The sequence below is a fragment of the Pteronotus mesoamericanus genome, unplaced genomic scaffold (genome assembly GCF_021234165.1).
Source record: "Pteronotus mesoamericanus isolate MK-2021 breed Mesoamerican mustached bat unplaced genomic scaffold, CSHL_Meso_final contig_702, whole genome shotgun sequence".
NCBI classification, from domain to species: Eukaryota; Metazoa; Chordata; class Mammalia; order Chiroptera; family Mormoopidae; genus Pteronotus; species Pteronotus mesoamericanus.
In genome coordinates this window covers 52,456-328,555 of record NW_026555239.1, presented here as the reverse complement: position 1 = coordinate 328,555, position 276,100 = coordinate 52,456, and the positions used below count along the sequence as shown (strand labels likewise).

Genomic DNA, 276,100 nt, shown 5'->3' with positions numbered 1-276,100 from the left:
AGCTGTGAGAGGGACAGCCCGTGCAGAGGAGTCAGCTGGACAGGACCTTACAGGTTCCAATGGCGGCCGGCCGGCTCCCCAGCCCAGCGTCCTCCCCGACAGCTGCGCTGGAAAAAAACCTGGGCTCTGAGGTCAGAGGTGGGGCGCGGGGAGGGAGGATGGAAACCAGGCATGCTCAGTCTGCTCCCCATGTGCCGCTTTCCAGGTTGGCCTGTTAGCATTGTTCTAGGATGTGGCCCCGCGGTTTTCATTTCCCTTCTTCCACCTCGTGATAACAGTGGCCACTGTTTGTGTGCCCAAGGCGCCCTGGACACTTTCCCTACATTGTGTCATTTCATCCTCTCGCCCAGCCTGGGAGGCGGGAAGAGAGCCAGGTTGTCCTTGCAGTGGCCAGGCTGCTGTCAGTGTGTGAGAGGACGCCGGCGCGGGTGCGCCTCCCCCCAGCAGTGTCTTCCTTCCATCCAGCTGGGCCCCCCGCGGCTCTGCCCCTGAACCCCGGGCGGCTTCCCGGTGCTGGATGCCGCTGACTTCCCCACTTCCTGCGGCCCTGCTCCCAGCGCAGCCAGCCTGCCCTCTGGGGAGCCACCGTGTTTCTCACCCCCTGGCCCTCCGCCTCCCCAGCTGCATGCCCCGGGGGCTCGGTTGTACTCCTTCTTTGTTTAAAAAAAATAATCATTTTCCATACCTTTTGTAAAATAGGGAAAAGGAAAAAAACTTGCCCATAAACACAACACCCTTATCTCCTCTTAGGATTTTGAGGTTTTTCATCAGCCTCTATGTGTCTCTCTCTTTTTTTTTTTTTTGCTGTACATGCTTCTTACTCCTGTACACTTATGTAAATTATGTTTTAACACGCTTCCTGTGGGCCAAGCGTAGGTTAGGAGTGAATTTGCAGAGGTGTAGCACCCGCCTTGGAGAAGCTCAGACCCCGGAGCCAGTTTCGGGGCTCCACGGGGCTCCTGTCCTCCCTCCTCCACCCACCAGCTGTGGGACCTGCGGCGTGTGACTTTGCCTCTCTCTTCTTTGATTTTCTCACGTGTAAAATGAGGAGACCACGGGTAACAGCGGTGTGGGGCGGTGGTGCAGATGAAATGGTTAATGCATGTCAGCTGCTGGGACAGGGCCCAAGCCCAGGAAGGGGCCCTGAGTGTTTGCTGTGAGTAGTGTTAGGAATCGTCCAGCCTGGCAGGAGGATCAAAGGCGAGGAAGGACGTTCCGATAGACACATCAGCGCAGGCAGGCCAGGGGGTGGGGACCAGTGCTGCTGCCTGGCACCCTGCGGGGCTGGGAGCTGACAGGGTGGGGCTGCGGGCGAGAAGCTGCGTGGGAGGCAGGGCTCCGCAGGCCGTACTTGTAGCTTGTGAGCGGCACGGGGCGCATCACGGACTCCGTGCCACCGAGCCCGTCACAGATGCCACGTGCTTTTCCTGAGTTGTTACCACCTTCACCATCACAGGTTTTAATGACCACACGTCTCAAGGGTAAATGTTTTATAATTTACAGTTGTCCCAATATGGGGTATTGAAGTTGCTTCCATTTCTGTGTCAAAACAAAAATCATGAGTGTGCACTGATATGCATGCCTGTCTTCCATTTTGGGGGTTCTTCTCCTGGGACCAATGCCCACACTTTCCTTTGGGGTCCCTCTCCTCTTCCCTGGCTGTGGGGAGGGGTGCAGGCACCCCAGCTCCCTTGTCCGTAACAGTTCTCGACGCAGAAGAAGGAACTTGACACAGGTCTAAGCATTCTCACAAGTGTTCTCATCCCATCCTTACAACACACGAGAGATGAGCACCATTCTCATTTTAAAGAAGAACCGAGGCTCACAGTCTGCCCACACTGCATGTTACTGCTAATCAGACAAGGAAGGAACATCGCAGTGCCTCAGCGATGTCAAAGCTCTGCAGTTGCGCTTCTGGAAGCCTCAGTTTCCTTGTCTGTGAAGGGACCCAAGTAAAGAGGGCCAAAATTTGTTGAATATTTACTATCTGCTAGGTTCTATTAGGCACTATTGTGCTCCCCATGTTACAGATGAGGAACCTGAGCTGCACAGAGGTTAAGTAACTTGCCCAAGGTCACACAGCTGGCAGATGGTAAGGCCGGGATTTAAACACAGTTTTGCTCCAGAGCAGTACTGCATGCTCAGTGCATCAGCCTCCTGTGTCTTTGTGAGAGTTAAATGAGACAGTGCTGTGACGTCCTTTCCTCAGGACCTACTACCTAGCAAGTGCTCAATAAACTCCTCTGATGTAATCGTCATTGTTGACTTGTAGTCCCTGTTTAGATGATTACATGCAGCCTCCTGTTGTCCTTTCTGACCTAAAGTTGATCCTCTCCTCAACACGTGGCCCAGCGCACCCTGACTTGCATGATCGGCTCTCAGTGTCTGATATGCTTTTTCGGTGGGTGATGTTCTGGCACAGAGGCAGAGGGCAGCCTCTAACTAATTGTCATTTGACTTTGGTAACACTGACCTAGGAAGGCAGAGTGCTTTCTGGGAGCCCGGGAAGTAACAAGACATCTAACGCTGTCTTCCAACCTGGGGATAATTTCCAGAGCAGACACTGTGACCCTATGAGTATGAAACGGAAAATTCCCACCCAAACCCTCATTCACTTTTTCTGAGTCCTTTCCTTCCTGTCCACTTCCGAGGAGCCCGGTTTGGTGGTCCCTCCGAGCGCCTTGGGGAACCAGGGCTGCAGGTGTTGGAGGTTTTAGACAAGCGGTTACAGTTCCTAACCCTGGGGAATGCAAGACGGTTCTGGTCCCTTTGTCATTTCTAGTAGAGAGGGGACACTGGCTTTGTTTGTGGAACTGAGATGACCCATGTTGAACTCTTCGAGCACCAGAAAGTTGCCTCTCCACCTTCCATAGGCAGGGGGCTTTTTTTGATCAGTATAGCTCCCCACTATGGGTAAGGAAACTGAGTCTCTGCTGGGAAGCAGGGCCTGGGAGCAGGACACCCTGGTCTCCTCTGTGCAGCGGCGGCTCTGTGATTCCCACAAGGCCTTCCTACTTCCCCTTCCCCCCGTGCCGTTTCCCTCTCTCCCCTCCTTGTCAGTTCCCCAGGCCCAGGACCCGAAACCACACTGGCGGGGAGCCGCTGCACTTGATGAGGTGGGCGTGGGGGACCGAGCCTAGCTGACCAGAGGCCCTGTTTTCTTCCAGACTAAGGCTGCAGGCAGTGGGCCCCCCACCGGTCCCGTGGAAGATGCAGTTCTTCGGCCGCCTCGTCAGTACCCTCAGTAGCGTCACCAACTTGTTCACTAATCCGTTCCGGGTGAAGGAGGTGGCGGTGGCCGACTACGCCTCGAGTGGCCGGGTTCGGGAGGAAGGGCAGCTGATTCTGTTCCAGAACGCTTCCAGTCGCACCTGGGACTGCATCCTGGTCGACCCTAGGGACTCGCAGAGTGGATTCCGGTGGGTGACGAGCAGCTACGACGCACACCTTTCCTTTGATTCCTCCCGGGTCTCAGACTAGAGGTCCCCTGGCTTTGGGTCTTCATTTGAGGGGTCAGGAGAAAGGTGGGAGAGAGGTCTGCTCTTTAGTGGAGGGAGGGGCTTCCTAGACTCCATTCCTTCTGGCCCATGGGGTCCTGGGAGCAGGGGCGTGGGGATAGAAGACTGGGCTGTTCCCTGCTGTGGGTGCGACCCACGCAGACAGACAGGAGGAAGGGCGGGGAAGCTGAGGAGGGTCAGCCGGCCAGGACCAGGGGTCACCTGCAGCCCTCATCTTTAACCTCGTCTTGCAGGGGCCAGCCAGGTTTTGTTCAGGAGAGCCTGTCAGGGGTAGACAGCTGTCACTTCCCAGGGCACACTGGGTTTGTCATGGGCCAGAAGGAAGGGGTCAGCAGCCAGCTGTCGAGCTGTTGGGAAAAGGGGAGAGGAGTGTCCAAGGACCCAAAATGCAGGGTCCAGGGGAGCCTGGGATCCTGCAGGCTGGTGTTGAGCTGGGCGTGGATTGATAGCCTCTCTTCCACTTATTCATACCTCTGGTTTTCCCGTCCTCCATCCACCTAGTTGACTGGTCCCGAGCACCTCCATCGTCTCTGGAGTCCCGGGCCCTGGGCCAGGCCCAGTTTCTGCTGGGAGATGGAGAACGTGCTCTGTGCTTTCAAGATCATGCAATCCTGGGGGGAGGTCACCTGCCAACCAGGCAGTGCCATGTGGGGTGGAGCCCACGGAGCAGTGGGGACACAGAGGGCAACCCCTTCCTGGCGGGCTGCTCTGTGGGGAAGAATGAGTGGGAGCGTGTGTGCAGAGCACAGCGGATAGGTCGTTCCAGACCAGCAGCGGCAGTGGCGGGGTTGGGGGACCAGCAGGCAGGCAGCTCTGGCTGGGCCCCAGGTGCACCTAGGGCTCTGGGGGAAAGTGATGCTGGAGGGAGCTCCAGGGGATCATTCTGGGTGAGGAGGCATGTCAGCAAGAGTCTCAGAAAGTGGCACCTGGGGGTCAAGGTCCTGCCACAGGAAGGAGAGGAAGGCCCCAGCCAATCAGGTGGGAATTCAGGGCCTGGCTCCACAGGCAAACTGAGGCAGAGGCAGCCACAGTGGGCAGCTGGGCAGAGAGCACCGCTCCGTGGCCAGCCCAGGCTCCCGTTCTAACGCAGCAGGACGAGTCCAAGCTCTGGCTGCGGCTGAGCCTGCTGCTCCAGAACGTGCAGCTGACGGGGCCATGGGGCCGTGCGTGGAGGGCCGCTCATCCTTACTTTCGAGGTGCCCTGCCCTGGGGGCTTCCCACCGTCCACATGCAAATCATCACCAAGTCCTATGAGTTGTAAATGCCCCTCTACAGGATTCCAGAGTTGCCTCAGGAAGCTTGAGCCCCACTGTGGGCCGACTTTCACCTCAGGTGGTGAAACCCTTTGCCAACAGTTTAACTACACCTGTCCTGTTACCGCCCTTGGTTGGGCGGCACCTGGCGGTTGACAGCGCTTTCACGTGCGGTGAGTTAGCACACCCTCCCGTGGCCCGAGAGGGAAACGAGGAAGGCAGCACCCCCTCGTATGGATGAGAAGACGGGGGCTCAGGGATGAGCCATGATTCATCGAGCGTTGCACAGGAAGCAGCAAAGAAGCAGAATCTTTGCGTCATCTGGTTCCTGATCCATTTTCTTTCAGTGCAGCTGGGACGCACTACTGGGTGGGGTTTCAAGCTAAGCTATCTCTTCTTGGAATTCCTGGCATTCCTCGCTCAGCTCCGGCGGCTCTTTGCTCTTCCCTCTGACCTGCCCGCGTCAGCAGATGGCATCACCACGAATCTGAATCTACGGGGTTGTACAAGCCAGACGCCCCGGCGTGAGCGGATCCCTCCGGCTCCCTCAGCCCCAGATCTGGGTCCTTACCAGGTTCCGTCGCTTCTCCTCCCGTGTACGTCCTGAGTCTGCCTCTCCTCCAGCGGCTACACTTAGGTTCGGCCTGAGTCATAGGAAGCCCAGCATGATAGTGGATCAACGGGGGGGATTTTAGCTTTCTCCTAAGTGACAGCCTGGCAGAAAGGGCTGGTGTAGCAGCTCTGCTGCTTGGAGGCCTCAGGGACTGAGGCTCCTGCCCTGTTGCTCCGCCCTTGTGTCGCCCTCATTCTCTAGAACACCTTGTGGTCCCAGGTGGCCACACTAGATCCAGCCATCACAGCCAGCTTTCCAGCCAACAGAAAGGCAGGAGGGCACTCTCCTCTTTAGGGACGCTTCTTAGAAAGTTATGCCCGTGCCTTCCACTGAAATGCCTTTGGCCAGGGCTTAGTTGCATGCACGCAACCACGCAAGGCCACAGCTACCTGCAGGGGAGGCTGCATTCCAGCCACATTCCCATCCGAAATCAGGGGTCCTGCACCTCTCCGCTTTGCTGCTGGCTCTCTGCAGGCTGTGGTCGCTGTGTGCGCAGACTCCCGCTGCTCCCCGCCTCCCAGCTGTTGTCCTGCCTGCTGTCTTGCTCCCCTCCCATCCTCTGCAAGCTGCTGTCAGAATGACCTTCGAGGGCAAATCTGATTACTCACCCCCCTGATGGACTCTTCAAGGGCTTCTGTTTCCTTACATATCAGCTGATGAGAATGGCCTGAAAGGGCCCCCCCTGGGGCCTTGCCTCTCCCTCTGGTCCGATCTCTGGCTGCCCTGTGCTCCCAGTCTTTTCCCAGACTCTTACCTCTGCCTAGAATGCTTGTCCTTCTTTGCTGGCCTCACTTCTACTTGCCCTTCCTTGGCCTTCACGCTAGAGCAGGTGCTACTGCTGTGCGTCCCCAGAGCACCCAATCCCTGCGCGAGGCAGACTGCCTTCCCGGCGACCACAGACCCCGTGAGGGTAGGCGCCGGGTCTGTCCCGCTCATCCTGGTGTGACTCTCAGCGCCCAGCAGGGTGGTGCCTGGCCCGTGTCAGGCTTGTGAGACGAGCGTGATACACTCATTCAGCTTGAACGGTGTTTGCCGAGGGCCCCTGTGTGCCAGGCCCTTTGCCAGGGCTGGCAGGGAGCCTGGTGGATTCAGGGCCCTCGAGGGGGTGAGCTGGGAAGTGTGAATGGAGACTGGAGAGTAGGGTGCCGGAGGGGCGGTCGTTATGAGGAGTTGCCGAAATGGCGGTGCCCAGGCCTGGGCTGTGCCTGGGAGTGGGGGCTGCGGCGAGGCGGGCGCAGGGCGTTGTGCCAGGAGCCCGGGGGCCTCCCCACTGCTCCGACCCTGCAGTCTGTAGAGAAGAGGGTCAGTATACAAGATGTCCTCCTAGGGGCTGAGGCTTTAAATGTCTCCTCCTCCTTTACTTGCCTGGAGGGCTTTGAACTGTCCCTAAGCACTTAAGCAAGGTGACAGAGGTAGACACAAAGGCCCTGCTTCCAGCCTTGCGGAAGGTGGAGGAGTTCCTGTTCCGCAGCTGCGGTTGGGTGGCACGCATAGCTTCAGGGGGAGGAAGGGAATCAGGATCCTCGGGATCCCCAGGTTTGGTTGCCTAAGGCCTGTGAGTCCTTTCCGCAGTGCCCCTGCTGGGCGGAGAAGTTGGACCCTGGCTGCTACAGGTGGCCATGCTGCCATAGTATCTGTGGTTTGTTGGTGCATCCAACAGTGAGAGTGAACTCCCTTTATCCCCACAATAGCCCCAGGAGGGGGGGTGTTACTGATCTGTCTCACAGAGAAGGAAACACAGCTCAAAGAAACTAAGTTACTTGCCCAAGGTCACATAGCTGGTCAGTCGCAGAGTGGGATTCAGGCCCAGGCATTCTGGCTCCAGAGCCCACCTCCTCCTTCTTTGTCGCCAGAGCCGCCTGGCAGTGTGAGGAACCGGGTGGGGCTCAGCTCACCTGGGCCCCTCCTGGGCCTAACCCCCGCACCCCGCTTGACTTGTGGTCCAGGGCCCTGGCTCTCCTGCTGCGAGCCCCGGGTTGCTCGCTTGTATTCAGTTACATTGCTGTGTACATTACGATAATGTCCACGCTTGTGTTCCTGGTACTGATTAATCATTGACTGCAGACATTTACTGTGACATATGCTATTGATGAAACCTGCCAGCTCTCACTGGTATCTCAGCAGAAGCAGGGCCGCACTTCAAGGAGTGTGCAACATGTGATCTTTGCTTCTCAAACGGGGGCCAGTTTTTCAGGCCCTCCATACATCTGTGCTGGGATGGTATGAAACTGCTTGTCAGGACACCTCAGATCGGCTGAGTGGCCCGTGTCCGGGGCACATCCCCTGTGATTCGCTTGCTCTCCCGCTTATCCAGTCCCCGGCCCATCTTCACTGAGCAGAGTGGAATCGGGCAGGTCCCTGCCTTCCGCGAGCAAGGCAGTAGCCAGCGAAGGTGGATGTGTGCCCGGTATTGAATAGGATAAATGATCTCATGGGCCCGTGTAAACCTTGTGATGCTCCCTGGGCAGAGCTCACTCCTTGACATTCCTTCCTTTGCCTTTGCTTTTCCCTCTGCTAAGAATGCTCTTCCCCCCACTCTTTTGCCTGGCTTATCGTCCCTGCTCTGTGAGCCTGTCCTCCCCTCCGCACGGTCCCTACTTCGGTCGGCCCCTCTTGCCTTTGACTGGCACATGTTTGTGTGCACACCTGTCTCCCTCAGTAGACTGCAGCGCTCCTGAGACAGGACCTGGGTCTGCGTCATTTCTCCTGAGGCCCAAAGTAGTGCCGGCCCCCAGTAGGTGCTCAGTAAGTATTTGTTGACTGGATGCATGAGTCCGTGACCCCCGGAGGTAAAAGGGGGCCTGACGGGGGCATTGAGAAAAGGCCTCTCTGGGAGAGCGGGGTTAGAGGTGGACCTTAAAGGGTGAACAAGATTGCACCAGGAGAAGGTGTGTGAGGCGGATGCTGCAGGGCAAGAGCAGGGAGGAAGGCGTGAGGAGGAGCACCTGGACACCCTTGTGTTCAGCTTTGAAACTAGAGTTAGGAACCCCTCTAGCCTCATGCTTCTTCACCATTTTTTGTTCTAGGACCCTCTGGAGAATTCCAGGGGAGCCCCCTTCTTCCCCCAAATTTACATCCACACATTTGCCATTTGCACGCAGTTTCACGGAGTTCGCAGACCCCCTGAAGCTTATCCACCAAGGCAGAGGCTTCCCAGACTGGTGCCGGGTGCCTTTATCTGGGGCTCAGTCTGGGGATAGAGGGGAAAGGCACAGCCCCATGCATCCTCTGGACCTTCAGCCTTTTCTCTGCACCTTCCTTTCCCCTCCTTGTGCCGGCCCAAACCTGGCCCTCCCTGAGGTCACTGCTTCCTTCCTCTTGTGTCAGTTCGGTATGTTGTGCTCGCAAGGAATTTGTCCGTTTTAAGTTCTCACATTCGTCAGCATAAAGTTGTTCCTTATATCCCGTTTTCTTTTCCTTTTAATACCTGAAATAGCTAAAGAGTTGGTGCTTTATGTTTTCTCTATTTCTTGTTCAGGTTTGTGAGGGGTTTATTGCTTTTTTTAAAGTGTTTTTAAAGAACCGACATTTGGCTTTGTTCCAAATGCTGCGTACATGTACTAATGCCATTTTCCCGTCCGTTGGCTGTTTTATTAGTGTTGTAGCAGTTATTGTAGAGATTACAGTCGTATTGGTACTTTGGCATTTACCTGATGGTGCAGAACCCTTTGAACACTTCGGTTCCATTTGTCCATCTCACTAACCTTTTGTGATATTTTGTGACATATCTTAATTTTAATTAAATATATGTGTAAATATTTATATCTGTGTCTATCTACCTACCAGCAAACATCACTGTTGTTATAAACAGGCAGTTTATATCTGCCCACACATTGACCTTTTCATCGTTCTTTCCTCCTTCCTGCGTTATCTTGCTCCTGTCTGTAAGAGTTTTCTTTCCACCTAAAGAACTCCCTTTAGTAATTCTAGTACAAGCTGCAGACAGTGAATCCTCTCAGTTTTTGTCTGGAAAATGAATGTATTTAACTTTTATTTTAAAAATATAACTTTATTAAATAGAATTTTAGGCTGATAGTTATATCTTTTTTTTTTTTTTTAACACACCCTTGTGTCAAGCGCTGACTTTCAATACATCGCAGCGAGGGAGCTACTCTGCTACGTACAAAACCCCGACCCAAAAGCAGGTCATTTACAAATGGTTTAGTGCCAGGTTCCCCTTGAACGTGCTGTGCATGAAGGGCAAGGGAGCGGCCCCTATTTCATCTTTTTAAAGATGTAGTTCAATTGTCTTCTCACTTCCATTGCTTCGGTCAGCAGTTAACTGTCAGTCTTATTGCTTATTTAGAGATATGTCTTTTTTCTCTGTCTGCTTTTAACATGTTCTCTTTGTCTTTTATTTTCTATTTTTACTCTTATATGCCCAGTGGTTATTGTCTTTGTATTTGTCCTTCATGGGGTTGGCAGAGCTTCATGAATCTGTATCTTGATTCTTTTATCAGTTTTGAAATATTATCCATCAGTATTTTTATTGCTTCTGTTCTGTTCCCTTGTTGCCCTCCTGGAATTCCAGTTATACCTATGTTAAACCTTTATACTATTACCCATATGTCTCTTAATCTTTTAAAATGTATTATACATCTTTTTTTCTCTTTTGCCTTTAGTTGGGATATATTTTACCATCTTATTTACTAATCATTTTTTGTGTGTCCAGTCTGCTGTTAGACTGATCTGTTGAATTCTTAATTTCAGTTGTTATATTTTTCAGTCCAAAAATGCCCAACTGATTCTTTTTTACATATATTTTATCCTTTATTTTCTTGTATACATCAAATTTTTAAAAGTTCCTGTTTGGTAGCTCTAGTATCTGGATCACCTGTGGTTTCTGTTTCTCGTGTCTAATTTTTCCTCTTGGACCTCTTTCGTCATTCGGTCCTGGTTTTTGACATGCTGGTAATTTTTGTGTGCATGCCGGATAATGTGTAAAAATTATGGAGGGCAGCCCCAAGTGGTGTGGCTCAGTGGATTGAGTGCCGACCTGTGAACCAAAGAGTCGCTGGTTCGATTCCCAGTTGGGGCACATGCCTGGGTTGCGGGCCAAGTCCCCAGTAGGGGATGCACAAGAAGCAACCACCCGTTGATGTTTCTCTCCCTCTCTCCCTCCTTTCCCTTCTCTCTAAAAATGAATAAATAAATTCTTTTTAAAAAAATTATAGAGAACAGGGGCCACCAAGCTGCAGCATGGATGGGATTCACGTCCATGACTAGAGCTGCCGGCCAAGGTGAACTTGCTGGAGCAGGCAGGCGATCCCAAGGCTTTCAATAGGAGACTCACTGAATATATTCATTGTTTGCCACTGGACGTTGAAGAATAGGTTGTCGCGTGGTGTGTGGGGGGAGTGCCACGCTCCAGAATCTGAGGGTCACCTACCGTCTGGGGCCAGCTGAGATGGGACCAGGGACTCTGAATTCCACAGAGCCCATCCCAGGGGTGTCACGGATGGGGGCAATAAACATGAGTCTTCACAAACACTTCGCTGTTTGCCAGGAGAGGGAACATGGCACATCCCCCTGGTGCAGAAGGCCCAGAGCCCCTTTGTTCAAAGGCTTTTATTGAAAAGGTTATCAATGGAGCTTGGTAACAGAAATGCACAGGCTATCTCATTACATCAGTATGTTAATGTTTACAGAGAATAGGTGATGTTTTGAAGAAAATAAATGGCAGGAACACACCTATTTTACTGGGAGGAGACTAGTAAACAAGAGAGATGACTAAACATGAGGGTGTAGTAAACACAAGAGCGCCCAAGGGTATAGGGTCAGGGTCTGTGGATAATGTAAATTTCCTTCTCAGCATGAGCTGGCTAGAGCTTCTGAGGGAAAAGCAAAGCACACTTTAAAGAATTTTCTTTTAGGCCTGATTTCCCTGGGAACCATCAGATCTGGTTTAGGGCTGTCTCCAGTATTGTTTCGAGCCTGAGCCAGGCCGGGGGAGGGAGCCGCCAAGAGACAAGGAGACTTCTTTCGGATAGAATGAGGACTCTGGCCATGTCCAAGCTGAGCTGAGGGGTGCGGGCCTTTTTGCCGTTTCTCCATGTCCCCCAATTTCTTGACTGCTTCCCATACCGGTCGATGTCTGGCTTAGGTTGTTATCTCTGCATGAGAAAACTTACCCATCATCAACAAGCGACCATCACAAGACCAAGCAGAGAGGCAGAAGCTATGCCCCTGCTGGGGGGACAGGTTATGTCTCCTCAGGGGCCTGTTTCTCAAAGGCCTCCCTGATTATTTCCAGCCTTGGAGCCCTCCCGCCTGTCGGTGGGGTTACAGTGCCTGAAACCAGACAGGGCGTTTCCCAACAATAGGTGTATGGATTCTAGTCAAGATGGCGGCATAGGTGAACACAGCTCCCCATCTCGCACAACCACATCAAAATTACAACTAAAATATAGAACAATCATCACTTGGAACCATCAGAAATTGACTTGAATGGAAGTCTGACAACTATGGAATTAAATAAACCACATCTATCCAGACTGGTAAGAGGGGTAGAGACGAGGAATGGGCTGGTCTCGTGCCCGTGTGTGGTGGATAAAAATTCGGGAAGGATATCTCAGGAAGAAGGAGTTCCAGCCCCACACCAGACCTCCCAGCCCAGGGTTCCAGTGCCAGGAAGATAAATCCCCGTAACTTCTGGCTGCAAAAACCAGCTAAGTCGATGGGAGAAACTTCCGGAATCCCAAGCAGTTATTCCCTCTTAAAGAACCAACACATGGACTTACTGAGGCTCACTCCCTCTGAGTTCCAGCACTGGGATAGCAGCTTGAAAGGCACCAGTGGCACACAGGGAGGAACTGAAGTTTCTGGCATCAAGGTGGGAGCTGGGGGACAGCTTTCTCCCAGACAGAAAGGTGGGGAGAGGCCATTGACCCTTTTCAGAGCCCCTCTCCCCAGAGCCACAGAGTCTGCGGGCTGGAGCCATATCTGAGACTCGATCAGCCTAGCTAACACTGTTTGCCTTGCGCTGGAGATCCCCTGAGACTCCATTCCACCCAACTTATGGACCCACCCATATGAATGACGGTCTTGGCTCATGCCTCACAACTTCCTAAATCCTATCAAACAAACAACAGCCAGCTTCAGTGAGCCCCCAGCCACCATACTTCTTAGTCAGTGGCCCTAGGCCCGGTACTAGCAGCTGCCAGCCTAGATTTACAGCATGGCTTCACCTGGGAATCTCCAAGCCCAGCACAAGTGGCAGCCATCTCAGATTGCTTTATAGCTTATGCAGAGTGGACCCGGCCAGAACACAGGTTGGGGCTGGCTTGGGCCCACAACACTCGGGAAACCCCAGAGCCTGTGCACCCACTGGAGCACCACCACCCTGCCCGTGAACAGCTGATTCTCCACAGAGGAACGAGGTTGGTGGTCAGTGGTCACAACCAGTCCTTACAGCTGACTGACCTGGGTAAATCCCTCCCATTGACCTGCCAATAGCAACCAAGGCTCAACTACAAGAGGAGGGTGTACTCAGTCCACATGAAGGGCACACCTTGAGTACCCAGCTTGAGTGGTAAGGGAGGTTGTGCCCCTGGACCCTACAGGACACCTACTACATTAGACCATGCTACCAAGACATGGAGTCAAAGCAGCTCTACTTAATATATAGAAACAAACACAGGGAGGCTGTTAAAATGAGACAAGGAAACATGGCCCAGCAGAAAGAACAGATTAAAACTCCAGTAAAAGAAGTACACAAAATGGAGAAAAGCTATCTATCAGATTCAGAATTCAAAACACCAGTTATAAGGATGCTCAAGGACCTGAGTGAGGACCTCAACAGCATAAAAAAGATCCAGTCAGAAATGAATTGAAATGAACAGTTTACAGGGCAACAGCAATACAGTGGATGAAGCCAAGAGTTAAATCAGTGATTTGGAACATAAGCAATAAACCAATCAAAACAACAAGAATAAAAAAGAATACAAAAATACGAGGACAGTGTAAACAGCCTCTGGGACAACTTTAAGCATTCCAACATTCACATGATGGGGTGCCAGAAGGAGAAGAGAAAGAACAAGAAAATTAGAAATCTGTTTGAAAAAATAATGACAAGCTTCCCTAATTTGGTGAAGAAAGTAGAAACGCAAGTCCAAGACAGTCCAAGACAAGATGGATGCAAAAAGGCCCACTTCAAGATACACCATAATTAAAATGCCAAAGGTTAAAGATAAAGAGAGAATCTTAAAAGCAGCAAGAGAAAAGCAGTTACCTATAGGGGAGTTCCCCTAAGACTGTCAGCTGATTTCTCAAAAGAAACTTCGCAGGCTAGAAGGGTTTGGCAAGAAACGTTCAAAAAACAAAGCTATCATTTAGAATCAAAGGGCAGATAAAAAGCTCCCCAGACAAAAAACTAAAGGAGTTCATCCTCACCACACCATTATTACATGGTTTAAGGTAGTAGTGTTAAATGTTAACATTATTACATGTTAAAGGGACTTATTTAAGAAAAAGAAGATCAAAACTATAAACAATAAAATGACAATAAATACATATCTATCAACAATTGAATCTAAAAAACAAACTAAGCAAAGAAGAACAGAGACAGAATCATGGATACAGAGAGTGTTTTGATAGTTGCCAGATGGAAGGGGAGTGAGGGGATTAAGAAGTACAAATAGGCAGTTACAGAACAGCCACAAGGATGTAAGGTACAGTATAGGAAGTGAAGTAGCCAAAGAATTTCTACACATGACCGTGGACATGAACAGTGAATGGTGTAGGGACTGCCTGAGGGAGTGGGGGTGCTGGGTGGAGGGGGGCAAAGGGGGAAAATCATGACAGCTGTAAGAGCATAATCAATAAAATATAATTCAAAAAAGTAAGAAACTAAAAAAGTATTATAGAGACTGGATGGCATTGTCTTCCTTCAAAAGATTTAGTTAAAGCTGCATTTCAGGCTTCGTTGGTGTTGGTCTGTCTTGAGCTTCCCCTCTCACTCCTAGGTCATAACCTTTACTATTAGGGGGCAGCAGTTTCTACATTTCAGCTGAAGGCTTTGGTTTTACCCGGGTCCTTCTACCTTGTTGGGCCTTGACCTCCAATCTCTATTTCCCTAGTACCAAAAAACTGACAAATTTCTGCCGAGCCTTGTATCTTCCCAGCTGATGTTTCCTATTTGGCTTCTTGACACCTTGCACTGCATAGCTTATGAGAGAAGATTGCCTGCAGAATTGTGGGCTCACCGCTCTATGGTCTTAGATTCTGGCCATCTGGGGAACTCTAAAGGCCGGCCTCTCTCTGCCCCGCCCTGAAAGGATGCCGGCGGCACCGGGCCGCCGTTCTGTGCTGAGCCTCTACGGCCTGCACCCGGACGCCACGGTGCCGCGAGGAGCACCGTGGGGCTTACCCCGGGTTTTCCTCTAAAACCCTGGCCCTCTGTGCCTGCCTGCCTTGGCTTTTCTCCAGTGCCTTCAAATAGTTGTTTGAATTTAGTCCCGCCTTTGTGTTTTTCAGCGGGAAGGCTTGTCCGGTGCAAACCTCTTTGTCGGAGCCAGGGTAGGGAGGTTTGTCCCACAAACTTGATATGTAATATTCACATTGTCATTGAGTCAAGAGATTTCCTGAATTTCACCTTGACTTCCTGTTGCAACCATAGATAGTTTATATGTATCTTACTTAATTTTCAAACATATAGGAAATTTTTAGTTATCCTTTTGTTACTGATTTCTCACTTAATTGAATCGTGGTTGGAGAATATAGTCTAAATATTTTCACGTCTTTGAAATTTGTTCAGAGTTGCTTTATGGCCCAGCCTAGGTCCAATATTTAAAGTTTTTGTATGAGTGTGCTTGCAAAGAATGTGTTTTCTATACTTGGCGGGAATAGTGTTCTTTTTTTTTAAACATGTCTATAGGTTGAGTTTACTAATTGTTCTACATCCAATAGGGTTTTTTTTTGTCTGCTGTTTAAATAAGTAGTAGAATATATTAAACTAGCTCAGTGTGATTGTGGATTTATCTAGTTCTTTTAATTCTGCCAAGTTTAACTTTATTTTGGAGTTTTATTATTAGGTACATATTAATTTATAATTGTCATATTTTCCTAGTGAATTGAAATAGTTGCCATCATGAACTGTTTCTTTGTTTCCAGTAATGTTTTTAACCTTAAACTCTATTTTGTCTAGCATTAATATAGCTTTACCAGCTTTCTTTTTGTATTCATATAATATATTTCCTTTTGTTTTTAATCTGTAAAGAATATGTCGTTTTATCCTATTAACCCTCTTATACTTATTTGGAACATTTGGTCTATTTATACTTAATATAATTCTGATATATTTGAGTTTAAATCTACCATCTTATTGTTAGTTTTCTTTTTTTTGTTCCACCTATTTTATTTTCTTTATTCCTTTCTTTTTTGTCTCTTCATTTATTTTTATTTGTTTAATTAACTTTATTGAGATATAATTTACGAAAAACAAAATTTACCAATTTTAAGTGTACCATCCAGTGAATGTATACTCACATAACCATCACCACCATCAAGATATAGAACACTTCTGTTCCCCAAATTCCTTTCATGCTCCTGTATAATAATTAGTCCCCTGTACTTACCCCAGGCCCTGGCAAACACTGATCTTCTTCCTGTCACTATAGTTTTACCTTTTAATCATACAGCATGTAGTCGTAGGAGTCTGACTTTTTTTTTCTACTTGCCATAATGCTTTTGCAATTCATGACTGGGTGCTTTCTTATTATTTCATTTCCCCTCTGTGGTAGCTTGGAAAGGATACACTCTATTATTATCTTTGAGTGATAACTGTTGGGAGACAGTTCTCTCTGGGTCTTGCGGGTGTCTGTGCACCTCGCTGGCAGTCGCTGATTACCTTTGCTCCAGGCTGCCTTTGCAAGGATGTTTGTCTGTCCACAGCTTTGGAAGACAGAGATAGGGCCTCTAGGGCAGAGGGTGGGTTTGCTTACTCTCCTGAGTCTTCCTCCAGAGCACAGCTTCCACAGATTTGCTTATTGACAATTATAAAAGATTCAAGTTCCCTGCACTCAGGGTTTTTCTCTTCTAATGCAACATGAGCAGGTGTCACCTGACCCTCTTCATGTCACCCTGCGAGAACTGGATCCCAGGGAATTGGCACCGATGCTGATACTCTGGCTGCTGCTATTGCTGTGAGTAATAAATTGCCCTTTGTCTTTGATCCAGGAATCTTATGTCTCCTGCCAGCATCCATGAAACTGTGTCAGGCTAACTTGTTAGTTTGCAACTAGGGCAAAATCTGAAACCCTTCACAGTTCTTGATAGAACTCTAGAGATTGTAACACACATCCTTGGCCCTACTGAAGTATAATTGGTACTCTGGAATCTTCCAGAACCATAATCAGGTCTTAGAACCTTTTAACTGCATTTTCCCCCTCCAGGCCTCTATACCATATACTGTTTTTTTAATTAATACTTTTATTTTAAACCCAACAAGACATTATACTATCAGTATTCATTTAGATTTGTCCACACATTTACCGTGTTTTTGGTAGTTCATGTTTTTTCTGTATCTTTATATTTGATCATCCATCTCGGACTAGGTTCCTTCTATTTGATTAAAATACTTTTATATTTCCTTTTGTTTAGTTCTACTAATGACAGTCAGTTTCCCTCTCTCTTTTTGACTAGTGAAATGTTTTCATTTCAGCTTCTTGCTTGTAGGGAGTTTTTTGCTGGGTATAGAGTTCTCTTTGGTATTTACTTATTTATTTTTTTAGCTCTTTAAGGATGTGATTCCATGATCTCTGACTTCCATTGTTGACACTCCAGCTGTCAGTATAAATGGTTGTCCTTTGAAGATGACCTTTTCCCCTCTGCTATCGTTCATATTTTCTCTTTGGATTTTGTTTTCAGCAGTTGTAATGGTGCACATGTGTCAGTTATGGCTGGGTTATAATATGTGCGCCAGTATGTGCCATTCTTTGTTATTGCTGTGTAACAAACTACCCCAAAACTTGGTGCTTGAGAATGACATCAGTCATTTAGCTCACAAATCCGTGATTTGGGTGGAGCTCAGGGAGAAAGGCTCACTGCTGTTCCATATGACATTAGCTCGTGTCAGGTGGCTTCACTGCAAGATCCATTCTTTGAATGACTCACTCGCAACTGGCAAGTTGGTATGGACTGTTGGCTGGAAGTTTGTCCAGGACTAAATGTCCAGGCCCAACAATCATTTCCATGGGCACGTCAGGTTCCCTATGGATGACGTCTGGATCCCAAGAGTAAAGAGATAGAAGCTTCCAAACCCTTAAGGCCTTGGTCCCGAAACTAGGACAGTATCTCATCTGTCATATTCTGTTGGGAAAGCAATTACTGAGCCAAAGTAAAGAGTAAAGGGATGAGCCCTGGCTGGTGTGGCTCAGTGGATTGAGCACCGGCCTGTGAACCAAAGGGTAACCGGTTTGATTCCCAGTCAGGACATATGCCTGGGTTGCAGGCCAGGTCCCCAGTAGAGGGTGTGCATGATGCAACCACACATTGATGTTTCTCTCCCTCTTTCTCCTTTTCCCTTCTCTAAAAAAAAAAAATTTTAAAGACCTTCCTTTAAAAAAAAAAAAAAGGGTAAAGGCATGTAAATTCCCTCCTAAGCGGAAAAGTTTCAGAGAATTCCAGGCCGTGTTTTAGAACGCCTACGAGGTCCTTAAATGTGGATTTCTTTCCCTCTCTGTATCCTTTCCCCACTTCCTCTTCTTCTCTTCTTTTTGGTGGAGGAGGGCTCAGAAGGTATTTTAAATCAATGGTTTCATCAGTTTTGGTAAGTTCACCATTATTAACTCTTCACATACAGCTTCTGTCCAGTCCTTTTTCTGTTCTGTTTTTTGACTGTACTTATATGTATGTTAGATCTTTTCATTACATATTCTATGCCTTTTATCTACTTTCCTGTATTCTACCAGCCTTTGTCTCTCCATGCTTTATTTTGTTCACTCTCTTCGACCTATTTCCTGTTCACTCTTCAGCATTTTCTAATTTGTCATTATACCTGTCCATTTTCATCATTTTGACAATTCTGTTTTTTAATTCTGTAATTTCCACTTGGTTATATTTTTTTATAGTTTAAAGTTCTTTGCCAAAATTGCAAATCTTCTATTTTATCCTGAAATATTATCACAGTTATTTTAAAGCCTGTGTCAGGTAACTTTAATACTTGCAGTCCCTCCCTTACACGCCGATTTCTGTTGGTTTTCTTCTGTGCTGACGCGCCCCTCACGGGCCAGGTGAGGTCTGATTGTGTTCTGGACTTGGGATTTGCAACAGTACTTGTAGAATCATTCGAAGTCTAGTTCTATGTTTCCTTCGTGTTTGCTCTCCCAGGTACCTGGGAACACACTCACTTGGGAAAACCCCAGTCCACTTTCTGGAGCTGAGATTATCTGGGGCTGAGCCGCAGTCCTCGGGAGGGTCTGTTTGCTTGTGGCCCGCCCTTAATTCCTGGCGTGAAAACTTTTGGGATCCCAACCCATGGGAAGAGGCAGTCATCGGGGCTCTCTCCTTGTAGACCCCTGGCCTCCGGTCCCTGTCCCCTGAGCCTGTGAGGTTGTTCCTGCCACTGCTTGTCCCTCCAGCCTCTTGAGTGACAGGAGCCAAAACACCAGGCTCACTTCCTGCGCTCCCGTAGTGCCTGGCTGCGCATCACTGTCTGACCAGGTGTCCTGCACTGCACACAGGTGCTTTCTATATTTTGTCCGTATTCCTGGTTGTCTCCCGCCGGTGGCCTGCGCTGCATTCCCTAATCTGCCTGGAGCGGGAGTGGACGTCCTCAGAGAGGCCCCATTTCCTTTTGGGTCATCCCGTCAGCGTTCAAAGCCAGATCCCACACTCCGCGTTAGCTGCCTTTGTTCACCCCTCTGCAGAAAACTCCGTGTGGTCTGTATGTGCTGCCTCCAACTCCTCACCTGCCCTTCCTTCTGAAACCCATCCTCATCAGGCTTCAGCTCCCACGCTCTACCCAAAGTACTCTTGCCCAGGTCATGTGTGCCTCAGCGATGCCACAGCCAGGGACAAGTTCTAGTTGTCATTCTGTGTGATGTGGCAGCAGCATTGAGGTGAGCACTCCGATGTGGAGAGGTTGGTGACGTGAAGCAAAAACCGGCCGAGGAAAGCGAGGAACGGCCCCCTTCCCTGCTTTGTTTTCTCTGTCGCACTTCTTACCGCATAGTCCGTCTCACCCGCTTCTTTTTTTTGATTTTTCCCTCGCGCGTTTTGCTGGCCTCCACCAGGAGAACAGGCTCCCGAGGGGAGGGCACGTCGGCTGTCTCGTTCCTTCGCTCACCTCCACTTAGAACGGTGTCGTGTGCAGGGCGGGCCCTCACTTGGTGCTTGCTCAGCGGTTGCCCGCTCTGCTCTCGGGAAGCACGGGCTGGCCCTGCCCTGCCACCGGGTCGGCGGGCCGGCTGCGGTGCGTGTAGAGGTGCGTGGGGAAGAACCCGCTGTGCTGAAATCCCGGTCAGAACCCCAAGCAGCCGTCATCCACACGTAATTATTTCAGTTTTTAAAGTGTCTCTACGTTATGGTCTGGGCTGATCCTGATAGCGCCTCTGTGAGGCAGGCGGGACAGACGCGGCCAGTCTAGCGTTTCAGGGGGCTCCCAGGGGAACGAGCAGCCCCATGTCCACACAGCAGCCTCCGCAGGGGGCCCTGGGCTCCAACTTGCTTTAAAAATGAACAAAGCTTTTTTCCCTGATTATAAAAATAATATTAACTCCTTGTAGGAAATTTAGAAACTACAGAAGTGGATAAGGGAGAACATTGACATTTATATACTACTGTGCCCATTTTGACATATTTCCTTTCTTAAAAAGACATATTTCCTGTTTTTTCTAAAAATATAGTTTAGATCATATATCATACAAAATTTGTATCCTGCTTTTGAATTTAACATTACAAAATAACTTTTCCCTGTTTTTAAATTAAATTCCTTTTTTAAAATTTTTAAAAATATATTTATTTTCAGAGAGTGGGGCAGGGAGAGAGAAAGGGAGAAAAACATTGATGTGAGAGAGAAACAGTGATCAGTTGCCTCTCGTATGTACCCTGACTAGAGACCGAACCCACAACCCAGGAATTTGCCTTGACCGGGAATCGAACTGGCGAGCTTTCACTTTGCAGGACAATTTGCCCAACCAACTGAGCCACACCAATCAGAGCTCCCTGCTTTTTTAATATCTATCTTTTGTGGCTTCATGATGTTCCACCACAGATGTGCCACAGTTTATGTAATATTCCACTGCTGGACATTTAGGTTAAACAGCGTATTTACTGCCCGATGTGGGCAAGGGGCTGGGGATTTGTGGCTGGGGCTCCCAGATGTGACCGTCGAATTAGATAGTGGGTATGACAGGGTTGGGGTAAAATAAAATCTAAAAGCACCACATGATGATATATAAAAAATGAGAAAAAGGAAATCTTTTTAAATAAAAAGTTCCAACTGTGTTCAGGTGTGCGCGTGTGCGTGTCAGGGAGGGGAGCCCGGCTGGGGTGGGCCGTGCACGCCCGGAGTCAGGCCGTGGCCTTTCTCTAGGGGCCCGAAACCCCCCCACTCCGGCAGAGGTTGGGCCGTGGCCCCTGGTGGCTCACTTCCGTTCCCCTCCTTGGTCCCCATTCCTCAGGCTCTTCCAGCTGGAGACGGAGGCCGACGCCCTCATGAACTTCCAGCAGTTTTCGTCCCAGCTGCCGCCCTTTTACGAGAGCACCGTGCATGTCCTGCAGGTCGAGGTCCTGCAGCAGCTGACCGACCTCATCCGCAGCCACCCCAGCTGGTCGGTGGCCCACTTGGCGGTGGAGTTGGGCATCCGAGAGTGCTTCCGCCACAGCCGCATCATCAGGTGGGCGGAGACCTTGCCGGGTAGGGCAGGAGGGCAGGGCCCTTGGGACAGTGGGTGGGGCCGGGGGGCCTTAGGGAATCCCGCCTCAGTTCCCTTCTGTAAACTCAAAAGGATTTTTGACTGACAGAGGGGCAACGTCGCCTGCGAGTTAGGGTGCAGGGGTGCTGACCAAAGCTGAAGGGAAAAATGTCGCCTGGCTGGAGCGCCTACCAGGTGCTAGACCCATGGTAGCTGTTTTATACCCACCATGAACCTGAATCCTCCAACACCCACACGAAGTATCGCCATCCCAATGGGAGGCCATGTGACTCGTGCAGGATTGCTCAGCTGGAGTGGGCTGAGGAGGCTTCGGATCCTTAGTGTCTCCTTCCGAGCGTCTGGTTGCCCCTCTGGGACCTGGAACACCTGCTCTCAGACATCCACTCAGCCAGCATGTGGAGCAGCAGGTGCCCTGGTGAAGGTCCCTGCCGGTCACAGTCCTGTCTGGAGGTGGCCACGGCTCCTTTGGTCCTCCTCCTGGACGGCTCTGTTCAGCTCCCAGGGCCAGAGCTCAAAACCCCTGGCCGCCCTTTCAGTGGAGATGCCTGTTCCCCGACATTGTGGTATTTCATCTCAGAACGGCCTGACCAGTTCCCGGCGCAGGCGCGGCAGGGGTTGTTTTGATTTTTTAGTACATAAAGATATTGAAGCCCAGAAAGATTAAGCGAACTGCCCAGCGTTAGTGAGATTTCTGCCTTCTGTGACCCTTTCGGTGCCACCCCACTGCCCACCTCAGGCTGGTGTGGCCCTGGGGCACACCTTCCCAACGGGGGCCACCGGGATGAAAAGCAGGTGCAAAGCACCTGAGATACAAATAAACTGTGACTCAGCCCAAAGTCGGAACAGCCAGCTCGAGCAGCCAGCTCGAGCGTGGCACGCGCGCTCTTGAGCGCCTCGCCCACTTCCCTCCTCCGCACGGGATTCCCGGTGCCCCGCTGCCCCCCCCCCTCGCCCCCGTGCCCTGCGCACTCACCTGCCTGTGCTCCTCCCCGCAGTTGCGCCAACAGCAGAGAGGATGAGCTGGGCTGCACGCCCCTGCACCTGGCCTGCCGCAGGGGCGACGTGGAGGTCCTGGTGGAGCTGGTGCAGTACTGCCGGGCCCAGGTGGACGTCACCGACAACAACGGAGAGACCGCCTTCCATTACGCTGTCCAGGGTGACAGTTCCCAGGTGCTGCAGGTGAGCAGGGAGGGGCAGGGCAACCAGGACCCACGACACCGCTCTGTGCCCACCGCCGTCTTTGGGATCAGGTGACACTCTAGGCCTCTCACTGTCCCTCCTTGATCCTTATGGCCTGAGCTCCTTTGTGGAGGGTGCTCCCCCCACTCCACTCTCCCCTCCCCGCGTGTGTCAAGGAGGCACATCCTTGGCCAGTTGGTTCCGTCAGCCCTGGGAAGGACCCCCAACGCGGCAAACAGACTCAAGGCCCAGTCCAGCCAGTAGGTCGAGTTCAGCTCTTCCCTAGCACCTACCGTCAGTCGGACCCCTGAGCGTTTGTGGCCTGAGGGGACCTGAGCCTAACTCCTTACAGGGTTGCCAACAAGACAGAACGCCAAATGGCTCCTCTGGGCATGTGGACCAGAGGCACCCCTGTCCAAACTTTGATTAGCTGGGCAGAAAAATAAAAGTGAGAATTTTGAGTGGGTAAATGTAATGATGTTCTTGAAAGGCTACTTTAGATTTTTTAAACTTTTTAATTTTTTTAGAGAGAGGGGAAGGGAGGGAGAAATAGAGGGAGAGAAACATCAATGTGTTGTTGCCTCCTATACACCCCTTACTGGGGACCCAGCCCACAACCCAGGCCTGTGCCCTGGCTGGGAATCCAACCAGCACCCTTTGTTTCTCACAGGCTGGTACTGAGCCATACCAGTCAGGGCGGGACAATATTTTATTGCCTAAAATTAGAAGATTCCTCCAAAGGTTACATGCTTGTCTCTGCCTTGGCATCAGAATGGAGCTACATTATTGCAGAAAATCGGGATTTGTGCCTATGATTGGTGCTCCCTGGGGCGGGAGGTCCTCGCAGCTGCTGAGCTCCACCCTTACTGAGAACCGCTGGGTGCCCAGCATGGGGCCACATGCGTCTTGCCTCGGGCAGAGGCCAAGCACCCTCACCAGCAGTCACGTACAGCTGTGCCTGTCTCTTATCACGTGCTCGCCTGCTGCCTGGCCCTGTCCTGAGTGTTGTGTGTGTTCCAGTTAATTCTCAGAATACCCTCTGTGGGTGGGCGTCGTCATCCGCCTGCCTTGCTAAAGAAACAGGCTCAGTGACGTTAAGGAATTGGCTTAGAGAGGGCCACAGAGCTGCGAGCGGGGCCAGCCTGTGTCCTCAGGCTGCTGACATACCCTGCTGGTCATACGGTTACACAGGGGTCGCAATTAACCTCAAGGACATAGCATTCAGCCATAAGAGAGGAAGTAAAAGCCTCCCGACTTGCTTTTTAATACTGGTATTTTTTTAACTGGAAAAATAATATCTACATATATCAAAACACATTTAAGTGGGACAGAAGGATATACAGTGAAGAGCAAGAAACACTGCCCGCCCCCACCCCAGACCCCCAGTGCCCATCCCTAGACGCAGCCTCATTTTCAGTTTCTTTATTCAGAAATTGTCCTCCGTGCCACAGTCATGCCAACACTGGCTCAGTGAGCCCCCTTTCCCCCCAGGGCCTCCCTTCTCTGTTGCTTCTCTTGCTCTTGCGGAGTCCAGGCCCCTTCCCCCAAGTCCCCAGAGAGACACTGCCCCTGGGGGCGGGGGGGGCGGGGGGGGAGGGTGCTAGGAGAGGGGTGCGCAGGGGCTTCCCCAGGTCACACTCCAGTGCGCCTGCTCTTGTGCTGGCAGCTCCTAGGGAAGAATGCATCGGCCGGCCTGAACCAGGCGAATAACCAAGGGCTGACCCCGCTGCACCTGGCCTGCCAGATGGGGAAGCAGGAGATGGTGCACGTGCTGCTGCTGTACAATGCGCGCTGTAACATCATGGGGCCCCGTGGCTGCCCCATCCACACGGCCATGAAGTTCTCCCAGAAGGGGTAAGGCCTCGCTCCCACTCACGCCCCTGCCCCCGCGCCCCTCGGGTGCTGGGCCTCCGCTCTCCCTCACCTGTCCTGACCGGCGACCTCTACAGGCTCATCAGATGCGCATGAGATTCTGGTGCCAAAGGCTGACCTGGCACGCAGAAACATGCAGGGACGTGACTGTCAGTCCATGAACTCCACTGTGCAAAGAATAAAACATAAAATTGCTCTCTGATGCACCTTCATTTCTGACTGTAAACCCCCCTCCCAAACTGGGGAAAAACTATCTTAATCTCCCCTAAAGGCACCCTTCCCCAAGTGGTGGTCTAGTGCCAGAATTTCATGCAACCCCAAGACGCAGAGGGGTCCACTGACCGGGGTCCTCTGCCCCGCAAGCGCACGAGCCTGGCCTGGACCTGCCGTGCTGCGGGGCGCACGGCTCCTTTGCGTGGCTCAAAGCCCAGGAACGGTCGTCAGGGAGGCTCAGGGCTCCATCTGCCTAGGTGAATTTGTGCTTCCTGGTTGGTGGCGCTATGGGGACACAGGTCCCAGGCCCCTGTCTTAGGGAGCCCCAGAACACTCTTTCATTTCTTCCCTTCTCCCAGACCTGGGAAACCCTCATCTTAGGAAACCTCTATTCCATGTGGTATGTGTGTGTGGCAGGTATGAGGGGAGCGGATACAAGAGATAAGTATCTCAAAATATCTAGCAAGTACAATATCTAGAATGAATGATTGAATGAATGAATGACTCGGTGAGTCAGTCCCTCAGCCCCAGGCAGGCGCTATGCTAAGTGCTGGCCTTACAGGGATGGAGAATAGAACAGCCCCGGGACAGGAGACACGGAAGCCACCCCGGACCTTCCAGTGCTGAGCGCACGGAGAGCCCCCACTCAGGTCGGGGGCAGGCGCTCGCCCTCCCTTAGGTTTTTTCCTTCCTCTGGGGACCCAGCTGGCCCCCTGGGGCATTGCTATCCCCTTGAAGGTCTGGTCCAAGCTTGGACAAACCCTCCTTTCCTTTATTATCTCTAGCACAGCCAAGGTGAGCTAGAAGTTTAAGGAAGACTTGACCAAATGGTTGGGGACAGTCCCAGCGCTCTCACCCCCAGTAGTCCGGTTCCGTGGTAGCAGGGCACAATCCGAGTGGACACAGTGATGGCCATGCTCTCCTCTCCCTGGTGGCTGGCATGGTGGCCCTGTTCCTGCATGGCTTCAGCCACCCTACGGTTTCACTCACCTGCTCAGTCCACGTTACTTCTAGAACCCTGGTGTTATCCAGGTTGCCCCGTCTTCAGATACCCTCGTCCATGTCCCCCCCCCGCCCCACCCAGGCCTCCCCGTGGGGCCGGCACAGAGCACAGGGGATCGTTGCACGATGACGCGAGTTGCGCCTCACTGCCGCGCGCACAGCGCGCCCCTCAGGCCGGGCGGGCTGCCCGCCTCCCCGTGGTGGCCGGCGCAGCGGGCCTCCGAGGATCCCTGGCGCTGGCATTGCCACGGTGCTTCTGTCCCAGCTCCCACCTGGGAGCCCCTGTGCTGTCTGGTGACCTTCCCGGGACTCTAGTTTCACTTAGCGTAATGTCTTTAAGATCTAGCAATGTCAGAGCATGGACCGGAATTTCCTGCCTTTTTAAGGCAAAATAATGCTCCGTTGGCTGTACCTCATTTTGCTTCTCTGGTCATCTGTCGGTGGACACTTGGGTGGCTTCCACCTTTTGGCTGTTGTAGGTAGAGACACAGTAAACAGTGGGTACTGTTAGAGCCCCTGCTTTCAGGGGGTCGGGGGATGGGGGGGCAGCTGTCTACCAGGCCCAGAGCCAGGTGCTGAAATACCTTGTCTCCTTTATTTCCCACCCAGTCCTGTTGGGACGGTCTCCATCTTGCAGCTGGGCTAAGTCACTTTCCGGAGGTCACCAGGGAAGAAGCTGGGGCTTGACCTCAAGGCCATCTGACTCTAAAGCCAGTGACTCTCACCAGTGAGAGTAATCATTGCTGATTACAGTTATCAGGGAAGGCTTCCTGGGGGAAGGGGCTTGAGCTGTGCCTTGAGAGGCTCGTGATACCCTAGACATGCCATGATATTCACGCTGGTTGGTTTCATTGCAACCTTATTTGCTGAAACTCTCCCTGACCAGTGGGTGAAGCCCTCAGTCATGACCTCCCCTGGCTGCAGGCTGCCTCCGGCCTTCCTCACCTTCCCGGGCCCCTCTCCCCGCAGGTGTGCTGAAATGATCATCAACATGGACAGCAGTCAGGTCCACAGCAAAGACCCACGCTATGGAGCCAGCCCCCTCCACTGGGCCAAGAACGCAGAGGTAGGTGGAGTCCAGGGACGGTGGGTGGGCAGGGGGCGGGTCCCTGAGCCCTTCTTTCTTAGCTGCCTGAGGAAGGAGGTCCCTGAGGGAACCCTGAGTATGGAATGGCCCTTGGGAGGCTGATCTCGCAGTGGGCCCCCAGACAGACAAGCCTAAGGACCGATGACACCCTGGCGTTGCTCTGCTGCTCACAGGCGCGCTGACAGTGTCCCCTCTGTGGTTTTTTCCTGTGTGAATTGGGTGTCCGAATTCTGCCTCTGGAGGTGTGAGGTCAGCAAGGGGGCGCAGGAGGAAATTCTTTGTAAATTGTCAAGCGCCTCATAAACAGGCCGAGGTTGATGGTGACTTGGCCGCTGGCTCCAGCATCTCCTCTGCGCCCCCCGCCCCCGCCCCCCCGGGCGGACGGAGGGTCCTGGCCTCTCACCTCGGGAGCACGGCTCGCAGCGCACTGGATGGCCCCGAGGTCCCAGCCCATTCCTCACTGTGATGGGCCAGGAAGCGGAGGTTTCAGCCTCTGCAGGGCACCGCCTCCATGCCAGGAGCTGGCTGCCGAGTCGGGCCCTTTTGTGTATGTTTTGTCATTCGCTGTCCCCACCTCGGCGAGGTGGGGACTTGCATTCCCATTTCACAGCAGAGAAAACAGGTGTGGAGGGGCGCAGCGACCCACCCAGGCTCAGGCAGCTGGGATGGAGCGGAGCTGCTCCAGCGTCTCAGACCCGTAGTCGAGGCTCCTCCCCTCGGGGCTGCGGGGTGAGCAGGGATGTGTGTTGCCAAGTCCCGAGGAGGGACCCTACCTTTGCAGGGTCTCAGGGAGGGCGACGAGGAGTGGGGCTGTTCTGGGACAGGGTCCAGAGGGACCTTTGCAGGGAGGCCTGGGGTCCTGTGAGCTCCAGAGAAGGCCGTGGAAGCTCCTTAAAGCAGTCGGCACATCTTTAGCTTTTTGTCCCCTGGTTCCTGGGGTGCTGATGGTATGGGAGCCAAGGTCTGGAGCCACCGCAGAGCCAGGGCCTGCTGCCTGGGCCCCGCCGCCTGCGCCCCTTCTGTTCCTGGGGCTTTTCCCCCGAGGGAGCAAGTGGCAGTGCCCGAGAGTGGCCAGGGGCCGCGGGAGGGCCTCGCTGAGTTGGGCCTGGACCCTGTCTCCCACAGATGGCCCGCCTGCTGTTGAAACGAGGCTGCGACGTGAACAGCACCAGCTCTGCGGGCAACACTGCTCTGCACGTGGCGGTGATGCGCAACCGCTTCGACTGCGTCATGGTGCTGCTGACCCACGGGGCTAACGCCAATGCCCGCGGAGAGCATGGCAACACGCCGCTGCACCTGGCCATGTCGGTGAGCCGCGCGGCAGGGGTGGTGGGGCGCGCCTCCTGCCTCGCGCCCCGCGCCCCTCCACCCGCACTTCCCAGCCTGGCGCGTGATATGAGAGGGGAAGGTACAGCTGTGGCTACTGACTGTGGCCCCGGGCAACTCATGTCACTTCTGTCAGCCTTGGTGTCCTCCTCTGAGAAATGGAGATGTCGGTACCTACCTGGCAGAGTGGCCGAGGGGTCAGTGGCAGGCGCTTGGTAGCCAAGAGGAACGTCTAAGTGACACATGCAGGGCCTGGTGTGGAGGGAGCATCCCACAGGTGTTAGTCCTCCTTCCCTTTGTTACTGGGGACCGATGTCCCTCTGCATGCTGTTCTCATCTCCTCTAACCTCCTGGAAGGCGGGGCCTGCTTCCACGTCTGGGTGGCCCATGGCTGGTGCCGGTCCCTTTTGTTGGTGTATTGCAGACCGTAGGTCCTGCCCTTAAAGGCCCTGCAGCCTGCTCAGACACCTGCAGTATGAACATGCTGCACGCAGCGAGGGAGTGTTATTGGTACAGACACACGTCTCTGTGTGTGTGTGTGTGTGTGTACCTACGGCAATACTACATGCACGGAGGTCTGTTTAGTAAATCTTGGTGTGATGGAAGAGGAGAGACCCCTGGGACCCTAAAAGAAGTCGATTTAGAACAAATTCAAAGACATCCTGTTTTATACCAAAAGTCACGACTGTGGAGCAGTGTTGCTCAAGAGGCTGAAATTTATAAATAAAACCATGGGCATTTTCAGTATTAAATGGGCCCTTGGAATTATCCTGCTCAGCAGTTCTCAAACATCTCGGCCTGTTTGGTACCTTTATACTCTTAAAAGTTATTGAGGATCCCAAAGACTTTTTAATATGAATTTTAGCTGTCTGTATTTTTTTATAATGTTAGAAATTAAAAGTGAGACATTTTCAAGACTCATTAGTTCATTAAATAACCATAATTTGCCCATCCCACACTAATATAAATAATATTTTTATGAAGAACAACTTTTTCCCCCCTAAAACAAAAATAACTGACAGAAGAAATGGCATTGTTTTCCGTTTTTGTGAGTCTTTTGAATGCCTCGCTTCAGAGGAGGCATGAATTCCCCTGTCTCCTGCTGCATTCGTCCTGTTGCGGTACGATGTCAGATATGTAGAAGAACGTGAAGAAAGTCTGGCCTCACAGAGATATGTAGTTGGAAAGGCGTGTAGCTTCACCTTTCCAGATGACGGTGGATATTATCCAATCCTGCACCAAAACCTGACGGGGGAGCCGCTGGCAGGCAGGTTGCAGTGAGCACCCCGACCCATCTCTGCGCGCTTGGCGCTCATCACCACCCGCGGGCATCTCTTGCCCTTCGCACAGACCTCTCGCCCGCACACGGTGCCGTGTCATCCCTGGGAAACAGCGGCTCGCTGAGTATGCGCAGCGTCCAAAAACGTTGGCCCATTTCATGATGAAAAGCCCACATGTGTAAACATCACCATCTCTCTCATCAGAGAAGTCTTTAAACTTCAGGAGCCGCCAGGCACATCCTGGCGTACTCAGGTTTTCCGGAACGCCAGAATTCGTTTCAAAGCTTACATTTTATCATTGGCGCAAAACACTGCCAGATGTTTTTCTCGAGGTGACAGGCTCGCTGCTTTCATTTTAGAGAGTTTCCTCCATCCCCAAGGCTGAACAGTCGTAGTTTGGCTGTCCGTCCTTCTTTTCATGGCAAGCGGTGTTCTGTGAACACAAGCAGCTAGTTCTGCTCGCAGCTGACACCACCATAGAAGTGCGTTTCCTCAGGACACCTCGTACTTCGTTAGGGCCGTAGAAGTGTCTTACCCACTCTCCATTGTAGGACGGCGTACACGGGCGTTGAAGTCTAATAGAACTATTCTTACTGCTTCGTCAAGGGCATTCTGAAGAGAGATGGGCTGGGTAATTACATTTTCTTGACTGCGAGCACATGGCAGAGAGAAAGCATGAGGACAGGTCATTTGGTGCTGTGGCCTGGCTCTGTGCCACAGCGCCAGCTGTGTCCCCGCCGTTGTCCTCACACCATCAGTGGGAAAGTCAGCACAGCGCAGAGGCAGACATCTTGGTACTTTTTAGGAGAACAGTCTTACCCTCCCGAACCTGCTAAAAGGGTCTCACGCCTGCACGGGGGTCCACAGGTCTTACTTTGGGAACTGCTGACGGGCTCCATTGTTTCCCAGGCTTCAGCCCCTTGCAGTCCGGTCTTCACAGGTCTTGGCACACTCACGAACCACTCTTACACTGAGGTACTTAACCATCTCTTTGAGTTGGCTTGCTTTTAAATTTATTTTGAACGAGTGTTATGTCATGACCGTAACGTGGTCAAACCAGTGCCACAAATAAAAGGTAGCCAAAAAAAGAACTGCATCACTAATGTTTCAAACACACCTGTTTACCTGTGCCCATATAAATCCTCACGGGACGTGAACAGCTGTTTGAACAAGTGCCTTCTACACACACCTCTTTGTTCTCTGGGCAAGGCAGTCAGTTGGGCCCTGAGAAGATGGAGGTAATTAGACCAGAGCACTGGCTTCCCAGCTGCCAGTCTTCGGGTGGGTTCTGGGAAACCAGGCCACGTCCCACCCCCGCCCACGTCCAGACGGTAAGTGCGGAGCCCTGTGTGCAGGGAGGCTGCACATGAAAGCAGCCATCAGTGTGCCCGGTTACCCCTCAGAACTGGTCCTCTGGCCCAGGTGGGGAAACAGCTTTCCCTTTCCTTGCAATCAGCAGCTGACCCTTCAGTGTCCCCATGGCTCCGGGCCGAGGATCATAGATGTATTGCTTCCTTGAGGAGCAGCTGGCGAGGCTGGAGGCTGGATGAGTCACTTCCAGCTTCTGCCTGGGTTTTGCAGCCCTCACCTGGGGACACCGAGCCTGCTTGTCTGGGCACCGGCCTTCAGGTTATAGACTTTAGAATGTCAGAGCAGTGGGGCAGGAAATCAAAGGTCCCCGTGTCCTTTCCCATGCTGAGGTCCAGCAAGCGAGAGGCCCCCGAGTTGGTGGGTAGGGTGGAAGAGGCTGGGGTCCCTTTTCTCTTCATTTTCCTGAGCTGTTGCATATTCCCCCCCCCGCCGCCCCCCGCCTCTATCCCCAACAGAAAGACAACGTGGAGATGGTCAAGGCCCTCATTGTGTTTGGGGCAGAGGTGGACACCCCAAACGACGCTGGGGAGACTCCTGCGTTCATAGCCTCCAAGACCAGCAAACGTACGTGCTCATCGCCCTGGGTCCAGAACTAGGCAGGGAGGGGTGGGGAGCTGGGACTGTGGAGGGGGAGACCCAGGTCTCAGGCGCCAGCATCTTGTTTGCACCACCTCCAGCGGCTCCCTGCACAGGGTCTCTAGGAGCACCTGGGAGGCTCAGACAGAATGCACCCTTTTCCCAAGAACTGGGGCCCAGACCAGTAGATGGAGCCTGCCAAGGGGCCTCCTTAGCCAGCACCCTCTCCTGTGCGGCCCATCCCATCGCAGCGTGCGGGGTTCAGGGAGTGGGCATAAGGCGGCAGCAGCCTTCTTCCTCAGTCATGGGGAATTCACCGATGGAACCCTACGTTAGTGTGCGTGCGCCCCGTGCTCCCAGACGCACTGCGTGCATTACACTCAAGTGTGTGTGCATACCCTGTGCCCCCGTGCACCCCTGTGTGTGCGTTACAACCAAGTGTGTGTGCCCCATGCCCCCAGGCACGCTGCGTGTGTTACAACCAAGTGTGTGTGCATGCCCACGTGCTCCCAGGCACGCTGCATGCATTACAGCCAAGTGTGTGTGCACACCCCCATGCTCCCAGGCACACTGTGTACATACACTCCATACTCACACCTTGGCTTCAGGGTCTCACTAAGCCTCCTCCCCCGAAGCCTGGAGTCCCCCACCCCAGAGGGTTTCAGGGAGCTGTGGAGTTTGCTGTGGGTGTGTACCCACTACCGTGTGCGAGCATGCATGTGAACGTGTGCATGCTATTTCTTGTGGCGTCCTTTTCAGCCTTCCCACTCATTAGATGGGAGTAAATCCTCACTGGCTGGCCGGCTAGTCCCTTTTCAGCTCTGAAGGAGAGTCTCCATTCAGCACTTTTGAGCTGAATATGGAGGTGGGAGTCCTGCTCTCTCTGAGTGGAGTCAAAAGGAAAGAGGGAGTTCCCAAAACAATTGGGCAGGGCAGCACCGACCCACTCCTTCCTTCCTTCCTTCCTTCCTTCCTTCCTTCCTTCCTTCCTTCATGGCTGAGCCCAGCGCCTTCCCAGACCCGGGAAGCTGCTTTGGATGTAGCAGACTAGTCTGTGCGCCCTGTCAGGGAGGGGTGGGGCCTCCGGGCCCTTGGTTCGCCTGCATACCCAGCCAACCTGGTAGATGGGAGAGGGGCCCTGCGTGGAGAGGAGGGGCCCCTCACTGGCATGATGACGTCACTTCTGATCCTGTATGATCTCCCCCTCCCGACACTGTCACCAGTTGTCACCAGGAAGGCACTCTTAACTCTGCTGAGAACCATAGGGGCCGACCACCACTCCCCACCCCTCCCAGGGGCCCCCGCGGAGCCGGGCTCCCCAGCAGCACGCCACTCCTTCTGCTCCCTGGAAAGACCTCAGCCCCCGCCGATCAGCTATAACAACCTAGGTAGGCCCCTGTCCTCTCTCCCCTTGTCCCCTCCTTTCTAGTTGGTTCCCAGGTCCTCAGACCACAGCTCCTGAGAGAACAGGGCCCCCATGTGGAAGCCTTTGAAACGAGCAGGGAGGGCAGCGGGCAGGGTTTGTGGGCCTCTGGAGGCAGCCGGCAGCCCTTGGAGCCCGGAGGCCGGTGGGGTCGCTGGCTTGACGCCCTGCGGTGTGTGTTCCCAAGGGGGCGCCCTGGACCCAGGTCTCAGGTCCAGGCACCCACAAGGTGGGTGCTTTCATGGCCTCTCTGTGCCCCCCGGGCTCTCAGGGTGGGCAGTGAGGAATCCTGGTGGGGCTCCAGAGCCACGGGCCCCCTGGCTTCTGCGAGTGCCTCTGTGCCACTGCTGACTGCCAGGCCTGAGGCCTGTGTGTGCCCCTACCCGACCTGTTCAGTTCAGTGACTTACAGGCTTTTGATCATGAAAGGCAACCAGCACCTGCCCCCACGCCTCCTTGGTGCACGAGGAGACGGTCGAGGAGACCGGCTGTCCTGTGGGCTCGTCCGCCCAGGGCCCTCAATTGTTTGAGAGCGGGGTCCTCATCAGGGCAGTCAGAAACCCATCCAGGCAAGCCAGCCTCTTTTTTCCTGTTGGGAAGGCAGATGCCGGCACCTCCGCCCAGGACAGCCCAGCCAGGCCTGGAGCTCAGGAGAGGCAGAGCCGGCAGCCAGTCAGGCCTCCGCCTCCTCCTGCCCACCCCCACCCGGAACCTGCCTGCATCTGTGTCTCTCAATTTCACAGGCCGGCAGGCACCCAAGCGAGGCTGGACGGTGGGCCTGGGGCGTGGCGTCCGATGGGTAGTGCCCTGGGCCCGGAGGGGCCGCAGAGCCCGCCGCGCCCCGAGTTAGCTGTAGCCAAGCGCCTTTTTCCTGTCCTCAGCTGCATGCCGACACACGCGCCCCGCCTGGCACTCTGTCTGCCGCCGCTCCTGGCCTGCCTCCCGCTTATCTTGCCCACTCTCTGGCCACTTGCCCTGGTGAGGGAGGACCTGCCGCCTGCTGCCTGCCGCCTGCTTCCAGACTCCACACACAGTGCTGTGGGGGGCCCGTCGCCTTGGGTGACGCGGCATTGCTAGCCCGAGCACCGGGGCCGGGCTGCTTGTCAGGAGGGCGGCTCCTGCACAGTTGGGCACAGGGTGGGCTGTGGGCACAGGGGAAACATGGCCAGAGTGGACAGGTGCATCCAAGTCGAGAGGCCGCTGAGGAAGTTTCCAGAATGGTCAGGATGAGGGGCATCTGAGGAATGGTCGGGTGTCTCCCTCCATTCATGGAGTTGAATACCAAGGAACATGGTGACTTAGCCCTTTTGGCTCAGTGACCTTGGATGAGTCATGTGACCTCTCTGAGCCTCATCTGTAAAGTGGGAATAACAACCATGGTGATGGTTGTTCTCAGCAGCACTCTGACCTGCAAAGCACAGGACTCTTGGGCGCCTGGGCTTCGCAGCTTTGGGAGGCAGATGCTAAGGGGAACCCCGGCACTAGCCAGGCTGGGGGGGCCCTTCCCAGAGCAGTGGCCCCATCCGTTCCAGCCCGTTTCTCCAGAGGGGCCTGTGGGCCCTGGCTCAGCTGCTTCCTGGGTCCAAGAACCCTTCCTGGGGGCAGGAGGCAGAAGCTCCTGCTGGGGACCGTGGGGTGAGGACACAGCTTCAGATCGGCTCCAGAGCCCCCGAGGAGGGGTGGGGGAACCTGGTGCCTGCCCGGCCCCTGCCCACCAGCCCCGTGCCCCGCAGAGCTGCAGGACCTTGTGCACATCTCCCGGGCCCGGAAGCCGACCTTCATCCTGAGCTCCAAGCGGGACGAGAAGCGGATGTAAGTGAGGAGGGAGGGGGGCTACATGTGCAAGGTGCCCGCCAAGGGCTTGGCGCCTTTGTCTAGCCCACTCGCAGTCCCATGGGGCAGCTCGAACCCTCTAGTGCACTGCAAGGAGACTGAGTCTGTAGGAGCCTGGGTCCGCTCCTTTGTCAGTGGCTGTGCAGGCTCTGGGTCACGTGATGGAGCTGGCTGCAGTCTTGTCCCTCCCCCCAGACCCTGTCATGGTTGTCGGGGAGGTAGCCCAGCGCCCTCTAGAGAGGCTGGACCTGCTTCCTGCTGAGTCCACCCCACTCACCCTGTGTCCCTCCACGGGGCTGGTGGGCAGGGCTGCTTGCCCGGCAACCGGCGGGGGCCCAGGCCCGTGGCGGAAGGCAGGCCTGGGGGGTGGGCGCAAAGAGAAGAAGCCCCTGCCACTTCCTGGACGGCAGCCCCAGGGCCTGCCAGCGTAGCAGGCCGCCGGGACAGATGTGGCTCCTGTCGGCGGCTCTCTGCACCTCTCCCTTAGTAATGGAGGTGGCTTATTCTATGCCCATTGCTATCCTTCATTCCTACCCCAGCAGCCTTCCTAGGGAGACATTAGTAACTGCAGACCCTGCGTCCCTGAGAGAATAAGAGACTTCCTCAAGGCCACAGGCAGTGAGTGTCAGAGCGGAGACAGGCCTGGGTCTTCCACGTCCATGCACTTTCTGCTGCTGTGGGCTCTCCTGACTGGGCCCCAGGGCCGGCCCCTGCAGGGGACAGGGAAAGCTCCCTAAGCGCATGCAGCCCCTGCTCCCAGGGCCAGGCGGCAACCTGTGGCTCCTCGTGGCCTGTGGCCTGGCCCACTTGTTTCCTCGGCCACTTTGTAATTCGTGCCCCACGGGCTGCATCTGGCCATCTGTGTTCTGGCCCTTCCCTCCCACTGTGCCCCCTGCACCCTCCCTGAAGGCGGGGCTGAGATGAGAGTTAGGACCCCTCTGTGGGGACCCCTCCAGGCTGGCCTGTGAGCCACAGCTCAGCCCGCTCCCTCTGGGTTGACCCCTCCATTGCCAGCCCTGTGTCCTCAGAAGGACCGAGGTCTCGCACATTTGCTTTCCTGCCCAGGCCCCCTAGGCCTCCTGTGAAAGCACGGCCTCCCCGCCACCCACTGCCATGGGCTGGCAGCTCACCCAGGAAAGGACGAGGGACCCTGCAGGCAGTGCACTGGACACGCAGCCCTGTGCAGAGCAGAGCCCAGGGACGCCGGGTAAGGCGCCGGGCTGCGATGGAACCCTCTTCCCTTCTGCTGCTGTCCCCACTGCAGCCACGACCACCTGCTTTGCCTAGACGGAGGGGGCGTGAAAGGCCTGGTCATCATCCAGCTCCTCATCGCCATTGAGAAGGCCTCGGGCATTGCCACCAAGGACCTCTTCGACTGGGTGGCCGGGACCAGCACGGGAGGCATCCTGGCCCTGGCCATTCTGCATGGTGAGGGCAGCCACTGGGCGGCGGCGGCAGGGCCGGCTGGGGGCAAGACCTGTCAGCTCCTGAATAGGACTTGTATTGACTCAAGTGATAGCTCCTTCGTGGAGCTGTCTGGACTGCTGAAGGGGCGTCTGCCTGCAGGGGACGGGCACAGGAGGGGCGCGGCCAGTGCCCCCAGCCACTGTACCTGGGCCCTGTGCCTCCCCCCAGTCTGACCCCCCTGTTCCTAGGCAAGTCCATGACCTACATGCGTGGCGTGTACTTCCGCATGAAGGACGAGGTGTTCCGGGGCTCGCGGCCCTACGAGTCGGGGCCCCTGGAGGAGTTCCTGAAGCGGGAGTTTGGCGAGCACACCAAGATGACGGACGTCAGGAAGCCAAAGTAAGCCCGCCTGGCAGGGCGCTGGGGCTGTGGCCGCAGCTCTGCACCCCTCCGGCTGACCTGGGGGCAGAGGCCCCCATCCTGGTCTGATTAAAGCTGGGGTGTGGAGCAGCTTCTTGCCATGGGAATGAGGGGCTTCTGGAGAGCAGGAGTGGAAAACGCCCTCCACCCATGGCGATGCTTTCCCACCCAGACAGCAGGTCCCAGGGTCCGAGGGGGTCGGCGCTGGCCAGCACACACTCGGGGCTTTTTGGCTGAGCACGGCTCTGTCCTGGGCACTGTGTGTGCGGGAGCGTGCGCGCAGGATAGGGAGGAGGGCGAATAGATGCAGGCACCAGGCTCAAGGCTTGCTGTGTGGTGGGGCAATAAGTGACCTGAAAAAGTGGCAGCCGTGCAAGGAGGGCATGGGCCCTCGTGTAAGAGGTTGCAGAAGAGCCTACAGCACCGCTACTGTGTAGCTCCCCCGCCCTGGAATTACTCTCTTGTCTGTGTCATTCCTGTCCTGCCTGCCAGACGGGGAGCTCCCTGAAGTAGGGGCACGACGGCCCTGGTTCTTCTGCAGCCCCAGCACCTAGCACAGTGCCCGGCCCAGAGCCGCCCGCTGAAAAGTGCTCATCCCTGACTGTCCGTGGAAATGATAGACAGGGCTGAGGGTGAGGGGGTCAGGGAGGGCTTCCTGGAGGAAGTGAAGGATAAGAGAGTACTAGGGGATTTGGGAGGATTTATTTTTATAATAAAGCTTTTTTTCCATTGAAGAATAATGTATCGTCTTTTAAGGAGATTTGGAAAATGTAGAGAGAAAAAGAGGAGAAGATCATCCATGACTTATTAACCGAAGTACGATGTTTCACATTTTTGTATATTTTATCCTAGATGTTTTTTCCTCTTGTTTATGGTGAAATAGAACTTACATTTAGAAAAGTACATAAACCAGATCAGTGAATAAATATAAAGCAAACACTCATATGACCACCCGCCAGGTCCACATGCCCCGCCCCCGTTGCAGCCTCCGCCCTCCGCTGGGATGGCTGCGTGCCCGCTGTGCGGAGGCATTTCCCGGGCCTGGAGCCGTCTCGTGTGTCATCTCTCTCACCCCACTGCTGTGTGCTGTGTCTCTGAGCATGGCCCCTGCTGCTGGGTGACGCTGGGCTTCGTTCATCCTTCTTGCTCATCAGACGACGCCCCACAGTTATTTCTCTGAGTCCCTTCGGTGGACGCTGGGGTTGCTTCCAGGCTGGAGCTCCTGCTGCAGGGAGAGCTGCGGAGCTTGCTTTCTGACCGCCTGGGCGGGTTGCCCTGGAGCCCGAGCCTGGGACTGGGCTGCCCAGCCTCAGATACCTGCTCCGGACTACCCCCCGCCCCCGCCGGCCCCCCACTCCCTGCCCCCAGGCTCTGCCCAACTATCTTCCAAAGGGCTGGCTTCTATTGTCATGCCATTAGCCGTTGTTTGAGAGTTCCTGTTGCTCTGCATCTTGCAAATTGTCAAACGTTTTTATCCTTACAAATCTGGGGGGGCATAAGGTGGTGTGTCTGTGTGTTTTGAATTTTCATTTCCCTGATGACTGGGGAGGTTGAAACAGCTTTTCATAGGTTTAAAGGCCCTTTGGAGTTCCTCCTTTGTAACGTTCCTGTTCAAGTGTTCTGCCTATTTTGGGCAAAATTGGGTTATGTGATTTTGGAGTTATGAGGTTTCTTAGTGGTCTTTTTTTAGTTTTTGAGAGCCAGCCCTTTGAGGGCACATGGATTGGAGATCTTCTCTCCCACCCCATGGCTTGTCTTCACACTGCTCTCTTTAAGGCGTTTTGTTGGTGAACTTTAATGCCTTAATATAGTAGAATTTATCAATGTTTTCCTTTGTATAGTTTGCACTTTTTATATGTCTCATTTAGGATCCCTTCCTTAACCGAAGGCAGGAGGCCAGTGCCCTGGGTCAGGTCAGAAAGCCCTCTGAGCTGCCGTTCGTGTTTAGGTCTTTTTGAACCTGGAACTGATCGGTGTGTCAAGGAGAGCCAACTTCATGTTTCCCACGCGAATAGCCAGTCTCCCTAGCCTCTCTCCTCGGCGGTGGGTCGGGATCCTTGCTCGGGTCTGTTTCTGGCTGAGCCCTGCCCCCTCGGCTGGATGCCGGGCCTGCGCCCAGACTAAGGAGCCCTGATTCTGCAGCGTTACACTTAGTCCCCACACGTGGGCAGCAGGACCTCCTGCCTTGCCCTCCACCTCCTGGAGCTTCGTGGCTGCCCTGGGAGGCCCTGTGGAGAAGTGGTTAAGTGCACGCACCCCGAAGTTTCCTCTTCTAGAAAAGCGAATAATAGACTGCCTGCCTCCTGGGGCTTTCAGGAGGTGCAAACAAGTGCTTTATAAAGCACTTGACGCATGCAAGTCTGTATAAAGGTTGGGTGTTGCTATTTGTGCGTCCATATAAATGGTAGGATGAGGCTGTCAAACTACAGAAAATCAAATCCTGGTGGATTTTGATTGAGATTTGTTTCTGGGAGATTCAGCACTGAATCTGTGAGCTTATTTGGGGGAGAATTGACATCTGAAAACACAGAGTCTTCCAATTACAGAACATAGTAAAACATTCCATTTGTGTCGAGTTTCTCAGTACAGTTTTATAATTTTATCTAGAGAGATCTTACATGTCTATTCTTTTTATTCAAATGCATATGTTTTATTCATGTCGCATATGTTTTGTGCTATTATAAATTACACATTTTGAAACATTTCATTTTCTAGCTATAGGTAGTATTTAGAAATACCATTTATTTTAAAATTTTAATTGTAAAATACACGTAACATAAAATCATCGTAACCATTTCAGTTGTGCTGTTCAGGGGTGTTAAGTGCATTCGCGTTGCTGTGGGACCAATACCCTGACATTTTTCATCTTGTGAAACTGAAACCCTGCACCCACTAAACATCCCCGTCCCCCTCTCCCCCAGCCCCGGGCCGCCTCCGGGCTGTGCGTCCCTCTCCGAGTTCGGCCACTCTAAGTACCTCACGCAATTGGAGTCGTACAGTATTTGTCTCCCGGTGGCTGGCTTAGCCCTCCATGTCCTTAGCACGATGTCCTCGGGGTTCGCCCAACGCTGTAGCACGTGTCAGAGTCTCCTTTTTAAAGGCTGAATACTGTCCCATTGGGCACATATCCCACAGCTGTTTGCCCGTTCGTCCCTGACGGGCACGTGGGCCTTTTCCACCTGTTAACTACTGTGCGCAGCGCTGCTGGTTGCGCACGGCGCCTGGTCAAGGGCCGGTGCCTTTTTCAGAGGGAATTCTGACTGGTTCAGTTTGCTCATACCTTGCTTAGGATTTTGCAGCTATGTTCATGAATGAGCTTGATTTCACCAATTCCATGTACTTTTTCTTATCTATAATTGATTTTCTGTATTTTAAATCTACCTTGTTTTTTTCTTTAAGTCTTTTGAGATAGTAGTATTGTTTTTTGGAATTGATGTTTATTTAGATTTGATCCAGCAGGGTGCTGGTAAACCAGACCTCTGAGGGAGAGCCCTGATTTATCCAGGCTTTGCCAGTTCCAGTGGCATAAACACTCCCACTGTGGCCGAGTTCAAGCCACCGGCAGGTTAGCACAGCTTTGAGACTGAGCAGAAGGCTCTCACAAGCCAGTATGAGCTGGCTCTGGCACAGCACTGGGTATGTATGTGGGGGTATGTACACATGTGTGCATCACTTCTTTGCTCTGTGTTTTCTCCTGCATCTCAGGCTCCACCTGTGAGCATGTCCCTTCTGCCTGAAGTACATTCCTTTTTATGACTTTCCCGTAGAGAGGGTCTGCTGGTGGCACATTCCTCGCTAGCAGAATTATTTGAAAATAGGTTTATTTCACTCTCATCATATGAAACTAGTTTTATTTCACTCTCATCAATTGGCAGTCGTTTTATTTCTCTCTTATTCCTGTTGGGCACAGAATTCTAGGTTGGCGATTTTCTTGTAGGACATGTACAATATCATTCATTCCGTCCCCTTCCAGCTTCCATCGTTGAGCCTGAAAAGTCAGTTCCAATCGAACTGTTACTCTTTTGAAGGTAATGGTTTTTTTCCTCTGGATGCTTTTATTTGTTTATTTGTTTTTTGTGCCCTGCAGTTAGTTGTGTTATGATACATCTAGACGTGAGCTCCTTCTGATTGGTCCTGCGTGGGGCTCAGTGGTCCTCAGCCGCTTTGTCCTGGGGGCCCGCCTCATCCTCTCCCTAACACGGGCCCCCGTGTTCCTTCCTCCCTTTCCTCCTGGGACTCCAGTGAGACAAAGTGAGGCCTCTTTCTTTCCTGTCTTTTAACTTCCCTGCTGTCTTCTATCATTTTATCTCTGTGTTGCATCCTGGAGAAGTTCTACTTACCTATTTTCCAGTTCACAAATTCTCTCTTTAGCTTTATTTAAATTTCCATTCACATACCCACTGAGTTTTTGTTTTGTTTTTTTTTTCTCCTATTTTGTTGTTAATTTCTAGAAGTACTTTTTGATTCTTCAAATATTCTAGGTCATTAGTTATAGATTCCTGTTCCCTGAAGACATTATATCAGGCTTGTCTTTCACGCCTTTAAACTTTATAAGAATAACCTTTATAACCTCCATCTGAGGATTCAAATATCTTCACTCTCTGTAGGTGTGTTTCACTATTTATGTTGGTTTATGCTGGTTCTCATTAATGGTGTTTTATTCATTGTGTGCCCTCCTCCCCCCCCCCCTTTTTTTTAACTGTATGGTGTTTCTTAGTGTTGAAGAAGAATATATGCAGGTCCTGTGAGGCTCTAATGAGAGTGTCTTCCTTCAGGGGGTCTTGTGCTATCTCTTTAAGGTACATAGGTACACTACCATGTAGGGCCACCGTTGATAAATTCTTGACGTGAAGGTTTTGAGACTTCGCCCAGGTGGTGTGAATTTAGACTGCAGCTCTGAAGGAGAGCTGGCCTGTGGTTGCTCCTGCTCAGGGATTTTTTCTCTCTCTCTCCTTCGTCCAGTGCCGGGGCAGCTTCCCTCCTACCCTGCAGGGGTGGGGAAGGGTCTGGTTTATTTCTGGTTTGCCTTGTCCGAGAGTGTAGCCCTTTGGAGTCCCGACCTAATACAGGGAGGGTCTCTCTTTAGACCCCTAACCTTTGGAGGGCCCTGGATTCGACTGTGTCCCTCTGGCCCCCTGAGGCCGTCTACGCTGGCATTTAAATTTCCTGAGTTTGGTGTCTGCCTTTGAGGCAGAGCCGGGTCTGCGCTCCACTTACCCCTCTGGGCCCCTGTGTATTCTTGGAATTCACCCCGGTGCCCCCTTCTCTCTCATCAGGCCTGTGCTTTTATGTAGCTTTTGCAAAAAAAAAAAATTTTTCAGCATTTAATTTTTTTGTTCAGTGGGAAGATTATTCAAATGACCTTTCCCCAGTATTCCCAGAAACGGAAAACTGGTAGCTTTTTCCCCATGCAGTTTTTGGTTCCCCCTCCTTTATCGCTGTCTCTGCAGTGTAACAGGTGCATTTCTGGTTACCTCGAGCTCCCAGCAAGCCTAATGCGGAGCGTCTGAGAAACACTTCGTTGTGCACGTACTCCCTCTGTTGTTCCCAGTTAGATTGGTTTGTTTTCCACTGCAACAAATGTCCCTGAGACGGAGAGCCTTCTAGGAGAAGCCGCCACTGTAACTAAGGCTATCCCTCAGGATAGGCTTCCTGAAGCGGAATTCCCGGGCAGACAGCTAGGGCGCAGATGAGAGTCTCCATACGTATTGCTTTCCGAGGGGGCTGTGCGGGCACATACTCCCCAGAGTGTTTACTGTTGTCTCAAGGTGAGGAGGAGTCCACTTTAATAGGTTATAAACTCCATGGTGGACAGGATATTAAAGAGGCTTCAAAGGTGACACGGTGCGGTCTCCTCCTGGAGCTGCAGCCACCAAGCTGTCCCCTGCCCCAGAGGCAACTCCCTGCTGCCAGGTGCTGCTCGCGGTCAGAGCAAATAGGTTCATAGGTTTGGGGGGGATTTGTTTTTAAATAAATGGTGGTGCACTGCACACCCGTCCTGAGACGTGTTTTCCTACTTGGCCATCGATCTCCGGCCTCACCGCCTGTCAGCACATACAGCGCTCCTTGGTCCTTCCGTGGTGACACAGACCCCTCTGGGTGGGGAGCCAGCGGCAGTGGCCCAACCTGCAGGTGGACAGCTCAGCTATTGCCAGCCTTTCGCTTTAACAAGTGCCGCTGCCCTTAGCAGCCTCATCTCCACACGTTCGAGAGTGGCTTAGGATGAATCCTCGGACAGGGGCCTCCAGGGGTGGGCGGGTCGGGGACTTTAGCCATCCTGTTCCTTGTGTCTCTTCAGGGTGATGCTCACAGGGACGCTGTCTGACCGGCAGCCAGCTGAACTGCACCTCTTCCGGAATTATGAGGCTCCAGAGTCTGTACGGGAGCCTCGTTTCAGCCAGAACATTAACCTCAAGCCTCCAACTCACCCCTCAGGTTAAAGCCATGTTTGATGCATCTGTGGGACGCGATTGGCCTGCAAGGCAGCAGGGTGGTGGGTGGGAGTCATAGGCTTGCTGCTGGGCACCCCCAGCACCCCACCCCCCACCTGTTGCCCTGAGTTTTTATTGGCTGAGCACAGGCAGAGCTGGGGATTTGTCAGGCCCCGGGCTGCTAGAGGAGGCCCCTGGAGGCCCTCAGCTGCCCTCTGCCTTCCCTCAGGGTGGCGGGGCCAGACCACATGGCCTCGCCGGGCCTGTTCCTCTTCCTGCAGCCCCGCAGGCGCGCGCACACGAACACCCAGATCTAAAAAGCTCAGGTCTATACCAGTCCCTGTCCCACTGAGCCACCCTCCTCCCCCACCCCAGAGCAGCTGGTGTGGCAGGCAGCCCGGAGCAGTGGGGCAGCCCCCACCTACTTCCGGCCTAATGGGCGCTTCCTGGATGGCGGGCTGCTGGCCAACAACCCCACGCTGGACGCTATGACCGAGATCCATGAGTACAACCAGGACCTGATCCGCAAGGTGAGAGCCACCTCGGGTCGGAGGGGCCAGGCCTGCCCGCCCGCTGCAGCTGCCCCGTTTCGGCAAATCTGAAGGATTGACCCCGGGAGAGCAAACGGCTCTTGCTGACGCCTTCACGGATGTGTGCGCTCAGCCGCAGGTTTATCGCACACTGGAACCTGCTTGATCGGTGGTGCCGCCCAGAGCGCTGTGCTAAGAGGGGCTCCAAGGCCCAGTCTGGGCTGAGTGGTGCAGTGGCCTCTGGGTTTGGGTCCTGGCTCTGCCCATTCTTTGCTTCAGCCCCTGAAGGGGCTTCCTGACAGCACCGGCCTGGGGATTGTCAGGAGGCATCCACGTGCTCTTGTCTGTAAAGTGTTAGGGACAATGCCTGACCCCGAGTGTGCCTCATCCTTTCTGGCCATCATGGGGGTCATCACTAAGTTCTGGGTGCAGCCCCTGGGTGGGGAGGAAGGGGCTCTGCCTTCAGAGAGGTGAGCGCCCTCTAGGGGCCAGATTGGGCATGAGGAAGGGTCCTCCATCATCATCCAGCTAAACTGCCTCCTGTTGTGGATGAGGAGCCTGGGTCCGAGTGACTCATCGAGGCCGCCCAGCAGACAGGTGGCAGAGCTTGTTCTGGAGCAAAGAAGGAGGCAGCACAGGCTGGACTGCTGCGACAGGAGGCCCGTCCCGCCGCCTCACGCCCCCCCTGGACCCCAGCCCTGGGCCTCTCGCACCCCTGGGAAAGGCCCACTGGGCGGAAGTCCTCTCACTACCCTTGTCCTGTCCCCAACAGGGTCAGGGCGATAAGGTGAAGAAACTCTCCCTGGTCGTCTCTCTGGGAACAGGGAGGGCCCCACAGGTACCCGTGGCCTGTGTAGACGTCTTCCGTCCCAGCAACCCCTGGGAACTGGCTAAGACTGTTTTTGGGGCCAAGGAACTGGGGAGAATGGTCGTGGACTGTGTGAGTATGGGCCCTCGCTGGACCCACTTCCTTCGGGGTCTCAGCGCCAGGATGATACCTTCACCTCCCCGGGTACCCTGACCCCCTTGATCCAGCCCAGGGTGGGGGTCCCTGATTCAGGGTCTCAGCGCTGGCAGGGGCCCTCAGTGGCCCCCTGCAGGGGGGGTTTTCATGTGTTGGCTGTGGATCCCATCCCTTCCCTCAAACAGCCCCGGGGGGAAGCCCAGAATATCAGGTGGACAAAAGCTGATATCCTGAGGGTGGGATGTGGCGGCCTGTCCCCTCAGCTCCAGCCCGTCCCCGCATCATGCTCAGTGACCTTGAATGGGCCCTGCTGAGCCAACTGTCAAAACCACACACTGTTCCTCTGCGTACCCAACTGGGACAGGCACTATGGCCCAGGGAAGGGGGCTTGCTGAGAGGCACTGTGGGTGTGGCGTGTGCTGGGTGCTCACAGGGGCTGCTTCTCGCCAGTGCACAGACCCGGACGGGCGGGCCGTGGACCGGGCCCGGGCCTGGTGTGAGATGGTCGGCATCCAGTACTTCAGGTGAGGCTCCGCCGGCCCAGCCCCGCCCCCACCCAGCCCGCAACCCCCAACCCCACTCCCTGGCCCGGCCAGATCTGGCGACCGTTCCCACCCCCATCCTCGGCATGGACCTTCCCCTCTCCAAATCCTAGCTCTTGTCTGCTACCCAGGTTGAGAGTCCTGGGGTGACCCCTCCTCCTTGACTTGGGCAGATTGAACCCCCAGCTGGGGTCGGACATCATGCTGGACGAGGTCAACGACTCGGTGCTAGTCAGTGCCCTCTGGGAGACCGAGGTCTACATCTACGAGCACCGAGAGCAGTTCCAGAAGCTCATCCAGCTGCTGCTGTCTCCGTAGGGCTGCCAGGTCCCAGCTGCCTCCACCCCACCCGACTATCCACCCCCGCTAGGGAGGGGTCTGAGGCCCAAGCGCCACACTGTGGGGCAGAGCCCATCCAAGGCTGCTCTGCCCATGGGCGGGGCCTCGGAAGGTGCGGGGCCTCCTGCCTGAGGCCGGTGCTGAGGGCTGCCCCCGCTCTGTCCCTGCCTCTGGCGCTCTCCATGGCTCCAGCTTAGAGGCCTAGCGCCTCACTGGGACCATCAGCCATGAAGGACAACAGACTCTCAGGCCCTCAACCTCTATGTCAAACACGAAGGGCGCCCAGGTGCGCCCTCAGCTCTCCCAGGTCCTCTGGGGGTACAGCCGCCCCGTCCGCCCTCTGCTCTTTTCCCTGGGGGTGGGGTTGGAGAAGCTCCAGGAACTGGCCGTCACCCACGCCAGCAGCAGAGGCAGCCCATGCTCCAGGAGTGGGTGCCCCGTTCAACTTTGCCCCTCAGCACATGCCCAGCCACCTGCGCCCTCAGAGCTGCCCTGCACTGTGAGCTTGCTGCAGCTCCAGACGGTTGCTCCTGAGACTTGTTATTCTTCCCAACAGGCAATGGTTTATCAGTGGGGCAGGGCTCCCCCAAACTGTGAAATAAATGGTTTGATTCCAGGTGCCCTGGGTTGTGTGCGCTGTGGTGTGAGTGCTCCCTGCCCCCTCCCCCCACCCACCTGCTCCCTGCAGCCATGACATTCAGCCTGACTGTGGTCCTCATGTGCCTTGCACATGGCTGCTCTGTTTTCTGGGCCCTCTGGGGTGGAGGTACCTCCTCTCTCCTCCAAGCCCCCCGAGTCAGGCTGGCAGGCTGTTCAGAGGCGGCAGCCAGGCGCGCCTGTCCCACGGTGGGAGGCCGGGGAGAGGCGGGGCTCAGGGACCTCCGTGAGTGAGCGGCTGAGGTTCGCCCCCAGGTCTGGGCGACTGAGAGTTGGTGCTGCCCCCCTCCAGTGTGCAGAGGAGCTGGGCGGGCAGCAGTGGGCCTGGGCCTGGGCCCTCGAGGTGCAGGTCTGGTCTGAGGGGCTCAGAGTAGAGAAGAAACCCAGCGACAGTGACGACCTGCAGGCGCATCGGCCCTGGGCGTCTGCCAGGGAGGGCCCTGGGGGGTGCAGTGAGCAGTTCCAGCCCAGTGCACTGGGCAGCACCCACTACAGGCAGGGGGAGGTCAGCGGTCCCCCGCGCCAGGGTCCCGGCTGGCCTGGCGAAGCCTCATCCTGGAGGTGGAGGTGGCCTCGGAGGGTGGCTTGCCCACGCGTGCCTGCCGGCCGCAGCTCAGAGGGGTAAATAATTGAAGGGCAGGTCACACGAACCGCCTGCGTCACAGGATGCCTTCCCCCGGGTCTGGTTACGCCCCAGATCGCGTTCTGACATCCCTGGCTGGTGAATAATTAAGCTGCCACCTCCTCCTCGGCCGGCCCTCCGTTTCCAGGTCCCGCTCTGCGGCCTCCTTCACCACCCGCCACGCAGTGGGCCCCGCTGGTGCTGACCCCGGTGCTCCCTGCCCTGCGAGCGCCACCAACCTTTTGCTCCGTGCCCGGGTGCAGTCTGCCCCATGGCCCCCGAGATGGACCAGTTCTACAGGTCCACCATGGCCATCTACAAGGTGAGCGCGCGTGCAGCCCGGCCCGTGGCTGCAGTGCCCCGGCCCAGGTGCGAAGGTGGGGCCCGCTGTGGGAGACAGAGGGTGCGCGCGGCTGTGGCGAGTTCTGGCGAGGAAGACGTGGGGTCAGGCTGGGCTGAGCTGTGGGCACGGAAGGGGGGCCCTCTGGGGACAGTCATTCCCCCCGGCCCCACCCCGGGGCTCCCGGGAGGGTTTGTCTGCAGGCACCCAGTGAGCAACAGGCCCGCCGAGGCGGTGCTCAAATGCTGGGCGAGGTGGGACAGGGCCCTGCGTGGCTGTGGCTGGGAGCAGGGTGCAAACAGTCACCTGGCCTGGGAGTGGGGAGCTTCTGTCTGTGTCTGCGTGCCCTCTGTCTGTGTGCCTCGTCTGTCTCACCCTCGTTTCCAAGCCCCCACTCAACGTTGCTGCTTCAGTCCCGAGGGGTGGCTGCAGCCCCCAAAGGCCTCCACTGAGCACCTCCTGTGTGCGGGACCCTTTCCCATGCAAGCCTCACATCGCCCCCCCTGTGGGGTAAAAAACAATCACTCGGTTGGATAGATGAGAACACTGAGGCCAGAGAGGTCAAACAGCTTGTTCAAGGTCACCAAGGGAGGCAGAGGGGCTGCAGGGATTTGAACCAGGGCCGAAGTCCAAGCTCAGAGGCGTCTCTGCCACCCAGAGTGCTCTCCCACCAGCCAGGGCTTCGGGTGGCCTGGCTCCCAGAGGGCTCTTCTCCGAGGGGGGCAAGCTCTGCCCTTGCCCCTGAGGTGCCTGCGGATAGACTGTACGTCCAGTCCAGGGAGGCCTGGACTCGGGCCTGGGCTGAGCTGTGCCCAGCCAGGGTCTGTGACGGGCTGGCAGGCTTCAGCCCAGCGGGAGGGGGCGGGCCCCCCGGGTGTGCGGTCTCGGGAGCACAGTCCCCCCAGGGGAGGTGTGTGAGCAGGAGCTGGCCGGGGCGACCCTGGCCTGGAACAGGGCCACGGGAGATGGCTTCTGAGGCCCGTACAGGATTCTGGGCGACCCCAGGCTTCTAGGTGGGTTCCCCTAGATTCTGGGGGCTTCTCACTGGGGCTAGGCGGCCCGGCGACTTGCCTCTGGCCGTCATTCTTTCCTCTCCCGCCGTTCCCCTCGCTCCCCTCGCCCTTGGGGCCCAGAGCATCATGGAGCAGTTCAACCCCGCCCTGGAGAACCTGGTGTACCTGGGCAACAACTACTTGCGGGCCTTCCACGGTGAGTGCCCGGCCGTGGACACCCCCTCCCCCGACCTGTTCCCTCCACACAGACACGCACGCCCCCACCCCGTTCTCTGCACAGCCATTCGCCATTCCCCAGCAGCACGCCCTCCGCCAGTGCCGTCTGCAGGGTGGACAGGCCAGGGACACACCTGGAGCCAAGTGCCACCCAAACCCTCCCTGCCTTTTAGTTCTTCAGAGTCAAAGTCTGCTTCCTCCCATCAGCAACTGGAGCCCCCCTCACCCGCCCCCACTTGGTGCCTTTATACCTGCGCCCACCCCTCCTGATGGGCACACACAGGTGCCTGTCCCCCCGCCCCCCACCCCAAGACAGGCCCACACCAAGGTCCTGCGTGGCGCCTGGCCCTGCCCCCTCAGGTAGAACCCACCCCACGCTGCTGCCCTTTACCAGTGGCCACATCCCACGCTACCCAGGGTGCCCCCTCCTTCTCACACGAACCCACGCCAGGCCCCACGGAGCCCCCCCGCGCACTCTGTCCTGTTGGAGGGAGGGGTGTCCAGGAGGGCGGGCGGCTGGCAGAGGGGTTGCCGCACCGACCCCCTCCCCACACAGCTCTGTCGGAGGCGGCCGAGGTGTACTTCAACGCCATCCAGAAGATCGGGGAGCAGGCCCTGCAGAGTTCCACGTCGCAGATTCTGGGTAAGGGGCTCCCCTCCCACTGGCCCCCTCACATGCCCTTTTGAGCCTGGGGCGCTCTCCTCCTGGCCCCCCGCCCCCGCCCCTGCCCCCCCACCCCAGCCGCCTCCTGCTGTCCAGGCTCCGCACGCTCCGCCTGCCTTCCTGGTGCCTCCCCGGGCCCGGCCCTGCCTTGGCCCTCATGCTCGGGTCCCAGAGGGCACTGCTTTTACAGCCTTGCCCTTCCAGGAAGTCCTGCCCCGCCGAACGCACTGGCCTTGCAGCCCAGAGCCCAGACTCCTTCAGGAGCTCGGGCCCCTCCCCCCACCCTGCTCCCCGCCTGGCTGGGACAGGTGCTGCCCGGGTCCTAAAGCCACGTGGGAAATCTCAGGACTTTGGTTGAGAAATCCGGCCTCAGGCAGGCCCTTCTGGAAGCTTCGGGCAGGAAGAGGGTGGGAGGGCAGGTGCCCCTCATGAAGCCATTGTTCTTTGGGCCTGTAGGTGAGATCTTGGTGCAGATGTCGGACACCCAGCGACACTTGAACTCCGACTTGGAGGTGGTGGTGAGTACTGACCTGGGGGTTTGCCCTCCCGCGTCTCTTCTCGGGGAGGACTTCCTGAGGCCCTCAGTGACATGGCCACACTGGCCAGGCCAGGCTCTGCTGGGCACCTTTACCTGCCATGTCTTCTTCCAGCCTCTAGCCACCTGGAATGCAGGTGCCATTTCTGCCCCTATGTTACCGAGGAGGAAACTGAGTCTTGGGGTTGTAGCCACTCCACCCAAGGTTGCAGAGTGAGGGGAGGAGCCGGGAGACAAAGGGCTGGGCCCGGGGCCCCTCCCCGCCTCCAGCCCCGCCCTCTGCTCCCCCAGAGCAGCCGGTGGGCTGACCTGTCCCACCCATGAGAGAAACCCTTCCAGCCCTGCTGCCCACAGAACCAAACCCAGGCTCTTCAGGGAGGACTTGCCGGCCCTGCTGACCTGGCAGCGCCAGGTGGTACCCGCCCCCCCGCCCCGCCACAGCCCAGGGACCCTGAAGAGCTGCACCCCCCGGACACAGCCTAACGCCCCACCCCCCGCCGGGCTGCTGTCATGCTGTCCTCTCAGCCTGAAGCCCCCACCCCTGCCATCCATCACAGCTGCCCCCTCCTCCAGGAAGCCTGCCTGGCTCCTGGGCAGGCTTAGCACCTCCTCCCTCTGGACTCTGACAGATGCTCCCAGCTGTTCTTAGCAGGCAGCAGATAAGGAAGTGATCCCCGCAGCCAGAGCCCCGGCTCCCCTAGCTGCTGGCTTTGTGACCTTGGATGAGCCACATAACCCTCCTGGGCCTCAGTTTACCTGTCCATGAAACGGAGACAGTTATAACAGCAGCCCTGTAGGATTCTTGGGAGGGCTGAGTGAAATGAATAGTATACACCCTCCGCCCTGGCACCTGGGCCCTTCGGGTGCCTCAGCTGTGACGATTAGAAGTAAAATGTGCTTCCCTGTCTCTGTCCCTGCCAGGACTGGGACCTCTAACGGGACATGATCTCTCTGGAGCCCTGGGGCCTGGTGGGGACTGGCACCGAGCGGGGCTTCGCTGCCCGGGAGGAAGGAATGAGCTTTGAAGAGGGAGTGGGGCTCGGCCAGAGGGGGAAAAAGGGCGCCCCCGCATGGGCGTGGCCGTGGGCGTGGCGTCCATCGGGCAGGCGGGAGCCGGGGTCAGGAGCCAGGGCACAGCGGGGCGGGGGCGGGGGCCGGGGACCTTGGAAGGTTCTGAAGGAAATCTCACCTGATTGTGACGGTCTGTGGTTCTCCAACGTGTGGGAGGGGAACCGTGAAAGTCCGGGTGTCCTCCTTTGGAGACATCATTAACTACTCAGCGATTTGTTTGCCGTGTCAAAACGGGGAACAATTTTAGCAGCAGAAACTGTGTGTCCCCCTACACACGATAAAGGCACCCCCCAGTCCGACTCCCAGACCTGCCGCGGCGTAGGTAGCACCAGGCCTGCACCACCTTCCGGGGCTTGGCAGGGAGTCATGGAGCCCGGGACCTCCCGTCCTTGTGTTGGGTGGCTCTCCGTGTCACTTGTGGAACCCCGGGCTGGGCAGGGACAAGTGTCACCCAGGCCCGCTCTGTAAAAAGAGCTGCCATCTCTGGGCACTGGCGTCTTGGCTGTGACAACAGGGCAGGGCCCTCAGCCAGAACCACGCTGGCCCGCGCGCAGCAGAGGCCGTCTCCCCTCTGACTCATTCACCGGACGGCTGCTGACCACCCCGCGCCAGGCGCTGCTGTAGGCGCCGGGGTCGGGCTGGCAAAAACCCCGCCCTGCCCAAGAGCGGAGCCGACCAAACCCAAGACTAGTAGGTGTGTGTATATATGACAGGTTAGATGCAAGATAGGCCACAGAGAAAAACAGAGCAGGGAAGGGGATAGAAAGGGCAGGAGGGGCATAATTTTTTTAAAAAATCCTCATCGAGGAAATGTTTATTGATTTGAGAGGGAGAGGAAGGGAGAGAAGAGAGAGGGAGAGAAACGTCAATATGAGAGAGAAACGTCGATCGATCGGTTGCCTCTCATACGCACCCTGACTGGGGATCGAACCCGCAACCTTTTGGTTGGAGAGGATGACACTCCAAACAGCTGAGCCACCCAGCCAGAGCAGGGGTGCAGTTTCTAAAAGACACGTGGGGACAGCATCACTAGAAAGGTGACGCTGAGAGAACACCTCAGCATCTGAGGAGCGAGGAGCGAGCCAGGTAGACTGAGCGTCCTGCACGGAGGAAGCAGCGCATGGAGGGGCGCGAGGTGACCGTGTGGCCCGCGTGGAGACAGCGAGCGGGGAGCAGGTGACCAGCCACTCAGGGGCCCCTCCTCTTGTAAAGGTTGCATCGTTAGAGGGTGCTGAGGGAAGGAGAAGCAGGATCTCACGCAGGTTTGGTTTTTCTGATGGAAGCTGAAATGCAGGTCCTGAAATGTTCCCTGAACATGTTAAACCTTAGTGGATCATGGCCAGGCAAACCCTCCCTTGCACCCACCACCCAGGCTCAGAACTTCGCAGCCTCCCCGGAAGCCCCTCCATGTGCCTCCATCAAAATCACAGCCCCTCCCTCCCTCCAAAAGCGGCCCGGGTCTGGCACTTCCTGTGTTCCTTTGTCGTCGATCAAAGCGGACACTCCTAGACACTAGATTTTGGTCTTACTCTTTTTTTTTTAAATATGTGTTTGAGTCTCTTCATCTACCGATCCCCCTCCATCTGCCCCTCTCTTTCTTTTCTCACACCTTGTCTGTCGGAGGCCCTGGGGCCTGCTGACGGCCGTGTCTGCAGCCTGGAACTTGCTGATCACGCGCTCCTGGTGCAGCCTGGCTCATGCCTCTGTCCTCTGGTTCCAGAGGCCCGATCAGACTCGGGTCCCATCCCTCTAGCAGGACTGGAGACGGAGCCGGGGTCGTCCGCCGGGAGGCACGTCCTGCCCACTGCCGTGTAGCTATTAACAGCCGCGGAGGCCCCGCGCCCCGGGACAGGCTCACACACCAGGAGTCGCAAGATGCCGCTGCTCCAGTACCCTTTCACATCCTGAGTGGGATATTTCTAAAAGAGTCCCCTCTCCTTATCTGCCACTCGCTACCCAGTGACCCGCTTCATACGGGGAAGGCAGGGGAAAGGCTTAGGCCCTCCCTCTGCTCTCCTGTCACCCTCTGGAGGTGACCGATTGGCTTTATTTTTCTAACCAGCACAAGTAGTGTAGTATGTTTTGGTATTCTCGGTATCAAATTTAAGCCTATTTGATGTGTTTCAGTTCTGCAGTTATTATTTTTACTCGAAGTTGAAAATGTGCTCTCTTTGAGCAGGAAGCCTCTTCCGCCTGGCTGCTGAGTCCCTTTGGAACGACCCTGGTAGTTTTGACTCCCTAGCTGCCCCGGCCAACAAGACGGCCCAGCCTCACCTCCTACTTTTCCAGAGTCTGGGCACTAAGGGCTTTTATTGCTTCTGAGCTGATGGTTGTGAGGTCTGTTCAGTGGCCGGTGCTCTACATACAGAGATGCATATGTATGTATACTACATACATACATTGTATGTGCATGTATGTGCATTGGCATACATGTAGGTACATACATATGTGCACACACTATAGATACCTGATGATATGTGCAATGTATTTAAAGACAAAACACTTTATAGAGTCATAGTGATACTTCCAATTCAGAGTCAGCCTTGGAGGACCTTTGCTTCCCTCTTCTGTGTTACACCAGGAGATGTGTTTCATGTCAAGAGTCCTCCCTCTCCGAGACGGACAGCGAAATAATCGGATGTCCCACAACTCTCCATTGGCTTTATCCCCCTTCACACCACAGCCGCCTCTGAGCGATGATTAACTCGCCAACTCTACCACCTCCTATACGGTTTCTAAAAGCAGCTCACGTTTGTTTTGCATCTGCTGCCCCCATGCTGGTCCCACTGTTGAAATCCTCGTGCTGTGTCTCCATGGTCTGAGCTCAGAGCCGTAACACACCTTGTCCCTCCCTTTAGCCCCGCCCCTGTTGGCTTTTGTTTACAAGTAGCTACATATTGAATGCTCAGCACCAGTCCTATGACAGTGTCTCAATTGTCACTTTCCTGCCTGAAGCTTGTTCTCTAATAGTCCCCACAGGAAGGGGTCATGTGAACAGTGTTCTCTGCGTCCTGACGTGGTGATAATAATTAGTGATACCTGCAAGCCAGTTTCGTTGGGTATAAAACCCTTTGCCTGTTCCTTCCTTCCTTCCTTTCTCTTTCCCTCCCTCCCTCCCTCCTTCCTTATTCCTCTTCCTGTTTCTTTTGTCTCTGATGATCTTAAATATGTTTTTCTTCTAACATTGAACATTTCTATTCAACAGCCTGATTATTTATTTTTTCCATTGTAAATCACTTTTTTTTTTTTTTTTTTTTTTTTGCCTAGATGCCCAAAAGACATCTTTTTCTCAATTCTAGTAATTTTTCTAGAGTATGTTTTGATATTGGTTGGGGTGGGTCAGTATTCTCAGTTGTGTGGTATACTCTTTCAAAATATAATTTCACATCTTTCTGGTTTCCAGAGAAGTTCTTTTGAAGTACAGTTTCTAGAATATTTTTGTCCCCTTTCTTTGTATTTCTTCTTCAAAACTGCTATTATCTGTATATTTACCCTGTACAGCCTATTTTAAATAGGTCTTTTCCTCTTGGTTATTTTCACTTTTTTTCTTTACTTTTTTACCCCCTCTACTTCTAAATATTATGATTTAATATCTGGAGCGAGAATGGAGCTCATAATAAGAGCCCTACCACACATACAGCTATAGATGTAGATAGAGAGACATATATATATATAGATAGATAGATAGATAGATAGATAGATAGATATAGAGTGATATAATAGACATACATATCCACTTTACTAAGATATAATTCACATACAATAAAATTCGTCCTTTCAGAGTGTACAGTTCAGAGGTTTTTAGTATAGTCACAGTTTTAAAAGTATCCCATTATCTAATTTTAGAGCATTTCCATTGCCCTCACCCCCAAAATAACCTCTCCCTATTTCTTTGTTTTTCCCTTTTTTTTCATATTATACTTCTCCTCAGGCATTCTCTGTTGTGTTTATTACTTTGTTGCGTGTTGCCTTCATTACTAAACTTATGTTTTTCTTTTTAAATTTCGAATTCCCTTCTGAACTGTCACCCATTTCTGAATTTTTCTAACTCACACCCACATTGTATCTTTCCTGCCTCGTATCATTTTCTTAGTGTCCGTTTTGTGGGCCTTTCTGCTGTACTTTCGTTGTCTGTAGGGATGTCCTTCTGGGTCTCCCTTCTATTTTTTTTTCTCACCATCACTTTCTGTTGGATTTAACATCAAAGATTTTTTGTTACTCACTTTTATGTGAAATTAGTCTTTACCCAGGGAAAATTAACGTACAATAAAATGCCCCATTCTTAAGTGTTGAGTGTGATGAGTTTTGACATTGTATATACCATGCAGCCACTATGCTGGCCAGACAAGACCTCCAGCAGCCCAGAAAGTTCCCCTGTGACCTCCTCCCACCCAGAGGCGGCCCCTGGCTCGTTTCTATCTCTAGAGATTAATGTCGCCTGTTCTAGAACTTGCTAGAATGAATGCAGTTGTATGGTATGTATTTCTTTGTGTCCTGCCTCACCCACTCAGCATAGTGTCTGTAAGTTTAGTGCATGTCGTGGCATGTCCCAAGGCTTTGTTTTATGTGACTGCTGCGTGTCCCATCGTATGACTAGACCACAATTTGTCCACCCCCTTTTCTGTTGATGGTCACCGGGGCCGCCCCCCGTGCGGGGTTACTAGAAATGGGCCGCTGTGAGCGTTTTTGTACAAGTCTTTTTGTGGATCTGTCTTTTCATTTCTCTTGGGTGAATATCTAGGAGTAGAAGTTATGGGTCATAGGGTTGACATATATTTAGCTGTGTGAGAAACTGTCAGAGAGTTCGCCAAAGTCCCTGTACTACCTGCGCTCCCACCGGCCATGTCTGAAAGCTGCGGTCGCTGTACATCCGTGCTGGCGTTCGATGCTGTCAGTCCTTTTTATTCCAGCAGTTCGCACAGGTATGGGACGGCAGGCTTCACTGCGGTTATATTTTGCATATCCTGAGGACTAATAATTTTTAATGAGCTTATTGGACATTTGTATATTGTCTTCATGAGATGTTTGTTTACTCTTCTGACCATTTTTAAAATCAAGTCACCATTACTGTTGACGGCAACTTGTTAAAAATTTTTATGAAGTCCAGTTTGGTGTTTTATAAAGAATGGCTGGTGCTTGTATCCTCCCCAAGGGCTCTTCACCTGCCCTGGTGGCAAAGACGTCTTCCTACGTTTTCTTGCAGGAACTGTATATTCTGGGCTTTACACTCATTTCTATGGTCCACCTCAAATTTATTTTTGTGTATGAAGAGAGAGGGAGCCAGTGTGTCTTCTCCCCCATACAGATATTTGGCTGTTTCAGAATCATTTTATTTTATCTTTCAATGGCAAAACATTTTGTTGCTTTTAAAGACTTTATTTTTTTTTATGTTTAGAGAGAGGGGAAGGGAGAAAGAGAGGGAGAGAAACATCAGTGTGTGGTTGCTTCTTGAACATCCCCACCTGGGGACCTGGCCCGCAACCCAGGCATGTGCCCTGGTTGGGCATCAAACCAGCAACACTTTGGTTCACAGGCCAGCACTCAATCCACTGAACCACACCAACCAGGGCAACCAGGACCATTTTAAAAAAGACTTCCCTTTCCCTATTCAATTGACTTGGTGTCTTGGTCAAAATTTGATTTTTCTTGTATTAGTAGGTCTATTTTTGAACTCTCTACCTTGATCCATCAACATCTCTGTCTGTCTTTATACCAATACCACACTATTAATTACTGTAACTTAATAGTCTCAAAATCAAGTAGTGTAAGAATTTCGTTGTTCTTTTTCACAATTGTTGAGTCCATTCAAGATCCTTTGTATTTCCTTATAAATAAGAGAATCAGCTTGTCAATTTGTCTAAGAGCGCCTGCTGGGATTTTGACAGGGATCGCATTCATCGATAAACGGTCATCTTAACAATAGTGAGTCTTGTGATCCATGAACATGGTATACGTCTGTTTATTTTTCAGAGCAATGTTTTCTCTTTTTCAGTGTAGCAGTCTTGCATATCTTTCAATAGACTTATTTTTAGGTATTTTATGTTTTTTGAAGACATTTGCAAGTGGCATTTTAAAATATCATTTCCCACTTGTGCCTTGTTTGACTTACACTTTAGTAGGGTCGCTCTGGCTCCCGTACTAAGAAGAGAACAGCAGCGGAGGGCAAGCGCAGAGGCGGAAGGCCGGGTGGGAGGCTGCCGCAGTAGCCTTGGGCAGGCGTGACGTGCTTGGCCAAGGGCTGCGGCAGCGGTGCTCTTGAGAAGAGATCAGACTGGATGCAGAACCAGTAAGATCTTCGGATGGACTGGATGTCTGTTGCAAAAGAAAGAGGGAAATCTAGGTAACTGCAAGGTTTTAACCTGACCGTCTGAAGGGGCGGAGTTGCCACTAGTTGAGGTAGAAAAACTGAATATGGAGCAGTTTGTGTAGAGGGGACAGATCAGGAGCTCAGTGTTAGACACAGTGAGCACGGGACGATGGTCAGAAAACCCAGCGGAGAGGTGACTGCTCAGCTGCATGGCTGAGACTGGAGTTTGGGGCGAGATCCCGGCTGAGTCCTGAGCATAAGGGCTGTTTGAGTTCCCAGAGGGAGGGGGTGGAGCTCAAGGCAGAGGCCCAAGGCCTGAGCTCTGGGTCGGCCCAGCGATAAAGGGTCAGGGAGATGAGGGGGCATCCATAAAGGACAGAGAAGCAGCAGCTGGTGGGGGGCGGGGGTGGCGAGGAATACCAGGAGAGGGGGCCGGGCCACAGGCTGAGAGGAGACGATGTTTCGGGAGCAGGGTGGCCAGCTGTGTCCGATGACGACGACAGGCGGTGAGTCCTGAGCGCTGACTTCGCAACGTGCAGCCTCCGTGACTTCAACAAGAGAATTCCTGTTGGCATGGCGTGGGGGGAGTCGAGACCTAAAGAGAAGAGAGGGGTGGGGGCCAGCCCACAGAGGCAGTTCCTTCAGGGGGGTTTTCCTGTGGAGCTGGCTTTCTTGAGTTGCTGGAGTAACTCGATTCGCGGAGCTCGAGGTGCATGTTTTCAGCAGCAGAGCGGCCCTCAGACTCTGTACTGAGGGGCTTCCAGGGCGCACTGATAAAGTGTGTGCCGGGGGCGGGGCAAGGGAGGCCTGGGACTTCCTCAGCCTGCCCTGGGGCAAGGGACTTCCTTATACCAGAAGCCACCTGCTCCTCTACAGCAAGAGCTCAAAGTCCACTTCAAATATCACCCTCTTAATAGACCTACTTGGTTAGGAGCCTGCGAGGACTTTCCGTGCCCAGAGGGGCCTGAGCCCCATCTGATTGGGGCCCCTGGGCCTGTGTCCCCTTCCCTGTCTGCGATCCCAGCCAGGTGTGGCAATGGGAAGCATTATAACCCCTCTGTCTTGCTCTCACGCGCAGTTCCGGGGAGTGACGCAGGTCATATGGGACTGGGCGTGGGGGTGACAACCCTGTAGTGGAAGGCGGCTTGTTCGGTAGCAGTGTTTCCAGGCCAGAGGACTGGGACGAGGGAGGCGGAATTAAGAGGAAGGGGAAAGCACCCGACTTGATTGTTGTCGGTAGTTTATGGAGGCTGGCAAAGACCTCCTGCACCCCTCCCCCGTCCCAGGCTTTCAGCTGCCACCCCAGCTGCACTCCCTCCTCCGCCGTCTCAGCAGGCCAGCGCCGCAGAAATGAGTGCGTTGCCAGCAGAGTTCTGTTGAGTCTGTGCATCTTAAATATTTTCTGTGGCCTTCGGGGTGGTTCCGGTTTGTCTCTCCAGGTACCCGCCGCCCTCCATATTTGTGCCCTGGTTACACACGTGCTGGGTTTTGAAGGTCTGCCCCCAGCCCCGTATCTCCCACGTGCCTTTTTGTTTCTGTCAGGCAGTTTCAAAGGTGCCCGCATTCTGTGCTCGAGCAGAAATCTTGAACTGTCTCTTCAGGGGGAGGCAAGGGCAGGAGGAGGGCGGGGTGCCTCCTTGCGGGGAGGCCCCACAGATGCAGGTTGAGAAGCCCACTTTCTACTGGATCCAGCAGAAAAGGGGCCCCACAGGGCAGGGTGTGTGCTCAGGACAGCTGGTAACGCTAACATGCTGCCACACACACACACACGCGCGCGCGCGCATACACACGGGGGCACTCTGGGTGCGGGGCGCGGCCAATCCTGGGGAGGCCACACTCAAGCTCCCTCAGAGACCAGCACTGACTGAGGCTTCAGATACAACTGTGGGAGAATAACTTACAATTCAGAACTTTTGTATTTACTAATTTTTTCCTGCGTCCTGGGAGGAAATTACCAGCATTCCTTTCCTGGGCGATGCCCTGGCCTTCGGAGCAGCGCGCCCACAGCACAGTGTGGGGCCCTCCGTGGCAGGGGGCGGGACCCAAGCAGAGGCGACAGGTCCCTGGAGGCGGAAACAGCAGGGGGGTGAGCGACACTCGCTCCCCTTTGCTCCCTGCGCAATCTGAACTCCAGCGCAAAGCGGGCAGCTGGAAGGTTTTAAGGGCTGATGCCCAGACAGTGCAGAATGGCCCAGGGAATGCGGACGGGAACACATGGGGAACGTGCGAGGTGACTGCTGAGGCCCCCAGAATCAAAGCTCTTCAGGTTTATAAGGCCCGACCTTAGAGAGCATCCGCCAGGTCTTTACTACTACAGAGGGGGAAACTGAGGCCTAGAGAGGGGAGCAACTTGTCCAAGGTCACAAAGCAAATGGGAGACACAGCAAGAACGAGGACCTAGCTCTTTTGAGACTGAGCTCAGTAGCCTTCCCCGGTGTCCTGGTCGCCTGAAGGTCAGCCGCCTCCTTCGCGCTGGTCATGGGAACATACCACCCCTACCGCTAAGGCCTCCATGGCTCTGAGCGCCTTCCTGGGCCCAGCCGTGCCCCCCGTGCCAGGGACACAGAGACGGGTCAGGCCTGGGTCGTGGCCACAGCGCTCGCTGCTCACACAAAGGGGCTGAGCCAGGGGCCCAGCAAGAAATCCTGTCCTGGGGCTGGAGGAGTAAGCAGCAAACAAACAAACTTAGAGGCGCTCCAGCAACAAAGTAACTGAGCGCAGGCCCTGCCTGGGGAAGCCAGACCAGCATGTGTGTGAAGACGGGCGGGGAATTCCAGGCACAGGGCATGGCATCTCCGAAGTGCAGACTTAAGACTAAGAACCAGAGGCTATTGGCACGGTTACCGAGGGTGTCTCGAGTGAGGCTCTGCACTAGGGGTTTTGCATTATTTAATCTTTCCTCCCCCCGGCACTCTTATTGTGCCCATTTCTCTGACGATTGGGCAGGTGCCTGGTGTGTTAGCGCATGGTGGGCAGGGGATTCAAGTGGGCAGCGCACAAGGGGTGCTGGGGCCTGAGGGGGTGGGGCCGCCCTGATCGCCCCTGCGTGCCCTCCTCACAGGTGCAGACCTTCCACGGAGACCTGCTGCAGCACATGGAGAAGAACACCAAGCTGGACATGCAGTTCATCAAAGTGAGTCTGCCTGCCGCTCCCAGCCCCGTTCATCCCAGGCAGGACTACTTCTCCCCATGTGACAGATGGGCACATAGAGGCCAACGCCGGGCATTGGCTGGCCCCAGGTCATATGCACGTTCCCAGCTGAGCCCTCCTGCCCCCGTCCCGTGCACTGACCCGTAGGCCGGGCAGCTCCAGCTTTTGACATGGGGGTCTCCCTCCTCTCCCCACCCCACCCAAGGACAGCCGCCAGCACTACGAGATCGAGTACCGCCACCGAGCTGCCAACCTGGAGAAGTGCATGTCCGAGCTGTGGCGCATGGAGCGAAAGAGGGACAAGAATGTGCGGGAGATGAAGGTGCGAGGGCCGGGCGTGACTGGCCTCTGGGGGGCGTCTGACAGCCCCCTGAGCTCCCCCAGCCAGCCCCAGGCCAGCTCCGGGGGCGGAGCGTGGCCTGCTGCAGCCTCTGCGCTGAGGTCCGCCAGCCCCTGGCGGGTGGGAGTCACTGATCTCGGGGGCACACTCAGCACAGCTCCTTCCCTGTCACTTCCTGGCCCTCCCCAGGTGCCCCAGGCCCCCTCCAAACCCCTGGCACCTCTCTTGCTTCTCCACCTCACTGAGCGAACCTGAGCCCGCCAGCCATGCGCTGCCCAGCATGGCAGCAAAGTGTGACCCTCCTGCAGCCCCGCGGTCCCTCCCCTTCCTCTGCCCAAGCTCTGCCAGCCTGCCCCCCGCGGAGGCCGGCCCTGCTCCCGAGCTGCCTCCCCTCCCTGGCCACTGTCCCCAAGATCATCTCCCCTGCCTTCTCCTGCCTCCTTCAATAAGCTCAGGTCTCTTTTCAGAATCTCCCCTCCCAAGTAGGGCGTTATTAAGCAACTCATTTGCACTTTCATTAAACAAACCTCCCTGGGCCCCACCTCTGTGCAGGGGGGCCCTGAGCTGGGTGCTGGCGACAAAGAGATGGCTCAGTCCCCACCAGCCATGCCTGGAGTGGGGGACCCAGAGCCCAGGCTCATGAGGATGGAGCTGCCCATGAGAGGGCAGGCGCGGGAGCTAGGATGACCTGGGCGTTCAGGGCAGGCCTCCAGGAGGCGGCGGCCAGGTCCGGAAGGACAGGGAGGCTGCGCTGCCCCGCCTCCAGCCGGAACCCGCTTTCCCCAGGAGAGCGTGAACCGGCTGCACGCGCAGATGCAGGCCTTCGTGTCCGAGAGCCAGCGGGCAGCCGAGCTGGAGGAGAAGCGGCGCTACCGGTTTCTGGCCGAGAAGCACCTGCTGCTTTCCAACACCTTCCTGCAGTTTTTTGGTCGGGTGAGCTGGGGCCGCGGCGCAGCTGACAGAGCCGGGAATTTCCCTCCTTTCCTCCTTTTCCTTCTTTCTTCCTTGGTCGATGTTTATTTTACTTATTTACTTCCCATCTATTTCTGTTTACTCATTTCTGTGTGTATTTGTATCATCGGATATTCATTATTTATTCATTCATGATTTTGTTTATTCTTGCATCCTTCACTGATTTGCGCATTTATTACTTGTGTATGAACCACTGGTTTTTTTCACTCCTGCTTCCATACACTTACCATTCACAAATTCATTGATTCATAAGTTTATTCAGTATCGTCTCTTAGTTTTATCCTATAATTTAAATCCTCTATGTGCTTGCTTTTTCTGTTTCCTACACCAATCAGATTTCTTCATTTCTCATTGTCTTTCCAATGGGGTTTGGCTTCTGTATTCAGCTGCTGCACTGTTTGGTGCTGTTGGGTTTATGACTATTAGACCTGCTCTGCAAATGTTGCCATGTAGGTACTTAGTGTGTCTTCTAATCCAGTCTAAGGCTTTAAACTCCACTTTGTCTGAGATTAACATTGCCCTCCCCACTTCCTCTTCTCTTATCTCTTTGTATTAAGTGTGTTTCTGTCACTAAAATATAGCTCAGTCTGACATCTGTCCTCTCATAGAGGAATTCGGTCCGTTCCGTGTAACCTAACGACTGATATGCCTGTCCTATTCTTTTTGGCTCACTTGATTCAACTCTACTTACTCTGTCATTTCCTCTTTCTCTCCCATTGTTGTTTTGGTCAGTTCGGTTGAGTTATTATACATTCCCCTCCCCCTTTATTCATCTGGAAAGGCTACTGTTCTTTGACTTGTGATGACCTCCCTTTGTGACCCTCAAAATCACATGTATTTATTTATTATCTTTTCCAAAAAATGCTGACCCGCGCCCCCACGACTCGGTCCATTGTGTCCCCCCTCGTAAGACCTAAGACGACACCGGGAGGATTGTCCCGCCCTCCCTGGCTCTCTCAGGCCTTGGGGAAGCTTTTACTCCTCTCCTGATCCTCCCTGACCCCCTCCTCTTGGTTTTGCCAGGAGCCCTCAAGACTCCGAGTCCCAGACCCTCACTAGCACTTCTTTGCAGCATAGCCCTTCTAGCGCAAGACGCTTTACTGAGAGGATGCACGTTACCCGTTACCCGGTACAGCATTGTCCCCTGTAATAGCTCACCACGTGTGCGATCAGGTGCACGGCTTGCTGCTCTCTTCACTCCCTCTCCTCTCCCACTGTCCTGAGGTTTCTGGTTTGAGTCATTGGTGTAGCCAGAGAACTTTCACAGCATTTTCTGCGGATGCACGGCCTGAATCCTTGCACGCTTGCAAATGCCTTGCTTTTCCCTTGCCTGGGGAGCGCTGGACTCGTTGCTGCCGGACTGCAGAGCAGCAGACCTTTCCTCTCGTGGTCCGGGGTGATATCCCTGTTTCTAGTGTCGGGTGCTGGCCTGCCTCCTTCCCTTTTCAGTAACTGGCTCTTACTCTGTGGGTGCTTAGAGGTTTTCTCAGGAACATGTCCAGGCACCTGGGTGAGGGCCTGCCGACACCCTTCAGCCTGCCGGCTTGGGTCTTGGTTCTTCTTCAGGTCGGGGGAGCTATTCTCTCTTCTGTTTCTTTACATCTTTCCTTCTTTTTTAAGGGATTTATTTATTTATTTTTTTTAAGAGAGGAGAAGGGAGGGAAACATCAGTGTGTGGTTGCCTCTTGTGCGTCCCCTACTGGGGACCTGGACCGCAACCCAGGCATGTGCCCTGACTGGGAATTGAACCAGTGACCCTTTGGTTCGCAGGCCAGCGTTCAGTCCACTGAGCCACACCAGCCAGGGGCTCTTCCTTTGCTTTAATCACTATTTTCTCTCTGCCTTCATCCCTTTTCCTCCTGGAACTCCCATCATTTGGGGTTCCCTGTCTGTGATCTCCCTCACCCTATTTCCCCTATTCTTGCTACATGTCTTGAGATATTTCTCCCCTTGACGTGTCAGACCACGGCGATAGAATGATTCTATTCTCCACAGAGTTGTCCTCTCTTGTGCTTCATCTGCTCAACTTTAAATCTTAAAATTGCGCTCTGTCTGGGTAAGAAGGTCTTTCTTATGCAGCAGGTGCTCTTATCAAGTTCATTTAAGCATGTCGCCCGCTTCCCTCAGCTGCCTGTGTGGTCTGCTGGGTCCTCCTCCATGACCGGGTCCCCTTCGGCACCTTGTTTCTTTCCTTTGCCTCCTGGTGGCCCCGCTCCCGCTCCGGGTCGAGGGGAACCGCACCCGCCCGGCAGCGGCACCGGCCAAGGCCCGTGGTGCACGGGCTCTCACTCCACCTCGGGCGGAGGCCCCTCCGGCAGGGCCGCTGGGGAAGGCCGTGCGGGCCGCACCGCACACGCTGCCCGGCTGAGAGCAGGGGCTGCCTGCGCCCCCCAGGCTGAGCACGCTGGCCAGACTGCCGGCCTGGAGAAAGGGGCGCCTTCTTTTTCTTTTTTGGCAGAGGCCGTCCTCTCACCAAACGCGTGCCGACCAGGCTCTGTCCATTCAGAGGGGACATCTGTCTCTAAATTACAAAGTGGTACCTTATGGGCTGGAAGCAGTCCAAGCCTGTGGACCCCAGGACTCGGGAAAGCCAGAAGGCAGCCCGTCCCAGGCCACACTCAGGGGGACACTGGATGTTGCCCAACCCGCATGTCCCTGTGGGCAGCACCGCCCGGACCCCGTGTCCTGGTCCTTGCCTGGACCTCTGCCAGCCCAGCAGAGGTTGAAGCTGTGTCCTGCCCTTAAAGGGTCCATCAGGGGCCAAAACCTCACAGTCGCCCTTGCGGCGTGGGGACTTGCCTGCCTGCCTGGCCTGGCCTAGCAGTTGACCCCGCGAGAGAGGCTGCTGACGGGATGTGCAGGAGGAGGGGCCGGGGACCTTGGGACGCCATCTTCCCACCATCCGCTTGTAAATCAATGGCTCCGTCCCTGCATTTTCCCAGCTTCGCCGCCTCCTCACCAGCACTTGTTCCTGCCTCTCTTCTTGATCATAGCCGTCCTAGTGAGTGTAACGCTGTCTCATGGTGCTTTTGGTTTGCATTTTCCTGATGACTAGTGACGCCAAACATCTTGCCATGGGTTTATTGTCCGCTTGTGTATCTTCTTTGGAAGGAAATTCCTTTCTGCCTGTGCCCGGACGCCTTCCCAGGCTGCGCCGGCTGGGTGACCTGGAGGGGCGGGGGCGTGGATCGGACGAGCCTGACCCCCCTGAGGGATGGGGAACAGGTTGCTTGTGGTCTGACCAGCTGGGCTTTAGGACACACGAGACCTAATTCCTAAGGTAATTAACCGTAAACAGTTATATAAATACCCTGGTACTATAGCAGAATGCACAAGCTGGAGAACAGGATTTAAGAACCGTGGCTCCTGGCCCGGGAGGGTGGCAGCCTTCTCACCCTCTGCAGGATCAGCCCTGCCTGGTCCGGGCCTCTCCCATGCCCCGCCCCTCACCTCAGCGTCTCTGGGTCCCCCGCACTCCAAGTGCCGCCCCAGGACACATCCCTAGAAGTGGAATTTGTGAGTCCGCGGTTCGGTTGTAGGCAATGGCTGTACTGTTGACACTTCGGCCAGCAGTGCATGGGAGTCCCTGTTTCCTTGACAACCGCATGAGCAAACTTTTTGCTCTTTGCCAGTCAGAAAGGTGGAAGCGGCTTCTCAGTGCAGTGTTTCTTGATACTCATCTCCTAAGCGAGGCTCACGTGTCTGCAAGTTTCAGAGCCTTTGGCTGTCCTTTCTGTCCCGTGTCACAGTATCTTTCCCTCCACTTTTCATGTTAATTTCTAGGAGCTCTTTATATGTTACTGAAAGTAACTCCTTCTTGGTAATGAGTTGCAAATATTTTTCCCTGTTTGTCATTTATCCTTTGACTTTGCTTATTGTAGGTTTGGCCACATTTTTAAAAATATTTTTTTATTTCGTCACATTTATCAGTCTTTTTAGTTTGAGGTTTGCATCATGACTAAAATGGCTTTTTCGCTCCGTACATGCTTTTAAAATTCCCCCATGGTCTCCTCTGTGACTGTGAGTGTCTGTCAGGACAGTGAGGACAGTGTCCCTTCCCAAGCCAGGGCCGCGCTGCCCAGATGGGGGCCCAGGGAAGCCGGTGAGGCCGAGCGCTGTCCAGGCGGGACTCGGTGCTGTGGCCCTCACTCCCAGAACTGAGGCCAAAAAAAAAAAAGCCAAACCTTTTTAAACTATGGTATGAAGAACCTAACGGTCTCACTTTGCTTGCTGCCTCTGAAACAAGCTCACAGACCTTTACTGTGTGGTCGTTTTGCTCATTATTTACACGAGGCCACAGAGAACGCGACCCTGGTGACCAGCTGTGACATGAGGCTCTGAGCCTCTTTTGCTGCCTGAGGTCACTGTGAGGCTTTCGGCAGCCAGCCCGGGGGGAGGGAGCGACCTCTGAGGGGCGGCTCAGGAAGCCCCCTGGGGGCAGCCCGGCGCAGCACGCGAGACCCCAAGCCGGCGCTAACCACTCTGACCCTCTGCATCTTCTTCTATAAAGTGGAGATAATAATAGCACGTACCTCCCAGGGCTATTGTGAGACTCAAATAAGATAATGCAGCGAAGCCTTTATCTGGGTCCGGTACAGAGTGAATGCTCCACAAAGGGAAGCTTTTATTATTCCTAAGGCGACGGTCTTGAGCTTGGCCTTGGTTGGTGGTGGTGGAGGGGCGATGTTTGAATAGAAGGAAGGAGAGACCTTTCTAACTGGAGAAGTGTTTTGATGGTACCTGGGATTTAATTTATGGAGGTGACTGAATGACAACACAGACAAATACCATTGAAAAAAGTGTTATTACGTATCAGAGTTCCCAAGAGACGGGGTTGTGCCATGCCACGCAGGGCCCCGTGGGGAGTGCCGGGGGCTGGTCAAGGGCCAGAAGGAGCAGGGGAAATCGTGGCCCAGACTTGTGTTATGGTTTCCATGGAGGGAGTGGGCAAAGCAGGGCAGGCAAGTTTGAGCAAGTTTAGGACTGCGGTTTGGGTAACTTCAGGGGGCTCTGCGCTGTGGGGTGACTTAGGGTCAGGGAAATACTGGCTTGACGTGTGAGTTAAAGGAAGTGGTTGGGGATACAGGTTGGATTGGTTGGTCTGCATACAAAAGGCATGTTCAGAGGCAAGTCGTTTACTATCCCTGGGAATTATCTAAGCCCTGGGAGGGGCAGCCTCTCCAGGAACAGCAAGAGCTGCAGATGTCAGAGAATCATAAGATACTCAAACTTAAAAACATGATTAACACACACAGCAGGTGTGACACGTAAAGCCCTCCCACCCCAAGTGGTTACGGTCAGCTGCTGAGTTTGTGTCCTTGTAGGTCTTCAAGCAGTCAGAGGCCCGGGGACTGGGGGCACGAGAAAGGGGGCACTTACGTAGACTACAGGGACGCACTGGAAAGCCATATTTGAAAGGCCGCCAGAGCACGACTCCAACGGCCTTAAACAGCAGAAGTACTTATTGCTGTGGTCCCTGGGAAGTTCAGGGGTTTCAGGAACAGCTGGCTCCAGGAGCACACAAGATGTCATCGGACATTTGCCATCATCTGTTGCTTAGTTGTAGTTTCCTGTGTTGGCTTCACACTGCCTACTTAGCAAACCCCATGAGGCAAAAGAATGTATTTTTCCAGATTGTTCCAGGAAGTACTGGGGTTGGGTTCTTTGGTCACAGTTTTGGGTAAGTGCCATCCCTGAGTCTGTCGCTGTAGCCAGGAGGATGGAGCAGCCGGCCTGGCCCGCTGAGGTCCCTCCCGCACTCCTGTGTGGGGCCATGGGAGAACTCTGCCCAAAGGACCCAGAGCTGGCGCAGGGGAGGCTCTTTGAGAACTCAGTGGCCTTTGACAAAAGGGGAGTGGGTTGGCAGAGGGCGAATCCCAAGGGACACCACTACCACCTTCACTCTTAACAGCTGGAAAATCTGTTCCTTCCTCAGCTTGCAGGGCTCAAGTCCCCAGGCCTAGGGTGCCACTTTTGAATCCCCAGGATTCTGGGGGCTGCTCAGATCTGGGCGACTCCTGTGTTCTCTCCCCACCAGGCCCGGGGGATACTCCAGAACCGCGTGCTGCTGTGGAAGGAGCAGTCGGAGGCCAGCCGCAGCCCGTCGCGCGCCCACTCGCCAGGGCTCCTGGGCTCGGTGCTGGGGCCGCCCTACCCCTCGGGCCGCCTGACGCCCACCCGCCTGGACATGGTGAGGCCTTGGGCGCCCCCGCCGCTATTTGCGGCGCCACTCGCACCCCCGCCGCTGTTTGCGCCACCGCTCACGCCCCCGCCACCTTCCGTGCCCCCACCGTCCCCTGCACCCTCTGTGGGGCCCTGGGGCCTGGGGCCCTCCGTCTGGAACCTCCTCCCCCCGAGGGTGCCCCTCCTCCCGCCCAGGGTGCCGCTCTACTCGGCGCCGCCGCACTGGCCCTTCCGCCCCGGCGCTGCCTCGGCGCCCCCCTGGTGGCTCGGTTGGCGCAGGCCTGTGAACCCCTACGCCGACTTCTGGGACTGGGGGTGGGGGCTGGACTAGGGCGCGCGGCCCCGCCCCTCCCCGCCCCACCCTCCCCTGCCCGTCTCCCCTCGCAGCCCCAGAGGCCTCTGGGAGAGTTCAGCTCCCCCCGCAGCCGGCACGGCTCCGGCTCCTACGGCCCCGAGCCCGCCGAGGCGAGGACCGCGTCCCAGCTGGAGCCTGACCGCCGGTCCCTGCCCCGAACGCCGTCTGCCTGTGAGTGCCCTGCACACCTGGAACGCAGAGGGAGGGCCAGGGACGCTGGATAGGGGTCCTTGGACCAGGAAAAGGAACGGGGTTGCGCCGCAGCAGGAGGGAGTGAGGGTAGACGCAAGGGAGAACTTCCCGCGCTCACGGTCTGCCACGGTCTCCCGCTTCCGCAGCCTCGCTCTACACCAGCGGCGCCCAGCGCTCGCGCTCCAACTCCTTCGGTGAGCGCCCGGGCGGGGCGAGCGGCGGGGGCGGCGGCGGGGGCGCCCGGAGAGTCCGCGCCCTCGTCTCCCACTCGGAGGGCGCCAACCACACGCTGCTGCGCTTCTCGGCCGGAGACGTCGTGGAGGTGCTGGTGCCGGAGGCCCAAAACGGCTGGCTCTACGGGAAGCTGGAGGGCTCGTCCACGTGAGTGCGAGCCGGCAGGCGCAGGGCGGGAAGTTCGAACTCCAGCTCCGGCTGAGGCTTCCCTGTCGGAGGCGTCTGCACCCCCGCCCCGCCCTCCCACCCCGCCGCAGGGGGCCTCGTACGTCTCTCTAGTTCTCCCATCCTTTTCCTATTGCCTCAGCTCCCTCGTCCGCTCAGTGAGGGTAGGACGAGCCTCCTCGCCGAGTTCAGAGTGGTACAGGATGGGGAAGGGAAAGGCTCGCTCAGAGCCAAGATCCTTTCAGGCTCTCCTCCTTGCAGTCATGCGCCGTGGAAATCCTTAACCTAAGCGAGTCTGTTTCTAACACAGTTGCAGGGGAAATGGGGAGCACGCGGCGGTCACAAGGGAGCGTGCAGGGCGTGCTCTTTCTGCTGGAGAAAAAGGGGGAGGTGAGGGCTGCTGGAGCCAGGCAGTGCCCCCCACAGGGCTTTATGCACAGGAGACGTGCCCACCCCAAGCCTGCTAATGGAGAAGGAATGAATGCACGGAGGGAGGAGTCAGTGCCCGCGAGGGTGGCGTGTGGGTTACAGGGCGGTGGGCAGGGGCACGGATGAGATGGTGGCCTCGTGGGTAGGGGATGCACGCTTATGTGAGCAGACGGGTAGGTGGGTGGATAGGTGGGGGTCACCATGGTGTGGGGGCATGGGAGGGCATACCCATAGGGGTGTCTGCACAGGCTGATGGGGGATCGGGGAGGTACACGAGTGGGTAGGTAGGTGGGGGCAGACAGGTGGGCAGGTGGCGACGAGGGGTTAGTGGGCACACCGCGGACCAGCGGTCCGTGGCGGTTGCCGCGTGGACCGTGGTTGGGCGAGTGGACAGATACCTGGGTGGCATGTTCAGGGCAATGCAGCATCGCTAGGCGGACCAGGAGTGGAGGGACGGGCTGGGCTGGCGGGTGGCAGAGGACTAAGCACAGGAACGGCAGACACGCCGGCTTTGCAGACCCACCGCAGAGGACACCAGGGTGCCGCCCTGGAGGTCCCTGCAACCGGTGTGCACCAGACTCCCCGGGACCTGGGATAAATAAACCTCCTAGACCCGTGCCCTCAACCGCATTCCCGGGACAGGGTTATCCTTTCTGACTCATGGGCGGGGGGGATTCGGGGGCACTTTACAGCGAGAGCAGAAGTGAAGTGTACTGCGGTGCCTTTGTTCTGTCGGTTTGAGGTGACACAGCTCCCAGTGACCCTCGCGTGAGGATGTTGTTGACCGGGTTTTGGAGTCTAAGGTGGATTTTGGGGGATGTTCTCTCAGTTCTGCAAGAACTGGTAGGGTCCCTGGAGCCTGAGAAGGCCAAGGGGCATCGGTCATAGCACCTCTCCCTCACCCGCGGCTGCTTGAGGGCACAGTAATGAGCTTCCAAAAGCAGGGTGCTGGGATCCCCAGCACCATGGGGCAGCGCTGGGTGAGGAAGGAAGAGCACTGGCTTGGGGATCGGGCGCCCTGTCCTCTGGCCTCCTACAGCCGCCTGTGGACCCCTGCCCTTTGCTGTCGCCCTTGCTATCCCCTGCCTGGGGTCTGTTCCCACCGGCCAGGAGCCTCGGGGCCGAGGACTGTGCCCGGCTTTCTGGGCCCCCACAGGGTGGGCGCTTCGTGAGCAGGGGATGAGGTGCTGGCCCCACGTCCGTGGGCACTGCTTTCCTTCCCGGGCCTCCAGTTCCTCCTCGCAAGGGGCCCCAGCCCTTGGTGGGACACGAGGCTGGACTGGGGACCTCAGACGCCAAGAGAGACCCCCTTCCAGGGCCTAAACGAGCTGCTCTCGGCAAAGCCCCCGGAGCCAGTCTTGCACCCGCAGCGCCTGGCGATGTGCGCTCCTCCTGGGAGTCGCGCTGGACCGCTTTTGTGGGGCCCTTTGTGACGGAGCCTCTGCTCCCGCCCTGCAGGAGTGGCTGGTTCCCCGAGGCCTATGTGAAGCCCCTGGAGGAGGTGCCCTTGAACCCCATGAATGCCTTGAACCCCATGACCTCCATGAGCCCTATGAATGCCCTGAATCCTGTGACCTCCATGAACCCCATGAACCCCATGAACGCCATGAACCCCATGAACGCCTTGAACCCGGTGACCTCCATGAACCCCATGAACGCCATGAACCCCATGAATGCCTTGAACCCGGTGACCTCCATGAACTCCATGAATGAGCTATCTTCCAGGTACCTGGGTGGTCAGAGCTGGTGCCGGAATGGGGACTTTAGTGGCGGGGGGTGCCCACCTGGGGAGCACCAGTGAGTGGCAGTCCTGAGTGGGCCCGGCCCCCTGTAGCCTATGGAGAAAGAGCACCCCCCCTCCCCCGCGAAGGCCACTGTGTCGTCCCTCCTCCGGCTGTGGACTCCCTTCAGCCAACAGCCTCCTCCCTCCCAGGGGCAGGTGGGGCCTGACCCCTCCCCTGGCTCCTTTCTCTGGACTCAGGTCCTACCCACTCCGGGGCAGCCATAGTCTAGACGACCTCCTGGACCGGCCAGGCAACTCCACCGCCGCCTCCGAGTACTGGGACGGCCAGTCCCGCTCCCGCGCCCCAAGCCGGGTCCCGAGCCGCGCCCCCAGCCCTGCGCCTACACCCCTGCCTGGCAGCCGCCGAAGCAGCATGGGCAGCATGGGGGTGGCCAGCGACGTCAAGGTGAGCCCTCTCCCCCGGGCGCTCCTCAGCCCCGGGTCGCCCGCGGGCAGGGAGACTGGAGACCAGGTAACCCCCGCCGCTTTGGCGCTGTGTCTGGCAGGGGACCCTGCCGCCCAGCCCGTCTGCCCGTTCGCTGGGTGGCGTGGGGCGGGACGGGGCGGCAGGTGGGGGAGTGTCCCCTCGGGGCTGGAGCCCGGTGTCCCCCGGGAGCAGCGGGAGATGCCCGTCCTCCCTGCCTCCGAGGTCCCTGGGGCAGAGCCTGGGCTGGGCGGGGGCACAGGGATCGCCCCCGCCCCCCGCCGTGGGTCGCCCCGGCCTTGCCCTGGGGGCGGCGCTCTGGCCCAGAGGCTCCTTGCGCCTGACACCACCGCAGCCCAGGGCGCCAGCACGGCGCTTCCGGGAGCCGGGCTCTGCGGGGCCTCCTCTGCCCTCCAGGAAGGGGCAGAGGGAGGGGCAGGAGCTCGCTTGCCCCTCCCCACCCCGACTCGGCCCTCTCTCCCCCCACCCCCCACTGCAGAAGTTTATGACCTGGGAGCAGCACCCCCCGGAGCTCTTCCCTCGGTGAGTCCTGGGGGGCCCGCGGGGGCGGGGCTCAGTGGAAGGAGGGACGAGGGGTGAGTGGAGGCGGCAGGGGAGGCAGGGGAGGCAGGGGTGGGCGCCTGGCTCGGGCGTCCCGCTGCCTCCCCTGGATCCACGGCCAGCGGGAGACCTGGGCCCCTCTCCTTGACCTCTCCCCCCACAGGGGCACAAACCCCTTTGCCACCGTCAAGCTGCGTCCCACTGTCACCAATGACCGCTCGGCGCCCCTCATCCGCTGAGGTGCCTTCCTCCGTCAGGGGCGTGAGGTCGCGGCCACCTGCCCAGGGCTGCCCAGAGTGGGCGGCCGCGGCAGCGGCAGCAGCAGCAGCAGCAGCAGCAGCAGCAGATCCGAGGAGCCGGGGCCCTGATACGGGGGTGGCGTCCCTCCCATAACCGCACCCCCAGCCTGAGCAGCTCCAAGGCCCTGGCCGGGGTCTGGGGCCTGACAAATAAAGCAGGCGGAATGGGGGACAGAACCAGTCCTTCCCCTCCGGGGCCCCAGGACTCTCCCTGCGGGCCTGCCTCATGCCCCCACCTCTCTCCCCTTCTCTCCCCAGGGGGCAGGAGAGCCCCTCACACACCCCTCCCCCGCCCCGCACACGTCCCGGTTAACTTTTGTAAACAGTGAGAAATAAAGTGGACGTGGCCGCAGAACTGGTGGTCTCTGATTTGGGGCCCGGTGGGGTGGGGATGGAGACCTCCCACGGGACAGTGGGGTCCGGCGCTCCCAGCGGTCACTCACTGGCAGTTTCCTGGAAGGCCTCGCTTGCTCCCAGCCCCTCCCATCCCGCATATTCCGCCAGTCTCTGGGTCCGCCCCAAAGCCCTCGCCTCCATACCCCACCTCCGGCCCCCAGCAAATGGTTCCCTCTCCAGAGGAGGAGGGGCGGCAGTGGCCAAGGTCCGGGGCCCTCAGCGGGTCACCTCCAGTGGCCTGGGACACAGCACCCTTTGTTCCAGCCCCTTTCCCCCCGCCGGCCCAGGCTCCCCCGGATTAGCCTTATCCGAGGGAGAGCCACAGAGGCTCTGCCTGGCACCTGGCCTGGGGGTGGGCGGCAGGCGAGAAGTTGAGGTCATTAGAAGTTGAGGTCGTTAGGGACGGCCGGCCTCTGCAGGGCAGGGCTGTGCCCCCAGCACCACGATGACCCCCCGGGAAAGGGCCCTGTGAGCCCGCCAGAGCCTCCAGCACGTGGAAGGGCCTCTCTACCCATCTATTCTCCGTGGGTGGCCCTGGGCCCCAAGGCCGGTCCCTGCTCTGCTCCATCTCCCCTTGCAGGCAAAAGCCTCTTAGAGGGGCTGGGGGTGGGGACCTGCTCTAAGCCCCAGGCCCGGGAAGTGAGCTGTTGGGGTGAGAGCCAGGCCAGCGGCTGATCGCCAGACAAGCCTGGGAGTCCCGGGAGGCGCCCCCCACCGGGCGAGGCTTCGTGGGACGAACTGGTGGGCAGCCGCTCCCTGCGGGGCTCAGACGTGAGGCTGGAGACCCACACCCACAGGACGGCTCTGGTGAGTGTGGGGCGGGGGCCACCAGGGACCACCCTCTTGTCCCATGATGAGGGGACAACAGGCAGGAAAAGCCAGCACCGGTCCTGGTGGGAGAGGGGCAGCATCCCAGATACCCACAGGCCCCTTGGCATTGCCCCTGCCAGGAGGGAGACCACAGGCTGGAGGGGCCGCGGGAGGGAGGGAGGCTCCTGCCCGGCTGCAGGCTGGCACGCCCTGCCTCAGGCCCACCGTCCTCGTCCATCCGGGGCACCTGGGGCCATATGGGCCCCGGGCTGAGCTCCTGCAGTACGAGCAGCTCCAGGGCTGCTTCCTGCGTGGGAGGTGATGGACAGGCTCTTGGCAGCTGAGGGGACAGACGGCCCCTCTCCTGGGGCCCCCTCAAAGGTCCCCTCCGGAACAGTGGGTGACCAGCTCCAACCCCCACCCCAGGATTCCCTGCTGGCCTGCTCAATCTCTCATCCTACAGGAGGGGAAACGGAGGCTCAGTGAGGGGAGGGGGCCTGTCCAAGTCACAGCAAATCCACAGCGAAGTGGGGACAAATTGGAACTCAACTCCCTTGGCTTCCGAGATAAGGCTAATGCTCTGTCACAAATGCGTTCTTGTTTTCCTCCCATAATATTCCAATGACAATAGTCACTTCTGATCACTGGGAAAAAGTAGGAACGAACCACAAGGCCACAAAGGAAAATAAATCCCCACCCGTTTTGCGGCTGGTGCATGTTTGCTTCTTTGCCCAGACCCTCAAACATGCACCCTGGGGGCGCTGGCGGTCCCCACCCACACCTGCGGTCACACGCCACCACCAGGCCCTCCGCCCCCAGCACCCCCTCTCCTGTACCCAGTAGGTCTCGAAGAGCAAGGAGCGCCCCCACGGAAGCCTTCCCGAAGTCAAGACTCAGGTGGGAACGACCCTGATATCCTCCCCTCCTCCTGCCTTGGAGGAGGGGGGCTTTGGGGGGAAGGTTCTTATCACGTTTCCCCTCCTGGCTCCACTCCTTGAGCAGGGCTCACGTGGGTAGTTTCCTGTGGGTTCCTCAGTTTCCCCGCGCGGGGTCTCCATCCCCCTTCACTGTCTGGGTTACAGACCCGCGCCACACCCTTCTTGCCTCCTCTTCCTCCGGCAGAGACAGTGGCGATGAGCGCCGGCGGCGCGCGACGGGGCGCGGGACCCCCGGACGGCGGCTGGGGCTGGGTGGTGCTGGCCGCCTGCTTCGTGGTCACCGGCTTCGCCTACGGCTTCCCCAAGGCCGTCAGCGTCTTCTTCCGCGCGCTCATGCGCGACTTTGGGGCGGGCTACAGTGACGCAGCCTGGGTGTCCTCCATCATGCTCGCCATGCTCTACGGCACCGGTCAGCGCCCCCCGCCCCCTGGACTGGGTCGGGCAGGACTAGGGACCAGGAGGTGCCACATCGCAGAGCATCCACGGGGTTCCTCGGGGCGCGCACACGACCCCCTTTCTTCCTGTGGCAATGCTGGCTCCCGAGTGGGGGGAGGAGAGGAAGGGGCAGCGGCCAGAGGCAGAGGCGCATGCAGGTGACTGCCCTGGCAGCCGGGCCGCCCATTCCTGCCAAACCCCCCACACCTGCCCATGTTACAGGTGGGGAAGCTGAGGTCTGAATGAGATTCACCCGTGGAGACAGGGCGGTGCCGGAGTTTCCGCGGCCAGGCAGCTGCGGGCCGGGGATGAGGAGCGGGGGAGCCGCAGGAGCAAGGCAGTCCAGGCCAGGCAGGGCCCCAGGCTGCGCAGCCAGAAAGGAAGCGGGGTCTGTCCCTCCGCCTCGGTTCCGTGTTCTCACGAGGGTTGGGGATGGGGGCCTCTGGGCCCGGACAAGTGCTTCCCCTGAGTCCCCGACAGGGCACGGCCTCCTTGATTTGTTCCTGCAGAGCTGTGTGACCTTAGCCGGACTCTGCCCCCTCTGGATCCCTGCACCAGGGGCGACCTTATCCCTTTGAGCCGTCTCCCAGGGCTGGGAGGGGCAAAGCCTGGAAAGTACTCCCCAGACAGGCGGTCGGACCGGCCCCAGCGGTGACTCTGCCCTGCCCGCAGGCCCAGTGTCCAGCATCCTCGTGGCCCGCTTCGGCTGTCGTCCAGTGATGCTGGCTGGTGGGCTGCTGGCCTCAGCGGGCATGGTCCTAGCGTCCTTCGCCACGCGCCTGCTGGAGCTGTACCTGACAGCAGGCGTGCTGACAGGTGAGGGCGCCCGCTGCCTCCTCCCCTGCGGGGCTGTGGGCGGGGACTGGGAGTCCGTGCTGCTACAACTCCGGTCCTCAGTTTCCCCACGCGGAGAGGTCCTCCAAGCCCCTCTGCTCAGTCCCCCGGGGGGCCCCCTGGGGAGCCCCGCACAGCACCGCCTCGCCTGCAGGCCTGGGCCTGGCCCTCAACTTCCAGCCGTCGCTCATCCTGCTGGGGCTCTACTTCGATCGGCGGCGGCCTCTGGCCAACGGGCTGGCGGCGGCCGGCAGCCCCGTGTTCCTGTCGGCGCTCTCGCCGCTCGGCCAGCAGCTGCTCGAGCGCTTCGGCTGGCGCGGCGGCTTCCTGCTGCTCGGCGGCCTCCTGCTGCACTGCTGCGCGTGCGGCGCGGTCATGCGGCCGCCGCCGGGGCCCGGCCCTGCGCCCCGCACGGACAGCGCGGGCGACGCTCCCGGCGAGGCGGAGGCGGAGGCGCACGCGGACCGCCCGGGGCTGAGGCTGAGCGAGGCGCCCCCTGGCGGCAGGACCCGCCGACGCCTGCTGGACATGACGGTGTGCGCCGACCGCGCATTCGCTGTGTACGCCGTCACCAAGTTCCTGATGGCGCTGGGGCTCTTTGTACCCGCCATCCTGCTGGTGAACTACGCCAAGGACGCGGGTGTGCCTGACGCGGACGCCGCTTTCCTGCTCTCCATCGTGGGCTTCGTAGACATCGTGGCGCGGCCCGCGTGCGGCGCTCTCGCCGGCCTGGCGCGTCTGCGACCGCACGTCGCCTACCTCTTCAGCCTGGCCCTGCTGGCCAACGGGCTCACGGACCTGAGCAGCGCGCGCGCGCGCTCCTACGGCGCCCTTGTTGCCTTCTGCGTCGCCTTCGGCCTCTCCTACGGCATGGTGGGCGCTCTGCAGTTCGAGGTGCTCATGGCGGCCGTGGGCGCTCACCGCTTCCCCAGTGCGCTGGGCCTGGTGCTGCTCATTGAGGCCGTGGCCGTGCTCATCGGACCGCCTTCTGCCGGTGCGCCCCGCAGGAGGAGGGGGTGGCGAGCGCGTGGTGCTCCCAGGCCCGAGGGAAACCCCTTCCTGTAAAACGGAAATTGCAGGGATGACCCCTCGGAAGAGAGCCCGGTGGGGTGGACTCCCCTTCACATGGCCTGTTAGCCCCTGCTCCAAGCCAGTTCCACCAGCTCCAGCTGCGGACGGAAAAGACAGAAAAAGCGCCAGGAAGCGCCCAACAGTGATCGCTGCTGGCTCGCTGGGTCATCTCCAGCAGCTGGCACGGAGTGCAAACACTTATTCTCCTCTTGAAGATGGGGAGACTGAGGCACGGAGACCTAGTACAAGTTGCGGCCCCAGAGTTAGAGTGGAGTCCCGCCCAGGGCTAAATGCCCACCTCTCATTCTGGGTCTTTAGTCTCCCCACCTTCTGACAGTGACCGGAATAGGACAGTGTTTTTGGGGACCCAACCCTCAGGCTGGGAGCAGAGCGGGGTGTGCAGCGTGCTCACGTGGAGGAGGAGGGGCGCTAGGTTCTTCCCTGGGCACCCTGCACTCATCACCTCTCGGGAAACCACCCTGACTAGGATGGTCCGGGAGGGCGTCCCGCAAGGGCTGGCCCGAGGGCAGCGGGTTATGTTTGGGGGACAGTGTTCCTACACAAGAATGGCACGGGCTTGGGCTGGAAAGGTGGGGTGGGGGACATCAGGGTCTTCCCAGGTTGTCGGTGACCCCTGACACAGCAGGAAGCTGCCTGTGAGCGGGAGGGAGCTGAGGTCTGCTGTGGGAGGGAGCAACGGCAGGGAGGGGCCACCGTTGCTGGAGCCCGGCCTACACCTGCGATGGCTGGGCGAGCTGCGTGCCCTCATCAGGCCTGGTCATCTCCCCTGGCCCAGCAGGAATGGCGAGGCCCCTGAACCTGTGTGGGAGGCCCCAAGCCCAGCACCCAAGGCCACAAAACTAGCCACCCCCACCCCCTCCACTGAGGTTCAGGGACCCATCTTTCATCTTCGTTTTAAAAAGATTTCATTTTTAGAGAGAGGGGAAGGGAAAGAGAAAGATTAATGTGTGATTGCCTCTTGCACGCCCCCTACTGGGGACCTGGCCCACAACCCAAGTATGTGCCCTGACTGGGAATTGAACCAGCGACCCCTTGATTCGCAGGCTGGCGCTCAAGCCACTGAGCCACACCAGTGAGGGCCATCTTTCATTTTCTCATGTAACTCGGGTGGATCAAATAGGTAGAGAAGGCATATTGGCTGTGTGTGGATGGGACAGGGACCAGGAAGACAAGTTGGTGGCGTGATGCACAGAGGGGCTTGGGCGGGGGGGAGGGGCGCAGCTGGTTCAGGGTTGGGCGGGGAGCACTTCCTCAAGGCCACAGAGGTGCAGACCGAGGGGCACAGCTTGCTCTGGGCAGCCCCAAGAATGCCCCCAGAGAGGGAGGAGCCCCCGGGGGGCCTCACTTGGGGAAGTATTTGCAATCACTATAAAAGATTTTCCTGAGAATGGCAGCAAAATGCGCCTGCGATGGGGAACTCGGGAATACAGAGAAGGAAATAGGAGCGACCCGACCCTCAACCCTTGGCCCAGCCGTGCTCTTGAGCCCTGTGGGGTCCCGGCCTCTGGTGGGGGGCAGGGAGAGGCCTGAAGGTGGGGGGAGGTGGGAGAGCAGAGACGGACCCCTGAGATTAGGTGGAAACAAGAGTTAGGGCCCCCAGGAGAGGGGTGAGCCCAGTGCCCCTCTCTTCCCCACTCCCACCCCAAACGCTCTCCGCCGGACAACTCACAGGGCGCAGGCGGGGGCTGAATCTGAGGTGCAGGGGGTGCCCTGTGAACTGTAAGGTGCTGCCTCACCAAAGGCTGCATGTCACTCCAGAAACAGGTCCAGATGAGTGAAGTGACGTTTTTAAGGTCTCAAATGGCAGAGCCTGCGTGGGGTTTATATCTGTAAACTGGGGATAAAGACTGGGGCACATGTGAGTCTTTGCCGAGAGCCCCACCAAATCAAGGGCACCGCCCTTCAGCTGAGGTCTCAGGGTGGGGAGGGGAAGGGGACACCCCGCATGCCCTTACCTCCCCTTCTCCCCACCCCAGGCCACCTGGTGGACTTGCTGAAAAACTATGAGGTCATCTTCTACCTGGCTGGCTCCGAGGTGGTCCTGGCCGGGGTCTTCATGGCTGCAGCCACCAACTACTGCCCACGGCGCGCTCGGGACTCCCCGCCCAGCCCAGGCAGTGGGGGCGGGGCCAGCGACGATGAGGACGCTGAGGCCGAAGGGGACTCTGAGCCCCTGCCCACCGAGGAGCCCAGGGGCATGGAGCCCCTGGAGGTGCGGAGCCCAGTAGCTGGGCCCGCGGAACCCAGCGTGGAGGCAGAGCCAGAGCCAGGGCCGGCCCCCGAGCCTGTGTAGCCCACGGCATAGGTGGGGTGGCCTGTGACTTCAGAGGCCGGGCTTCTCCGCTCAGGCCCCTGCTGCTCCAAGAGGGCCTGGCACACTGGAGGCTGCTCAGGGGCGGTCGCCCCTGGCGCCCAGGTGGGAAGCTTCCACTCTCGTCTGCCCGGTGGGCCATGCTGGGCCCTGACCCCCGCTCAGTGAAGCTGCTGTGCTCGGACAGGGTCTGAGCCCCGTGAAACTCAAGTTCATAAAGCTCAGCTGAAAGATGGAAGATTCTGTGCCTGCACTTCCTATGTGGGGGTGGGTAGGAGGGAGCCTGAGGGGCTCTCCCAGGGCCCTCTGCCCTGGGAGGTGCTGGGGAGGAAGGGGCCGAGGTGCGGGGAGGGCCGGGGGCAAGCGTCCCCAGACTGGCAGCACCTGCCCACTCTCAAGTGAGGGCTGCGTGCAGGGAGGGGCCCAGAACCACCTGAGGGGAAGCGCGTGGGTCCCAAGGCAAGGACAGGGGCTGAAGCCTGGACCTGAGCTGCGGACCCCTCCCCCACACTGGGGAGCGACAGCAAGCGACCAGTCCCGTGGAGTACCTGCCCTGCTGCCCTCTACAAGGTGTGTCCGCCCCCTCGCCTTCCTGAGGGACCCTCTCCCAGCAGAGCCCCAAGTCTCCTCTCTCTAGGACACAACTCTGGTGTCCTGAGGCCATTGCCCTGGACACACACCCCTAAGGACACCACCGCGGTTCTGAGAGCCACCCTGGCACCGGATTTCTCCTCTCCTGAGCTTTGACTGTTGACCTCTTGCACTTTGACCCACAGCGGGGGCTCCAGGTCTCACCTGGCGGGGAAGGCTCAGGGATCCAGTCCTTCCCTGTGCTTATACTCTTCCCCCAAATCCGACACCCCTTTCTTTCCTTCCCTCCCTCCAAGCCTCGAGCGTGGGGCCGCGGCGCCAGTGGGAGCAGCAGGCGTCATCCACCACAGACCCCGCTCTGTCCAGCCCTGCTCCTCAGCGGAGCCCATCCCACCGGGGCCCCTCCCCACTGGACTGCCTTCCTCCAGCCGAGCCGCAGGACGCCCTGCGCGCCCTTGCAGGTGCCCGGCTGACCTACCCTGCATCTGCGCCCCCCCACCCCACCCCCGGCCACTGGAGTGGCGGCTCCCTCCCATTTAACAAATGCTCAGAGCACCGACTCTGTGCCAGGCTCGGGTCCAGCCCTGCACAAATGGCAGCTCATTTAGGACATAGGACTGGTTGGGAGAATTAGATAATCCTCCTAACAACCCAGTGAGGTAGGTCCCACTATTAGCCGTACTCAGAGATAGGGAAACTGAGGCACAGGGACGTCAGGGCTGTGGCCGGAACCGAGGCTGCCAGTTCCATTCTGTGCCCCAGGCCCCCACGCTGGCTGCCCCTTCAAAGGCGGTGCGGTCTGACAGCTCTAAGGGACTCACGCAGACCCCGCTGACAGCCCAACCCTCGCTCCGTGATCCCAGCCCTGCCTGACAGTCCCATTCCGGTCTCCGCCCACCTAATCCACTACCCATCAGGGGCACTTGGAAAGTGAACAGGGCTTGGTGGGTGGGGGGTATAAGGGGACTAAAAAGTAATGGAAAATATACCATAAGGATTAAAAAGCAAAAAGTGGACAGGGCCACTTGCTGTCAGGAACGATGCTGGGACCACAGGTGTGGGCTGGGACTGTACAGGTGAAGCGGGACGCACGGCCACTCTGTTCCTGTTCCTCTGCGAGGACACGGGCCGCGAGGTGCCACTGGCTTCCTGCTCCTCCCACAGCCCTGGCAGAAGGGGTGCACCTGGGGGGGTCGGGGCGCCCTCGCCATTCCCTCACCTGGGCCTCGGGTCCTCCTGACCCAGGACTGTCCTGTCTGCCCCATCAGGGCTTAGCTCCTGGCCAGAAGCCCCGAAGGATCATGGGGAGGGCGAGTGGGAAGTCTCCGTGGAGCAGGAGGCCCAGGAGGCGGGGAAAGTCGTCTTTTGCACCTGATAGGTCTGCATTCACATCCTACTCTGTTCCTACACAGAGCGTGGCCTTAAGCCTCAGTGTTCCATCTGTGAAAAGGGACAGCAGTGCTCCTTGACAGAGCTGCATGAGGATGGGGAACAGTGAGGCGGAGGAAGAGAATGCCAGAACCCCCGTTGCTCACCTGCCCTGTGACAAGGGGAGGGGGCGGGGCGGACAGGAGGACGGAGCTGAAAGGAGGCTGCTGCAGAGCCCAGCGCCATCTGGGTTTGTGTTTATTCAATATGGGCCCAGCGCCCAGCCCTTCGCAAGGGAAGTGGCTGAACCAGGGGAATAAAATAAATAAAGGCCACCAAGGTGTGAGTGTGGACTGGGAGTGGGGGTCAGCCTGGGGCGGGACCAGGGTATACAGGAGACGTGGGCCCAGCCTTGGCTGTCCAACCTGGCCGCCCACTCCGGCGGACTCCAGGTAGGGCCGGGGGAGGCACCCCGGGGACGGGTCCTGGACTTCCTGTCCACACCAGCCCCTCCTCCTCTCTGCCCTCTCTCTTTCCTAGGGCAGGTCCAGAGACCCAGCTCCCAATCTGTCTGGGGAGGTTGGGGGGAAGGTGGAGGGGCCCGCACCCAGCCCGAGGTCACAGCCCTGGTGCCTTTCCTGGGCAGGCGCCTGGGTTCGCTGTGCTGGGACCAGGGAGCAGGGAGGCGGGGAGGCGGGCACCCCACACCAGCAGGCCTTCATGCGCCGCCCTGTTGCGTGGTGGCCCAGCCTCCGCCCCACGCTTCCATCCTCCCACGCACCCTACCCCCCACATCTGCACCCACGGGCGCACTCAGGAGTCACACCAGCTTCCCCCCTTGTCCAGGGGCCCGGCAGCCCCTCGTGCATCCCTGGACGGCTCCCTGGCTGCTGTGTCCTCGTCTTCCTCCTCCTCCTCGCCGTCGGTGAACTCGTCCTGGCTGAGGCCGTAGGCCAGCGTGGTGTGGGCCAGGTCCACCTCGATGGGGAAGACGTCGGCGCCGCGCAGCACAGCGTAGCAGTCGTTGTAGTACTTGGACATGGTGGACACGAAGCGCTGCAGCTGGAACACGATGTCCTGGACTGCGGGGGCGGTGGATGGGGGGCACCAGTGGGCCAGGCTGCCGGCTGTGCAGAGCGGGCCCCCTATGCCTGCCTGGGCACGCCCCCCGCCTCGGGGGGGCAGGGAGGGGGCACAGCAAGGGCTGCCCAGTCCCAGAGACCCAGGTCTCCATTCCAGCTGAGGGGACAGAGGCAGCCTGCCCGGGGGTGTGGACTGCCTCACTCGGGAGACCCGTCCCAGCCAGGCCAGGCTCCAGGGGGCCGGGGGGCTCCTGCCAGGGCTGTCTCAGAGCACCACATGGTGTGGCCTGGCCCTGGGACCCCGGGTGAGCACTTTCCCCTCTGGGCCTCTGTTTTCCCTGCTCTGAAGTGGGGACACGGTGCGCACCCCACCATGCCGAGGGCGATGCGTGGACTCCCCGGGGCAGGGCGCAACCCCCCGGCCCCGCCCCCGCGCTGCCCCTCACCGTGCTTCTGATCCAGCAGCTCCACCTTCTCTAGCACATCCTTGCGCATTTGCGAGAAGCGCGCGCGGGCCTCCTGGCGGCAGCGCAGGATCAGGCGGTACTCGTAGTTGCCTGTGCTCACGCGGTACAGGGGCTCCCCGAGGGCCTGGGGAGGGAGGGGTGCCTCAGAGGCCCGGGGCGGGGTCTGCTCTGGGGCAGGGAGGCTCACGCCCTGCCCCACACAGTGCTTCTCACAGCTCAGGTGCCAGGGGTTGCTAGAAGCAGCCCTTACAGTTTTGTGTAAAAACAAACAAAAAAACTAAACCCTTGCCACGTTAAGTAAATATTTAGTCATAAGATGAATCCTGGTATCTAATATATTACAAATTCCTGGCTGGTGTGGCTCAGTGGATTGAGCGCCGGCCAGTGAACCAAAGGGTCACAGGTTTGATTCCCAGGGCACATGCCTGAGTTGCAGGCCAGGTCCCCAGTAGGGGGCATGCGAGAGGCAACCAGACATTGATGTTTCTCTCCCTCTATTTCTCCCCCCCTCCGTAAGTAAATAAAACCTTTAAAAATATATATATTACAAATTTAAAAAATAAAAAAGGCCCCTTGGGAGTGAGGAAAGTCAGTTTTTCCCTGTAAGAACTTCCAACTGAGGGGCGGAGTGGCGGGCAGCTGTTCTGGGAGTAGGCACACGGGCCGGTCCAACAGCAAGCCAGCCAGAGGGGCCGGCGGAGGGGTGGCCCCAAATGTTCAGCAACAAGCGCCCAGCCACGCCCCCTCAGGCCGCTCCCAGGCTGGCCTGACCCACCTGGTGCCCCTGCAGAGCCAGGACCCTCTGGGGGCTCTGTGAGGCAGGCGGGGAAGGCTGCGCACCCAAGCCCTGCAGACCCCAGGGCTGTCCCCCCCGGCCCCCGTGGCACTCACGATGCAGCTGTATTCCTCGTCGTCCATCTCCTTCACCTTCAGGCAATACGACTGTGGAGGAAGGCGAGGCCGGTGAGGCCAGGCCGTCAGAGCGGCTGCGCCTCCTGGCTGCCTGCCCCGATGTGCCCAGCCCTCCACGTGCCATGCTGCCCCGAGGCCAGCCAGAGGAGCCGCCGCTCCAGGCCTCCGGGACCCCAGAGACTCCCGGCCAGGAGCCGAGGCCCATCGGGGAGGCCGGAGTGCCTCATGCAGACGGGCACTTGCTCAGGGTGGTCCGGGTGGCAGCAGACGGGGGCAGTGGAAGGGCCTGAGAGGCAGCCCATTGTTTACCAAACTCAAGGCCCAAGAGATGCTCTGGGAAACCAGGTCCCCTGGTCCCAGAGCGGCAGATGGGCCTGTGAAAGGCGCTCAGACGTCGCGCAGCAGAGGGGCCGCGGCCTGCTCGGGGGAGCATCGCCCCCACTCCTTCGGACCACAGAACGATCACTTAGATGTAAAACTCACTAACATGCCCCGGTGCCTGCTGTATAACCACTGACCTAGTCTAACCCATTATTAAACGTGACCAAAAACTCCAGAGGTTCCGAGGTCCAGAGCGAGTCTGTGTCCACCCTGGGCTTCCAGCCTCCCCGAGGCTCAGAGCAGTCAGGGTCCAGCCTATGCTGCAGCCCAATCCCCAGCCCTTCCCCTGGCCCTGGTCCCACATCCTTGGTCAGACGTGACGGCTCTGGCCTGTCCTGCTGGCCGCAGTGTGGACAATGGAGGCAGGGCCAACCTGCAGGAGGGCTCTCGCCCCAGCAGGCCAGGGTGGTTCCTCCCCAGGGCTGCAGACCACCCACCAGGTACTCAAACTTCACATCCAGGTACTTCTTGATGGTGAGGCGAGTGTCTGGGATGGCTTTGTTGAGGTACGTGTTCAGATCTGTCAGCATCTGGAAGGGGAGAGGGGGGTAGATGCTGAGGCCCCCACAGGCAGGGCCAGGCTGGCCGGGTGACAAAGAGTGTCGCTGCTGTGTCAGGATCCTAGTGGCCTCAGAACATCGGAGCCAACGGGTGCTCCCAGATGGTCTTGTTCATTTCAAAGATGCGAAGACGTGCCAGGCCCGGGGTCACCTGGGACTCAGTGGTAGAGCCGGGGCCACAAGCCACCTGGAGGTCAACACCAAGGCCTAGGTGTCCCAACACCAGTACGGGACCTCTTCTGCATGACATGCTGTCTCTTCCTACCCTCCCATGTCGACACACGGGCACTCCACGTGACCTACCGGCTTGATGGTTTTCAGCAGCCGGATGCCAAACTTCTCAATGCTGCGGTGGGCGTCGGCGAACTTCACAAAAGCCTCGCTGGCGGCTGGCTGGGGCTCCCGCACTCCGATCACAGAGAACACGTCCCCAAAGGCTGCACGACAAATTTGCCCTGAAGGCTGCCCCTCCCTGGCCCTTCACAGAGAAGCAAGGATTTGTGGGGGAGGAGGGCAGGGGGCACGGCAGGCTGAAGGCCGAAGTCTGCATGGGGTCTACACCCTGAGAGAGATGCGTCTAAACTGCAAGAGAGCTGGTCTACACTCTTCAAGGGTCTGAGACAGCCAGGTCTACACCGTGAAGGAGCTGGCCTATGCTGGGGAGGAAGCCTGGTCGACACCCTCAGGGCCCAGGCCAGGGAGCGGGGAGCGGGGCCAGGCTAGGAGGCAGCGGAGCTGTCTGAGGGCAGAGCGCTGGTTGGGGATCTGGGCTCCCGGGTCCGGAGGCCGGCTCTGCCCCTTAGGAGCTGGGTGACCATTTCCTCTGCCTGGGCTTCCCTGCCCCAGCTGGAAAATGGGGTTAACGGCAGCTGCCCTGTCCAGCTGAAGGCCTGGGAGGAAATGAGGTCACGAGGGAGAAAGGGCCTTGTACGCTGCAGGGCAGCGCAAACAGACAGGGCTCAGGTGAGCGACTGCCCACTGAAGACCAGCGGTCAGGGTGCTCCCCACCGGCCTCTGACATCACCACCTGCCGCACCCAGACCAGGCCCTGCCCAAGGCGGCCCCAGGTCAGACGCTGAGGTGTCTGCCCAGGGCCTCCGCCACACCCCCTGTTCAGGGGGTGCTGAGCCCACGGAGGGGCAGCAGTTTGGCTGGGGTCACACAGCAAGTTCGGGGGTGCCCTTACCCCGGTGTGTCTGCGACAGCTCATAAAATGCCCGTAGGAGGTTCTTGGTGTGTTCTGTCATCCCTGCAGGAGAGACCACGGGGGGAGGGGCAGGGGGCCACACGGGTTCAGGACACGGCCTCCCGCCCTCCGCTCCACCCTGAGTCCTGCGCCGACCCTGGGCGCACTGACCTTCCCCGCAGCCCCGCCAGGCCCAGGGGTGCGGGCCCGGCCCCAGCCGAGAGGACCCCAGGACCCCACAGGGACAGGAGGGGATCCGGCCTCCCGTGGCTTGTATTTGGGAGAGTGCCATTCTGGGGACTTTCCCTACGTTTACACATGCTCTTATTTGAATTTTTATGGGTACATATTACTTTTGTATTCCAGAAATATACACCTTAAGGCTTTGTAAAGAATTCTTGCCCTGACTGGTGTGGCTCACTGGACTGAGCACCGGACTGCAAAGTGAAGGGTCGCCGGTTCAATTCCCGGTCAAAGCACATGCCTGGGTTGCAGGCCAAGTCCCCAGGAGGGGGTGCATGAGAGGCATCCCACACACTGATGTTTCTTTCCCTCTTTCTCCCTCCCTTCCCCACTCTAAAAATATATAAATAAATCTTGAAAAGGAAAAAAAAGAATTCTTAACGACCATGGTCCTCAAATTTCATAGGCTGGCCTTCTTGCCCCACTGCGGTCCACCCCTGGGCAGAGCCGGCGCCGTCCCCACACGACCGCCGGCCAGCGGTGTCCTGCCCACCTTTGTAGAGCTCAGCGGTCCGCTCCAGTTCCTCAAGTCTCTTGACGAGCCCGTCTGTGGGGAGCAGAGAAGCGGGGGTCAGTCGGTGTCGATGAGCCACGGGGTGAGAGAGAGTGGCGTGGCCTGAGCCAGGCTTAAGGGCAGAGGATGACCCCAGCGGACAAGCAGGGTCGGCACAGGGCAGGGCCCGTGGAGGGGGCTTCGCAGCTCAGGGGCAGCTGGGTTCAGAGGGGTTCTGTAAACAGCTCAGAACACCCAGATGAGAGGCGGGGCTACCTGCCCGCCCTCCTAAGCAGGCCCTCGGCCAGGACGGCTGGGCCACGTCAAAGGGCCAGATGCAGGTACCTCCAAAAGTCAAGTGTGAAAAATGGCTGGGCCTTTCCCAAGGCCAACTGAACCCTGGGTGACTCCCCGCGGCCAGCCTAGCAGCCGAGGCCCCCCAAAGGCTAACAAGAACCCTGCCCACAGCCAAGGAGGAAGGCGGTCAGGGGCGAGGGGCAGAGATGCGATGCACAGACAATCAGTGTGACTCAGCGTGGCTCCCAGCACAGGAGAAGCACACGTGCCGGCTCAGAGCGGGGAGCGAATGGGGAGGGGGAGGAATTCTGGAAGGGCTTTGAGCAAAAGCTTGCACCAGGCAAGGCCTTGGTAATCATTTGCCGAACAGGCATCCACTGAGCGCCCGCTGTGTGCGGACCCCATGTTTCGCCCCAGGAATGACCGGGTGAACAAGAGCCAAGTCCTGCCCTTGAGGCTCACAGTCGAGCTGAGGGGCCAGGCAGTGGCCAGCCGAGGACTGGCAGGGACAGGGCTGTAAGCGGAGGGGTGGGGCAGCTGCCTCACCTCTCGGGCTGGAAATGGGGGCAAGTTGGCTGCCAGGGCTGAGGCGGGCCCGGCAGGGAGCTACCAGCCAGGCTCAGGGCCAGGGCAGCAAGGAGCTGGACCGGGCAGGGCCTCCTCCAGTGGTGGGCGCACGCCCTCCACTCCGACAGGGATGAGCTGTGGCCGCACCTCCCCGCTGGGAGCACCGGCAGCTGCTGCAGGACAGGGACCCGTGTCGGCGGCCTCCTTGCCCGGCCACCCCCAGCCAGGGTCTGGCCTTCCCGAGTTACTGCTCTGAGCCAGGGACCCTCAAGGCTTCCTCCACACCTCTCAGTCCTTCTTCCATGAACCTTTGGGGCAGAACTACTACCCTCATTTGACAAAAAACAAACAAACAAAAAAAAAAACGGAGAACAGAGAGGAAAAGCAACTTGATCACAGCACACAGCGGGGGCTGTCACACTGGGGCGCGCTCCGCCCCCCAGTCTCCTGTGCCGACCAGACGGCAGGGGAGGAAGGCAGCAGCCGAGGCCAAGGCCAGGCTCGGGCCTTTCTCTGGACAGGGCAGGCCGCTGCGTGACAGGCTGTGGGGGGAGGAAGGCTCGGGCTCAGGGGCAGGAAGGGGGCGCCACGGAGGTCTTCGTGAGGCTGTGGCCGCGGGCTAGCCTCCAGGCCCTGGCTCCTCAGAGCTCTGGCACCTGGCCAACCTGGCAGGGCGGGAGCCACGTAAGCGGCGTGCTGTTGTTTTTAGCAGGGTCATGGGACAGCATGACAAGCTTCAATTTTAGAAGCCCTATTTAAGGCTGGGGAAATTGCAAGGTTTGGGGGGAAAAATACAACAACCAGTTCTAATTTCATCTCAACGCATGGTAACTACAGTAACAGGGATTTATAGAACCAAGAGGCCGAAAATAGCAGCCTCCACTTTTGAACGCCATTTGGCACAAGCTCAGACCCCACCCCCACGTCTCAGCCAATGGAGCCCAGCGTGCCCAGCTGAGCCTACAATTTATAGAGGTATTTATATCTACCCCCCACGTTCCGCAGGGCTGCTGCTGTTTATAAACTCAGGCTGATGACGGCAAAAGCAGGACCAAGTGCCTTACTGGCCACCCTGGGGGGAGAGCGTGTGTGCACATGCATGCGGGGTGTGAACGTGCGCGTACACGGCGGTCTCCCCGCAGGCAGCCATCTCCAGCCCCGCAGGACCCGCTGAGACACGGGCGGCAGCGCCACCTGCTGGAGGAGGACAGGGATGGAGCGGGCAGTGCAGGAGCAGGGGTCAGAGCAGGCGCAAGGGGGTGAGAGGAGGGCGCATGGTGGCGCTGGGGCAGGGGCTGAGGCCTGGCTACAGAGCAGCGGGTGCAGTGGCGAAGGCACCAGCCTGGGGAGCCGGAAGGCAGCACCTCTCCGCTGTGGCTCCCTCTCCCTGTGACCTGTTCCTGTGAATCCTCACCTGGGGGTGGGGGACACTAGCTGTAAGCTGGTTCAGCTGACCACTGGCGACACCCCGTGGGAGCTGGAGGGGCCTCCAGGGATACAAAGAGATGGTGACTCTCGCCCCCCCAGGTAAGAGGCCAGGGCCAGGCCGGAGGGACCCCCAGTGGCTTTGCTGGACAGCCACGGTGCCCCTCGCCCTGGGAGCATGGCCCGAAGACTCCGGGCTGGGGTCGGGGCAGGGCGGGGGGACTCACCATTGCACAGGATGGCCCGGCTCAGGCCCAGGGCGTCCGCGGTCCCTGAGCTCATGTTCTCCACCAGCCGATGCTTCACCTTCTTCAGCACTGGGGCCAGGTGAGACAGGGGCTCGGTGAGGGGGCGCCTGCAGCCAGACCCCAAGCCATCCCTACCCACCTCCTCACGATGCCAGGGGCAGGTGGGGCTAAAGTGGGGTCAGGCGTGGGGTGACCCTGAAGTGCAGGGGGCCCGGCCCTATCTACGCCCGACGTCCGGGGCGTATGAGAGCCCAGCAGGAGGTCACTACGTAGAGCCCTTAGCCAAGGGCGGAGGACTCTGAATGCGGCTCATCACGGAGCGCCCAGACCCTACAGCCTTGACCCCAGCTGCAGGTAGGTCAGCGAGCCCTCTTTCCCCCTCTCTTCCACACCCGGACCCAAGGTGTCCCGAGGGGAGGAGAGACAATGTCACCCATGTCAGCTGACCTTGGACCCAGTCTCAGTCGGTTGCATACTTAGTCCTTAGAAGGGGGCCAGGATGGGAACAAAGGGTTCTAGAGGAAGAACCCCATACAGACTCAACCTGCCCTTAGCATCTCTCCTTAAAAACCAGGGGAGGCTCTGGCCCTAGGGCACAGGGAAGGGGTGCCAGACTGCAGCCTAGGGATCTGGGGGCACATGCACCCAGGGGGCACAGCAACCTCTAGGGGCCATAGGCCTTGATCTGCAGTGAGGGGGCTGGTCCGGAGCACCTGGCCCGTGGTCCGGCTCCAGAGTCTGGAGGGGCCTGCAGAGCCAGCCCCTGCCACAGAGGGCACCTCGTCTGGGGCCTGCTGGGCGGCGGAGCCGGCCTGAGGTCAGTCCCGGCCTGGGCTTTCCCGGGAGAGGCTGGGCGGGAGAAGAGGCCAAGGTAGAGTGGGGGTGTGCAGGGGGGCTCGAGGTGCCAGGCCAACAGGGGACAACCCTAGGGCAGCAAGGTCCCAGAGGAGGTGGCCTCCCCGGCCTTGTGGCTCAGCTTGGTCGAGTTAGACAGCATGACCACCCGACTACTGACGCGTTGTCATAAGGAGGTGGCCCGGGGGCCGGGGGCCACTGGGTGCCACTGCTCTGGCCCAGCTTACCAATGTCCAGGGACATGCCCTGCTTGGGGTCGGCCTGCAGCTTGTTGTAGTGGATCGTCACCTCCCCCTGGAAAAGCAAGGCAGGCAGGGTTGAGAAGGAGCCTCGGGCCCCCAGTCCCTTCCCCAGGGAGACCTGTTGGCCCCGGAATCTGTGGCCATGAGAGAATCCTGAATTCAGCCCTGCCAGACCGAGGGCGGGAATGGCCCCGCGCTGTGACTGCTGCCTTGCCAGGTCCCTCCGCCCCTGCACCCTAGGCCCTGGGGAATCAGCAGGGACAAGGACAGGCGCGGTCCCTGCTGTCGCAGGGCTCAGCACCTGGCAGTCACCAACACCCTGACTTCCAGCCAGGTCAGGGGTGCTGCCCTCCCCGCCGCACACTCCAGCCTCTGCTGCGCCATATTTCCCCTTCACGGAAGACCCTCTCCTGTGCTCCGAGTCGTCCCCGCCCCCTCGGTCCCTCCATTCACTGAGCGGGCCTGGCACTTCCTCTGTGCCTGGTGCTGGAACACCAAGGAGCAGGGCCGGGGCCCACGGGAGTGCGGGGGGTACAGAGGCCGGTCCTAGCGACTGAGAAGAGAGGTGCTGACGTTGCCCGAGAAGGCTGCCCTGCCCACGTCGAGGCCACTGTGGTCCCTCCCACCCTTGCAATCCTAACAGCCTTCAACATGGGACCGAATCCATTCGAATGCAAGACAGGATTTCAAAATTGAGTCCTGAAGGGAAACCAAACTGACCCCATGTGCTCAGACCAGGGGTGGGCGCGCCAGGCTCCCCGGGAGTGTGGCCCATGTGCTGGGGCCACCGCAAACGGCCGCTGAGGGCGAGGGAGGGGGCACTGTAGCGGGAGTCAGCCCTGAGTGCCCGTCCGGCTGGGTGGCCCCAAGCAAATCCCCTCCTCGCTCTGGGCACCCAATCGAGAGCTGGGAGAGCCGGGAGAGCTGGGAGATCCCCGTGTTAACGTCAAGGCTGTGCACACACGTCAGGGGCTCCTGTCCCCAAGGAACCGCGAGGGGCTGGTGCGAGGCAGGACCAGGTGGGTCCCGGTGAGGACCCATGAGGAGGGGGGAGGGGAGGACCCACAAGGGTGCACACCCCCCAGTTCTGAACCAGAAGGAAGCACCGCCCCCCACTTCCCACGATGGGCTCCTGGCCCAACAGGTAGCGCCTGGGCCAGGCGGAGCGGCATCAGGGCTCTGAATGGACTTGTTGCTCCCTTTTGTGCAACGGAGGCCTGCGCCCCGGCCCCCACCTGTCCCTTGGCTAAAGGGGCTGAAGTAGGAGAAAGGACAGAGTTGCACGGTCTGCCCTAAAGGCCGGAAGGGGAACGGCAGGGTGGAGCAGAATGAAGGGGCGCAGGCGCTGGCCTTGGGCGAAGGCGAGAGAGGGGGCCTGGGAGGGGTGCTCAGTGGTAGCGGGGAGGAGAGGACAGGCTTGGACGCAGGGGCCGAGGGAGCCAAAGCGCTGCGCCAAGCCCAGTAACTGCTGGAGCCCTGCACTCCCAGACTTTTAGATCATCCTACGGCTTTACGGCTCCTTTGCTGTATTAGTTTCCCAAGAGTCGCTAGCAGCAGGTCTCCGGGACCTGGCAAGAGGGCCATGTGCTTGCTCCCGCGGGGGTTCGGGGATGTCGCCTGCTCCTGAGGGGCCTCAGGGGGACGGGGGTGCAGGGCGTAGAGCAGGGAACTGGCAGCAGACTGTGGCCTGAGGAGAAGACCAGCAGCGGACCGGAAGCTGCCCACGGCCAAGGGGAGCCCCTAGGGGTCTGTGAGCCCAGGCAGACCCACTGGAACGAAAGTCCCCCCAAGGATGGGCCCGGGAGGCCCCTCTTTCCCTCCTGCCCCCTCCCGGGCCCGCCACGGCTCAGTGGCACCGCCAGGCGTCCATGACCCGGGTAAGTTCACCTTGAACTTCAAGCTTCGGCTCCAGCCCTGACTGGGGATGCATTGGCTCACCCTGAAGATCGGTGTTGAGAGTGATCACTCCCCCGGGGGCTTGAGGACAGGGACCTTTAGCTTGGTGCCCACCCCCTTGCCAAAGCGCAGCGCAGGTCCTGGAGCATAATTAGCACCGCCTGAACGAGCGCGGGAGAGACCGTGGGAGGCTGCAGTGTGGCCCGGACCCCGACACGCCGAGGACAGCGGCAGCGATGCGCCGGTCTCCCCCCAGGCCTGCGGGGGCCCAGAAGTGGCTCTGCTGACTCAGGGCCCCGCTCCCGCAGCAGCCGTACCTTCACCTCCTGAATCATCTTTGCCACCTCCACCTTCGTTTTCCCTTTGATTGACTTGCCATTGACACCGGTGATCTCGTCGCCAGCTGCCACGGTGCCGTCCAGGGCTGCTGGGGTGTTGTCAAATACCTGGGGGTGCACAAGGAGGGTGGGGTGGGGAAAAGGGAGAACTGAGAAGACGCCCGGTGAGAGACACCCAGCCGGTGCCTGGCTCCGCCCTGGTCTCTATCCTCCAGCCTCGTAGGTGGTGCTAGAGAAGTCGGGGCAGAGATGCCTGCACAGACAGGCGTGCACAACCCCACATTCTTGGCGGGAGGAGGAGAGAAGGTGAATGCAACTGATGAGACCTGCCTTTTCCAAAGCCAGATACACCAAACCTTACACACCCACCTGAGCGTTTGCTCCCCCAAAGTCATTTCTTTAATAGATTTTTCTAATGGTGCTGTTCCAAGCTGACTGACACAGATTTAGCCAAAAAAAATTACAAAATGACTATGCTGCAAAGATGGGGCGAGAGGCGGCAGGGTGGATTTGGAGGGAGGCCGAGCAGGCATGCACAAGGAGGCAGGGCCAGCGGAGGGAGGCCTCCCCACCCCTCCTGGACAGGAAGAGGCCAGACTGCCTGTGAAGGCAGCAGCCTGGGCCGGCAAGCCCACGTCCCAGGAAGCTATGTCTTCAGGGCCTGAAAGGGACTCCTTTGCAAGATCCTCGGAGACCATACTTTCCCATCTGTCCTCAATGGCTACTCAGCTATCAGAACAGGTTAGAATAGGGTAGAATCCAGGTCAAGTTTATGTCCGAGGTGGCAAGCTTCCTTCCAAGGCTACAAGAAAGTGGCTGCCTGTCCCCACTCCTGAGTCACAGCTGACGGACACCAGGCAGCTCCCTCTACCAGGGGCCACAAAGTCATTCAGTACCACTGGCAGATCATCTGGGAAAGTGAACAACTGCCATAAAAACAGTAGCAGAGCCCTGACTGGTGTGCCTCAGGTGGCTGGGCATTGTCCCGCAAACCCAAAGGTCCCTGGTTTGACCCCTGGTCAGAGCACATGCCTGGGACGTGGGCCAGGCGCCCCCCTAGGGATGTGTGAGAGGCAACCAATCGACGTTTCTTCTCCTCTCTTTCTCCCTCCCTTCCCCTCTCTCTAAAAATATACAAATTAGCCCTGGCTGGTGTGGCTCACTGGACTGAATGCCAGCCTGTGAACCAAAGGGTCGCCAGTTCGATTCCCAGTCAGGACACATGCCTGGGTTGCAGGCCGGGTCCCCGGTAGGGGGTGAGGGAGAGACAACGACACATTGATGTTTCTCTCCCTCTCTTTTTCTCTCCCTTCCCCTCTCTCTAAAAATAAATAAGTAAAATTCTTATAAAAAAATAAAAATACATAAATAAAATCTTATAAAGACATAGCAGCAGAGGCTACTTTGTGAGTACCTATTCTATACCAGGAATTGTATTATGTCATTTTATTTAACATTCACAACAATCCAAAGATGTTCAGCTTTACATATTTTACATCCCCACTTTCCAGGTGAGGAAACTGAGGCCCTGAGAGGTAAACTAACTCGCTAATGACCAGGGAAGCTTGCGTTTGAACTCAGGCCAATGTCGCGTCATAGCCTTCTAGTCTTCCCTAGCACCAAAGGGCGCTGCTTTTGTGGATTCATTGAAGACATTTTCATTGCAGGTCCGCTGTACATCGGGCATTTCACCGGGCGCCAACTGCTGGGGAAAGCAACATGGGCCCTGCGCTCACAGAGCAAGGAGTCAGGAAAAGCAGCTGGATGTGCAACCAGAAGTCGTGATAAGGGCTGAGAAAGAAGAGACTGAAATAATGGAGGAAAACAAGGGCAGACCTACCGGGAGGGGGTGGTCAGGAAGGGTGGTCAGGAAGGCCGCTTAGGAAGGCGAGGCCAGACCTCAAGAATGAGGAGGGGCCGGGTCCGCAGAGGACAGAAAGGAACCTGCCTTCGCGGTGCCCAAGTCGGGGGGTGGCTCGCCCCCTCCATAACCTCCCCCCAGCCCCAGGGCAACCGATACCTGGACGATATAGAGGCAGGGGCAGTACTGGGCGCCCCCTCCAATGCTGATCCCAATAAGGTTCTGAGCGTCCTTCTGCAGCGTCACCTTCCCGGGCACAGTGGGGATCCCGCTGGAAAGAGAAGGACGCGAGGCTGAGTCTCCTGGAGGGAGGAGGACTGAAGGGGGCGGGGAGGGGCCGGGGTCCTGAAACCGCAAGGGGCTTCGGATGCGGCCCGGCCCTCTCTTTCACCTTTGGCCAGAGAGACAGCCTTTTGTGCTGAAGTGTGCGCAGCTCTTGGGCTCATGCAGACGTGGGATCACGTCCCCACTCTGCCATTAATCAGCTTTGCACTTGGGTAAGTTACTCTCTCTGCATCTCGGTTTCCTCATCCCTAAAATGGTACGGATAAAACGGCTACTTTATCCAAGTTCTTGTAAGAAAGCGCACAGAAGGCCAGCAAGCTCGCCATAAAAATAGGTCCCCCTTCCCTTTGCTTCATCCTGCCTCTGAGGTTTGAGTCACACGTGTCACCTTCTCAGGCCCATGTGGAACATGATGATCTCCTCTGGGAAGCCTGTGAAACTATCCGCCACCCATCTCTCAACGGCTCTACTCAGCTACTTCTCAGTTTTCACTATAAATTAGCACTTATTTACATTTTTGTGGTGAATATTCTCACTTATTTATTCATTCATTCATTCAACAAACATGTGCTAACAACCTACGGACGGGTGCCTTACAAAGTGCTGAGGACACAAAAAGGCACTCGACCCAGGCCTTGCTCTGAGGGAGGACACAGTCTAATAAGGAGACTAACTGAATTTTTGAAAACCTGTCCCACTAATGGTCTATGCTGGGGAGAGTGGTATGTTTATGATATTCCTATTCATCCTCGCGAACCTGGCTCAGCTGCCACCTCCTCTGTGAAGCCTTCCCTGAACACCCCTGCTCTGCTCTCCACTAGGGCCCTTATGGCCCTGACTTGCAGTGTGATCTGTTATTGTGTCCACAGCCCCCTACAGACGGTGAACTCCTGGAAGGAAAGGGTCTCCTCGGCTACAGTAGGAGACCAGGACCTCATCCACCGCTGAGAAGCAAGGGTCGGTGCAACTGGGGAGTAAGGGGATCTGGGGGATGGGCCTGGAGCACCTGCACTTTTGAGAGTTGGGAGAACAAAATACTCACAGTTTATCCTCTTCGATGTCATAATCCAAGTCTGCAAACATGGTTCCGAGAGCTGAGGTGGGCTGGCTAACTGCTCAGCTCGGCAGGGGAACAGAGAACTGGATCCGGGAGAGAAAGGAGCGTAGCGCTTAGGGAACTGATGTGCCTACCTGACCTCCAACCCTGGCGTTCCCGGCCCTCCCGCTTCCCTCTGGACGGTGGAGGGGGGTCCCCGGCGGGTGGGTAGGTGATTATTCTTACTAGGTACGGGGGTGAGGGCGGGGGGAAGGGGACTCCAGACCAGGGCGGTAGGCTCAGATGCCAGAGCCCGTCCCACGGGTCTCCAGGCCCTTGGGAGGTGCCTCTGTCGCTCACCGGAAGCGTCGGTCCCACAGTCGGGTCCGGGCCAGGCTGGCACCTGAACCCACCTGCCGTTCCACCTGTCGGCGGCCGCGACTGTCGCGTCACTTCCGGCGGGACACGAAAGTCACGCCTTCCCCCTTTGGGTATTTGTCCCAATCCCTGCAGCCACCCTTCCCCCTCTGGCTCCCGGGGCTCCCAGAACCAGGAAAGAGAACGAATATTGACGGAAGCTCGCAGTTGGCATGAGAAAGCGGAAACAAAGAAAAGGTCTGGACCGGCCGACGGCGCTCAATCCCTCCCCTTGTCCTGTGGCCGCCGCCATCTTGGTAAGGGCAGGGTTCTTCCCGGCTTCCTCAGCGGGACGCCGGGGACCACGCCGGCCGGGCGGTTGCTGCGGCAACGGAAGCATCCTAGGATGGGGAGACTTTCGGCGAAGTCCAATGACCTGCAAACCCTTTCCCATTTTCAGCACCCCGTCCTAGGGTGCTGCGACTCCTCCACTAGAATGACAGTGTGCGAGCCAGCCTGCCTAATCCCAGTTTTGCAAACCAGGAAACAAAGTGTCAGAGGTGGGAAGGGATTTTGTCCAGAGCGACCCAAACAAGATTTGGTATAAGATCCAGATCTTTGAGACTGCGACCTTGTCCAGTGCCCTTTTTACACTTGCACATCTGTGTTCGGTGGATCTGCTTTTGACAAATTGGGCGGGTTACCTTCCCTTCCCTTTACGTGCCTCCTTTCCCCACATGCAAACTAAGAGCATCGAGGCAGATGCTTTCTACGGTGTTTGGTGAAAGATTCCTCACACCCCAACTTCTTTGGTAGCCCTGAAGACAGCTCCCTTGGAGCCCCACTGAGGATCAGGAAATGCCATCCATGCTTCCCAGCCAAGGAGTTCAAATCTCGTCTCCCCACCAGCTTCTGCTGCCACAGCTATTGTGTAAAATGGGTTCCCTGGAGCGGGGGCTGGTGCTCCCAGAGCCACAGCCCTGGCATCCACCTCACCCAGGCAGCCTGGGCCCAGGCCTGTCCAGCTTCCTTCCCTAGTTGCCCTCAGGGGCTTTGGAGGAAGGAGAGATGCAGAAAGATGAATATCAGAATATTTCACGGCCTGATGGGAGCCCCCCCCCCAGGATAGGGAGCTAATCTAAGTCTCAGCAGTGTGCCTGATGCCACAGTAGAGATACCCTTCTCACATACCCACTGCTCTGCAGACCCTGTTCCAGCCAATTAAGGGAGTGAGGTTGGGACAATTAATTTATTTGAGGGGAAAGAAAGTTGGAGCCCATTGTTCCATCACCAAAATGAGCATTTCTTGTCTCCCCAGTGGGACAGGAGGCCCTCGGGGGTAGGTCTTGCACTTCCTGTCTCCCACAGAACCTGACACAGTGTCTGGCTGTGGATGAAGTGCATAGAAATAGCGATGGCTCTATATGAGATGGGACATTCTTTGGGCCCTGGAGGAGAGGCCAGGGTGGACAGAGAGGGAACGAGGTGACGAGGGCCTGATCCATGGGAAACCAGACCGAATAGAGGTCCTGAATTTTGGAATTTTGATTTCCAGCAAATAGCGATTTCCAAACCTAGGAGCTGCCATGTAGCCCGCAGCTCCACTGCCCCAGGATGACTGCCGAGCAAATCCGAGCTCCGCTAGTCTGCAGCTGGGGAATTCGGGGCAAATTTTGCAGCTGTGCCCTTTGCCTCTGAGCCTTGGATATCTGTAAAATGGGGGTGATGATCCCTCCCAAGAGAGAAGGTATAAAGATGAAGATTAAAGAGAGAAATGGGTGTGAAAGTGCTTTGCGAGTGAGTCACTTGGCACAGATGTCAGAGCTTTTTATTGTCCTTCCTCGTCATAATCATTTTGCCCAACTACTTCAGAGCGCGGTGACGATGGCGCACTTAAAGGGTCTTCGGACTATCAGGCCCTTGCAGCAGATTCGTCGGGGAACTGTCTTATGTGCAGGGTCCTGGGCTGTGTCGTGGACCCGTTGGATCCGAGTCTCTGGGGGAGGGGATCTGGGAGGCTGTATTTCCGCAAAGCTCCATGGGTGGCTTCAACACCGACTGCAATGGCCATGGTGGCAGAGGCTCAGGAGGCGTGGCATCTGGGCACCCTCGGGTGGATGAACAACTCCTGCCCCGGAGGCCTCACCGTGAGGAGGAGCCAAAGGCCAGGAAGTCTTCCTGGAGGCAGTGACATCTCAGTGGAGTCCTAAAGGAGGTGCTGGTGGTACCTAGACCATGAAGAGGGGTGGGTGACAGAGCCAGAGGACAAGGCGGTACAGGTGCTGGGTGGTACGAGGTACAGTCCCTGTCCTCAGGAAATCACTGTGGTGGGGGTGGGGGATGAAGACAGATGTTGGGGGCAGTGACAGGTGACGAGGTCACCATCCAAGTCCTCATGAGAGCATAGGAATAATGGCCACCTTCGCCAGAGTCACAGGTGAGAGGGGTCAACAAGAACCTCAGAGGGTTTGAGCACCTTCTTTAATATGGGTAGTATTCGAGGGGCTGAAATTTGGGTGAGAACATCCACCCACGTCTAGGAGGCTGAGCTGGGGCTGGTCCTCAGATCCTCCCTCTCCAAGCTTGCTGCTCCTCCTTTTCCCCTGCTCTGCTCCTGAGTCTATCCAGGCAGGCCGGTGACCCCTCATCCGGCCTGGCCCTGCCACTGAAAGCTGTGTGACCCTCAGTCCCAACCCCTCTCTGAGCCTGGGTTCCCTCCATGATTCCTCTCTCAGTTCCTTAGCCTCAGATTCAACTGGAAAGAGTAACCCCTAACCCCATATTCCTGGGGACGTGCTGCCACCCAGTGGCCATTGGGAGAAGCACTCCTGGGACAGATAGCGGCAGTTCTCCCGGCTTTCCACTCTGGTCATTGTTACCGCCCCGCCCAGCTCAGGGGCTGAGTCTTGGTAGCCTGTAGGCGATGCTTGAGGTTGGCTGTGCGCAGGACGCTCTGCGCCTGCCGTGCCTGCCATTCAGCGCAGCTGTGGCCCCAGCGCAAGGCCTGACTCACCGCTGGCTTTGCAGCCCCTGTAAAGGTCAAGAAACCACAGGTCAGTGGGTGGAATTCAGCTCAATTAACCATCAGCATAGAGACCCAGAGTGTGGGTTTCAAAACCAAACAGGTTAGAACAGCAGTGCCAGCAGCCAGCACTTACTGGGCACCTGCTATGCGCCGGGCCCCTTGCCAAAGTGCTTCCATTCCTCGTCACCTGTGGACCTCACTGCAGCCCCAGAGGGGGCTAGTCATTCACGCATTTATTCAGTCGCTAGTGTCGAGTGCCTAGTGTGTCCAGGCATTGAGACCACATCAGAGAACAGGAAAAAACCAGGTCTGGTGCTGACATCAGCGGGTGAGGCAGATGAAGAACCTAAGAACACCCCCCCGCATCAGAGCATCAGGTGGGGCCCCAAATCTAGAGAGGAGTCCAGTGAGAAGGGGCGCAATTGTGGACTCGTGGGGAGCTGGTGGTGGGCTGGACTCGAAGGCAGCTGTGTGCCCGCAGAAACGTCATTCGACCTCTCTGAGTCCTGGTCTCTATGGCTAACAATGGCTAACAGTGGTTATGGTAAGAGATCAAGTGTTGATTTTCAAACGAAGTCAGACCCTGACGCTCCCCTGCTCAACCTCCGTCTGGTCTTCCCGACGACGCACGCAGAACCAGCTTGGGATCCTCACCTGGAGACCCGCTGGCCGCCCCTCCTGCACAGGTCCCACGCTCCCCACTGTGCACACCCGCGCCTGCAGCACTTGCTGCTGCAGGAGCGGCTGGCCTGTTTCTGCCCAGGGCCTTCTCTCTGGCAGCTCCCTCCGCCCGCCTGCCGTGTTCTTCCCCGGGTCTGCTCACTCCTCCCTGTGTCCTGGCCCCGGCTCCTGTTAGCTCCTCAGGGAAGCCCTCCCTGAGACCCAGCTCAGGGACCACTCTGGCTCTCCTCTGTCAGATGCTGCTCATTCTCTGCCGGGCTAAGCACAGTCTGGGGTTTTGCATTTGTTTGCTTGCTAACCAGCTCCTTGTCTGTCTCCCCACCAGACTGCAAGGTCCCCGAGGGCAGGGTCCTCTTCGGGCGCGCCGTCACCAGAGCAGCATAGTGCAGGGCTTGCGAGATCAGGCAGCGCATTCCTATGAATGAACAATAACCGCCACTGAGAGCAGAAGCCCAGACACTAGGCGGTGGTCAGCAAGGCCTCCCTCCCACTTTGGAATCAGGACCCGGGACCTTGCCTGGCCCTGGGCAGCGCCCGGCACTAGCAGAGGGGGCCAGAGCAGTCAGAGCCGTGTGCTGGCTGCAGCCACCGGGCGGGTGGGAGTGGGGGACATCATCTCCCCTTCCCTGAGTCTGGGGGAGTAGGGACGGGGGTTGTGCGCCTGGGAAGCTGGGCTGGGGACGCAGAAGTGGGCACCCTGGCTGGGTGGGCCAGCCTTGGGGACGATGGATCTGTGGGGTCAGACTCCCCAGGGACAGGCAGCAGTGGCTGAGGAGGAGAACTGGTGCTGCTCAGAGGCACTGGCATCCTTCCAGAAGCCCACGGCCGGCTTTGATGGGGCCTCCGACCCATTGCCCCTGGGGTGCAGGGCAGCTCTCCCCGCCCTTCTGGGCTGACTCCTGGGCTGCCTCTGACCAGAGGTGGGCCGTGGACTTCCATGGGGCCCCTAGTCTCCCCAACCACCGCCAAAGCAGCTCTATTCCTGGCTTTGCTTGGCATGTAATGGGCTGACCCCTGACCTCCACTCCCCCTCGCCTGGTGCTCTGCCCCCTGGGTTAGGTCAGCGATGAAAGCTGGTGGGAGCCTGGGGCGGGGGAGGTGGGAGGGAGCGGACAGTGCCTGATTGTTCCACTCCACGGCCGGCCTTGCTGTCTGCCAGCGACTGGCTCTTTGCTCTCTCATTCTCTTGCTCCCTTTGCGGCTCCTACTCTCTCTGTCATTCTCCCTCCTTCTCTTTGTCCAGGGCAGGGGTCCTCCCACTCACGTGGGGCCTTAGTGACCAGGCAGATGCTGGGGCACTGCCGGAGATCAGGAGTCCGACCCAGGGCCAGGGAGCCTGGCAGGACCTCACACTGTGAAGAGCCCGGGACCGGAGCTGGCAGACATTGGGCACCTGTGGCCCCCTCTGAGCCTCCGCCCGTGCAGAATGGAGCCTTGGGATGCCGAGAGCCAAGCTGCCCCCCACCCCACCCCAGGAAATTACATGTGACACAGATGTGACTGTCTCCTGCCTCTTTTCCCTCTCACCTGCCAGGCCTGCACCTTCTGTGTCCCTGTGTGTCAGGCTCTCTGCTTTGTCCAGTCGGCCTGGCCGTCCGTCTTAGGCCAATAAATACTGCACTGGCCTACTGACTGGCGCTCTGTGATAAGCCCCGATGATCGGTAGAGCGATGCCCCTCGCTTTGGCTTCCTTCTTCGGGAGCCTCGATTATTCTCAGCGCTTTGCCCTTTCTTACTGCTTTTGGAATCACCTTGGCAAGCTCCACCGAGAGCCTGTGTGGGGTTGATCAGGGCCGAATTGAATTCAGACATGAATTTGGGAAGCACTGACACCTTTATATTGATTCTCCCTATGCAAGCTAACGGTTGTCTCTCTGCATTCGTTTAGTCTCTTCTGACGTTTTAGGAAGGAAAATTCAAATGTACAACGTTGGAGAGCAGAGGGCGACGCAGCCCTTTCCCAGCCGTGCCCCTGGCCATTCCTGCCCCTTCTCCAATCCCAGCCTCACTGCTTGGAAGCAGATCTTTGGGGTCTTCTCTCATGTCTTCCAATAATGTTTCTCGTTTTACTTTTTGTTTTCAAATCGTTGTAGACTGACAGGAAGTTGCCACCATAATACAGAGGGACCCCGTGTACCCTTCAGTGGTGGCATCTCTCGTCACCACGGCGCTTTACCAAAGCCAGGAACTGATCCTGGCGTGGCCTGTGGACCTGGTTCAGGCTGCACTGTCTTCCATGCGTTCATTCATTCGTGTGCGTGTGTGTGCGTGTGTGTGTGTGTGTGTGTGTGTGTGTGTGTGTTCCGTGCAACTTCGTCACTGTGTGGATTCTACAAGCACCATGATCAAGACTCAGAACTGTCCCAGCACCAGGCAGCCCCGGTGCTACTCGCTGACAGCGACACCCACCTCCCTGCCCTCCCCGCTCCGCACCCTCCGACCGCCAGTCGGTTCTCCCTCTGCACGTTTGTCCTGTTGAGGACCTACCAGGAACGAACTGCACAGCATGTCACCTTTGGGGACAGACTTTTTTCATTCACATAATTTCCTCGCGCTCCTTCCAGGGTGTGGCGTTTATCAGTAGTTAGTTCCTTTTCATTATTGGGTGGTTTTCAATGTTCTGGATGCACTAATGCTTTTAACCATTCACTCACTGAAGAGCATCTAAGCAGTTTCCAATTTCTGACTGTTACAAATAAAGCTGCTCTGCACAATCATGTGCACATCGTCATGGGCATATGAGTTGTTTCTCTGCAATAAATGCCCGGAAGTGTGGTTGCTGGGTCAGACGGCAAGTGTCTGTTTTGGTTTTTAAGAATCTGCCAAAATGTCTCCTGGAGTGGCCGTGCCTCAGTGATGTTTCATGTGTTTCTCTGTCACTATTTCATTAGATTTCAGTTTTGTATTATTGTAAAGGAGGGTTTTAAAAATTATACGCCGGTGTTTATAAATGCAGTTTCTATTGAGATATCACTTACGCACCATAAAATTCACCACGTGGAAGTGTGCGGTTCGGTGGGTTTCAGCGTATCCACAAGGTTGTACAACCATCACCACAATCTGATTCCAAAACAGACTCCTCACACCGAAAAGAAACCTTCACCCGTCAGCAGCCGCTCCGCATTCCCTCCTTCCCTCCGGCCCCTGGTGGCCGTTTAATTTGCTTTTTGTCTCTAGAGATTTGCCTATTCTAGGTATTTCCTGTGAATGGAATCATATACTATGTGGCCTTCTGGGTCTGACTTCTTTAGCATAAAATTTTCAAAGATCATTCCCATGTTGTAGCTACAATCGGTTTTTGATATCGATATGAGAACATCCTCTATCTACCTCTGTGAAATTGTCATAGTTCCGATAATTTGCATGTAGATTATTTTGGGTTTTCCATGGAGACAGTTGTCTCATCTGCAAATAGTGTCTGTTTCGCTTCCTCCTGTCCTGCCCTTACACCTCGCTGTCGTTTTTTCATGTCCCCTGGCCCCAGCCTGGGTCCCAGTACAGAGTTAAGTCACACGTGGACGAGGCAAACTCTTCTTGTCCCTGATTTTGAGGAACACGTCTGTTGCCTTATTAAGAACTATGTACTGGTTCTCGTGGATAATATTGATCAGTTTAAGGAAGTTTCTTTCTATTCCAAGATTGCTCAAACATTTTTTATCAGAAATAAGTGTTGAAATTTATTGCCAATGCCAAGGTGATCATAAGACTTTTCTCCCTTCATTTATTCACATGATAAATGGCATTCATAGATTTTCAAATGTGCAAATAAATTACTAGGATAAACCCAACTCCGTCTGATGTCTATATCCTTTTTACTCACTGCTGGGTTTGTTTTTCTAAATTTTATTTGGGGTCCTTGCACCAAATCTCACAAGTGGGACTGGTTCATGATGTTCCTCTGAATACACTGTGTGAACGGAAAGGGCCGCCTCTGACCTAAAGGGACTCTCTGAACGCCTCTGTCCCTGCCTCTCTCTCGGGGTCCCTCTCTCACCTCCCCATGCACACTGCTTTGGCTTGAGGGGTGCTCCTGCGGTTGGCAGGGGCTGGGAGGCACCACCAGACCCCCGAGGCAGCTGCGGAGGGTGGGAGCCAGAGAGCCTGGGCCGCAGAGCTTTGGGGGGGCCCGCAGAGCTGCGTCCCCGCTCCTGGGCCCCTTGTTGAAGAGGAAGACTTAACAGAAGTCTTCCCCTCCCTTCTCCTTCTGGGGGTGGGGGTGACCCTCCAAAGGAAGTGGCTAAAAAGGGGCCAGGGTCAGGGGTTAATGACCCCATTGTGCTGGGGCTGACGGATGGCCCAGCTTGTCAGTGGCAGTGGCGGAGCATGCACAGCCCCGGGGAGCCCCTCCCCCTCCCACTCTTCATCTGAGGGAGGGGCCCTGCTGGCCTTTGATGACGGCTGGGGGCCACCCTCCCTGCTGTGGGGACACCAGGCCAGTCTCTTTGGTGGGGTCTGGGCTGCGGAGGCCCAGAAGGCAGCGCACCCCCGCCGCCCGCCAACACCCACCCTCTTCCCTACCACAGGTGGCTGCAGATCTCAGGCGCCCACCTCCGGCTGCCCCGCGCCTCCTGTGGACACTAGGACCTCAGAGACGATCTCACGAAGCCTGGCTCTCCCACGTTTCGGACAGGAAGCAGGTCACACTCTCCTCGGAGCGGGAGCTGGAGCAGGCACAGCCAGGTCCCATGATTTTCTGCTCAAATGCGTCCCAGCTGGGGCCAGCTTGACGTGGAGGAGGGTCAGAAGCGGTCCTCACTCGAAGGGTTCGCAGGCTGGGGAGGGGGCAGGGGAATAGAGAAGTAAAGTATAATGAAGTGTGGTACATTCAATAAGCGCCAAGTTCTATGGGTGTCTGAAGGGAAACCCCTAGACCAGCCAGGCCACCAGCGAGGCTTCCAGAGGGAGGGGATGCTGGGGCCGATCCTAAAGAGCTGAGCAGTAGTTAGATCAGAGCGGAAGTGGGGGCCGCAAGGAAAGGCATTCCAGAGGGAACAGCATAAGCAAAGGCATAGAGTAAAACCCACGTAGTACGTGGGAGCCGCAGCAGGTCAGTGGTGAAAAGCAAGGCCAAGCAGGCCGCAGGGCCGGCCGTTCCGGGGCCTCCTGTGCTGCGGCAGGTGTTCCGGCGCGGCGGTTTCTCTCTTGGGGGAGGAAGAAAGCGCAGAGGCTGGTTCTAGTCCTGCCTCATCCTTCCTGCATTCACTCTTCAGGGACCCCGGGGCAGGTCACTTCCTCATAAATGGCCCCCCGCAAGCAGGCCCTGCATAGGGCTGCGCGGGCCTGGCCCCCCGGTGCCGCCCGGAGGTCAGGCTGCAGGAACCCTGACACGCGGCCACCCGAGGCTCTCTGCCCTTTCAGTGCCCCCAGGGGCAGGGCAGGGTGTGCACAGGTTGACAGTGATGGGATCGTGCAAGAAGGTTTTAGGGAGAGTGAGGAGCAGGGGGTCTGCTTTCAACAGCAGCGGCCTCCACAACAGCAGGGCCGAGCCAGGCCGGCCCCGGACGGCCTACCCGACGGGCTTCCTGTGACGGGGAGAAGCGACCGCTCTAGTTGGATTTTCTGTTATTTGTAGCCAAATGCATTCCTGATTCAAGCTCCTTACCTCGAGCTGAAAATATACAGATACACCCCAAGATCTTAAATGTCCACATAAGATGACTTTCCAGAAATATGGGACTTTCTTAAATACAGGATACACTCCGCGCCTTCAATAAATAACTTTGAGATTTTAAAGTGTTTATCGGAGAAATTTGGAAATGCCATAAAATACAGAACACTCCTAAAATCAAAATCCCACCACCCAGATACAACTAAGATTAGCATTTTTGTGTTTTCTTTCAGTAATTTTTCCTAAACATTTAAAATGAAGTGGAACTCACAGCATAGAGTTTTTGCTCTTTATTGAGATCACAGAAATGCATATATTACGTCCTGGTTTTTTATTGAAGGTTTTAGCAGTAACATTTCCTATGTCATTAAAATGCTTTACAAGCATCATTTCTATTGGCTGTGCTATATTCTGTCCTGGGAGCGCGCTGTGAGCAGCCTGCCCAGTTCCCTATTGCTGAACACTGACGTGGCAGCCAGTTGTTCCCTATTTGACATGTTGCAATAGACACCTTTGTGCACAACTCTTTCTTTATCCTGTGTGCTGTAACAGCGTGTCGTACAAATGGGGCCTCCCTCCGTACCAAGTCACTACAGCAGCAACTGAGCCAGGAGGGCGCCCGGGGCCCTTGGAGAAGCGGCCACCTCGCGGTGCCGGGAGCTCTCCTGTGGGTGGGGTGGCTCTGGGTCTTCCCTTGAAAGTAGGCTCTGCAATTGTCATCCACAAGCCCACGTTGCAAGGCTGGTCTTTGTTTCTTTTGTGGTTAGAATACGACGTAACAGAAGATTGACCCTCTTCCTACGCGCGTTTAAGTTTTAGGAACAACTCCCCTGGGCCAGGGCGACCAACCCCTCGGGAAGTCCGGGCCTCAGCAGGCGGCGCCCTCGCCAGCCCCGCCCGCCCCGCTCACGGTCAGGCGGCCGGCCTGCTCCTGGCCCCTTCCCACCCCAGAGCTGCTCCCCCGCCCCCTCCCGGCACAGCTCCCAGGGCCAAGCCCTGCCCTGCCCTCTAGTAGCGGCTTTACTGAGATGTAATCCACAGACCAGAGAGTTCTCACGTTTGAAGTCCACAAGTCAATGTTTTTAGTATATTCATAGAGTTGTACAACTATCACCACTTATTTTAGAACATTTTCATCACCCCCAAGAAACTATACCCTTTAGCCATCACCCCCACCCACCTCCCGCCCCTAGGCAACCACTGATCTACTTTCTGTCTCAATAGATGGACCTGTTCTGGGCATTCCAGGCTTCTTTTGCCTGAGCTTCTCCATCTATAAAATGGAGATGGTAATGGTGCCCCCTCACGGGGTTTGTTGGGAGGGTTCAAATAAGTTTAACACCAGGGCTTGGGATCTTGTCTGGCGCAGAGTAAATGCAACGTGACATCTGCTGCCATTACTGACACCATCTCTGGCGGCTGGGGCTCCTCCCCCACCCCCTGCCTTCCACTTGCCCTTTGAACTCATTTCGCCCTCGTCCAGATCCCCAGCCCAGACCCCTCTCCTAGGTCCAGACCTCCCGGCATCTCCACCCGACACCCCGCAGCCCCTCCGACTCCTGTCCTTCCTCCCCAGGCCTGCCTATCCCGCTGCGTCCCTCGCTCAGGAAATAGAATGACCTTCCCCCTTGCCACCCGGGCCAGAAACCCAGAGTCATCCTGGGCGCCTCCCTCCCCCTCTGCCTGCTCCACACCCCCGCCCCTGACACCTGGCCCATGACCCTGGACTGTGTCCCCCCCCTCTCCCCGCAGGCTTCCTGCACACGCTGCTCACAGGTGCCAGGGATGCAGCGTGGGCTGGTGCAGGGCACCGAGGGAAGCCCCCACGTGTACTCCTCTTCAACGTCATGACACTCCCACAAGGCCGGGGCTGTGACCCTTGTTTTACAAATGAGGAAACTGAGGCCCAAGGCCCAACCGCTGGAGATTACCGCCGCCTCAGGACACGCTGGTGGCATTGACTGAACACATTTCCCAGGTCCCTGCTGTGTGCCAGGCACTGAGCTGGGTGCTGGGAAAAGGATAATAAACCAAACTGACCCAGACCCAGCACGCACGATCTTCCTAGAACACAAATCTGACCCTTTTAAAATCCAGTGACCACTCTACTGCCGGCAGGATCCCATATGCGCACCTTGCCAGCTCACTTGAGGCCATCGGCAGCCCTTCTCCCACCCCCCACCCCGTCCCCTGCTGCTCCCACTGCTTCTCCCCCCACCCTCCCCGCCCCACCCTGCTCCAGCAAACAGGCCCCGTGGGGCCTCTCCAGCGTCATTCACCCTCCACCCAGCCTCGCCCCCAACCCCGGCGCCTTTTCCACCCTCGCTCTCAATTTCCTTGCCTGGTGAACTTTTACTTGTCTTTTGAGGCTACATCCATGACACCTCCTCCAGGAAGCCTTCCTTCCTCAACCTCCTGGCTGGGTAATAAGCTCCCAGGGTCCCCTGGGAGCCCTTGCAACATACTGGGTCTTTACTGATACGCTCCTCCTCCTGGTCTGTGGCTCCTTGAGGGCAGGCCTAGGGCCTCAGTCAACTCTGAATAAATATCCTCATCATCCCACCGGCCCCCTCATCCCATCCATCACCCGTTTAGCTCTTCTCCACCAGCCCCAGCTCGGGGGTTACAGATGAGTGTCGCCTGCTCGCGCCACGCAGGTGCTCGGTGGGCAGTCACTGTTCTCTTTCACGTTCCTGTAAACGCAGGGACAGCGTGAGATAGAGGATTCGGTGAGTGTGTGCAGCACAGCCACCTCAAGGCCTCCTTTGTCCGGGATTCCAGCGAAGGGGCTGGAGTTGCTGTGAGCTGCCTGAGTCCCTGCCCCAGGCTCTGGGGACTCTCAAGCGGTGCGTGGGCAGTGGCCTTGGAAAGCAATGACCAGAGCTGGAGTCAACTGGGTGAGCCCCAAGTCCTGGCTCTGCATCCTCTCTGTGCCTCAGTTTCCTTGTCTGAAAAAATAGCATGGACAGTCTGTCCTTGCCTGTCTTGCTGAGCTGTTGTGAGGGCCAGGGGAGGGGACAGGGGATGGAGACTGCCTTCCCAGAGAACAGTCATTTCAATATCTCAGTGGCTTCCTAACACACTGTTTCGTTTTCGAACAACTCCAGTAAATTTGGTTTTGGACTTTGGCCGCAGACTCCGAGCCATCTCGGCATTGCCCACGCATCTGGGCCTATTCCGGGAGCCCTCCTCTTGGCGCCGTTGCGGGGAGAAGAACCGGACTCGGTCCAGCTGCAGCAGCACCCGCTCCCTGAGCCACTTGAACAGGGGACACTGTCACCCGGGCCTCAGTCTCCACCTCCAGAAAATGGGACGCCACGCCCGCCCCTGGAGGCTGCTGTGCTGATCTAGGGGGGTGGTGGGTTGGGAAGGTGTCTGCCCGGTCTCAGTGCAGAGGTGGTGGCTGGGAGCAGGGAGGCCCCGTTGCCCCGTCCCAGAGGACGCGAGGTGCCACAGGACGTCGCGCGCGGAGCCCCGGCCACCCGCCGTGTCCCCGCGGAGGCCAGGGGGCTGCCGGAACGGCCGCTTCCAAGATGGCCGCCGCGGGCGCAGGGCCCTGGCTGCGCCCAGGGCGCCTGCGGGAGCGAGGGCGCCGCGGCCAGGCCGGCCACTGCGCACAGCCCAGGGGTGCAGCGTGGGGCGGGAGGCGCAGGGAGGAGGGAGTTGGGGTGGGTGGGGGGCCGGGGAAGAGCCAGGGAGAGGGGCCGGGAGAGGAACAAAAGGTGCCTTTGTGGAACGGGCAGGGGAAGAGCGAGCGCATTACCCAATGCCCAGAAGCCATGTTGGTAACAAGAGAACCATTCTCTGTCTCGCTTGGAAAACAACTTGGAGCAGAGAGAGACAGGGAGAGATTTAACCCCATGGGCGCGGGGCGCAGGGGCCCCAGGCCACTGGGGGCGGTGGGGGAGGACAGAAGGGGCGCTCGGGGCCCTCTAGCCTAGAGCTGAGGGCCTTCCTGTCCCCTTGGCTGGTCTGAGACGATGGGAGTGTAGTCCCAACATGGCCGCTTGGCCAAGTCCCAGCAGCCTGTTGCCCCAGGGCCTGGAGCCATGACTTCCACTGCCCAGGCCTGGGCAGATGTGGGTCCCCCGCTTGCTCCAAGTTCTGGGGCCTGGCCCACCAAGCTCGAGGGGCCCTCCCTGGTCCTTCTGCCTCTGGCTTCAGGTCCTAGGCTCCCGGTTCTGGGGCCACCCAGCCTCCACCTGCCTGCTTTTGCAAACAGGGAGTGTATTTCCTCCTGAGGAAGCGAGTGCCTTCCATCTTTGTACAGTTCTGTCTGTTAGAACATTTTTTCCTAAAATTTAATTAAATCTCTTTCATCCTCACCCAGCTTTCTCCCCTTCCCTCACCTTCTGCCCACAAGCCCTGGTTCTCAGGCCCTGGGAGACCACGTCTGATAACGAGGCAAAGGACGCTAAGGGAAGCCACTGGGCTCTGGGTGCTTCACCTATTGTCCCTCCATGGCCTCTGCTACCTCGGGCCAGCTGGGTCCAGTGAACTGCTGTCCCTCTGCGGACGCTCCTTGTTCCAAAAGCACCTAACACAGGGCCACGCGTGGGAGTCACGCCATGAATAAAAGGTAGTAGATCGCTCTCATTAGCAGAAGTAAGAGGTCCTTCCACTCTCCTTTCCTTTCCTTCCTTTCCTCCTTCCTTATCTCCCTTCCTCCTTTCTTCCTTCCCTCCTTCCTTTCTTACACAGGCCCAGGTTGAGCACTGGCCACGAGCCCAGCCCTGCCCCAGCTTTGGGGCTACGGCAGTGGGCAAAACAGAGTGCTCCTGCCCTCAGAGCTGATGTTCTTGTCAGGGAGATGGACGAGTAAATATACAAACGAATGGCGGGTGGCCACAAGCTCTGTGATGGCAAACAGCAGGGTAAAGGGAGAGAAACAGGAGGGATGTTACATTAGAAACAGTGGACAGGAAAGTCCCCAGCGAGGGCATGGCATTTCACAAAGGTCTGACTGAAAAGAGGGAGTCTGTCTGGGGCAAGAATGTTCCAGGAGGCAGGGGCAGTACGTGCAAATGCATCCCTAAGAGGAAACGTGCTGGGGGTCTAGCAACAGCCAGGAGGCCAGAGGAGAGTGAGGGGAGTGAGGGGAGCAAAGGGAAAGGGGGTCAGGCCACGTGGGAGCGCGGGTGCGAGGGGCCCATAGGAGCTTGGAGCAGGGGATGGCCTGGCCCCATTGCAATGAGCACTCTCCGGCTACTGTGTGCAATGAACTGTGGGAGGCCATGGGCCAGAGCTGCAGACCTACCAGGACTCCCCCACAGCCCCCCAAACTCCGCAGGCTCCGTCCCTGTGCGCTGGGCTCCGTCCCGCAGCCACTCCCCCCAGGTGCCCGCCCTCCGACTGTAGAGTCCCACCCTTCCTTGAATGAGTTGACTGCACCCCCTACTGTGTGCTAAGAACAGGCCCTGATCCTTTGGGACAGGCAGGTTCCGAAGGAGAACAAGGCCACCACCCGGATTGTTCACAACAGTGGGGAGCCCGGCACTTGCGGTGGTCCCCCCCTCCCCTTCCCCCGCCTGGGGCTTAGAGCTCCTGGTTTCCACCTGCAGCCCCTGCACAGGTGCTGCCCACCCCCGTTGCCCTCTCAGTGTCTTTGCTGGCCATTCTGTCTGAGCCGTGCCGCACATCCCCTCTAGGAAGCCCTCTCTGAATCCAGGCCGTGGAGAACCCTTCCCTCAGGGGGAGTTCATTCTGTCCCAAGAAGAGGCACTATTATTACACCCACTTTACAGAGGAGGGACCGAGGCTCAGGAAATGTCACAGTCCAGTTGCACAGCCGGTGCCATCGCTGAGGTTCTGACCTGGAAAGATGGCCTGGCCCGTTGCAGCTCTTCCGTTACCTCCCCCGCTCTGCCCTGCGCCAGACGCCTCTGTCTCCTCAGATCCAGCGCTGGGGCCTCGCCGATTCTGTTACTATCACCCCCACTTCATGGAGGAGGAAGCCGGAAGCTGCAGCCCAGAGAAGGCTGGGACTCACCCGCCGCCACGCAGCCGGGCGGGGGCCGAGCAGACTCTGAAGCCAGGAGTGGCTGACTCCACTCCTCCTGGCCTGAGAAGATGGTGACACGGGGGAGTAAAAGGGCAGGGACCAGGCCTGAGGCCCTGTGACCAGAGCATGGCAGCCCTGGAAGGCAGGAAAGAGCACCGGCGGGGACGGGGAGCCCAGCGGGCCAATTAGAGGGACAGATGGCCAGTGGGTAGCCAGGCAGCAGGCCTTAGATGGTGGCGGGAGGAGGAGCAGGACGGGGAACTGGCCATGGGACTGAGAAGGCGCAGCTGGAGAGGTCGGCGGGGAGCTGGGAGAGGGGGCCCCCGAGTTTGGGGGCACCCAGGTGCTGCCCCCAGGGTTGTGCTGAAAGTAGGAGTCAGGAGGCAGTCACAGGGGCTGGGCCCCAGCGGAGAGCGTGCTGGGGACAGTGCGGGTCACGCGGGAAGTCACCCAGTGTGGGCCCTGTGCCCTGGCCACGTCACACCCTGGCTGGGTGAGCGTAGGACGGAAGCCTCGAGGCCCTTCCACGAGACATTGTCGTCAGGCAGGGGAGTCACATGGAGGGCGGGCAGCCAGGCCACAGCGCCTTCCGGTGGCCTCCCCGCCTCCGCCCCGCCCCTCAGCATCCTGCCACCGCTCTTGGAAAACTGAAGAAATCAAGTGGAACAAAAAGTGGAAACACAGGGCCACCCAGTCCCTCCCGCTCCCTGAGGCCAGAGCTCCCACCCCAGCGCGCCCCGTGGAGGGGGCTCAGCCACAGAGGCGTGCTGGCCCGGCCTGGTTGGCCCTGGCAAGGCGCAGCGGGCATGGTCTCGGGTCTGGGGCTCCCAGCAGCTGGGCCTGTCACCCCACCCAGTCCCACGGAGCCAGCCCCTCCCCAAGGGGACCGGCAGTGCCAGAGCTTGAGCCCCTCCCTCCCTTCGTCCCCTGCCACCTCTAGACTCTGGGGTCCAGGGCCAGGGGAATTCTAGGCTTGGCTCTGCCGAAGACCAGCTACTGGCTCTTCCCCGCTGCGGGCCTCAGCTTCCTCATCTGTAAAATGGGCGCTGTAAGCCCTGCCCATTCCCGCCTCACGGGCCTGATGAACACAAGGAACTAGGAAGGACGGTACTATGTCAACAGGGACGTGTTTGGTCCATGGACGGTCCCTTTGCTTTCTACAGAGGAGTCACTTCCCAGGTTGGGAGAGTCGGCCCCATTCAGAGGACATGAATTACGGCGGGCAATGAGGGGTCCCTGAGATTGCTCACCTGTGACCGGCAGGGGGTCCTTCCCCAGCCTTCTCAGCGCCACCGCCCCAAACGCCTCCCAGCCCCTATGCTGCTGCATGGACCCCCCTGCCTTCCCTCCTGAAGCACAGTTCTTCAACAGAACCCCTCCTCCGTCCTCAAGACCCAGCTCAGGGGCCTCCCTTCCTGATTCGGGAGAAGTGAGAAGCCCCCAGAGTATGGACACGTCAGGTGTGTGCCACTGTCCACCGCCGTGTCCCCAGGAAGCGTGTGAGCTCCATGCAGGCAGGGCTCGTGCCTTCAGTGTCCCGGAGTCGCTGACCCATGCCCAGCACTGGGTCTAACAAAGGGCAGAGCTCCACTGCTGTGCTTGAGCGGAGGTGTGTGTTGGGGAGCGCGGGAGCGTGTGCCACTGTTCGGACATGCACCTCGATGTGCGCGCTGGAGGAGCTGGCCTGGGAGATGACCTGCGGCAACCTGGGCCAGGTCACAGCATAGGGCGGCGCTCCCTCATACTCCATGCGGGCCCTTCCTCCCCTAAGCCTTAGAGCCCACTTTCCTGGGCCCGCTCCACCTGAGGGAGCACGTCCGCTCCTTGCTAACAGGCTCAAGGGCTGCTCCGGCCAGTCTCTGCCAGGTAGCAGCTGTGCGTTTGCGGGAGTGACATGACAGAGGAATTTCAGGAGCCCTGCTGGGGTGATAGACGGCCGTGATGGAAGGGCAAGGGGCATGGCCGGTTAGAAAGTAGACAAAATCCCCGAGACTTCAGAGAGAGGAGACTAGAACACCAGGGAGGGGGCGGCGGATGTTAGCAACAGTTCAAAGGAAAAACGGTCTTGGCCGCCGCGGACTACTACAACGACTACGACCGCTACTGCAACGATGATTAGCCACGGGGCGGGGGAGCCGCGGGGGGTGGATTAGGGGAGGATGAGTCAAAAATGACTGCGAGGTTTCACGCCTGGGTCGAGGGAGAACAGTAGGTCCATTGATGGGCGAGGCTGATGGGGCAGAGAGGCCCGGGGGGGGGGGGCTGCTTTGGGGGCAGGATGGCGACTCAGCTGTGGGACATAGAGTCACAGCATTTTCGGCTGCAAGCAACCTCAGAGATCATCCAGGTCACACGAGAGGAAGCAGAGGCTCCGTGAGGGGCTGCCACTGGGCTGGGGCACCACGTGGGTCAGTGTCGGGGCTGAGCCTGGGGTGGGGTCCTGGCCAGGGTCAGTCCCTCCCATAAAACAAGGTGAGAGGCCTGTGCTGGGCTCGGCTCTGGGACCCCAGAGGCGGAGCGGGCCCAACCCCCATCCTCGGGGGTTCACTGTCCTGTGGGAGAGACGGGCACTGGCCACAATTACAACCTGACCAAGAGTTCCCACAGGACATGGCGAGCAAGAGCCTACCTTGGGGAGACAGGAGGCATAGTGACACCCCAGGGATCAGAAGCGAGGCCCTCTGTGCCAAGCGCATGTGTATAACCTGCATGCTGTGTATCGCAAGCATCTGTCCCGCAAGCTGTGTATCGTCATCATCCCCATTTTACAGGCGAGGCTGAGGAAGACCGAGCGGACTGTCCAGAACCTCATCGGTCTGATGATGTCCAAACTCGCGTTTGTAATCCGCACCCTTTGGAATAGGGGTGCTGGCACTGAGGCCTGATGACTCCCTAGGAGTTTTCAAAGTGACAGGGAGGGAGGGGGTGGCACCAGGCAGAGGGTCCAGTGTGTATCAAGGCCCAGAAAGCCACCATGGATGGGGTTTGAGGCATTGGGGGTCTGTAACCCAGGGCCTCCCATGTGGCTTTCCCTGCCCCCCACCCTGTTCCCAGGCCCCCCACTTCACAGGACCCGCCTGCTGCGCCCCCTGCTGGGGGTCTGATGGGCTCTTGTGGGAAATGAGCTGGTCTGGGGGAGGAGCGGGGGCCTGTCCCCTGTCCACAGGGCGCTGATGCACAGGTTGCCCCAGGCCTCCGCAGCCCAACCCTGTCCCCACCCCTGCCATCTGTACGGTGTCATCTTCTCATCCCAGAAGTGACCCTGCAAAGGAAGTTAGCCTGGAGGAGCGAGGGGTGGGCATGAGACATCCAGCGGGTGAAGAGCTCAGTCAAGGCTCAAACGCTTGGGGCCTGGGTCGCAGGCCATGGCAGAGGCCCCCGCGTGGACAAGCCCCAGAGCGCGACTTCCGGGGTGCTTCTCCCTCCCTGGGATCTCACCCTCCGGTCACCCTGGCAGGGAACCAGGAGAGGAGGAGGGCTGAGTGCTGGGGGCTACAGCGTATAACCCACAGCCTAGGAGTGAGCTCCGACCAGCTTGTGAGAGCCGATTGTTAAATTCTCGGGAATTTTCCAAGCCCGTGGATGGCACCTTGGAGGCTTGAAATTGGCCCTGGTAGGAGCTTTTACATTGTGAGGATTGGCGATCCATCCCTCTGGCCCTTCCCCTCCCTGGAGCTGGTTGTTAAGCATTTACCAGCCCATCTCCTGGCTCCCCGGAGGCTTCTGGGTTCAAGTCCCAGGCTCTTGGGGGAGTTGCTCTTGCCCAAAATCCATCTGTATCTCTCCCGCTCGCCACAGCTGAAAGCCCAAACCTCTCCCCTGGGCCCCCCAGCTCTGGCCTCAGCCAGTCTTTCCAGCTCCCTTCCTGCCCCGCCTCCAGCCACGCAAAAATAGGCGACACCTGCTGAACAGGCCCTTGCTTTCCCGTCGTTGTGCCCTAGCCCGCGCTGTTCCCTGCTCCTGGAATGCCCTTTCCTCATCGCTCCCCCTTGAAATCCTCTCCACCCTGAAGGTTTATTCATGATTGGGGCCCAAAAAATGTTCTTTGACTCAGCGGAAGGGGGCTGAATCAAGGTCCTGCAACCAGGACTGAACGAGGGTCTTGGCCAAGACTGGGGCCCCGGAAACCGTGAATCCATCCCCCGATTCAAGACAGAAGCATGCAGAAACCGTCCTGCCGTCCCCAGCCTGCTCACGGGCTCCGAGGGGACGGAGGACAGGCTGCTGGCTGCCCTCGGGGGTGGCAAACAGAGGCACCAACTCAAACCATCCAGGTCACTTGGATACGAATCCCTTCGCGCCTGGTTCAGCCTTTGAACTCCTCTCCATCCTTCAAAGCCCGGCCCAGACGCTCCCTCTGACGACAGGCCTTGCCCAGATCACAGTTCTCCCTCACCCCCGACCCCGGCCTTGTGCCTGCCTTGACGGTGACACTCACGGTGCTGGGCAGTGCTTATCTGCATGCCCGTCTGCCGCCCCACAAGACCGCAGCCGGTGAGGCAGGGCAGGCCCTTCAGCCTGGTGCCCCATCGCTGTCTTGGGCAAGTTATCCCTTCTCTCTAGGCCTCAGCTTTCCCCTCTGTATTACCTAGACTTGAGCGAGGTAACCTCCAAGGACCTGCTACCTCACACTCTAAGATTCTGTGACTGTATAGCCCTCCCTCTCTGCCATCAGTCTCTAACCTTCAGGCCTCCTTCCCTAATCACCCAGCCTTCCAGGGGCGACACCCCTTCCCCAAGCCGCCTTTACCACCAGCCCCGGACTCCGCCCCCTGCCCCACACCCACACACACACAGCAGAGCACTCGTGCCCCACATCCTGGCGGCTCTTCGCTCTCAGAGTCTAGGTTCCTTGGAAAAGGCAGAGGCCTTGCCCATCCACCCCTGGCCGTGCCCACCAGCCAGGCACACGGTCCCGATCCGCTAGCACCCATCAAGGGGCTGTGATGGAGCGACCGGGGCTTGCAGGGCCCCTGCAGGCCTCAGAGTCCCTGCTCAGGCAGGCCCGGAGCCGCCTGCCCCTCACAGCGGGGGCTCCCCCTCGGGCCCCCAGGGCAAACAGCCACATCCAGGTCTCTGCCTGTTTTATCCCCACCCTCGAAGGGTGTGTCTGTGCCGCAGTGCGCAAGGGGTAGACGGCTGCCCCTCCCTCCCAGGTACACCCAGAGGATGCAGGTGACTGCGAGGCCGCTGTCCACCACATGCGCCGCACCCTGCCTCCTCCTCCATCTCCCCAGCACACCCAGCTCCGAGCGCGCAGGGAACTCTGAGGCAGACGCCAGAGTGCGCGCGCATGCGCTCACACCGAGGGCCCTGAAACCGCCCACCGTCACCCTGCGCTGACATTTGGAGCACAGGGATGTGTCAGTCATGCCATCGGGTGCGCTGACATCGGGGGGACTGTGTGTGATTGTTAGAAGGAGCCCTCAATCCGTTGTCGATCCTGCAATCCGAAAACCAAAGGCTGTTCTCCACCCTCAGGCAGCATCGTGCAGGCAGGAAGCAGCTCCGGCCTCCTACCCTGGCCCCACCTCTCTCAGTCCCCCCAAACTCCTTGCGGCTCTCGTGGGGTGACCTCCTGCAACTCAGCCTCAGCGCCTCCCCATCTCTCTCTCTCTCTCTCTCTCTCTCTCTCTCTCTCTCTCTCTCTCACACACACACACACACACACACACACACACACGGCACAGAGTCAGGGCCTGGGGTGGGAAGGAACAGAACAAACTGCAGGACGGAGGAGAATCCAGTGTGGGCCTCTCTATCCCAAGAGGCTCCGCGGGGCGGGTGGCTGTGGGGCAATGCATACAGAATGGTTTAGAGCCCGGACTCTGATACCTCCTCTCCTGAAGGCTGGATGATCTGTAGCAAAACCCTAACCCCTCCGTGTCTCAGTTTCCCATTTGTAGGACAGCGGTAGGTAATAGCGCCTACCTTATACAGTTGTAACAGCGAGTTAACAGACATCGCCCCGCAGTGTCTGGCTGGCAGTCAGTGCTTGGTGAACATGAGCCAGTGCTGTTGGAAGCATAGAGGAGAGTGTCCAGCCCTCTGCCCACCTTTCCCGAGCACAGAGGGCTGTGACTCACCTACGCTGGATGCGGGAAAGACACCCAAGGTGGCCACCCTCAGCGAGCCCATGAAGGAGGGCAGAGGGGCGGACTGGGAGCGATCAGGCTCGCGGCCCTCTGTGTGATGTGTGAGCGCGCATGTGCATCTGTCCCTGGGTGTGCCAGGGGAGACGAGCAAGGGGCAGTGAAGGACCAAGCCCTGATTGGGGGGGGGCTAGGAGAGGACCCCAACAGAGGGAAGTGTGTCCTCAGAGCAGAGGAGAGGACGAGGACAGCGTTCCAGGCAGAAGGAAGGAAGAGCCTGAGCAAAGGTCAGATGGTGACCTGTGGCCGGGGAGGGCGCGTGGTAGGAACCACCCACCTCAGGGCCGCCACTGCTGCAAGGGAAGCTGCTCTCGCCCTTTCCCCTTCATTATGCACAAGTGCCCCGCCCCCACGCAGGACGATGCACCGGCTTTTCCTGCCTCTGCACCTTTGTTCACGAAGCCCCCTCCCGTAAGTGTCGTGGGGTCCCCAACGCGAAGAAACACGTGAACTTAGCATGCTTTACTACAACCGTTGGTGTGTCTCTGTCCCTCCAGCGCAGAAGTGCCCTGAGACCAGCACATGGTGGGGACTCAGCAGAGACTAGTCGAATGAATGAATGAATGAACGAAAGAACGAATGAAAGAACGAACGAAAGAACGTGTGAATGAATGAATGGAGTGGCTGCTTCTTCCCTCTAGTTGCGGTGATTCACCTGATGACCGCCACCAACCCGCACCCGTGACCACACTGCACAACCGCAGGAACTCTGTCTGACACACACCCAGCCAGGCCATCCCCACGTGGAAAGCTGCTTTCTCTCCCTGCCTGCCCCCTCCCGACCCACCCTCCCGCCCCCACTTTCTCTCTGCCTGGGGCAGCTGGTGGGAGGGTGGGGGCGGGGGCGGGGCAAGGCCAGAGGGGCCTGGAGGCAGCAGTGGGCAGGGGCTGGGGGAGGCTGGGAAAGTCCAGGCTGTCTCTCCTGGGGGCGGGGGCGGTGTGGCAGGGTGATCGCAGGGATGAGGGAGGGAGGAGGGTCGTCGAGCCGGTACAGCTGCGGTCCCCTCCCCAGCAGCCTGCCTGGGTGCAGAAAGGCCTCTTTGTTCTCCGCCTTTAAAGGGTAAGAGAAACACTTATGCATGGCAAATTAGCCCAAAAATGTATTTCTCTAAAACACCCAATTGTCTCACCAGGCCTGCAGCTGCAGGGAAGTTCCAGGGGGCCGGGGAGGGGGCGGCTTTGGGGTGACCCTGGGGGACAGGGAGAGGCGGTGGGGAACGAGGGGCCATCTCGCCTTCCCGCCTCTGCTCTCAGAATCTCACAGCCACAGAAGGGCACAGCTGGGGAGGGCCCTGGGGTCAGGGAGACCGGCCCCTCGGTGTTACAGAGAGGGAAACTGAGGCCGGAGAGGCAGCGTGGCTGCGGCGGCGTGGGTGCTGGCTGGCAGCAGGGAAAGGTCAGGTCCTCATCTCCTGGACTCTTCCACCTGTACCCACTGCGTTGTCCATGCTGGAGGGGAGGGACCCCGGCTCCCCAAGGTCAACCAAGCCAGCTGCCCTGGGCATGAAGGCGAGAGAAGGAAACCAGGTAGCTCTGCTCGTAAGCTGCCCGCTCAGGGTGTCTGTGCCCAGGAGGATGGACAAGGGCACCGACCCGGGCCTCGCCTGCTCCTCAGCATGTGTGGGGGTGCGGAGGAGTCAGGCAGAGACACCCGAAGGGAGTCCTCCACCGGGGCAGGCAGGACACCGCCCTCGGCGCAGAGCTGAACCGGGTGCACGTGCACGGAAGTGTGAGGGTCTCCGCGCTGTTCCCATCCACAGTCGCCAGGGCCTGCTCTGTGTGGGCCCGGGAGCATCTCTGGGCTCCCAAAGGTGCATCAGAGTCAGCTGCGTCCCCACGGAGTGCCCCGTCCCACAGGAAGACAGAGGAGTGAACAACGATGGCGAAAGTTCCCGCGGAGAGACGCGGTCCACACCTAGCGACACAGGCACGGGCGGGGCCGGGGGGCGGGGCAGGACGTTCAGGGAGCTCCTGACGACCACACCGGGGCTGGGCCATGAGCGGTGAGTCGCAGAGTGGGACGAAGAGGGGACAGTTCAGGTCAGGACCGCGGCTTCTGAGAGCACCCCTTTGACATCGGAATTCAAGATTGTTGCTTTAAGGGAATGTATCAAGTGAGGAGCGGCATCAGAGCTCCGGCCCACGTAGGAGACAGAAGGGGAGCAAGCCCGGCCTTGGCCCGGGAGCCTTGCCAGCTTGAGGAACAAGTCTGTGACGTAGAAAAAGCACTGAGCTGGCCAGGAGAAGTGCCAGAAAGAGGGCGCAGAGTCAGGGCTCCAGGTGCCCGTGCTCAGGTCCTGGCCGCACCAGGCCCAGCGTGTACACGCGTGCAGTGCGGTCATGGCATCTACCCAGGGGGCTGCCGGGAGAAGACATGGGACAAGCCAAACCCATTGGCTGTCACCCCACAGGTTCTTAGTAAATAACGTTAGTTCTGGCCTCCCAGCGAAGTCTGGAAATGAGGGAGATGGGGACAGTTGGGGAGGGTGTGCGAGCAAGCGTGAGCGCTGTGGCTGAGTGGGTGTGTGAGTCTGACTGTATGCGTGTGTATGTGTATGAGTGAGCGGCCGTGTGAGCCGGCGTGAGCGGGTTGAGTTGTGCGTGTGCGCGAGTGCGCGTGCGACTATGTGAATGCATGCGAGTGTGCGTCGTGTGCATGTGAATGCATATGAGGGAGTGTGCGTGCATGCGTGTCTGCGGTGACGGGATCACACCTGGAATGCTTCTTGGGAAGGTGATCGACTGAGGTGGCCAAGCGGCCTGGAGAATGACCTCTCAAGGCGACTGGAGGGACCAGAAAGGAGACCAGGCCCCTTGGAGGCACCAAGGAAGAGGGAGAAACCTGCTGCGTGTGGAAGCCTCGTCTCCACCCAGCCTCCCCTGGTTCAAGGTGGCTCCCGCAGCTGAGCCAGACCCTGGGAGGAGCAAGTCTTTGGGAGGCCCCCCTCCCACCCTTATCCCAGAGCCTCCAGGGCTTCCTCTTCCCTCCAGGAGAGACCCAGGTTCCTCAGCGGGGCTGCCACGCTGCCCGCGGGCTGGTCTGCGCCCGTTCCCCCTGCTTCTCTCCCTCCCCGGGCCAGTGTCCTCTGCACCGCACCCTTCAGCCAAGTCAAATTGCCTTCTCAGACGCATCACCTTCCCTCCGCTCTCCGCGACATGCCTGCCCTCCGAGGCAGCCTCCTGGGGAATCCTGCGCCGGCCACCAGGTGCTGGTCTCCCCCCCCCGTGTCCTTTCCCCTGCCTTATTGCACCCCCATAACGTTGTCTTGTGTTCCCGCATTCGTCTATGGCAGTCCTTACGCTGTGCTGTCATTTACAAAACTGTGGTCACTAGACCCAAAACTCTGGGACAACGTGTCAAAGAATTCTCTCTATGAAAGTCACCGGGAATTGAAAGCAGGGACTCAGACAGGTACTCGCACACCAGTGCTCGTGGCAACACTACTCACAGTAGCCAAAAGGTGGAAACGCCCCAAGTGCCCAGTGACAGGTGAGTGGGTAAACAGACATGGTCCATACGTGCAATCACATATCAGTTCTAAAAGGAGGGAGATTCTGACATTTGCCACAACGCGGGTGATCCTTGGAGACATCGCGCTAAGTGAGAGGAGCCCAACAAAAGGAAAAATAGTGTATCATTCCGCTCATATAAGGAGCCTAAAGGAGCCAGATTCATAGGGACGGAAAGTCGAACAGTGGGTGCCGGGCCACGGCGGAGGGAGGGGCAGGATGGGGAGTTAGTGTTCCATGGGGACAGAGTTTCCATTTGGGATGATGGAAAGTTCTGGAGATGGATGGCGGTGACAGCCACACAAAGCGTGAATGTGCTTAATGGCACGCAACTGTCCGCCTAGAAATGGTTGAAATGGTAAATTTATGTTATGCGTAGTTTACCACTGAGGGGAAGGCGCCAGGCACAATTTTTCAAGGACGTTCTTTTTAGATTTTAAGGAATTTATTTTTTCCTGTGTAACCTGCTGTGAATAATTCAAAAAGACAAAGAGGCATTGCTGACCCCCTTCAGGACGATGTCCCGTCTGCTTCTCCTGGGAGCCCCAGGCCCGACACCGGCGGGAGGGGGGCAGGTACACAGTGAAGTACACAGAGGGCGATGGCTTCCAAGACTGGAGTCCCTACTGCCTCTGGGGTGACCACTCTGGAGGTGATTTTTGCGCCTCAACCTTCCCCATCTCAGCCCAGGAACTTTCTGAGTGGGACAGGGTACCCCGAGGAAGCACCGCAGGGCACAAAAAGAAAATATTAGTCTTCTTTCCATTTTTATTTTTACTTTCATTATTTTGAAACTTCTACTTTGTGCATTTAATATAGCAGTACATGTATATACTTTATAAATAACTAAATACAGATACGCCTTGAGATCTGATTTAAGAACTGAATAAATCTGGGAAATTCCTTTTGCACCCTTCACTCTGCCACACTTAGGAACCACATACATTTTAATAACGGCCTCAGTAACCAAACCTGGCTGATATCCGATTCTTTTTGCCCAAACTCGGGAGCCCAACAGAGTCTGATAGTAAGGAGTTTTTATATGTATTTTGGGCCTTTGTGACCCCATGTGTTTGGTGTGGTTTTTGGGGTTTTTTTGTTTGTTTGTTTGTTTTTTTAGGTTTTATCTATTTTTTTTTAAGAGAGAAGAGAAGGGGGGGAAATAAATCGACTGCGTCTCGCATGCCCCCACAACCCAAGCACTTGCCCCGACTGGGAATCGAACCGGCAACCTTTTATTCACAGGCCAGTGCTCAATCCACTGAGCCACACCAGCCAGGGCTGTTTTTTCATGTTTTTACAGAAAAGCAGGCACAATCAAAAAAGCCAGAGGCAGCTGCTTAGACCATTAATTAGAGTGGTGAAGTTTTATGGCCCCATTTACTAGATGGGAGGAGTAAGACTCGTTTTTACCTTGCCCCCCTGGAAACAGCGCCCATTACCCCTTTTTAGAGCTGATGAAAGTGAGGCTCAGGGCAGTTCATTCGCTTCTGCAAGGTGACGGGACTAGAAGACATCAGAACCATGACTCACCCCACCTGGTCTAACCCCAAAACTCGCTGTTCCTACTGGAGTTCCTCTTGGCAAACGTGAGGAAGAGCTTGGCGAAGGCAGCCCTGGGGCCAAGTTCCCTCCTTAATGGCAAGTTCTCGGCCTCCCCCCTCCGACAACACACGTCCATTCAGGCCCTGGCTGGCCAGTTCCTCCCCGTCTACACAGCTTAGCTCAAGGTCGCCTTCCCCGAGCTGGCCCGCCCTTCCCTGCTGGCTGCCATTGCCCGCAGCCGCAGTGGGCTCCCTGGGGACTCTGTGCCCTGGATGCCTGGCCAAGGTAATGCTCAGGGAATGGTTGGGAGCGAGGGGACAGGAAGGACATGCACAGAGGAGCCCTCACACTCAGCCACACCAGCAGGTGTGGGGCCTGGGTCCCTTCTGGCGCGGACATCCTGCAATGACCCTGACCCCAAGGTAAATGAATGTGCAGCCGACCCTCAGACCAGAAAGAAACCCCAGAGGTCTTGGGGGCGAGGGTGGGGAAAGAAGAGAAGGCCGACACAGAGAGGACAAGGGGGTGGAGACTTTGAAGGGACACCTTCTACCCACTGAGCCTCTGCATGGGGACAGCAGAAAAGAATCAAGAAAACAGTGACAAGGGGCTGGGGGAGCAGGCGGCCTTCAGATCACACGCAATCTGGCCCCTGAAGGCCTGGGCTGCCCCCCAACCCTGCAGGAGACCGGGATGGCACCTTCCACCCTGACCACAGCCTGACCTCAGTTGTGCCCCCACTGGTGGCCGCCATTGTCCTACCAGGGGACCCGGCTCTTTGCCTTGGGCCCGCCTCCCTCCCGAGACAGGTGCCTGTGAATGGTGCTACCTCGGGGCTGAGCTGGGGCGGTCTGGGAGGAAAGGGGCGTGGTGTTTGGGGCTGGTGACCATGACCCGCAAGCGGAGGGCCCGCTCCGCTGCTGCCTCCTCAGGACATCCCTGACGAGCCACGGACTGTCCCAGAGAGGGTGCTCCTGGAGCGTCTCCTGCAACCAGGCAGTGGGTCACGGGCTCTCGGCTGATGGGTCCTCCAGGGTTCAGGTGCCCGTCACGGGGGGATGGCCAGGACACTCAGGGGCTGAAGAAGGGGCACCCGCGCTTGGGGATGAAAGGATGGAGGGGGGACGGCGGCGGCGTCTAACCCCATCCTGACCCTGCCACGTACCCCCAAACGCACACGCAGTCCCAGGCACACACCCCAGACACAGTTCCATCTGCACATACATACCCACGGGCCCAAGGAGGCCCCCTTGACACCTTCCCAGCACACACACATGTCCACACATGCACCATGCACACGAGGTTTGTCTGCACAGGAGCGCAGGCCAGATGCTCCTGAGACAGCTCTCCCCCACCCTGCCTCCTCCCTCCCCAACCCACCGCGGCCATTCTGTGCCACTTCAGCCATGTTTCCCAGCCCCAAACCACCCCCAAGAGCCTGTTGGAAATCCTGTGGCCGGTGACCTGGGTTTCACACCCTGTGGAGGCCAACCCTCCCTGCTTCTGACCCCCAGCCTCCCGCCTTACACGCGTCACACCCCGGCCCCCGCCCGCTGCCCTCCTGTTTCCTCTCCTCCTGCTTCCCCGCCTGCGCACCTTCGAGCCGCCCGCTTTGGTGATGGCTTCTGGAGCCTGGCGTTTGCCATGGAAAACCCTAGAGGGCTGAGCCATCAGGGAACGAGGTGCACACACCGCGTGTTCAGGAATTCAGCCCCATCCTAAGTCTCCTAGTAGCCAAAGACCCAGCCTCACACCGAACCCTGACCCTGTCGTCCCTGAGCCCTGAATGCGGCCTGGCCACAGGCGGAGCCTCGACTCTTGCGAGAGGCTGTCCGTCAAACCTGGGAGATCGCCTGAGCCTCGACCCCAGCCTGGATTGAAGAGCTGACCCTGGCCCTGCCCCTGCCCCTGCCCCTGCCGCCGGCCTGGGGCCTGACCCTAGACCCGAATGGATGCTTATAAGCCTTGATCTTGGCCACAGACTGGACACGGGTCCTGAGTCCAAAAATGAACATTTACCCTGGTCACAACCTAGGCCCTGACCCCAGACCAAACCATCATCATAACTCCAGAACAAACCATCTCTGCCGCTGTCTGAACAGTGAGCCCTGACCCAGCTCCTGGAGAGCTCTGACCCCGACCCCAGGCTGAACCCTGATCCTGGCCCCAAGCTTGAGCCCTGACCTTGACCCCAGCCGCAGCCCTGACCGGAAGCCAATCCTCTCAGAAAACTGTCTTTATTCACATGAGGAAAGGTCCTGACCGTTCCCCAAGGGCAGAGGCCCCCGGGAGGCCTAGGGAGACCTAGAGAGCTTCCTGTGGGCCCCGGGGCAGCCTCTGCACCTGGCAAAGTACAGGGACTATCGTCCCCCCTTTACGGGCGAGGAAGCCAGCTCTCGGAGAGGCTTCACTTGTTCCCCATGGTTCCAGTGAGTGGAACTGAACCAGAAAGCCAGGAGCTGTGGGGAGACAGATTTCAGAAAGGACGTCCCAGAAGCCTGGCTGGGCCGGGACAGAAAAGCCACGTGTAGGTCAGGAGCTCCGTGTCACTGGGGGCGTGCCAGCAAGGCGGGTGACTCGGCCCATGCTACAGAAAGGCCTAGGGGAAGTGGCAGGGAGGGCCTGGGGCCTCAGAGGGCCCTCTGGCCTCAAATGTCAAGGGACTTCATGCCTCATTCAGGTGCCCTGAGCTCCCCGCACAGCCCAGCGGCCAGGACTGCAGGGCCCAAGTCCCACCATCTGACGCGGGGGAGGCCCGGCCCAGCCAGGCGGGGCCAGCGCCACACACAGCCCTGCTGAGGTCCTCCCTGCCCCCCGCCACCCCCACTGTGTGGACCAGGCATAGATGGGAGGTGAGGCCACCCTGCCAAGCTGGCACTCTGCCTTTCTGGGGCAGTGCCGGGCCCTCTGTCCCGGTGGGAGTCCTCCCTCTGCCCCAGGCTCTGAAGCGCAGACCCAGGACGGGGAGGACACACCACCGCTTCCGAGATGCCCGGACGGCCTTTCTCGCCCCGCCTGCCCATTTTGCCAACCTCGGACGCCAAGACCCAGAGCGGCTAAGCGGCCTGCCTTGGGCCACACAGCCAGGCTGCGGCACATCAGGGTGCAGACCCCAGGCCCTGGCACCTGCCCTGTGCTGGCACTGCCCACGTCTGCCTCAGGAGGGCTGGAGGATGGCTGGGGGACGTGGTGCCAGGCGGCAGAGGCTGGGGCGGGAGGCTGGAAGGCCCCTTGCGCCGCCGCCCCCCCAGGCACCCAGCCTGGCTCCATCCACCCGGCTGCCCAGCTGCCGGCACATCCGCCCAGGCCCGGACATCAATCCACACCAGGGCCCTTGCTCCCTCTTTCTTTTCTGCCCTCCTCTTCCCACCCCAACTCGAGTCTTTTTTTTTTTTCTCCTCTCTCTCTTCCAACATGTCATTACAGTAGAAACAAAAAGCGAGGGGACAATGCGGGCATTGATGGCAGCCCCCTCCTGGCCCCCTCCCCCCGTGGTGCGTGCCAGCACTCTTTCCACCCGCCCAGGGCTGGAACCGCTGCCAAAGGAGCCATGCTAATAAACAAGAGGAACCAGATAAACCAGGAACACAATAGAGGGATTTGTTGCACTTAGAATGGTGGGAACAATGTCAACGTCGCGCGCAGCTGCTTCTAAGCCCCCACCCCACCCAGTCCTGCCAAGCAGCCCCCTCTCTCCCCAGCCCTTCTGATTTATGAAAGGTCAGAGGGCATCATGGCTAAAGGGCCCCTTCCTTGCATCCCTCGTTAACCCTTCGGACACAATGGTCCCTTCTCTGGCGGGTGGGGGCGGGTGTCATGCACAGCACTTCCTGGAGCATCCTGGGATGGCCGGTGGCGCAGAGGGAGGCTTGGGCCCAAGATGCCTTCAGGCCAGGGGCTTCGTCTGGAGCGATGGTCTCATTGCAAGTGGCCACCTACTTAGAGACCTCCAAGGGTGTGGCCAGAGCCCACAGCTGGGTCTATGAGATGGTGACTCAGGCTGCGGTTCAATCTGTGTATTCAGGGCAAAAGAGACTTGCGGGTGCCCTGGTGGGTGCTGAGACCCTTGCTAGATGTGGGGATGTGAGGATGAGCAAGACACAGTCCCCGATTTGGGGGAGCAAGGTGATAGGTGCGTGGGAGCCCCAGGAAGTGGGCCTGAAACTGCTAGCGCGGGGCAGGTAGCGGGGGTGGGGCGGCAGCCAAGGGAGAGTTCTGGGACGAGGCGATTCTTGAACTGAGGAGGCAGCACAAGCAAAGGCAGGGCAGTTCCCGGCAGAGGTCAGAAATCAGGTGCCATCCCTGCCGCTTTACTGCAGCTTCTCCATTAGTGAAATGAGGACAGTGAAAGTACCCACCTCGCAGGGGACTTGGGAAGGTTACACGATACAAGGTACTTAGGTCACAGCCTGGCATACAGCAAGGTTCCATGGGTGTGGCCATCAGTACCGTTGTTGCTGTCGAGGATGCTCACAACCTCCCTGGCTGCATGGCACGGCCTCCACAGGTGGGGCGGCTGGGTTGGTCACTGCTTGGGTCACACAGCTGCATTTACCCAGCCAGGAATCCAACCCAGGGCTCCATACTCCACAGCCAAACCTGCCTACTCAGCTGCTGTGGGATGGACACTGAACACTAGGAATCTGGGATGGAGGGCCGGTAAGTGCTAAATGACCTATTTGGGAGCAAACTCCAAAACAGACTTAAGCATGACTTCCCTTTTTTAAAAAATCACATGGAATCGTCATTTGCCCCTTCACGTTCAAACCCAAACTGGCAGAAGGAAGATGCATAAGAAAGTCTCCTGTTCACCCGTCTCTCACCTCTGCTGAGCAGGGGCCTCTTGACAACACCCTGACCACCACCTGATTCCCACAAACCATCCCACTGCCTCCGCTGGGGCCAGGCCCCTCCTGGGGACTCCAGCTCTTTCTCCAATGGACAGAAATAATAATAATCACTAAACTCCGATCCTTTAGGCCATCCTATTAGCTTTACCTTTAAAACACATCCAGAATGTCCAATCTCACTTCTATTCAACATTGTACTAGAATGCCAAGCCAGTGCAATAAGGCAAGAAAATGAAATAAAAGGTATACAGGTTGGAAAGGAAGAAATAACACTATCTTTATTCATAGGCAACCTAATCATCTATATAGAAAATCCTAAATAATCTATAAAAAATGTACTATAACAAGTGAGTTTAGCAAGGTTAGAAGACATAAGATCAACATACAAAAAAAATATGTTCTATTTCTATATGTTATACTAGCAAAAATAATCAAAAATTAAAAATTTTTACATATCATTTAAAATAAGGCCATAAAGTATGAAATACTTAGGGATAAATGTGAATAACCAATGTCTGACATAAAGACACCAAACAGGGTGGAGAAGAAAAGACCTGACCCAAATACCTTTGTCCGATGGTGTTTTTACCAGGTACTGTAATGCTAAAGACAAAAATAACTGTGCACAACTACTGTATGCTAGTTGGTAAGTTTGCTTCTCAGGAGGCACAGCTAAGCAATTCTGAGACTGTTTTATATGTACACAGCATTTAAACCAATAGGTAAATATACTATCGATAACAAGAGCCAGGTTGCTCACTGTCAAAGAAGTTGCAAACATGTAGTGGGGGAGTCCAGGATGAACCGTGTGGTGCTAGAGGCAGAGCTGAATTTTCTTCCCCCTCACTGTGAGCCAGACCTAGTGACTCACTTCTAACCAAGAATGAAAAAGGAAAATAGTACCTTCACAGGGGAGGATGTGGCCAACACCACCTTAAGCTAGTGGCCCAGGACGACATCACCGCTGCTAAGGCACACCAGTACTAGGTACCCCTTAAGATGATGCAAAGCGAAGGCCACATCCCCTGTGTGGTGTTCCCCAAAACCCATACCTTCAGTCTAATAATGAGAAAAACATCAGAAGAACCCAAATTGAGGGATGTTCTACAAAAAGAATGGCACATGCTCTTCAAAAATGTCAAGGTTGTGAAACACAAGGAAAGACGACTGAGGACCTGTCACAGAGGGAAGGAGATGAAGACACGACAAGTAAATGCAGTGTGGGGTCTGGCTGGGCTCCAGGAACAGCGGGAAGGACAGTAGGGGACGCTGGTGAAGGATACACAGGGACTCTTTGTGCTGCCTTTACAGCTCCTCTGTAGGTCTAAAGTGATTTCCGACTAAAGGTAGAAAAAAGAGAGAGAGGAGAGAGCATTTGAGACCTTGCTCCCTGGCCTCAAATACAAAATACAAAATACTTAGGGATAAATTGACAAAAGATGAAACCTATAAAACATCACTGAAATTAATAACATAAATAGATGGAGAGATATATCACATTCATGGATTGAAAGACTCAATATTGTTAAGATAGCAATTCTCCCCAAATTGTTCTATAGATTTAATCCAACCACACACAAATCCCAGCAAGCTATTTTGGAGAAATTGACAAGCTGGTTCTAAAATGTCTGTGGAAATACAAAGGATCTCATATAGTCAAAACAATTTTGAAAAAGAACAAAGTTGGAGGAATTATATAGCCTGATCTCAAGATTTATTATAAGGCTACAATAATCAAAACAATATGGTAGCATGAAGACATATAGGTCAATGAAAAGTAGCCCAAGAATAGGCCCACACATATGGCCAACTGATTTTCAACAAAGATGCAAAAGACAAGTCAATGGGGAAAGGAGATTCTTTTCAACAAATGGTACTCAATTGAATAACCACACGCAAAAAAAAAAAAAGAAAGAAAAAGAACTTTGAGAACTTTGACCCTTATCCCACACAATATACCAAAAAAAAAAAAAAAAAAAAGTAGCTCCAGGCAGATCAAAGACCTCAATGTAAAATATAAAACTATAAAAGTTTTAGAAGAAAATAAAATCTTTGGGATCTTGGGCAAAGATTTTCTAACTATACCATTAAATATACAACCCATAAAATAAAAAAATTGATAAATTGGACTTCATCAAAATTAAAAAATTTTGCTCTTCACAAAACATCATTAAGAGAATGAAAAAACAAGCCAAAGACTGAGAGGAAGTACTTTAAAATTGTTTATCTAGTAAAGATCTGTCATCAAAATACATGAAGAACTCTCAAAACACAATAATAAGAAAACAAACAACCCAGTTTTCTACATGGACATAAGATTTGGAGAGACAGTTCACCAGAAAAGATACACAGAGGCCAAATAAACGCATGCAAAGATGCTCAGGAGAACCCATCATTAGGGAAGTGCACATCAAAGCCAGGACAGGGACGACACACTGCGCAGTCCTAGCCGGCCATAATTAAAGACTGGCCCTCCCAGGAGCTGCCCAGTGGGTGCAGGGCGGAACCCTCACGCGCTGCTGGTGGGAAGGTAAATGCTACAGCCACCTTGGAAAAGAGTTTGATAGTTTCCTTGACAATTAAATAGATGTTCACCTACCATGCAGCCCAGCCATTCCAGCTAAGTGCTTGCCTACTGGAAATGCACACGTGTCCCCACAACAATTGGTACCCGAACGTTCATAACAGCTTTATTTGTAATAGACAAAATTTAGAAACAACCCAGATGTCCATCAACACGTGAATGGATAAAAAAACTGTGGTCGATCCCTATAATAGAATATTCTTTAGCAATAAAAAAGATAAATTATGCATACACACAACATGGATACATCTCAAAACAATGATGCTGAGTGAAAGAAGTCAAACCAAAAAAAAAAAGTATACATTGTATGATTCCATTTAGAAACATCTCCAGAAAAAGCAAATTAATCTATAGTGACTGAGCGCAGATCCCTGGTTTCAGGAGGACACGTGGTGTGGAGAGAGGGGTGACCGAGGGGCAGGGGAGAGTCTCGGGGTGAGGGATATATTCATTCTCTAGACTGCGGTGATAGTTTCATGTGTGTGTACACACATGTCAAAACTCATCAACGTGGATCTTTTAAATGTGTGCACTTTATTGTATGCCAACTATTCCTCAATAAAGCTATTAAAAATAATTTTCCAACAAGAGAAATAAACACAATGAGGTCTCTGTCCATCAACTCCTCACCACCGCACCGGGCCCTCCTGGCCATCACCGCCACCACGTCCCGGTCTCCCAGCTCCCGCCTGGCCCCGCAGGCCCCTCCCAGGCCCCTCTCTGACCACGCCCCCAGCACCCCCCCCCCCCCGCCGCCCACACGCTGCTTTCGCCAAGCGCCTGCGCCGGGCTGCTCCCCGTCTGCGTGGTCTTTCCCACAGGCCCTGCTGCCAGGGCGGCTGCAGGTCTCCACTCCGTGTCACCTGCTCAGTGCGGCCGGCCTCAGCCACCCACTTAAAACGGGGAGCCTCCCTGCTCTCTACTCCTGACACCTCTTTCCCCGCTCAACTCCCCCACCCCCATCACACCACATTCAATGTACTTATTCTGAATTTTACTTGTTTCTTCAACTGGCTGTATTTTTCTTACAGTTCATGGATGGAGTCCAAAGGGTCCATAGTAGGTATTCAATAAGTACGTGTCAAAGAGCTATTTCCTGTGGGCCAGGCACTGTTCTGAGTGTGTTTGCAGGTCAGAGGGGCCCCAGGAAAGGCGCTTCATGCTCCCCGCTCTACAGACGGGGAATGGAGGCTCAGAGCGGCCAAGCAAGCCTGTGGCCTTGCCTGTAACCAGCGTGCTTGGCCCTCACCTCCCCAGAGCTTGAGTCACTTGGTCACAGCTTCTGGTCTCTCCTGATTCTACAACCCATTCCTCCCAGCAACGGGAGTCCTGCCCCCCACCCCGGCCGCACCCCGGCCCCATTCCAGTTCCAGGAGCTGAACAGCATCTCGTAACAACGGAACGATAGCCCTTCCTGGTCCTCCAGGCGCTTTCCCTGCTCTGGTCTACCAGGGATCTGAGGGAGAGGGGAAGGGCTCACAAGACGCAAATGGCTGCATTACAAGGGGGTGGGGGAGGTAGAGGGGGACGTGGGGAGGGCCCCGAAGGGAATCAGTGGGGCTCAAATCCCGCTGCCAGGCCCGGGGCAGCCTGATGGCGCCCTAGCGCACAACGTCCTCCGGACAGAAGTCCCCAGGGCTACCAGTGGTGAGTCCCCTCCCTGTCACACAGGCATTCCTTTATTCACCTGCTTCGTGCGCACCCCTACCAGGCCCCGCACAGAAGGAACAGGGCTCCTCGGCCACCTTCTCGAGGCCAGAGGCCCCTGGCACTGCTCCACCATTTGTCCTCCATTAGAATCTCTGGGAGGGACTCCCTGTCCCCCACCCCATCTTGCAGACATGGGCACGGAAGGGGGCTTGGTGCCATGGGGGCAGCTCCACCCACTCCCTCCTCCCTCCTGCACTTCCTGAGCGACCCCCTGCCAAAGCCCTGCCTCTCCCCACCTCCTCTGGGCCAAGGGTCTTCCTTTTCCTGGCTCACCGTCACAAGTCAGGACTCTTGTCCCTGAACGTCCGCCCCTGCAGGCCAGGTGCCTTCTCCTGCCTGACAGCCTCCCCACGGCCAGCCGCCATGCCAGCCCCTCAGGGCCTGCCCTGTCCCCTGTCACCCTCTGCCTGCTGCCCTCCCAGGAGGTGCCCCCAGGCAGGGCCAGCCCTGGCCGGTGCTGTCAGGAGGCCTAATGAGGAGGGGCGGGGTTGTCTGCCTGCCTGCTGCCCAGTGCTCCCTGCAGGCCCCAGGGTGCCTGCTGCCTTGTGTTAGGCCTCCAGGCGGAGTCAGGTTCAAGTTCTCACTGGGCTGCTCACCGCCAGTGACCTCAGGTACACCCCTTGCCCTCTTTGGACCTCTCAGTTTTATTTACTGAAAAAACAGGGCACTTGTAACTAGTAAAATCCAAGTTCCTTCCAAACTGTGCGATGCTGTGGTTTCCCAGAACACCTAGGAGAGAGACCCACCCTGGGACCTTGGACCATGGTCCCAAGTTGGCCCGAGGCCCCCGCCATAGCTCTTTACAGTCAGGGGGGCTCCTTCCATTTCAGTTCTGCCAGGTGAGGACGGGCGCGCAGGATTCCCACTGTGCAGAAGAGGAGGCCGGAGGCCAGACACGTGATTAGCCCCCGCGGGATCTCAGCATCAACAGAAGTGACAGAGCTGAGACCACTGCCCAGCTGTCCTGCACTCTGTCCCCTGCCTTCCACTGTCCCTGCCCTGAGCCAGGCCCTTCCCAGGGCCCTGAGTGGACCGGGCAGCAGACCAAGCATGATGGAGAAGCTGCCCCCGGCTCCCCTCACTTGCCGCTCCCCAGATCGGGCTGGTCCCCTCCCCAAGCTGGGACTGGCGTGAGGGGCCGGCGCTAGGCGGACAAGGACGGGCCTGCCTCGCTCTGCCCCGTAGTCTCCGCGTGAGGCTGCAGCGTCTGTCCCCGTGCAGAGTGTGCTCTGCGGACAGCTGCTGCGTGAACACTGGGGGTGCGTGGCCGGGAAAGAACAGCCCTTGCCGAGGGGTGGGTCGCTGTGGTCGGCGCCCCGTTGTCACTCTGGCCCTGTGACCCCACAAATAACGCCAGGGTGCCCAGGGTGTGTGCGCAGCCACCCCGCCCCCTGCTCTCCACGCGGCCGCCATCCCCAGCTCACTGGAGCAGAGGAGAAACTTCTTGATAAAGTGCATCCTTCGTGGACCAATACTTCTGTGCAATACAGTAAAAATTAATTACCAAAAGCCCATGATGCTCGTGGCAGTTGAAGCCACAGGTGCACGTCCAGTGGTGCCACAGGTGCCTAAGGTCTGCGCTTAACTATGGTCTGTGCTTGCTCCCCCAAAGAAGGTTCCAGTCACAGACCTCGCTTGAGGGGGCTCCTCTGGATTTCTCCATTTCAGGGGCTAGCGTCGCCCCTCCTGTCCCCACCTTGACAACCCCTCACCCTGCCGCCTACGCAGACCAACTGGTCGCCAAGCCCATCCCAATGCCTCTGTGGAGGGACCCGTTCTCCCGGCTCCCCTGCCCCAGCCCTAGTGGAGAAGCAGGTGCTCTCCCTGGCCCTGCCATCTGTTCTGTGCAGGAACGTGCTCTCACGAGCCAGCTACATGGCTCAGAAAGCCTCGAAGTCCGCCCTGTGGGCAGTGGGCGCTCACTCCGCACGACCTTTTATTTTTAATGCAAGGCTTTTCTCCCTTAATCACAACACTCTGTGAGGTTGCTAGCCGCCTCGTTCGTCAACTACGGACATTTAAATCACGAAGGGACTCGCCCAAGGTCATACATCCGGTGACGTCGGAATCAGGGTTCCAGCACAGGATTCCAGTCCGTTCTGCCCGCCTCCAGAGCTCTGGTTATTTGTTTGCTGTCGGTAAAGGCGTACGAAGTAAATGCTGATGATCAGACCTTGCAACCTTAGAATCTCACAAGGTTAAATTTCGACCAAAAGCAATAAAGATGGTAAAAAAAAAAAAAAGTGGACTTTGCAAAGCTTAAATCTAAACATAATAATGGGATAAAACTATAAATATGTATGCACCAAATGACATAGCATTAACAACCATAAAGCAGAAATGAGAGGAGATTCAAGGAGAAATTGAAACGCATGGAAATAGACAACTTGAACCTGCTCTCTCAGCCCCTGACAGATCAAGTGAGGAACAGTAAGAATCTAGAAAGTTTGCTGCCTGTAAAGTTGATGTGAACCCAATTACTCCTGTGTGCACATGCTCAGGTGCACCCAAACCTCTACTCCACCCTCCACCTAGGGACGATCTACTGCGCATTGAACTGTTCAGAGAGACACAGGCGCATTTAGGTATAAAAATGGGAAAACACACCAAACTGTTTCCACTCTCTGGACTATGGGATTGGGAGTGAGTTTTACTTCTTTTTGTTCCCCTATATACTCTAACTTGTCTACAATGAACATATCTCATGTTTATGCTTTTTTGACATTGTTTTGTAAGTGCAAGGTACGTAGGATTCTGGTTCATTGGAGGCATACGTAACACGGATTTCAGCTATTTCCGTCCCATACCTCTCTACACGAGGCAAGTTAGGAGGATACAGTAAGAAGATACATGATAGAATGTTCCAGGCCCACAGTGAGCACTCAGGGGGTGGCAGGTGTCGGCATCACCACCTGCTCCAGCGTCTGCCACTCCAGCCCCCGCCGGATGAAGTCTCAGATCGCACCCCCCCTTCGCTCCCCACCTCGGCCCTGCCCCAGCACAGACCCTCACCTTCTCTGCCCGTGGTTAGCACCTCAGCCTCCTCGCTGGCTGCCGGCCTCCAGTCTCTTCCAGCACCGCCCTCCCCTCCACTTCCATCGGGCATCTCCCCGGATGTTTTGATAGTGAACTTTAAAAAGTCTGACCACCCTGGCTATTGTGGCTCAGTTGATTGGAATGTCGCTCCATGACAGAAAGGTTGTGGGTTCAGTTCCCAGTCAGGGCACATGCCTATATTGCAGGTTTGATCCCCAGTCTGGGTGGGTAACATCCCCGGTCCAGGTGCATACAGGGGACAGCCAATCCATGTTGCTCTGTCACATTGAGGTTTCTTTCTTTCTTTCTTTCTTTCTTTCTTTCTTTCTTTCTTTCTTTCTTTCTTTAACAGATTTTATTTATTTATTTTTAGAGAGATAAGAAGGGAAGGTGAAAGAGAGGGAGAGAAACATAGATGTGAGAACAAAACATTGATCAGGTGCCTCTTGTACACCAACAACTGGGGGCCTGGCCCACAACTCAGGCATGTGCTCTGACTGGGAATCGAACCCGTGACCTTTTGGTTGGCAGGCTGGTGCTCAATCCACTGAGCCACACCAGCCAGGACTCACATCAATGTTTCTCTCTCTCCCTCCCTCTCTCTCTCTAAAAGCAATGAAAAAAAGTCCTCAGGTGACAGTAAAACACACACACACATACACACACACACACGTTTGACCATGTGACGCCCCCCTCTTTCTCTAAAGTCCTCCATGGCGCCCCACCCACCGTCCTCAGGGTAAAACTCCCTGCTGGCCTTTTAGCCTTTTGGCCTGGCCTTTCGAGAGTAACTGGCACTTCCCCTGAAGTCCAAAGAATCTCGCATTGCAAATGACATGCCCACCCCCCCAACCCCCGCCCCCACGCTTTCCTTTCCTGCACCTTCACTCAGGCCTCTCTTTCTACCTTGATTACCATTCGGCCGCTTTTCTCTCAGTTCAGCCACCCCTTTCCCTTGAAGTGTGACCCCGATATCGCCTCCACTGGGGAGCCTTCCTTGGTGGCCCCAGCCCGGCTCCCTTCGCTGAGCACCCTCCGCCGCTGGTTCGCAGAATCATTTCACAGGAGCCCTTGCAGGTCTCAGGCGGACTCCCCACCCCCGCTCCCCGCCCGCCGGTGCCGGCATCACAAGCATATCAACATGCACCCTCGTCCCCGACCGAATACGATTGCTCGGCTATAAACAAATTTTAAAGCATGTTTGTGATTTTTCATTTGGAAATTTTGATTAATTTCTATTTCACTATTTTTCTTCACCGAGTTTGAAACTAGTGCTTTCTCTTCAGTTCTCAAATTATTTTGTGGGCCAGTAAAAACCTTCTGGCCCCTGAGCTTCCCCTGCCAACGGTTGAGAAGGTCCCCCCGTGCTGTGTGCACCCAGCGCTGCCCACGCTGGGGCAGCCATTGAGGGGTTTGTCCGCCAGCCTCCCCCTCAGGACCATGAGCGTGAAGGTCAAGGGGCAGTCCCTGATTTCTCTCTATGTCCCCGGTGGCCAGCACGGCGTAGACACCCAGGCACAGCCCGTGCAATGAGTTAATTCACAAACTCCTCTAAAAATCCATCTTTTGCCTTTATAAATCTAATACAATGTAGCCCGTATTTCTTCTGTATCTGTCAGTCTCTGTGAAATATTTCTATAATTTATATCTGTTCTCTCCAAAGAGCTCTGTGTCACGCCATGCTGTTTGGGTCCAGGGTGTATGCAGCCGAGAGCCTACTACGCACCCACGTGTTACCTGACCTGAGCCATGTGACCAATCCTCAAAAGGGATCCTATCGTCCCTATTGACAGCTCAGGAAACTGAGGCTCAGAGCTTACGAATAAGAGGTCGCGGAGTGAGGAAGTGAACTCAGGACTGTCCGACTCCTCGTCCCCTGACCTCCCTCCCCACCTGTCCCTCGCCGGCCGCAGGTGCCGCCTCGCCATCACTCTGCACTTGCTCCTTGTCCCCTCCTCCGCTTCCAGGCGAGACACTGACTTCCCCTCCACCTGCGCGCTTTGTCCCGTCCGCAGTGGGGCTATCTCGACACCATCACCCCTTTCGGTCCCAGAAATGTTTCCTGAGTGCCTGCCACGTGCTGAGGACAGGAGCTAAAATAACAGATGACAAGGTCACCAGACTATGAGCTCCTCAGGGTCGGGGACCCAGGCCAGAGCAAAAACCTCGTCAGCCCACCTTTCGCTTTGAAGGTGTGGGAGAATGTCACATTCAAACACCCACCACCCCTCCCAAGCCAGGCAGGGACCCCGGGCTGCCCAGCCTCTTACCCACGCTGAGCCTGTCCCTCTGGGCTCCGGGCACCAACCACCCTAGACCCCATGTGGGGTTTGGAGGAGAGCATGGGGACCGGCCTGGGCCGCCTGGCATCTTCCTCCCGGGGTCTCAAGACCAGAGGGTCAGCATGTTCATGGTGGCGGGGGGCATCCCAAAGTGACCCGCCTCATAAAGCCCCACGATGCAGAGCACCTGTGCAGTTTGCAAAAGGCTCCACCTCCTTTCTTTCGGTAGATCCTCCCCCATCCCATCGAGGGGCAAGGAATGACCCTATCAGCTCGGCTTCTAGGGGTGGATCTCGAGCCAGGAGCCAGGAAACCAGGCTCCAGCCAGGGTGGGGGGCCTGCAAGCTCCGTCCATCCCTCTCGACCTCAGAAAGGCCCCTCTTTTCTAACCCGCAGCTCCTGATCTCTGCCACAGGGCATGTGGCTGGACCACCTCTAAGATCCCCTGTGGCTTCGACACGCCTGCATCCGCCCCGTGAAGAAGGCCGGCTGTGTTCCCAGGGAGGAAACTGAGGCTTGGAGCGCTCCAGCGCTCCCACGGGGGCCGCACACTCTGTCCCCATACTGTGCTGTCGGGGGGGGGCGGGGGGGGCGTCACGTCCCAGCAGGACCAGCCGGATGAGTCACCACATGTGGATGCTGGCTCGAGGAAGGTTTGGGCACTGGGACACTCCCCCTCACCGAAACCACAGCCAAGGGGGAGCGATGACAGGCTCCCTAAGACTGGCCCGGGGGGCACAGGCTGCCAGGCGCAGATTCAGACGGTTAAATGGTGCCACGGTGTGCCTTTCAGCCCACAGGCACTGGAAGCCGCCCAGACCTCCGGTAATATTAAGAGTCACAAGAAAATAACAACGGCGCTCCGCGGTCAGCTATTGTGTCAGGCACCTTACTCGTGTCACCTCACAACGAAGCTGCCAGTTGAGTGTCAAATGACCCCACCTCGTCCACGAGATCCGCGAGGCTCGGACAGGCTGAGGAGCCCTGCCCTGGGCCACAAGGCGGCTGCAGGGCCTCCATCCTCTGCCTCCAGCGCCTTCGCTGCCCCGCACGGTCCAGGAACAGTCCACGTTAGCTCGGCGGCCTGGCTGACGCCCGGGAGGCCCTCCGTGGGGCAGTCGGGGCACGGGGTGGAGAGGCAGGTGACTTACGGGTACGTGGGTCCCCTCTGCGGCAGCCCGCACATCCCGAAAACCAAGAATTTGACCTCGAGTTTCTCCCAGGCACTACCGTAGGCTGTGACCTTCAAGATGTCGCCGGAGGCCTGCAGGACCTTGTGCACAGGCCACAGCCTAGCTGACACAGATGGGCAGGGGAGACGGGGGGGGCTGGGCTCCTGGGGTGGCTGAAGTGCCCCAGCATCCCCCACGCGCAGGAAGGTGTCTGAGCTCACCTGGAGCGAGGCCTCTGGACCCCCGCACAGAGGGCACAATTGGGGAGCCCAAGCCGGCTCTCCACAGCGCCAGCCACAGGGCCGTTCCCACAGGGAACGTTATGGACCCCGGGCAGAGATGGGGCGGACTCGGGGAGCCCAGGGGAGCGGGCCGCCAGCCCGCCCTGACAGGCCCACAGCCCGGGCGGGGCTCCAGGCCTCGGCCGAGACAGTTACCAGTTACGTGGGGGGGAGGCTGCAGACGTCCCAGCAAGAAGGGAAGGCAGAACGGGGACACTCTTGGTAAGGGAATGACAGGAGGGGGGTCTCCGTCCTGAGTGGGGACAGGGACGCACCTGCGGTGAAAACAGGACCCCAGTCCCCGGGCGTGGGCGTGGGCAGGCCCACCCGCCAGGGCAGGCTCCCGTCCGCAGCCGGACCCTGGTGCCCTTCCTTTGACATGTCTGCCTCAGGCCTCTCCCTGCCCCCTCCTGTCTCTCCCCCTCTTCTCTCTCACATTCCTCTGGGAGCTGATCAGGGCTTGAATGACACCCCAGATGACTCTTTGCTATTAATTCCCACACACAGAATGGGTCCCTTGTTCTCCTCTCCCGGAGGAAGAGCCGTGGCCAACGCCATCCCAAGAGTTCCCGACTTAACCCTTCTCCCGGCTGCTCCTCCGCGTGTCCCCACACCGGGCCAGGGCCCGCAGGCGGCGGGTGCGGAGAGGGCGTCCGAAGAAGCAGGGGCTCTTCTAGCCCAGAGCTCCGAGCATGCAGTCCCCGGGCTGGGCGAGCAGGACCACCTGGCCTCCCGGGGAGCGCGCCCAGCTCCGCGCCCGAGGCGCTCAGCCAGGCCCGGGGCCAGAAGGCCTCTTCCCCTGGGCGTGGGGGGCCCATGGTGGTCTGACAGCTCTGGACCCCAGGGAGACTCCCTCAGAGGGCAGCTGGGAGGCTCAGGCCCTTGACCCCACCCTGGCCCGGAGGGGTTAACAGGACTGGAGGCCCAACACCACCTGTCCTGGCAGGTCACTGGGGAAAGACAAGAGGTGATTCTTCTGAGGCTGGAGGCCACAGGAGGAACTGGTCTGTTCAGTCAAAGCCCACCATCCCCTCCAGTCCCTGTCCCCACCCCGGTCCCCACCCCAACGCCAACACAGTGCGGTGGGAACACAGGAAGAGGGGCCTCAGAAACAGTGGCAGTTCAGCTGGGAATAGGAGATGGGGTGCTGGTCGCAGGCCTGAGAGAGCTGCAGAGTGGCCAGGCTTGTCTGGGCTATGGAACAGACAAGGTGGCCTGGGGACATGGGCTGGAGCCAGCGGGGGCAGACTTGAGGGTCAGGGCAGAAGGCGCAGCGGCCTCAGCCCTGAGAGCCGATCTACAGTCCTTTGCACAAATATTCATTTCTCTAAACTGTCGCCTCTCCCCATCGGCCTGATTTTCCTGGGACCCTCCAGCCCCTGGTGGCCTCCTCACATTTCCAGGTTGACAGGGACAGGGCAGGTGAGGGATTAGGGGGCGCACAGAGACAGGGAATGCAGGGCGGGGAGAGCAGAGTGAGGGGCTAGAGAAGAAGGAGCATGAAGACAGGGAGAGGGCCAGGAAGGGAGGGGTACCCAGAGACAGAGCCACCGCGCTGGGGGGAGCCGCGAAGCCTCCCACAGAGCGGGCCGTGGGCAGAAGGAAGTGGAGGAGGAAGCCACGGTGAGGGAGAAGGAAATCAAGGCAGAGAGGGTAAAGCAGGGCTGCGGACAAGAGGCGTCGACGAAAGCGGGAAAGGGAGAAAGCAACGGCCAAAAGGAAGTACAGAAGGAGGAGGAGGAGGAGGAGGAGAAGGAGGAGGAGGAGGAAGGAGGAAAAGGCAGCCCTGGCGGTGCTCTCAGGGCCCCTCCCAAGCTCCTCTTGGCGCTGGCAGGTCCAGGCAGCCCCACCAAGTCCCTGCCACTGCCCGCGCCCCTGGGAAGGCCGGGAGTGCGTCCCTGCTCAGGACACGGCAGCGAGGTGGCAGTGAGGTGGCACGGGGGAAGCACGGAGGGAGCCTGCTGGAGGTGGGACTCTCGAAGCTGGGGAGGGGACCTTAGGGAGCATCTGTCCCTGCACCCGTTGCACCATAATCTCAGTGAAGCTTTTAGAAATAGGGTCCCACCCCAACCTAAGACAAGGAACGGGACCTGGGGTCAGTGTTTACAGCAAGGTCCCTCATGAGCTTGTGGTGACACGAGGTTTGGGTCATTCTGGCAGAGGAGGAGGAGGATGCTGGCCACCCAAGGTCCCACAACAATCCCCTGCAGAGCTGGGACTCACAGCGGGGCCTCCCAGGCTCCAGCCCCGGGCGTGGGGCGGGGCGGCGGGGGGACAGGCGGGGAAACCGCCCAGCACCAGGCGAGCAGGAAGGGCTGAAGTGCCAGAGTCCTCTCCCTTTCCCTCTGGCCTCAAGGACCAGGCCCGGCTCCCCAGGGACTACAGGGCAATCGCCATCCCGAGGCCAAGAAATCAAGTGGAGGAGAGGAAGGCGTTGAGCCAGAATGGGATTTCTGTCCCCATTCCCCCGCCCCCGTCCCCCTAGTGCCAAGGCCCGGGGCTGCAAGCTCTAGCCAGAGATGGGGGCGGAGGGTGGGGCAGGAGGGAGGAGGGGAAGACCCGGGTGCTTCCTGTGCCCCCTCCCCACCACTCTGCCACCTCCACCCTCTCCCTGCAGCTTCCTTGGGCTCAGGGCTGGGTCCCCCGGGGCAGTGGTGTCTGAGGCTGACTGATCTGCCCTGTCCTTCCTGTGCGCTGGAGGAAGGGGTGGAGCTGGCTGGGGAGCTGGCACAGACCTGACCCCCAAGCCCCTCCTCCCCCTGCCCTGGGGCCTCAGGTGCTTGGTGCCCTGCTTAACCCAGCCTGTCCCTCCAGGGCCTCCCAGTTCCAAAAGAGGAAAGAGCCCTGGGAATCAAGATGCCTGTCTCCAGCACGAGAGACCCCGGACGAGCCTGCGGTCTCTAACCCGCAGCCCCCACCCCCCTCCCTCCCATCTCCGGGCCTTGCTGCCCCGCCCCTCCCCCTGCCCACCTCCCCCAGGCCGCACTCATTCACACATCCGTTCATTGGCCACCTCTGTGTGCCAAGCTCTCAGGTCATCACCAAGGATTCAGGAACGTGACGTCCTTGTGGAAAGACAATGAATTTCACAATAAAATATATATAGTATCTATAATACGTAAATTATATATTACATAATATATTTAGTATATAAAGGGAGTAACATAATGTATCATAGTATATAATTTTATAATATAAGTTATATGTAAAATGTATAAATGTTATATATGTATATGTTTATAGAATAGTATAACATAGTACAGGGTAGTATAATGAATAATCTCACAGTAAGTATGTGACCATAAATGGCAGCGAGTGCTATAAAGGCAGAGGCCAGGGTGCCAGGGAATAACTGACACTGAAGGAACGGGGCGGTGTCTCTGGGACGGGACCTTCTGGCTGAGCCCCACAACAGAGCCAGGAGGAGATGCTGGCCGGGTTCAGCTGAGGGAGCGCACTGCGGAGGCGTGTGGTCTCCAAGGCCCAAAAGCACAGCCTGAGTCTAAGGAGCCAGAGACGGCCACTTGGCCATCCAGGCTGGCGCCCCGGCATGCGAGTGGGGCTGGGTCACACCGACCCAGTCTGAAGATGGGGGATGTTGACCCTAACAGCCCTGTGCTTGATCCGCCTGTGACTGGAAATCCTTCCCGTGGGCACCTGCGTGGCCGCTCTGTGCCCGCTAGAACAAATGAGTCCAGGGCTGGCCGTGGGGAGGGAACGTGTAGCCCTGCCCCGGAAGGGCCTGGTACCAGCCAGGGGTCAGGCTCTCTGGGGAGAGGACGAGTGGGGCAGGGTGTCAGTGGGTTCTGTCCCTGGCCGATGAGGTTCGACAAGACTTTGAGCACCTGCTGTGTGCTCACATGTCCAGCACTGAGCAGCGGCCCCAGGGAGACAAGACCAGGTGCGGGCCTTTTCCTGTAACCCCTGAGACCCGGAAAGGGCTGGGTGAAAAAGGAGAAGGGATTGAGAAGTACAGACTCGTAGTTACAGAATAGTCATGGGGATGTACAGCACAGCACAGAGAATATAGTCAATAATGTTGTGATAATTGTGTGGGGGGCCGGGTAGGGACTGGAAATATCGGGGGAGCACTTTGTAAAGTATACCATTGTCTAACCACTATGCTGCATGCCCGAAACTAATTCAAAATAATATTGAATGTAAACCGTAACTGAAAAATAACATTAAAAAATAAATAAACCCTGGAGATTTCAGAGGCCAACTCCCTTATTGTACAGATGAAGGAATGAATGAGCCCAGAGTGGGCAGCTGACTTCCCCAACGTCACTCAGCAAGAGTTGGGACAGTGGTAGAGTCAGGAGTCCCACTGCACCTGCCAAAGCCAAGACTGCCACTCACGGTCCTTCCCCCAAACAGGGGACATTCAAACTGACTCTTCAACTTGCCACTGGTAGGGTCGCAGGACAAACGCCCGTGCCTGGCAGCCTCACGGGGGATTACACTCCCCACTGGCACCGACGCACGTGGACAGGGGCGCGCGCAGGCCCTCGCTCCTGTCAAAGCCAGTGCAGCTGGAAAGGGAAGAGATTTCCCAGGTGTTGTTATAGCCAAGACGTTATTACACCCAGTATGTTAGCCACCCTACCTGAGAAATAGACATTGGCCTGCACTGGAAATGTCTGAGAGAAGGCAATTACGTCTACCTTTTGTCCTGGGCGCTGTGCTAAGCACTTGTTCCTTCTGGGTGTGTTACTGGCAGTCCATGGGAGAACATCCACGACAGCACTTCAGCAGGATAAGACGCAATGACTGCTATCAAAGCCCAGGTCAACCGACAGCCACCCTTTGCAGGCAGATCCCCGAGATGTTAATCACTACAGCTGCCATGTCCGGAGCCCGTCACGTGTCAGGTGCTGTCGAGAGTGTTTACATATGCGCGGGACCCCCAAAATGGAATTATCTTCTAGAGGACAAGCCCCTTGTAGAACAGGCTTCTCCCACTGGGTGAGTGCTCTAGGAACCCATCTGTATCAGTGCACCAGCTGGTGTTGTTGTGAGAGGCTGCGTTCTGCTTCAGTGAATTTTTTTTTTTGAAGACTTTTTCAATGCCTTTTTCCATTTCATGATAGGTGATTAACAAGCACACCTGCCCCCACCACACTGAGTGTTTAGTAGTTTTTGACCCAAAATGCCATGACCCTGTGCCCTATCCTCCCTACTCACCCAATCTTGCCCCTAGTGACTTTTTTGTTTGTTTCCCCAGGTGAAAAAAGTCCTCAAAGGGAAACATTTTGCTGATGTGGAAGAGGTGAAACAAAAGACAGAAGCACTAAAAGGCATCAAAATCGACGAGTTCATAAACTGCTTTGAGCAGTGGGAAAAACATGTCAATGGGTGTATTTCATCAAACAGAGAGTACTTTGAAAGTGACTGAAATTTAAACATGTAAGAATCAATACACAATTTTTTATAAATAAATTCCGGCTTTTTTGGGGTCCCCCCTTGGTCATTATCTGGTTTAATCCTCACCGCAGCCTGGAAGGAAACTGAGCCTCAGAGACAATAGCCACTTGCTAAGAACACGTGGCCGATGAGCAGGGGCGCCAGGACTCAGACCGGAAGCTGTGCGGCTGGAGAGCACGACGCCTCGCGCCTGTGTGTCGCTCTATCTGCAAGTCACTCCTTCACTCCCATCGCTGCGCGCCTTCTGTGTGCCAGGCCCCATGGGGGAAGGTGACGCAGACCGGGTTCATGGGCACAAACCCCAGTAGGAGTGATGGGAAGGTGAGCTGGGCGGGAGGCAGGGAGGCTCCTGGTCCCAGCCAATAGGCAAGGCGTCCTGCAGACGGACCGGCCTGCTGGGGCCCGGGCCACACCTCAGTGGTGGGGAGAGCCAATATGGCTGCCGCTTAGGTCAGGGGAAGGCGCAGGGCAGGGCATGGGGGTGGTGGAGCTCCATGTAGGGACTGTGGGGAGCCGAGAAAACGAGGACAATGTCCTAAGGGACACCCAGACCCTCCCTGGGTGTCAGAGCTCCTCACGGGAATACCCCACCTTCTTGACTCTTGGGAAGGAGGAAGGGGGAGACAAAAGGACCAGAACGGGAGAAACAGAACTAGGGAGAGGAGGAAGCGGAGGAGGAGAAGAGTTGGGGGATAAGAATTTTAAACAAAGATCCACTTCTTAACTGGAGGACCCAGAGCTTTAACACGGCCTCCAGCCCTGTATCCCTAAAAGAGGAAGTGGGAAATAGCGTTTCCCAAACATATTTGCCTGAAAAACGGTCTTTTCAAGAAATGCGATGGACGTCTGAGGAACACCAAGGGGCCTGGGGCACCGCCTTGGAGACACCAGGTCAGCACCAGCCTCTGGTTTTCCGATACAATTCGTGGGCAAATTATATTACATCTGGAAAAGCCTTCAGAGAAAACCTAGCCCCTCCCTCATTTTACAGGTGGGAAACCGAGGCCCAGAGAGGCAGGAGGCAGCCAAGGCAACACAGGGCCCCCTCCGCAGTCCAGCTGGACCTGGCCCAGCCCTTGGGGCTCCAGTCACCCACTTGGCCATGGTGCACTCGGCTGTGCCTGGTCCTGGGTTTTCACGTGGGTGCCTCTCATCAGACTGAGTGCCTCGAGGCCCCTGTCAACTTCCCCAGGCTGGCGCTCTGCACACAGCGCACAGTCACAAAATCCACCACAGCCTGGGAGACTCAGGAGAGACACCAGGAAGGACTTTCCGGCAGCTGGGTGTGGGTGACGGAACGAGCAGTCCCTTTCTCTGAGGGCTTCTAAGAAGAGGGCAGAGGCCGGCCGCCCCAGGGCAGCGCTGGGCACCAGCCCCAGCTCCTTTGTTCCTGGGGAGGGCGGAGCTGGAAGGGGAAGGAAGACTTAGGCCCCAGGAGCTGCCTTCCTGGCCTGTGTCCAGGACCCTCAGCTTGGGCCAGAAACAGGGACGGGCGAGAGCCCCTGTCGGGACAGGTCCTAGAATGCTCTCCTTGTCCCCGGGCGGGTGCTCAGGCCCTCCACCTCCAGGAAGCCACTCCTGCCTGCTCCAGCCCCTCTGATCTTTTCATCCCTGGATCCCTGATAGTGACTCCTCTCCGGGAAGACTCCCTGAGAACGGCTGGGCCCTGGAGAGGCTGAGACTCCGAGGAGGGGGCTCCCAGGAGGGAGACTGGCCCCAACTCCAGGCTGTGTGCGAGGAGGTGAGGCAGGCACGAAGCTTCCGCCTCACTTCCCTGGGAAAGTGAGAGGGAGAGCAGCGTCCAGAAGTGCATTTCTGGAGACGGGCCCTGAGCTGGGCTGCAGGGCTGCCTGGGGGAGGCAGTGGTGGGCAGGGCAGGTGGAAAGGCCTGGGGGGCGGGCGGGAGGAGGAGAGGACTGGCCTCAGGCCAGTGGCAGTAGGGCCCCGCAGTCAAAAGTAAGCCGCAGTGCCAGCCCGTACCCTCCCACCATCAGCGGGGGGAGCTCAGGCCTGTCGCGGAACCTCTGTGCCTCAGGTTCCTTTCTGGGAGGAAGATGGTAACAGCACCTACTCCTGGGGCAGCGGGGAGGACCCAGGGAGTCCAGCGACAGGAGTGCTCAGGGCTGGGCCTGCCCGCGGGGAGGCTCCAGAATAAGGGGTGCAGGCCTGTCCGCGGGGAGGCTCCAGAATAAGGGGTGCAGGCCTGCCCACGAGGAGCCCGTCGCATGCCACCCTGGTCTAAGGCCAACTGTGAATCCTGACGGCAAGGCCAAGGCGGCCGCTCAGGGACCCCTGCGTGCCTGCAGCGAGGACTCTCCCCGCCGCTCAGGGCCAAGGCGCTCTTTCTAATTACCACGTGCTGGTGCTCACTACGCACCAACATTGAACGAGGAACGTGTGTGTTCTCACGTAAGCCTTCCATCAATATATAATATACAAAATGATCCGCATCTTACATGTGCACAAGCCAAGTCCTGGGAGGTCAACAGCATAACTTGCCCAAGGCCACGTGGACACGAACGGCACGATGTCCTCACTTCAAGCCCAGTACTCTATCCTGCCCCCCAAACCAAGAAGAACACAGCCCGTCCAGAGGCGGAGGTGGCCTAGCAAACACTCAAGGGAGTCCCTCCACGCTCCCTGCACACTCACCCAGACTAAGCTTCTGTCCTGGTCACCACTGTACCCTTGACCCAAGACCTCTCCCCAGCGCGCACCCCGCCCCTGCCGCACGCAGTGTAACTGCACGTCCGGCCTCCAGCTCTGGGGCCCAGAACCCCAGACCCCCCAACCTAGGAGATGTTCGGTCCTGCAAGGGGTCACCCCAGCCTCAGGGCTGCAGAGATCCAGGTGAGGTGAGCGCAGCCCCCTCATGGGAGCTTCAGAAAGTAAACATGCCTGCCTGTACTCCATCCCCCGAAATTCAGAATTAGCCAGTCTGCAATGGGATCCGGGCTTCACTATTTTCTTAAAACTCCACATGATTCTAAAGGGCAGCAAAGTTAGAACTGGCGCTCTGGGCAGCTGCACAAACGGACGCCAGTCAGAAACGAGAGACCCCACCCGAGGCCAGCCCTGTGTCCACAAACCAGCTGGGGCATGAGAGCGTCCCTCTGGGAGCTAGAGGTGGCTTGTGTATGTCAGACATGCTGGGAGGGGCCCGGCTTGCCGGGGAGCGCGGGAGAGGAGGGCCTGGACCATGAAGGTCTCATCCACACTGCATGGAGGTGGGAGAGCGCTGTCCTCTCATCCGGTCCCCAGCCCCGTCCTCTGAGGGAGTTGGGAAGAGAGTCTCATGCACACCTGGGAAAGTGGAGGCCAGAGCAGAGATTTGACCTGACTGCCCCTCACCCCTCACCCCTCACCCTTGCACACTGCAAGCTCTGGGAACAACAGGGTCCCCATTCGTCTCCACATGTCCTGGGAGGCAGGCATGGTGGGAGGGCGGTCATTGCCCCAGGTGACCATGAGAGACCAGGCCCAGAGCCCCGAATGGAGGGCGGAGCCTTCCACAAAGCAGGACCAGCACTCTGGGCCGAGGGCGCAGGGAGTTAAGGGGTTAAGGGTCACGGAGATCCACAGCTCTGCCAGGCAGAGGGGGGGGGGTCGTCAGCAGGCTTTGCTTCTGATGGACAGAGTGGCATCCTTTCTCCTCCTCTCAGGGGCTGTCCGGGGAGTAAACCTGGGGTGGGTGTCAGAAGCTCCCAGGCTGGGGCCCCGGGAAATGCCACTGCTCCTGAGGGGCTCCCGCCCGGGGGAGGGGGCCAAGTCTCCACCTACGAGCCACACTGTGGGCCCCTCTCTGTGGGGGGGAGGACAGGCCCAAGTGCCCTGTCGCTGCAGCTCACCGAGGATGGGCAGGTCGATGGGGGTGTGGAGGGGAAGGGTCAGGAACGATGGCGGCCGGAGCAGAGGCGCGCGGGCCCACCTGGTCGGTCTGCCGAGGGCAGAGGCTGGTGTCTTAACCCAGGGCCCCTCCCCCCTCCGAGCTCCCTGCTCTCCAGGGATGAACCTGGGGCCTTTACCCTCCCCTGCTGGAGAAAGCTGGGCCCCCAGGGCCTGGGCTGGGAGTGGGGGGGTCACAGTTGCCAAAATGGTGGGTGGATGGAGGACGGTGCTCACGGCAGGGGGTTCCGACCTCCCGCAGCCCTGGACATCTGACAGCCCCTCCCCCCACCCCGTGCAGGCCCACCTGCCTCATCCAGCACCTCCCAGCCCCAGCCCAGCACTGAGGAGACGGGACGAGAGACGGACAGCGAGAAAGAGACAGAGGCAAGGAAAAGGAGAGGCCCCACTCTGTCCACCGTGGCTTCTCTGCAGACCCAGCGCGCCCATGGCCCCCCCACCCCCATCCTGGCACAGCTGGGCCAAGGAGGGTACGGGAGGGGCGGGCGTCAGAGGGGGAGCTGTGGGACCCCACACCCAGCTTCCTAACCTGGGCCCTTGCCCTCCACTGCCACCCCTCCCTTCCCTAGGGGGTCTCCGGGCCGAATCACAGATGCCGCAGGGGGCCGGGAGGCCCTTCCCTTGAAGAGGAGGAACCCAGGGTGGAAGGATGAATGGGAACCCACCGGGATCAAGAGATGCCGGGCAGGCGGGCAGCGGGCGGGCAGCAGCGGGTGTCGGAGACTGCCGAGGGCAGCCGGACATGGCCGGCTGGATGCTCGTCCCTCCGTCCCTCTGTCCATCCAGGGCGGCTCCTCTCTGGGCGGTTCTGAGGCCGGGCGGGCGCTGTTAAAAAGCTTTTTATGTGTGTGTGTGTTAATCACATGATTGCCGTTCACCTGTATTTCGAACAAAGACAGCTCACTGTTTCAAGGCCCCGAACAAGAGTCTGGGCACAGGGAAGAGAAGGGAGGCGGGGGGAGGAGGGTTGGCAGCGCCGGGGGTGGCGTCGAGGAAAACTGGGGGGAGATTGTCCAAGGCCAGCAAGCAAGAGAAAGAGAAAACCCTTATCAAACTCCTAATTCACTGGGCTCCGAGGCCCCAGACACACTGGCCCGATTGTCTGGCCGGTTGTGTGTGTGAGCATGTGTGTGTGTGTTCCAATGTCCGCTCCCCCCGCCCCCAACATGCCTTCGCCTCGTGTGACTACCTCATTGTGTCCCATTACCCACTCCCCTCCACCCCCTTGGCCTTTCCCAAGCAGGAGGCCTTGCCCAGACCCCCTTTCCAGCCCCACTCCAGACGGGGCTCCCTCGGGGTGGGCCCGCGGCCTTGCCCCGCTGCTGAGGAGCTTGGAGCCATACCTGGTTGCTAGCGCGGCCCAGGCTCCATCTGTCCCTCCATGCACACTTAGGCCTCTGCCTCGCCACCCACCCACTGAGGAGAGAGAAAGGACGTGACCTTTGAGGAAAGACCTAGGAAGGAGGAGGAGAGGGAAAGGAGCCTTGGGTGATGGGCACCCAAGAATGGAGGATACGCCTAGCTGGGGAGGGGTCTGAGCGGAGAAGGGCAAAGAGGAGGAAGAAGGGGGCAGGGCAACTGCTCACCGTTCCTTGGGAGTGGGGGGCTTCACAGTAGCCAGGCCTGGGGCCCCCCACCAAGGGCGTGTGAACCCTGTGTGAAGGGAGGCGGGGCCCAGGAAGCGGGCCCAGAGCCTTGCAGACCTCCTTGAAGAGGACCCTCAGCCCCGAGCCCAGCCTACTGGTGACTTTAGTCTTGTTCATCTACCTTGAGCCAGCCCACCCAGCGTGTGCTGGGTGTCCAGTGAGAAGGGACCGGGTCAAGCCGGGTCATCTGCGCCGGCAGGAGGTGCGGTGCTGCCCCTGCCACACCAAGTGTAGACCTGGCTCTCTGTTGGTTGAGGCAGAGAGGGCAGGCTGGGGGTGGGGGGTGAGGTGGGGTGAGACAGCTGGGGAGCAGGGCCTGTCCGCAGGTGCTCCGCAAGATGTCCACCCAAGCCGCACAAGCCAGCCACCCTCGCTTGTCAACAGAACCTTCGCCCGCCTTCTCATCCCCTCTGGAGCTTCTGCCAGCTGCCCATCTGGCCACCTGAGGCAGAGATTGGGAATCATGGTTGGGTCCAATTCTCCTCCAAGCAACAGGTTCTGACCCTACCCACGTGCATCCCTTGGCTCTCCCGGCCTGACCACCCCGCTCCTGTACCTCCCCAAGATGGGCCCGGGGCGGCGGCAGCGCAGGGAGCTGGGGTGGGGGGGCCTGGCGGAGGAGCCCTGAGTGTTGGGGACGAAGGAAAGCGCTGGAGGCTCCACCTTCTGCCCTTCCCTCCCTCCCCTCCCCCTCCCCCTCTCCCCCTCCTTCCTTCCCCAGCCCTCGGCAGCAGCTCAGTGCTCAGTCAGTCTCGGGCTGTCCGGCCAGGGTGGTTGGTGGTGAGGATTCAGGCTCCGTCCTGACGAGGCCGTGGCCTGAGGTTCAGGGCCCCCCAGCCCCTCCCTCCCAGCCCACCAGCGTCAACCCCCAGCCCCGAGCTGGACCGCACACCTTGGGACACGGTTTTCCACTTCCTAAGGACGAGCCCCAGGCTGGAGGAGAGGTCCGAGGAGGTGAGTGCGTGCGCAGCCCTCGCCTCCCGCCCGCGGCCCAGGCCCGGGCCCCTGCTGCGAGGCCTGGGGTGGGGAGAGGCTGACACCCGCACCTGCCCCCCACCCAGCTCCTCTAGACTCCTTAGGGGCAGACGGAAGGGAAGAAGGAAGGTGAGAGAAAAGGTGGGAAATTCCAGGAGCCAGGATTAGAGCAGAAGAAAAGAATCCGTTTTTCTCCCTTTCTATCAACAAACCTCCACCCAAAAGGAGGTTTAAAAAAAATCCCAAACCCACCCACAGTAAGCGACGGTTGGGACCCGGCGGTGGGAAGACGTGGAGCCAGGAGCCGGCCCGGCCGAGTCTGGCATGTGCGCGCGGCCAGGGGGCTCCAGTGGGTTTAGGGGGAGCAGGGCAGACGCCACCTCGGGGCTGTGCTCGCGTCGCATCCCGGGCCACCGTCGGGGCTGCGCGCGCGGCCGCTCCATCTCGCCCTCCTTCCCCGTCCAGGTGAGCGTGGGACTCTTCGCGAGAACACCGGAGGCGGGCCCCGGGGAGGCGGCCGAGGCGGCGGCGGCCGGGGGCGACATGGCGGAGGAGCAGGACCTCTCCGAGGTGGAGCTGAGCCCCGTGGGCTCCGAGGAGCCCCGCTGCCTGTCCCCGGGTAGCGCGCCCTCACTGGGGCCCGACGGCGGCGGCGGCGGCGGCGGGGGATCGGGCCTGCGAGCCAGCCCGGGGCCGGGAGAGCTGAGCAAGGTCAAGAAGGAGCAGCAGGATGGCGAGGCGGACGATGACAAGTTTCCCGTGTGCATCCGCGAGGCCGTCAGCCAGGTGTTGAGCGGCTACGACTGGACGCTGGTGCCCATGCCCGTGCGCGTCAACGGCGCCAGCAAGAGCAAACCGCACGTCAAGCGGCCCATGAACGCCTTCATGGTGTGGGCGCAGGCGGCGCGCAGGAAGCTGGCCGACCAGTACCCGCACCTGCACAACGCCGAGCTCAGCAAGACGCTGGGCAAGCTCTGGAGGTGAGCGCACCCGCCGCCCGCCGGGACCTCCCGCGGGCCCTCCAGCTGCGGGGGGGTTGGGGGGGGTCAGGCCAAACGGGGGCTCCCTGGGCCCTTCTCGGGGGCAGCCGCCTCCTGATGGGACTAGAGGACCAGGTGTGGGCGTCGGGCCGCCCTGCCCCCCACATGTACCCCCTTGGGGTGGTGCTGGCTCACAGCTCCCTAGGCCCAGTCTGGCTCCCGACCCGGGGCAGCGGGCAGAAAGGCGCCCCCTCGTGGCTGGAATTCCGTCGGTGGCAGGCGGTAGGGCCTGGGCTTCTTCCCTGGGTAGTAAAGGTTGGAGGCAGGGGAGGATGGCGGAGGGCTCGCACCGCAGGCCTTCACTGAGCGCCTTCCCACCGGGCGCGCACTCAGGGGTGCCAGTGCCGCCGTTCAGCGGTCGGGGTGCTGCAGGAACGCTGGGCAAAGAATGGCGGGCCTGAGTGGAGAGGCAGGGAAACTGAGGCAGCCAGGCACAGAGGTGGTGGAAGTTCAAGAAAAGCAAGGCGTTCAGACAGGAATCTTTGGAAGAGGGAGGAACGGAGACGTGCTGAGGGACAGTCCGTGGCTGCAGGACGCTGTCCTATCCTGCCGCTTTCACTGTGCCTTCCTGACCCTATCCTCCCTCTGTCTAGAGCCTTCTTCATCCCCCAGGGAAGGGGACACACAGAAAGAAGCCTCCCCACCCACCCCGCCCCAAAGGCTGTCCCTCTGTCTCCTCCACCCCCACCAACGCCCTCTCCCAGTTGGGCGCCATCTTCCTTTCCCAGGCCCCACCCAGCGCTGAGTACCTCCTACCCCCAACCCCGACACTGAAGCCGAGAGCCCTGGCCCCAGAGGAAACCTTGGCCCCCTCCTACCCAGGGTCTCTCAGCCTCCCAGCCTCCCTGGGACCAGCTCAAACCTCCAGGGGAAAACATGCCCCCAAGGAGGAAGTCTGCCAGCTCTCTACTCAGCCTGGCCTCCTTGGGGACACGTTGAGCAAGGCAGCTGTCACCCGGAGTCCTGGGCAGCCCACAGAGGACAGGGGCTCCAGGAGATGCGGGCCTGCACAGGTCACCCCATTCCGCGCCAGGCTGCACAGGAGGTGGCCCTGAAAGGCACACGGGCAGCGGCAAAGGCCTCCTCACCACTGGTGGTGGAGCCGGGGAGCCGGAGCCAGGGAGCCAGGCCCGGGCCCCAGGCCTCCTGACTCTTGCCCAGTGGCCTTCCCCCACACCGTCCTCACTGTCCCTGGTGACAGTGGTGGGTCACCCTTTCACTGTGAGGCGTGCTCGCGAGGTTGTGAGGATGGGCGCAGAGGAGAGCAGTAAGGCGTCGGGGTTTCAGAAAGTTCGGGCTCTGTCGGGGGAGCCCCGGCCCCCCTGCTTCTGCGCCCCCCGCTGGCCGGGGCGCAGTGGAGATGGTCCTGAAGGCCAGAGGCCTGCGGAGCTGGGCGGAGCAGGAGGGCTTCCAAGAGGCTGAGAGAGGAGCTCCACATCCAGACCCCGCGCTGCCCCGGCCACGGGTCTGCAGAAGACCTCGTGCCCCTCTCCCCCGCCAGCCCTCAGCACTCGGCTCCTCTGGGCCAGCCAGGGGCCTCAGACCCCGAGGGCCCAGCTCTGCCCGAGAGCAGAGGCCGAATCTAGCTCCTCTGCCCAAGGTCCGTCACACCCACGCAGGGCTCAGCCCAGGGCAGCACAGTCGATGCCATGGGACAGAAAGAGCAAACGAGACAGACAGGCAGGCAGGAGGGAGACAGGCAGGCAGAGCAGGCCACCGTGAAAGCCCAGTGAGGGTATCAGTGCAAGGATGGGCCCCCACTTCTCCCAGCGCCCCATCAACAAGAATTTAAGATTGGACCCTCCATTGTCCCTGTCCCTGGTACCCCAGCCCAGAACCCTGGGCTTGGGCTCCCTCAAGAGGATTCACTCCTGGCCACCGCTCACGATGTGAGCACAGGAGCTCAGGTGCCCGCCACGATGCCACTCCGGAAAGCTTGCCCAGGGCCCAGTCCTGGGGCGGGGGCAGGCCACTGGCAAGGATCAAAGACTACGCCAATATGGGGGCAGGCTCCCTGGATCCTGAGGGGCATCCTGGGACCCTGGGACTTGGACTAGGACACCTGTCTCTCCACGAGCTCCTCCTGGGTCCCTCCTCCCAGGGTCATGACCCCTGAGCCATCAGGAAGGGGGATGACTTGTAGGTAGAAGTGGAAAACAGGGACCTAAACCTCAAAAGAGAGAGACAGACAGGCTGTATGGGTGCTGGAAGTGAGTTGGGGTCATACACACAGATGGCGTCCAGGTCCTGGCTCTTAGGGAGGCCTCGGGGCTCTGACAGCCAGGCTGACCTTCAGTGCTCACCTGGGAAGGGACTCTGAGGTGCAGGTCACGTGGTGCTGGCTGTATGTTAATTGACCTGCCTAGAGAGAGTAACTTGAGTCAAGAGACTAAGATGGGGTCCCAGGCTGGACAGGTGGAGCGGCAGCCAGTGCCCTACCTTGGGAGCCCCCGAGGCTGGGGTCTCCAGTGTGGGTGGGGAACCGGCCTACCCTCTGCCCGCTCCTACTCTAAACCTTGGAGACCCAGAGCACAGAGGTGAAGGGAAGGTGCAAATAAGGATTGGGTTTGGTTAGAGCTGTGGGGGGGGGAGGGCAGGGGAAGACAGTGCTGCGTGTGGGCTGCGCGGGGGACAAGGTCAGGTTGGGATGGGGTTTCCATGGGGGGACAGGGCGGGCTTGGGGTCAGGAGAGAGCCTAAGCAGAGCCGGCCGTCGGAGGTGGGGTCAGCCTCTCCAGCCCCCGCGGGAGGGACGGGGCTGGGGTCGGGGCTGGTGCTGGGCGCGGCAGGTGGGCTCAAGGTTAGGATTCTGTCAAGGTTAGGGTGCTGGGAGGAACCAGCGCAGGAGGCGGAGTTGACGCCGGAATCTTCCCTCTTCTGGCCCGCACCCTCCCTCCACGCTCACTGCCATTTTCTTGCTGATTCACACCGGTGAACAGCTGGGCGGAGGGCGCAGGGCAGGTTTGGGGCTGGAGAGGGAGCCCGACCCACATACAGCTTTGGGGCTGCCTCCCCACCCCTCTCCACCCTCCTGGGCCCAGCATCCCAGAGACCTGCCTGTGGGGAGCTCGGCATCCCCTCCCTGACCCCTGAGGTCCTGATCTGGAGTCCTCGTCCCGTCCCTCGGCCATAGGGACCCTAGGAGAAAGCTGGGCAAGGGCGCAGCGGGGGCGGCTAAGCTGCAGAGGAATGCCGCTGCCCGCGAGGAGGTGCCTGGCGTGACCACCCCCTCCCACCCTGGGCCCGATGCTTAGCCTCCTGCTGACTGGGCGAAAGGGCGCCCATGGCGGGGTGGGTGGCTGAGAGAGCGGCCCTTCGGGCGGAGCCCAGAGCTGCTCCCGAGGAGCCCCTCATGTCTAGGATTCCACAGGTCTGGGTTCTTGACCCTCAGCACCCTCTGCAAGGCACCCCATTCTGCCCTCCTCACCCCGGGGACAGCCAAGCCCTGCCTGCCTGCTCTCCCCACCCTCCAGAGCCGGTGGGCAGGGCAGCGCCTTCAGGGCTTCCCCCCTTCTGGACGGGGAGAGGGTCTAGCTTCCTCTGCCCTCTGTCAGCTGGGCCTCAGGAGAGGCATAGGATCTCCCCCAGGAGCCAGTGGAAGTGCTCATGCCCGCCCCTCGGCCCAGCACACGGGAATGCACAGAACCAGTCCACCAGGGCTGAGGTGGGCGGGCCACAGGCCCTCCTGTCCCCCCGCCCCAGGCAGCCTTAGGGCAGCAGCGCTGTCTCAAGCGCCAGCCCCCCGCCCTGCGCCTGCTGCAAAGCGCTTCACGTCCACTGTTATCTTGGTCAGTCTCATGCTCAGTGAGGTGGGTATTGTCATCCTCGTTTTGTAGGTGAAGAAACTAAGGCTCAGAGAAGTGACTTGCCCACAGTCACACAGCTAGTAAGTAGCAGAGACTGGGCTCCTCCCCTCCCCGTGGTGCTTCTGTTTGCACACTGCTGGTTCCGGGGAGCTCACCCCCTGACGAGACAGCCAGATGAGAAAGTCTTCAGTGGATATCTGCCCCTCCTAAGCCCTATTTCTGCTTCTAAGGCCACGCCAGGGGCCACCAGGAGCAGCAGGCTGACGCCTCCTACACCCTAGCCCTGTGAGAGGTTTGGGGGTGCGATCAGCCCTTCGAGCCTGGGTTCCCTTGAGCCTCACATCTTCCAGCCCACGAGCCAAAGGGCAAGCTCCCACCCTGGACTCCCCGTCCTCGGGCCTCACTGTTTCCCAGGGACACGCTCACGCTCTGCTGTCTCCCCACCACCACACTCAGGCTGCTGAACGAGAGTGACAAGCGCCCCTTCATTGAGGAGGCCGAGCGGCTCCGGATGCAGCACAAGAAGGATCACCCGGACTACAAGTACCAGCCTCGGAGGCGGAAGAACGGGAAGGCGGCCCAGGGGGAGTCGGAGTGCCCCGGCGGGGAGGCCGAGCAGGGCGGGGCCGCCGCCATCCAGGCCCACTACAAGAGCGCCCACCTGGACCACCGGCACCCGGGAGAGGGCTCCCCGATGTCAGACGGGAACCCTGAGCACCCCTCAGGTGAACACTGGGCTGGGGTGGGGGCGGGGCATTGTGATGCGCTGTGGCGGGGAGCTGGGGCCCTGGGGGGGGCGGGGGCTGGATGAGGGGCGTGGGCCCGGCACCCCATGATAGCCCTGAGCCCTGGGAAGGCGGTCTCCCCAGCTGGGGTGCAGAGGCCCAGGGGGAGCTCTGCGGGGACCCAGGGGCCAGGGAAGGCCGCTGGGCAAGAGGGCCCTGGCTGGTAGAAGGGGGCGCTGCTGCTGAGTGCAGAGGCCAGCTAAGGAGGCCGCAGCGGGAGTCTGAGGCACGGGAGAGCAGATGCAGAAGGGACCCTTGCCTGTTTCCCACCTCCCAGTCTGACAGGGGAGACACGGGATGTGACATTAAACACACGCCATGCAAGGGCTGGACAGGGCATCGTGCTTCATTCTCATTAATGATAACAACAGCTACCATTAATCGAGCACCTCCTGTGTGCCAGACGCTGTGCTCACTGCCTTACGTGCACACGCACTCAAGCATGCTAAACAGGGACAAGGCAGCCGCTCTGCCTGGGCTCAGACCTCAGCTATGAGGCTCCTTGCGCTCATTTGGAGGGTGAGAAACGTGCGGTAATGTGCCCCGGAGCAGAGGCCTGAGCCCAGGCCCTCGGGCTCCGGGGCCTCTGCCAGCACCACAGCTGCCTCGCCTGGGTTCCTAATGTATGGAGCGCCATGAGTGGGTCAGGCACACGGGAAGTCCCGGTGAGCAGAGCTGTGCCCTCAGGAGACGTGTCCCGCGTCCTCCTCTGTTCCAGACCCTGGAGCGCACACTCAGAAACTCAGGGTCTAGAGGGAGGAGCCAGTGCACACAGAGCCCGCCCAACACCCAGAGGGGTGTGATCTCTAGGGAGGAGTCTCCAGCTTCCAAGCATCAGGCCCCCAAAGTACCCAGCCACCCGCCGGGTCCAGGCAGGCTTCGGGAAGGAGGCCGTGCCTGAGCCACTTGGTGTTGTCCTGTGTACTGACAAGGAAGCTGGTTAAGAGAGGGTAGGGGTCTGCCCAGGGTCACACAGTGACCGCCAGGACTGAAACCCGAAGTCCGGAACGCGTGGCCAGTGCAGGACTTGGCATTTCCTCTGGCCTGATGGGGGAGGCACAGGCCAGCCCTGCAGGAGCTCCTGGTCTCTCTCTGATGGGGTCCCCAGTCCAGTCATCCCCCCGCCCACATACACGTCACCCTCCGAGATTCCGAAACACGACCTGCACGTGTGTGCAAGTGCACACCCACCTGAAGCCCCTGGACCGTGTACAGAACCACCAGCTCAGAATATAACTGTGGGCGTGGGCTTTTTCTCTGCCTTCAAGGCTCAGCTCAGCTACCTCTCCTCAGTGAGACCTCTGCCAGGTCCTCAGGGCAGGGCGAGTGGCTTCTGCTGGCCTGGGTGCTCTTCACGCCCAGCCCTCACCGCGCTGCTGAAGCGGCCCTCCCGCCATGCGTGGGTCTCAGGGTCCCCCAGCCTCTGAGCTTGTGAGGGCAGCGACCCATTTTATTCACGCTCGTGTCCCCTCTGCCTGGCACAGCGCCCCCTCAGGGTTTGCTGACTGACTGTGTGAATGTGAAAATGGACGAAGGAGCGGGAGGAGGTCAGCGGCCTCAGGGCTCTCCTGAACAAGCGGGGAGACGCCGCTGGGGGAGCTGGGGCCGCAGGGTGTGTGCCGGGGGACGAGAGCGTGTCCTGGAGTAAGGGGCCTTGGGAAGAGAGGCGGCGTGGGAAGGGACACTGCAGTTTGGGGGCCAGGCAGGAGGAGGCACAGGCAAGCCAGCCAAAGTGAAATGGAGAGTCAAGGGCGAGGTCAGCCAGGAGAGCAGCCCGCAGGCCCAGGCCGAGGGAGCCTGCGCTGAGCTGAGCGGAGCTGGGGGTGGGGTGGGGCCCCACTGCGCTCGGCAGCTAAGGAGCCAGCAGAGCAGGGAGGGAAGCGCTTCGGCTGATGTGAGGGAGAACCTTCCGATGGAAAGGTGTTTCAAAAGGAAAGAGGTCTCCCCAGGAGCGGTGATAGAGGGGGTCCTGCTCTGGGCAGGAGAGAGGACCCATCAGTAAGATCGGAGGATTTCAAGAAAAACTGGAGACCAATCCAAGACTGTTACATAAATAAATGCCAACGCAGGCTGCCCAGACATGTGAAACTACAAGGTCACACAGGGGCCAGCCCTCGGCCTCCTGCAGACACCTCTGAAGGCGAGCCATCAGAATCCAGAAGCCCCTGGTCTCATCGCCTGCTTCTCTCTCTGCCTTCCTCCCACCCAGGCCAGAGCCATGGCCCACCCACCCCTCCGACCACCCCAAAGACAGAGCTGCAGTCGGGCAAGGCAGACCCCAAGCGGGACGGGCGCTCCATGGGCGAGGGCGGAAAGCCCCACATCGACTTCGGCAACGTAGACATCGGGGAGATCAGCCACGAGGTAATGTCCAACATGGAAACCTTTGACGTGGCTGAGTTGGACCAGTACCTGCCGCCCAACGGGCACCCGGGCCACGTGGGCAGCTACTCAGCAGCGGGCTATGGGCTGGGCAGCGCCCTGGCTGTGGCCAGCGGACACTCCGCCTGGATCTCCAAGCCGCCAGGCGTGGCCCTGCCCACGGTCTCGCCACCTGGCGTGGATGCCAAAGCCCAGGTGAAGACGGAGACCGCAGGGCCCCAGGGGCCCCCGCACTACAGCGACCAGCCATCCACCTCGCAGATCGCCTACACCTCCCTCAGTCTGCCCCACTACGGCTCTGCCTTCCCTTCCATCTCCCGCCCCCAGTTTGACTACTCTGACCATCAGCCCTCAGGACCCTACTACGGCCACTCAGGCCAGGCCTCCGGCCTCTACTCGGCCTTCTCCTACATGGGGCCCTCGCAGCGGCCCCTCTACACGGCCATCTCTGACCCCAGCCCCTCAGGGCCCCAGTCCCACAGCCCCACACACTGGGAGCAGCCAGTATACACGACGCTGTCCCGGCCTTAAAGGGGCTCGCCACGCCCCCGCCCAGCCAGTCTGGGTAGTGCGCCCCTTCCCCAAGCCCTCGTGCCTTGCTCCTCGCCTGCCTCAGGCCTGGCGGTGGCTGGGGAGGAGGCTGCGGAGGCTGACAGTGGAGGGGAGGCTTTCTGTCTGGCTCACTCCCTTTGATGACCCCCGCCCCATCCTGTCCGAAGCCCTGGACTACTAGGCCGGGCAGAGGAGAAGGTTGATTGTCGCCCCTAGGCAGGAGGACCCTCGATCCCAGGACCTAAGAAGGGCCTGCTCCCCCAGCTCTGGGAGTGGGGGAGCATCCAGGGTCAGATGGGGACCCGAGGCCTTGCCATCCCTGTGCCTGCGTTTTCTCTCTCGTGGAGAATTAGGGGTCTGCCATAACCCAAGCCACCCGTGCCTCCTGCCTAAGGCCAAGGCCCACCCAAGACCTGCGTTAGTGGCTGGCGTGGGCTGCATCTGCCCTTGGGGGCTGAGGGCAGCTTTGAACAGCCCCGGAGGGTGTGGGGGTGGGGTGGGGGCTCAGAGGGAGGTCTCCTCATCGCCCCGGTGCCCCTCCGCTCCCGAACGCAGAAAGGAATTGGCATAGCGGCCCCCAGCTCCGATTCTATGCCAACGACCTCACTCTCTGTCTAATCGAGAAAGAGGGCCCCGAGTCCGCCTCCGTGAGAACCTCCCGACCTTGAGGCACATCCCCGGAGGTGAGGAAAGGATTCGGAGACAATTCACAGAGCCTCCCTCCTGGCTCCCCGCCAGCCCCTTCGTCCCTCCCCAGGCTCTGTGGCCCCTGCTCTTGGCCCCGAACTCCTTGGGCTCCTCAGAGAGCCAAGCTGCTCAGGCCCAAGCCCTGGGCGCCAGGAGGGCAGGCAGGGCCCAGCGCCCCGGCCGCTGGCAGCAGGCTGAAGACACTGAACTCCTGACGTGTACATTCTGCCCTGGCCTTCCGCCCTTTGCTTCCCAGTGGTATCTGAATGAAGTATGTAGCTCTGTCTGCCCCCCTTTTCCTGTTCTGCAGCCCCCGCAGCCCACATGTAACTCATTACTGCCCCCTCTTATTTATCTCAGTAGCTCCCTTTGCCCTCACCTCTCTCCTAGGTTCTCCAGCCCCTATTAACTCTGCATTAAGCATTCCACATAATAAAATTAAAGGTTCCAGTTACCTGCTTGGTGGGCCTGAACTGGCCTGTCTCTTGGTGTCTTATCCCTGTACCTGTGCTTCCCCAAACACCTTCTGGAAATCGGCTACGGGTGGAACACGAGGCACAGCTGCCCCTGCCCGAAGGAGGGGGAGGCAGCGCAGTGGGGCCGGCCGTGCTCAGGGGCTGCGGCCTCTGATGGGAGCCGTCCCCCAGCCCAGCTGTGCCGCTCCCTGCCTCAGGCGGGACCTCGGCCGGTGCTCTGGCCGGGCAGCCTCCCTGCTGGCCCAGCAGGCAGGGCGCCTGCAAAGAACTCAAGAGACAGGTATTTGAAAGGGTGACAGTCAGGCCTGGCTTCTTGCTGTCTGGCCAGCTGGCCGGGTCCTTCAGGCTGTGTCGCTGGGTCTCCTCTCTCTGCACCCCTCCACTTGCCACCTCCCCCAACACGTGCGTGCACGCACGGTGCATCCTAGGATCTCGCTGATCTTCACAGCGGTTACCCATGTCTGAGGGCAAGCCCAGGGGGGCAGATGTGCAATCCAACCCTTCAGCACTTGCTCCCTAAGAGCTCCTTCCTCCGCTGAAGCCAGGGCGTGTGCTTGGGGGCCAGGAGCCACCCCACCTGAGGGCCGGGGACAGGTCTTTGCTGCTGTGCCCGCGGAAGGGCGGCTCCGGTGGTTGGGAGGCTCCCTCATGCCCAGCTAACATGGCAGCAGTCGTGACTGCCATGAGCTCCCGGGCCAAGTGCTCTGTCGTTCCAGCCTGGGAGGGGGTGGGTCTGATCTCTATCCCCGTTTTCCAGGTGGGGAACCCGAAGCTTTAAGAGGGTCACGCTAAGGAGTGCCGGCGCTCGGGCTCTGTCATGCTCTTAGCATCCATTCCACCTGCCCGTCACCTGCGGCCCCTACTTCCGGCCCCTACTTCTGCCTCTAATCTGAAGTGACTTTTTTCCCCAGCTCTCGCCTCCTCCGTCAGGACCTGGGGTGGGGTGGGGAGAGAATGCCGAGGCCCGGCCCGGCCCTCCAGGGCGGCCAACAGCCTTCCGGCCCCCTCGTCGCGTGGGCTCTTCGGGCAGCCTCACGCAGGCTGTGAGCTCCCTGGAGCTCGGCGGCGGCTGCAGGCCCCTGTTCTCGTGGACAGCATCTGCTGCCAGGTCAGGTCACCCCAGGCTGTATATATTTTCTGGTGTTGTGTTTTGTTGTAGGTAAATGCAGGATTTTATACTGATCTTTAACAGATTTCATCTTGTTGGAACTGAGTTTCCCACCTATACTAGACCTTTTGGAATCCTGAGTACGACTTACGAGCTCTCCTGCTGAGCTTTATGTACCTGCAAACCTGACTGTCCTCATTCGGGTCACTAATAAAAAGGCTGAAATGAAGAGAAGCAGGCCCTGTGTGCACCGCTCAGCCCTTCTCCATCCTCGGCTCTGTCACCTGCACCCCTACGGAAGGGCTGGTGATCGGCTCTGAATCTAATTCTGTTGCCATGAGGTGTGCGCTGAATCACAGTGTAGAGATGCCTGGCGACTTACTAAAACCAAGATTTGCTCTAACTTTCCAGACCAGCCGCCATTGAAAAACAAAGTTGGTTCATTCGGCAATGTTCTTAGAAACCCCATGCCAGCTCCTGGGTATCTTCCTTACTATCTAAGCGTTTTCAAATATGCAATAACCTATTCTAGAACTGTGTTAGGGAGCCATCAGTCCTCACCTTACGTGCCCCCAGCTTTTACAGCCCGCCTTTTCCTCTCTCTTGAAAATGGACTATGATGTTAGTCCACTTCCAGTCTACCCACTGCCCCTGCTCTCGGCAGGCCTCTGTATCTCATGGATGGACTGGGAGGTCGCCAGGCATACGGGAAGAGGGGAGACGGCCTTACAGAGGACAAATGGCCCTGGAAAAGTAGGAAGGCCTGGCTTGCACTCATCCCTTAGACCCGAGGTTCCAGATGTGCTGGTCCTCAGTCAGGGAGTGGCCACGAATAAAGAGCGAAGGGCCAGGAGTTCGCAGAGACAACTGAAGAGACTAGGCCCGGGCCTGGCCGGCTGAGCAGCAAGGGCCTGGCTCCCTAAAAGAGGAGCGGAATGGACAGGAGGTGGCAGGAGGAAAAACGCCCCCTTCTGCCTCTCCCCATCCCCTATCCCCTAAGGGTTAACCCCCACTCCCTCTCCCAGCCCCTTCTCTCCTCCCCCACCCAAACCTCATCTCCCTTTAATCACATCTGATACTGAGCGGCCCAGCAGGAACAAAGAGACCATTTAGAGAAACGGGGCCAAGAAAGTGACCCCCGCACTCTGGGGCGGCCGCCTGGATGCCAGCACAAAGGCGGCATTTCAGAGCTGAAATTTCAGCACCCAACTTGATTAAAGGATTCCACAGGCTTGGAGGAGGGTGGAAGGGGGTGCGAAGTCCGCTGCTCCCCGAATTAACCCTTCTCCAGGGCAGCAAACACCCCTCCTGGGGCTGCTCGGCGCTCCCACCCTGCCCGGTGTGCCCACCCGGGGGCCGTGCCTCTCGCCGAGGCCGCCTCTTCCAGCAAGCGGAGCTGGCAGCAGAAGGGAGGCTACGGCTAGGACGTTCAGGGAGCCCATTTTCCCTTCCATCTCTTGTCCGTGTCAGTGCAAACCCTCTCCCCGCGGCCCCCCTCCCTGAGAGGAGGAACGGACGCGATCGGTCCTACTGCGTGTTGGGCGAGCAGGTGCAGGACGGGACCCCCTGGAACCCAGCACAGAGGAAGATGAGCCCCAGTCCTGAGGTGACGCCGCGCCTCAAACACAGGAGCCACTTCCCTGCCCGCTGTCACCCTAGCACCCACCGCAGTCAAGGCCTCAGGGGGCCACGGACCCCGCACGGAACGGAAAGGGCACGCTCCATCCGGAGGCTGGGAAGGAGAGGGCGTGGCAGACCAGAGCGGCAGGCCACGGGGAAGGCGGTGTGGGCAGTGGCCTGAGAAGTGGGGACCAAGGGGGGCAGGGGCGGGCAGGTGCACCACCCCAGCTCCCACTGACGCGCCCAGCAGGGCTCCGCTCGCGAGGGCGGAGATCGCTGCGTCCCAGCTTCCTGCCGGGGCACTGCTCCTGAAAGGGGATCCGAGCCCATGATAAGAGGCTCGAGGCAGGTCCTTAGGAAACAATGGGTGGCTTGATGAGACCTGCTCTGTGATACTCCTGAGAAGGGAGAAGCCCCTGCAGCCAGTCCCCACTGGAAAGGAAATTGGGGGTTTCCATGGAAACCCGCTCCCTGGGCACAAAGGCTGGTCTGTCTGCTGGGAAGGCAGCTGAGGTGTCTCCCTGTAGCAGCCTTCGCTCTGGCGAACGGGGAGATGGAGGGAGGGACTGGGGGTACCCATGGGGGGCAAGGGCCCCTGGTGCTTCTTAAAGAGCTGACAGTCACGAGGCCACTGGGATGGGCGCAGCCTCCACAGAGCAGGGCAGGAGCGCGTGGGGAGAGCAGACAGCCGGAGGCAGAGGGAACGGAAAGGTCGAATAGTTTATTATTTACATGTATAAAGAACGTGAGACTAGAAGCTGGGGACGAGGCACAGTTGGGGAGCTGATTCCAGCTCAGTCGGTGATGATGAGCTCGTCTACCCCCCAGTCTTCATAGCTCCCATCTGGCAGGTAGCGCCGAATGATGATGGGGATCTTTCGGGCCCTGTGGCAGGGGAGAAGGCACAAGTCCGTGAGGGCTGGAGACGCCAGCTCTGTGGCAAGAGGGACAGGTTGCAAGCAGAATGCAAGGGAAGAGAAGTCTTAGGGGCACCCTCCTGAGGCAGAGTGTAAGTTGTAGGAAAGGAGTTACAATAAGAAGAAAGCCCACGCATCCCTGAGTGGAACAGTGGGTCTGGGTAGGCTCTGCCATCCCATGGCTGAAGGGACGGCAGCGGGGAGAGGGAATTCTGACAACCAGGAGAGGCCCATGTCTCATCAGCGCCCTCCCCTTCGCCCGCCCTCCACTCCATCCCCCTCCTTCCTGCTGAGCAGGCCAAGGATCCACAGTACAAGCACCACGCTTCCCCAGCCAGAGACGTGGGGGTCGGGGTGGGCAACAGAGAACCCGGGGGTGCCTCCCAGGGCTCTGGGCGACTTACTTGAGCTCTTTCATGGCGATGAGCAAGGGATCCGTCTCCCCCTCCAGCTCCACCATCACAGGGGCGCACATCCTGTAGGAAGAGGGGCGGGTGGTGGGGAGGCTGCCAACGCAGGGAGGAAGGCCCGTGGCAAGTTGGGGGCAGGGGGCGGGGCTCACTTCACAAACAGGACAGGCACCCCAGTCCCCACCTAGAAGCGTTACCTTCTAGGCAGACAGGCGTGGCGGGCGGGGAGCAGTGGCTCAGGGGCACTGGCAGTGACGGTACGTGAGTGGGAGCCAGTAGACCAGGTTTAAATGTTGCCTCCAAAGACACTGCATCTCTCTCCGGATCTGAGCATCCTCATTTGAAAATGAAGACAAAAAGCCCTGCCTCGCCTACGATGCTGGGACACCACTGGCCAATAAGCAAAGACTACGCACCACGTGCTACTTTTCATTCCTCACACAGATTACTTCATTCGGGGCGAGTACTAGTGGTACTTCTGTTTTACTTGTGAGACACAGAGAGGTCAGTAACTTGCCCATGGTCACACAGCCGGCGAGTGGCAGAGGCAAGGTTTGAATCCTGCGTGCTCCTCCCTACTGTGCTGGAACACCTCCCATTTGTAAACTGAAGATCCACACACTTAAAAAAGGCATTGTGAACGGGACAAGACTAAGCTTTAAGATCACACTCATCCTGTCAGCTGCCCACTGGGGACCTGCCCAGGGCCTCGGCAGCCATCTGAGCCGTCCTGTGGCCGTGGCGGAGCGCTCGGCGCAGAGAAACGTCAGCGTGCGAGGCTCCCCTTCTGCCGGCTCGGACCCACCAAACCCGGGCCCTGCCTCGGGGCAGCTCCCGCTTCCTTCTCGGTCTATCCTCCTTCTCTGTCTATCAAGGCAACGCCCCGTCCGAGTCCTGCCCTTCCAGGCCCTGCCAGGTGCTCCCCTGCTTACTACCCCTTCATGATGCCCCACGGCCAGTAGGCAGAACCCAGGCCAGCGCCTGCTCACCTTTCTAGCACCTCACATGCCACCTGCCTGTATTCACCCCACGTTCCCACCACACCACGCTCCTAAGGTTTCCGGGGCAGACATTGCTGTCACCTTTCTGTGTCCTCTTTCAAGCTCTTCCTCTCCCTCCAGGCCTGGGGGAGACCCAAGTGCCTCTACTCTGGGATCACTGGCTGGATCCTCAGTGCCTGGCTCGTCCACACACGCCTCTCTGAGCCCAGTCTCACTGTGCTCTAACCGCCTGTCTGAAGTGGTCCACGTTAGGCCAGGACGAGCACCTGGCGGCACAACGCTTGACTCTAGGCAGAGGCTCTGAACCCAGACAGGTGGGGTGCCAGTTCCAGGCCCACTTCCTCCAGGAAGCCGCCCTTGATGACTCCAGCTCAGCTCTGCACTAATGGACCCCAAACCTGATGACCAGAATTACCAGGAGCGTGTGTTAAAAACCCAAGATCCCAGGGCCTTTCTCCAGATCCTCCGAAAAGACCATCTGGTGAAGGGACCTGAGAACGTGCATTCACAAAGGTCTCTGATAATCAGCCAGTCCGAGCCACCAGTTGACATCAAATAATTTGCTAATTGTATTACTAAGTATTTTGACTTATGAGGTCTGCCCAGAGGGTATCCAGCCATGTAATATGAAAAAGAGAGACATTTTTTGAAGAAGATACACGAAACATTGTACATAAAATAATGACACCTAGCCCCCTTCAAGGTAGGCACCTTGGGGCCTCACGCAGTTCTCCCAGGCTCCACCAGCTGCCCCGCTGTGTTGTCCTGAATCTCAGCAACAGTCTGAAATCTCTTCCCTTTCAAAGGTGATGCTACTTTTGGTAAAAGCTGGAAGTCGCAGGGCACCAAACCTGGTCTGTAGGGAGGCTGAGTCACTTGGGGGATTTGATGTGTCTCCAAAAGACTCTGCACAAGACGTGATGCATGAGTGGGCGTGTTGTCAGACGGTCATGAAGCTGCCAGTCACCAGTTGCCCATAGCCGCGGCCTTCTGAATCATCCGAATAGTTTCCGCAGAGGAATGTTCAAGCTTAACACAAAATCTGACGCAGATTCGTTGCTCTACTCGCTCAGTCATGTTGAATGGGACGGCCACACAGGGCACATGCTCACTCAACAGCGTCTACCGCCCCTACTAACTAGTACAATGGAGTCATCATTGTTCACATATGCGCATTCCAGTCCACTTGCCTTGGCAGCCCGGTTACAATGATGTTGCACAAACTGTTTTCGTAATAGTAACAATGGCTGGACTTTTTCAGGACAGATCTCACTATTACTCACAAAAGCCTAAAAATGTCTCCAGGGCAGAGCGCAAGTGTTTAACTTTCCCTGTATCCTCTCTCAATAAGTATTAAATGTTTAAATAATGTGGCAAAAATGCCTTTCCTTGTCTGCACAGCCTTCTTTCTTTCCAGACACGAATAATCAAAAGCATTCCTCCATCCAGCCCCACTGCGGGTAGGCATTGTGCGGGGTGTAAGGGTCTGCCCTGGGGTAATCTGCACCAGAGCCTCCGCCGTCCTTAGGAAGCGGCTGTGACACACATCAGCCGCTAGGTGGTGCTAATGAAAGGAGTGAGACCATCCAAACTATGCATGAAATGTTTATTTGGCACCAAAACAAGGCTCATGCCTAGTGCTAGGGGTGAGCTACAGCCCTGGCTGTCTACTGCACACAGCAGGCAAGGAACTGCCAGAGTCCTACTCCTTAAACGGAAGGACTGCAGACCCAACTAAGTGGGACGATGCCTTGCTCCAGAAAAAAAGAAAAACAGAAAAACTGGTCGCCGGGACTCTGTAGTGTCCTGAATGTCTGCCTCCACACTTTTTAAGTGTTGCACCCTGCCCAGCAAATGTACAATCTCCTGAACTTGTCACTCATGGCACCAGGGACATCTTTTCCAGTCTTGTGCCCCAAGCCACTCGCCATCCCCCTCCACAAGCCACACTTGCCTGCCTCCACCCGGACCTTTCCTCCTGCTGTCTGTGGTCCCTCAGGGATACCTTAAAGCCACCTCCCTTCTCCTGGGCCCACGTGCATTCTAACCTCTTCCTGAGGCTCTTCCAGGCTGCCCCGCAATCACTACCTTCCCCGTGTCTCAAAAAGTGCCACAGCCGCTGCCTTGGGCTCTGGGTACTTGGGAAGGGATCCGGCTGCCCACTAGGCTACAAACACCTGGAGAACAGGGAGATTGTGTCTCACTGTCTTCACATCCCCCACACATACAAGCACAGAACCTTATTCAATGCTGAGAGGCTTTAACTTGCACACAATCAGTCTGCGTGTTTGAAAAATAATTTAGGAATCACTCTTCTTGCCGGGTCATTTTCAGCAGAGATGAGCATAAGAGCACCAGTAAAAACGCTCTGCTACAACGTAATCACCTGCCACCTGCACTAGCCATTATGGAAGCACAGCCACAGGTCACTACTGAGCACATGAAATGTGGCTACTGAGACCGAACAGCTGAACTTTTAACTTAATTTAAATTTAAATGGCCACATGTAGCTAGTAGCTACTGTAATTGCTGGTGTAGGCCTTGAGGATCGGGATTCCAGGGATACAAAAATTAACATCCGGAAAGCGGCTGCAGTTTGTCCCAGACAAGCAAAGAATGCAACCGGGCAGGAGAGAGGGCTCCTGCTGCAGAGCGAATGGGGAACGAGGTGCCCAATGGTCAAATCTTTCACCGAGGCGGACACGGTGGTCAGCTCCACCCCGAGGACTGGAGGAGATCAAGTCCAATGCCGAGGCAGGCGGATGCACAGATTCAGCACCACTCCTCCGCCAGCACCCCCGGCTCCACAAGGCCGGCCCCGGCTTTCTGTCTGGCCCATTTTCTGCTCCCTGCTTGAAGCAACCCAGCTTCCAGATGCCCGCCACTTCCTGCCCCAGCCTGTGAGAACTCTGGGGAGGGCTCCCTTCCTCGGCCTGGCATTGCGTTTCGCAGTGCTTTCCCTCGGAGGCCTTCTGTCACCAACTCCCTCTCCCCAGGATGAAGGAGTAGCTCACCTGACCTGGGAACCTGGGGGGAAAGCCACCATCTGTGGCCTAGCTGTTTTGAAAGCCCCTGCTTCCTCAAGGCCACCACAGAGGCTTTCACAAGGCCGTGACCTCAGAAGGCAGGCTCGCCCTGCAGACACAGCCGCTGGATGCCTGCACGGCCTGAACTTGCGCTCACTGGAAAGCCTGGTCTCTGCCTACCCATTGGCTATCTCTTGAATCTTGTTATTCTTCAACTGGTTCCCAGCTTGGAAGAGAAAGGCAAGGTTGCTAATTTCAAATCCCCAGACGGCCACCGTGGTTCTGTGTTTTCACATCTCTAGCACGGCCTCTACGTGGGGGCTCTCCCGCTCCTCTGAGCTGGCCGCGGTCAACCTCCAATCAGGAGCCACCAGCCCGAAGGCGCTGACACAGCTCCCTGAATCAACTCACCCACGATGGCCTCGGGCTCTCTAAATGCATGGGCCTTTTTGTCCTTCACTAATCTCAGGGGTAATCATCGAGGTCTGTATTTTTATTGTCATTCGTCTACTATACTGTTGTTTGACTTCTTAGATGTTCTTGTCCTCTCTCTCCTATTGGGTCACAGACTCCCCAAGGGCCAAGGTCCAGCCCAGTGCCTGGCACACAGGAACGGAACCCCCCTGCCTCCTGGTGAGAGCAGGCAGGCTGCTTTTAGGTGCCATGCGGGGCCACGTCGATAACCTGGAGGCTCAGGCGGCCCGGCAGGTGGAAAGGACAGCAGGGGGCCACACTCACGCGATCTGCAGGGCGCGGGTGCCCAGCACACGGGCTCGCTCGTACTTGGTCATGTACGGCGTGGTGATGCGCTTCTGGTTGGCCTGCGGTCGCTCTCCGGAGGGGAGGATCTCGACATTCTCCTGGCCCTCCTGGACACCAAGGCAGAAGAGAGGACATCTCAGGGGTCACGTTAGTGAAGGGAAGGGGAGGGTGACGATAGTTATAACCACCACTACCACTACCACTACTGCTTATTACGTGCCAGCGACCTTGCAACTGCCTTACTGACAGCTTATTCAACCCGCACGACCACCTGATGAGGTAGGGATTACAGGGCCACTTTAGAGGCTTGGAGAGTTGGCTGACTTGGCCAAAGTCTCGGACCTGGTAAAAGAAAAGAATCATGAGCGGACTCCAAAGCCAGCTGCCTCATCCAGAGAGAGCGGCAGAGGGGAACGCTGGCCCCCCGCGAGGAGTCCGGGAGCACAGACAACACAGCGCCCTAGGCAGGAAGCGAGGGACAAGCGTCCCATCCTCAGGTAGGGTAACTGAGTCCACGGGTCAAGTGGCCAGAAGGGCAGAGCGAAGGCAGAAACATACCAAATATTTTTTTCATATATATATCTCTCTCTCTCCATGTATTTAACAATTACTGATTAAGCATCTGTCATATGCCGGATATCATAAAAGCTAAGTTTCTGCTCTCAAAGAATTCATGGTCTGGGAGGAGACAAAAATAAACAAAATAGGTGCTTTGAAGATATGCAAGCATGCAAGAAAGTTAACAAGAAGATGGGGGACACCCAACTCATGCAGCGGGTGAGGACAGTCCGGAGATGAGACTTGAGCTCATCTAGAAGGAGCAGGAGCTTCCAAGCCAACGAGGAAGGGAAGGGCATTCCAGGCTGGTTGGATTGCATGTCCGAAGGACAGGGGATGGAGAGAATGTGCGGGGTTTAGATACCTAATGGTGGGGCCTAATTAGAGCAGAGGTGCACGTAGGGTCGTGGGCATGAGAATCAATTCTATCATAAAGAATCAGGTTGGTGAGCTCTCTCTGGAGCACATGTATACCCTTCTTCCCCCTCAGGTGTGCGTCTGTACTTTCCCCTCCTAAACTCTGAAGGTCCCCGTGAGCCTTGCAACCAGGGGAGCAGTGGGCACTGGCAGCTCGTCCCCTGAACCTGTCCAAGGCCCCTTTTCTCCGTCGTCAGCAGCCCCGCTCTGGCCCGCTGCTTTCCTGTAACTTTTCTGGGGAGCAAAGCAGAGCACCGCATGGGCTCTCTCCTGTTTCCTCTTCTACCCTAAGCCCTTCCTTGTTTCACTGTCCTCAGCTTTAGTAAATGTGTTCTCAAAATAAAAAGAAAGAGTTAAGTCAAAAAATATTTTTGGAGTGCTTACTACGTATCAGGTAGTGCACAGCAGTAAGATATAAAAATTCTTCCCCCACAGAGCTTATATTATAATGAGAAGAGAGAAACAATAAAACTAGTAAGGAAAATGTGTAGTATGGTAACAGAGAAAAAAGACAGGAAGTGCCAGGGCAGCGGTGTGGGAGGGGCGGGAGAACGCTGCAGTTTTAAACAGAAAGGTCACAGAAGGCCGCACGGAGGTGACTCGGACAAAGGCCTGAAGGAGGCGGGAAGCAGGTCACGTGGGTGTCTTAGGGAACGGTGCTCCTGGAAGAGGGAAGGGCACGACTAGAGCCTAAGTAGGAATCTGCCTGGCATGGCAGGGGCAGCAAGAGGAGATAAGGTCGCAGAGGGAGCAAGTGGCCAGGTCCTGGAGAACTTTGTACATCTTTATGGTGTTTACTCTGAATGAGATGGGAAGCCACCAGATGAAGACTCTGAGCAGAAGGCAGACACTTAACATTTAACACTTAATATTGACTTAACATTTAAAATGACCACTCCGGATGCTCTGTAGGGCCAAGGCCAGAGACAAAGAGACCATTTTTAGGAAGGCCACTAGTAATCAATCATGTCGGCAGGTAAGAAAGATGGCGCTGGCAGCAGAAAGGTGAGCAGGGCAGACTGATGGCAGGAAAGCCAGGGACACAACTTCTGCAGTGACGCTGGTGAAAAGCATTAAAGATCTAAACCAGGCTGGGCACCAGGGATGTAGAAAAGGGGACCAGAAGGATGGAGAAGTTGTTTCTGACACAGTGAATGGGTACCTGAGAGATATGCAGAGAGAAAATCAAAGAGAGGCTTTGGCTTCCTAGCCTAAAAAAATCAAGGAACCGCTCTCTAGGAGACATAAGCACTTCCTCCTCCATCAGTCACACAAGAGAGAAAGGCCCATTTCACTCATGAAGCTGGCAACCCATCCTCCTAGTTAGTTACTCAAGCCAGAAAGCCAGGAGCCACCCTTGTCACCGCCCACCTTCTCCTCCCCGTAGCCAACCCACCAGAGTATTTCTCTCATCTGTTCTCTCATCACTGAGACTGGCCGTGCTCAAGTCCAAGTGGCAGGTCTCTCCCCTGGGGGCCTATGAGCGTTCCCTAGTTGGTCTCTCTCTTTCACTCTTGTTCCTCCCCAATGTGATCTTTACTCTGAGACCAGAATGCCCTTTCTAAAATGCAAACTAGGCCCTGGCTGGTGTGGCCCAGTGAACTGAATACCGGTCAGCAAACTGAAAGACCGCTGGTTCGAGTCCCGGTCAGGGCACACTCCTAGGTTGCAGGCCAGGTCCCAGCTGGGCACGTGCAAGAGGCAACCAATCTATGTTTCTCTTGCACATCAATATTTCTATCCTTCTCTTTCTCCCTCCCTTCCGTTCTCTCTGAAAATAAAAATAAAAATCTTTAAAAAAAATTAAAATAAAATGCAAATGGGAACATGCCATGCCTGAGCTCAAAATCTGTCAGTGGCGTCCACTACCTTTTGGCTATGAAACCTGCTTGATGTGGGCCCTTACCTCTCCAGCTTTATCCCAGGTCACTATCCCCCTTGTCCCCGTGCAGCCCCACCCAGCAAAACACCTGGCACATAATAAACATTCAACACATTTGTTGAATGAATGAAGGTGACACTTCACCCATCAGTGAACTAACTGTCCCAGAAGCCATGGGCTGTGACCAAGTGGACAAAAGCCTTCGGGCCCACCCTGCAGGGCGTCTCCAGTGCCCGACTGAACTCAGTTCACTCTGACTGGGGGTGCTCGTGGCAGGAGCTCTGACCGCAAACAGGAGGCAGGTGCACTTGGGGAACTGTCACCGGCCTGGTTATCTGGCAGCCTGGGCTGCAGGGTGGGGAGCCCAGGGCTAACTACTGACCTCCTCAGCGTTCTCCAAGTCATCTAGTCCTTCATCCTCCTCCACGTCATCAAAGTCGTCGCCATCAAAACTGTATGAGAACAGGCCAGTTAGTTAGAGCATCACTTACGAGAATCTAAAAGGGCAAGGGAGTGTCTCATCCGATATTTAGGAGGTGCTCAATAAATATGTACTTAATCAGTGACTCAAACTTGTGCTTCACTTTACTCCTTCAAACTTACCCCCACTGGCCCCCGAATTTGCTAGGACTCCTTCGTCATCACTGTTTCTTTTCTCTCTCTACTGGACCATTCCCATTTGCATATAAACATGTATTATTACCTCACGACCTTAAAAAACAAAATTTCTCCATTCTCTCCCCACAGAGCCCTGCTTTCATGCTCCCATTGGGAGCAAAATTCATGGAAGAATTGTCCGACGTCACAGCTCCCACTCTTCCCATTCTGTCATAATTTTGCTTCATCAAAAGCACTCCTTCTTTCGAGTGTGTTAATATTTTCCATGGGGGGGTGCAGGGGACCTAATATATGGTGACGGAAGACGGTTTGACTTTGGGTGGTGGGCACACAGTGCAATATATAGATCGTGTATAATAGAAATGTACACCTGAAACTTACACGATCCTCTTAACCAAAGTCACCCCAATAAACTTAACAAAAATAAATCAATCCAGTAAACTGTTCTTGTTCTCATTTAGCTTGATCTATCAGCTGGCAAACGAGACCACTCACTCTCCCTCAACACACTCTCCTCACTTGACTGTAAGGATGCCTCGCTCCCTTGCCGTCTCCCCACCCCACTGCTGCTCCCTCTCGGTCCCCTTGGCCAAGCACTGCTGTTGGAATGCTCTAACCCTCAGCCACCTCCTCTTCTCGACTGACACCCCCCGATGATCTCACCTGTTTCTTAGTTTTGTCCAATATGCTTATGCTGACCATATCCCGATTTTTATTTTCAGAACAGACCTCTCCTTGGACCCCATGCATCAGAAGATAATTTTGGCCTTAGCTTCCAAATAAATCCAGAATTCAAAACCACTGCTCACCACCTCTACGACTACCCCCCTAGTACAAGCCACTACCTTCTCTCGCCCAGGCGACCACAACCCTTCCAGGCCTTTCTCACCTTGAAGTCTCACTAGGCCCTCTTCAGAAAGCACTTCTACACAGAAAGTCCTCACTTAACATCGCAGATAGGCTCTGAGACGTTAAGTAAAACAGTGCATGATGAAGTCCATTGTACCATAGGCTGATTGATATAAACCGGCGTTAAGTTCCTACACCATCTCATCAACGTTGGAAATAAACGACGTTATTCGAGGGCCTCCTGTACTACATGCTTCTACTGCCTGACCTCACACGATGCTGTCTTAACCTGTTGATGCGCCGGTCCCTCTTCTGGAAAGGGAGCACGTGGGACTACGCCTAACACACCTCAATATTCCCAAAACAAGACCCAGGGCCCGGCTCAGTGGACGTTCGCTGGAAGACACCTAGCCCTTCTGTGCGCAGCCCCTAGCTACGCTTTTGCACCCCCGTTCCCCCGCCCACCCCCGCCCTTCCCTGCTCCAGGTCTGAGGGCTCCTTCGGCAGCCCTAATCCCCTAGACGTCTGGGTCCTCAGCCGCCTTCGACCCAGGCTCCCGCTTCACTCGCCTCTTCCGAGAATCTGCAAAGGCCACTTTATCTGCACTCACTTGTCCTCGTTGTCTGACATCACGCCCGCGTCGCAGAGATCCGGCTCCGCGGTCCAGACCTACGCGGAAACCCGCGAACAGCCTCGGCTTCCCGCAGCTGCTCGCGTACACGCTACGCCTGCGCCAAGACCCGGAAGGAGTCACTTCCAGGAGGCCGGCCAGCGCTGTGGGTGTGCGCATGCGCCAAGGAGCAAGCGCTTGTTACCATGGTAGCCAGAGCGTCCCGCCGCCGGCCCCAGCGCGTAGCGGCGGCAGAATCTTAGATACGGTCTACCGAGACCAGCCGCCGCTCTCTGTAGGGGGACCCACCCAGCCGGGGTCTTACTTTAGGGTGAGGTTTCAATTTGGGCGTAATACCCAACGGGCACGTGTCGTGACCACGGCTATCTTAAGGTCCCCTTCCTAGGGCCTTCCCTGCCACAGGCACCGGGTCAAGATGAGGTCTCAGTTCGTGAGTGTATCTATCTGCCTGTGTATCTGTTTGGAGTGGAAGGATCCGACACTGTCGTGATAGTGACAAGCAATGTCGCTCCCAGACTTTGCTGGTGTTGGGGGTCTGGTGCGGGAGTAGAGATTGAACCTGTGAGACCGGATGTGTCATTGCGTTTTTTCCCTCCTCAGAGCCCTCCCATGGCTTCACCGGAGAGGGTGGAGGCAGTGGCCAAAGGAACGGGATTCCGGCGCTGCCCCAAGCAGGCCACTTACACCCCTGAGACCTGTGAGCTCCTCAGAGGTCAGTGCGCTGAAAGGGCGGGGGAAGAGCCATGGGAACAGTTACCCTCTGAAACTCAGGCCTCCCCCACGTGACCTGTGGCTTAGCAATTGCTATTTTCATTTTATGAATGAGAAGCCTTGGGCTCAGAAAGGTTCCGGTCCTGCAACTTGCAAGTGGCCGAAAGTCAAAGAACTAAGAATTTTAGGGGCAATAACTCCTGTGCCTCCCTTAGGGCACATTTTCAATTCCCTCCTAGGAAGCCTTATATCCTCCCCACCCACCACCACCGCGGAAACAACTGTGATTTGTCTTCGCACTACCAAATATTACCTTGTTCTCCACTGGGCTGAGCATAACCTGCAATCAGATATCTAGTGTGTCCCATTGGGTCAGTATTTATCTACCCTCCTGGCCTGTGAATTTCACCAGGGCAGGGCTGTTCCTGCTTTCCCTCCCTATTGTAGCTCCAGCATCTGACACGTGCTTAACGGATGCTTCTTTCATTCATTCATTCACTCAATGAAAAAAATTTTAAAGCCCACTATGTGCTTTAGACATTGAGCTAGGTGCTGAGGGTACGGCATAAAAAAGGCCAACACAGCAAAAAAAAAAAAAAAAAAAAAAAAAATTGTTCCCTCATGGAGCTAATATTTTAGTAGGAGGGTAACAAATAATATATGAATAAAATCCATGGACTCTCAGATGGGGATGAGTGTTACAGACAAAAATGGAGCCGGGGAGGAAGGGAGGGAGGGCTTGCACACAGAATGGTGGAAGGAGGTGACAGAACTTGAAATTTCAGTGGGGTAAGATGGAGGCTCCAGCCTGCGGCCCAGGAGGCCTCACTGAGGCGCTTTGTCTTGCAGTGATGATGAAGGAGTCCAAGCTGACTCAGTTCCAACAGCGCCACATCATGGACACCATGCAGAGTAAGCGCCGGTCCACAGAGGCTTCCTGCGTGGAGGGAGTGGGGCCGTGTTTTTAATACTCCTCCATATCAGGGAGCAGAGGGCATCATATGAAAAGATCAGAATAGTATAGCATAATATTTTTTTATCTTGCCCCTGGGGAGTTGACCTTGAGGGGTCTTCGTTATTTCCCCCGGACATGGGTCCTGGCACAACCACAAGCCTCCTGCGTAGCCAACCTTCCCAGGAAATCACAGAGCCGTCAAAACTTCCTGCCCGGCCAAGATCATCCCCAAACTGTCATGTCTGCAATCTGTCCCTTCCTGTTAACACACGTACTGTTTGAGCTCTCCAGAGGAGAGGACCGTACATGTGTCCTGCTGTTTTATTCGTTCATAGCTTAGCTACCAGAAACAAGAAAATGGGCAGAATTGCAACTTAGGAAGCCTATGCAACGCTTTTCCACAGCTCACTTCTGACCACACATTGTATTATTTATTTTTAAGGAAAACAAAAAAGTGGCCATACATGGGCACAACCATCTCGAAAGCAACCTCAGTCTCTGAGGTTTAACCGAATCCACATTTAGTGGCTCAGAACAGAGACCTGTAAAGCGGCCTTTAAGAGGGAGAGCAGCAGAGCAAGCCTGCCCAGTTTTACTTGACTCTGTTGAAAGCTACGACCTTCTGTCAGCAGGGCATCTGATCAGCCCCAGAAGCACAGGGAAGGGAGTCAGAGACACACATGTGGCAGTGCCTCTTCAGCTCTGGCTGGCAGGGGGAGGCTCCCTCAGGCCAGGTCAGGGGTCAGATATCCTTCCTTACTGTGGACAAGGACAGCGCAGGCTGCCAGAGCCTAGTGCCATAACACATCTGAATCACAACTCAGTCTCTACACTCAGCAGTATACTAATAAACTGGTGTCGCCTGTAGCACGATTACAGAGAGACTATCCCAGATATTCCACGAGAAGTAAAGACCAGGAGACCACAGATTACGTCTGTCTTGTTCACCATCATAGTCCCAGCACCTAGGTGCTATTTATTGAAGGACTAATCACATTGGTGGTGAGGCCAACACAAAACACCTGGAAGTGTTTTTCCCTTTGGAAGTTTTTCTGGTTTTGTTTTTTTAAGATTTTATTTATTTATTTTTAGAGAGAGTGGAAGGGAGGGGGAGAAAGAGAGGGAGAGAAACATCAGTGTGGTTGCCTCTCACACGCCCCCTACTGGGGACCTGCAATCCAGGCATGTGCCCTGACTGGGAATCGAACTGGCTTAGTTTGCAGGCCGGGACTCAATCCACTGAGCCACACCAGCCAGGGCAGAAGTTTTATTTTATTTTTTTAAATTGCCTCCAAGCATTGGTGTAGAGTCTGCTTTCTTCTAGAATCTCCTCTTAACCAAGTCCTACTGTTGTTTTGAGCTTTAGTTCAAATTCTATTGCAAGCCACAAATTTCTCTCCTTCCCCTGAACTCCCAGAACTACTGAGGCCATAATTATTTGCTGAGAATGGGCCAAAGGAACAGGGAGCATTGGCACTGGACAGGCGGGGACAGGGAGTGGAGGGAGCAGGAGGGACATTCTGGGAAGCACAGCATCTCTCTAGAAACGAGAGATGCACAAAGCCGTGGCTGCAGGTAGAGGGCGTGAGGAGGGGTCAATGGGAAATACTGGCAGCTCCATCCTTCCAGTTCCTCAGGGCAGGCACCTCGGTCATGGCTCCTCACCTCCCAGACCCCACAGCTGACCCATCAGCTAGCCCATTGCTTGACCTTCCAGCCATACCCAACTCGGACCGCCTCTGCCCTTGGGCCGCAACACTGCATTTGCAACAGCAGCCAAGGGGGTCCGATCACTCCTCTGCTCAAAGCCCTCCAGTGGCTTCCAACCTCACACAAAGTAAGAGCCCATCTTTCCAGAGGCCTATGAGGCCCTGTACTCCTTGTCTTCCATGACCTCTGACCTCTACGCCCACTACACCCCCTTGCTCGCTCTTTTCCCTGCACCCTAGCCTCTTAGCTGTTCCCGAACACTCCAGGAGCATTCCCACCTCGGGGCCTTTGCTCTAGCCGTTCCCTAAGCCTCAGATGCTCTTCCTTGAAGCATCTGCGACGCTGGCCCCTCACCACCGTTGGGCCTTTTCTCAAATGTTACCCTCTTCACGATTTAAATTGTAAACCCTGCTGTGACAAACTCTGTGCTCCGTCACCTCACATTCTACATGCGGGCATTTTCCCTCTTCCACAGCCCCACGTGCTGGCGCTGCCAAGGCAGGACTTTGTCTCTCTCACTACTTCCCCTCCATGTGCTCGGCCTGGCACAGAGTAGGTGCTCATTAGGTGTTTGCTGGGAGGATGAGAGAAGAAGGCTGAGAAGGAGGAACAGGTAGACAGGGGCCAGATCCAAGCAGGGGGCGGGGCCTGCTCTGAGCTGGGCTTTAGGGAGACTGAGGGGAGGGGCCAGTCAACCGGATAGGAGGCCGCACACGTGGCTGGCCTGGTGGGGGAGCCCCAGGTCCAGCAGAGGCAGTGGGGATGGAGAGTAGGAAGGAATCTATTACCACCCAAAGCAGCCCTCCTTACCCAGGGCCAAGCAGGTGTTAGGAATCTACCTACAGAAATAAAAGCACCAGTACGAAGGCTTGATGTACAGGAATGTTTACTGTAGCATTATTTGAAGTAGTAAAAAAATAACAAAAACAGCCTGAATTTCTGGAACTGAGAGAGTAGTTAAATATATAATGTAGCCATTGTAAGGACCAGTACACAGCGTAAAAAAATGAGTTATATATAAATGAATTGATCTGGAAAGATAGGATGAATGGTTAAGAGTCTATTACTAGATGTAACACAGTATGGTCCACTGTTTGAAAAACGAATCTCACATATGCACACGTATCTTTGAACATGTTGATATAGGCATCAAAAAGAATGGACTGAGGCCACCAAATTGTTACCACGGCTCATTTGGGGGGGGGGGGGCGTTGGAAGGGAAGGCCCTTCTGTACTGTTAGCCTTGTTGTAACAGGCAGGCACCACTGTTATAAACTGAAATAAAAAGCCAGCCGGTCCCCGCACCCCCACCTTTCTTTCCCAGGAGGAGACACTCTGCCCCTGCACTGCAGCCCCACATGCAGCCAGAGGCGGCTGCCCACCCAGCAGCCGGCTCCGGCCCTCTGCCTGCCTCCCATCCTGGAGGCCCGGGCCCACCTCCGGCCTGCCAGCCTGTGCCAGGCCAATGGGGCCTACAGCCGCGAGCAGTTCAAGCCTCGAGCCACCCGTGAGTAGGAGGGCCTTGACTAGACCCCCTCTTCTCTGTCCGTCCACAAGGGGGTGAGGGGCACGGGGAGGTGACCAGCCCACAGGGCAAGTGAGCACCTGTCTAATCAAATTCCCCCAGTTTATACCGATGCTCTTGAGCCTTGGCACGTTAGCTGGGGGGTGTTGGGGTGCCAGGGAAACAAGTTAGGTTGTCCTTTTTCAAAATTTTCCCAGAATGCTCTTTTACAATCAACTGGATTCGGCCACTCTGATGAATGGCTGACTGTCAGACCTCACGACCACTGCTCAAGCCTGCACAGTGCCTCGAATCCAGAGCTTTCTGCCCCCAGCCTACCTCAGGGAGTCGTTCACCCGCGTCCTCTTTGGCACTCGACACGACCCTTGGCTCAGACCTCTCCACACTCCGCACAGCCCCAACACACGGGTTGCTACATGGCGGCCACTGAGCTTTCTTAGCCTTGCTCTGTGTCAAAGCAGCGAGTGGCTTTTGACAAAGGTCTCTTCTTGGTGCTTTCAACCCCTGTTGCTGCCCGTCTTGACACAACGGGCTCAGGAGCACCCTGGGGAGGAGGTGCCGGGATGGCAGAAGCCCGCTACATGTCACCCCGCGCCTTGGAGTGAGCATGCCTGCTGGGGAACACTGTCCATGAATGGGGGTGCCCGTCACGCCTTAAGAAGGCTTTTCCTGGGCCTTACAGGAGATCTGGAGAAGGAAAAGCAGAGACTCCAAAATATCTTTGCCACAGGGAAGGACAAAGGGGAACGGAAAAGAAAGCCCCCTCCTATAAAGCAACAAAAGGACCCAGCCCCAGAGCTGGACCGGTTTGAAGAGCGTAAGCCACCAATAGCCCACTTATGCTGGGGAGGGGCGTGGGGCGGGGCCAGAACCGGGGGCGGGGCCAACTAGCGAGAAACGGTGCCTGACCACAGAACTGCTTCCTCTCCCCGAGAGGTGACCCCTGTCCCCACCAGCCCTCCCAGGAGCCTGATGAGCCCCTATTGCCCTGTGCGATGACAGTCCTTCTCCCTGTCCAGTGGTCAAGGAAATTCAGGAGAGGAAAGAGTTCCTGGCTGACATGGAGGCCCTGGGGCAGGGCAGACAGTACCGGGGGATCATCCTTGCTGAAATCTCCCAGGTAGGAGAGCAACAGGCCAGTGGGAGGGGACGCAGCCACCACGAGGTGGAGTATGAAATGGAGGGTCAGCGAGGTTGCGGTTTGGGGAGTCCAGCGGTAGCCTCCTATCTCTGCGGGCTCCCGGCGTTCCTCCCGATACCCAGCTTCCCCTCCTGCCCTTTGCAGAAGCTACGGGAAATGGAAGACATTGACCGCCAGAGGAGCGAGGAACTTAGGAAGGCTCTTGTCCCTGCTTAATCTGTCTCCAGAGACGGGGTGGGAGTAGCCCAGCCTCGACCAGTGGGGCCCACCCCCTTGCCAAGCAGGGTCATTTCCAGGTCAGCCCACTCACCTTGGCCTTCAGCCATGTCAAGTGGCCATACAGCACTGCCCTGGCCTAGGGTTCCCCGCACACAGACACAGACCACGTCAGAGAATGAGCTGGTTCTCTTCAGGGCTGTGCCCAGGGATCCTGGGTCACCTGTGCCAGAGACCCAGTCACAAATACACACACACACACACACACACACACACACACACACACACACACCCTCTTTGAGTCTTTTCTTGGGGAAAAGCAAGGCTTGAGTTTCACCATCTTGGGCCAATGTCCAAGGGCTTCCCATGGGCCCTGTCCCCACCATCTATCTCCACCCCAGCGTGTGTCCCTGCATTTAGTTTCCTGAGCTTAGCAATGAATATGATTCCTTTCTTTCTACCTGTCTTAGTACCTACTTATTTGACTTTCAGCCTTAGGCTAGTGTTTAACCACCATGATTAACTGGTCAATAAAACACATTTAATGCGTGTCATTACACACACTGCTCTTTTCAGAGGGATAAGGCTTATTTGTTCAAGGAGTTTGAATTTTTCAAGCATGTTTCTAGCTGTTGGCATATTTCAAGTGGAAATGAGAAGCAACGCTCCTGGAGCACCCTGGGCCAGGCGCCGGGGTTCGTGCTGAGTTTCATGTGCAGTTAATTTTCTTGGTAACCCCCGCAGTGGTTCCTCACCCGTGTGGAAACGGAAGCTCACCAAGATGTATAGGCGAGGTCATTTCACCAGCAAACAGCCGGCTCAGGATTGAAAATTAGCTTTTACGTCTTCCCACTGAGTCCGCCCACCGGAAGAAATGCAAAGGGCGGGGAAGGAGCCAGACTGAGAACCCTGGCTTTGGCATCGGATCCCAGCCTGTGCGGTGTGAGCCTGGGTGCCCCCCACCCCCGCCTCAGCTCTGACTGCCGGTCTGCAAGGCCCAGCCTCAAACGGGGCACCTGCCCACAAGGCAGCCCTGGGCCTGGCATGGAGCACAAGGCAGCCCCACGCTCTCCAGTGTTCTGCCACTTTCCCATCTCCCTAAGTCAAAATATTGTGGAAATTTCAACCAAGCTTCCCACCTGGAGGGATTCATATACTCCTACAGGCCACGTGACCTAAGTTTTGGTTTACAGAGTAAACTCTGCTTGCAGCCTAGAACGGAGGAGAGGGTCCCAGGTCATGAACATTCCATGGGAAGCCTGTGTCCACACCCCCCCCCCAAAACCTGAGGCCAGAGAGTGCCTCATGACAAGGACAGCAGTCCTCCACTTCAAAGGCCCCACCGCACGGCCCACAGGCAGCAACCTGGAGAACCCCAGGATAAATTCAGCCTCCCCTTGATTTAAATTCAGATTAATTACCCACATTTACAAACCAAACACACACACACAATCTGGATTTCTAGCTTCTTTTTAAAAATGGAAAGATCTGACGGCACTGGGCCACCTCCCCGCAGGCTACAGCCGACTTAAGGAGGAACGTCCCCCTTCAGTTGTGGCATAGACACACCCCGGTTCCCCCCAGTCCCCACCACCCAAGTCTTCTGACACGGAAACAGCCTCATGGGGCCGTCCCTCAGCTGACAACCCAGCCCGGTCCTGGCATCCTGGCCTCTGAAAGGCCCTGGAGTTGGTGATGCCAGCTCCATATCCACAGGCAAGTTTGGGCAGCAACCGCCAGGTGCTGCGGGGGCAGGCGCAGCCTCTCCCTGCAGGGCGGAGTCCTGCCCCACGTCAGGTGGGGCGCCCGAGGGCTCTGCTGGTGGGCAGCCCCATGTGCCGCCTGGGCCAGCAGGGATGCCTGGCCCCAAGGTGTGGTGGAGGCAGACCTGGCGGGGGAAAAGCACCCCAAGTCTGCAGGCCCCCAGCAATGAGGTGGTCTCCATTTACTGTTAGTGAGGCAGAACCCCCCGAGTTAATTCAGTGCGATCTTCCCCCAGAGGGGTGCCGAGGGAAGGGGGCCCTCAGGGTGCCCCAGAAATAGCTTATAGCGACAGTGCTTCGACCAAGAGCTGCTGGGCACAGTCCCTGGGGAAAAGGCATTGTCCCCATTGGCTCCTCCTACACAGGAATGGGCCCACCATCCCTGGAGCGGGGGACCTCAATGAGGCGTCAGACTACAGTGTGTTGAAGAACCAGGATTAGCACCTGCATAAAGCATACCCCCCTCGGTAGATCAGGAACCAGAGACCCTCGCTGGGGGACTCGGCACTGGGGCGCCCACCCACCCAGGGCAGCCGTCATGGCCCAGTCCCGGAGCCACTTCCTACAGAGCAAGGAGGGGTGAGGGAGGAGCCTCCCAGAACTTAGAGACAGGGAGCGTTTTGTCCATCAGGCGCGTTCATGGCTGAGGACACAGTCACTGAACAAACTTAGAGACTTCATAAATAGAGCTCCTGAGTGAGGAGAAACAGATCCAGGGCCGCCTGCCCACGACTGGAAGACGGACTCAGGGCCAGGGCCAGGGCCAGGGCCGGGGCGGGACGAAGCCAGAGCAGCCAAGGCCTGCCCGGTGGCCTGCCGAGAGGAGCAGAACCCTGGAGGCAGGGGACCCACGGGCAGCCCTTGCACTGGAAGCACCCGCGGATCAGAACTTTGGCAGCTAAGAATCCCATCTGGACATGACCGAGGGAAGGAGGACCAAGGAGCTGCCTGTCACAGCAGGTGCCAGGTGGGACGAGGGGCAGACACTGCCGCTCCCTGGACCAGACCCCTGCTTGCTCCTCGGGTCCATCGCAGCATCTGAAGTCATCAGAACCAGAAGGACAGGGCTGAGCCAGGAAGGGGTGGGTGGCAGTGCCCCTGCTGTTAGCTCTTGTCCCCGGGGCACTTGCTCTTGGTGTCACGCTTGTTTCCTAGCAGCTTCAGCACCTTCATGGTCTTGAACTTCCCCTTCTTCCTGCCCTCGGATTCAGCCTCCTTCTGGAACTCTGCAGGAGAGAAAGGGGAGTCTCAGCAACATGGGGATGGGGAGTCAGTCGGCGCAGGCCAGGGGTAGTGACGGAGGCCTAGGAGTGCCAGGCCGCAGGGGCTGGGCCCAGCTCCTGTGCCGCCCGCTGGGGAGCCCCGGGCATGTCGCTTCACCTCTCGGAGTCCCTGGTTCTACAGGGTGGAAACCATGCCCTCTCCCAGGGTTTTGACACAGATCTGAGATAAAGGCATGAATTTATCTTTCACAGTCTGATTCCCTAGGCTGCTGCTCACAGCTCCGTGGGTTACAATACAAATGCTGACTATTGGAGCTAGAAGGACCCTCAGAAATCACCTCTTCTGGCCACTAATTGTACAGAGGAAGAAAACATAGGTTTGAAATGGACTAACACCCACTGAGCTCTCTGTGGGTGCCAGGCCCCGGCGAAGTGCTTTACACACATTGTCCCAGGAACCCTCGGCACACGCCCGGGAGGTGGGGCTTCCTGCACCCCCATTCCACAGGCCGGGTGAGTCAGGCCCAGAGGGTGAAACTGCTGGTTCAAGTCACCCACAGGAAACACCGGAGTTGGGACTGGAACCCTAGCAGCCTGACTGGAGGCCAGCCTTAGCCGCAAGGCCACAAAATGAGTCACGGGTGGAACCAATGCTAAGCCCAGGTCTCTGACTCCCCGTGTAGTGCTCTTTTAACTGTTCCAGGCACTGCCTTAGCCACGGTAGGTCCTGCTCGTTGAGGCCACAGACTCTCCCAAGGCCAGCTGCAGATGTCCAGGAGGGATGCAGGGCTTAAGGCAAACCACCCTGGGAAAATGCTCACTGGGACCAGAGTCCTCCCTGGGCCCCGGGGCATCCCACCCCCTTCCCCAGGCCCAGCCCCAGGCTTCCTGGCTCCAGGCCGGCCTGCTTTGCCACACGTAGACTTCCCAACAAGGCGGAAGCTGGGCGTTGGCACACGCCATCCTTGTAGCGCCCGCTCCAACGCTGCCCCCAACCTCCAGGAGATCAAACGGGCCAGCTCACCTTTCTTCTTGATCATGGCTTCCAACATCTTGTCTTCCTCTTCCTCCCTGAAACAAGGAAGGAAAGCTAATTGACCCACAGGAGGGAGGGCCAGAAAGTCTCCCAGTCCTGCACAGCCTCCCGCAAGGGTGCCTCGGGGTCGCTGGCCGGGGCGCAGGGCTGGCCTGCCCTGCTCTGGGCCCCTCCCCCAAGAAGCCCCCAGGGGGAGCCCCCAGAGGACTGTCACCTCTGCCGGTCCTCGTCCAGGCAATTGACGATGGCATTGCGCTGCTCGATGAGGGTCACAATCTCCTGCATCAACACCTTCTCCCGGCCCCGGTCCTCCTCGGTCCAGTCTTTTTCTGTCCCAGGAGAAGGGTTGGGGGGGTGAGTGGTCGGAAAACCCGGAGGCCAGGAAGCAACACCTGAGCGCTACATTTGGAGAACAGTGAGGAGGCTCCCAGAGGGGTAGGCATCACAAGTTTTTGGAAAAATGAAGGTTATTATAGAAGAGACCAAGGACACTAGGCTGCCTACCAAAAACGCCAGTCTTTCAGGGAGCTCTGGGAGGGCCAGTGCCGCACCCATTCTGAGAGCAGAGCCCAGGGCACACCGGGCGCTCTGCTGCTTCCGTCCGCTCGTTCATCCGTTTGCTCATTCACTCATTCACTCATTCAGTGTTTGTGGTGGTCTCCTACAGGCGGCAGGATTCGGGCGGGGCCTTGTGAGAGCCTCCAAAGGCGGGCTGGCCAGTGGGGGTGGGGTGGGGAAGAACAGGGGACCCCCGGGGTCCTCATGCAGGAGAAGCAAAGTGGCCCACATATTGGGACATTCATGCCACAAAGGAGGGCAGGCCGGAGGGGACCCTGGGAGCGGGGGACCCAGCCAGGAGGTGTCCCTGATGTCATGCACCTGCTGCTCCTCCAGCATCCTCTCAAGAACCCTCAAGGACCTCCCTTAGGGGTCCGCCTGCCCCCAGTATCCCTCTAGCCCAGCCCCCGGGCCCCCAGGGAACGGACGGACGCCCACACCTGGCCTTCCCTCCACAACATCTGCTGCCACAGGTCTCCCAGTTTTGAAACAGGGACCTTGAGGTCCCCTCAGCCATGTCCCTACTTCCTACCACCTCACCTTGCCACAACTCAGGAGCAGATGACCCAGCCTAATTCTGGGGACAGCATGGGCTTCAGAGTCACCGCCCCAGTTCAAGTCCCTATGCCGCACCTTCAAATGTGGGGCCTAGGTAAATTATGCTGCCAGTCTACGTGTGGGGAAACTGAGGCTCAGGGAAGTGAGTCCTTGGCCAGTGTCACACAGCAAAGACAGAGCCAGGATTTGAACCTAGGCAACCTGATACCCTGAAGCCCCAGCCCTTATGGCAACTACAGGTCTCCAACCGCTTGGGGCCTTATAAACCAGTCTCCCTCTGCAAAGGCAACCTCTGGGGCGGGATGACAAACCCAGGCTGTGCTGCCACCACGCCAAGCGCTAGAGAAGCAACCCAAGAAGCCCAGAGCTGGGCTGGCCGGGGCACCCAGGGGCGGGGCCCGCTCTGGCTACAGGGTGTTGCTGTGTCTCCCTCTGAGTGGCAGCCACACCCAGCCGCCTGGGAGATTTGGGGGTGACTACTGACAGCAGCGAAAGGCTGGGACTTTCTATGGCTTCCCCGGGGACACCCCGCCTGTGGGTGTTATCCCGCTTCCCAACCGCCCCAGTCAATGGGAAGGCAGGGCCACCGTCCCTGCTGCAGGAGGGACTGTGTCTACAGGGAGGGGCCCAGGTCCCCCACCAGTGGGCAAGGCTCTGGCTCTCCAGTTCCTCATATGCAAAATGGGAACAATGGTGCCCACCACCTGGGCCACAAGCCGTGGTCAAGGGACCTGGCTCCGCAGTCCCGTGGTTTCTTAGCCTGCAGCCGCGGCTCACACCATGTCGTGGCCACAGACCGCAACTCGGCCGCACGTAACCATCAAATGTCGGCCCCCAGACAGCACGGCGTGCTTCCACATCCACTCTCTCCTGATCCCAAGGACACCCTGCGAGGCAGGTGCCTTCATTCATCCTGTCTTACACCTGCAGCCACTGAGGCTCCCTGAGGTGGAGAGACCTGCCTTCCTCCCTGTCCCCCGCCCCCAGCACAACAGCAGTAAAACTCAGGATCGTCTGGCGCCACACTCAGTCCTGCCAACTGGCCCTCCGCCGTCCTGGGCCGGTCCCGTCCCTCCTCCCCAGAGTCATTCTGAGCCACGCTGTGCAGGGGTCCCTCCATCTTCCCTCCCCCCGCCTCTCAGGTCCTGCCACGCTCTGGCCTGATGGCCGTCAGCCCCAAGCCGCCTCTGGACAGGCACCTGCTGTCGCCTACTCAAGGGAGCAGCCCTGGGCTCCGGAGCCTGAGCCCCCAGCCCCGGGACCTGCCCGCCCACGTGTTCCAGGTGTGGGGCAGCCACAGGCGGCCTGTTCCTCAGCTTGGTGCTATCCGTGAGCTGGTCACCTCTGACACCATGCATGTCTACATGTCCACCACGTCTCGAGCCTATTTACCCCTTGCAGCCCAGACGCACTCGCGGGCCCTGGCTCTGTCCGCCCACCGCCCTGCATCATCAGGCCCCGGGGCAGGTGCTCAGGAGTGTGTGAGGCTCCGCTTACCCGGCTTGTTGAGAAGGCAGCGCAGCTCATACTCTACGTCGGCCTGACGCTGCTCCAGGTTCTGCTGCTTGAAGCTAGAGGGTGGGAATAAGCTGACTATTAATTCAGCCCCATGCAAGCCGGCCCTGGCCCGTGCTGTCAGTGACGAGAGAGGGAAGACAGGGCACTCTCTCCGTTCTAGCTGCCTGGTTTCCAGGAAGGGGAGCAGGGGGCCGAGGGCTGGGAGGACTCACACATAGATGAGCTCGGACTCCCGCCGTACCAACAGGTGCTTCTCGTGGATGAGCTTGAACCAGTCCACCAGCATGTCATCCTCACGGCCCTCTGGAAGGCAGATGCCACCCACTGAGGCCGGGGGTGGCCACAGGTCCCCCCTCCAAGGAGCTAGGGAGGCTCCCCGCAGCGAGAGGGGCCCCGGCCACCCCCTCGCCCCCTGCCAGGCCCTCCCGGCAGCCCTCGAACCGTTCATGCCGCTGCGCAGCTTCTCCTCCAGCAGAACCCCGCGGAGCTCCAGGGCGTCCAGCTGGCGCTCGATGGCGTCCACCTCTCCATGGATGTCCTCCTCGGGGATGTACTGATCAGCCTGGACCTGCCGGTCACCACACCGGTCACCATCCCTCCTGCTGCCTGCTGCCAGGAGCTCCACCCTCCGGCCAGCAGTGGCCAGCACAGGCCCAGGGCCTGGGCTCTTTCCCACAGCCTGGCGGGCCCAGGGACAGGAGCCCAGGCTGGGGGAGGGTCGGTGTGGCATAGCCACAACCCCTCCATGCCCCTGGCCCAGCGCCAACAGGTACACCTGGAGGGAGGCACAACTTCCTACCTCTCGTGGCAACCCTGCCCCCTTCTCTGCCACTCCATAAATGATATCACAATGTCAGAGAGTGACCTTGTTATAGAGATAAACTTGAGAACACTCTAATCTACTTCAGTAGAAGTGTGCCCTATGAGTGCTTTGATCCTTGAACTATTATTAGTGACAAGTTAATGCACCACCCATTGCTCCTGCTGGAGAACAGCTGATCTGCCCCAAATCCCCCTGGTTGCAGGTTAAACCTTCCAGCTGAGCCACCCAAGTGGCCCCTCTCCAACATCTGAAGGCAGCTGCCTGGGTGGCCCGTCTTCTTGAAGTGTCCCATGGGGAGCCTGAGGCGGCCACAGAGGGGGCCCGGGCCCAGGCAGGCTGGAAGCTCCCGGCTGGTACCTTGCGCTTGATGAGCGGGAAGCCATGTCCCGGGGCAGGTGGCCTCGCTGGCTTGGGTCCCTTGGTGGCTTTCTTTGTGGCAGGGGACGCTGTGGGTGATGCCTTCCGGTTAAAAGGATTCTCCTTGCAGGAAGACTAAAGGCAGGGTGACATGACAGAGGGTAAGTCTGGGGAGAGAGCAGCAAGACCCCGGCTGCCTGAGGACCCTGGGTGCAGGGGAAGGAGGGCCCGGGCAGAGAGGGAGCATTCAGTCTCCGATGCACTGGGTCACGCGACACACATTCCCATTTCCCAGCACCTCCCGTGCGCGGCTGCTGCCCGGAGACTCGAGTACATTCTTATCTAATTCTCACAGTCGCTCTGCAAGGTGGGTATTGTAACACCCATTTTAGAGCTGACACTCAAGTGCAGAGAACTTCAGTAATTGGCTCAAGGTCACGCACTTCCCAAGGGCCCAAGCAAGGGTGGGAATCTGTTGCAGGGCAGGGCAGCCGTCCAGCACCGGGAACAGTGGTCAGGACATAAGTCTAGGGCCAGACAGAGCTGCGGCAGCTCATTCGTCCTCATCGCCACCCTTCCCCAGAGGGGACGCTTGGCTCAGAGTACACCCCAGTGCGGCCTGGTCAGAACGGACGGAAGCACAGACCCCGCCTTCCACCTGGGCGGCACATGGAGAAGAGCGGCCCCTCCCTGCCCAGGAGAGACCCTCTCCTCTGCCGGCCCCCTCATGCACCCAGAGCCTGCACCTTTCTGTGGGCAGTCAGGACCTGGTGGCTCAAAGGGGCTGTGGCTGCTAGAGAGGCCCCCTCAGGCACACGGTGCCCAGAGGAACATCCGGACCCCTGGAGACCCCTGGTTCTTGGCGTGGGACTGAAATTGGTGTGTCACCAGCCCACGCAGGCTGTGAGCTCCCTAGGATGGTTGCCTCAAGGCCACTCCATTCCGAGAGGAGACGGGGTGCGGGGCAGGCCCGGGAGGGGCTCCTGCATGAACGGGGCGGGCCTCAGCGAATGGAAGGGTGGACACATGGATGCGCAGGTGGGTGGCAGCGGTGTGAACGGACAGGCAGGCAGGCCGGGGCCTGAGTGCATCACCGCTTGGAGGGCCAGGCAAGTGGACAGGTGCACAGACAGGAGGGCGGTCCGGCTGATGGGGGACAGCAAGCAGGTGCGTCTGTGCCTCAGTGGATGGAGCAGTGAATGGGAAGAGGGACGCAGCAAGGAGTGAGGGACCGGCAAGGATGGAAGGCCCTGCACATTCCCGCCCTGAAGTCAGACCCCGTCTGCTAGGCAGGACAGCCGCTTTTCGCAAGGGTGAGGCACTCACCTTTACCTGGAGCTGCGGGGATGAGGTGCCCGGGGAAGGCACAGGGGTCTTGTCTGCCACCAACAAGAGGGGTGTGGGGGCAGCGCCACTGCAGGGCTTGGCTGGCTGGGGGCCCGGGCTGCCCCTCGTACCAGAGGCAAGGCCGGGGCCAGCTTGGGGCGTGTGGTCCGCAGTGCGCTGTGCCAGCTCCCCAGAGGAGGACAGGGAGGAGGTGGCGGAGGGGCTGGCGGAGGTCGCAGGGGTGCTGGGTGCGTGGACAGCAGGCTCTGAGGAGCTCTTGGGCACCACTGGGGGCTCCAGAAGCCCCCCGCCGGTGGTCTGGCTGGAGCCCTCAGACGACAGGCTCTCCACACTGAGGGCTGGCGAGGGGGCGGCCGAGGGCGGCTCTGAGCGCGAGAGGCGGGAGGCATGCAGAGCTGTGCGGGCAGAAGCGTAGGTGGATGTCACGCCTAACGTGGCCCTCTCTCAACAGATCTGCGGGTGGCCTTGGCCACCCACATCTTTCCACTTCAGAGGAAGCCGGGGCCCAGAGAACCCACATGTCAGATTCTCACCCCGCGTGGCTGCTGTCCCCGCTTCCCCTCCCTTATCTGATCTGACCCAAAGCCAAGCCAAATTTAGAAGGCAAACCTGCCATGGGAGGGGAGGGCACGCGATCGCACAGTCGAGGCTGGCCTCTCCGGAGGCCAGGAGCCTCCGACCAGGAGCAGAGGGGGGCGGGTGGGCGGCAGGAGGGGGAAGGGCGGGCAGCCCTGGCCGCAGCCAGCCCTGGGCCGGGCACTGCCCTGCTCCTCGTTAGTGCTCATGCGGGTGACGGATACCATGCCTGAAAGTACGTCGTCTACGTTTTCCAGATAAGGCAGCAGACTCAGGCAGAAGGCACTGGTCCCAGGAGCGGCTGCAGCTGAACCCAGCTGTGTGACTCAGAGCTCACCCCCTTGGCTGTGCCCCACAGCTGTCCACCGCCCCCACTTGGCCCAGCTGGAGGGTCCCAGGGCTCTGGCTGGGGCGGGAGTGGGGGCCCCGGACCACCTGAGCGCCTGCCTCTGATCATCTCAAACATGCTCTCAGTCCCCGAGTCGGAGGGGCTCCCCCTGAGGTCTGAGAGGCAGCCACGGCAGAAGGTGCCCTGGCCCAGGGCCTGAGGAGACTACAAGTTAGTGAGCGCCAAGAACACCATGTGCCTGACGGGAGAGAGCGCTGGGTGGTGGGGACACGGTGCCCTGGCACTGGCCCACCACTCCTGCTGTCCAGATGAGGAGACTGAGGACAGGCCCAGGGAAGGAACAGCTCAAAGTCACAAGGGCTGAGTCACACAGAGGCAGGTCAGAGCCCGAGGCTGTCAGCGACCAGAGGGGTGACTGGATAGGCAGGGTGCCAGCTAAGCTCCGCCATGTGCTCTCCTGCCTGCCAGACTCTAAGCAGGTCCCCAGAGAGCGCAGTGACTTCTCACAACAGGCCTGTGAGACAGGTCACCAGGGGTTCAACAAATGGAGTCTAGAGCCTGGACTCCAATCTGGCCTCCGGTGCTTAAGGGCTGCGAGACCTTGGGTAAATCACTCACCCTCTCTGTGGCTCAGTTTCCCCCCCTCAAATGGGGGTGGGAGCCCTGCCTCACTGGTGAGCTCTAAGATTAAATGAGAGGGAAACACATGGCCTGGCCTGGAGGGGACCCCACCGAACCGCACGCCCCTCCGGCCCTGACCCCCGGGTTCCGACCGTCAGGCGCGCTTCCAGGACGGTACTCACCTAGCGGGGATGTGCTGGGCGCTGGGGGGGCGGGGCGCTTCTTTGTCTTGGGGCTGCTGGTGGGCGTGATACCGTACCAGGGGTGCAGGGACTTGGGCGTGGACTCCTGGGGGGCCTGGGCAGGGCCGGTGGCCAGACTGGCTGCAGCGGGGGGCTCCTCTGCCTCCGCCTCCTCCTCCTCCTCCTCCTCCTCCTCCTCAAAGGGGTTGTAGGGCTTGGGCTCCAGGCCAGCCGCCGCCGGGCTCCTCGGGGCCTCCTCCTCTGCGCCTCCGTTCTCCACCCGCCTGCTGTCCCGGCCAGGCGGCCGGGGGCTGCTGCTCGGGGGCGGCGGGGCTGGCTTCTTCTTTGGCTCTGCCTGTACCAGCGCAATCCAAGGAGGGTCCTTCCTGGGGGCTGGTGTCCTGCAGGGCAGCAGGGAGGGGCAGGGACCATCAGGAGGTACGGGGAACAGCGTCCTTCTCTCTCTGGACAGTTTTGAGTCCATTTCAAAGAAGATGGATGAGGAACTGCAGCTCTCTCCTCTCCCAGCCCCGGCGCAGCAGGACCAGGCTGGGCCCAAGGCTGAAACGGACCATTACAGTCACACCCCACTGGGCCCCGGAAAGGACCCACAGGGGCTCCCTGTGTGACATTGAGAAAGTCACCTGGCCTCTCTGCGTCAGTATCCCACTGGTGAACTGAGGACAATAATAATCCTCACCTCACAAGGTCACTGTAAGGGTTCAGCGGGCGCAGCACCTGGCACACAGCACGTGCTCACCGAGTCTCACTACTGGTACGGCTGCGGCCTCCCCACCTCCCTCCTGGGCCACATGGGGGACGCAGAGCTCCCAGGGACAGCGGGAAATGGATGTCCTTGCTTGGGATGCCGGGTCCCAAGTGGAAGACCTGAGCCAGGTATACAGCTGAGATGTTGGGGGCTTTTCCATACCTGGCTGCTAATTCTCTCAACTCAATGAGCCAGGCCTAGGCCTCCCATGTTACAAAGGCAGCGGAGGCCGGGGAGGTGAAGGACTCCAGAGGTGGCCATCTCCGCCAGGCACCGCGGCCCACAGCGGCCTTGGGGAAGGGGATGCGGGCACGGCACTCCTTCCTCGCCCAGGTGCCCCCCAAGCAGGCCCCAGGGGCCCCACGCTCCCACCACCAGGGCCCTGAAAGCCTCTCGGGGCCAGCGTACCTCTCTGATAGCTTGGGCGTCCCTCTCGGCTTGGGGACGGGGGGTTCGTGCAGCTTCCCTACATGGGAAAGGAGAGTGAGACAGGCTTTCATGGGCAGCGGCGGGCTAGGCAGCGGAGCGGTACACCTGGGGAGCCAGCCTGCCTCGCCAAGGAGTGCCCTTCCTTCCCACCTGGCAGGTTCTGGACGCCAGTGGCCCGGGCAGCCTCACCCGCATGCTGGCACCTCCCCGCCCCAGGACTCAGGGAGATTAGATAAGCACTGGAGGGGACAGGTGGAGAAGGTCAAGGGCACAAGGCCAGGGCATCTGAGCCCCCATCTGCATTTCAGGTGAGAAGGGGGAACCCAAGTGCCCCCCAGGCACTTCCCTAACACAGACGGGAAGTGCTGTCTCAACGCAGCCCCTGCGTCACGGCTCCCGGAAACCTCCTGACTTCCAGGTGTCCCCCACGAATCGCACAGCAGCCCCTGCTTCCCCCAACTGAACAGACGTCCAGCTCTGCCGAAACCCCCATGTCTGTGCCTGCCTGTCCCTGGAGACTGGCAGCGCCTCAAAGGCACAAATGGGCCTGGACAACATCTCTGTCCCCGGCACCCAGCACGGGGCTGGGCTCAGAGCAGGCCTCCAGGAGTGGGGAACAGAACTGGGTCACCAGGGGGAGTCTCCCCCCAGGCCCCAGGGCCTTTCCTACCCTAACCACCCTCCCTAACCAAATGGGGGCTGCCCAGCACACCCCCCATTTGCCTTGTCCGCGTGAGCTCATGGAGGCCCAGGGGGTCATCTGGGGCGATCCTACGATGAGGGGTGGACAGAGGTCTCTGCTACAGTTTTGACTCACCTGAAGAGAGCCCCCAGAGGCCCACCCGACCAGGACCCGCCTACGCCTGTCCCCAGCCCCCAGCCCCGGAGCGCTCCCCGGCCAGACATCCAGACACGAGCAAGTACATGGGCTGGATATGGGAGGGGAGGTCACCCAGGGTATGCAAACTGGCCGGACACACAGGGTCCCGGACACAGTCGAGACACAGGCACACAAAGCGAGCGCCTGCTACACACCCTGAAACTGAAGCACACGGGGCACGAAAGAACACAAATGCCCCAACACGCTCAGCACGGGGCAGCCTGGGCACAGCCTGTATGTATCTGTTCTGTTGGAGCTGTACCCCCAGCACGGAGAACAGAGGCCTCCGTCACTACTTGTTGCACGAGCTAATCACCTCGGAAACAGAGTCATCCCCACACAGACACACAGGCGCAGGGCGTGGCCCCAGCAACCCTCCCGGTGCACACGTCCCTGTGAACGCCAGACGGCCCCAGCTGGACCCTGCTCACCGTTCACCAGGCTGCCGCCGGCCCCCTGCTCCAGGTTCTCGGGCTGCAGACTGGACCGGGGCCGGGGCGTGGGGGGCGTCTGGGCTGTGCTCTCCAAGGCCTTCCTGGGGGCAGGCATGGGGCGGCTGGCCTGGGGGCTGGCCAGGTCCTGTGGTCTGTCCGGCACACAGGGCTTGGTGGGGACCTGGGGCCGGGCCTCAGCCCCTGCGGTCACGCTAGGGCTAGGGCTGCCTCCCTCCACGTCCTTGGCTTCTTCTGCCACTTCTTTTGCATCTTCTTGCTGTTGCTTTGGCTGTGGGGGAGGCGTGGGCTTGGCCCCTGACCGCCCAGCTGGGCCCAGCCGGGCACAGTTCTCCACACACACGAAGGTGCCCTCCTCGGGCCCGCTCCGGTAAGCCCCGGGGACCAGGGTGCTGGAGCACTGCCGACACCTGCCAGGGAGGGCGAGGGCGGGTGGTCAACTTGGCCAGGCAGCCCGGCCCAACGTGCCGGCTGCCTCCCCTCCAGCCGCCAAGGCTGTTCCCTCCCTCCCCTTCTCCCAATGGCCCGTCTGGATCCTGTCTCAATACCCTGGGCTTCCCAGAGGAAAAGGAAAACGGCAACTGTCAGGAAGCTGTGAAACACATGTTCAGCCTGTGCTGCAAGAGGAAGCAAAGGTCCCCACCCCCAACAGTTCACTAAGCCGTGACCTGGTGCCTGCGACAACGGTCAGTTGCCAGTTCCCTGGCTCTTCGATCTTTTTTCTCATTTCTTTTTTATAACATATATTTTCTAAGTTATTTGTATTTTCCTGGCCTCTTATTCCATTTTCTTTGAACTTGGCTTCCCCTGGGAGCCACATAAAGAAAGCAAGTTGTTATTTTGATCTTTTTTAATCCCCCGTCCCTCCCCCACGCCGCTCCCCCACCTAGTATTTTGTAACGCGTATTGTGCTCCTTAAGCATCATCGGGCAGTTTGCCTCAGAGAGTGCCTGCAGGGCCCTGAGCTCCAGCCCCGCTCTGGCTCTAATTATGTGGCTGGGCCAGCCCTCCCCAGCTAGGCCTCAGTTGCTCCTCAGTAAAGCAGGGACAGGCAGGATGCTCCGGCACACAGAGCCTGCCAATGTGCCTGGCACACGGCGGCGCGGAATCCACGGACGCTCCCTCCCGGCTACCGGGGCGCTGGGGTCCAGGCGCCTGGCCGCAGGCCCCCCAGCCACTCACCGGAAGCAGTGCCGGTGGTACAGCTTGCCCTCGGCCAGGTAACGCTGCACCAGGTGCACATGCTTCCCGCAGGCCGCGCACGTGCTGCTGGGAGTCCGGTGGGCGCCCTGCTCCGACAGGTGACCCGAGGAGAGGTCCTCGCCCTGCAGGGAACAGGATGGGCAGATTGGGGCTGGCGGCATGGTGACCAGCCATCCTGCTGCCCCCTCGAATGGCCGCTGTCCCCTTTCCACAGGTGAGGAAGCTGAAGCCTACAGAGGGCGACAGACTTACTCAAGGGCCCTGGGTCGGGACGGAAACGTCAAAGTCCTGACTGCCAGCTTCGGGCCTTCCCCACCAGAGAGGCGGCTTCTGGCTGCGAACCCCCGGGCCTCGCTGCTCTTACCCGCCTCCCGTCGCGGCAGGTTGGCCCCTGTGGGTGCCTGTGCTCCTAGACCCCCCTCCTAGACCTTCTCTGCATCCCTTCCTAGAGCCCCAGCGGATTTAAATCCCGGTTTCTCCACTTTGAAGCACCATGACCTTGGGCGAGCTGCTGGTGCCGCTGGGCCTTGGGTTCCCCCCTGCAAATTGGAACCCTATCCCCCTGCCTGTCTCAGCCCTGCACATGCTCACTGGGCACCCACCCTGGGCCCGGCGCCCTGTCCTCAGGGGCTCCAGCAAGTAGCAAATGGGAGCAGGTGAGACAGCCCTCTGCACGCCAGGAAGTGCCATCCAAAAGTGAAGGGCTGGTGTCACCCCTTTAGGCACTTTGGAGCAAGGGACAGGCAGTGTGGTCCCCACTTCCCAGCGGAGAGACCTGGACACATGACCCAGCCTGAGGCTCAGTTTCCTCATTTGTGTAGCAGGACACTGAACACTGACTTCCCAGGACCGTTGGGGTGAATCGCCCAGGGAAGCTGGAGGCTTGGTCTCAGCAGGAATTAAGGCAGGTATTTGCCATATTACTACTGTGTAAACCCTGTTGGACCCAGGATGGCAGAGTCAGCATCGTGACTTATGTCCCCTTCCCAGGCCTGGCACATCCTCACCCCTGATCTGTGTCCGGGCCTGTGAGAGTCTACTTCCAAGCCAGTGGGAAAAGGACCAAGCGCCCTCTGAACACTGCAATGCCAGCTGAGCGTCCCTGCCCGCCCGCCCCAGGCGTCTGCCTACCTGAGCCCCATCTCCTGGTTCCACTGGAATAGATGGTGGGGAGGAGGGTGCCAAGCCCTTTCCGGGTGGAGAGACGCCAGCTGCCAAGAGACCGGAAAGAACCTTGAGGCAGGGGGAGACCCTGGAGTCCCAAGAGGCCCCAGCCTGGCCTAAGATTTGAGCTTCGAAGCCACCACCTTTGGTCCCAACGCAGTGGGACCAGAGCAGGCTCTGTGTCATGGCCCACCCAGGCCAGCGGACACCTCCACTTCCAAGCTAAGAGCCGAATGCAAGCTGCTGAACCTCGCGGAGCCTCTGCTGAGTGGGAGGGGGCACCCACTGCGCAGGGGCAGTGTGAGCGAGAGGCAACAGCACAGCCGCAGAGCTCACAGTGCCCTGCGTGCGGCAGGACCAGGAGCCTCCCTCCCCCTGGGGGAAGGGGGCCAAGGGAAGGGAGAGAAAGGAACCGCACAGTGCTGGCCCGCAGGTTCGGAAGATGGGCTGGCTCCCTGGGGCCGACAAGGAGGTACACCACCTGTGACCAGGTAGGCAGCTGCGGCCCAGAACCCGGCCTGCAGCCCCCCGAACCGGAAGAAACGCCCCCACCCCCCACCCAGTGTCCTCCAACACTCTGCTCCTTCACTCCTTCAGCAAATGTTCACTAAGCACCCACTTTGTACCCAGTGATTCAAATAAAACTCCCCAATTCAGAGAACTGTATATCAAAAGAATCCATTCTACTGTATCACTACTTCATTATTTATTTATTTTGTGTGTTTCTGTATGACAATTTTAAAAATAAAACTCCAGCTCCCTACTGTGGTCTAAAGCAGCATTTACCGAACTTCAGGTAACCATCCGCGGAGGTACCCTGAAATCAATGCAGTGCATTACAACCAGCACACATAAAGGATGAAAGAGAAAATATCTGTGCGCATCACATGTCGTAACGAGAAGAATCATTTCCCAAAACTGGTTCCACTTATATACGTGTGCATGAACTTTGATTAGGATGGAAACTGTATTTCTTACCATGATTCATGGTCCAAAATTTTGGAAGCCTAGCCACCTAATCAATTCCCTGCCCTTATGTCTCTATCTGTCCTCTCTCCTCCTCATCCACTGAAGCACACAGACCCCCGCTGCCCTCTTGTCAGAAACAGTCCTCCCCAGATATTCACAAGACCTCCTTCTTCTCCTTGTTCGGGACTTAGCTCAAACGTCACCTCCTCGGGGAAGCCCTCCCTGACCACTTGCCTGTAGTAGACACTTCCTTCTCTCATTGCTTTTCATCCCATTACTTTATTTTGTTTCCTTATTGGATTCTCCTGAAATTATACCATTTACTACATTGTTCTCTCTCACTGCCTTCCCCATCCACTGGACTGCAAGCCTTGTGAGTCTGTGTGGTTCCCAGTTCTCTCCCTAGCACAGTGCTTGGCACACAGTAGCAGTTCGACAGGAATCTGTTGAATGAATGAATGAAGTGCCGGGCACTGGAGCTACGCGGCTGCGAACCAGGCAGCGACGGTCCGCAGGGGAAGAGAGAGGACTCATCATGGTATCAGGGCCACAGTTCTACGTGTTCGGCGTGGGGCCGGGGGCTACGAGAGCACCTGGAGTGTATCAGGGCAGGCTGCTTGGGGGCGGAATGTGAAGATGAAAGGATCAGTAGAAAAGAATGTGCTGGGGGTGGAAGAGGTGGAACAGAAAATGGAGTTTGGCGCCGGAGGATCACCAAGAACAGAGGCGTAGCAGGAAGGAATGGGATGCGTCCAAGCACCAGAAACTAGGGCGGCGAGTGGCTCCTGCTCAGCAGTGGAGGCCCTCAGGGGCCGCGCCAAGAAGCTGGACTTTCCCTGATGACACCTGCCCCTGCCATCCTGTTGGGGCTGACACCCCTCCTCTGATCTCCCAGGCACTGGGCTTCCTGTACTCATGCTCTGGTTCTAGAAAAGACTGTGGCTCCTGCAAGTCAGGGGTCAGCTGATGTGCACACAGTCAGGGGCACCCACAGAGCCCGGCACGAGCCGAGCACCCAGCACGGCACTTTGGTGTCTCAGCCAGGGCCAGGTTCAAAGCTCCGAAGCCCAGTGAGAGTTGCGTGCAGTCAAAATCGCCCTTGAAATCCCTCCATTCACCCAGGAAGCTCAGCACAGGACCTTCGGGGGGAGTCTGACAGCCAGCTTCACCCCCGGGGCTGGGACACACCTCTGGGTGTCCTTTCAGTTGAGCAGCAGGTGGGATAAAAATGGTTTGCATTGAGGGGCCCAGTTATATGCAAAGCCCAAGCTGTACTTTTTTATCCCCCGCCGGCCCAGGGGGTGTTCCCACCCTGGCACAGCTCGGGAGCTCTCACCCCAGGGTGTCCTGTGAGGACCCAGGATCAGAGCGGCACCATCGACAGTGGGATCGGGGGCCCCCACCGCTCGACCACCCCGCAGCTCCCCAGAAGAGGAGAGCCTAGTAGAGAGAGGCTGGAGTGCCTGACAAGGAACCCCCCATAAGACGGGACTGAAGTGTGACTCTAGGTAAGGAAGCTAGACTCTAACCAATGGGATAAAGATGCCATAATAACGCTACCCTTGAGTCTTAAATAAGAGCCAGACATGGGTTTGTACTTCCTCTTTCACTCCTTGCGTCAACCCTGTGAGACAGGCACTATTCTTGTCCCCATTGCAGAGGGGAAACTGAGGCAGAGAGGTGGCCATGGGAGCCCATTGACACCCAGAGAGTAAATGGCAGAGAAAAACTTTTGAGTCCACTCTATTAACTTCCACCCTATTGCCTCTCACCAAAGACTCGGTGGCTGAGAAATCCTTTTAATTTGATTTCTATTAAAATACATAGAATGTTATTTGTTCAAGTATAACATTAATCCCTAGCAATATCTTGGGGAGAGGGGAGTAACAGATTATTTTAATTTTCATGTTTTTTTTTCTGTGTTCTAAATTGCCCACCATAAGCAGGTTTTAGTTTTAAAAAGGAAAACAAAGACCTGACTTCATAGAACACTTTTTTTAAAGAGATGGGCTGGGACTGTCCGCGTGGAGAGCAGAGACAGGAGACGGGACTGCAGTGGGTCAGGGAAGGGGCAGGGCGCCCGCCTCCCCAGGACCCCCGGACGGCGGTGAGCAGAGTGGGCGTCAGGGCGCCTGGCTTCCCCACCCAGCCCCTCGGCCTTCCTGCTGTGTGACCCTGAGCTCCGCGCCTCCCTCTCTGGGCTTTCTTCTCCTCTGCCGGAGAGGCTTGGCCGCGCCCAGGAGACCTCCGCACGGTTCCCCGGGCAGATCTGCGGCCCACAGGGACTTGACTCAGCAGAGAGGCACCCTGGTACCCAGGGCCCCCTCCCCCTGAACTGCCAAGCCTCTCAGTTCTCAGGCCTTGGAGATCACTGCTGGGGGAAGACACTGCCCAAAAGCCCCACAGGGCCCCTTCCCTGCCACAGGAAAAGCCCCAGGGAAGCGTCTGTGAACAGGAAGTGAGGGCGGGTGCGGAGAGGTGAACTCCTGGCCGCCAGCGGTACAGCCATCCCGCTTTGCCTCCTTCATGTTACTTGCTCAATTACGGGTGGCTGAGTTGGGTGGCTGTCTCCCCCACAAGACTAGGCGCTCTGGGAGGGCAGCGACCTGCTCACAGCTGTACCCCCCTCACGGTGCTGTTTCTCTCCATAAAGAGCGTTTCAATGGGTAAATGAATGATCCAGTGAATGAATGACGTGCTGCCTCCCCAGCGGCCTGTTTTCAGCTCAGAAAACTACCACCCACCCCCAGCTGCACCCCCGGGGCCAGTCGCTCTGAAGAGCTGTCCCCCTCTCACCTTGGCCAGGGCTGGCGAAGTGGTTGTAATACTGGGACACGTAGGTCATGATGCTGAGGCAGTCGGGGACACTCATGGAGACCATGTCATTGGGGTCCAGGAGAGCCGGGATGCCCAGCTCCTTCTCAGCCACCTCAAAGGCCTGGGGTCGGGGCAAAGAGCAGCCACAGCAGGAAGAGGGGGAGCAGGCAGGGTTAGTGGGCACCCCTCAGCTGAGGCCCAGCTTAGCTCCCCTCCGAGGGATGAGGGGACAGGGCAGGGGTGACTGTGGGCAACCCCAGGCCCTGACCCCAGAGGATGGCCCAGAGAAGGGGAGGCCTAGTGCTTCAGGGACAAGTGGGCCAGAGGGAAGCAGGGGGCGGGGAAAGGAGCAACCCTGCCCACCCCCCACCCCTACTCACAGCCTCTTGGGCTTCCACCGGTCTGGGGACTCACCAATCGGTTATTCTCGAAGACATTGTCCTTGGAAAGTGAATCAAAATCTCTGCAAGAGGAGAAATGGGAGGAGGCGCTTTGAGAAGGTGACCAGGCAAGGGCATGAGTCCGCAAGGGGCCGGGTAGAGGGGACTATTCTAAAGGGAGGGGTCTGTGGACTGTCAAGGAGGAAACTGAGGCAACAAGCACATGCTTGTGGAGTCAGGACTGGCTGGTGGTGGCGCAGGATGAGCTCGCGGCCCCCAGAGGCCTCCAAGCAGAGGCTGCAAAGCACTCGGAAGCCGTAGGGCTCAAGTCCAGGTTCGCAGGTTTAAGATCCCTTAACTTGCTGCGAATCTGGACACCCTTCCCCAGGAAGCCACATCCTGAGTCAGTGACAAAGACAAAACTAAGACCGAGACAAAGGCTTGTAAAAACAGGGACATCCGTGGACCAAGGACCTCACACTGGCGCCGTGCTGAGCCCCCCTCTTGAATTTACATTATTTTTAACTACTTGCCAGGTATTTACCCGGTGTTACAGATGAGAACACTGAGGCCCAGAGAGGGAAAACAGCCAGCCCTGGGAACCCACGTTCCAGGTCTTTCTACTGCAAGTCTCAAACCTGGAGAAGCCACACCAACATGTGCAATCCCAATGCAGCCCGAAGACAAATCATTTTTTTTAATGGGAGCAGAACAAGTTTGAACTGGACTGGAAACCATTCTGACTCCAGAGCTGCTGCTGGCTCTGAACACCGGCTGCCCTGGCTGGGCCACTCCTGGGGACACCTTCTCTTGTGGGAACAATGAAGGGTTTCCCAGTTTCTAAGCTGGGACAGGCGAGAGGCAGCAGGACCAGCCTCGGGGACCCTGGGAAGGGACAGCTGGCCAGCCTGCTGGCTTTATTTATCCACCCCACCCCCACACCCTGCTTTAGGCCGCTAGAGTGGCTGAAACCGGTGGAGGCAGCCCAGCCTTCTTGCCCGAAGCCTCCTGGGTGCACCCGCCCGACGCCTTTCCTTCTATGGCTGAAAACTGCAGCCCGCCAGCCCGATGCAGGGGGCCCAGAGGCCAGAGCAGGCAGCTCCTCCTCCAAGGTCCGGGTCCCAGGCCCTGCTTCTCCAGGCTGGGCTGTGTAACCTTGAGCAGGTCGGCCGGCCGTCTTTGCAGCCTTCACCTTCCCATCTGCGACCTGGGGGAAGCTCTAGTACCACCTCCCCAGTGGGGAGGGCTGGTGAAGGGCCCGTCTCCCAGACAAAGGGGAGGATGAGCACCCCCCGCCCCCGTCCCCCGCTTCTCTAGGCAGAGTCCAGGTACAGTGAACTGAGAACCCTGGAAGGAGTTGCCCCAAGGTGGCCTGGAAGCAGGGATGACTGTGTATGAGCTAGAGCTCCCTTTTGTCACCTCTGGCCAGGCTGTGTCCTTCTCCCTTCAGCTGGGTCCCTGACTCCCCTTGCTTTGCCATTACCTGAGGGCAGGACCCTCAGCAAAAGCTGCGGAACCTCCAAAACCTGTCTCTTTGTCTGTGACTCTGTGAAAGGGGTGAGGGGACACCTGCATAAGCCCCGGACAAAGGCTTGTTTCCAGAACAAATGGAACAAAGTGACTTGTCTCGGCCTTTTATTTCAGTCTCCCCGACAGTCTTCCTAGAAGGCTGGGGTTAGACTTTATTCACTCGGTGCCCCCCAATACCCCACCTAGTTCCTGACACTTAGTAGGTGCTCAATAACTGTTTATTCAATGGGGAAACACTGGAGGCAGCGTGAAAACTGCAAAGGCCCCCAAGACACTATAGTTCTTCCTCCAGCCTCTTCCCCCACCTCCACCTCAGTCTCTCGCAAACATCTGGGCTTTCGTAGCAGAGATTTTCTGAGAGTCTCAAAGGCCCAGCAAGTTCCATTTGGCTCTGAGAGAGATGAAGGGCACAAAAATGAAATCCAAAAATGAGGATCAAAAAAAGAATGAAACCCACATGGTGTCTCCTTGAAGACTGTGAGACATCTGGGAGGCCTTCCCAGCCCGCCCCTCTGATACAGCACTTCCCACGTGGAATTTTCATCCCTGCTCCTACATGTTGCCTCCATGGGCGTGGGAGACTGCGTGCGGTTTGTCTCTCTGTTGGTTGGTTATCTCCATTACCAGGCACAGTGCCCAGCACATAGTAACTCTATAAATACTTACTGAATAAGTGAAAGAAGAAGATACTTTTCATAGTCATCTCCCTACTGCCTAATAACACTGCTTACACTAACTGATGTTAACTGAATGCTCATTAGGAGGTCAGTCTTATTATCATACCCATTTTGTAGGCGAGAGAAAGGATGCCCGGCGGGATCCAGTGACTTCCCCAAAGTCCCACACCTGGGACACGGAAGCGCCAACCGCACACCGAGCAGCCTGCACTTGGGCGGTGGCAGGCTCAGGCCTGCCACGGGGCTTAGTTTGATACCCAAGTCCCTTCGCACACTGGCCCTGTCCCCTGCCTCCCCACCTGCCCCTCAGCCAAAACAGAAGACCCCCTCAAGCCCTTCACTCCATTCTGGGTGGCCTTCTCCATCCTTCAAGCCCCCACTCCTGAGCCCTCCCCCGACCTCATTTGGTGCAGTTGCCACATGCCCCACGGCAGGCAGGGCACAACTGCGTCTCTCTGTACCTCACCTTGTTCACTTCTGCATCCACGCCCTCAAACCTCTCTCCCGCAGGGCCCGACCCAACTCCCACAGACATCGTGCCACATGGCACGGAGTAAGCGAAGTGCCATGCGCCATCAAATCCTTGAGGCATCCTTTCCTTCCTCCCCTCCTTCCTCAAAGCCCTCCCAGGCACCGTCCTTAGGGAGGCAGGTCGGGTGTGGAACAGACACAGAGACCCGAGGCCCTGCTGGGCTCAGGGAGCCTGTGGTGTGGGGCGCTGTAAGCACAAGAAATGGTGGGCACCAGAGAAACTTTCACTCATTGTTTTATGAATGAATGAATGGATGGATGGAAGAGATGCCAGCACCCAAGGCAGAGGGAGCTGCGACTGAAGCCCAAGCCAACTGCTCTGGGGGGTCTGAGTAAATTTTCCTGCGAGAACCTCACTGGGCAGCTGGGGACCACAAGGGGGCATTTCATCCCCTGGAACAGCCCACTAGTGGCTGTCATCGTCAGACACTATGAGTCTTGGCTTGGCCTTCCTGTCCCACTGAGGACCGCAGGACCCTGGGCACACACCTGGGCAGACAGGTCTGTGTCCTTACGGGCGCCGTGGGGGCTTCACATCCGTGCATCCCACCACTGTTAACCTGGGGTCTCCCCCGTGCCAGGCACTGTGCTAGTGCCCCGGAGACAAGAACACGTGGGGGAATCAGAGCTGCGAGGTTTAGCCCTGGCTCGTGTGGCTCAGTGGATTGAGAAGGTCGCTGGTTCAATTCCCAGGCAGGGCATATGCCTGGGTTGCAGGCCAGCCTGGAGGCATGTGAGAGGCAACTGATTGATGTATCTCTCACACATCAATGTTTCTCTCCCTCTCTTTCTCCCTTCCTTCCCCTCTCTCCAAAAATAAATAAATAAAGTCTTTAAAAAAAAAAAAAAGCAGCGAGGTTCACTGTACTCAGAGCCAGAGGGCCTCTCACAGAGGGAAGCAGGCCCATCGCCTCGCCTCAGCGGCGCAGGCGCTCAGTGTGTCAGTGCGCCTGTGCAAGAGCAGTTTAGTGCAGAAAACTCCCAGGTGTCACGGAGGGCTCGGTGCCCCTTCAAAGGGGGCAGGGGCGCGGTTTGAGTCCCCCTTGGGCGGAAATCAATGCCTTGTGGGCGGGGCCGCTCCGACTCCAACCCCCCGCCGAGGAGGTGCCGGTGTTCGGGGTTCCAGGGTATACGGGTCCCAGGGGGCGGGGCCCGAGGCCTAGTGGGGTAGGATTGGACCCCGGGTTGGGGTCTCAACGACCCTCCAGGCGTCGGGGCTGGTGGGTAGGGTCGGCGTCTCGGTCTCCGGGGGGCGGCGCCTGCCACCCATCGGGCCCGCGTCACTGAGGGGGGCGGGGGTCCCCAGCCCGAGCCGCGCCGCCCCGCTCGGCTCCCCGACCCGCCCGCCCTCCCGGCACTCACAGCAGGTCGGGCCGGTGCCGGTGCAGGATGGCGCAGAAGGCCAGGCCATCCCGGAAGGAGCTGCTCAGGTTGCGGATGTCCACGCCGCGGTAGCCCTCGCACTGGCGGCGGCACCAGGCCAGCAGCGCGCCCCGCGGCCCCGCCATGAGCCACGCGGGGCTCGGCCCGGCTCCGGACGCTGCCCGGCTCAGGCTTCACCCTCGGGCCCGCCTCGGGCCGAGTACCGGCGGCGGCTTCGGCGCGGCCCTGCCCGGCGCTGCTCCGAACTCTCGGCGCCGACCGGCGGGCGCGGGGCGGGGAGGAGGCGGGGCCGCGGCCTGCTGTCCTCGCTCGGGCTCCGGCGCGGGGTCCCGGCTCGGCCGCCTGCTCCCCGCCCGGACCTGCCCGGACCAGCCCGGCCGGCCGCCTCCTACTCACCGCCGCCCGCTCCCCTAGCTGTGGGCCGGCAGCGGGCGCCTCGGTCCCCGCCCGCCGCCGCCGGGGAGCGGGGAGGGGGCGGTGGCCTGGCGCCCCACCCAGCGGCGGCTCCGCCCCCAGACGCGGACCCCCACCCCCACCCGACCGACACCCCACCGTCCCTCTCCTCAGCCATCCCGTCACCACTTCCACACGGTGACCCCTCAAAGAACTCTGGGACAGCCAACTTGCCGGTCCCCACAATGACTTCCTCCACCCCACCGCCTCCACCACGCAGCCTTCCAGGAACCTGCCTCTTCCTCCTATCCTGAGCCCTTCCCACTCTTTGGCCTAAGGCCCTGCAGATCCCCCACATTGATGACTCGAAGCCCACCTCGCTACCCTGGCCCGAAACTTTGAGAGACTTTACCCCCCATCTCAGGCCAATCAGGCAGTTCCCTTGCAGACTCCAACGCACCCCCAGAGGGCCACCAGCCTCCTTCACCCTGCCTCACCACTCCAAAACACCCCTGACCTCCAGGTAGTTCTGGCTTCCGCCATTGCCAGCCCCATAGCCTGCCAGGGAGACTCCATGCCATACTGAGCCTGGCCACCTGTCCTGCAGAGTTCTGACTCTCCTGTGCTCAGGGATCAGGGATGGCCCTCTCCCCACTGGGGGCGCCGCTGCTGCCCTGGTTTGGGGGGTGGTGGGCTGGACTCCTAGGGGAGGACCTATGGGAAGCAGGCCCTTGCTGGCAGGGCGTTAGGTTTCTGGCCTGGAACCATTTTCCACTGCTCCTCATTCGGGGACCCTGGTGACCCCTCCCCAGAGGCGGGAAGCCTGTCCTGCGGGAGATGAATCAGCCTTCCCCTGGCTGGCTGCCAGCTGCCAGGGCACTGATGTAACTCTGACCAGCTCACTGGTTAGGTCCACGGTCTGTGGCTCCACCCCATCCCCCACCACCAAGGGAAGGAGCAGGGTCTTAGTCATCTCTGTCCGCCCTCAGCTCTGGGGTGGGTGGAGAGTGAGGAATGGAAAGAACAGGGATTTGGGAGTCATATTGACCAGGCTCAAGTCTGGGCTTTTCCCCCTTACCCAGCCATGTGATCTCGAGCCACCCTGAGCCTCAGTTTCTACATCTCGAAAAGGGGGATAATTTCTTCTTTACAAGGTTTCTGGGCACATTAAGATGTGCCTGACCCTTTAGTAATCACTCATAAATGCTAACTATGGATACCTGGTACCTGGTAAACATGTGGTAAAACGGACTGAAAACATTTCGTACCCAGCTTGTCCCCTGGGCCTTGAGTAAATTATCGAGCAGAGAGGCTGACTTGGGGAAGCCCACCTTCTCTTAGGTTCACTAAGTCCCAGCCCAGGAGATAATGATGAGAGAGGCCAGGGGAATCCCAACTTGCGCACCTGGACCAGCCTCACACCTTGGATCTGCCTGAGGCTGAAAGGCCACCACCTAGGCCCAGAATGGGGACTCGAAGGCTACTTAGGGAGGGGCTGCCATGGGCCAGGCTGCCTGGCCAGCCCTCCTGGCCCTTTACCTGTCCACGCTGCCGCCTCCTGCCTTCCTTGTCTTCTCTGGGAAAGCAAATCCAGGAAAGGAAGGCTCCAGGTGCTTTTGTTAAACTGGGGACGTGGTCTCCGGACCCAGATCCCAGCACCCACTCGGACGTTCCTTAACACCCCGTCCCCACCAGCCTCAGGGGCTCCCTGCAGATCCCTGAGGACAGCTCCAGATCTGACCTTGATCCCATTGCCATAAGAGCTTACATGGCACAGCCCTGGGGGCCCCCATTAACCATTTGTGGGTTTTACAAATGCATCATTTTAGTCAGCTCACTATGATAGGAAGTAAGGGCCTGCATGACCACAGCTGTGTGACCACAGGCCAGACAAGTCACCCCCATGAATCCCGGTTTCATTACCTAGAACATCAAGATAATAATCTTTGTTTGGCCTGTGTGTCAGGGTTGTGGGTAATCAAGTGAGACAATGGGTGGAAAAATGCTGCGCAGACTGTAAATCTGGGTTCAGGTGGGAGGGGAGACTGTGTTTACAGGTGAGGTCAGAAGCCACAGGCGGCTAGGCAAGTCAGGTCGCTGGCCCAAGTCAGGCCATAATTTCAGGATTAGGACAAAGGGCTTCATTTAGTGCTTTATTTTAAACTATCAATTTAGAAATGAATACAGTTTCCTTACCAAAAATTTAAAAACAAAATAAAGCTAAAGTTCCTATCTGTCTCCCTCAATTCCAGTTCTCTCCTGAGATCTTGGAATGAGATCTTGCTCTCCAGCCTATGTCTCTCAAATAAACTCATATTGAAAAAAAATTAAAAAAAAAAAAAAAAAAAAGAGCAGCCATGGTTGTCACTGTGAAACTTAGTCTTCCAGACCTCGCAAGGGCATTTATATTCAAACATGGATTCAACTGATACTAAGTAAGCACCTGAGCCCAAGGGGAGATGGGGGTGAACAAGACAGGGTCCCTGTCCTCATGGAATTAACGTTCTAGTTGGGAAGACAAGCAATAAGCAAGTAAACAAATCAACAAAGTTTACTTCAGATGGTGAGAGGGTGCTCAGAAGAAAATAAAGCAGGGGCTGTGATCGGGACTATGGGAACAGACAGGGTGGCCTTCCTACCAGCCACAGTTGTCCAGGGAGTGGGCCAGGATCCTGGCAGGGAAGTGCTGGCTAGTCTGGTCAGCAAGACAGACTCCTCAATGCTTTTGTCCAGCATGATCAGGGAAGGGAAAAGGAAGCCCGAGGAACAGCGGGCGTCCAGGGGAGGCCCCTGACTAGTGTGGGTCAAAGAGCACCATTCTTCCTGCCAACCTGCTGTAGGAGAGCTGTGAAGGAGGGAGGTGTGAAGCTGGGTGAAACCAACCAGAACCGCCCTGGCTGGGTGGCTCAGTTGGTTGGCGCGTCGTCCCGTACACCAAAAGGTAGAGCGTTCGACTTCCTGCCAGGGCACATACCTAGGTTTTGAGTTCGATCCCTGGTCAAGGCACGTACAGGAGGCAACTGATCAATGTTTTTCTCTCTGTCTCTCTATCAAATCAATAAAAACATATTCTCGGGTAAGGATTTAAAAAAAGAAAAAGGAAAAAACACAGAACCACTGGGATGGAAGAAGTTCACCTAGAATGAGCACTGGGAAGGAAGGAAGGAAGGAAGGAAAGAAGGAAGGAAACAATGAACGAATGAATGAATGACCAGGACCTGTGGTTTGCAGTATTTTCACACACACCTCCAGGTAAGTTTCAGAAAGATGAAAGGGGGCGGAACCACCATGGAGGAGCCTGCAGAGATTGTGGGGGAAATGAATCCCATCGTTTCACTGAGAACATCTGGCTGTGGAGTCAAGCTGATTCTGCACCTGTTCAGAGGCCAGTGGCCTGCTTCTCTCTCGGAGCCGGAGGTCCATGCATGCATGTGTGTTCCTGGGGGTGGGAAGCAATGCCTGGCTGGCCCCGTTTCACCTACCACCTACTTTCCATGCCACTGCCTTGCTGGAAAACCCCAGGCAAGGATGTCACCTGTCCAAGGTTTAGTGTCAACATCCATAAAAGGTAGGGATATGCCCACCCTGCTATGCAGTGGCCTGTTTCTAGGATTCTGTGCTCCAGAAATACTATACCGAGGGCTCTGAGATGTATCAATACACACAAAGATGTTCATTGTTTGTTCACAGCAAAGCACAGGGCACAACCTAAATGCTCACTAGTAAGGGGCTGGGTAATTCAGTTTCAGCACAGATGGACAACAGAAGAACACACAGCTGTTGAAAAAGAATGTCATGGAAACACATCCTTAAAAGAAGTGAAAAAGCAAGCTACAGAATAACAGATGTAATAGGATCCCATTTTTGCAAAATAATATTACATATCTATATACTATACATATTTATGTATCTAAACATTTACGTGTGTGTATATGGCATTTTGTTTTATTTTGGGTTTTTTGTTTTCTTTTAAAAAATTTTTTTAAATTTATTTTTAGAGGGGAAAGGAGAGAAAAAAGGAACATCGATCAGTTGCCTCTCGCACATCCCCAACTGGGGACCAGCCCACAACCCAGGCCTGTGCCCTGACTGAGAACCGAACACGTGACCTTTTGGCTCTCAGGCCATCACTCAATCCACTGAGCCACACCAGCCAGGGCCAGATAACTTTTTAAAATCATTCACATACCCTAAAATTTACTCATTTCAAGTACATAGCTCAGTGTTTTTAGTATATTCACGGAGTCGTGCAACCATTACCACTATTTCATTTTGAACATTTTCACTGCCCCCCAAACTCTATACCTGTTGGCACTACACTCGCTCCCAATCTCCCCTCCCCCTCGCCCAGCCCTGGCAACCGCCACTGTCTGTCTCTGTGCAGTTGACTATTCTAGGTGTCAATTATAAGTGGAATCACCGCATTGGTTGCTAATTTTAAACTCTGACTCTGTCACAGTCTTAACCAGCCACTTGAAAAAAAATCCATTTTAACTTTTTCACACCAACACACAGTTTGTGGTTTAATGTTGCTAGAAGCAAATCAGGCTCTAGTTCTAAAACAAAACCAGCCCCAGATGAACAAGAGGAAATTCATTCACACAGCACCAGGGCCCGGGCAGATTACTGCAAGGTGAGAATAAGACAGGTGGAGCCAATTAACTTTATAATGAAAGAAATATAGCTGGGGGAGGGGCTCTTCGTGAACCGGGCCTTCTCTTCCGTCCAGGCAGCCTGGAGCCTCAGCGCCTGCAGTCTTCTGAGTCTAGGGTTTTGTTTTTCAGAGCCTCCTGACTGCCAGATCCCAGGGTTCTCCCTGTTCCACGTGGGCCTGCCCACTGTGCTTTTCTGCCCATCCCTGCCCAGGAGTCGGGGCCTTCTTCCGGCCCTGGGCTCTGAGCCGCACCCTGGGGGCGGCCTGGCAGAGCTGCGGACAAGAGGAGCATTGTGGGACCTCGGGAGCGGGGGCCAGGGGCCAGCAGGAGGCCTGTGGGAGGTTTGAGTAGCAGGAGTAGCGGCTTTTATTTTACGGAAAAAACTCAACGAACTTTTTGGCCAACCCAACCTGTACCTGTGAACCTGGTAAGCAGCAACCACCCCAGGAACCCTGGGCCCGCAGCCCCCAAGGCCCTGCCCTCAGGGCTCCCACCCCACTGGCAGCTGTAAGACGCGCGGCTCTGGGGGGTCTTCCAGCAGGCCGGCAGGGTTGGTGCTGGGGTGCTGAAACAGTATTCAGGGCACTGGGAGTTGAGCTCCTGCTGCTCCCCAGGCCAGGCTGGGGGGCAGAAATTTGGCAGGAAGGATGGGAGGGGGACTGGGGTGCCTGACTTAGGGTTGGGTCTGCAAAACCAGCCCATATAGGCTTTGACTCTTTAGGGGTGACTAGGGTTACGGTGGAGATCAAGGGGGCTAGAGCCCTCCCAGCTCCCTCTCACTGTCAACCTGGCCAGCTCTGCGCCCGGAATAGGCGGACTGGGAAAGGGTTTCTGAGCTTCCTGACCCACCTCTCCTATGAGGACTGAGTGTCAGGCGGGAGAGAGCTCAGTGAGCCAGAAGGCACTGTCAGACAAGGCAAGACTGTCAGACACGAGATAGGACTGTTTGTGTCCCGCTTACCTGGATATGCACACAGAATGGTGAGAAAGGCAGCTCTTCCTGTCTGAAACAGAAAGTGAGACTTGCCTGGTGAAGCTCTACGAGTGAGTTGCTTTTTTTCCCCTAAATAGAACAGAGGTTAGAGAGGGCGCCCCTCGCCTCCAGGTAACACAACGCAACCAGGATGGACGTGAGTAACACCGAACACGTATCCCACTCACAGCTTTATATGCTGGGACTTAGAAGGGCCAGGCACAGGCGTGTGGGGGAGAACTACTGATGAGGAAGTAGAGGCTCGGAGAATTTAAGCAATGTGCCTGACACCTCGCAGCGTCTAAGAGGCCAGCTTCAGGCTGAACCTAAGTTCCCTGCCACTTCCTAACTGTGACCAGAAAGTGAAGTCCACTCGCCCTTGTCCAATGGCCCCAGGGAACTTTATGGAGGGTGGGGGTGGGGGCAGAAGGGCAGTATCTCGACCTGGATCAAGTGGCTGGAAAGGAACAGGGTGGGGCTGGGAACAAAGAAAAGCTAGGATTTCCAGCTGCAGGCTTGACAAGAATGTGGAGCCACAGGAACCTGGATGATTTGCTGCTTCCCATGCCCCTTCTCTCCGGAAAACATCTGGAAATTGCTGGTCAGGCTTTGGATCTTCCAACCCCACCCCCACCCCCAGCCTCTCCTGCTACCGTCCACCCGTACCAGCAGCGGGCTCCGGACCCCCAGCCGCAGCGCACCTCATGCCTCTGCTTGTCTGCAGGCAGGCTGGGGGTGCGGCAGACAGGCCTCTGGTAGGAAGAGCTAGGGTAGCATAGCTAGTGTTCATTTGCTAAAAGACTGTGCAGGACAACTTTTTTGTTTTCTTAAAAAAAAAAAAAAAAAAGCATACCTTCCTCATTGATTCCTTCTGTGCCTCTATGTTCTAGAAAGGCACACTGTCACTTATTCATACAGTAAGCCTTCACTGAACGCTGGCGATAGTTTCTTGGAATCTGCAACTTTAAGTGAGATGAGGCATAAGGAAACCAGTTTCACTTACCCTAGGCTAATTGATAGAAACAAGAGTTAAGTTCCTACAGCTTATTTCTGGTCACAAAAAACATCACCGAACTTTTAAGTAAGTACCCTGAACACTTCTAATATTAAGCATTGAAATAAATGGAAACTACACATACATTTAAGAAAGATTAATTAATAACAACAACTAGGAGAATTATTTTCTGACCTGCTTATTACAATTCAGGAACACGGGTGGCATCTCCCAGCAGCTCAGGGACCCGCCACCCTGAACAAGATGCCCTCCCATCGCAGGGCGCACCCACACACACCTCCACACAGTCAGACGAGGACAATGTAGACATGCCAGTTCCCCCACCAGGCACATCTTTGCGATTGGGAGGGCCCTGGAGTCCCTGAAGAAAATCTGCACAGATGTGGGAGAACGTGCAGCTCCACACAGGCAGGCGTTCCTACTGGGAAGTGATTTTTTTTTTTTTTAAGAAAACAAAAATGGGACATTGATTCATAACTAAAGGGAAAAAACCCCACTAGGCAACAGAGTAAGGCATTAAATATAACCAGTGAGTTCCACCCCAGTGCTATTTCTCCAAGGCCACATGGTCAAGTGGAATCTCTGCAGAGAACGCCCGCACAAACAGGGCACTGAGAGCAACACCTCCGGTCTCGGCTCCTGCTGCGTCTTCAGCCACGTCTCCTCTTGCCCTTGCGTGGACCCCGAACAGAACACCCATCCACGCTGATCAGCTGTCCCATCAAACCCTGGCCATGGCGTCCCTCCATACAGAGCAGCCTAGGCCTCCTTCTATGTTTCTTACTCAACTAGAATATACCCCGCCAGGTATCCAGTATGCCTGTCCAGGTTGAGGTGGGTGTTTTTTATTTCCCCATACTCTGCAAATTTGTCATGGATGTCTTCTTCGGTGGCTTCCTCATGGGCTGCAGTGACAAAGAGAACCTAGCCTTCAGCAGAGCGTGGTGGTCCGGGATCACCTCCATCCTGCTCCACGCAGCCATCGCCCTCACGCCTCTGCACTCCAGCCCCTCCGCAGAGGCACAGCCGCAGCCCTTCTGTTTTCTCATGTCTTCTCTCCATCTGTGGGTGCTCTCGTCCTCATCCTTGTCCATGGCGAAATTCTTACCCCGCCTCAGAGAGATCCAGCACGTCTGCCATCCTGCCTTTGTTGTCAGGAGTTGATTTTTTTATTTTTCTCATCAACTTTATACCAAAATGAAGATGAACGAAACAATGTTATTCAGGACCTGCTGTACACGTGTGCTGTTTCATTCAATCCTCGTTCACACACCTCCTCACGCATTCATCGTTTATTCACTCGACAAATTCTTTTCACTACAAAGACCATGGATCTCAAGTGCTGCCTCTCTTCTCAGCTGGTCAAGGGGCTCCCAGCCCAATTTTGGATGTGACCCAGAGTTCCGGAACTGCAGCGCTGCAGCCCTTGGACAACAGCTGCCTCATTTTGCAGGTGGGAAGGTCGTTCTGCAGATGAGGTCAAGGCCATTCTCAAAAGAGAAGCCCCACCTTGGGCTCGTAACCTGTATATGAGGAAGCCAGAGTGAGACTGCGAAGGAAAGCTGAAGCCACCAGAGATGTGGCAAGAAGCCCGCTCTTAGCTTTGGGGTCTGGAGGTCAGGGTTCCCGCCCCAGGTGTTCACTGCGTCTGCCTATATTTTTACACCCTGGGCAGCTCCACCGGGATGTCTCCTAAGTGCGTCAAACTCACGTGCAAACCCAGCTCTCTATCCACCTACATGTCTCCCGTTCCAAACCTGCTCCACACATCCCATCGCCACGGGGCTCCACTTGTCTCCCCAGCTGCAAATGCCTGAGGCCTGGGCACCGCCCTCCCCTACCACCCCAACTTGGCCTACTACCAAGTCCTGTCTGTCCTCTGCAACCTCCCAGGTTGCTTCTGTCCCCGTCTCTCCCCAGGCCTGCTGCCACCTCCTGTGTGGGGCCCAGCTCCTGTGCAGCGGGCCTACTCCAGACCAGTGCTTCAGCCTCTCTGTGACCAAGCCTCTACACTGTCTCTACACAGACCTGCCTCGGGTCCCTAGGAATAGGGGATGGAAAAAGTGAGTCCCATCCACTGCAAGGCAGCCATGCTGATCCACATGTGACCTTTCAGTCTCTATATGACTGACTTCGAAAGTCACAGCTCATCTTAATGGCCCTCATTTCCTCATCACACGCTATGGCCAGGCGCTGTGCTAGTACTTATGCAATTTAACCAACAGAACGATCCTGAGGCAGGTGATATCCCCCTTTTCTAGGTGAGGCAAGTGAGAAGCCACATGGCTGGGCCCCTACACAGCTAGTATGTGGGACTCAAACTCAGGTCTGACCAAGCGTGAGACCACACACTCTGCAGCACTACCTTCTTTCGCTGGTGCAGGAACTCCAGGTAACTGGGAGCCCCCAGGGCTCGCGGTTCTTCGTTGACAAAACCCCGACCCCTGCTATACATGAGAGGACTTTGAACCTACTTCCTCCACTCTGGGAAGCAAGAATCAAAACCCAGGAGCTGGCTGCAGCTGCTGAATGCCCTGCATTCCTCGAGCAGTAAGTGCCAGGCAGAGTCCGGCCGTGCCTGTCCCCTCACAGGGCTGCTGGCTGCCCAGCACTGCTGCTGGACCTGAACCAAGCCACTGGGAAACGGCCCCAAACTGGGCACGTGCACACTCTGTGACCTTGAGGTCCAGAAATTGCCCTTCTCCCAGCAAGGTGAGAAGAGAGGCTGCGTCAGACACAGCACACCTTCACCTGGCATAATTTTCACAGCAGGGACGGGAGACTCCAGTGTCGAATTCAGAACGTTACCCCTGGGGGCTGCGCAGGTGGCTCTGAATTCCTGTGAGCCACCACTGCCAACGGCAGGACCCGCAGTGGACACAGCGGGCAGAGGAGAGTGCCGCACAGGCCATTCCTTAGGCCAGGGAACTGGGCAGCAAGGCTCTGAGGTGGTAAGGAGACCTGGCTGGCACTGGCCTTGCAATCAAAACCATTGGCAGGATCCCCGCTCTGCACTCGGTAGGACCGGCGAGGCTAGAGATGAAGTGCTTGGAAAGCTACAGAGAGCACTGTGAATGTCGGACTTCTTACTTACTCATAAAGAGGCTGCTTGGGTTTCTCCTCCCTTCGTGGGGGGCGGGGCTGAGTTGCAGGGTGGCGTGCCAGGGGACAGCACAGGCTTCACAACTGCGCCGACCCGTTTGGCCTGGCTTCTCTTTCGTTCTGGGAACTTGGGACAAGTTCTCTAACCTCCCAGGTCAAGAACAGCTTCCCACTGCAGTCATAGTCCTTACGGCCACCTCCAGGGCCCTGCACACAGGGCCGGGAGGTGCGCCCGTCTCTGGCCCTCCTCCTCCCTTCCCCTTTACTCACCCTGCTCCAGCGGACCTTTCCGCTACCTTCTCTCCACACACACAGCGGCCTTTGTGCTCGGTTTCCCCAGGAATAGGCAGCATTGCTTCCTTGCCCACAGGACACCAGAGTGCTTTTACGACTATCCTATTCAAAATGGTAACTCCTACCCTTGATTTTTCTCCATAACGTGCATCTCCATCCAATGTAAAAAATATGGTTTATCAACTGTGTCCACCCATTAAAATTTAAACCCATGACGACAAGGATTTAAAAAAAAAAAAATTTTTTTTTAATTTTAGGGATTTTGTCTTTTATGTATGTCCATTTCCCGCAAGCCTAGCAGTGCCTGGCAGGCACACTTGGAGGAAAGGGATTCAACCTCTGCATAAAATCCTAAAACACGCCTGAAACACGGAAGGCACTGTATTAGATTCCCAGGGCTGCTGTAACAAATGACCATGAACTTGTCCTCAGTCCTGGAGGCCAAAAGCCCAAAATCAAGGTGTCAGCTCTGGGGGAGCGCCTTCCTTGCCTCTTCCAGCTTCTGCGGTTCCAGGATGCACAACTCCAATCTCTGCCTGTCTCCACGTGTCTTTCAGTGTCTCTTATAAGGACACTTGTCACTGGATTTAGGGGCCCCCTGGCTCATCTAGAACGATCTTGAGATTCTTAACTTATACCTGTGAAGACCTTTCTTCAGTCATATTGACAGGATCCAGGGCTTAGGACATGGACATACCTTCTCAGGGACCAGCATTCAACCCACTGTAGCACTCGATGGTAATTATCACATGAATGGGAAGATACAGAAAAGCTTATAAAATCTAATTGCGAGGGAGGGTTAAACTGAGCATGTACTGTAGTCCAGGCACTGTACTGGACACTTGAATGTCATCTCATTTCTTCCTCACACTGCCCAGCAAGACAGACTCCACTATCCTCATTTTATAATCAAGGAACAGGGCTGACAGGTGCGCTGATATGCAAGCAGGCGCTTCCACCCCAAAAACTGCACTAATGTCTACCTCAGGTGACAAGTCAGCACTCACCCCCAGGGTAGGAGGAAGCGATTTCGCCCAGCTCGTCACCGCCTACTATTGAGCTCACCGGAACAAGCCCCTAGAGCAGACCCAGCTCTGGCTGGCAGCAGGCACTACCCAAGGACCCTCAGGTGTGCTGCACACCAGTGGGCACTAGGGCACTTGCACACTCATTACACCTCACAACCTAGGGAGACAGATCTTTCATTTTCAGACAAGGCTTCCAGCCCAGAGAGCTCATAGAGCAAATCAGTGACACACAATCAGCCCTGGCTGGTGCGGCTCAGTGGATTGGGCGCTGGCCTGCAAACCATAAAGGGTGACTGGTTTGATTCCTAGTCAGGGCACATGCCTCAGTTGCAGGCCAGGCCCCCAGTAGGGGGCACACGAGAGGCAACCACACACTGATGTTTCTTTCCCTCTCTTCCTCCCTTCCCCTCTCTAAAAATAAAACAAAATCTTAAAAAAAAAAAAACAATTGTCTTGGATCCAGTGGCATCCCTTCAAGCCAACGGTGGGTTACCAAGGGTTATGTCCATGCTCTCAAGTTCCCTTCCTACCAGGAGACACACAGGAGCAACCGACCACACGCCAGGAAGCACAAAGCCTCGCTCAGGATTCGCAGTGGCCCTGTCACTGGGAGGCAGGGACGGCCTCGCCAGCCGTGTCCTTCCAGGTTACAGGAAATACCGCTTCTCTTTAGGGCTAATACATACCGATTTTTATGGGCTACCTGTTGCTGTTTCACCTCTTGTGCCAGTCTTGTGGTAGCACTTTCTAAACTAACACCACAAGTTTGGGTAACAAAAGACTACCTACTACCTTTGACCTTGGACAAGCTATTTAATTCCTCCAGGCCTCACTTTCCTCCATAAGGTGAGGCCACCAAGTCTGCCCGTCTTCAGAGCTATATAAGGCACAAGCTGCGGGTAGACCCGAGGGCTTCTCCCTGAATACAAGGTCTCTACGGCCCCAGGAACATTTCATCTTTGCTGAGTAGGCTGGGCGACATGCCTGAGACAACCAGCTTCAGTCAAGTTTTTAATCGTAGCATTATCTCTGCTGTCAGAAAAGCTTAGAAATCGACTCCGCTAGTTGACAGTGTGGGCTACTAGGTTCTGAAGTGCAGAAGATGCCACCTCAGGGAAGTCCCCAAGGTGGCAGGTTCCATAGGGGCGTTGGAGGGATGACAGCGGGAGTGAAAACAGACATAATTCAGTTGTGACTGGCTGTGAAGGTGATACGGTGGGGGCAGGCACGCAGGGGTATCCAAGTCACTGCGGGTGCAAGAGGCTGCACACGACACAAGTCGAGGGTTCCAGTGAAGGAATCAGAAGACCTGGCCAGCAGAAGACAGTAGAAAAATGTAGTCGTTTGGAGCCAATTCTTGGCTTTTATATAACTATGTGACCTCGATCGAGTCCCTCAACTGCACAAGCCCACTTCCTCATCAGCCAAGTGGGGAGACCACTGCTAAACCGGAGCTGTAAGGTATAAGCAAGGACACGGTTTCCTCTCAGCACAGGTCAGCGGCACTTCTGCTAACATGCATGCGAACTGTGGCAGGTCATTCAACGCTCGCAGGATTCTCGTGAGGTGCAAGTAAGATATCGCATGTCAATGTGTCCTGTAAACTGTGTGGCGCTTTATGAATACAGGGATTAAATAATTCAATTTAAATACCAACAACTGATGTATTGGGAGAAGGCATCGCGACACATGGGAAATTACCTATTGCTGCCCTCATCCACAGATGCTCCCCAACAATAATGAGAGGACAGAACTGGCTCCAAAGAAGATCCCTTTACTGAGACTTATTCAAAACATTTTAGTCCTCGATATGAATAAACTTCAGCTCGGTTGATAGGCTGATGATGGCTGAGCCAGGTAAGGGCTATCCAGCGGCCAAATGCACTCCCCGCCAACGACGACACCAGCACAGGTTCCTGACTAAAGCAAGTGTGAAGGCACTCAGGGTCTCTGTCCCATCTTCTTCAGAGTTCGGTTGAGCTGGAAGAGAAAGACAAGCAAAGTTACACAGGGGGCTTTCGCCCAACCTTTTCCTACAGTGTGAGTGATCACGAGGTCAAAGACTCAGGGCCAGCCCTCTGAAGTCAGGGATGGAGGTCTCTGATGGGCGTGCGGGCGGGTGCTCTCTGTGAGGCCCCAGCTGGGCCCGGCATCGGACATTCAGGGGGTCTCTCCCAGTTCTGGCGGACTGTTCTCCTACCTGCACTCCCACTCCACAAACACACCCTGCACTCCTCTGCCATTTCACACACAGGAAAGGGGTTCAGAATGGCTAGACCTGCCAGGGCTGGGTTACCACCCTGCAGGAGAGGCCTGGTGGCATGGACCACAGCAGAGCAGTGACCTCTGCTGGAGGACTCAAGCACCAGGACACCGTGGCTCCAGCTACAGCCACAAAAAGAGACCCAACATTCTTGTAGTGTTTGGCCTGACCCACGAGACCTCTCCTAGAAAAGACAGGGAGCACGGAGCACCGAGTCTGTCAAAGCGGAGCTGCTCCCTGCGCTCTGCCTCAGGAGCTGGCCAGACCTGTCTGCGTTGCAGAACCACTGCCAGCCGAGGAGGGATGGGCCCAAACAGGGAGGGATGGGCGAGAGCAGGCAGTGAATCCACCCATATTAGGAAATACTAGGGAGGGAGTGGAGGCTCCTTGGCCATCCACAGAGGGAGATCTGGGAAAGAGATGCGGAGAAGGCTGACGCAGCAACTCCCAACAGCCCAACCCTGTTCCCCAAACCCCAAGCAGCAGTCATTCTAGCACAGAAACTTAGAGAGTCAATTTTGGGATTTCTTAAAAATAAAAATGAAAAATAAAGAAACTTAAAAACTCTCCACCCAGTTCCCAGCCTCTGTCCTTGGCCCACATACCCCTCCTCAGACTTCTCACCTCCTCAAATTTATGAATCTGCCGGATGAAAAAATCCCCATAGCGCCTGGCGACTTTGGTGTCTGCGATGTGGATCATGTCCTGTGGGAAAAGCAGAGTCAGCTGAAAGCAGTGAGGTGGAGCTACTTGTGGACTTGCAGGTAATCGTGACACTAATTGCTAGATAAACCCAGAAAGTCCAGCTCTTTCTTTCTAGATGACTGACTTTTATTTTCTTCTTGTTAACTCAGTATTATTTCCTAGTCTTTTTCAATGAACAGTGACTGTTGTGGCAAAAAAACATTTAAAACACCATTTTATTCTCATATACAGATTGCAAATTAGGCCAGATTTTACATTCCATTCTTTAGCTCAGAATATTTTGTTGAACACCATTTTACTTGTGAATTCCTACATAATCCAAGTTAAGGCTCAAGAACTTTCTGAATTGTTGACAGGATTTTTTTCAAGTCAAGGAGGCTAAAAAAGCACTCTATCCCCACCCTGACAAAGAAAAAAGCATTTTGCCAAAGATAAACTTGAACAAGGAAGCAGAACAATTAAAAAACCAAACCAAACCAAACCATGCAACTAAACCTTTTTCCTGTGGGGACTCTGAATGATACTGTTATTAATTAACCGAAATATAATTTCATAGCAAAATTTTATTATAATCAAGTTGCTAGTTCTTGGGAAAATTGTTTTAAATGAGAGGGTTAGGTTTAACAAGACAAGCTTTCAAAAGCAGACTACCCAAACTGATCCAGCAACCAGGTACATACCCGGGAGAGTATATTCACACAGCAATGTGTGTGCAAACATTCATAGCAGCATTAGCCACAACAGCCAAAAAGTGAAAACTCAATTATTCATCAAATAATGAATAAACAAAATGTGATGTACTCATATAGTGGATTATTCAGCCATAAAAAGGAATAAAGTACTGATGCATGCTACGACCTGATGGAACTTGAAAATATGCTTGATGAAAGAAGTCAAGCACAAAGACCACATGTTTTATGATTCCATTTATATGAAATATCAAGAACAGACAAACCCAGAGACAGAAAGCAGATTACTGGTTTGCAGGGATTAGGTGAAAGGGGGAACTGGGAATGACTGCTAATGGGCAGGGAGTTCATTTTGGGGGTGACAGATTGAGGAATTAGCGGAGATGGTTACACGACATTGTGACTATAGTAATAGCCTTCTAAAGAAAACTGTCAAAAAAAAGCAATTATGTTTTACATCAATGCACTTTCTGAAAACTAAAAATGAAGAATAAATTATTTTTTAAATCTCCTTATAGCGTCAAAGAATTCATTGAAAAGAGAATAAAGAACTATTTAAGAGAAAAGAGAAACTATTCTAAGCAAAGCACAGAAGCCCCATCTGTGCTGAGGGCATCTGCTGATCCTAGAAAACTTGGACAGAGGGGACAAAGGCCAGGACCAGTCTTAACAGAAGACCCTCCTTGTAACGCTGGGATCCTACAGGGCTCCATCCTCAAGCTCAAAGTAAACCAGAAGAGCCCTGCCATCCCACCCCGACACCAAACAATGCTTGCCACGTGTGGGGAGGGGAATAAAAGGAGGAGGCAAAAAAAAAGAAAAGAAAAAAAGGCCCACCAGAGATATTAGAAACGCAAGGGGATTCTTCTGACAATCTGTAGCCTGCGCTTCTCTCCTGGCTGGTATGGGAGACCATAGGCTGTAAACCTCAGGCCATGGTGCTCCCAGACCAGTAACATTCCCAGGCACCTTTAAAAGGCAAAAGTAAATACCTCCTAGAGAAATTAATATTCTCCCTAGCCTTCAAAGAAAGCCAACAAATCATTTTTCAATTTTTAAAATTTATTTATTTTTAGACAGAGAGAGGGACAAGGCGAGGGAGAAAAACATCAATATATGGTTGCTTCTTGCACGCCCCCTACTGGGGACCTGGCCTGCAAGCCAGGCATGTGCCCTGACTGGGAATCAAACTGGTGACCCTTTGGTTAGCAGGCTGGGGCTCAATCCACTGAGCCACACCAGCCAGGGCCCAACATATCGTTTTTCATTGACAGTGAACCCTCTGTAGTAAAAAATAACCAAGCACAAGGACCCAATGCACCATGAGTTAAAAAAAAAAAAAAAAATTAAAAATAGAGAAACCAAGAAGTAGAGCTAAGAGATTAATTAGGAATACAAGATCAGTCAAAAGAAAGTTATCCAGAATATGAGAAACAAAAAGATGGGGGAGGGGTTTAGAGACAAGAACAGAGTGAGGTCTACATACATTAACTAAAAGCTCCAGAAGGAAAAGAAAGCAGAGACAGTATTGAGGAAATACTAGCTAAGAATATTCTAGAAGAGATGAAAGATACCAGTCCACTGATTTTAACAGACTGTTATTAAGTTCTTACCAGGGTTCCTAGTGTGTCTGAATAGATTTACTTATGAGTGTAGACACTGGATTGGCCAAGAAGTTCATTTGGTTTTTTCCATTCAATTGCTCCTCTTTAATTTCATTTGAAACAATTTTGCTACACTGTATTTTGACAGCTGTCATACCAGTATGCATTTAAAAAAAACATCAAAATTGGTGAATTTTTGTGTAGCCATTTTAATATTGAAGATGGAAGAAAATGTGCAAATTTTCAGGATATTATGCTTTATTATTTCAAGAAAGGTAAAAATGCAGCTGAAATGCAACAAAAAAATTTGTGCAGCATATGAAGAAGGTGCTGTGACTGATCGAACATGTCAGAGTGGTTTACAAAATTTTGTACTAGAGATTTCTCGCTGGACAATGCTCCATGGTCAGGTAGAGCAGCTGAAGTTGATAACGATCAAATCAAGACACTGAGATCAATCAACATTATACCACACAGGAGATAGCTAACATACTCAAAATATTCAAATCAATAAAGTTATTGGTGAACATGAAAAATGTGTCTTTTATTTTACAGAAATCAACATACAGATCACCATACGGACTTTCTGGCCAACCCAATACATGGGGTAAACAAAGAGGGGAGGTGATGTTTCATGTAAAGAGCAATCCTAGGAGTCTAGCATATTTTAAGTCTGAAAAAAAACCCTCAAGAAAACAGAACTTACTTCTTTTAAAAAAGCTCACTAAGACATTAAACTGTCCAGCTTGAACTTAAAATCCCAATAGTGAAAACCAACACTGTTCCTCGACCCACCTCTTCTCTAAGGAGGAAACTGTACTGACTGCGTGTGCTTCCAGAAATAACTCTCTGCATACACAAGCATGCATAGGGCTTAAAAAGAAAACTAAACGGACCACTGACAGCTACCCCTGAAGCCATATTTGTACTTTTTGTAATAGCCAAAAACCACCCAAATATCCACCAGCGGCAAGAATGAAAAAACGGCAGCAATGGCAGTAGATGCTGGACTATCACAGAGCAATAAACATGAACGAACTATGGCCACACAGAGCAACACTGGATGTGATTCTCTCACATATAATGTTGAGTTAAAGAATCTAGACACAAAAACAGCACATACTGTACAATTCCATTATAAGATACTCAAAACCAGGTAGCAATGACCTGGGACGGTACAAGTCAGGACGATGCTTTCCACTTGCTAAGTACTTCCGACAGTCCACAAAGCACCCACCCCCCCCCTCCCCTCCAGCCACGCCTCCTCTCAGGCCCCTCTACCTGCTGGGGCTGTTCCACTGGACTCACTCCTGCCCCAGGGCCTCTGCTCTAGTGCGCCCTGTCTGGAATGCTCTTCCCCCAAGTATTTGCTTGGCTAATTCCCACACCTCCTGCAAACCCTAGCTTCAATTTCACTTTCTCAAGAAAGCTTATCCCGAGCACCTTATTAGTACTCAAGCTGTGCCTCCCACCAGTGCTACCCTGACTTGACAGCACATGGCAACTTCTAACCTACATGGTTTGCTTAATTTCAACATTTATGTCTATTTTTCAAAACTAGCATGTCAGAAAAAGGGCAGAAATCTTTGTTGATTTTGTTCACTGATATATCCCAAATGCCCAGAACAGTGACTGGAAGGCAGTGGTAGCTTAATAAATATTTACTGCTAATGGATGAACAGAGAGTGCCCCCACAAGTCTAGCCCAAGGGGCGGCCATACCTTATCGATGTAGAAGTCAACCTCAGAGGCTGACTGAAATTCGCCATCTAGGGCGGAGATGCCACTGGTCCACACCAAGTTCTTCATTTTGTGCTTGAAGACAAGAAGCTGGATGCGGAACTCCTGCTCGGTGAGGTCCAGGAAGCCAGCCAGCTTGGCCACAGGCATAGTGGTGTAGAGCTTAAGGAAGCTGCGAATGGTTGACAGCTGGGCCTGCTGCTGCACTTCATCAGAGAACACCTTCAGCTGCTGCAAGAAAGGCTCCTTGTGGTAGTTGGGGTGCACATTGTCATAGTTGGGAACTACGGGAGACAGGAATTTGGGACAGGAATAGCTGAAAAGTTCCTCGTAGACTTGTGGGTCACCTTTCTGCATGCGCAGCATCTTATCCCCGTATTTCTCCCGCAGCTGGAGGTGAATGCTCTCGTCGATGCGCATGGGGTACATGGTGAGGGCAATGGCCAGCAGCGCGTGCATCTGCTCATTCTGCTTGTTGATCTGAGGGTGGAAGGTGAGGATGGTGCAGTGTCAAACGAAACAAACTTTCTGAGGCTCTGCTGCCAACATGGCCCCACCATTCTCCCAAGCACACTGCCCAGATCTCTGACTTCTTGGTCTTGCACCAGTTATTTTCTAACGCCTCTCCCAAGCCTCCCTCTAGGTCTATTCAAATCCCAGACTAGTTCTAGGTCCTCCTCAGCTGGATTCTTCACTGGTAATTCTTAGTCTCTCCATCTGCCACACTCATCTTTGGCAGGTCAAGCCTCCCACACCAGTTAGGATTAAGTCACCCAGAAGCTTTTGACGGCACCCTGATGCCTATAGAATGGAGACTAAATAATTTAGCTGGGTAATGAAGGCTGCCCCAGGATCTAACCCCCAGATCGACTAATCTTCTGCCCTCCAGCCAAAAGCGCTTATTGTACTGCTACATGACCACATACTCCAAAGTCTCAACAGCTCTGCTCTGCCTAATAGTTCCTCCCAATTCTACGCATGCCTTGGTCCCATCCTCCTCCACAGCAAACTGCTTGAGCACAAGATCCACCTCTAACTCATTTTCAAATGCCCACAGCCCAGGGAACACACAGCAAACTGCTGCTGAATAAATAAATGTAGTCACTGAAGGGGGATAAACTGGGGTTAAAAGATACTGTCCTTATCAAGGTGTTAATGGTCTGAGGTAAGACGTAACAGAAAACCTGAGTAAGCCAGCCATACAAAAATCACTGTGTAGAGAAAACATACTATAATAGCAACAGTTTAGATGGTGTTTACCAAAAACTGTTGGCATAGGCGCCAAGGGGTCAGGTGCTCAGAGGCCCCTTACCATCTCATACTTGTATGTGGTCCTCTGGAACATGCTTTTGGTCCTCTGGATGTAGAGGAGGATGTTGGCAAAGACCCGGATGGCATCCTGGTAGCGACGCATCATCAGATATGCAAAACCAACATAATAGTACGTGGTGACCTGGCACTCGGGCACACGGGAGTACATGCTCTGTGGAAGGAGACGGAAGAAGCCTTCATGAGGCCCAAGGCCAATTCATCCCAGATAGGATCTGAACATTGGTGGGGCCTAGTGTCGGCTGGAGTCAGAGGCTCTGAGCACAGACAGTACTATTCTCTAATTACATTATGTGACCTAGGCTTCCACATTCATAGCTGCAACAAAGGCACTGGACCAGGTGACCCTAAAATCTTTCAACTCTAAATCCTCTATACCTCAGTGTTTTTTTCCTCTTGCTTTCTACTCCTTGTTTTTATAAATAAGCCCCATAAGGAAACAGGTAGGTAAGACAGACACATACAAGTCAAATGAAAAGTTACCAATTTTTATGCGGCTAGGAAAAACCACGGTTATCATATCACTATTTATACCATCTTAGAACCAAATTCTCTTGTTAATTAAGACGAGTGAAACTTGAATAGTGAGGATCTGCCATTGTCATTCTGTTTTGGAAACAGAATCAAAAGGCTACTGAATATTTTAAGCAAGCATCAAAGAGAAACCCCCGTTCAGATTTTCACTGCTGTGGTTTCCCAAGTCTCAGTTTTCAGTGGCCTGGGGAAGAGGAGTCCTCCTTCACCTCCCTGGTATTTGTTCTCATAGATGCAGAAGGACTTTCTGGCCCTGGGAAGATGGGCAGAGGAAACAGGTCATTACCTTCTTGTTCAGTTCGATGTTCTCCAACACCTTGATGGCCTGGTAGTAATCCCCCAACAGGGAGTGCAGGCGCAGAAGCCCTACCAGACTGAAGTAGCCAAGCATCTTATAGAGGGAGTGGCGTCCATACTCCCCAGCCACGCTCTCGGGGTCACCTGAGAGAGACAGACACTGAACGCTGGAGCAGGGAGAGGTGAAGGCAGGCAAACCTGACCCTTGAGTATTACTCAGTGAACTCTTCACTCCCTACCATCCTCAATAGCTTCCTGCCGCAAGGGAGTAATTCTGCCTTCGAAGAAATACCAAGAAATAGCATGCCTGACCTTATGCTGATTTTGTATTTACCTACAGTTGGGTGATAGGTAGCAGTTCTTTCATTTTTTGGTTCCAATATACCTGAGAATATGAGAGAACCCCTCTCATCAATAAGTTACTCATCAAGGCCCCTCCTTTCCGGAAGTTCACAAGGTCAAGGCTATTTTCCTAATAACATGAAGATGCTATTTGCCTTCCCACTCAGTTGAATCTGACATCAATGATGCAAAAACAACACTGGTTAACATTACTGACCCCTTGGCGTAAGTCAGGCGGTGGTACCAGTCGTATTAGCAGTCACTGTATTCTTTGCCACCACACACTTGAAGTTAAAAAAAAAACAACTAGCCACTTTTCCACATAACACTATTTTTACTTAAAAGAATAATGGACACACTATGGTGATTTAGATTTGGGTATTTAGCAGCCATTTTCTCAAAAATGAATAAACCCAGCCTGTTAACACTTCAATGAAAGCAACTGACAATTTGTTGCCGAAGAAAAAAATTGAACTTTTAAGCAAAAATTAGGCTTTTATAAAACTTGTACCTGCCACTATGAGCTCAACACCTTCCAAATAGACTTATCTGATGAGGCTAATGGCAAAAGGAACAAAGTGATCTTTAAAAAATGGTGTAACAGCATATGTCAATATTTGGAAAGTCTTTACAACTCAATGAACCAGTATTTTACCATATCATGGAGGGGTAAAAGACCCATTCAAGCTGCAGGGGAAACCAGTACATTTTTATGCACCGAAGTAAAAGCTCACTGCCAGGGCTTCAGGCTCTTTGCTGCAATTAACCTGTAAGACACCTGCTGCATTTCCCCATGGTATCCAAGGCTATCCACACCACCTGAAAAGGCTGGTGAAAACTTCTTCGTTTCCCACCTAAGAACCTTTGTGAGGCCAGATTCCCCTCGTATACTTCAAGCAAAACAGCACGTTGCAACAGACTGGAAACAGGAATAGAAATGAGAATCCACTCTCTTCTAAAAGCCAGACACTAAAAACACTTGCAAAAATGGCACTCTTCTTGCTGAAAAATTTGTACAGATAAACTTTGTGATTCTCTCAATCTACCAAGACTGTAAAGTGGCCCTGACTCCAGAAAGTTAGAAAAGTGCTTCCTTAAACAAAGGCGCTGGAGAAGCAGCAGGAGTGTTTACATGCGCATCTCAGAAGCACTGCTGCGGCCTGTCAGCCAACAGCTGCCAAGTGCAGTAGCCCCCGGCTTTAGCAGCTGGCAACGGTTCACATCCAAACAGCAAAGAGGGACCACAGGCCATCACCTAGGAGGCGGTGACTCCTTAGTACTTCCTGCAGCCTGTTCGGGGGGGAACAGATGGCAAGCAGCACTCACCTCCGCTCGTGTACACCTCCAACTGCCGGTTGATGTTGGACTTGTCTACCAGGGAGTGGAGGACATTGAGGACACTGTGAACATTCCAGATTTTGGGATTGGAACGAAGGAAGTCAATCTCCTCCTCCGACTTCTTGGCGGTCTTACAGCGGTACTGACTGAATGACTGAAACTGTGCAGGATGAAGGGAAAGATGCAGCAGTGGCATGAAATCCAAAGTGACAGCCAAAGGCACAATGACCACCACTACTGCTCGTGCCAAACCTCTCTGTACACTGGTTTTCCAGAGCCATCTTTGTTTAAGCTGTGAATTTTGTTCATTACTGAATATGTTAGTTGTTCCACAACTAAGTAAAAATCTGTAAGATTAGAGGTAGTTTGTGGGAAAAACAAACATTCATTTTGGAGTCAGACACAGCCTAACGTCACTTAGTATCTCTGAGCTTCACAATGCAGTTAATCTGGCCACCAGAATAAAGTGGTTTTAACAGGCCTCTATTCACAGGTGGCTTTGCACATGAATGACGATGTGGTGGAGATGGGGTGGGTGCCTGTATGTCTGAGTTTTCTCTACCAGAGTTGACCAGTACTTCACCTGGAATAGGGAACCAATCCAAGTCACCAAACCAACCACAGAGCCTAGCCACCCACACACACAGGGAACATGCCACAGGCATTCGTTTGGGGCAGTAGTTCTATTGGACCAGCACAGGGAGCATAGCCCAAGAAACCACCTGCTCAATCAGAATTTTTAAAAGCGCCCTGGTTGATGCTGGTACATACTCAGGTTTGGAAGCTGGTCAGCTAGAAAGGCTCTGCATGACCTAGGATTGTGCTTTAACTCTAAGGTATTATCTTCCTCTAAGAGTGTAGGAGAAAAGACTGTCCAATTTACAATAAACAAAGAATAGTATCCAGAATGTATAAGAAATTTTCATAAATTAGTAAGAACAAGATAATCCAATAAAAAAAACTGGCAAAGAATACTGATGAGCACTTCAAAGAAAAACAGGATTAGCCTATTAAAAGGGGAAAGGGCGTAATCTCTTTAGTTATCAGAGAAATGTACATTAAATTGTGATTACCATCTTTCCCATTAAACTGACAAAAATTAGACAGACCAATAACGTCCAGTATAGAAAGCATGCTCCCAAAGGCTGCTGGTAGTAGCATAATTTGATAAAGCCTTCTGAGGGCAACGTATTTACTATCTGTTAAAATTCAAACTGACTACAATGTTCTGTATCTTGATTGTGGCTGTGTATATTCTTGTCATATTTCATCAGTTACACCCCTGAAACTGGTATAGAGGCATGTAAATTATGCCTCTGTAAAGGTGACTTTTTGAAATTTAAAAACCAAATATCCTTCGACCAACGATTTTACTTCTAGTGGTCCCTTGAGATGGCCCTCTATGTTCCAAATACAAGGATATTCACTGATTGACCGCTTATAACAGTGAAAACCAGAAACCCAAATGTTCACCACGAGGAGTTGTATATCCATATCATGTACACTGCACAAAAGAACAAGGCAAGTCTCCAGACAGACATGCTAAGTGTTCCAAGTCATTGCAAAATACACAATATAGTAGGATTTTTAAGCGATGTATTTTTATATATACCCATTAATGTAAATGCCTGAGAAACATTAATGTGGTGCCTATCTTTCCAGACAATAATTGATGTTTCTGCAAAGACATGGAAAACACTTTCATCTGCAGTTTGAAAAAACACAGAAGATTGCTTAAAACACTATTAACATATTAACTTATAGCAATAAAAACAAACAATAGAGGTAGCAAGGAAGGGCCACTCCCCTCATGGGGCATCTACCTGGCTGGGAGGAATTAACAGGCCTTCACTGGCCAGTCCTGGTTAGAAACGAGAGCACTTTAAGCCCCTTAGGAAGAGAACGTCAGCTAAACTGAGGGAATTACGATCACCTTAAGGGGGATGAAGTGGCTTAGCACAGATGGCCCCCCCGCCTTGCTGCAAGCTGGCAGGACTACTAACCGTATGCTAAATCAGAGGCTGGCACAAGCCAAGGAGCCTATGAGAAACATGGCCAGTGTGGTTTGTGGCCGGAGCTGCACCACGGCACTGACGCCTCACCTAGAAGCAGGAAGTCTTTTTTTTCTTTTTTCTTAAAGGAAGCTTCTTTCTCAAAGAGCCCTTGGGAGGTTTTCTCAGCTCACCAATCACAACTTAGCAGCACTTTGGTCCAGGAAGTTCAAATGACTTCTTTAAGAAAACTGATTCCCCCTGAAATACCCAATGTCAGCTGCACTGTTCCCACAAACACATGGAAAACAGATGTTTTTCCAAATTCCATCATTTTATTTTTTAATCTGTTATGTTTTAAAGAATAAAACTAGGTTAAAAGAAGGTGAATAATAATGATAATGACCACAATCAGAGAGCACATATTGAGTGATTACTCTGTGACAGGCACTGTGCTAAGGATTTCATACCTAACCCCCCAGCAGCCCTCCCAACAATCCCTGGTGTATGGAAACCAAGGCCCAGGGTGGTTAGCAACCTGGCCCCCAAATCTCTAAGACCTGCGTTCTTCCTGCCAAACCACCTCTCCAGGTCAGGTGAAAGCTCAACCCTTCTGACTTCAGACTTCCTTCCTAGAGCTCTTAGGTCTCAAGGACTCTTCAGAAAATCACAACAGAGGAGTCCGCCGCCATGGACTATTTCAGACTGCCATGGGTATGTTTTTATACTATGCACCTTCTTAACAACACAAGCAATTATAACAGCTACTCCTTGCTCTAACCAGTTATTTCAAACTAGGCCAAGGGCTGACCAGATACCTGATAGATGAACTCATCGATGATGTCCCAGAGCCACTGGTTGGGTAGTTCGAGGGGAGCAGGACCATCAGCATCTATGCAGAAAATCACAGAAAAGTCAGGTTAGAAGAAAGGACTATGTCCACTCAGTAAGGCTGCAGAACACATTCTGCAATTTCTCTTCTAAAAAGATTGACCCTGACTGGTATGACTCAGTGGGTTGGGCAATGTCCTGCAGACTGAAAGGTCACAGGTTCTATTCCCGGGCAGGGCACATGACTGGGTTACAGGCCAGGTCCCCAGTTTGGAGTGTGCAAAAGGCAACTGATGAATTTCTCTAACACATTGATGTTTCTCCCCCTCTCTCCCTCCCTTACACTCTCTCTAAAAATAATCTTAAAAAAAACAAAACTAAACTAAACAGGACTGACTCACAAGGCATTCATCCCCTTCCTGCACATTAAATCCCGCTAAAATGAGCTGTAGGCCAGTACAAGGCTTCATCATACCCTCCCCAACTTGACCAAACCCTAGACTCACTAAGAATGTAGTTGAAGAGATTGCAGTAGTTATAATAGGATTCAAACCTCTGCTCCAAGGAAGGTCCCCCCTGTGAATAAAGAGAGCAGAGACATCAGGATATAGATAATTAGTTTAAAGGTTACTCCTGGCCTACCATGATGGCTGAAAACAAACACAGGAGAGCTGGTGTCTGCTCTCTCCTTCTTAGTATGCCAAGAGCACTGGAGTGAGAGGGAAGACAGCAAGTGCTCTCACAACACAAAGGGGCCCTGACCACCACAGTCCGGCTTTATGGCAACAACCGTAACCAAATGTTAGGGAACAGGCATGCAGACCTGGTAAAGGCAGAGGAGGAAAGGTGCTTCAGCAAGAACAGCACTAACAAAGACAATGTGGGGCCTGAAGGTTGGAGTAAGAGGAGACAACACTACACTGGGCTACAATGGACTACCCAGGCCAGGAATGAAGAGGTCTTTGAGGTCCAAATAAGAATCTAGGCCAGGGGGTGAGCAATCAACCCTCACCTGTTTTTGTAAATAAGTTTTACTGGAACACAGCCATGAGCACTCACTGGCTATGGCTGCTTGAAAGGCACAGCTGAATAAATTCGACAGAGACCACTGTGGCCTTTAAAGTCTAAAATAATCTGACACTTTACATGGAAGGCTGCTGAACCCCAACCTAGACTTCAATGGTGCAGGCGCCTGAGAACCACTGAAGGCCTCTGAGCCAGGGAACAACACGATGAATGATGCGTTCGTAATGGCATAGAACGAACACTGCCTTGCCACCTTAGCCCTACCGCTTAGGAACGTAGTGTTCCGACAAAGTGTGCCATCTCTCTGTAAAATGAGATTTTGTAATGCCTAACACAGTATGTGGTCTTTCAATGAAAAATCTCCTTCTAGGGATTTAAAACTGGTCATGTATTTGGTACCTAGCAAAGACGCTGTGGGGTCAATAAACTGCTGAACCTTCGCCTACACATCAAAAGGAAGGTTAGAGGTGGTAAAACCAGCTACACTCTGCATTCTGATGCCATGGTCTTCCCAAAACAGCCGTAGCACACAGGCTGGGTAGATTCAGCCTAGCCCACCAAGTGTCTGACCCATAGTATCAATGGTAGGAGAGACTCTACCTTCTTTCAGCTAAGGTACTCGGAAATCTCATTGGGATGCCAGAAAAACGTGGTGCCCTGCACTACTGTGACAACAGGAACTCCCCCGGCTACCACTACTGATGGCAGCTCCTGCCAAGGCAGGAGTCTAGTCGGGTCACATGGTCCTTCGGGACAAGATGTGAGCAACTGCCAATAGCTGGGACCCCTTAGGTGGAAAATGCCTAAGGAAAGATTGTGGTGTCAGTTTCTTTCACTCGCACAGCCGCACGCATGCTCAAACAATTAATGCGTCACCCTCAAGGACCAGGCACTGGACTGGAGCAGTGAACGAGACAAAGCCCTGGCCCTGGTGGAGCTTACCCCGCTAGTGGCAGAAGCTGACAAAAACCAAATAAACAAATTATAAAATGTCAGCTGGTGATATGTGCTCTGAAGTGCCACAAACTATGACCAGGAGCCCGGGGAAAGTTTCAGGAAATGAAACTGGCAAGTTGAGTCAGGGGCCAGTTCAAGCAGGACCCTAAGACTTGGGATTTTATTCTAAGTACGATGGGAAGTCATGGTAGGATTGAGGAAAAGAACTGAGTGATGAGACTATGACTCAAAGGATCATGCTGGCTACCATGCTGAGAATAAGTTGAAGTGGGCAAGCGTGGCAACTGACACCAGCTGAGAGGCTACGCAGTAGTTCTGGTATAAGATGATCGTGCCTGGAACTAAGGCAGCAGAACTGGTGGCAGAAAGTAGTTGGTTTCAAGAAGTACGTTGAGTCCTGGCTGGTGTAGCTCAGTGGACTGAGCGCTGGCCTGCAGACTGAAAAATCACTGGATTGATTCCTTGTCAGGGCATATGCCTGGGTTGCAGGCCAGGTCCCCAGTAGGGGGCGCTTGATAGGCAAACACACGGTGATGTTTCTCTCCCTCTTTTTCCCTCCCTTCCCCTCTCTCTAAAAATCAAATAATAAAATCTTAAAACAAAACAAAACAGCTGAAGAGGATTTCCTGCAAGGCTGATGTCAAATGAGAGAGAAGTCAAGAAGGATACCAAGGTGCTGAGTCCAAGTAACTGGGTGAAGGGTGATATCATTTACTGAGATAATAAACATGGGATAAACAGGTTTAGAGAGAAAATAAAAAGTTCAATTTTGGGCATGTTAAGCTTGAGATGACTATCAAGACAGCCAAATGGAGGTGTTGAGCACGTGAATAAACAAGTCTGGATATGGAGAGACTGTGGTTTAAGACAAAGATTTTTAAGTTGTTCATGTATATAGAATGCAGACTGTAGTTTAGGAGGCTTCAGCCCTCTAAAATTTCGAAATTAGGAAGAGAGGAATCAAACAAGTACCCAAGGTTGAGGTAGGGTGGTAAAAAGAACACTGGTGTCACAATAAAACAGATTTGGGTTCAAGTTTTGTCACTTAACTAATGCTGGAATTTGAGAAAAAGTAACCTCTATGCACCTCAGTTTGCAAATTTGCAGGGTCGCTGTGGGGATTAGAGAGGTGTAGGTGTGTGCCAAGTACCCAGCACTGTGCCTGGCAAGCACAGTTTTACTTACGTTTCAGAGGGAGGGAGGCTCGGGGGCAAGGCACTGAAGGGAAAAAGCCAAGCCACCCCAAGCAGAGGCAGCACGCGGTGCTTGCGGCACACTGCGAGGATGGCAGCCTGCCACCCCCGGGCATGGTGACGCGCCCCAGCCAACGGGGACGGGGCATGGAGAGATTAAGAGAGGACGTACGGCTCCTGCAGTGTTACAGTTTGTCTGGAATACGTACCCAGCTTTCTAGGCTCAATCGTCCCACTGCCATTTCTTAAAAGAAAGCATGCCAACCACTTTTGGACACTGAACCAATATAAACCAGTAACCGTGTTTGGAAAGCAAAATGGCATGCAGTTTAAAAAACTGCCAGCAACATTTAGATACTCACACTGACTTTGGCATATATGTGCCTGTAGTATAGTTCTTTGTACAAAATCAGGAAGACAGCATCTGAAAGAGATGGCAGAGGGATACTTAAGTGATCCACAAAAACGACTTGGGTCTTCTGGCAGTTTTAGCCCCTGGGGGCAGTAAAGGAATAAATGTGATTTCAGAGAACAAACAGCCGTCAAACTCTAACACTTACACCTAAGAATACATGCAACAAGAAAATTTGTTCCTCAGGGAAAGAGACTAGACTTCAAGTGGTAAGCACCCAATAACCTAGACGGATGTCATACTAATAAAGTTGTACTCCTGAAATTCATATGATGTTATTAATCAGTAAATTTATTTTAGAAAAGAAAACTCAATTCTCATTTTATTCTTTCAACCTCATCTTAATCTAATTCAGGCCCATTTCTGTTCACCACTTAAGAGACTTTTGCCATACAGTTGCATAAATAAACCAGCACATGAGTACATGGTCACAGCTCCATGAAAAGCAGTTATGATGCTACCTGTCAAAACTGCAAGTGCATGGGTATCACTGACTTAGCTGGACCTGGCTGGCATCTGGGAACCTAGGTGTCAGGAGGGTCCCCGATAAGGTCATTCCCTCTGCTGTGCCTAAACTGCCCAACAACAAGGTTTATTCTGAACACCTCCTCTTCCTTCAGGGAGTCTGGAATATTGGTGCCTGTTAGGCAGAGTGGGTGCTTACATGGCCAGACCCCAATAAAACGCCTGGACACTGAGTCTGCAATAAGCTGCTCTGATAGACGACTTTCCACACGTGTCGCTACAATTCCTTGCTTGAGGAATTAAGGGTTCCCGTGTGACTATACAGGAGGACTGTGGGAAACTGGTGCCTGGCTTCCTCTGGGCTTCAGCGCATGCGCCTTTCCCCTTCGCTGACACTGCTCTGTGTCCTTCTGCTGTAAACCCCGACAGCTGTGGGGACAACCATATGCTGAGTACGGTGAGTCCTCCCATCAAATCATCAAGCCTAGAGGTGGTCTTAGGAAACGTGGAGATGAAGAATATTTTCCAAAAATACAACAAATTAAAAAAAATGGAAAGGGACATTTAAGGGACATTTAGTCTATGTACAGAAAGGAACAAGACAGTTACAGTTAAGCTTTGAACAACACGGGCTGGAACAACACGGGCTTGAACCGTGTAGGTTCACTTACTTGTGGAATTTTTACAGTAAATACCTGTACTGTTTCTATTGTGGTCAGAATCCACATATGAAAAGGACCAATTATGTGCAGTGACCTATACCATTTGATACGGGGGACTTTAGCATCTGTGGATTTTGGCATTTGCAGGGGGTCCTAGGACCAACTCCCTGCAGATATGAAGGAACAACTTATGTTTCTGGGGAGTCAAAAGTTACACGCAGCCCTGGCCAATGTGACTTGGTTGGTGCATTGTCCCATAAACCAAAAGGTCGCAGGTTCGATTCCTGGCCAGGGCACATGCCTGGGTTGCAGATTCTGACCCCGGTTGGGACGCGTATGAGAGGCAACCAACCAACTGATGATCAATGTTTCTCTCCCTCTCTCCCCCGATCCCTTCCCCTCTCTTTAAAATCAATAAGCATGTCCTCAGTTGAGAATAAGGAAAAAAAGTCATATGCAGCTTTGACTGTAGTGCAATCAGCACTTCTAACCCTTGCACTGTTCAACAATCAACTGTATTCTTATTTGCATACATATGTATAGGGTATCATGGGAGATAAACAGAAAGAATGATAATACTAGATGGCTCCAGAGAATCAAACTAAAGACCTGGGGACAGAAGTGGTGGCAGGGAGAGGGTGGTCATACCAAATCTTCTTTTATACTCTAGAGTACTGTGAATACTCATGTGTTAAAAATTACGTTATGAGAATCCTAATCTTATACATAGTATTATATTCTTTATAGGCAAACAGGCTCTATAATATAGACTCAATATTAAACAGAATATAAGGTCTGAGCAACTTCTTTCAAAGTACATTCTACACCTGTGTAATGACGATATTCTAAAGTATTTCAAAAAAATGTTATACATAAAAAAAGTGCACGACTTGTACACTGAAAACTGTAAAACAATGCTAAAAGAAATTAAAGACCTCAATAAATGGAAAGATACCCCATGTCCACAGGCCAGGGGACTTAACATTAAAATGGCAATATTCGAGTTCTGATTGGTGTGGCTCAGTTGGTAGGGCATCATCCTGCAAAGCAAAGGGTCACTGGTTCAATTCCCAGTCAGGGCACATGTCTGGACTGCAGGTTCAGTTCCCATTTGGGGCACATGTGAGAGGCAACCAACTGATGTTTCTCTCTCACATTGATGTTTCTCCCTCTCTTTGTCCCTCCCTTTCCCTCTCTCTAAAACTAATAAAATCTTTTAAAAAATAAAGTAAAACAGTAATACTCCAAAAGGAGAACAAATGAATAGACAGACAGACAACACTCCCCCAAACTGGTCTTCAAATTCAACACAATCCATATCAAAATCCCAGCTGGTTTTTTTGCAGAAATTGGTAAACTAACTCTAAAATTCATATGGAAATCCAAGAATCTCAGAAGAACCAAAATGATCATAAAAAGATCACCACCTCTCAATTTCAAAACTTATTACAAAGCTACAGTAATCAAGGTACAGGGTAGTACAAGTACAAGCCTAAGGATAGGCACATAGATCGATGGAATCAAATTCAAAGCTCAGAAATGAGCCCGTACATTTACATGATAACCAATTTCGACAACAACGTCAAGACAATTCAATGGGCAAAGACTGGTCTTTTCAAAATTGGTGCTAGAACAGGAGGATATCCATGTGCAAAAGAATGAAGTTGGGCTGTCCTACTTTATGCCACACATAAAAGACACCACCAGAAAGTGAAAGGTGGGAGGAGGCTCGCGAGCCCACCCCAGAGTCACTGTAATGACCCCCAAATTGACAGGGGAAATGGAAGCAAGTCAAGACAAAAGATCACCATTTCAGCTTTCACCATGTGAGAGACTGTCCTCTTCATTCATTCAGCCTTCGCTCAACAAGTTATTTACTAAGGGTCTAACTAGATACCAAGCCCTAGGGAAATAAAAGGGTGACCGAAACAGGCACAGATCATTCCGAGCTTCTAATGACCTCCAGTCACAGGATCCCATCCAGCACACAGGACAAAGGGCTCACACCTACCGTTGCCAACCTGTGGAGCAATGGCTTCAGCCTCAGGCCAAGGTGTATTCTTGAAGAATCTTTCTGTCAGCTTCGTCCAGCTGAAAACCAAGCAGAAAAATTCCAGAACTGGAAAACAAAAAGGACCTGAGAAAGGCAATGCTCACATTTCACAGTCAAGGACCTCAGCTCAGGAAAGGGAAGATGTCACAGAAGTTAAGAGCCAGGGCCAGAGCCTTCCAAGACTGCAACTTTTCTCAACCCAACGTCTACCTCAGACCACTTTTCTGAATTCAGTAAAACACGCCTTCTGTATCAGTTAGACGCCCACCACGCTCTTCAGGGTCATCTCCTGCCTCTGCATCATAAACTCTAGCTGCTTGCTATTCCCTGATTTGAGAACTACTTTTCAGGTGCTCCGAGCTCCCCTTTTAACAATACCAGGGCCACTGCCTAGAGCACCGTGCCTCCTCCCCTTCTCCAAAGAGGAAAGCGAGTCAGTTTGTGGAAGTCTGATGCCACACTGCCCTGGAGCATCCAACCCACATACTGCTTCCCAAGATGCCCCACAGCCCGCAGCAGGTTTCTGTTCATTTTCTTTCTCCCGATCCCTTCAGCAGCTACTTCAACCTTCCCCGACTCTCCTCAAGCTCCACCTTTCCCTCTTCTCCACCCTCACTTCAGCACAGGAACACGCTCGAGTCCCTCTTCAAAAAGCCAACAGAACAGAAAGTGTCTCAATAACCCTGTAAGTCCTCTACACTTACAAACTCTCCTTTCTCACCCCCATGTCTCACCCTGCCGTTATCTGGCCCCTGCCTCCACCACGCCACTGAAACTGACCTGCTAAGGGTACTGGGTACCATATTCCAGACTCAACTGGCTCCATTCTCATCTCAGTCTCGCTAAAGCATTTAACACCTGTTAACCATTCCCTCTTCTCTCTTGGGCTCCTGTGATACTTGTTTCTGATTTACTACCTACTTTTCTGACACTACTCTGCTCACTTACTATCTAGTTTTCCTTCTACTGTCTCCCTCGCTACTTCCTCTTTCTTTACCACCCAAAAAACCTTGTTTCCCAAAGTGCCAGCCATCCTTCTCACTACACATTCTCCTAGGGGAGTATCTACCACATGCCTGGCTAAACTACTGTCTACACCTACCTAAACTGTCCAGTACCGTAGCCACTGGTCAGATGCGACTAAAGAACTGAATTTTTAATTTTAGGTAATTTTAATTAAAACAAAACTTAGTTCAGTTATTGAAAAACTTTCACATTTTAAAATATATTTCATATTTGGAACAAGCAGGTATGTGAATTTACTTTTGACTGAATATTATGAAATCTAAATAGAGATCAAGTATTTCTATTGCAGGCAAATTGAGATGCACTATAAATGTAAAATAGGGGTTTTAAAAAACTTAGTACAAAGAAAAATAATAGTTTAATGCTGATTATGTGTAGAAATATTTTAGCTATGTTAGATTAAATTACTAAGACTAATTTCACCTAATGTTTTTTATTTTTTAAAATGTAACTGACGAGGTCCTGGCCAGGTAGCTCAGTTGGTGGGAGCATGGTCCCAATACACCAAGGTTGTGAGTTTAATCTCTAGTCAGGGCACGTACAAGAATCAACTAATGAATGCACAAATAAGTGGAACAACAAATCAATGTTTCTCTCTCTCTCAATCAATCAATAAGTAAAAATCAATCAATAAATAAAATATAGCTGAATAAAAAATCTTAAATTACACATGTGGCTAGCACTATATTTCTATTGGACAGCAATGGCTATATGTTTCTACCAGAAAGACCCGGGGGATGAAACAAATACAGGTCATGGATTAACCCCTATTCACTGACCCAACAGGCCTTTGGCTACTTGTTTTCTACCCATCCTTACAGAAATTGCTTAAATTCTATTTTCTTGGTGAAGTCTTTACTGAATATCAAACCCCTACTGACCTGTCTCATCTCTAATGCCCACCACACAAGGGCAGTCCCCTCAAAACCAGAAGCAAGCAACCACTGAAAGCTTGGCTCACTCTGTTGCACACTGAGAAGGTATAGAGCACAGTTTAGAAACTAAGCTCTGGAACCAGATGGTGCAGGTTCAAATGTCAGCGAACCAATTAGCTATGTGACTTATCCTTTCTGTGCTTTGCTGCTGTATCTGTAAAATGAGGAAAACAACCGTACCTACTTGATGGGGTTACTGTGAAAGGTAAATGAGTAAATACAGGAAAAGTACTCTGAACATTGCTTGATCTGTATTGATCATGCATATGAATTGCTATTATAATTACTGAGAGTGATGCTGTTTTTGGCCTCGTACAAATTCTGGAGATACAGAGTCCAACAAAATAACATGCCCCTAGCACTAAGGAATCACAGAAAATATTCTCTTTATAGAAAAGTGGTTAAACTGCATCCCCTTTTTACGGGTTATAACACTAAGCCAGTCCTACCCACCCACAAAGAGATCATTTGAGCCAGCGGGCCACACCTGTTTTCATAGATGTCCTGGATCTCATACACTTTCTGGTCGATGACATCGCTGGAGACACGGCTTGCCTGTAGCTCATACACCTTCTGGTCAATCAAATCTGAGACGGTTTTGTGGAAATACTGGATGAAGTTTTTGATCACTTCAGGGATCACCTGATAGGTCTGCTGTTCATATTGACGTTCATAAGCCAGATCCTGCTTTGGATCTCCTAGAGATTGGACAAGATAAATACTTTACAAACTGCTTTCAAACATACATACAGGACATAAAAAAAAGGGCAAGACCATCCCCCACACTAAACTCAAACCTATAAAATTGGACATAACTCTTCTTTTAAATACTCAGATATAATCCTCCCAAATTCATCATCCTGTTTTTTCAAAACATTTACCACTAAAGTTAGTTATTTATTACCTGCTTCTCCCACTACAACTACTAAAGTCTATGAGGGAAGAATCTTGTGACATTTTGTAGCAACACGTACCCTCAGGACCTAAGAGCATTGTGTGTGTAGCAGGAGGGCACAGACTGTGGGCAGAAGAGTACACAGTAGGTACTTAATAGTATTTGAATGAGTAAATTACTGTAATTTTCTACCTATATGACTTGGTAAGGTAATTAAATTTCTCTGTGCTAAGTTTTCTCATCTGTAAAATGGAGACAACATTAACTTACATACTTTACAAAACTGTTACAAGGACTAAAGGAGATTCTTCACACAAAGTACACAGAACAATGCATGGCACTCACTAAGTGTGAAACCAAACCCAGTCACTATGCCATTGCAGAAAACCTCAAAAACCTTCCCAAACATTTTATTTGGGCCCTGGACAGGTAAGCTCAGTTGGTTGGTGCACTGCCCCCAACACACAAGTTTGTGGGTTTGATCCCCGGTCAGGGCACATACAAGAATCAACTGGTGAATGCATAAATAAGTAGAACAACAAATTGACGTCTCTCTCTCTCTCCCCCTCAATTTTTTTTAAAAAAGATTTCATTTAGGCTTGGTTTCTTAGACTCACTTTAACTTCTTATACAAGATTTTCTTCTTCGACTAACAGTTTAAACAAAAATTACAGCCAGGATAATAACCCTTCCCTTCTGCGATGTTTAGGTGGACCATAAAAAGGCTCGGTTTCTTAGACTCCATACCCCCCTCCTGCTGAGAGCTAATAGTAGACGCCAAGCCCAGACCGGCAAGCAGCAGCTTCAAACAGGCTCCCGTCGGCGCGGCTCAGGGCCACCGAGGGGCCGATCCCCGCCAGCGAGCGCCCAGCTCACCGGCCAAACTCGCGCACTCACCCGTGTGCATGTCATAGTCGCCTGGGTAAGCATAGGGGTCGTATGCCGCCTGTTAACGAAAAACACACGAACAGTCACTAATTCGTGAACCCAAAAGGCTCGCTGTAGGGCTTCTGTGCCAAGCAGGGTACCAAGGATACGAAGCTGGAGTAAACACAGTCCCTGCCTTTGAGGAGCTCACACGCCCGTGGAGAGAGAATAACTAGACAATGACAACACATCGTTTGGGTGCTGTCAGGCAGAGGAAAGCACCGGAGGCTGCGGGGAACCCGCGGGCTTTGACAAGACTGAGCCCAAACCACAAGGGCTCAGCTACAGAAACACGGACCCCATAACCTGCCTCGGTCCCCAGCTGTGGAAAAGGAGAGGCCAGGGGACCCAACGCGGGAAATGGGCGGGCCGAAACAGGGCTGACGCGGAGCCGGGAGGGGAGGCAGCAGCACGCGGGCCGCGCCGGCCAGGCGGCAGACCGGAGCAGGTCGCGGCCGCCGGGGGCTCCCAGAGAGGCCCGAGCCTTCTCACCGCGGGGCCCGGTGTCCAGACAGCCCTGCCCCCGGCGCAAAGCCCAGCAGCTACTTAGGGCCAAGTTACCTCAGACTCATAATCATCAGCGGGGTAAGACATGGCTGCGAGGCTCGGTAATCCTGCCGCGGAAAGGGACAAGGGCGGCCTGCGCCTGCGTCGTGGGGCCGGAAGTTCAGCCCCGCTGGGGCCTGCAGTGAGACCGGAAGCTTTTCCGGAACTGCCGGCAACCTGAGGCAGCCACGTTAGGAAGGGCGAAAATTACAAATACTGAAATTTCTGTCTTGAAGTAGAGGCTTTACTGGGAAGATGACGCCTAAGTATTTGCGTAGATCAGAAATAGGGAGGCGAAACCGTTCAGCAAAATAAACTATGGGCAAAGAAACACAAAGTAATGCCACACAAAAGATGGCTGACAGCTTCTTCGGGTCTATTTCTCGCATGAAGGCAACTTCGGGTACCAGAAGGCTCGTTGTTGAATTTAGGTGTAAGCGGGTTGCCTGCGACAAGTGTCTTCAAACGTTCCGGCCTCAAAAGACTAAAATTACTGGGTGTAAAGGTTGAGACTTGGTCCCATGCAGTGAGAGGGCATTTGAAAAACGCTCCTCCCGACTTTGGATGTTAAGGTTGGAGCAGGCAAAGATGAAGGGCAGACCCGGCGTGAGGCCCTAGAGGGAGTCCCGGGACCCACACGTGCACCATTGAACGCTCAGGCTGTGCGTCGTGTTGGAGTCCCGCGGCAGTGTGGGTTTGTGACCTGGGGAAACCCTCAAGTTAGGGACAGGGTTATAAAGCCCCAGAAACTGATCCGTGGATCAGCTGTCTGTCCAACCACAACACCTAGTGGAAATCTGGATTCCAGTCCCTGCTCACCCTTCCTAGTCCCCCCACCCCCCCACCCCCAACCTGCATCCTCTAGTCATACACGCCTCCTTGCTTTTCCCAACGTAACACACTCCGCCTCCGGGCTTTTGCATGACCAGTTTCCTGATCTAGGTCCTACAACGCAGTCCTCCCAGATAGATACACGCAAGGCTGGCTACATCCCCTTCGGTTGTTTGCTCTGATGCCTGCAAGTCAGAGGATCGTATTTATAGGGTTGGCCAAAAAGTCTGTGTGGTTTTTTTCCCCCTGTAAAATAAAAACCAAGTTTTCCATTTTCACCAATAACTTGATTGATCAGGATATTTTGAGTATGTCATCTATCTCCCTCTATTGGCTTCTAGTGGGTAGAGGTCAGCCATGCTGCTAAACATCTTCCAATGCATAAGATAGCTCCACAGCAAAGGATTATTTGGCCAAAACGTCCATTGTACCAAAAAACTTCTCAAACCACTTTTGACACATTCGATCAGTCACAGCACCCTCTCAATAAGCTGCACAAATCTTTTGTTTTTGCGTTGCAGTTGCGTTCTTGAAATAATAAAAGCATAATATGCTGAAAATGTTGCTTACTTTCTTCCATCTTCATTATTAAAATGGTTGCACAAAAATTAACTACTTTTGATGATTTTAAAAAAAATTTTATTTTTAGAGAGGGAAAGAGGGGGAGGAAGAGGGAAACATCAATGTGTGGTTGCCTCGTGAGCTCCCCCTACTGGGCACCTGGCCTGCAACCAAGGCACGTGCCCCAAATAGGAATCCAACCTCCCACCCTTTGGCTTGCAGGTATAACGCTCAATCCACAGCCACACCAGCCAGGGCTGATAAGGTTTTTTTTAAATGCAGACTGATGTGACAGCTGTCACAATACAATCTAACAAAATTGTTTAGAATGAAGTTAAAGACAACCAAACACTACTAGAGCCATTGTACAAAAAATACTAAATGAACTTTCTGGCTAACTCAATAAAATTACAGCGCCAGGCCCCAACTTCCTGCGCGTGTTTTCGTTTTGCGTTTCTTCTGCACTGTCACCAAGATGTGATGTCATTATGGAGCTAAAGCTTAAACTTCAGGGCTCCTCGATTCCCCAGGACTCTTCCATGGTCCATGGAGGGTCCCCAGCAACTGGCTCTCATGATCCCACGTGTTTGTAAAATTTGCAAAAGTATTATTTTTACTACAATTCCTTAAAACCTCTCTCTATTCAATTTCCCCTCTATAATACTTTCCTTTGTGTTTAGTGGCTTTTGGGATCCAGCTAGAAGAAATCCAACTGAGGACATGTCGGTTTAGTAGAATACATTATGTGTGCAGTTAGGTTGTTGCTGGCCTTCAGTGTGTAAGCTATACCTACCATTCACTGTGATCAGTGAGTATCCTCAGTGAAAGGAATATTTAAAGTTAGTCAGGGCACTGGAAAGTTTGAAATTATCTGAAATCTTACGGTTCACGTAAGACAAAAATTTGGTATGGGTTGTCGCAACTCTGACAATTCTCAAAATGTTCATGACATTACTAAAAAGGAATTGTGAAGTCAGAAGTTTTTCTAAATTATAAATAATTTTAAAAAACAGATCTAACATGTTAGAGCAGTGATTTTTGACCATCTCATGGCACACAGAAACTACAAAAATTCTGCGGCACATCAAAAAATATATTTTTTGCTGATCTGACAAAAAAATAGGTATAATTTTTGTTCATTCACAGGATGGCTATTCATTAGCCATAATCGGATGGCTATTGTTGTGTTGGCTATTGTCATTTTTTATTTGACAACCTAAGGGAAAAGAGATCAGTGCCCCTGACTAAATAGTTCGGTACTGCATGTTTTAAAAATTCTTGTGGCACACGGGTTGAAAATCTCTGAGCTAATGGAAAGACTTAGTTATTAACATTGTCAATATGGAATATGATGACACAAAACTGTCATAAAAAGAGGTGATCAAAGCACATTCAGCCTGAAATAGAAAAAATACTATTGAGGTGCTTAAAAAAATTAACAAGTGTGTTTATTTTCTAGACTTTGTGATGTTTATGTTGTCACCTTTTAAAACTGCAAATTGTGATTCATAATTGTATGATTTCTCCCATGATTTGTGTTGCACTTCCTTGTTCTAAATATTCTCCTTCCTACCAAGTTTGGTTTTGAAACTTTCTATTCTTTTTTCTTCATATAAGCTTCAGTCACCAGAAGCTTGGATCCCTTGTTTATAGCTGTCTCACATACATTTTATTTATTTATGGCTTTCTAACTCTCCCAGAATGCACACCCTAACTTAGAGAATAGTAAAGGCTCTGAGAGACCTTCCTCACTCCCTCCCCTTCCTCCCTCTCCTTTGTTGATTCCTCCTCGTCTCTCCAGTTACTAAATAGTGGGCTGCCCCGTCACTCTGGGCTTGGTCTCTTTTTGCTCTGCCTCCTCTCTCAAGGTAGCATAGCCAGTCTACCATGTTTAAATGTCATCCATATGCTGTTGACTCCTCACATAGCTCCATCCCAGACCCCACTGCTGAAGTGGGCTCAATGGCCTAAGTGAGTAACTAGAAATCTAATAGACATCGCAAGCTCAACATGTCCAAACTGGCCTTCTGATTTTCTGCCTCAACCTTGCTACTCCCACAGTTTTCCCATCTTAGTTGAGGGCAACTTCATGCTTTCAGTTGCTCTGGCCAAAGCCTTCAGAACCACCCTTGACTTGACTCTAACACCACGCATTTGATGCATCTGCATTTTGCAGGCTCCACCTTCCAAGTATTCCCAGACTGAATTCTCACCAACTTGTCTCTATCATTCTTGTCGCAGCCTCCATCACCTCGTCTGCAGTGTCATGGAGACCTCACCTGCTTCCAATTTGCAATCCATATTTGTTAGAATTGCACTTGAATTGAAATAGGCCATCGCTTGGCAGCACATTAAGTCTGCTTAGAAATGCAACTTTGAACGGAAAACAGCTGGGACTCCATTACAGACTATGAAACTTCTGATCACAAGGTGATTTTGCAAGGCTCCCTTGCTACCAGAAAAAGAGTGCTTCACAGGGAAAGACACTATGGACAGACCGAAGCTCCTGGAATTTTACCGGGGAGAGTCGTTGCAAGAATTTAGCAGCTGAAAAACTGTCCTAATTCTCTTCATCTTCTTTTGCCTGGGATTTGAGGCAGGAACTTCTCTGACTTAGAAAAGCCATTAGTTATATTTTATAGTCAGCCTGGGCTCTTCAGCTGCGTTCATTTCAAGCTTTACTTCCCGAGAACCTCGTGTTTGTACTGTCCTGTTTGTTTCACTCTCCTGAGCATGAGCGCTCTCACAAGCGCCTGCCCACCCCCCTTACTGCAGTAATACGTGGGCCCTGGGAGAGCAGTAGCTCAGCCTTTATAAATCAGAACCAGAAGCATCCTTAAGGATCTTCTGGTACAGGAGTCCACTAGATAGAAGGAAAAGACACATGCAGTGCAGTAGCAGGCTTCTTTCTGACCACAGGTTAAGCTGTATCCCCTTTTTCACCATAGACATCGAAGACTATTGTTCTTGCCCACGAATATTCACTTATTTTTCTTTCTTTTTTTCTTAAAGATTGTATTAAATTATTTTTAGAGAAAGGGGAAGGGAGGGAAAAAGAAAGGGGAAGAAACATCAATGTGTGGCTGCCTCCTGCACGCCCTCTACTGGGGACCTGGCCCGCAAAACAGGCTTGTGCCCTGACTGGGAATTGAACCGGCAACCTGGTTCGCAGGCCCACACTGAATCCACTGAGCCATGTCAGCTGGGACTATTCACTTACTTTTCTGAAAACACAGGGCCCACTCTCTGTAGCCTAAAAGAACAATTTTCAAATTGTTAAAAACTATAGCCCTAGTCGGTTTCAAGTGCTGGCCTGTGAACCGAAGCCGGTTTGATTCCCGGTCAGGGCACATGCCTGGGTTGTGGGCCACATCCCCAGTTGGGGGTGTGCAAGAGGCAACCTATTGATGTATCTCTTGCATATCAATGTTTCTTTCCCTCTCTTCCTCCCTTCCCCTCTCTCAAAAGGTAAATAAATAATATCTTTTAAAAAATAAAAATGAAAATAAATAAAATCTTTTAAAAAATCATCAGTCTTGTACACTTAATGTGGGAACTGTACTGTATGTAATTTCTACCTTAACAAATTTTATTTTAAAATTATAGGTAAAATTTAAAAAAATACAAACCAAAAACTTTTTGGAACTTACATGATGATGAAAGATTAATACCATATTCTCACCAATAAAAAGTCATCTTATTTAATCATTAATGAAAGAACCAACAGTATGACAGAGCTGGTTTGAAAAGAATTTGAGAATCATTAATGGGCAAAGAAATGCTGAAATATGAATGCCAAGTTAGAGCCAAACCTCTTTCATGCCTTACAGGGTCATTATTTAAAAACAGTCACCTTCGGGGTTGGTTATCTCCTCTGCTGGACATACAAAAATTATTGCACCTTATCAGTTTCCTACCAGTTAACCTCTAACTCTACAGCATTATAAAACTTCATTGTGTTCTAATCAATTGTTAGTCAAAGTTAAATTTCCCCAGAAAGTCAGATATCCCTTATGTGGGCTTATTAGGAATTCTCTAGCATGATATCAAAAACTAACATAATCACCATGTCATATTTTCAGATACTCCACACATTTTCATTATTCCACATTTGAAAACGACAGGCATATATTAATTTCCTGTAACTCTACCTGAGAACGATAGCAGCACAAGTATGACCGCAAGTGTCGGCTGCCTTTCGGCCTCAATGCGGAGATAGCAGAGAGCAGCCGGGACTGTGGCAAACCACACCATCCCCCCCAAAGGGAAAAGCTGCTGGGCAGCTCCAGCCCACAGGTGCCATGTGTGAGAGCTGGTCCTGTATTGCCATACTTTCCACTTTTAAGAGCATCTGGAAATAGAACATTTTATGTGAAAGCTCTCAATTTTTAAATGTTGGTAACCAGTCTATAAATTGTGCTAAAATACCGTAAAGGCAAGGTGAGGGAAAGAATAAAAGGAAAGACAACCTGCTGAATCTCACCTGAGCCAGTATCATTGTCTGACATAGACCATAAGCATCTTATGGGAAAATGGAGGCCCAAAGAAGGGAAACATCCGCAGATCACGAGGTAAGTTTGAGCTGGACAGGACTTAGGACCCAAGTCCTGGATTCCCAGGCAGATGCTTTTCCCACAAGGCAAACAGAGGGATTTTCTTTGTCTCCCATCAACTGCTTCATGTTTTATTTGCTGATTACCAAATACAATGACTTGTGCGTTAAAGCTTGCAGTAGCGCTAGGTCAAGTTCAAGCAGTGCAATAAGCCCACTGTTGCATAGCATTTGCACGCATCCTACCCTTATTTATAGTAACAACAATAGCTATCCTTTTTTTGAGCGCTAACTTTGTGCCAAGCTCAATACGCATATCATGTCATTTAGTCCTGTGATAACCCTGTGATATAAGTACTGCTATTACCTCCATTTTACAGATGAGGACACTGAGGTTTAGAAAGGTAAAGTTACTTCCTAAAAGCCATAGCCCACAGATTTATGGCTCCAAAGGTGATGATCTTAACCACTGGGCTAGTCTATCTTCACTCATTCATTCATTCAATCAGTTAGTCAGATAGCTTCAATGTGCTGGTGCCAGTTGCTGAGCAAAGAATTGTGCATACAACTCCCAGCCTAAAACCCTGAGGCCGAGGTTAACTGGGTCCACATTTAACTTACATCCTAGTCTTCTAATCCAAAATAACAAGTGGTTCGTGAAACACTCAGAAGATTGGGCTATTTAATTTATACTTCAACAAAGTTGATTTAAAAATTAGAAGTAGCAACTACCTCTAAATGTTTAGGGGTCCTGTTCAAATTACAAGATTTGTGACAATGCAAACATATTGGTAGACTAGGTTTCCTGAAGACCAGACACACTGGTGGGCGGGAGGCGATGGTCTTGCCTGCTACGATAAAGGGTTTGGCTGTTACCTGAGCTCAGCGGGCAGGCGGATCCTGGAGACATGAAGAGAATTGTGCTTTAGGAAGCAAGTGCGCCTTCTACTCTACAAGCAGAGGCTGGAGGGATGAAGACTATTTTGGAGCTTATTACATGGAAAAAAAGGAGGGATGAGTAATGAAGTTATTTCAGGGTAAATGTAGCAGACATGAGGTGTAAATACACAGATGTCACTTACACTCTTTGGTATAAGCAAGTTTCCAGCAGGCTCTTCATTAACAAAGGCAGTGTGGCCCTGGTTGGGTAGCCTACTTGGTTAGAGCATTGTCGCAATACGCCAAGGTACTGGGTTTGATCCCTGGTCAGGGGACATACAAGAAACAACCAATGAATGAATCAATAAGCAGAATAAGAAAGCAATGTTCCTCTCTCTCCACCTCTTTCTCTACCCCTTCTTCTCTCTCTCAAATCAATTAATAAATGTTTTTCTTTTTTTTTTTTTAAGAGAGGGAGAGAAATATCAATGTGTGGTTGCATTTCACGTGCCTGCTGACCTGGCCTGCAACCCAGGCCTGTGCCCTATACTGGGAATCAAACTGGGGACCCTTCAGTTCACAGGCCAGCGCTCAGTCCACTGAGGCACACCAGCCAGGGATCAATCAATAAATTTTAAAATTTTTTTCAAAATTAAAAGGCAGTGTGATGGAAAATCCCAGTTCTTCAACTTTCTAGCCTTGTTCCCTTGGACAATCCGTACAACATCTCAAGACCTCAACTTACTGATTTGCAAATGGGTGTAATAATGTCTACTTTCTAAGGCCCTTGTAAGGGAGAACTAAATGGTATAATATTCACATACCAAGTGCTTGATAAACATTCATGTTCAATGTTTATTTCTTTCATGTTCATGTTCAATGTTTATTTCTTTCCTTTGTTTCTTCTAGTTATAAATGGAGCTGGCATATGTCCTTTGGTTATGGGGAAGAAAAGTTCGAGTAATATTTTTCATCTTTCAGTATGGTGGCAGCCCTCACAATGGTGTTCTGAGGGCACTGCAAATTCTGAAATTGCTTTTCAACTGTCAGAAAAATTACATTTTAACTGGGTTGAATGAGACAGAAGAACTTTTGCCTGGACACAAGCCCTAGTCCCAAGAAAGCTGGCATCCATGAACAAGTCCTTTATCTCTCTGGTTTCGGCTCCTCATCTATAAAGTAGGGATGGCCCTCCTTGTCCACCTTATGGAAGTGTTTGTGGGGTATGTCAAACAAACTTGAAAAGAGTCTGGAGGCTTTGGCTAGAAATAAATGATAAAGACTCATTTAAGGGTCTTAGCATATACAAACTGGGAAAAGAGCTAGGTAAAAACCCAGAAGTGTTCCATAGAAGAAAGAGAAGTTCCTACAGTAGCCCTGGCCAGGTGGCTAGTTGGTTGGAGCATCATCCCACACAGGAAAAAGCTGTGGATTTCATCCCTGTTCAGGGGGCCTAAGGCAGGCAACCAGCCAATTGATGTTTCTTTCCCATACTGATGTCTTTTTCTTTTTCCCCCCTCCCTTCCTCTCTCTCTAAAATCAATAAACATATCTGCAGGTGAAGATTAAAGACACAGTTCTTATGGTAAAAAGTACATTCTTGAGAATTATCAGTCCCACATTCTTAGCTCTGGGATTTGTCCAGGACAGTTATCAGCCGGATGTCAGGAGGCCAGGATACATGAGTCCTGGGGGAGGGGTAATCAGAGGGTTGGTTATCTGGACGTCTGGTGTATGTCCACATGCATGTCCAGACATTAACACAGGCCTGGAAGATTAGAACAATAAGTTACCAGGCTAGTTAGAATAAGAGTAGAGTCTTTTCTTATGTCCCAACCATCATACTGTCAATTTTAGCAGCTTGGTTAAAGCAACTCCATTTTACATATTCTTTATCTTCACTCTTTCAAGGTACAAGGTTATGAAAATCCTTACAAAACAGTGCACCCAGCTTGCACTGTTGCTAAGCTTAACATTACCTGTTTGCGGAATACTTCCGTGTTTCCAGCTCCGACTTCTCCCGTAGGATTGCGAGCATCTCAGCGGGAATGGAGTCTGATCCCGCATCCAGAACTTAACACCGAGAGTTATCAGGACTGGCTACGTCGAATGAAAATTCTTTGTAAATCAGAGATCAACCCCGGGATTACCGAGAGAATACCGAATAAAGGGATCTATTGCATTCAGAAGCTATTCTCGGTTCGTCGTGATAGATTTTTAACATATTCTCATTTTCCTACTTACACTATGCAATTGTGGGAAGTTTTGTTGTTTGTTTTTTTTTCCCATGGGTATTGATTTAAAATATATCTATATTTACTTCTCCCTCAAGTTTGGCTTCTCAACTTTCCTTTCCGATTGGCTGCAGATCATCTTAATGTGATTGGATAAAACGTTTGCCCATCGCGTTTCTACCGAGCCGGTGGAGGAAATGGAAAAAAGTGCCTTAAGTTCATCGGTTTTATTGGCTCCGGTGTTGGGCATTTCAAAAATATGATTGGTTTTTATGTCTGCCAGTCACTCTGCCGGAAACCAGTTCCAGCCCCCGAACTAACCCGGTTGGAGGGAAGGGTTTGGTCTGGAAGGTTTTTATTGGTTCGAAGCTCACCAGCTCGTGACCGAGATCGGCGCCCGCTCGGTTGCCGTGGTTGCAGGCCGTCCCGCCCGCTCGCCCGCTGACAGCGAGGCTTGGGGCGGAGGGAAGTGGGTCGGTTGGTCGGCCGGGAACGAGGCTGCGGCGGCCAGGCCCGCGCGGAACTGTTGCCATGGCAGCCGCCGCCGGGGGCGCGGACAACGAGCCGCGCTCGGGCCACTCAAGCTCAGATGGCGAGTGCGCGGTGGCGCCGGAGCCTTTGACGGGCCCCGAGGGCCTCTTCTCCTTCGCCGACTTCGGGTCTGCGCTTGGCGGCTGCGCGGGCCTCCCGGGTCGGGCATCGGGCGGGGCCCAGTCCCCGCTGCGCTACCTCCACGTCCTGTGGCAGCAGGACTCGGAGCCCCGCGATGAGCTGCTCTGTAAGATCCCCTGCAGACTGAGGCGCGCCGCCAGGCCCCATCGCCGGTTCGGGCCCCTGGGCAAGGAGGTGCACGGTGAGGAGCGCGCGGGAGGCGGGGCCGGTCGTCCGGCGGGGATCTCGGCCCTGTCAGTCTGGAGCCCTCCGACGTCCGATCTAAGGGCCCAGAGTGACCCCTGAGTCTCCTGTCCGTAGTAATAATTACTACGCATGACTGCTCAGGACCATGAATGTAAAGAAAAAAGTCTTCCCGCGCAGAGCCAGTCGCCCTAGGCTTTTCACACTTGGCAGTTCCTTAATAGAAACTTTTCATGAGTCCGGGTGTTAATAGGTAATAAAATGGGGTACTGGGGAATACTTTTACTCTCCGAAAGGGCAGGCGAGAGCCTGTAGCCAAGTCCTACCAACTCGTTTCCATGCGCAGACCTGGATTGCACTCCTACCTCATTTCCGCCTTAGGCAAACTACAGAACCCTTCAGCCTTAGTTTTCTCACCTGTAAAATGAGTATAATATCCGGTTTACAGAGATCTGGTGAGAGTTAAGTAACGTAATGCATATGTAGTTATTAACCAGCTTTTGTTGCATGCCAAACACTGTTGTGATCATTTCTAATTCTCACAATACTAACTCATTGAGATCCAGATACTGATCCCATTTTATGGAAGAGGAAACAGGCTCAGAGAAAATGCCTTGCTCCAAGTCGCATAGCTAGGACTTGGCTGTGCTAGTATTAGAACCCAGGTCTGCGAAACTCAAACTCCTGCTCTGTCTACCATATTGTCTTTGCAACATGTGGATGACGTGGAGAGCAACACCAGGAACGGTATGAGAAGGGAGACTTTTAGAGTCCCTTCGAGTACTATCTGTGTGACTCCACCCATGTCTTAGTGGTGTTATAAAGATTAAATGAGAATTTGAGAGCGCCGTATAATCTTGTAAAGTACTCCATGAATGAAAGGAATCATTGTGTATCTGAGTGGCAAATTTTGACCATTTTTCTGATGACAAAGGCATTGCTTTGTATTAGCCTCTAATATAGAAGTAGTGTCATTGTAGGAAACCGTGTTTCTGCTTAGGAATTACCAAATTGAAGTCATTTGTGAGTGGCCTGTTTTGAAGGAGAATGTAAGATGATCTGCGTAACCTGTTCACAGAGAACTTCACGCGAGCACCTCATCTCGTCTTTGCAACAACTCGGGGTTGTGGGGATAGAGCTCCACCTTGTTTTGCGGGTGATAGACCTGAGGCCCAGGAGGGTCAGCCAGCCTGCTCCAGTTCCCCAGCTACTGCACGTGGCAGGTTCAAGATCTGGCTCCAAAGGCCTTGGAGGATCTGCTGCAGAATGTGGCTTTTGCACTAGTTGTGCCGCATGTCAAGGTTCTGCTTGTTCCCGGGCCAGTGTCTCTTGCATCCTGGTACCTTTCTTTCCTTTTAGAAGCCACGGTGGCTGAATGGTGGGTTAAGCAGGAAGCCGTGCACTTTCTGCTTCATCATGGCTGCTGCCGTTACTGTAGTTTTTTAAACAGCCACTCTCTTACTCTCTTCACAGCTCTGAAGAGGCTGAGGGACTCGGCCAATGCCAATGACGTGGAAACAGGTGAGTGTGCAGAGTGGATCCAGCTCCATGCATTGGTCAGAGAAGGAAAAATCCAGGTAACCGAAACCTGGGAGGCCAGTGCTTGAATTCGTTCAGCCTGACAGCTCACCCCGGGGACCGTGCCTACTGTAGTTAGTGTGTAACGGCAGTCGTCTTGCAGAAGTTATGTCTAGTTATATCTGGCTTAGATGCTCACTTCCCATGCTTCTCTGTCACCACAAACTTTCCAATGTCTTCGTGTTTATCATCCTGTGGACTCCCTGATGGCGGAGACCATGTCTGCCTTTATTTTACTGACACCTGTCAGATTAGGAACTTTTGGGAACTTCTGGTTAATGGGAATGAACGGTCAATTTTGGTTGTCAGCAGAACCACCATTGGCACAGAGCAACCACCTTCAACTGCTCACTGAGGCTTTGTGGTAGCTGGGTCACTCGTTCTCAAAGTTGTTTTTTGGAAGTACATCTGGAAGGCACGGGAGGGGCTCCTTGCAAGACGCCACTGTTTGTTTTCTGGATTTTTTTTTTTTTTTTTTTTTTTTTGGTCATTTTTCTCCAGCGTTGACTAGCTGATAGGGCAGTAGCAGTATCAAAGGTAGAAGAACAAGGTAGAGGAAAAGAGTTTTAATTTTATCCACTGACTTAATTCTTTCTGTGAATCAGGGAAAAGTTGTATATTCATTTCTACAGCTGCTGTAACAAACTACCACAAACATAGTGGTATAAAACCACATACACGTGTTATGATACAGTTCATAGGTCAGAAGCTCAGCACAGCACTCACCAGGCTGAAATCGAGGTGTCTGCAGGCCTGTATTTCTTTCCAGAGGGTCTAGGTGAGACTCTGTTCCCTGCCTTTACCAGCCGCTCGAGGCCACCCTTCTCCACCTTCTAATTCAGCAATGGTGGACTGATTCTCGCACTGCTGCCTCTCTGGATCTCTCAGCGGGGAAAGGTTCCCTGATATCAAGGGCTCATGTGATGAAATTGGGCCTGAATAATCCAGGATAATGTTCCTAGCTCGAGGTCCCTAATCTTAATCGCATCTGCAAAGTCCCCTTTGGGTATGTAAGGTAACATATCCCTAAATTCCGGGGATTAGGGTCCGGCATCTCTGGGCACCTTTAGTCTGCCGACCTCACGTGGACATCATGCTGTGTTGGTGGCGGGATGCTGTGGTCAGCAGATAAAATGTGAGCATAGATTGAGGGCCACGGGGTAGGAGACCCCACGCACAGCCGGTGTGGCAGGAGGTTGCTCGCCTCGGGAGACGAGGGGTTGCACTGTGGGCCTCGAAGTGGTGCTTTTCAACTCTCTTCGCTTTGGTCTCTTCTCCGTGAACTTTAATATTTTGGAATATTTGGGTAGCAACCTAGATAGCTTTCTGAGGAAAAATAATAAACGTTCTCTTTTTAATGTCTCTAGTATGTGACCAGAGAATATTTTAACGATTCTTCCCTTCCGCAGAAAGTCTCATTCATCCTGAATCAGGTTTCACGAGGTGATTTTATTATTTTGATAGAAAGGCTGTAATTTTCCGTTCAGAACCTCTAACATACCCATCTTTAAATCTGAATGGCTGTTAGATTTACCAGGCTCTCGCAGGACTCTGACGATGAAACTGGCTGTAGCATTAGCCTCTTCACTCCTTTTCTTTTATGCTTAGCATTTTGTTTCGTTTTGTGCATATTTATTGGTTTTTTGGGTATAGTTTAACAATTACAGTGGACACAAAATTTACCCCTTGCTATTGTTAAATCATAAGTGCTTTTCTGTGAATTCATAATCATTTAAAATATTTTAAATATGGAAATAATACATGCATTTAAAATGCTTTGGAAATTTACAAGAAATAGACAAGCAAAACATCCATAATGTCAGCAAAAAAACTAATCTCTGTTAATGTTTTAGTGAATATCCTTTCATTCTTCCTATGCAGAGGAATTTTCTTTCTTTTTTTTAAAAATTTTATTTATTGATTTGAGAGAGAGAGAGAAAAGGTCGATTTTTTTTTTTGTTCCACTCAGTTGTGCATTCATTGGCTGATGATTGCATGTGCCCTGACCAGAGATCAAACCCACAGCCTTGGCACATCTGGATGATGCTCTAACCAACGGAGCCACCTGGCCAGGGTGCTGTGCAGAGGGATTTTCTTTATGGGCTTGCACATTGCGCACCGTTTTGTAGCCCACATAATTTTTTGTGAATCATAAACATTTTTTGTAGTCAATGTAACTTTTTTAAAATAAAAGTGTCTTTTTTCCTATTTATAGAGTGAATACATGACTATATGATTTTTCTAAAGCTTATAAGGTAAAAAGCAAAAAACGCTTTATAATTTCATTCCCCAAATATAATCACAGTATTTAATGGATGCACAGAATGCCTTTAAAGTGACCAAGAAAGAGCGTTTTAGTCCGTTATGTATTTGCACATTGGTATTTCATTCTTAAGATAATGTCCTAAGAATGGGATTATGGCACCAAACAGCGTGCATGTTTTGATGGCTTCTGACAGATGTTGCTAAAATGCTTTCCAAAGACTCACTGCACAAATCACAAACTAGAACTGGCTGCTTGAGCTTTCTGTGTCTCTTTGATACTGGCTCTCTCTTGGTGACAAACACTGAGCTGTCCTGACTTCTTTCTCCTCCACTCTCATAAACCTTTCCCTTCATTTAGTTATTCAGTCAGCCAGCAACCTTCACTGAGCAAGACAAGTAATATCTTGGTCTAAGGTATTGAAATAAACAGAACAAAGCCCTATAATATAGTTGGAGGAGAAGAAAATTAAAGCAGTACTATTTCTAAGATAAAACTCCCCAAAAACCTGAAGTTATGTGTTTAGTTGGAAAAATGCCAGTTCTGGAGCCAGCCAAGTGTGGGTTTATATCCCAGCGTGGCCTCCTGGCAGCTGCGTGACCTTGGCTTGGGCCTGTCAGGTGAGTTCTCCCGGCTGGAGTCACCCGGTCTGTGAAATGGACACGATACATTGCTGGGTGGCTGAGGGGCCTGGCAGTCGGCTACCTGGCACCTGGCTGGGGCTCCGTGTACAGTAGCAATGACTCTACGATAGCATAGCACGTTAGTGTTAGAGCTACAGGATGCACGGGGCACTCGGATGCAGGAGAGGGAGGCGCTCACTCAGCTTGAGGAGACAGGAGAGGTTCATGGAGGAGGAGATATCTGGGCTTAGTCTGGAAGGACTCAAGTCCTTGAGACGTTTGCTGAGGCAGACAAAAATGTTGCTTGCCCTAAAATGATGCTCAGCAGCAATTTCTGCATTTTAGTTGGACATGTATATGTAGTACCTAATGCCTCACATTTTATAATGGTTCTGTACTTTTCAGAGAAGGAAATTCACATCCATTATTCTCATCACAGCAGCTCTGGTTGGCAGGGCAGAGATTACAGCCATTTGCTGGTGAATTGAGGCTCAAATCTGGGCCTTCTCACGCCCGGCCCAGCTCCTTCCACTGCCCCATGCTATTAGCAACGTACTCCTTTCTTTCGAGCTTAGTGTAGCCTGGGATTTCGTCTGTGCGGCTCCAGAACCTGTGCTCTGTCGCTCTGAAGGGCTGCCTCTTGGGAGCAAAGCAGGCGCCAACCAACAGCTTGGGCAGCTGTGTGCAGCTGGAGTGGGTGTGTGCCCACATTCAGGCAGTGGCCTAGGGTCAGAGCCTGTGCTGGGGATTTCTGTGACTCTAGAGTTCCTGACTCAGGGCCTGGATCCTTCTACAGTGTTCTGTCACTAGACAAGTAGCTTGAGCACCCAGAATCCGTGGCTGTAGCTGTGCCCTCAGGAAAACAAGCTCTTGTCACGGCAGCCCCCATGGGGCAAGTGTCCAGGAGGGACCAGCTCTCCCATCATGAGCAGTGCCTTGCCTGGAAGGGCTGCCGAGCCTCCCTCGCCGACCCCTGGGCACTGGCTCAGCTAACACTGTCACTCTTTCCCCCTGCTTCCCTCTGTCTTGGTGGCGTCAGTGCAGCAGCTGCTGGAAGATGGCGCGGACCCCTGTGCAGCGGATGACAAGGGCCGCACGGCTCTGCACTTCGCCTCCTGCAATGGCAATGACCAGATTGGTGAGTCCTGCCGGGGGGGGTGGGGGGCAAGAGCTGCAGCGCAGGCATAGCGCAGGCGGTGCCCGCTCCTCTCGCTCCTCTCGCGAGTGGCCAAACCTGGGGAAGAGTACGACTGCCTCGAGGCTGCGCCGGTCCTCGGGGATGTTCAGGCCACGTTTACTCGGGGCCGAGGCTGCAGCTGCACAGCCCTTTGTTTAGGAGTCTTTTTTGGGTGTGGTATAACTTACTAACAATGAAGTTTGTGGACGCACAGACTGTTGTAACCACCACCCAGATCAAGACCTTGGATATTTTCAGGACCCCACAGCCCCCCCCCCGGCCCGTCCTCTGCTATGGACCTTGGTCAGGATTAGATCAGTTTGCCTGTGTTTGAATTTCACATAAATGGAAGCGTACCCGTAGATGTGCACTCTTTTGTATCTTGACTTCTTTCACTCGGAATTGTACCCTTGAGATTCATTTCTGAAGGCTGTGTGTGTGTTCTTTCTCATTGCTGAGTAGTATTTCATTGTGTGATGTATGGCAATTCATCCATTCTGCTATTAACAGATGTTTGTGTTGTTTCCGGGTTTTGGCCATGGGGAATAAAGTTGCTATACAGTCTTATACATGTAGCTTGGTGGATATAGGCATTTGTCTACATTGGATACAAACCCAGGAATGGAAGTGTTGGGTCACTGGATGCACATATATTTAGCTTTAGTGGGTACCACCGAACTTCTTCCAAGGTGGTTGGACCAATGTACACTCCCACTCAGCACTGTAAGAGAGTTCCAGATATTTCCACACCCTTGCCAGTACTTGGTACTGCCTCTTCAATTTTATCCATTTTGGTATGGTGGTGTCTCTCTGTGGTTTGGTTTGCATTTCTCTGACAGCCAATAATGTTGAGCAGAGCTTTGTGGATTTTTTGGCCATTTTATATCCTCTTCTGTGGGATATCTGTTTAAGTCCTTTGTCCATTTTTTAAACGAGTGCCTATCTTTTATTGATTTGTACAAATGCTTTGTATATTCTGGTTACAAACAATTTAGCAAATATAAATGACTTACCTTTCCTGAGCTTCCCTTTTTACTCTCTGAATGGTGTTTTTTGATGAATATAAGTTCTTTGACATTTTAGTGACTTTATCAATCTTTTCTTTGTTATGGTTAGTATTTTTGTGGCCTATTTGAGAAATCTTTGCCTATCCCAGGATCATGAAGATAGTGCCCTGTTTTTCTCTACAGGCCTGACTGAGCTCTCGCTTTCAGGCCTGTGGCCCCTCTTGAATTAGTTCCTGTACACAGCGTGGCACGCAGCCCGGCCCTCACTAGGAGTCAGTCTGCCTGCACATTCGTCTCGGTAATTGAGAAGCTCTGGCGATGTCAGAGCCCTGTCTTGGGGGGCCTAGAGCACCATCTCGTCTAATTCCCACTATGGTGCTTGGCTGTGAAAGGAGCCAACATGCTCCTGAGGACTTTCACTGGCAGCCACTGCTGTTGGCAGAACTTTCTCTGACCCTTAAAATCTCAGCGCCATAACACCTGCATAGGCCAGGAGGCCCTCCGGGAACCTCTGGTTCCTGGCCCTCTGAGTCCTGAACGTGAACCCTGTGAGTGAGTGAAGCCACACAAGGCCCTTGTCGGGTGTCTGTGCCACCCTTGGATTGAGCCTCTTTAGCTAGGTTAGGGGTGGGGCCGAGGGTCCAGTCTGGAGAAGCCTCTGACAGTTCCTCTGGGGTTTTCCATTTCCAGTGCAGCTGCTCCTGGACCACGGAGCCGATCCTAACCAGCGAGATGGGCTGGGGAACACGCCGCTGCACCTGGGTAAGTGCCTGAAAAGCTGCCAAGGCACCTTTCTCTGCAGCACAGATAGGCTCCTTTGATGATGAGCCTGGGGTCCTGCAGGCTCCCAGCAGGATCTCCTGTCATCTGGGGAGAGCCTTGGCCTCCGGTCTGCATGCCATGGACTTCCCTGTCCATCACTGGTTGGCCGTGCCCTGAGCAGAACTGACTTAGCAACGTAAATTGACCAGCGGCAGCTCTGCTCGGGGAGGTGAGACCTGCAGCTGGTTCCTGCGCTGTGGCGGACTCAGGCCGTGGCCCGCAGTGAGGCAGGTGCCACCTCCAATCCTCAGATTCTCCCCAGTGGTACAGGGAGGTAGCCGGACTTGACTGCCGAGTCCCACCAAGCTGCCGCCTTGGTGATGCCTTCTCACGAGGCGTGGCCTGACACAGGCACACTCAGGGGTCGCTCCAGTGGGCACCCAGGGCCAAGCCCCGGTGGCCCTGCACTCTCAAGTCCCTGTTCTTCCTCAGCGGCCTGCACCAACCACGTCCCTGTCATCACCACGCTGCTGCGAGGAGGTATGTGGTGGCCTCCCCTCCCCCCTCCTCTGTCGCCCGCACCCCCAGCACACTCACCCCTGCCTGCTCCCACAGGGGCCCGCGTGGATGCCCTGGACCGAGCTGGCCGCACGCCCCTGCACCTGGCCAAGTCGAAGCTGAACATCCTGCAGGAAGGCCACTCCCAGTGCCTGGAGGCTGTGCGGCTGGAGGTGAAGCAGGTGAGAGCCCTGCTCACGCTGAGCCCGCGGCACCGGGCAGGCACCGGGCAGGTGCTGCCCTCACCGCTGTCACCCACCACCAGCGCCACCAGATCACTTCACACTGACTTCGGCTGGCACCTGCCCTTGGCGGCAGCATCAGGCCTCTCTGCGCCTCCTAGTGGGGACCCCGAGCCCAGCCCGCCCTCTCCTTCCAGATCATCCAGATGCTGAGGGAGTACCTGGAGCGCCTGGGGCGGCACGAGCAGCGGGACCGGCTGGATGACCTGTGCACCCGACTCCAGATGACAAGCACCAGGGAGCAGGTGAGCCGCGGCCACAGGTCCAGACCCTCCTTGTAGAAAGAGGCCGTGGACGTGGGTCTTGCAGCCTGCTGTGGACCTCAGAGTCTCCGCTCACTTCCTGGGAAGCTGCCAGTGGCCCTTCTCTCTGGGGTGGCCTGAGACCCCCGGCTGTTGAGGATTAGCCCTGAGACAGCTGTTCCGTAGTCACAGTGCAGCCAGCACGAGCCTTGAGAGGAGAGACAATGCCGGCCCAGCACTGTTGGGAAGGGGTCCCGGGGGACTCAACGCCTAGGCCCATCCTGACACCCCATGACAGAGCCTCACTTTGGTCCCGCAGGTGGATGAGGTGACCGACCTCCTGGCCAGTTTCACCTCCCTGAGCTTGCAGATGCAGGACATGGAGAAGAGGTAGCAACAGGGGCTCCCTGCCTTCACGGCCTGCCCCTGCCCACCCTGCCCAACTGCTCTCTCATCACAAAGAAAGCCCGATGCCAGGGACTTCGGAGCTGCGCTTGTCTGGGAGGCCCTCGGCCTCGCCCCCAGATGCTGTGGGCCAGAGACTCTCTCTCACCCACCTCAGAGCCTCTCCCAGTTACGGCCTCTCTGGTCTCCATGGGCTGGGACTGCAGCCCCCAGCCACTCCCTCTGACTCCTACGGCAGGGCAGCCACGCCTTGTCCCTGGCAACGTGCGCTGTCCTCCCAGGGCTCGCTCGTCCCGCAGTCTCCCTGGTACCCTCAGCAGGCCCAGGGCCCTTCTCTGGGTCCCTTCCCGGTCATGGGCTGGTCGCAGCCAGCTGGGGGTGGGCTTAGGGCAGGCGTCCCCGGGCCTGGGGGTTACCCGGATGGCCCTGTACCTCTCACCAGCACTTAGATTTAGACTTGGCACCTGACTTCCAAGGAGGCATCGCAGTGAATCTCCCTGGTTGGAAGGGGTGGGCTGGTAAGGACTAGACCTTAGAAATACCAGGTTAGGAAGGACCCTGCAGAATCCTAAGCAGAACACGCCAACTCTTTCCTCCCAATCATTGAAGCACCAGGAGGGCATAGCAGTTCTGCAGCCTAGTGGTAGTGGGGTGAACGGTGGGCCCCAGGACGGCCATGTTCTAATCCCAGGACTCTGTGAATGTGACCTCGTTTGGCAAAAGGGACTTTGCACATGTCATAAGATAAAGATCTTTAGACAAGGCAATGATCCTGGATTATCCCGATGGGTCTGATGTAACAGAGACCTTTATGAGAGGGAAGCAGATCAGAGAGGAGGCAGGAGGTGCAGTGACAGGAGCAAGAAGCTGGAGTTAATGTGAGGAAGGGGTCGCGACCCGTGGAATGCAGACGGCCCCCGGAGCTAGACACCGTTCTCCCTCAGAACGTCCAGGCGGAGCCAGCCCTGCCGACACCGAGGTTAGCACAGTCAGGCTGATTGTAGAATCCTGACCATCCGAACTGTAAGAATAAACTGTTGTTTTAAGCCACTAAGTCTGTGGTCACTGGTTGCAGCAGCAACAGGAAACTAATACACTGGAAAAGGCTCACAGCTCCCTGGAAATGAAGCACCCATGCCCGGCCCCGCAGGCGCGGGCACATCTCGTGGTTGTGGGCCAGGGACATATGACAGGCCACTGGGGGCAGGGACCGGAGGGAAGGTGCTGCCTGGCCCAGCGCCCTCCAAGGAGGTGTTCGACCACAGGGCAGTCGTGTCCCCTGGGGCTCGCCCCTCTTCCTCTCCCACTGCGTTCGAGTCCTGCTTTTTGGAGCGGGGAGCTTATTCCCCGAATCCCAGATTGGTCAGATCTGAATTAAACTCACGCAGCCCGGCCGCTCCCTAGACCCTGAAGACGGAGGGTGTCTCTGTGGGTGGGGGGTACCTGCCGGATGCCCCCGGGACCCTGTGAGAGGGGAGGCCCAGAGCTCCACCAGGTGGGCAGGGTTGAGGAGGGAAAGTGTGGCGGCCGAGAGTGGGAGGGCGAGGGGCAGAGGAGGAGCCAAGCGCTGTTTCCGCGGAACTCCAGCCGCTGCTGCTCCGAGTGGGGAGGCTGCCTGCCAGCCGTGCGAGAGGGGTGAGGAGCCAGCGGAGGGTGGGGGGGCAGCTTTTGTGAACTCCCTCGAAGTGGGCCTTGCCCACTCAAGGGTCCAGGGCCTCGGTGGAGCTCCCCCTCCTACAGGGACTGCCAGGGCCTGTGCGTGGACACAGTTCCCCTTGGCCACAGCACCAGTGGCGGGGCTGGGCGGGGAAGAGCCCTGGGCAGTGCAGAGGCAGGAGCTGGAAGGAGTGGACGTCAAACAGGTGGGCAGCTTCTCTTGGGACCTACTTCTCTGGGCCTCCCCCGCCTCACCCCCAGGGCCGATCACCCTGGAAAGAGTCGAGGCCAAGTGCCTCCACCTCAGGTCTAGTTGCTTCAAGGAACAGGCCCTTGACTGTGAACTCCCGACAGGATACAGGAATTTGTGTGGAGAAGATGCGTGTGCATTTCTGATATGAAGGCCTGTAGCTTGCATTCTCGACAGGATCCGTACCAGGAAGAGGTTAGGGACTCTTGCCATAGGCCTTTGGGAGCAGGTAGGTGAGGGACCTGCCAAGGACATTCTGGGGAAGTGCCTGGCCCCGCCGGGCCCTGTTTTCCCCTGGGGCAGGCTGCTTCGCCCCGTCAGAGCCAAGCCTTTGTGGAGCAGCCCAGAGAGGACTGTGTGTTTCCAGGGCAGCCTGACGTGGAGACTCCCTGGCTGACTCCCAGCAAGTCCTTGGCCAGGACCAACCCATCCGCATGGGAAATCAGCATCCTCCCTTCTGGTGGTGCCCCGCCCACCCACTTTTGGCCCTGTAGCCAAGGAATCGTGAGAACAGGCCACTGGGGCAAGTAAAGGGGTCACTGCCAATTTCCTCCCTGGCCATGCAGGCCGCAAACAAGGGGCTTGACAGATGAAGGTGGCTTAGAGGCCAGTCATGAAACACTTGCCAGACAGTGAGGCAGCCAGACAACCTGCCTTGCCCCATTTCCAACCAGGACCTATCCTGCAAGCCCAGCTCTGTGACGCGCCAGCCAGTCCACGTCAGCCCCAGGCACTGGAGTGAGTCAGAAAGCACACAAGTCGGCCCTGAGCGGCCGGGACGGCTGGACAGGGGGCGGAGGGGGAACCCCACAGACGTTGCCCACAGGAGTTAGCTCTCTTACCAGCTGCTCTGGGAGTTTGTGGGGGAAGCAGGGAGGGGGGTGAGGGGACAGGAGGAAGAAATCCATCTTTGCTGATTGTGCCTTCTGGGAGGGTCCTCTGCTTTCCACCTCCCTCTGTTCCTGTTAGAAATACTGAGCCCTTGCCCTGCAGTCCTCACTGTCCTGGGTGGGAACACGGCAGTGGACGGAAGGACAGACTGTCTGCCTGGCATGGCCCACGGTGAACATGGGAAATGCTTAGAGAAGAATGTTCACAGGTCCTCACAACCTCGGTAGGTGAGGAAACATGGGTCTGCCAGCACCACCTGACCAGGCAGCTGGTCTGGAACCCGGATCCACCCCCGAGCTCCTGCTGTTTCCACCAGGCCTGACGTGAAAGCCTCCAGAGCAGCGCCCTAAAACAGAGGCTGGAGACATTTGTCAAGCTCCTCTTGTGTGCTGGCTGGCCCTTCGTACAGGCCCTTTGATTCAGTGTTTGCTGTAAAATGTGAGGCAGCTGACTTTATTGCTCCCACTATTTTATAGGTGCAGAAAATTGAGGGTCAGTGAAACAAAGTAACTCGTTTGAGGTCAGGCGGCTGGTGTGTGGGGCCCAGCCCGGGTCTAGCGTAACCTCTGCCAGGGTTTCTGAAGTGCCAACGTCTCCAGTGCTCCGGGACCCAGTGGGTGGGAATCCACAGGCCTTCCTGAGTGAGTCTCTGTCTCCGTGGCCACCTCAGGTATGGGAGGGTCTGGCCCTTTCCTCACTTAGCACAGGATACAGTGTGCTTGGTGGACAAGGCATGTACCTGGTCACCCGGGGGAAGAGAGAGGAGAGCACGAGGTGACGGGCCTGAGCTGAGTCTGGAGGGGTCCTTGCTGATCTTCACTGGCTGCCTCCACTGTTCGGGGGCCTCCTGAGGTGGTTGAGAGCTGGCTGTGGGACCTGGCGGGTGACTGACTGGCCAGGGAGGGAGGTGGGACCAGGCTACCCAAGTCCTGAGGTCTGAAGGGGGCAGGTACCAGGCGAGGCAGGCTGTCACCTCCATCCGGAGGTCGGGTGTGTCCTCACCCAGAGCAAGCACCATGACTCTGGGGAAAAGGCCCCATCCCTACCCTCTCCCGGCTGCTTCAGGTGCTGAGCCCAAACCAGGGTGAGGAGGTCAGGAAGCTGGAAGACCCTGCCCCCCACCAGCTATGGGGCCCAGAGGGCATTACAGCCCATACCCCCTGAGGCTGGCTCACCAGCTGACACCAAGCCGCAGAGCCTGCAGGGACACACGGCCAGTGAGGTTTACAGATGAGGAAACGGGCTCAGGGAAGCAAAAGACCAAGGGCCAGAGTGTTCTATGACTGGCCCATGCCAGCCTGGTAACTCTCCTGTTTGGAAGCCCAGGAGGATGCCACGTACTAAAGAAGCACTTGCCATTCAGCACATCTAGGGGGGCAGAGATGGATGAGTCACTCTTCCTTCGCTGGAGCTCAGGATCTGCTCGGGGGAGCCCTGGGAACATCACACGTGGCTGGCACCAGCCGGCAAACAACGTGAGGTGGTCTGCCTCCAAAGGGACCTGGCGCAGACAGAGAGCTCTGTTCTGCAGGTCACCAACGCCCAGAGAGGTCAGAACTGGGAAGTGCAGGAGCCAGAATCCAATCTGACAGTGTGGCTCGAATTCTCCTTGACCCCTGCACTATGCCAGCTCTGAGTTGACCTGGCCCAGTGCCCAGGCCAGCTCCCTCCCCAGCACCACCTCCATCCAGAGCCCCCTAGGCACTCCAGGCTGGGCCCCTCAGCCCCTCCTGCTCCCCCCTCAGCCGCCCACTGAGCCGGGGCTGCCGAAACAACGTGGCACCAGGCAGATGCCGCAATAAATCAGTCTTGTCCCTGCACCAGAAACAACTCCAGCCAGCACAGCCTGGCCCGCTGGCCTCAGGCCACCTTGCATCCAATGGGCAGCTTGCAAATGAGCCTTGCATCAGAGTGAGGAACTGATGTTCATTAAAAGGAAACCTTGGGTACTTAATTGGTATTGATGTCCCCAGGTACACATTCGGAGTTGACAGATGACGCTGTGCCTGCCAGCCTTAGGCAGGCAGGGCGGCTGATTAACACGGCCGCCGTGCCAGGGTCCACACCTCGCTCCCCCTCCCCAGGACTGAGCCGTAGCCCTGACTACAGTTGCTATACAGGGGCGGAGGAAGCCCCTTCTTTGCACTTCCCAGTTCCTCCCTCAGCCTTAACCAACTCCTTCCTGCCTCCTCGCTTGCCTAAACACGGTGGCACCAAAGTCAGACAAACCTGAACTAAAGAGCGCGGCTCCATTTTGGGCCAGCTCTCTGATCTAGGGCAAGTTACTTAATCTCCCTGAGCCTCAGGGTTTTCAGCTTCCAACTCTAAAGCAGATGAGACACACATTCTGGGCCAAGCACAAGACCTAAAAGGTAGTAGGTGTCGCGGGCACTGGGGCACTGGGGCCCTGCGGACGCCCCTCACCGAGTCCCACAGGCCCCTCAGTCTCAACCTGACCTTCATCATCCTGGTATCACCCCCATCAGCCCAAGGTGGAAGTCTGGGTGTCACCTGGGACACCTGTCTCCTCCCACAACGAGTTCAATCACCAAATCCCAACAACTTCCCAAGTGGGTCCCATCTGTCTCCCACAGCTGCCCACCCACTGCCAGTGTCTTTGACAGCTTCTTCGCTGGGTTCCCACAGCACTGTCCTCCCCGCCCTCCCCACCCTCCCCCGCCCAGGAAAGCCTGCCTCGCAGCCAGGAAGGGTTCCCTAAAGAGTAAATCTCATCAGATTGTTCCTGAATTTAAAACCTTTCAGTGACTCACCATTGTCCTCTGTACAAAGTACAGTCTGGGTTTCAGAGAAGAATTTACAGGCCCTCGGTGCCCCACGCTGCGCCTGACCTTGGCGGCAGCGCACATGTTGTTCCGTCTCCCCTCGCTGCCCTGGTTAACTCCCACTCCCGGGCTTGGCTGGGCACCAGCTCCTCAGGAAGTCTTCTCTGCCCCTCCGCCTGGCTCAGGGCCCTCCTCTGGGTTCCCACAATCCCCTGGGCCTCTGTCTTTTCTGCAGGCAGGAGAACCTTGTACCTACTACGTGCTCAGATGTGAGTGCTGCGGGCCCATCCCCAAGAGGTTTGCATGAACAAATGGGACGAAAGGGGTGCAGAATTTAAACCTCCCTCGGAATAATAGGGGTTCCTTCCCAGGGCCCCTCCCAGGCTGCCCCAGGCTCGGCCTAAGACCTTGCAGGGGGCTCCTGTCAGGTGGCTTCTCCTGGGCCCTGGAGGCAGCAGCCAGGGCTCATTCAGCGTTTACTCTGGCTCCCGCCCGCCCCCCCCCCCCCGCTTGCCTGCCTCGGCCCTAGAAGACTCACAGCTCTCTCCTAACCAAAGTACAGTAAGTTCTCACTTAACATCACTGGTAGGCTCTGTGACCTGAAGTGAAATGACATACAATGAAATCAATTTTGTTATAGGCTGATATAAACTAGAATTAAGTTTCCAACGGCATCCCATCAACTTTATAGTGAAACAACATTGAACGAAATGACGTTATTCAAGGACCTGCTGTATTAAGACCATCTGCTCTTCCAAGCATTTCATTAGCCCCCAGAAGCAGACCCAGGCTTCTCTGGGGCCAAGCCCAAGCCCAGCAGCAGGCCATCAATCTTCCTGCCAAATCCATAGGAAAAATCATTTCCCAGCCTCGGGCCAGGCCCTTGGCAGCAGCTCGCTGCCAGCCTGCCAGTCCCGCCCAGGGCAGCCCTGGGGGCTTTCTGATCACACTTCTGATGGGGCCCCTCCCCTCCTGAAAATCTTCAGTGGTATCACCACCTGCCTGAAGGAGCTAGCTCTTGCTCTCCAGCTGGCCTGGGAGGCCCTGGTGACCTCACCGTACCCACTCTCCCGGCCTCCCTGGAGCCTACCTGCTTCAGTGGCATGAGCCACTTACTGCTCCTCCCTGTGCCCTGCCTTGGCACAGGCTGTTGCTCTACCTTGCAGGCTCTTCCTACTTTTTCCAGGAAAATGCTTACAAATTGTTACCTTCTCCTGGGCTCCAGCTTGGGTTGCCCGGGAAGGCAGGAGTGCCCCTCTCTGTGCCCCTTCGGAACCGCGTGTGTCCTGTTAGGGTCTGTTAGGGTCCATCACACGGTGCTGTCTGTTCTTCTTTTGGTATCTGGCCCTCCAGCTAGACTGAGAGCCCCTGGCAGGGAGCGGCCAGGTCAAACTCAGCCATCTCTGTTTTCCCTGGTTAGCCTCACTAGGGCGGGACCTCAAATGTTTAGGGGATAAAGGAAAGAAGGACGAGATGGGCAATGTCTTTCCGTCCTTGGTGCCTCTGGGCCAGGCTGTACTGCCCTCCATTGATCAGGGCCTCTGGCTCCTTTACTTGGCTCTGATGGGCCAATGAGACCTACTTTCAGAAGCAGCCAGAGCCCGGGGCTGTACAACTGTTTGCCCGCACCGCCGCCACCCCCTGGGACCTGCAGTTTTGTGCAGGTTCAGACTCTGCCTGTCCTGGACAGAGGCTGTTCCCAGGCGGCCCCCTGTCTGTGCCTACAGAGGTGACTGTGGAGGAGCAGCAGCCCAGCTGGGAGATTCTGTTCCCTTCTTTCACTTTGCAGGTGCTCACCATGGTCGTGCCGCAAACTTTGTCAGGTGTGCTTGGATGTTTTCCTGATGCTGCCTGGGCTGCCCCGAGAGCCATTCCTGGGGCCCAGCTAGGGTACCAGCTCTGCCACGAATCGGTCACTTGGCTCTGGTCAAGCTACCTCACCTCCTTGAGCCTCAGCTTCTGCTTCTGAGAATGGAAGTAATGCGCTTTGCCTGCCAGAGTCAGCATGAGGCGTGAGTGAGCCAGCAGAGGTGCGAGTGAGGCCTCAGAGAGACAGAGGCCATGTCGGGTGCTGCGGGAGCAGTCAGTGTCACCCCCGCGCGCCCCCTCCCCACCCCAGGAAACAGGGCCACTGCTGTGGCCCGAGTCAGCCATGAAAACCTTGGCAGAGACGTGGGAGAAAGATCACTGGACCAGGCGTCAGGCCCTTGTACTGGGCCCTGGAAGCAGTTGTTCCCACAGCTGGGTCTCAGCCTCCTGCCGTGAAGGGTGACTCCCACTCTGACCCCAGGGTCTGTGGCAGGTGGCAGGCAGTGACCAGGGCTCAGCAGCTGCCTCCGTCAGGGAGGGGCCCTCCCAGGGTGCCCAGCAGCCGGGATGTGTGCTGGGGAGACATGGAGGCCGGCAGGTCTCAGGCCCCTGATGAGTGTTACTGGCATGTGGTGAAGGGGGGAAGGAAGCGGTCAGCTCTGCAACCACTTAAACTGATTTATTGGTTAATTAGGAGGTTCCACAGCCACAAACTACCCCAGTTGTGTGCAGGAAGAGGAAAAGAAAAGTCCACAGAGCAGCCAAGGCTGCTGGGAGGCCAGCTGGGACCCGAGCGTGGCTCAGTGTCTCTGCTGAGCCAGGAGTGCCAAATGCCAGAGGCACAACACAAGGGGTCCGGGTCAGCCAGTGGGCCTGCTGGCCCGAGTAGCTGAACAGAGCTCTCCTGTTCAGAGGAAGGGACCGGGGACCTCTGAGGCTTCCCCAGCATCCGATGGGGACTGGGGGAGCTGCGGGTTTGGGGAAAGAATCAGGAAGACGAACAACAAAAAACACCAACCTTGGAAACCATGGAAACTGAGCACAGCGGCCTCGGAGGTAGAGGAGGAGATTCCAATGAGAGGTTAGACTGCCATGGGTTTGAATCCAGCCTCTCCAAACACTGTGTGATTTTAGGCCAGCGATTTTCACCTGGTGCGCCACAAGAATTTTTAAAACATGCAATACCTGACTATTTAGTTGGGGACACTGACTTCTTTTCCTTTAGATTGTAAACAAACAAACAAACCTCACAACAGCCAACACAATAGCCATCTTGTGTGAATAAATCAAAATATACCTATTTTTTTTTTTGCCAGAACAGCAAAATATACATACTTTTTGTTGTGCTGCAAAATTTTAGTAATCAGTTTATGTGTGCTACGAGATGAACAAAGGTTGAAAATCGCTGCCTTGGGGAAATCGCTAAACCCCTCTGATTCTTGATTTCTTCATCTGTGAAATGCAACAAATTATAGCGACTTTGCAGAGCTGTTTTGATAATTAGATTGAAGAATGTAGCTCCACATAAGATACATAGTAAGTGCCTAATAAATATTTGCTGTATTAGCTGCTAGTATGAAATAACCCGAGACAGGATTCGGAAGGGAGAAGGGGCTTGGTGAAGGGTGGCGGAGGAAGCTGGGCTTAGAAGCTGCCGATGGAGTTGGAGGGAGGGGCAGAGGACCTGACCTCCTGCCAGACCCGCATGGACACAGCCTGGGAGCCGCCCCCAGTCTCGGGAGCTGCTGTAAGTCGTTTCCACCCATTTTCATCGCGCAGGGGTGTCCACGGGGCTGGAGCCCCACACAGACCCTGCTCCTCACAGGGCTTCTGGCTGTGACCCCATCCCCTAGCAGCTTCCGGCCCTGGGGGAAGGGGTGTGACAAACAGACGGCACCCAGCAGAGTGGAGGTGGACAAGGTTTATTTTGGTCCTCCGGCAGACAGGGCTGGTCCAGCCTCCCTGCCTCCAGCAGCCTCCTCCCCCGGCTCCCCGCCCCAGCCGCCACCCGCCGGCAGCCTCCCACGAGGCCGGGCGTCCCCGGCGTAGCCAACAGGACTTGAGGACGCTGGGCGAATGCGACGGAGGGTGCGGCGGGCGCCCAGGGGCCAGCAAGTGCGGTGGCGGCGGCGGCGGCGGCGGCCAGAGGGCCACAGGCGACGGAGGCGCGCGCGGAAGTGGCGCGAAGCGAGCGCGTAGACCAACGGGTTGAGGCAGGAGTTGGCGTAGGCAAGGCAGTGCGAGGCCAGGCGGCAGGCGTAGGTGGCCGGACTGAAGGCGAAGCGGCCGTACCAGAAGCAGAGGATGAGCGCGTGGTGCGGTCCCCAGCAGAGCGCGTAGAGCGCCGCCACCGCCAGCATGGCACGCCCCGCGCGCCCCGTGGCCCTGCGCCTGGCCTCGGCCGCCGCCGCGCCTGCGGGGCCCACGGCCGCCCACAGGAAGCGCAGCGTTCGCGCGTAGGCCAGGCTCACCACAGCCACCGGCAGCAGGTAGCCGACGGCGAAGGTGGCCACGTCGAGGGCGCGCCGGCGCGCGTCCTCCCAGGCGGGCACGCAGAGCTCGAGCGCACCGTAGCGCACCGTGCCGTAGTAGCTGAGGTAGGGCGCCGAGAAGAGCGCCGCCAGCAGCCAGACCAGGCCCACGGCGGCGCGGGCGTTGCGCGGGGTGCGCAAGGCCCGCGAGCGCAGCGGGTGCCGCACAGCCAGGTACCTGCGGGCGGGCGCCGGGTCAGAGCGGCGGGCGAGCCTTTGGCGGCCCACATCCGCGCCCCGACAGAAAACCTGCAATGGGACCTGGGGGCTGGCCGCCTTGATTACAGACAGCTTCACAGCTGTGAGGGTGACCGCTCGACCTGCTTCCCAGGGGGTGGTGATGAAGGGATTAACTGGCAAAGTGCTTAGCGCAGTGCCTGAAGGCACAGAGAAAAATGACTTGGCCAAGGTCATCAGCTAGAGGGTGAGCCTTAATTTGACCTCCCAGTTCCAAGCCATGAAAACAGGTACGACCACAATCTGGGCCAGGAGTGAGCTGTAATAAAGTATCTGAATTCATTGGTATGTTCCTTTTGCTGTTCATTTCACACTCAGGAGCACCTACCATGTGCCAGGCCCTGGGCTGAAACTTGAGACAGAGATGTTTGGGGAGAGCTCACAATGGAGTTGGGGGGGAGGGCAGGACGGTCCCCTGAAGTATGCCCTGCAGATGTCCAGAGACCGGACGGTGGTGGCCAGAGCGCTGTTCCTTTCCTCTCTCCCATCTCCCTTTTTGACCCCCCATTCTCCCTTTCCTAAGGCCAATGAGTATCTGTTCAGGTCTTCCCTCCCCAGCCCAGACCCAGCCAGGTCCTGGGCACAGCGCACCTGTCCACCGAGACAGCCGCCAGTGTGAAGCTGCTGGCATACATGGTGAGATAGATGAGCAGATGCACAGCCTTACAGACCAGGGCCCCAAAAAGCCAGGCATCCAGCGTGTAGATGGTGGCCTGGAAAGGCACGCAGCACAGGATGAAGCAGAGGTCGGCCACTGCCAGGTTGAGAATGAACAGATCCGTGGTGCTGCCCGGCTCCTGCCACGCACTCGGACCGGGCTGCAGCATCACCGCCAGCACCAGCCCGTTGCCCACTGTGCCCAGCAGGAAGATGAGGGCAAAGACCACGGGCACGGCCACGGCCCCCACGCTCCCTGGGCTGTCTAGTGAAATGTTCTGGACATCAGCCATCTCTCCAACAGACGGTCACCTGGGGAAGAGAAGCTGGAGTTCTCAGGCAGGGCTGCCCAGCTCTGGTCACGTGACCCAGGGACCTAGTTTCCTCAGCTTGGGCCTGGGCTAGAAGCTCCTAGGGGTGGGAATGGGCGGCAGAGCCAAAAGTTATCACTGAGACCTACTGTGCAAGCTCCTTGCACAGCCACACCGGCGTCTGAGGCGAGTGTTCTCTAGGACACTGAAGTGGGTTTCTCCCATAGTGCTGAGGGGCTGGTTAGGGAGTTGATGGACACCTCCAAGCAATGACGTAGGTAAAGACACAGGCAGAGTTGGGTGAGGACATGGCACGTGAAGTGAGGGGCACTCCAACCTCAGGAGCAGGTATATTTTCTTCTCAATGAGGATCTGAAGTTCAGGGGAGACTCTTGGACATGGGTCAAAGCAAAACATGGATGACACCCCTGTGTCATTGGAGAGTTCAGTTTGGTGAGGGCTTCACAGTAGCACAGCTGGGCAAACCACACAGGCCCCTTAGGGCACGGGAGGAAATTGAGGCTCAGAGAGGGAACATGGGAGGCTGGATCTCACGCTCTGAAAGGCAGACCTGGGGCTGTGGCCACCTGGTCCTCTGACTCCCAGGCTGGGGTGCCTGTCTGAGAGCCTGTATGTAACAGGTGGTGCTGTGTAAACCTGCATGTATGCGTATGGGTGCATTTGTGCGAGCTGCGTCCACCCTTGCCCCCACCCACCCCACAGCCCACATTGGCTACTGCCTGTGGATGCCTCTGCAGCCTGGGACCTCTAGGTTGGTGGGACAGATTCAGGGTGAGGGGGTCAGGCAGGGGAGGGGGAAGAAAAGACATAGCTGCTCCCCTCCCCCAGCACGCAGCATGCAAAGACCCTCCGAGGTGCAGGATGGGCAACACAACACCCACCTCGATCCTGGGCACTGGGCTCCCTGCTTGATCCTGGGTAAACTGGTCAGGCTGAGGCTGCCTCCTGGCTCAGGGGCCACCCCTTGGTGCTTTCCTGCAGGTCTGCCTCTCACTTCTCCCTCTTCTCCTTTAAGGCCCCTCCTCTGCTGAGCCGGACTTGGGCAGCCCCTCCAGAGTGCCCAATGGCCACTTCCTCCTCAGTCCCTGATTTCCCACAGGTGGCACGCTCTTCTGCCTGGCTCTTCTCTGCCTCTCTGCGCTGCTTCTGCCTCTTTCTGCAGTGAGTAACCCATTGATCTCTCTGAGATTCGCTTTGTAGTTAACCCCTCTGTGCCCAGGGCCCATCCCATCCTTGGCACTCCCACCTCCTGTGGCCCTGCCCATCCTTCCCTCTCCTGCTCCAATCCAAATTCAGAAAGGATTCCTAGCCCTGGCTGGTGTGGCTCCGTGGACTGAGTGCTGGCCTGCGAACTGAAAGGTCTTTGGTTTGATTCCCAGTCAGGGCACATGCCCTGGTTGTGGGTCAGGTCCCCAGTTGGGGGAGTGAGAGAGGCAACTGATCCAATGTATCTCTCTCACATCACTGTCTCTCTCCCTCTCTTTCTCCCTGCCTTCTCCTCTCTAAAAATAAGTATTTTTAGAAAAAGAAAAAAAAGAAAGAATTCCTAGTCTTGACTGGGGTGCACGCCCTAGGCTAGGAAACCAAAATGTGAGTCCTTCCTCTGCAGACTTGATGTGGGACTCCCCCTCCTGCCCTGAGAACCCCAAGACCCGTCAGCTTCCCTAAGCTTTGTCCAGGGCTTCTGTTTGGCTGAAGACTGGAGAGTTTATGTACCCAGGGAAAGAGTCTGGCTTTACACAGAGGGCAATAGGGAACTAGCGAAAGTTCTAGAGCAGGGATGGGACCCACCCACTTATTTTATAATTAGTTTATTATGGCCTGGGGTGGACCGATTCAATGAGTGACTGTTAGAAGCCTCTTTCCCAGGCAATAGCCAAAGAGCTGTTGGTGAATGGCTAACTTAGTCAAGGGGTTCTGATCTGACCTGACTGCTTAGAGGAGTGGCCCGCACAGCCAACGGGCTAGAAGCTAGCACCTGCGGGACGAGGTGCGTTGGATTTAGCAAAAACGTTGAGGGGGCACAGGGCAGACTTTAAGGCGTTAAGGAAGAGACGAGATGCTAGGGACTGCATGTGGAGTCTTTCTAGAAGCTGGGAGGATGGAAAGACTGTCCAGGGGAAAGTCTGGGAGAGCGAGAATAGTCTGAGGGGATGCTGATGAAGCCTAGACTTGCCCCCGAGGCCTGAAGAGCTAGGGAACTCTTCAGAGCCGCTCCTCGCAGGCTCCTGGGACTTCTACCAGTGCTCAGAAGTGCTCCTCTGAAGCCCGATGTCTCTCGCCCCAGGTGCAGAGCATCCGCAGTTTTTGGAAACACAGACTCATTGAATTGAAGATACTAGGACTCATCGAAATCTGAATTCAGAGTTATCAGCCTGGGTTAAGGAATTAGAACTATAGAACCTTGTGATCGCTGAAAGGCAGAATTATAGGTGTGTGGGACTTTAGTCACTGACAGAGGTCCACAACAACCCTTTATGAAAATATACCTGTAGACTCCCAGGACCCTGGACTCACGAACATGTCACGCCCGCACCCTGAAAGCTTCTGAGATCCCTGGCATACTGTCCTCCCTTCCCTTGGGGGCCCCCAGCCCACGAGGCTCCTCCTCGCCCTTGGCGAGGTTCTGGTAGCACTAGAACTCTAGCGGCCACAAGGCTGAGCAGCTACGAGAGTAGATGCAGAGGGAGGGAGGTGACCACAGAAGGCCTGACTGTGGAACATGCAGGCAGGGCCTGTTGTTATGCCCCGGTGCCAGCACACCCCTGGTGCCCCTTCCTCCCTTTGTTCCAAATGCTGCTCCTAGCGGCCATGGCTTGAACACTGTGCCCAACGCAGGAGATGTAGGTTGTATGTCCTAGGAACGGTACCCCTCAGCCCCTGGTCCCACAGTACATGTAAGTGCGGCTGATCCATGGCCACCCCTAGTCTGTTGTGGGTGTCCAGCAACAACTATCAGCATGTGTCCAAGCCCAAGCAACCAGCACTGTTGCTACTCCAGATGGCACCTCCTAGGACCCCTTCTGGTTAGCAGTGGACCAGGGCCAGCACCGCTCCATACCTGGTCTACCACGCAGGGTACTACCACGGCCAGGCCCAGGATGTTGCGTTGCTGCTGCGCCTGCTGGGGAGTGCTATGCCAGTGGCAGCACACACTCTGTGCCACTGCCTGGTGGACCTGGGCCAGGTGCTCTGGCTCCGCTGGGTAGGGCACCGTGACTGTGATTGTGGCCTTCGGGTATGACCTGCTAGGCTGTGCAGACCCCACACATCAAGCTCCTTGCTGGGCTTGGTACTGGTGTTAGGCTATGAGCCCTTTGCTGCTGCAGCAGCACGCCTGGCACCAGGTGCCCTGCCTCAGTGGGGGCTACATGCAAGTGTTCCTGCGTCTCATGTGGTCACAGCAGCCTCCTTTCCCTGGCTGCATCCCCCAGCATCCTGGGCCTCAGCCTCTAGTTCTTCCAGATCACAGGCTAGGATGTCCAGAATCCCCGAGTCAACATCCTGTAGGACTGGCCCTGACTGGTGTGGCTCAGAGCGTTGGGCACCACCCTGCAGACTGAAAGGTCACAGGTTCGATTCTGGTCAGGGCACATGCTGGGTTGCAGGCGAGGTCCCCGGTTAGGAGTGTTTGAGAGGCAATCTCACACATCACTGTTTCTGCCCCTCTCTCTAAAAATAAAATCTTAAAAAAAAAAATCCTGCAGGATTGGGCTGGAGCTCACCAGATTGTTTATCCCAGGATTCCTAGGGAAAGGGAAAGGGAAGGGCGCTGGGGATATGGGGCATTGGAGACCTTGTCCTAGTTCCCAGTTGTTAATAAGGGCCTTTTTCACCCTCCCTGCTCTACCCCCAGCAAACTGCGAGAGCTTCCCAAGGCCACACCACGCTCAGACTGGAGCTACGGTGACTCAGAAGCCACCCCCCACCCCCACCCACTGCCTATAAGGCTGAGTGGGGAGGGCAATGGAGAGAGAAGGGCTAGGGGACGCGACTGTGGGAAGGGGGTTGCCATCTCCAGGAGTGGCACAGCAAGGCGTTCTGGAGCACAAGGGTGGATGGGGCCTTAATAGCAGCCAATTGGCCCCTCTGGCCACGCAGGCGGAGCGGCCCCAACAGCGGAATCCAAGGCCAGTAGTCTGTAGGGGCGGGGCCGGAGCAACCGGAGCCTGAGCTCGCTGCGCCCCCTGGCGGCTGGTCAACAGGCCAGCAGGCCTGGGGATGAGGCAGCTGGAAAGTCCCAGGCATTAAGGTAACATACATGCCTGGTACAGCATGGCACACGCTGAGGCACACACAAGGGTTGGCCACAGAGTTGGCAACAAAGTGGGCTAGAATACAGGTTTCCAGACAGGCAGGGGCCTCGCCAGTAGTGACCCACCCTTTCCTGTGGGGCCTGAATCCTCTGCCTCCCCTCCCAACACAGGTCTTGGTACCCAGCCCCTTCTTATCTGGGCAGCTGTAGATCATCCTTTGGTCAGGAAGCAGAGGACAAGGCGTTCACCAAGGCTAGACTCGGGAGGTAGCACAGTAAAGGGTGGGTGGGGAGGCAAAGGGCCTGCAGAGCTGGTACTCAGCTCCCTCTACAGGAGCCCAGATCCCAGCTGAGCCAGCCGGTGGCTCCTGCCATGTCAGCCCAGCTGCCTGGGTCTCATCCTCATTTGGAGGAGAGTCAGCTCTAAGGTCTACTACAGCTCTCAGGAGGCTGCCCACACAGCCGCAGCTCCTGCCTGCTTTTTCCGCTGATCACAGGGCAGGTCAACCTGCTCAGGGAGAATAAAGCAACATGTCACAGCCAATTTCCACAATTGTTTCACGCTCACAGCCACAACCATATGCCTTGCCCGAGACCAGTCTTAGGACTTTGACAGGCCCCAGGGCCTCTGGCCTGCGCTGATGATCAAAGGGTCCCTTTGTTGCCGTGGAGAGAGGGGGACCTTGGTTGGCTCTGCTTGTCGCTATCCAGAGCTCAGGGCAATGCCCCGTGCAGCCGCCCCACCTCCACGAAGGCCTCCACGCAGCGGTCGATGTCCTCCTCACTGTGCACTGCTGAGATCTGGACCCGGATTCGGGCCTTGCCCTTGGGAACGACTGGGTAGCTGAACCCGATGACAAAGATGCCTGGGAAGGTAGAGAGGGTCAATCTGGGACTCATCAGAGCCAAGCAGGCTTTGGGGCATGGCATACGGCTCCTACTTTCCTAAGGATCAGAGAGGCCAAGGGAGCTGCCCACAGTCTCTCAGGCACGGACTGCCTCATGGCCCGGGTTTCTCAAGTTTGGACAGCTGATCTAAAAAGGGTAGTGGGATGTGTCTTATCTTGAAGGGTGTTTGCTGGTTTCTGTTCTGAAGGAGGTACATTTAATACCAGTCTTTGCAAATGACATTCATTGTGATCTCCACTACTCAAAGTAATAATCATTGGGCCTGGTTTCAAAGAATAATGCAGAAGAGCTATTCAAGTAGAACCTGCAGACGTTTCGTGATCATTTCTGGTATTACAGTTCTCATCATTCGGAAGGGGATGGCCACTTATGAAAGATACTGGGAATCAGAGGAATTCACCACTACCCAATTAGAAGAATTATCAGGGTGTTTCATTAACAAGGATCAAATCAATATCTTAGTAATGGAGAAACCTAAAGACACCCCCTCAGTATGATTTTATATTAAACTTGGACATCTTTAGGCTTTTGGGCCTTTTTAAATAAAAATAAATTCTGGCTTTAAAAACTTAAAAAGAATAGATGGGCAGGGATAAGAGGGGAGTATTCACAGTCTAGGGGTTCCCCACTATTTTCTCTTAGGCCACACAGCCAGCCCTTTTGTCCTGGCCTCCTTACCTCTCTTTAGCATGTCATCCGCCATGCGAGAGGCCAGCTGGGCATCACCCAGCATCACAGGGCAGATGGGGTGGTTGGCTCCCAAGATGGTGAAGCCAGCAGCCTCCATCTTACTGCGGAACCTGTTGGCACAAGCTGGGTGTCACAGGTCGCTGGGGGCTGTGGATCATTCACACCTGCTCCTGATGGGCACATGACCCAAGATCTGGGCCCAAGCCTGCAGAAGGAACCAACCAAGGCAGAGCTGCAGACCCAGAAAGTCAGGCGGAGGAACAAGCAGACCAAAAAGGGAGGAGGTGGAAAGACAAAAAAGACAGGGAGACACAGGGTCACATGCAGAGAAATATGCCAGGAAATGGAAGGAAGAGGCCTAGCTGGGTCCCAGTGCAGCCTGCTGGGGATGCGCAATGGACAGAGGCAGAGCCTGTAGGTATGGGCCGGGCAGGTACACAGGGACAGGCCTCAGCAGCTTCCCACCCAGCCTTTCCCACCCCTGCCAGGGACTGTACTGCTGGGTCTTGGCTGCCATAGACTGAACAATGGTGTTGCTTTCCATAAGCAGGTCCAGGGCCTTTGAGGCACAGCCAACAACAGCAGGTGGCAGGCTGTTGGAGAAGAGGTAGGGCCGGGCACGCTGCCGCAGCAGGGACACCAGGGGCCCAGGCCCTGTCGTGTAGCCCCCTGAGAACAAGAGCAGGGGTGAGGTAGTCAGGAACCAGAGCCCATCCTAAGTGCCTCCTGTGAGTACACTGCCCTCTTGTCTGCAGTCCCAGGCCTCCCCACCT

General features: G+C 55.6%; 12 protein-coding genes and 1 pseudogene across 15 annotated transcripts in view; 6 read left to right on the top strand and 7 right to left on the bottom strand.

Annotated features, from left to right (window-relative positions):
- The window catches only part of PLA2G6 (phospholipase A2 group VI), a 52,034-nt gene extending 6,370 nt beyond the window's left edge, over positions 1-45,664 (top strand). The window contains exons 2-17 of the mRNA XM_054582370.1: positions 3,168-3,419; positions 21,005-21,220; positions 22,255-22,438; positions 24,105-24,292; positions 26,495-26,591; positions 27,738-27,920; positions 31,045-31,153; positions 32,389-32,553; positions 34,321-34,399; positions 35,685-35,848; positions 36,076-36,226; positions 42,546-42,682; positions 43,054-43,208; positions 43,981-44,148; positions 44,623-44,696; positions 44,888-45,664. Coding sequence (XP_054438345.1) covers positions 3,211-3,419; positions 21,005-21,220; positions 22,255-22,438; positions 24,105-24,292; positions 26,495-26,591; positions 27,738-27,920; positions 31,045-31,153; positions 32,389-32,553; positions 34,321-34,399; positions 35,685-35,848; positions 36,076-36,226; positions 42,546-42,682; positions 43,054-43,208; positions 43,981-44,148; positions 44,623-44,696; positions 44,888-45,032 — 2,424 coding nt within the window. The 5' untranslated portion in view covers positions 3,168-3,210 and the 3' untranslated portion in view covers positions 45,033-45,664. The remainder of the gene's footprint in view (positions 1-3,167; positions 3,420-21,004; positions 21,221-22,254; positions 22,439-24,104; positions 24,293-26,494; positions 26,592-27,737; positions 27,921-31,044; positions 31,154-32,388; positions 32,554-34,320; positions 34,400-35,684; positions 35,849-36,075; positions 36,227-42,545; positions 42,683-43,053; positions 43,209-43,980; positions 44,149-44,622; positions 44,697-44,887) is intronic.
- Positions 45,665-46,572: 908 nt separating this feature from the next.
- Positions 46,573-71,507, top strand: BAIAP2L2 (BAR/IMD domain containing adaptor protein 2 like 2). Its single transcript, XM_054582528.1, has 14 exons — positions 46,573-46,654; positions 47,806-47,881; positions 48,458-48,544; positions 49,022-49,083; positions 59,540-59,611; positions 59,835-59,951; positions 60,756-60,902; positions 66,979-67,131; positions 67,512-67,650; positions 67,818-68,052; positions 69,958-70,122; positions 70,478-70,688; positions 71,206-71,249; positions 71,431-71,507. The coding sequence occupies exons 1-14, from the start codon at positions 46,604-46,606 to the stop codon at positions 71,504-71,506; spliced, it is 1,635 nt and encodes a 544-aa protein (XP_054438503.1). The 5' UTR covers positions 46,573-46,603; the 3' UTR covers position 71,507.
- Positions 71,508-73,905: 2,398 nt separating this feature from the next.
- On the top strand, positions 73,906-78,456 carry SLC16A8 (solute carrier family 16 member 8). Its single transcript, XM_054582530.1, has 4 exons — positions 73,906-74,119; positions 74,818-74,961; positions 75,134-75,973; positions 78,048-78,456. The coding sequence occupies exons 1-4, from the start codon at positions 73,906-73,908 to the stop codon at positions 78,362-78,364; spliced, it is 1,515 nt and encodes a 504-aa protein (XP_054438505.1). The 3' UTR covers positions 78,365-78,456.
- Positions 78,457-80,572: 2,116 nt separating this feature from the next.
- Positions 80,573-95,249, bottom strand: PICK1 (protein interacting with PRKCA 1). Of its 3 annotated transcripts, none has more exons than XM_054582367.1 (13): positions 95,076-95,249; positions 94,722-94,819; positions 93,554-93,665; positions 91,513-91,641; positions 89,285-89,351; positions 88,182-88,271; positions 85,666-85,719; positions 84,930-84,992; positions 84,047-84,180; positions 83,621-83,713; positions 82,782-82,832; positions 81,870-82,014; positions 80,573-81,423 (listed from the first exon to the last, which is right to left on the bottom strand). In XM_054582367.1, the coding sequence occupies exons 2-13, from the start codon at positions 94,760-94,762 to the stop codon at positions 81,155-81,157; spliced, it is 1,248 nt and encodes a 415-aa protein (XP_054438342.1). In that variant the 5' UTR covers positions 94,763-94,819; positions 95,076-95,249; the 3' UTR covers positions 80,573-81,154. The 3 variants fall into 3 exon arrangements, with proteins under 3 accessions (XP_054438342.1, XP_054438343.1, XP_054438344.1); XM_054582368.1 differs by having other exon boundaries at positions 95,129-95,249; XM_054582369.1 differs by lacking the exon at positions 95,076-95,249 and adding an exon at positions 94,962-95,047.
- A 54,037-nt stretch (positions 95,250-149,286) lies between these two features.
- On the top strand, positions 149,287-158,035 carry SOX10 (SRY-box transcription factor 10). The gene is made up of 4 exons (XM_054582365.1): positions 149,287-149,439; positions 149,926-150,440; positions 154,762-155,030; positions 157,300-158,035. The coding sequence occupies exons 2-4, from the start codon at positions 150,004-150,006 to the stop codon at positions 158,001-158,003; spliced, it is 1,410 nt and encodes a 469-aa protein (XP_054438340.1). The 5' UTR covers positions 149,287-149,439; positions 149,926-150,003; the 3' UTR covers positions 158,004-158,035.
- A 4,585-nt stretch (positions 158,036-162,620) lies between these two features.
- POLR2F (RNA polymerase II, I and III subunit F) lies at positions 162,621-173,088 on the bottom strand. Its single transcript, XM_054582366.1, has 5 exons — positions 172,966-173,088; positions 171,271-171,340; positions 168,008-168,138; positions 163,237-163,308; positions 162,621-162,800 (listed from the first exon to the last, which is right to left on the bottom strand). Exons 1-5 carry the CDS (start codon positions 172,983-172,985, stop codon positions 162,710-162,712), a joined length of 384 nt encoding a protein of 127 aa, XP_054438341.1. The 5' UTR covers positions 172,986-173,088; the 3' UTR covers positions 162,621-162,709.
- A 165-nt stretch (positions 173,089-173,253) lies between these two features.
- On the top strand, positions 173,254-179,244 carry CUNH22orf23 (chromosome unknown C22orf23 homolog). The gene is made up of 7 exons (XM_054582527.1): positions 173,254-173,296; positions 173,587-173,698; positions 174,547-174,609; positions 177,687-177,869; positions 178,570-178,704; positions 178,907-179,007; positions 179,173-179,244. Exons 2-7 carry the CDS (start codon positions 173,596-173,598, stop codon positions 179,242-179,244), a joined length of 657 nt encoding a protein of 218 aa, XP_054438502.1. The 5' UTR covers positions 173,254-173,296; positions 173,587-173,595.
- A 2,524-nt stretch (positions 179,245-181,768) lies between these two features.
- On the bottom strand, positions 181,769-203,531 carry MICALL1 (MICAL like 1). Its single transcript, XM_054582363.1, has 16 exons — positions 203,319-203,531; positions 199,253-199,301; positions 198,818-198,959; positions 195,020-195,099; positions 193,868-194,010; positions 192,665-193,095; positions 191,333-191,390; positions 190,156-190,556; positions 188,407-188,822; positions 187,081-187,215; positions 186,342-186,468; positions 186,113-186,203; positions 185,880-185,953; positions 183,481-183,595; positions 183,255-183,301; positions 181,769-182,233 (listed from the first exon to the last, which is right to left on the bottom strand). The coding sequence occupies exons 1-16, from the start codon at positions 203,462-203,464 to the stop codon at positions 182,112-182,114; spliced, it is 2,577 nt and encodes an 858-aa protein (XP_054438338.1). The 5' UTR covers positions 203,465-203,531; the 3' UTR covers positions 181,769-182,111.
- Positions 203,532-210,944: 7,413 nt separating this feature from the next.
- Positions 210,945-211,515, bottom strand: LOC129077904 (RNA-binding protein 8A-like; annotated as a pseudogene).
- A 4,994-nt stretch (positions 211,516-216,509) lies between these two features.
- Positions 216,510-239,696, bottom strand: EIF3L (eukaryotic translation initiation factor 3 subunit L). Of its 2 annotated transcripts, XM_054582361.1 has the most exons (13): positions 239,574-239,696; positions 238,983-239,031; positions 237,678-237,888; positions 235,188-235,267; positions 232,000-232,061; positions 228,968-229,037; positions 228,449-228,522; positions 225,628-225,799; positions 223,949-224,103; positions 223,112-223,282; positions 221,782-222,279; positions 217,687-217,767; positions 216,511-216,779 (listed from the first exon to the last, which is right to left on the bottom strand). In XM_054582361.1, exons 1-13 carry the CDS (start codon positions 239,604-239,606, stop codon positions 216,741-216,743), a joined length of 1,695 nt encoding a protein of 564 aa, XP_054438336.1. In that variant the 5' UTR covers positions 239,607-239,696; the 3' UTR covers positions 216,511-216,740. The 2 variants fall into 2 exon arrangements, with proteins under 2 accessions (XP_054438337.1, XP_054438336.1); XM_054582362.1 differs by lacking the exons at positions 235,188-235,267; positions 238,983-239,031; positions 239,574-239,696 and having other exon boundaries at positions 216,510-216,779; positions 237,678-237,756.
- A 9,375-nt stretch (positions 239,697-249,071) lies between these two features.
- Positions 249,072-259,370, top strand: ANKRD54 (ankyrin repeat domain 54). The gene is made up of 8 exons (XM_054582360.1): positions 249,072-249,468; positions 250,944-250,991; positions 254,974-255,072; positions 256,809-256,880; positions 257,373-257,420; positions 257,496-257,620; positions 257,818-257,925; positions 258,242-259,370. Exons 1-8 carry the CDS (start codon positions 249,147-249,149, stop codon positions 258,314-258,316), a joined length of 897 nt encoding a protein of 298 aa, XP_054438335.1. The 5' UTR covers positions 249,072-249,146; the 3' UTR covers positions 258,317-259,370.
- An 8,268-nt stretch (positions 259,371-267,638) lies between these two features.
- GALR3 (galanin receptor 3) lies at positions 267,639-269,434 on the bottom strand. Its single transcript, XM_054582526.1, has 2 exons — positions 269,076-269,434; positions 267,639-268,425 (listed from the first exon to the last, which is right to left on the bottom strand). The coding sequence occupies exons 1-2, from the start codon at positions 269,432-269,434 to the stop codon at positions 267,639-267,641; spliced, it is 1,146 nt and encodes a 381-aa protein (XP_054438501.1).
- A 4,839-nt stretch (positions 269,435-274,273) lies between these two features.
- GCAT (glycine C-acetyltransferase) overlaps positions 274,274-276,100 on the bottom strand; it is a 6,539-nt gene continuing 4,712 nt past the window's right edge. Inside the window, exons 7-9 of the mRNA XM_054582525.1 lie at positions 275,825-275,996; positions 275,316-275,437; positions 274,274-274,594 (exon numbers count right to left, since the gene is read on the bottom strand). Coding sequence (XP_054438500.1) covers positions 274,443-274,594; positions 275,316-275,437; positions 275,825-275,996 — 446 coding nt within the window. The 3' untranslated portion in view covers positions 274,274-274,442. The remainder of the gene's footprint in view (positions 274,595-275,315; positions 275,438-275,824; positions 275,997-276,100) is intronic.

What these genes read in the sequence shown, in the direction of transcription:
- GALR3 (XM_054582526.1), bottom strand. Translation starts at nt 269,434, where the DNA reads ATGGCTGATGTCCAGAACATTTCACTAGACAGCCCAGGGAGCGTGGGG. An exon ending in GCGGCTGTCTCGGTGGACAG is followed by an intron (nt 268,426 to 269,075) that starts GTGCGCTGTGCC and finishes GCCCGCCCGCAG; the next exon opens with GTACCTGGCTGTGCGGCACC.
- SOX10 (XM_054582365.1), top strand. Translation starts at nt 150,004, where the DNA reads ATGGCGGAGGAGCAGGACCTCTCCGAGGTGGAGCTGAGCCCCGTGGGC. An exon ending in ACGCTGGGCAAGCTCTGGAG is followed by an intron (nt 150,441 to 154,761) that starts GTGAGCGCACCC and finishes CACCACACTCAG; the next exon opens with GCTGCTGAACGAGAGTGACA. An exon ending in GAACCCTGAGCACCCCTCAG is followed by an intron (nt 155,031 to 157,299) that starts GTGAACACTGGG and finishes CCTCCCACCCAG; the next exon opens with GCCAGAGCCATGGCCCACCC.
- ANKRD54 (XM_054582360.1), top strand. Translation starts at nt 249,147, where the DNA reads ATGGCAGCCGCCGCCGGGGGCGCGGACAACGAGCCGCGCTCGGGCCAC. An exon ending in TGCCAATGACGTGGAAACAG is followed by an intron (nt 250,992 to 254,973) that starts GTGAGTGTGCAG and finishes TGGTGGCGTCAG; the next exon opens with TGCAGCAGCTGCTGGAAGAT. An exon ending in TGCGGCTGGAGGTGAAGCAG is followed by an intron (nt 257,621 to 257,817) that starts GTGAGAGCCCTG and finishes CTCTCCTTCCAG; the next exon opens with ATCATCCAGATGCTGAGGGA.
- BAIAP2L2 (XM_054582528.1), top strand. Translation starts at nt 46,604, where the DNA reads ATGGCCCCCGAGATGGACCAGTTCTACAGGTCCACCATGGCCATCTAC. An exon ending in ACTCCGACTTGGAGGTGGTG is followed by an intron (nt 49,084 to 59,539) that starts GTGAGTACTGAC and finishes CCCTCCTCACAG; the next exon opens with GTGCAGACCTTCCACGGAGA. An exon ending in GCCATGAACCCCATGAACGC is followed by an intron (nt 70,123 to 70,477) that starts CTTGAACCCGGT and finishes TTTCTCTGGACT; the next exon opens with CAGGTCCTACCCACTCCGGG.
- POLR2F (XM_054582366.1), bottom strand. Translation starts at nt 172,985, where the DNA reads ATGTCAGACAACGAGGACAA. An exon ending in ACTTGGAGAACGCTGAGGAG is followed by an intron (nt 168,139 to 171,270) that starts GTCAGTAGTTAG and finishes CTTGGTGTCCAG; the next exon opens with GAGGGCCAGGAGAATGTCGA. An exon ending in ACCCGCGCCCTGCAGATCGC is followed by an intron (nt 163,309 to 168,007) that starts GTGAGTGTGGCC and finishes CTCTTCCTACAG; the next exon opens with GATGTGCGCCCCTGTGATGG.
- EIF3L (XM_054582361.1), bottom strand. Translation starts at nt 239,606, where the DNA reads ATGTCTTACCCCGCTGATGATTATGAGTCTGAG. An exon ending in CTGATGATTATGAGTCTGAG is followed by an intron (nt 239,032 to 239,573) that starts GTAACTTGGCCC and finishes TTTCGTTAACAG; the next exon opens with GCGGCATACGACCCCTATGC. An exon ending in TTGACTTCTACATCGATAAG is followed by an intron (nt 217,768 to 221,781) that starts GTATGGCCGCCC and finishes CTTTTCCCACAG; the next exon opens with GACATGATCCACATCGCAGA.
- CUNH22orf23 (XM_054582527.1), top strand. Translation starts at nt 173,596, where the DNA reads ATGGCTTCACCGGAGAGGGTGGAGGCAGTGGCCAAAGGAACGGGATTC. An exon ending in CATCATGGACACCATGCAGA is followed by an intron (nt 174,610 to 177,686) that starts GTAAGCGCCGGT and finishes TTTCTTTCCCAG; the next exon opens with GAGGAGACACTCTGCCCCTG. An exon ending in GTTCAAGCCTCGAGCCACCC is followed by an intron (nt 177,870 to 178,569) that starts GTGAGTAGGAGG and finishes TGGGCCTTACAG; the next exon opens with GAGATCTGGAGAAGGAAAAG.
- SLC16A8 (XM_054582530.1), top strand. Translation starts at nt 73,906, where the DNA reads ATGAGCGCCGGCGGCGCGCGACGGGGCGCGGGACCCCCGGACGGCGGC. An exon ending in GACAGCAGGCGTGCTGACAG is followed by an intron (nt 74,962 to 75,133) that starts GTGAGGGCGCCC and finishes CCTCGCCTGCAG; the next exon opens with GCCTGGGCCTGGCCCTCAAC. An exon ending in CATCGGACCGCCTTCTGCCG is followed by an intron (nt 75,974 to 78,047) that starts GTGCGCCCCGCA and finishes TCCCCACCCCAG; the next exon opens with GCCACCTGGTGGACTTGCTG.
- MICALL1 (XM_054582363.1), bottom strand. Translation starts at nt 203,464, where the DNA reads ATGGCGGGGCCGCGGGGCGCGCTGCTGGCCTGGTGCCGCCGCCAGTGC. An exon ending in GCCCAGCACATCCCCGCTAG is followed by an intron (nt 188,823 to 190,155) that starts GTGAGTACCGTC and finishes CTGCCCGCACAG; the next exon opens with CTCTGCATGCCTCCCGCCTC. An exon ending in GAGTCCGAGCTCATCTATGT is followed by an intron (nt 185,954 to 186,112) that starts GTGAGTCCTCCC and finishes CCCACCCTCTAG; the next exon opens with CTTCAAGCAGCAGAACCTGG.
- PICK1 (XM_054582367.1), bottom strand. Translation starts at nt 94,762, where the DNA reads ATGTTTGCAGACTTGGATTATGACATCGAAGAGGATAAACT. An exon ending in CCTGCCTCTATATCGTCCAG is followed by an intron (nt 91,642 to 93,553) that starts GTATCGGTTGCC and finishes GTGCACCCCCAG; the next exon opens with GTATTTGACAACACCCCAGC. An exon ending in TGCTGAAAACCATCAAGCCG is followed by an intron (nt 83,714 to 84,046) that starts GTAGGTCACGTG and finishes CTCCCCTTCCAG; the next exon opens with ATGCTGACAGATCTGAACAC.